The sequence below is a fragment of the Sebastes fasciatus genome, chromosome 4, assembly GCF_043250625.1.
Source record: "Sebastes fasciatus isolate fSebFas1 chromosome 4, fSebFas1.pri, whole genome shotgun sequence".
Classification (NCBI taxonomy): Eukaryota; Metazoa; Chordata; class Actinopteri; order Perciformes; family Sebastidae; genus Sebastes; species Sebastes fasciatus.
Genome location: NC_133798.1, coordinates 14559687 through 14826984, shown reverse-complemented (window position 1 = coordinate 14826984; position 267298 = coordinate 14559687). Strand labels below are relative to the sequence as shown.

Genomic DNA, 267298 nt, shown 5'->3' with positions numbered 1-267298 from the left:
AGTAAAAATCAGCCTCCAGTAGAGACTGAGACAAAGACAAGACAGAGTTAAAACCGATTACCGAGAAGAATTCAAGGCAGGATAACACAGGCCTCCTATTCACGTCAAGTTGATTTGATTTATATAGCACAAAATCACATATTTGTCTCAGAGGATTTATATTTTCAAATTAAATAAGGAAACACTTAACAAGAAACCTTCCACAGGAAAAACAGGGGGGGAAATCAAGGATTTTTCCAGAATGCATACAGAGAGGACAGAAGTACAAAACATATAATATTGAGTGAATATTACGGAGCAGTAAAATCTAAGCTAGAGACGAGACAACTTGCACATGTTGTTTGAGTGCTGGCTTTGTACTGTAAGTTGGAAGGAGAGAAAGAGAAAGAAAGACTGAGAGAAGGGTAAAGTGAGAAGAGAGAGCAGACAGTCTATGCTACTCTTAGTGACAGATAACATGCATTTGACCCATACAGGTTTGCGTCAGGAAGAAGTCACATTCGCCTTCGGGCTACATTTATTATTACATCAGCAAGCCAGTGGAGTCATAGAAGTTGCAACCTCTGTTGGGATGTTTTCTGCAATTCCTCCAGCATTGTACAATCTGCCATTCAAGACAAAGAGTGATGTATGGTGAGAGCATGGATCCGTGAATTTCATGTTTTAACATCGATTCTGTAATGTTTCTTCATAGTCATGATATGTTTATAATACAGTGCTTGAGATAGACAGTCTGACAGAATGCACACAAGTGATAAGAGTTTATCTTGCATCCTCTATATGTGCAGTGCAAACACTTGCGCCATCACACAATGAAAAGTGTGTACACACAGCTGGGCAAAGTCCTTCGACTAGACAAGTGGAGATGCACCAGCATACATATGATTTAAATAGCCAGGTGTGTGCTTGTGCCCACTCTGTGAAGCAGCTAGGGTACAAAAGACTGAGAAGGGGTGTAATCTGAGAGATGGGGACTATACTGACGAGCTGAAGCTGTAAAGTCAGGGTAAAGTACGGCTTTGTGCGACAGCTGCAGGTGTTACTATTGTCTTAACAATATCACAGTCACTTCAACATCTGTAGAGGGTTGCAAAACTGTCAAAAGCTTTCAAATGTCTGCATTTAAAGTAAGGCTGTCAAAGTTAACGCAAATTTGTTTTAACACCACTAATTTATTTAACGTTTTAACGCAACTTGGGATTTTTAGGTTGCAGCGGGCTCAGTTTGAAAGTTAAAGACAAGATACATCATATGAAAGCTAAAGAATCCATTGATACCAACGATGTCATACTAGTTTGTCGCGAAGGAGGATAAATAACGCTCCAAACTTGCGCTAACTTTTGGTGAGGAAAAGCTGTCATGGCCATTTTCAAAGGGGTCCCTTGACCTCTGACCTCAAGATATGTGAAGGAAAATGGGTTCTATGGGTACCCACGAGTCTCCCCTTTACAGACATGCCCACTTTATGATAATCACATGCAGTTTGGGGAAAGTCATAGTCAAGTCAGCACACTGACACACTGACAGCTGTTGTTGCCTGTTGGGCTGCAGTTTGCCATGTTATGATTTGAGCATAACATGGCAAACTGGGTTTCTGGACAATATTCGTCATTGTTTTGTGTTGTTAATTGATTTCTAATAATAAATATATACATACATTCGCATAAATCCATCATATTTGTCCACTTCCATGTTGATAAGAGAATCAAATACTTGACAAATCTCCCTTTAAGGTAATTCTTGTTCTTTGATTTTATTAGCGGCAACTCAAAGATCCACATTACGCTGAGGTCAAAGTGCATACTGAGCGCCCCTGTTCATTTAGCCACAATTCACATTTTAAAAAAAACACTACAATCACTCTACATTTCTAAAATTAGCTATACACTTGTTTCTAGATCCCTGACTCGTCCCAAATGCTACACAATCACATTTGATTTCTTCTGTGAGTACAGACTGTGCTGGTAAATGTCACACTGTGACAGACACAAAGCCTGGTCACCACAATCGTACCCTGAGGGCCCCCGGTGCTGTCACTTCCTCTCAAGTGTTTCGACTACACAATGGTTGATAGCAAACAGAAAGAAGACTGGATTTTAGTGGTTTTATGTCTGTAACCCAATGGGCTATTTCCGCAAAAAGCACATTTCTAAAAAAAAAAAAACCTCCATGGTCGCTCAGTGGAATACTGTTTAATGAGCAGATTATCACAGCTGATTTAGTCTGATGACAAGTTTGACCATAATAAAATAAACACCATATTTCTACAGTAAATAGATATGATGTGAAAAGGCTGTGGATTTTCTAATTTGTAGATGTACTTTCTAATGATAAGAGAAGAAAGGAAATTATGTATTTTGATGCCTTTTCCCAAATATGGCCACTTGTTCAGTGACAATGTGTTGGTTCAAAGCACAGAACAGTTCTTTCTTGCTATTTTCTGTTGTAAGAATAAAAAGTAAACATAACATTTCTGCCATCTACAATAATCATCATCGGCTTCACATTCAAACAGTGACACTCATTCCACATTGTTACTGAAGCACTCTAAGATGCTGTTGGGGTTATGTGTATAACTTCTATAGTAGACAAGATTTTTGCATTAACCTTACTTTTCCGTATTTTAAAATTTTGTAAAGAGATTTGAACTTTACTCATTGTAAAACTATTCATTCATTCATTCATTCATAATCAACAACCAGCCAGAGCTAGAACTCGGTCTGCTCACCTAAATGATACATCGTATTTATTTCTAAGTAGACTAAGTTTTCGATGTGCAAAATTCTGCAGACAAAAAACATCTTCTGGGTTTATCGAATATGTATCTAAGAGTAAAACAAGCACAGGCGCTGGTGGGAATAATACGTTGAAAAAACAAAAGTACACAAACACACACATCACCTGTTGACTTATTAATACATTTGTACAATATGAGAGCATCTTTCATTGTACAGACACACTAAGAGAGTCACAGTCTCCTGTGAAGCACAGGTATATGAAGCCCTCTTGTGGTCTAAACATAATCTGTCTGATGCTCAAGGCTTTGGACAAAAGCGTCTGCCAAATGTATAAATGTTAAGTGTAAATAACCTGGATAAGCACTCACAACACAATATGTCGTGATTCAAGTTGGTTGTATTTTGAATCCAATACAAAATGCTGCATGTCTTTGTCTTATTTCAAGAGTCATTGTAAATCTCACAAAGCCTCAAGATGCTGTAAAATGAAATTGTTATTGTTGTACTTAAGATTTTTGAATTCATACTTTTTAGATGCAGTTTTGAAATAAATAAGTGCATGGCAATGCATCTCAATAAAGATGTTATCTGAAATGTGGGAGTAACTATTTAGAATTCAGAGGATGGAGGTTGCAGTGGCGTGCACAGGCTCCTGTTGGTGTTTGGTGGTGTGTTCGTGCAAGTAGAAGTAGTCCCCAACTGTACACACAATGGCACTCGGTCTTAAGGGGCACATTAGCCAACTAGAGGGCCACTTGGGGAGACCACATTGGCACTTGAGCGGCACTTGGGTTGACCTCTGTTGAGACATTATGGCAGATACTACTATTAAGTAAGAATTTCAAATGTCTCCCCTGCTTTATGGGAGGGAGTGTGATGGCGCTTGGAAGTCAGAGGGTGAAGCTGAGAGCTTTGTCAGTGTTACACCTGAACAGGCTTGGCTGTAGGCTAGTTAGTTAGTTCTTTTATGGAGACAAAAAGATAAAACATTTGGGTCCAAAAAATATACAAAACAAAGAAAAAAATATATACACAATAAACACATTAGTAAAAATAAGGAAATATTAAAAGGTAATACGATCAACACCACAAAATCCCATCAGTCAATAACACAAGGCCAGCATGTAACATAACTAGAATTCTTTTGTCAACAAAGAGTGAGCTCAATTCAGTGCAGTCATGTCCATATTTAACATGGATATCCTGTGTGCAAGGGCACACAACACACGTTGCCCAGGTAGTGTACGGCTCCACCTTCCCATTTCAACTCGCAGTCTGTGAGAGGACAATCGGAACCGTGTAAAGATTATTCTCAAATGGTCTTCAATTTGCAATGCATTACTGTTGTAAAGTGGATGAACGTATATAACACACACTACATCATCTCCCCCTTTTCCCCTGATTCGCCAACTAACACCGTTTGCTCTTTTATTTGTCTGTACTTTTATTTCACATACTAACACCGACAGGCATGGCATAGACCTACATCTCTGATCTTCTTACAGACCAACCTCCTTTGTACTTTTGTAGTTCATGTATTTCTGCAGAGCGCTATCGCAGGTCCTTCCTTCCTGCAGCTGTCAGACTCCACAACCAGTACTGCTCCCAGTAGATCACTTACACACCAAAAAACTGACAATAACCTGATATTTCAGGTGGAATTTCATTCGTTCATTCATTCATTTCATTTCATTCTCACTGTGCAATATCATTTTTCACTTGTGCAATTTTGTTAATAGTCTGTTTATTGTCAATACTGTATACACTGCTCCTATTTTTATACTTCCTTCTATTTAAATGGTTCATATTTTGTTACACTTTGTTTAGCTCTTTTTTTTACTGTGTTAGCTGATGCATCTTGTTTTTTACACTATCCCCTTTGCTGCTGTACACTGCAAATTTCACCACTGCAGGATTAATAAAGGAATATCTTATCTTATCTTGCTGTGAAAGTTGTACATGACTCTCACTTTATTGAGATAGCTTCATTAACCTTATTTTTCTGTCTAGATGTTTTACATGATTTGTGTAGAAACTGATTGTTTATCCTTCATTTTGTCTGTTTATTTGAGAGAGAGCACAGATGATTGAGTAATACTTGTTGAGCTCTCACAGGCAGGAGATTTTTCGCAACGCAGCACTTGAACGCAGCACCATGCCCTCCATCTACTGATGGGAATTACGGCTCTTTTTAGTGAGCCAGATCATTTGGCTCAGCTCACCAAGAAGAGCCGGCTCTTTCGGCTCCCAAACGGCTCTTCATTTTAACACTTCTGCCTTTTTATAATTCAGCCAAATTCAGCACTGTTTTGACCTATGATTAGTATGTGTGCACATATATCACTTAAATTATTCAATATAATTATACTAAACCTTATAATTTCCAGAATATCATAATTTTACATGCTGCTTCGTTTCCGACTGTCACTCATCTTGTCTAGTATTCGCACACTGCACTCCGATCCTCTCTTTCACTCCTCCTCTCCCTCCTGCTCTGTACCTGTACACCGTCAGTGCACCGCGCACCCCCGCCCCTCCCTGCTTGATGGCATGATCCTTGTCTGTTCATCACCTGATTGGTCGCACGGATGTCATTAACACAACATTCACGGTACATGTCCACAGGGGCATTTTTTATCGCGAGGGGATGCGATGCTTCCCAACATTGGACACTAGGTGGGCTGCCACTAGACACAGGCTCTCCCCACCTGATTGGACGAATGCTTTCCCTCCGTGGGCTGCTGCCCCCAGCTTTCAAATCGGAAACAGTATGGAGGCTCGTTTGGAAACTTTCTTCTCTTATTTCACGAAAATAGTTCACCGAAATGTGTTTCTTGAAACATTTGAGGCGAGAAATAAGCCATGCAGTCGCTAAATCTGTCTTTATTTTCAATCGACAACGTTTATTTTAAAAGATTCTCGGGAGTTTCGGAGACGGCGAGTTGCGTCGAACGCCCGAGATTTACATAAAGTAGACGAGCCCTCAAATTTATGCAAATGAGGAGCGGGCGTCGTGACACTCCGTTTCTCGAAATCGCACCACCACGCTACCAGAATGCATTGCACAGCTGCTTACATAGACAATGAATGGGGAGCGTGGAAATGAAGGAGCCTGTGGACACGTACCATAGGTCACAGTCAGTGCATGGAGTTCCCATGGCGCGGAGAAGATCTTCCTATCATTCTGCCTCGAATTAATTATAGAAAAAAAAAACACCTCTTATCGTTCACTTAAAAGAACCGGCTCTTTGAACCTACTCGTTCGTGACCCACACATCACAACCTCCTTCACCAGCCGACCAATGAGAAGCGAGGATGCTGGAGCGCGTGTGTGTGTTGGTCGCGCGTGGGTTAAGGGTTGAAGCGAAGAAGACGCGTGAGCGAGGCGACTAGCTAGAAGAGTCCGCTCAGATAGAGGTAAGACTGCTAACAGCTAACCAGCTAGTAAACACACACATTAATACCAGCACACGTTAGGATACCAACCAATGACGTTACGAGTTATCTCACTAATGTGACAGGCTGCTGGTGGACTGTCTTCAACACTCTGCTGCTTTTAATAACCCGCGACAAGAGCTAGCTGCTGTTAGCTTGAGGCTAGTTGCTAGGCTAGTTGCTAGGCTAGCAGCTAGGCTAGCAGCTTTAACGTTAACGGGTTGTTTTATAACAGAAAGTCATTGTTGCTTCATCAACTCATTAGCACACATTATCCTACATGTTGTACACGAATAGAAGGGATAACAGGTTGATGTGTACATGTCGCGCTATGCTGGTAGCTTAAAGCATTGTTCACAAGCACGTTGGCTCCTAGCTTCCTGCTAGCTTAGCCCGGTTAGCTGCTGTCAGATGTTTTGGCACCGCCCATACTAGGTAGTTTATTAGTAAGTGCTTATTGGTAAGCCTGTGTAAGCGTGTGGATTCATTAGATATTGTTTTATCAGTAGTCCCCCGTGACTGTCAGACAGGCAGCAGTATGTGCTTGATTGTAAATGGAGATGATGCTAACTTGTGGTTGTCATATAGCCTCTCCCAGCTGCCAGTAGCATGTCAATGCGTCATCGGCCTGCGCTTGCTTGCTCAACACCACCCAGTGTTGTTCAGTGGAAGTCAGCTCAGCTGGTCTGTCTGTCTGTCTCTGTCTGACTAGCTTGTTTCAGTTTGTCACTTTGTGAAATCATGAGAGACTTTTAACCACTGATGGTGTTGTGGTTTCAATGAAATAATGAAAAAAGGTCTCAAATGCAACGTGTCAGTGACAGTTTGTTACTCAATCACTGTATGTGACTCATGATGAGAATATGTCTAATATAATTGATCTGTTTTTTATTAGAGGAAGGAGCTGCCACTTGGTAATGGACGCCAATAAAGGTAAAAACAAAACTTACCATACTAAATTAGATATTAAGTGCAGGAAAAGTTGGTTCATCTGGGGGTTTTTTTGTTGTTTTTTTTAACTTAGTTTTTATTGCAGTTTCAGCAACTTATACAATCATCACATTCTTTCCTACTGTATTTTCATATTACAGTTGTCTCTTTGTTTTTACACAACATTTCACAACTTAAAACAAGGGGGGAGAGAGAAAACACAAAAAACAAAACAAGACTTCATCTTAAACTATAGTTTCAATTGAATTCAGAGAAAAAGGGAGTACACATACTTAAACAATCCAAAGAATTAAAATGAAATAATGTTAAAGAAATAAATTTAAGTAAAAATAAATGTGGTAAAAACAAATGTATTTCTAGTTAACTTACCATTTATAAGATACTTCCTGGTGGGAATAATTCTGAGCAGTTCAAGACCTATTTTAAAACAAATTCTCAGGTCCATTCTTACTCAACCCCGTCAATCTCTAGATCTTCATACATTTTCGATAAGATTTAGGGGAACCAAAGTATGGAGTAGCTTTTCACATCTATCAATAAACTGTTCATCTTTCAAATATTTCAAAAGTCGCTTAAAGGGTCATTTAATAGCTGTTTTGTAATTGCTTTTCCCCATGTTGTCCATGTATTTGTTTTTATGCTTTTCTTTTTTTTCCACTCACAATGTTGTTTCGTTAAGATTGCCCAGAAATCTTTATAGATATTTAAATCAATATCCTCCTCACAAACACTAACCATACACTTCCACGCAACAAACACACACACACACACACACTTATCTTTTTTTATATATTTACTGTGTTGTTATTGTTGTTATATATATCTTGTCCTAATTGTTTGTTATCAATATTATGTAGTCATATTATTTCTTTATATTAATCTTGTCTCTAGGTGGAGGCTTCAGATAAGCCCAGTGTTTTTTTTGCCTGTTCCTGCACTGTATATTATTCTTAATTTTTTTGTTATGTTGTAGAGTCTTAAATTGTGCAAAATAAATAAACACAAAAATAAACATACTAAATTAGATATTCAGTGCAGGAAAAGTTGGTTCATCTGTTTTGACTCAGGGTTTAATATTAGCTGATATACATTTGTGTGTACACGCGTAAGAAAAAAGACTAGTACAAACAAGCAAAACTTGGAATTATCAATATAACCTCAAAAATGTAGTTTAATCAACAACTGTGACCGTAAAAAACAAAAACACAACTTAGCAAGTTCCACAAAATAATTGTTTGATTGCTAATGTTTTGAATTGTGTATTATTTTTATGTGGATGGTGAGCCACAATCAAATCAACATTATGGATGAATTCTTGTCATTTTAAAAAATGCGATTTGTGTAATGATGATAACTTGCAACAATGGTCTTTGTTGGTTTGGCAGGTAAAGGGGATCAAGGGTTGCAAAATCCAGGTGGGCAGATGGAAAGACCTCCCAACTTCCACATCATGGAAAGGTTAGTGCAGCTGGTTTCTATTATGTGAGATAGAAGGTAGAAATTTAAAGATTCTCATGGTGTAACATGCTTTTGTTCAAATCAGTTGCCAGACAAGTTAAGATGGCAATAGTGCAAAATGGTACCTGCTTATGCTTATGTAACTGTTTTAAAAACCTAAACCTTATCTGAAACTTATCTAAACTACAAATATTAGCATAATGTAGTCATGTTTGTATGGTCTTTGGACACTTTGATATTACTGCACATTTATCAGCTATTTGAAAATAGCAAAGTTTTGGTCACAATTGCCAGTTGCATATTGATGTAATTGGCACACAGCCAAAAGATGGCAGTTACAGTAACTTCCTCATGACATAAACATGGTGTTGTATTATTATCTTTCAATCTCATAAAACCATCTTGATATCCTTTGGTGGTTCCCAACCCCCTAGGTTGAGGACTCACCAGTTTAAAGGGTTAAAGACTGTACAAATTGGTTCAGGGTAACCATGGGGCTGGAGCCAATCCCCGGGTTGCCAGTCTATCACAGGGTTGACTTATAGAAACAGACAACCATTCACACTTACGGGCAATTTAGAGTCACACTAACATGGGGAGAACATCGGGTTTGAACCTGCGACCCTCTTGCTGTGAGGCGGCAGTGCTATCCACTGCACCACCTTTCTAAAACACATGTCATAATGTTTTTCTTTTACTATAAATTATTTCAATCCACATCAATTCTCATGTTTATCTTCTCTCATAGCATGCTTCCCAAAGTAGTGAAGAGGAGAGTGCATGCCTTGAAAAGGCTACAGGTGCAGTGTGCCAACATAGAGGCTAAATTCTACGAGGAGGTCCATGAGCTAGAGAGGAAGTATGCTGCCCTCTATCAGCCACTGTTTGACAAGGTACGCCAAATGATGTTTTCCTAAGAGTTCTTTCTTTAACTGTAGCACCAGACTTATAGCATTTTGTTTTGATAATTTTATGTTGATGCAAACAGAGCAAAAACTAGAAATAAAAAGACAACAAATAAGATTTCTCTATTTATTAAGTGACCAAATATTTAATAATCACTTGAATTGTTACCTGCACTGATGGGTGGTGAATTGTGTCTCTCTGGTCCAATCTGAGGTCAGTGAGGATGCATCCTTGGTGCTAAATTGAAAACTGCCACAACGAGTAGTCAACTGTTCTTTTGTCAGTCAAGGCTATTTCCAGAGCTAGTGACAAGAACTCAGCCATTCTTAGTCGCACTGAAGACTGACAGCTGTAACCCTGCTGCACCTGTCTGTGCTGTGTGTATGTTGAGTGTGTGTGCGTGTATATATATATGTCGGTGTGTTTCTCTCTCTCTCTCTCTCTCTCTCAAGTGGTGTTGATTTCAGTGTGCTAGCTGAAAATAATTCAGCCTTATCAAGTGAATGCTTGTTCATATACAGATATTTCACACGAATATTCCCAAATCCCTCTCTAAAATGCTTAACTTTGTTGTAATGTATTTGTGTCACAGAGACGAGATTTTGTCACAGGAACAGTGGAACCCACAGACGAAGAGAGTGAGTGGCACAGTGACAGAGAGGAAGAGGAGGAGCTAGCAGTAAGTACAGATTTGATTTGATTTGTATTAAGAGCCTGATCAGATGTCAAAATCCTCCTCCTTTAAGGTTTCCACAGCAAAGGAAAAAATATTTTTTTCTTACAACCAGACAGGCTGCTTGGATCTCATAAATGATACCAAGAGTCTGCTGAAATTGTCCAACAGGAAATAACAGGATTGTAGGAAATGTGGTTTTACTGAGAATCACTAGGACTAACAAACTGTGATGACTGTTTTATCTGTAATCTTGCATGTATCTGATTTTTTTTTTGTACATATGATTTGTGTATTGTAAAAGATCTTGATCTCAATGAGACTTCTCACAAAAGTCTTAAAAGGCAATGAATTAATTAATCTAAGCACAACACCATAATAGGATATTAAAATGTCTTAAATCAATCTTGCAAAAGTCTTAAAAATGCTAAGACATGGGAAGTGGGATTCTCTGAATCATTTGTTTTTCTGACTTTGCAATTTAAAATCTTAAAATAATTGGTAACGACTATTTTTTAAATAATTTACCTAATGTCTCTCGCATTACCGTCATGCAGATCAGGGTAGCAAACAACACACTTTTGTTTGCAGAGCCAGGGCTGTGTATGAACACTGGCTTTTTTTTAGTGCACACACAGAACGGACAGCTAGTAGACCATGTGGACATATTCACCGAATTTGACAAAAATTGTATCGGATTAGAATTGCAGCGTAGGCAAACCAGACTTTTGTATAATACAAGTTTCCATTTACTGTAAGTTGTCTTGGCAACACATCTTATAGGTCATACAATATTAGGCTATTTAATATGCCATTAATTTGGCATATTTCCCTATGGACATTTTAGCCATTGATAATTTCATCTGCGGGACCACTACATGTGATACCCGCAAAAAGCCGGCATATGTCGGCTAACGTAAACCCTGGAAGGAACCCTCTCGAAAGCTTAACAAACTAAATTGTGTAGATTTTCATGAACAGTGAATTTTAATGAGTGCTCCGCCCACTGCCTGTAGGAGGAGGTAAAGGAAAAAGCTGCTATTGAGGATGCAAAGAAAGAGGAAGCCACGCCAGAGGAAGACCCAAAAGGCATCCCTGAGTTCTGGCTCACCATATTCAAGAGTGTGGACATGCTCAGTGACATGCTACAGGTACATTTAAATGATTGATACACATTTCAACCCTTTTCTGAACAACGTCATGTGTCTCTGATCTGACTGTTTATCTACCTCCAGGAACACGATGAGCCCATCCTAAAGCACCTGGAAGATATTCAAGTCAAGTTTTCTGAGCCAGGACAGCCAATGGTCAGTATCATCATGTTATGATAAGAAATTATTATCATTCCAAATTAATAAACTATCCATCCATTATCTGTAACCGCTTATCCCATTCGGGGTCACGGGGGGCTGGAGCCAATCCTAGCTGACATTGGGCGAAGGCGGGGTACACCCTGGACAGGTCGCCAGACTATCACAGGGCTGACACATAGAAACAGACAACCATTCACGCTCACATTCACACCTATAGGCAATTTAGAGTCAACAATTAACCTAATGGAGTTAAAATGATCTATGTATTTTGGTCCTTCTCCCAGAGTTTCACGCTAGAGTTCCACTTTGAGCCCAATGGTTACTTCAACAATGCAGTCCTCACTAAAGTCTACAAGATGAAGTCAGAGCCTGATGCCTCAGAGCCTTTCTCATTCGAGGGGCCGGAGATCATTGACTGTGAAGGGTGAGAGAGAGCACACAAACATGCTTGTTAAACTGTGGCTTTGACACATACAATGTTAAGGTTTAAGAAAAAATAGAAATTGTGTGGTTTGTAAAACTTTTCTGTTCTCTCTTTCTATATTAATCTCTCTTGACTTTACATCCCACATATCGGCCTCCTCTTGGCACCTCTTCCAAATTTTTTGCGTCCTTGCTCTCAGCCGCCTCTCACTGTTTTGCACATCTACTCTCTCTAGCTGTCAGATAGACTGGCATAAGGGGAAGGATGTGACTGTGAAAACTATTAAGAAGAAGCAGAAGCATAAAGGCCGTGGCACCGTCCGCACTGTTACCAAACAGGTCCCCAACGACTCGTTCTTCAACTTCTTTAACCCCGTCAAAGGTGAGGACACAGAAATAGAGGTATAGAAAATGTAGTGGACTTTTCCGACGGTATTAAAGTAATATTCAAAGCAATTACTCCTACTTATTTTCAACAACTATCTCACGTAGCAGTGACTATTTGATTTCAATGCTTTGCTCTGTGTACACAATCTCTGAATAACAGAAAGCACACACAAATGTACCTGTTTGACAGTCAACGTGTCCGTTCATCTGCAGACGGTGTGGCAACATGTTGGCATGCATGTCATATGGTTTATCATTGGTCACTGCACTAAGCTGAATTCAACAGCAGGTGGCGGCAGACTCTTAAATTGTGTTAGATTGTGCAGTCGCTCTGTTGTGTGTTCTGTATGTGGAACAGGCAGCATGTCTGTCGCTCACTGATGTTGGACTGTGTGCATGAAGCTGTGCTCACTGGACTGTCGAACTTTTACATCAACTTTGGTTTTACCATTATTTTCCAGCTTGGAGAGTTTAGGAGCTATTGTGGTGCTAAACAGTCAGTTAATGACTGACATAAATGACTGACTCAAAATTTGAGGCACCGTTGTGAGGGTACTGAAAACAACAGTCCATCTAAAAACATTTTTACAAATGACTGATGTGCGATTTAAAATTCTGTAAGCGTTAAGTTTATATATAGCACAAGCTCAGGAGTAAACATCTCAAAGACCTTCAAAAGAATAAATGAAAGACGACAAATCACAGATACATTTCTTTTGAAGCATTCAACAACAGTTGAGCTTGTTACATTTTAGAATTGTTTTGCCTGATGTCAGTTTGTTTAAATAATCTAATCTTTAAGACATTAGGTAACCTTACTGGTGTGATTGGTGAGGGAGGCCAGTCTAGAAGTCTTTTGTTTCACTTTAATTACCTTTGTTCAGTTGGATGACAGTAAGTGATTAATACAGTGACAGATCCCGTAAATCACATTGAAATGAGTCATTCTCTCTCAAAGGATCAGTAAGATGGGCTGAATACACCTTTATTTAATTACTGTATCGTCTTTCCTGTGTAGTCAACTTACCTGTCAAACATGCCTGGACTTATTCTGACTTTGAGAAGTTGACCTGATCGCTCATTGGCTGAGCAAATGTTTGTCTTTCTGGTTCAGTCACAGCCTCGGTATATGACTGGTGGATATAAATAGCTCTTCTTAAAGTGTGTTCAGGTGTGCAGTTCTGGGGTTGGGATGTCCATTAGTGAAGAAGCCACCGCTCAGTGATTGTGTGAACACACACAAAGAGTGTATGGGACTTGACTGCAGTGCAGTTCATGGATGTATGAACCAAAGTTATAATAGTTTTGATTTTTGGATTTTAGAGTGCGAGTGTGTTCGCTAGTTTTAATTTAGTTTCAGTTTTTCAGACAAGTTTACTTTTAGTTGTTATATATTTAGTTTTAGTTTTAGTTTTACAGTAGTTTTAGTTTGTTTTTGTCAGGGCCAGGTATAATGTCTCAGAAGTATGTAGCTACATACTGTATACATGAATACATGGTTGGAGAACTGTGTAGGAACGGCCATAATGTTTAATGTTTGATCTTCGTGATACTTTAGTGTCAGATGTGAACCAAATGAAGCACAGCGCCATATCCTGGAAGGTCAAGTCTGTTCAATTTCTCTGGTTCAATGTCACGATAGTTAACAGAAATTCAGGCTGTCACCTTTTTTTGGTGGTGATATATTATAGCTAAAAAAACAAATTAATTTACGTTAATTTTTTATTTTATTTGTTTTCGTTTTTTAACTTGGAAATATAGTTTCAGTTTAGTTTTTCTTAAAGAATATAGTTATATTTAAAAAAGGGAAAAAGTCCAGAGTGCTTATTTTTGTTTTAGTTTCACTTTTAGTTAATTATACTAACCCTGAACAATAATGAACAATATTTATTAGATTTATTTTTATACACGTTGAAATTCTGATGCTCATACTGTAGAGTGCGTAAAGCTCATACTGTAGAGTGCGTAAAGCTCATACTGTAGAGCGCGTACAGCTCATACTGTAGAGCGCGTAAAGCTCATACTGTAGAGCGCGTACAGCTCATACTGTAGAGCGCGTAAAGCTCATACTGTAGAGCGCGTACAGCTCATACTGTAGAGCGCGTAAAGCTCATACTGTAGAGCGCGTAAAGCTCATACTGTAGAGCGCGTACAGCTCATACTGTAGAGTGTGTACAGCTCATTCTGTAGAGCGCGTACAGCTCATACTGTAGAGTGTGTACAGCTCATTCTGTAGAGCGCGTACAGCTCATACTGTAGAGCGCGTACAGCTCATACTGTAGAGCGCGTACGGCTCATACTGTAGAGCGCGTACGGCTCATACTGTAGAGTGCGTACGGCTCATACTGTAGAGCGCGTACGGCTCATACTGTAGAGTGTACGGCTCATACTGTAGAGCGCGTACGGCTCATACTGTAGAGCGCGTACGGCTCATACTGTAGAGCGCGTACGGCTCATACTGTAGAGCGCGTACGGCTCATACTGTAGAGCGCGTACGGCTCATACTGTAGAGCGCGTAAAGCTCATACTGTAGAGCGCGTAAAGCTCATACTGTAGAGCGCGTACGGCTCATACTGTAGAGCGCGTAAAGCTCATACTGTAGAGTGTGTACAGCTCATACTGTAGAGTGTGTACAGCTCATACTGTAGAGCGCGTAAAGCTCATACTGTAGAGTGTGTACAGCTCATACTGTAGAGTGTGTACAGCTCATACTGTAGAGTGTGTACAGCTCATACTGTAGAGTGTGTACAGCTCATACTGTAGAACGCGTACAGAACCTTGTAAGTGTAAGAAAGCCGTCTCCTCTAACACAGTATTGTTGAAAGAAGAGGAAGGATGGGATGATGTCACCTTTAGTCAGTTGGTGAAGCACAGCTGTTTGCTAACAGCCTGTCAATTTCTGTGGATGATTCGACCTCGTGTTGTGATGTCATTGATAATAAGCATGGTTGTAGCCTTAAATGGGCTTTCAGATGTTGGTTGAATCACAGCTTACCTCATTGAAAGCTGTCATAAAACCAATGTAACATCCGCCTGTGACTGTTGGCTCAACTGGTCATTTTAAAATGAATGTGCTGTTTAAAATCCATCCCCTTTTCATCACACATTTAATGGCCTTCTGTAGTCATTGTAAAGCAGAGTGTTGAGGTGCTTATTGCTTTAATTATATGTCCTTTCCTTTACAGCTTCACCAGATGGAGAAATGGTGAGTAAAATGTAGCTTATTCTTCATAAATTCACGACCCATTTTATTTCTTCTTCCATTACCATCAATCTATGGGATTTGTAGCTGTGTTTAAGCGTTTTTTATGTGTTCATGTTTTATAGGACGAAGACTCTGAGTTCACCCTAGCCACAGACTTTGAGATTGGTCATTTCTTCCGTGAGAGAATAGTTCCCAGAGCGGTGCTGTATTTCACCGGAGAGGCCCTGGAAGATGACGAGAGTGTGAGTGTTTTCCCACCAAACACACTGTTGCACTTGAACACAGAAAAAGCCACAAGATAGGATGTTTCCAAAAACTTTTCGTCACTGTTTAACACGTGTGTTTTCACTCTTTATGTTTATTTATGCAGTTTGAAGAGGAGGAGCTGGAGGAGGGAGATGAAGAGGTTAGTAATACCACTTTCACTCACAAATAATGCGAATTTGACACTGTTCACACAGGATTTGGGTCTGCAACTGCACCACCGTACACATCACTACTAAACCATATCATAATAATAGCAGTCCTGGTATATATTTCATTAAACCAGCAAGTTCCTTGAAGTCATATAATCATCTTGTCTTTGTATCTCAGGAGCAAGATGAGGAGGGTGATGATGACGATGATGAGGGAGACTTTGACCCCAAGGTCAGTATGAATTCATCTTTTTATTCTTTGTTTTTCACTGTGAGTGCTTGTATTGTGTCAGTGATAATGGTGCTAATCAGGAAGCTCAGTGAGCTGAGCATTTAACCAAACCTCCTGGAACAGCACAGTGCTATGCAGCAGTCCATTATGTATTTGAAAGCCAATTAAAGTGTATCAAGACAACTGCTGGCATTCATGTGGGCAAATGCTCAACACAGGCAGAGACATGCCTGTGTGTCATGTCACAGCTCAAGGAAGTGATAGAAACGCTATTGTAAACAGTATCTGATGTGGTTTGAACAAAGTTGACACCGTTTTCATCTAATGTTCTGCTTCTTTTCCAATGCTGCTTGCTAATTAACTACAAAATTATAATGCTTCAGCATGGGAGCAAGATTATATGGGAGGTCTGTATTAGGGATGCTAATCTAGAATTTTTTTTCTGATTGACCTCCGACCCTCGTTAACCGACAAGATTAGTGCCTTTCATGCAGGGGTGTTGTGGTTTAAGTGCCCAATGAGCCGCCCAGCTGCAACGATAACCCAATACATAAACAGGTTAAATCCATCATCTACCGCCAGCTGCAATGTATCAGTCCCCAGTTCACCCGTTCGGGAGAGTTACTGTAGCAGCCTTGACGTTGAGTTCATTGTTGTGGACACATGCAGCCATTTCCCTAGTAAAAGTCTCCCTGCATCAATTAGTTTAGCTGCGTGGTTGTCAGCTGTGTTTCTGCCTGGCATAACATCAGGGTCTACGCCAGTGTGTTGCAAGCCCGGTGCCCTGCCTTGTGTGTGACAATGAGTACGATGAACGTAGCAGTGTGTGTACAGTTTAGGCTATTTGTCGATGAATAAATGCTACAACTCAAGACTCAAGCCGATTTCCGTGTCTTGCTGGCTACCGGCTGATTAAAGTGAAAGAGGTCAGTTCTGAAGTTAGCAACAACTTCAGCTCAGACTCCGTTAAGGTGGACTGATCGTTAAGGTGGACCAGCTTTAGAGGGCTGCAGGGATGACACATTTTTGTAGACCAACCAGGAAGTTAGCATCACCCTGGTTCCCTCGACATAAAGCCAATGGGACTTTTCTATTGGGTTTTGGATTATTGCAGAAAATAAGCTCTGTAGCAAACACATGTTTATGATACTTACACATTTTATTCAGCAGGAAAATCTTCACAAATGAACACCACTTTTTGAAGTGTGAATGCAATCAGCAGAAGTAAAAAGCTAACGTTAGGCTATAAACGAACTACACCATAGTCGCATGAGCTTGAGTATAAACACAAGGCTGTAACTAAGGAGGGGTCAGAGTAATGACCTTTACTAGACTTAACTAGCCACTTGTTAGCAACTGTTTTTTTAAGACCCATAAAGGCTTCAAAATCCACGGGTGGGATATTTATTGATGTATTTTATGTCGTAGAACAAAACGATAAAATGTCTTAAGCTTGTGTTAACCAGAGATCTTATTTCAAGCATCTAACTAAAAACCCATTCAAAAAACCCACTGACTTCCAGACGAGGGAACGGGAAGTGCTAAAATGCTAACTCATTTAGTAGTAGCTGTAATCTTTAGGATATCTTCAAGTGATTTGTTCTCAGAAGCACCCGTGCATAATAGGACTGTAGAAACTACAATGTATTCTAGCAAAACTTGCATTTTTAAGTCTCTACCTCCCCATGATGATGAGAATGTGAGTATTCTTATTTGATAGTATCTCCAGTTTCCACCACCAGCTCAGACATGCAATACATCCTGCCTACGGCAGACTTTTCAAGAGGTGTTTTCTTTTCCTGCTCTTACTCTCTCAGACCACTGGCTACAAATTATGTAATGACAGCTGGAGAAAGGACCATTTATTTTGTGGTTTAGTTGGACCGAGATGACTGTGCTCCATTATGAGCTATTCCAGTCTGATAGTGAGTAAGTGCGTAACGTGGCCCGTAAGCGGTTTTATCAGGAGTGACCAACAATGCTGCTTTGTCTGTGAACGGGATTCTTTAGTACCTTGTTGAGTATTTCTCTCGTGGTACCTGCTGTCAGCTCATCAGTTATTCATTCAGTGTGCTCATTCACCAAATTCAGCAATGTTTCACTCTGCTCACTATGTCATTTCTGAATGTGACGGTTAAACTTGTGCATATTGTTGTCTCTCCCTTCCCTGGATTCCCCTCCATTACAGGCATAATCAATCATTCTCACCCCATGCAATTTCTAGGTAAGGGAGAAATAAGGCTGGCGTCCCACATACACTATGCACTGTCTAGTCCATTAGCTCTGGTCTGTTATTCTGGCTGCTTTCTCTCTCTTTCACTACATCCTTGATTCTTCCAGTAGTCCGAGGTGTTTAGGACCCTCAACTCACATCTTTGGGTAGACACAGCTTCTCTTCTCCCTGTCCTGTCTTTGCCCTTTCCATCCATTTGTTTTTCCTCCTGTAGTCCCATCGCAGGTTTCTAACATTGTACTCTTTGCTGTACCGAACCCGGTGCTTTCATTCTCTAGTGTTCTGCTTTCTTGTTAGCCTCTTCTAGTTGCTAGTTAATGCCCAGTGGCCTCATTAGCTCTCTGCCCTCTTGTTTTCTAATCTGGTTGCTGTCTGTCTGCTCCCCCACAGAAAGAACAACCCCAGCCTGCCGAATGCAAACAGCAGTAACCGTGGTGATCAGGGGAGATGGAGACCTGCTGTCCGTCAAATCAGTTCTTAGCCAATCAGCAAGTCCTCCTACTCTTGCAGGCCTCGCCCTTTTATGAACTCATCTGAACGCAATAGAACGCAAACCAAACTGCGTTTTTACTATGTGCATGACTTCTTTTTCTTTTGTCTTGCGCCCATCTCACCCTTTTTTTATTTGGCTTCATTCAAACTCAAAGCGGGAAGTGACTATAATTAAACTACCATGGCATCACGTATGGGAAGGTGGAGTAGGTTACTACTGCCGAGAACCTCAGAACATCATCATATGGATAAAAGATAGGAAAGGAATGGATCCCAACTTTAGTTTTCATGGAAATAAATCAGTTACTCAGGGTTTTTTAATGCCAACAAGAGAAGTGCTAGTTTACCAGGAAACTGTTGAACAAGTCTGACTTAATCTTTCACTGGGGTTGCTGAAGTGTTTTTTTCTTTTGTTATGGTGTTTTTTAAGAGACATACAATGTATCATTTTGAATTTAATTTACTTTTTTTTAAATGTTCATTGTCATGTCATTGGACTATTTATTCTCGTGTCATGCAGCTGTATGAAGTGGTGCATTTCGGGAACTCTTAAGGCCCAGCTTCAGTTATAGGCTCGTTCTCATTGGCTCAAATCTTATTTGGGCTTTGCAGGTCAACAAAACGTGAATACTGCCAAGTCATGTTTTTTGTTTTTTTATTATTGAAAAGCATTTCGAACATTGAAGAATTGTGTTCCGCGTTAGTACTGCTCACTTCTTCCCAGCTCTATTGGGCGTAACAAGCATTTAAACTGAGCACTGGAGTGGACACGTAACACTAATTAACATCATGTGACAGACATTTGGTTATAGCTCAAAACTGTCACGTATAGCTCTTCCCTGTTTAACCCATCAACCCTGAAATGCTCTTCTGAGCTTGTGTCAACAAGGATAATGAGAACAATTAAAGAACACAAGATATTTGAAAAATAGAAATTTCTCTCCACATAGCCCAGCCCAAGCATTACATCCAATCTGGTGAATATTTCCCTAAAATATAACACATCTAAGCAGACAACAGTGGCTGACCTGCAATCTTTTTTTGGTTGTAATCACTTCTGGTATGTAGCTAGTTCTTAACAAATGTCATTTAAAGTCAGCGACGGGACAGGGTGCAGGATGTTTGGATCAAATGTAATTTCTGTTGCCAAGAAGCCAAAATGAAAGACAAAACCACACCGTCCTCTTTTATTCAATTGTTTGCCAATTGTCATTAACACAGTGTAATCTAATTCAGCGTTTAAAGTTGTTTAAGAATATATAAATATTTCTGTTATTGTCTAATGATTCAGTAGAATGTCTGTGGAAAACAAATGGAAGAGGTTTGCCAATGTATTTTATATACTGCACTTGTTTGGCCGTTCGGTTGGACACCTTTGCCTGGTGACTGGTCAGCGATAGCAGTTGCAGCAAAAAATAATACCCACCCCCTTGTCTCTCTTTTTAAAAAGAACGATTGTAGATCTCGTTGGACAGATCTCTCAGAGCCACGGTTGACATCTTCAAATCTACCACATTGGACCGTGTGCTAGCAATGGCCTTAACTGGTTCTTATTCACAATTTGTTACTTGCGCAATATTTCTTTTCAATTTGTACAGAGTTAGTTAAAATATTCTATTAAAGTTGTGCGACATGGAAATGGGTTTTTGTGTCCTTTATTTATGTATGTATGTATGTATGTATGTATGTATGTATGTATGTGTGCATGCACCATTTGTTGTAGAGCGGTTGTTCCCACACTTCTTGTGACCCCTTGCAACCTCTCGTCAGGCAATGCAACAGACATTTTGACTTGTCAGTCGTAAACAGGTGTGACTAATAACTAACAATGTCTTGGCTCTGTTCAAGTGCCCCAGTAAGCTGTGACGGTGATCCATCATGTACAATACAAGGATCCTGACACTGAAGCAGCTAAATGGAATCCAGCCATCCTTAATTTTATTATTTACACCTGCGCTTTTCTGTAACGTGTCATCTGTGAAAAGACCTATTGAGCAAGACACTTAGGCTGCTCAGTAGTCCCCAGTAACAGACTGGTCTTACTGGCCAGCTCACAACAGCTCTCTTGCTGTAGAGAGATTGTGTGCTCAGATAAGTTTCCCTGGGTGAATGCACATGCTGTTGACAGCACAATGTGACCGGACACTGAATAGCCACGCACATTAACTTCACTATTAGACATCAGGTGATGATTTGCAAATGATTAGCAGGAACTTGGAGCAAAGCGGGCAGTCATAGCCTCAACATGATGGCCTTAGAACACAGGCGCTGACCCTTTCCTTCCTCTCAAACACTACGGTGACGTCGTAACAGCGTGGCGGTATCCAAGCTGGAGGAATTTGCTTACGCTCTGCCCAACATCAGGCAAGGCAACCAGAATGTCTGGAATTCTGTCTTGCCGATAGAGAAAGCATGCACGCTCCTCTGAGGGACCCTTGTAATGCATTGTGGGAGATAATGGCTGAGTGCTGGGTAGTTTCTGGAGGAGGATGGCGATACTGTGTCTTAGCAACCTAAGTTTTCTGCTAAGTGCTGAGAGACAGGTGCTTTCTTATCCCGTCACCTCGTCCAGCAACACTTGCAAACTGTGTGTGTGTTTATGCTTCGATCTTCATGGGAACAGAGGTGACAACATGTGACTGTGAGAAAACAGAAGTTCATGACAAGGGCTATAGGTCCCTGTCAACACCAAATCCCTAATGTTTTTTGTTTTTTTATAGTAATAAAATGTATGAGGGGTTTTGCTGTTTTGGAGGGGATGAGTAGGCAGCAGTGACTTCTGATCCTTCAGTTGTCAACAGCAGACAGACAACAAACTGAAATATCTCCTGTCTCTTTCTGTAATTTCGGGGATTTTGCTCTACAGACTTGTGAACAAGACACTATTCATGCTGAGGCTGCTGTGTGGGGGGTTTGAGGATTGCCTCACTGTAACAAGGAGTCCAATTGTGTCGGAAAACTAATTTCTGTGCTTTCTGCAGGAAAATGGAGCTGCACAGCAGACAAACTGCTGTTTGTACTGAAAATCGATATTTAAGGTGTTTGTCAACCAAATTTACTATGTATACCTTTAGTATGCCAACATAACATAGTAAAGAAAAAGTCAAAGAAATCATAGCATATTATGTAAGTAATAAGTAATAAAAAAAGTCAAAAATGTCTTAGTATAATATATCAGAAAATCTAAAAAAAAGTCATAGTATAATATGTCGAAAAAAGTCAGTTTATTATCTTGAAAAAAAGTCACAGTATAGTATATCAATAAGTCTTAGTATAGTATGACAGAAAAAGTTGTAAAAAAAGTCATAGTATGTCCAAAAAAGTCGTGGTATATTATGTCCAAAAAAGTCATAGCATACTATTTCGAAAAAAGGTTATAGTATAGTATGTCAGAAAAAGTAAAAAAAAAAGTCATGGAATATACTATTTCGAAAAAAAGTCATAGTATAGCATGTCAATAAGTCTTAGTATAGTATGTCAGAAAAAACTTTTAAAAGAGTCATAGTATACTAATTTGAAAAAAGTAAAAAAAAAAGTCATATTATAGTGAGACTAGTACAGTAATTAAGCAGTAATACACTTACATATGAAATGATAAATTGTAAATTAAAAAAATTAAAAAATAGTATCAGTGATGAAGCAATGCGTTATCAGAATAGTTTCTGTCTGTGCACCCTGCAGTTTTGGAAGGTGACGTCTTGAGATCCAGAAAGTCCGAGGGATCAGCAGGCTGGTCATAAGACAAATGTCAAGTTAGTCAACTCATTTGGTCCCGTTGAAAGACGGGAGAATGAAAATAAAAATAAAAAATAAACTACACTGAGGCTTTATCTTCTGTGCTCTCTCTGACATCCTCTGCACACCACTCCTCAGCTGTTTGATGTTTTGTCAAGTGTGTATGTGCACGGATGGATGGTCAGAGAGGATGTATCAACAACGCGTATAGAAGGAATCAGTTTAGTGGACTCAAAGGGAGATGATCTCTGAGCTTTGAGCAGCAGAACAAAGAAAAGTATTCAGACTGCCGGGATTATCTCAAAATGACGCCTTCTGCCATCGTCTCATCCTCGTCCAGCACAAGTCTAAGGGTGCAGTCTTCTTCTGACCTTCCTCCCAGCTGCAGCTGCACCCACTGTCCCACTCTTGGCCCCAAGGTGCTTTTGGCCCAGCCTGTACGTGAGCGCACACACGAGTGTGCTTGAACGAGCTTGTCTGTGTGGGGTCTTTTGTATCGTCCTCCTCCCGGTCGGAAGTGGTGTGAGCCAGATTGAGTTCCAGAGAAAGGAGGGAATAGAGAGGTGCTTTATGCTGCTGACGCCGGGGTTGGTGTTCACAACTGAATGAGTTGAACCAAAGAGACCATTACGTCTTAGATCTGATAATGTTACTGGTGGCATTGACACAAGAACTCACAGCGTTGCACACATTTTGATCATTCTTTGGTTATCAGATGATGCATGAAGCGCAAAACTGAAGTTATTGTCTCCTTACTTTCTTATTTTTTTTCTAGCAGCGTGGCTCTATGGCCTGTCGGTCCACCACTTTGGTCCAGATGGAAGTATCTCATTAACTACTGGACTGGATTGGATGAATCCCAATGACTTTGATGATCCTGACTTTTTTCCTATATGAGGTTAATTTTGAGTGAAATGTCTCGACAAAAATCAAATTGAAGTCTATGCAATTTTGTACAGACATCCATGTTCCCCTCAGGGTGAATTATAAACCCAATCCCAATGTCCACACTCACAGACTCACAGGCTTTGAGGCGCACTCCTGTAAAGTTTGTGAGGGTTTAGGGCTCTGTCAAATCGTCAAGTCCTTGAGGGCTTTTTGAACACTCTCCGTAAGTCCGCATTTCTGCATACTTTGCCTGAGGTATTTACCCACAATTCCTGGCGTTGTGACGTTAAACACGGTTACCAGGGGAAGCTCAAAAAACAAAAAGATAAACAAAGAGGTGTTTAGCCAGGCATGTTTAAATTTACACAGTAAGATACACAGATTTAAGATACATAAAAACACATGAAATCAGAGGAATTCAACCATTAGACTATATGAGATACCTGTTTTTTTCATCAACCATTTCTTTTAAGTTTGACAAAATCAAGTAAATTGAATTGTTTGACAGTTACATCATAACATAAAATAAAAACCCACAATTGGCGTCGTCAAGGTAACGAGATATGTCGCCGCAAAGTGCTGTTCCACTCATATTTATACCATTTCAAGCCCTTGCAGCGTCTCACACTCAACCATTTACCAGGTGACGTCAGTCAAGTCCCTGAGGGTTCAGCGTTTAAGGCCTTAGTGGGGGACATTGGGATTGGGCCATAATCACTTTGGTGATCCCTTAACTTTTCATCTAGTTCCATAATCAGGTCAAACTTTGACTTTCCCATCAAATGGGAAAAATGGAAACCTGGTGATTTACTCACTCAGAACTCCACTGGAGTTTTTGCGTTAATGGTGAGCAGATATTTACTAAAATTTGAAGTGAACGATTCCTTTTAAACCAAAAGCAGTACACAGTATACTAAGTGAAGGCCAATCTTGAGGGAAGTTATGCTGTGTAGTACTAAAGCAAAGGTCAGGAAATGAGCAATAAAGGGGAGAGTTCAGCTGTCGCCTTAACCTCTCCTGACAGCACCTGCCGTGCATAAACAAAACCTGCCACACACTGCAGATGGCTCATGGGAAACTGTTCAGGAAGGGCAGCGTCCTTGGGCTGAGCGGTGCACAATCTCCTCCAGGATTGAGACCAAACAAGGATGTGACTAACACTTCAGCGTGGGTTTCACAATATCTTTTCCGTCGTCTCAAGACAAAACTGTTTGAAATCCCTCCAGTCATCATCTTCTGCGCTGTTTAAATGTTGTAAGTGGGCGTCAGGTGATGGAAATATGTCAAATGGAGGGATTTTGACGGCTGTTGGCCGAAACACAATCCACCTATTCTTTTTATTTATTTATTTTTGTACTTGCTCATTTCGGGCAGGAGCATGTTCAGTCTTCATGACTGGCATGTCTTTTGGATGAGTGTATGGCAGTGTGGGGAAAATGTGTAAAGTCTTTGCAGAAGAGACGAGGGAGTTGAGTCAGACCGTTTTAGTCACTAAAACTAGATTTTGTGGAAACATGAGAAGGAGTTTTGGGAGAAACTAAAACATTAAAAAATAAGCCGAATGTACCAGAGTTATGAGAACGTTTTCCACAATCTGTTACATTAAAGCGATTTGTCAACCAGGCACACTTTGTTCTTTTATGTTTATCCTTGTGTGCTTAACACAAATGACTATAAACAATGGTCAATATAACTCTGCTAATCTTATTTGCTTTACTGCATTACCACCGGTTACCTTTCTGCCTGGTATGTGTGGGAAAGTAAGCTTCACACCCAATCACAGCATAGCGACAGGGCAGCACACCTTTGTCTGGATTTATGAATGGAACGGTGAATGAACTGGGAACTGGGTGTGGCGTGTTTAACCTGAATCGCACTCCTCGACTTCTGAGCATCGATGAAGCTGTGAGTCAGACCTGAACCACGTGAACAGGCATGAGGACATAGGAATGAAATCAGAGACAAGGCTGGTTTGAATATATGTAAACTTTGCATGCTCTGCTTTGTTTCAAGGTCAATGTTGCAAGCTTAGACAGAAATGGATTTTATTAGACTTTTATGCTTGGCTCCCCCCCAGAATATTGCATCACATATTTCTGGTTAAGACTTACAATTCCTGGGGAAATTCCAGCGAATCATTGAATGAATCTGATGACTTGATTTTGATCGATGACTTCCAGTCAAATTCAGACATGTTGAGGCATTGCTGCATAAATGAGCTAACATTGAGGAGAATTTCCAAACTAATTAATCATCTTTTGGCTTTAGATAGATTATCTGACAATGAGACATTGTTTCAGGGTGCTTTCACAATCCATAGTCAGTTTGGTTAGTCCGAATACAAGTGAAATTTATACTTTTGTTTCATTTTCTATTTTGTCTGGTTCACAGTGCCCAAACTAAAGCGGACCAAAAAAAATAAAAATTTAGCTGAGGGGGCGTCTAAGAAGGAGCAAATTTTTCTTTTTCGTCTCTGGAGCTGCGACTTTTATGCAGAGAATCACACCTTTTGATATATTGCTGTCAAAGGTTTTTCACTTTAACTCTGCACTGATCTACTATGCGCACGAATCCCTTCTCCACCAGTTTATCTTGAATGACTTTACAAACGTCATTGTTTTTGCAGACTTTATTTAGCATATTCTGTTCTCTTCGGCCCAGACGTCAAGCAAACATCAGACTCCAGATCAGTCCTCTCCCACTCATGTTAACCTCTCGTTTACCTGTGTCCATCTCAACAAATGCCCGCATGGACAGCTTGCGTTACGGTTCTCTTGGAAATAGTCTGAGACCACCTCTCGCAAGTGGTGTCAGACCGGTTGTTTTGGTCCGCACCAGAGTATGATTACTGGGTTCACAACCGCCCAAATGAACTGCACCAGAGGACGATTAAAACAAACTAAATGTTGGTTTGTGAAAGTTTTAGTGTTCTACTTTTAGTCCACTTTGTTTCTGCACAACATAAACCGTCGTTACAGCAAAGCAGAGTCATGGAGTTGGAAAGCACGGACCTAAAAGTGGTTAAACCATCAAGCCCAAAAGTCCAGTTCATGGCCCCGCTCCCACCACAGATTAGTTTTGGTTCAATGGAAAGACTCTAGGTTTATCATATAAGCCGCAGTGAAGCTATGCAGACAGCAAAGTGAATGCTACATTCCTGGCAGGGAGAAGGATTGCAGACCTGCATACCTGCCATTCTTTGCAGAGTCAAATTGGCAAGTATGAGGTGATGGACTCTCACCGGAGACTCTTCACGTGGCTCACGCCATGTGTGTGAAGGAAGTGTGGTTAGCCAAGACTGCATGGTTCACACACCTTTTGAGTTAAAGTATGTGTTAATGATAGTTGGACAAACAACAATTAGTGTTTAATATGCAGCGACATTTATGAGATAGTTGACTCTTGCTGAACAGCATTCTGGAAATACATACCAGAGTAATAAGGCCAGTGAAGGAATGTGATTAATTACATCTCCTGCAAGTACTGTACTTCAGTACAATTAGGCCTACATGTACTTAGCTATACTTTGTGCTTCTATATCACTACATTTTACGTAGGGGTGTAAAAAAATATCAATACACATGAGTATCACGATTTTTAATTAACCTTTTAAAAGTCCGATTGCCCGCCATTGTCCCGGTCACTATTCGATCTTCCAGAGGTTGTAGCAAGCTCAATTTTAAAGCTAGAGTGAAAACCTATAAATCCTTTGCTACCGACCATGTCATACTAGCTTGTCGTGAAGGAGGCTAAATAACGCTAACTTTTGATGAGGAAAAACTGGCATGGCCATTTTCAAAGTGGTCCCTTGACCTCTGACCTCAAGATATGTGAATGAAAATGGGTTCTATGGGTACCCGCGAGTCTTCCCTTTACAGACATGCCCACTTTATGATAATCACATGCAGTTTGGGGCAAAATCCATGCAGTTTTTTGTATTGCCAGATTCTTGTCAATACACAGCCCTAATTTTAAGGAGACATTGTTCTTTATACTACATTTACCTAACATCTGTAGTTACTTTTTATTTTGCAGGTTACTAAGGCGTTAACCCTCTCTCGACCAGCTATAATATTAAAATGCTACTCATGTCAATGCAACAATAATAATCCTTTGAAATATATAATACTCTGACAGTGGTCATTCTATCTAATGAGCACTTTTGATACTAACATTTTCACAATGACCACTTTTAATTGAGTATTTTTGCATTCTTGTATTTTTACTTTGATATAAGTTAAAGGATATGTAATAGTTCATAAAACATAAGCTGATGTAGATTTGAGCCTCTTGGCAATCTTTAATAACTGGCCAGTTCCTCATGACACAGTCATGTCCGTTTTCATTGTCTTCCAACGGTTCCTCCTGCAGCTTTGTGTTTGACTGTGCTCAGCCCTCATCAGCCATTTGTTCTTTTTCCCACGCTGCTGAATGCCAGCGTGGCCACAGACACACACACGCAGGGCTTATCAGAACAATGCCTCAAATAGCTCCGGAGTCTCATCACAAGGGCATGTCACCAAAGAGCAAAAGAGCAGAAGAGGATATGTGTGTGTGTGTGTGTGTGTGTGTGTGTGTGTGTGTTTGAGGCAGGCTGAAGTCATAAACGTGTCACAGTATGCAGCTGTTACCTGCGAGCTCTGCTGTACTTGTCAGCGGCTCATCACAGCCAGCTCATCCATACTGCTCCCCATTGTTAGGCTGACTATGTATAGTTCACTGTCTAGGGGGGGCTTCACAATAAACATAAACATAATGTGCAAGCACAAACAAAATCCAACATTAATTTATTTGCACTATCATTGCAGAAATGAGCAAAATTGCAAAAAGCCAGGTTAGGAAAATGTTTCCTTTTACAAAATATTCTGAGATATTATTTATCCTGTATAAAACTATAGGCAAAATCAATAATTACTAAACTCTTGAAAATATTCACCTGTTTTTTTACAAGCGGTAATTCTCGTGAATGTCTCCACAGACACCCAGTTCGTAATACTGCAAATGTAAATGGCTTTCATCAGTGGGCTAAATAGGCTCAATCCCCACCATCACGATTGTGTTTTGTCTAGAAGGTAACCCGCAAATTGCGAAAACATGCAAAAACTCCTGCGAGACTCGCTGCCCGACAACCTATCCTAAACCTTAACCATCTCGCGAGAGTTTTGCAATTTGCATGTTACCTTCTACTTTCACGAGTATTGTGTTACCTCATTCAGCAATAGATAGGAACTTAACAGACACGTATTTAAAGGTAAAGTGTGTAGGATTTGATGGCATCTTAGTGGTGTGGTAGCAGATTGCATCCAACTGAGGACCCCTCTGCTCACTCCTCCCTTTCCAAGAGTGCGGTAACGTGAGCCACTGAGTGCAAAGCCGTGGTAACAGCGTACGCCTCGTTCAGAGGCCATCCTTACCATAATAACACTACTTTAGGAACAACAGAGGTCATATGGCGGCTGGCGGTATCACGCTTTTGCACTCACTTTTCTGCAGTTTCACGAGCATGTCGGGGAACTACAGTGGCTTTCAGGTAACGTAAAAACGCGAAAGGCTCTTTCTAGAGCCAGTGCTTGGTTTGTCCGTTCTGGGCTACTGTAGAAACATGGTGGTACAACATGTTGGGCTCCCCCGAAATGTTACACACTGTTCCTTTAAATGAAAAACTTTGAGATTATTACTTTAATTTTTTACATTTATTATCCCCTAAAGTAACGACCATTTAGTAGCAAAGTGAGGTTAAGCAAACATTTGTGCACAGACTAGTAGTTGATTACAATGGGTTGTTAGTATAACTGCTGGGTGTGACGGTTAATAGTCCACACCTTGATTGACAGATTATTGCTGCTGTCCTGGCCAGGTCTCTCTTTCTCTTTATCAGATTTTAATTTTATTTAATTTATTAGACCAATTCAAAGGTTAAAGTGGTTACAATCAATAGTTTAAGATTAACAATGGATCACATTATTAATTATATGTGTGAAAGGGGTGTGATGAATCCACAGATGACACTGCAGTTCCTCTGAGCTCTACAGACAGTTTTAATGTCTTTAAACTCATTGTTTCAGTTTTCTGGTGGTTTTGGTTTTATTGCATGTTTAGATTTTTGATTTTCTTTAGATTTTTCGATTTTCTGGAAAATTCTATTTAAAATGACCAATAATGAATCATCAAATCCTCTAAAAAGTACTGTATGCAAATTTATATTGACTTGTTCTCAATGACTGTAACTAAGTAGATTAATTTAGTCTCTATCAGAGTTCTGCAGAGTCCTGTTTTATGTGATGTTATGTGAAATCTTGTATTAATAGAAATAGATTAATCTCTAACATTACTGACTTATTTTCAGCCCAAACAAGTTAATTTGAGCAGGGTTCAAGGAGTTGCCTTCTTTTGTATTTTAGGTGTTTTGTGTGCTGTGACTCACAGTAAACACTCAGCAGCTTCAAGTCCCAACACGACTACCAAACTCTAAAGGCCCTTTCTGGTCCTTCCACCTACTGTTTTGTCACACCGATGTGCCCATGGCTGCAAAACTCCATCACACTGAAGTCAACAAGGTGAAAAGAACAACAGACATGTAGCTGTTTTGTCACGCCACGTGCTCAGTAACTCACATATTATCTGTTCATTTTATAATCAAAACCTTCCTCAATTGTTGCAGTTTACACATTATCTTACTTCCTCTCTCTCTCTCTGTGTTTCTGGGGGTTTTGTTTTGTCTATGCGGAGACAGTGAGAACCGGAGGGTGCTGATATGAACCCAATGTTGTCACAACACACTTCCTGAGATTTATTACACAGTCTGACTCCCTCCAGAAAGAGTTGTACTTTTCTCATAAGCCGGAAAAACTGGGAAAACAGTGACACATTGGAGTTTAACTGCTGTTGGAGTTGTGTGCGTGTGTGTGAGGCTTATGAAAGGAGTATGATGTTGGCCAAAACACTTTGTTCAAAGAAAACTGAGTGTGTACTGACTGAATATGGATCATATTTACACTGATATATAACAAGTAAAGGCTACTTTCTGCTTCTTCAGACTTAGTTTAGTTATCTAATTTCCATATTTTCTTTTTTTCTCTATCTTTTCAGAAACACGTACAAACGTTAACACCACTGCTGCGTATAATTAATTATCCTCTAGCCGTCTTCACGGGGAAAATAATTGATGATCTGATGATATAGACACAACATAGTCATCCGCATGTGCACACACTCTGTCTCACACACACCTGGCCCTCCTTTAGTAAGCAAACTCCTCCAAAGTAAGGCGCCCCACCACACGCTGAGTCACTGCCCGGGCATGTCTGCGAGTCTCCACCGCAAACAAAAACCTATATATGCACACATGTACACATAACACAAACACACACACACACACACACACACACACACACTGCCAGGCAACAAAGAGAAAACAAAGGGGGTTGGTAAAGAGGCGGCGGTGCTCCTCTTCACTCAACAGAAGCTGGCGACATGCTGTTTGACTCAGTACACACATGTGGTTTCCTTTTCTTGGAGATCAGACGATTAAACTGGCCGCCACATCCCGCTCCAGTGTCAACACTCATGCAGGGGTTGATTAGCAGACGGCTCGGCGAGCTGTGTAAAGTGATTCACCATGGCTACGCCTGTGATGCAGTCAAATGTCTGTATGGTCATAGTAGTGTTGATGTGTGAAGTCTTATGGGAGGTTCTCTCTAACTCATGGGGGCAAGTTTGATTCCCATCTGGTCGCCCAGATATTAACGCATGACTACTGGAGAACTCTGGAGAAGTGGTGTGTGTGTATGTGTGTGTGTGTGTGTGTATAGTTATATAGTCCATGATGACATTTCATTTCCGGAGGGGGGATGTTTCCAAAACGTCTGAGAGAGGACAGTGATAGCGAGGCAGACAAGTGGGTGCTTGATGAACGTTTGCCACTGTGCACAGGAGCGATGCACCCTGGCTGTTGTATGTGAACTGGACACCAGGGTCAGGATTGTGTTTGTGTGGGTGATGATGATGAGTCGATGACATCTGCCTTCTTACCACCTCCTCCTGCTGATTCACACAGGCTAGGGGTGGGCGATAGCACATTTTTTAAATAGTTTTTTAAGTATTAATACTTTGAGGATCGATCCCCCAGACAGAGGCTCAGTGATACACATCTAAAGTCTGCTACTGTCATTCTGACATGAACATGAACCAGGAGTGAGCCAGTCAGGTGACTGACAGAGTGACACTTTGGTCAGTTGTTGGTGAAGGGGCTCGTGGCAGATGTGATCTATGCAGCGATATCAAAGGGCATAATGACACCTCCGGTTGTATCAAACCCACCTGACTGTAAAATCAGGAAATAATCACAGCTGACCCTTTTCCTTCCTTATTTACTTCTTTAAAGGTGCTAAACTCGATATCCAGGGCATTAATTTAGCATCAAACAACTATTGTCTATGTAAGGATATAGAGGAGTAATGTCTACCTGAGCAGAGAATGAAGTCGCGGAGGCTCTGTGTGTTATAATCCGAGCTTCTCCATTCTTTGTTGACATAGTTGGACCGTCTGCATGTGATTATAGTGCATGTGAGCGTGCCCCACTGGCTAGCTTACAGCCACTGCTCTGCACTGCTCTCATACGGCGCTTACAGACGATAACGCCGTCCCGACCGACGCCGGCGACACAGAAGCGTAGCACCCATCCGCGGCTCGCCGTCGCCATGTTGACAGCCGTTGAGAGGCAATAGAAATGCTCTCAATCCCGTATTTAGCACTTTTAAATACACAGTAGTGGAATCAACTAAACTTTTGTCATTAATGAAAATATATATGTTGTATTAATTCCAAGTTAATTCTTTTTTCATTTAATTTCTTCAGAACTTGAGTTCACCTGACTTGAAGTCTTTTTTTTACTTTAAATGATCAGTTGAATAAGAGTTCACTCAACTCATTTTAAATTAAGTTTTTAATAAAACACAAGCATATTAGCAGACTTCCTACCATACAATGTTTGAGAGTTCAAACTATCCAAAGACATGATGGATTGACATGTTCATCATAATAATAATAATTAAAACAAGGCGATTCACAATGAAGTTTGGTATCCAATTCAGTCCACGTACTCTGATCATTTAACACGATCGCTGGGAGCAGCCTCATATTGAGCTCCTGTGTACATTTAGCTCTAGAAAAAGTTTAGCCACAGGTTTAAGGTCTTTGTGTCTAAACAATAAGTTCAGTTAACTCACATTTTTTAAGGCAACAGGGAGATGTTAAACAGTCCATGACAACCCTGTTTGCTTTCTGTTTTGGGCTCTGTAACTCCTCTGTAAGGAGCTGCATAACTATGCTACCTTTGTGTAGCTGCTGGCACACAGTATGATGAATCCTCTGCTCACTGAATGGAAAATGAAAGTGCTCGTGGGCTGTTTGGATATATTTCAGCGGCTTGACATCCACAGACAGGAATAGCAGAGTTTATAAAACACCACTGAGGTGAAACAAGTTTAGTCTGAAGTATTGCCTCTTTAAAGAATCACTAGAGAGCTGGGTGGCACAGGCAGCACTTTACATGGCACAGTGGAGGACGTATAAAGGGAATGTATTTCCAGGCTGTCATGGAAAAAGCCTGCATCATAAACTTTAACAGGGAATTCAAAAGTCCCTCTGAAATGACTGTTGATATTAAAAGGTTTATGAGGGTCCAGAGTTGATTTGTTCTCAGCTCACCAATAAATTACTGTATTATTTGGAATTATTAGAGCAAATTACTGTATGCTTTGATTACAGTAAGCTGCTGTTTTCTTTTGATACAGTACAGATACTGTAAATTGTACAGTAACTTACTGGCGAAACTGCTGCCAGTATTTTACTGTACATTTTGAATTATTACAGCAAATGACTGTATGCTTTGATTACAGTAAGCTGCTGTATTCATGAATGAATGAAAGACTTTATTTCGAACATAAAATAAATAAAAACAGATACAAAATAATAACAAACAAAACAAGAGTAATAGTGTCCGAAAAGGAGTAGGTAGAAGTAAAACTTAAAAGGCTGGATCATAAACTTTAACAGGGAATTCAAAAGTCCCTCTGAAATGACTGTTGGTATTAAAGGTTTTATGGGGGGCCAGAGTGGGTTTTATGCATGTCCTCAGCTCACTCACAGGGCACATCTGGTAATTAACCGTATTAAACTGAATCAGTCGCTGCAGAGTGGGCAAATATTTGGACTAATCTCCTGCAGTAGGATGTGGATTAGTAATTAACATTTTGGCGGTGTAATGAGATGGAAAAAGGGGGGAAAAACAGCAATTATCTCCATATAATTTTCCCTTTATTACTGTAATTTTACAAGAAATATTTTACTTTTAACATATATTTATTGTTAGAATAGTCATACACCATAAAAACCACCGTAAAATTTGGCAAAACAAATCTTAAATACAGCTTCAATACAAAAACATACTGTAAATCTAAGACCATTTACATATAAATCACAAATGAAACATGTAATTTTTAAAAAATTTTCTGTCATTTTGAAATACAGACAAAAAATGTAAAATGTCTTGAAAAAAACTATAAAAAGAATGTTTTTTTTTTACAAATAAAACCTGCGTAAAACCCACTCTGGCCCCCATAAACCTTTAATATCAAAAGTCTTTTCGGACTTTTGAATTCCCTGTTAAAGTTTGTGATCCAGGCTTTTTTTCCCATGACAGCCTAGTTCATTCCCTTAAAAGTCCCATATTATAATAAAGTGAGATTTTCATGTTTTTTTATTATAAAGCAGGCTTAAATCCTATATAAATACTGTGAAAGTATCGAAACACTCAATCTAAAAATGTTTTTTTTTTACAGTGCATGTTCTCAGCTCCCTCAGTGCACATCTGGTAATTAACCATACTAAACTGAATCACTGGCTGCAGAGTGGGCAAATATTTGGACTAATCCCCTGCAGTAGGATGTGGATTAGTAATTAACATGTGAGTGGTGTAATGAGGTCCACGTTAGGACTTCCTCTGCTCTCATCTCTCCTCCCACCGCCCACACACACAGCCTTGAATTACTCCACTGGCAACTGTTGATGCATTCCCAAGTCATCTGACGTCAAGTGGGAAGGGCTCCGAGCAGAGGAGACTATAAAAGTCCTCTGCTGTACCTTGGTTCATTCACAACGACGCCACTCTGGATTATCACCACCACAGCCTCTGTAGGGAAGCTCCTACCTCGGGTTGGAAACAGCTGGTTGTTCACCTCACTCAGACACCACACTAACCTGACATATACAATGAAAATGTCCGCAGCGGAGATCAGCCAGATCCTCAAGGAAGGAGAGCTGGAGAAGAGGAGCGACAACCTGCTCCAGTTCTGGAAGAGGAAGACGTGCGTCCTGACCACGGACAGCCTCAACATCTACGCGGACACGCAGAAGAAGCGCACCAGAGGCAAGGAGCTCAAACTGCAGTCCATCAAGAAGGTGGACTGCGTGGAGCGGACCGGCAAGTTCGTCTACTTCACCATCGTGACTACGGACAATAAGGAGATCGATTTCCGCTGCTCCGGAGAGGAGAACTGCTGGAACGCGGTGATCACCATGGCGCTGATCGATTACCAGAACAGAAAGGCGATAGAGGACTTTAAGACAAGGCAGGACAACGAGAGCGCGTCGCCAGGACAACAGGAGAGGCGCATGGCGAGGGCTCCTTGAGGAGCCGCGGTGCATCACGTGGACTCCAGGCTGTTAACCACTCCTAATATGGTGAGAGAAAACACCATGAAATATCAAGTCAAATTTATTTTTATAGAGCTTTTAAAACAACATGAGCTATCTATTCACTGTTATTTATTTTATTTATCTATTTATGTATTTATTTCATTTTTGTTTTCCATTTCCTGGGAATGTAATTCTATGTGTACGTTACCAAACTTTCCCTGTGTACCACTAGCTCCATCACTACAAAGAGGAACAGGGGGTTTAGGAAATACGGGTCTAGGATAACACTGTTTCAAACATGTTCAAATTATTTTTTTTACAGTTGTACTTTTTATGCCAATAAATAATTTGAATATAAAACATGAGCTGACCAAAAGTGCTTTACAGACATAGGCAGAATAAAAACAGGTCAACAGAGCAGACAACAAAATCTCACACATCCACAAAACAGAGACCAAGATAAAATCCATGAGCAAAAGACTGTTATAATGAGCATTATAAAAGGCCAATTAGTAATCACAATTCAAGTACATACTACTTTTTTTTGGAAGGTCCTTTTTTTCCAGACAGCTTTGTTATCGATGCATGCTGATAATTTCATTTGATAGGAGAGATCCTGAAATTATGGTTCATGTTTTCATTCTACTTGTCTCATTTTTCCTAAACTCGAGGACAGCATAAGTAAAAATTGGCTCATCTTACCCCACTCTCCCCTATAGCTGACATGATGTATGAATAAGAATGAAGCTGAACGCAGTGGGAGAATCTTGAAACTAATGACATGTCTTTTTTTATCTCCTTCTAGTGTCAAAACGGACCATACAGAAATATTACGCGGACCAAAAGGAAGACGAGGTCATCCGGTCCAGAAGAGATGAAGGATTGCACGGGGACTGAGCTCTCGGAGAGAAGGGGGGGACATCTGATCCAACCCGACAGACGGAGAGATTTACAGAAGCTCCACACACACAGGACCGAACTCTTGAATTGTCAAAACTATTTCAAGTTTGCTCTCCTGGGAGGAATATGACTCCATGATGTTAATTTATTTGTTTCCAGGATTACTGGCAAACAGCTTGTTCTTGTTTAAATTATTTACTATTTTAATATTTGTGTTGAGTGTGTATTTATTTGAATAAATATTCCTGCATTTTTTGACATAACTTTGCCCTCCTGTTCTATACTTTTTGTTTTTTCATGTCTCAACTAGCTCTACTTGGTGTCAATGTGTTTGTTAAGTATCTCATTACAGCATCATAGAGTCAGTAACAGTATATTAGACACTCCGGGACACTTTTCAACAGCAGCATTTCTTAGTAAATGCCAGACATGCAAGAGTAAAAAGGGAGTGGTGGAGAGGAAAGTCCCTTTCCTCTCTGCTGTCAGGTGGAATGTGACTCTTTATTGTCACTGGGATGGTTTCAGGCTTGAGTCATAGCTGATAAGCATACAGTCAGCAGCACGGTACACTTAAAAGACTCGTGGCGCCTTTGAACACACCCTTACTGCTTCCGAGGTGTGGTGGGTCCATAGGTCGCCACTGTTGGGAGCGAAAATGCTCAAAAGTTACATTTAAAAATTGATAATTTAATGTGTTAGCCTATGTTGGTGTATTTCCGACTATGAGCTTCACAAAAGCTGACATCAGTTTTAGTTCAGGCGCCTCTGTTCTTTACAAGGCGGCGAAAACACACAGTATAGTCCACTTTACTGGCCTGTTATCATGACATGAAGGCTATTTCAAAGGGTATAACGTGACACCAGGTACACACCTATTTAATTACTGTTATAAACCCAGTGAGCACGGCTTTAGTCATATTCAGAAAACCTCTCAAGGCCTAGAGAAGGGAGATAATAAAATGCAGGTTATGAAGTTGATGTGAAACAATTAGTCATTCTTAATTAGCTGTATAGTTTTATTATCGGCTGTATATTGGCCAGATGTTGATAAGGCACATTTAATCAGTATGTGTTGGAATTTCTGACCTATAGTTGTAGAATATACTAACAATAAACTTTAAACCCTGGGGTTGATTGTGTTTATAACTATGTAGAAAAGCTATGAAGAAGACAGAATACTGAACATGTCATTCAGCTATGACAATCACAGTTATGTTTTACTCGAACTCCTTGGAAAATAGATAGATAGCTAGATAGATATCTATAGTATACACAATATAAAGAATATATTAGAATACACTATGAATATACCAGACTACTACAACTAGCTTAGAAAATATGAAATATAAACATATAACAATAACAACAATATACTTTATACAATACAATAGCAAAGTGTGCAATGACATACTATATATCAGAAAAGTGTGCAAGTTACAATTTTTCTTTCAAATAGAATTAAATGAGGTAGTAAAGCAATGTGCAAATATTCAACTTTATTTCTATAGCACCTTTCAAAACAAGAGTTAAAACTGGTGCACATATACAATACAATACCATGAAATACAAGAATTTCTGTGAATGGGAATAAGAGAGTCAGCTAATGTGGTACTGAGGTGGAGTTTGATCCACAGTGTCGGAGCTAAAACAGTGGAAACAATGTTTATTTTGAACACTGTGTGGATGTTAAAAAAAGTCTTGTCCTCTCTACCCCGAGCCTTCCCACAAATAAATACCTCCGGTCGTGGATCTTGTGGAGTGGAAGTGTGTTACGAGCACAAATGGCCATAGGTCAAAGGTCACAGAAAGCCGAATCTCTGGCCTGCGGTAATGAAGTGTATAGTGGAGTCACACTCGTCCTCGTCCCATCCCGTCCCCGGGTGCGGCTTTGAAGTAGGATCACACTACAATGAGCGCATCAAAGGGTTAGACTGATCTGAGGAGTATTACCGGAGCGGACGAGCCTCCTTTCTAAATATACCGCCTCACAAATTGGCACCACTTTAATCTCACACACACATACACACCTTTGACCCCTGAGCCAAGGGCCACACGGGTTTCTTTGTCACCAGCATGCTATTCTTTTCTAAACAGTTTGATTCAGAAAAGGGCTTCTTGTTTAAGCATTTGACGTGTTTTCAAAGGCTGATAAAAGAAGTCAGAATCCACTGTTCGTCTGGTTGTGTTCTTTACTTCCTGGCTCATCTGGACACATATACCAACCAGAAAGACTCACACACTGTGTCTTCCTCTCTGATCTCAGGCTGTATAAACATCCTCTGACGCAGCACTGGCACACACTCAGGCCATACTTGTAGCTTTGGCGTCATCGCTCCATAGGCCGTCATTATGTGGACAGGGCATGGCTGCGCAACAGTGAACCATTGTTACATCCTTTGGGAAAACATGCAATAAGTAGAGAGGACGTGAGACAAGTGTGTGCAGGGCTGTGACCTGTATACACAATTAATCTTCAGTTGTTAAACCGAGCAGGAAAAAAATGACAGATTCGGAGGCGTTTATCGTAAACACGAGGTGTAGCGCTGACGAGCTGAGGCAGTGCGTATGGAGTAACAGCTGAGCAGGGTGTTGTGAGGTGAAGGTTGGTGGCCAGAAGAAACTTGTCTCACTCCCACACAAGCAGCAATAACTCTACGATATGTCAGGACATTAATCTGTATTGATATGCAGATATAAATCTGTTATATTGTTCCCTTCATGGAGGAGTTTGCCTCAACATGAAAAAATGACTCAGTGCATCAGAGGACAGTGTTGTATGAGTGTTGCCAGGATAGGAAGGAACATTTGAGAGATGATGGAGATGTTTTTTAGTTTTGTGGAGCAAATAGTGTGTTTGGGAAAAGTCAGAGTAAACATAAAAAGTTGAAAAGACATATATTTTTATCTTGTTGTGTGAACTATAAGTGAGGACACTGTGGTCATGTCCTCAGTATGGTTGTTGTTTACATTCACCAGTTACACACAAATAAGACTTTGTGGGTTTGGCTTTGGCTTTGTGTGTTTGTTTTTAGACATAAAAATATGAAATAAAAATGTAATATAATGAATGGTAGTATTTCTGCTGCCAGATTTATATTTTGGTTATGTGGAGGAGGCTTCAAAACAGCATTTACTTTGGGAACAATATGTGTGACAAAAATGTTCTAAGCTCAAAGATGCTTTGCTATTCAGAGCTTTCAATCACATCTCATTGGCCTTCTTCACTTTCCTTCTCACAGTCTTGTTATCGCGTGACTGAAATTTACACACTTAGATCACAAGATGACACCTGCCTACTCCATACGATGAAGAACATTTTAAAGCTAGGGTTGGTAGTGTTCTTCAAAAACATTTGTTGAAATTCTCTTTACACCCCGACAGCAATCAATAAATCAAATGCTCTGACAAAAAAAAGGGTAACACTTCATTTTACAGGTCTGCAAATTTCATGGTAATTAGGTGATAATTAGCAAGTAACCTATTTGAAATTTCTCTAGAATTACTGCCAAATTACTCCAATATTTACCTCAAAATGTATCAAAATGTATTGCTAGTTTCTCTACAGTACCGACCCTAGCTTTATGATGAAGTTGTAAATTCTGAAAAGCTCAGAAGTGGACACTTGAGCATGGAAAATTTCATTAAACGTGATTCATTCCCTTTATAGTAAAAGAATAAGGTTTGGACTCTAAATATAGAAAAGTAGTGATTCAGACTGTAATTATGAATCTACTTTCACATAGAATCTGTGGTCTTACAGCTCATAAAGAGCATGTCTGGGCATTTCAAACAGCCTGTAGCACTTCAGGTTTGGTAGCACAGCTTGATGACACGTTAACTTCACTTCACAGCGTAACAAGTTCGCTCAGGTATGCGTATACGTACACCTCCTCACACTTAATGACAATATCACTCTGCTTCCCGTAAGCCTCTATCACGTAAGAACTTTGATTCACTTCAACCTGATGTGTCATTTCCTCGCTCGCTCTTCCCACCAGACTCCAATCTGACGCCAGCAGGACACAACACTAGTGCTTCGTGTAAATAAAAACCTCCTAAAACCCAAACAGCTGAGCCTATCAGGATATTAGGCAAGGTCTCGGGAAAAAGTCTGCTTACTAACAGACTCCAAGATCTGTGTCAAACAGGATCCATTAATTGTGTAACTTACTGTTAGTTTTCTCTGATGAGCTTAAAACATTGCAGCTGTCTAAAAAAAGCTGGCAGGGTGTACCTGGTCTTTAGCGTTTTTTCTAAACCATAGGAATGGGATTACCTCAGAGAAGTGCTATTCACTGGCTCGTTTTACCGGAAAGAACCTCTTCAGGTATTTCACCTTGTGACGCATTGTTCAGGTGAGTGCATACCTGAGCGCATACCTCGGCAAATACAGAGACAGACAGACAGCCTCAGGCCATGGACAATACGAAGTCATGGGGTTCTTCAGAGTCAAAAAATGAGTGCTTGACCAAAATCCAGCTCTCCATGGTTCTCTGCTGTTTCCCATTTATCATTCCTCCGTCCAAATAAAGGTCATCTGATTCCCAGATCTGGTTTTACGGATAAATTGGACGGATTTCCCCCCTCATCTTACCCACAAAGGCGTCATTCTCCTAATTGTCTATAGCAACGGCAACGTTGTTTGTTTTTAATGGGACATCCATTTCTGTGTGCTGAGTCACAAGCAAACAACTCCCCAGATCCGCATCTTCAGCTCTTGTATCTGCCCACTCTCTGGCTGCGATGGTCACAAATCTGTAACTCAAATAACCTCAGAAGACCGGGGCACAACACTGAACAAATATATAGTGTCACATACACTGAACAACTTTTAAAACCTCTTGTCAGGAATCATGGGACACCGAGTGGTGACATGTCGTTTTTGGTTTGTGAGACATTCCCATGATGCAACCTAATAGCTTCCTTCGTCCAGACCACTTCCGCTACAAATATAGAAATATAGAAAACAAGTCTACAGCAGTAAGCAAACTCAACATATGTCAGAGTAAGGCGATATTTCCCCAAATATCGACAGTCTGTCTCTTGGAAGGCCTGTTTTTCGATGAGAATCTTACGAATTTGGCACCTCTCATATCTAAGACATGCATGTGTATTGGATATGCACAACCTCACACACACATGTTGTATATATACACACAAAGTGTTGGCAGGGGCTGCACCGCTGAGCGGGGATCATGTTGCTTAAGACCCAGCTGTCCAGAGAGAAGTTTCAGACAGAGAGAGGAGACGCTGTCAGGAATGTCTACAAGGCAGCGAGGGGGCGGACGGCCGACAACCAGAGAGCTCCACGTGCACTCTATGGCCGGAGGAAGGAGGCAAAGATCAGTATCAGATAGAGTAGGCTTCAAACTTTAGACTCTGACTGGGACTTAAGTAAGGACAGGACAGGACAGCTTTGGGTTGGACTTGAAAGTGAAAACATACAGGTTATGACCTTGTCAATCGATGAAATGAAAATGTTCCAATGCAGCGTCATTTTAATGGGCAGCATTCAGAGACTTGAAAGACGTGCAGCTTAACTTGCAATTTCCTACTTGTGAATTGACTTGGACCCGCCCAAACGCTCTGAGTTATATAGTGAGAGAAGTAGTTTTAATGTAAATGTCATCATATTGTTGTTCTGCTGTTTCTTGTTTTGGGGTGGTTACGAACTTTTGTTTGTTTCTTAGTTTGAGATTGTTGTTTTATTGGATTTACTTCTTAGAAAGTGTAAGGTTTTGATACAACTGATATTTTATCTCTGTAGCATGCGCGGCACTTGTGGCCGCAACCCAGGGACTACAGATGAAAATGAGCTTTTAGCTATATCTAGTACAATATATTTATTGTGCATTGTCTCTGCTAAATAAACAAATAAATAAATAAATACATTTCTCACATACCCCTAGTAGCATCTAGTCACAGATGTACTATCATTTGTTATCGACTCAAGTTTTGATTTATCCATTAAAAAGCCATGCTCAATGTTCAATGCTGTGAGCAAAACAGATTAAATACCATTCACATCCATTATATTGGATGGATGTACGATGTACTATGGATTAGTGCTATGATTGGGCCAAATCAGACCCTATAAAAAAATAAAATAAATAAAAATAAATAAAAATAAATAGAAATAAATAAAAATAAATAAAAATAAATATATAAAAAAAATTATTAGAATCTAAAGTCAACTAAAGTATTTTTTGTGACATGATCTCCGACATGCGCCTTCTCCTACCAAATGTTCAAAACAACCCAAAAACGGTCATATCACAGACTGTAAGGTCTGCGTTTGAAAAACAAACAAATAAAAAACACATTGGGTCGGTGAAATCCGACCCGATTCAAGCTCGAGGGAATTTTGAGAAATTACAGCCCGACCCCGGCCAGAACCTGGTGGCTCGGGACGGGCCTAATCGGGTTAGGGCAGAAAATCAATGATCTACTATAAATGGAGGAGTCTCAGTATTTTCAAAACCTGGATAGATAAAACCAAAACTATCTGTGTGTCTGGAATCCACCGGATACCAATCCTTTATCTTGTCAGTAACAGAAAGATGTGGATCACAGTGGATGATGGGACTGGGAGCAGTGGAGCAGAGCAGCTGGGCTACAGGAGTCTGATCACAGTCTACTGTAATGGGGCTCCTGAGGGGGGGTTTAGTTACCAGCACCTGCCTGAGTGGGTGTGTGAAGAGATGACCAAGAACAGATTATAATAACATTATATTTCCCAGACTGGAATTCTAATGAAAGACATTATTCACAACATGAATAATCCTTTTTTTCTGTTTTGGTCATCTCTGCAGATGGCGTGTGTGTGTGTGTGTGTGTGTGTGTGTGTGTGTGTGTGTGTGTGTGTGTGTGTGCGTGTGTGTTTAAAAGTTTAATCTCAACCAGTACAACATCTGGAGAAAAGTTTAACCCATATCACTGGATGAGATTTTTGATTAATGACATTATTTCCAAATTTCCTCCAGATTCGATATGTTCATATGTTCATATGTTCACCTGTGATACCATCAGATGTACTTTGAAGCTTTTATATGTTTTACACATGCTGGAGTGATGTGCTTTACATTTCTGGCAGCAGCAAAAGCAGTGTGTTAGGTCTTAACAAAACAAATGACAAAAAAAAAGAGAGAAAAGACAGGAAAAGTGCTGGTTACACTGTGTTACAGTCATGTCATTTCTTCCAAGGTGCCACTTAATGGCTCCCCAGCAGCTGATCGATCGTCACTCACATGATTTACAGTAAGTTACATCAGATTGTTGGTGCAGCAAATAAGGCAGCAACACGACCAACTCCACCTGACATGAAAGGTGAAATGGATGGATGCAATAACCTGTAATGATGACCCCGGGTCCACAGCCGCTATCAGGGAGAGAGGAAATGAGTTCACCGCAGATATTACACAAGAGGAAAATGAGTGAAAGAGAAAGATAAATGAGCACATAAAGGGAGTTAGGGAAAATTCCAGAGCAGAGAAAATTACAAGTAACAGAAGAAGAGTTTGCTAAGAGGGAAAAAAAATGAATGCAGGAATTCCCCGGCGACACACCAAAGCCAACAACGCACTGGGCATGATCTAATCAACTGGTAATGCAACAGGGATACTGCACCCTGCACAAACAGTCTTTCACACATCTTTGCTTGCAGGAAATGCTTTGACATGAGCAAAGAAATGGAACACACATTATGAAGAAAGATAAACCCCATTGACATTTTGTCCGTCATTTGTTGATGACATATTTATAAACTAATGTTGAGTCATAAAGTTCATTCATATGTAAAGTTTCCTGTGTAGTATTTGGCTGTTTTGGCATTTTTGTGAACAAAACACTAAAGGTTAGAGGTGCACTAAATCACTATTTACTTTGGAAGAAACCACAAACAATTACTTTATTGTCAATCTACGTTTTCAATTTGCCTCAAGCCAGATTATTTTGTCAATATTACATGATTAAATGGTATTTTTAGTTCCATAATTTGTGCGTAAAGATGCTAACAAAAAAGAGCTGTCTATCATGTATCTCTGTTTAGAGAGTTTTGCTGGAAACATTTGGAAAAGGTTATATTTTACTGGATGTTAAGTGTACAACAGAGACATTAAGGCAGTCTGAGAATGTCTTTCTCAGAGTAATAGGACCACAAGGAGCAGGGCGAGGAAGCTGGAAAGTCCCTTTATTAGAGTACAGGTTCTCAGACAATGCATTCCTGATCCTATGTATTGTTTCACTGCTTGGCTCCAGCTCCCTGATCACTTCAGCAGTATGCTATTGACTCTACAACAAATGTCTCCATCAATCATAGCAGGACACCACAGGAGTGTATTGTTCAAAGACACAGCGGAGGGTGCTTAATCGCTGCTGATCGGGGTGTGGGCTTGTGTTTCCGAGTCTGCATACCTTCGCTGAGGTGATGTGATCTCTCTGCAGCCACCCAGGAGCTGGACGCCTGCGTGGGGTGAATGGATGGCTGCATGGATGAAGGGCAGGGAGCTCGGAACAAAGGAAACAGAGAAATACACAACAATGCAGAGTTTCATTTGTGTTTCTCTTATTCCTTTTCTTCTTATTAAAGGAAAACTTTGATTTGTTATGACTTGGGTTTTATTTCCATTGCTCTGGCCACCAGGTTCACCAGTTATGATAATATTGCACCCAGCAAAGTGAATACTGAGATCTCAAAACGCAGCAACATGGCTAAAAATATGTCCAACGCGACAACAATTATGAGTGGTCACAACATGCAGGTTGTACATTTTGAGTACAATGATAATAAAATGGAACTGATGGCCGGAGTTAAATAAAATCCCATCTGTAATAAACCTTAGTTTTTGTTTAATACAAGTAGAAAATACTATAGTGGTTACAGATACAGATACAGATACAGAGAGCTTTATTTATCCCCGAAGGGCAATTCAGTTTCTGCAGTCCACCGAAACATATACACACATTCATACTGCACAATCATCATTGACAGAGGGAACACAGTAGGTGGCATATGGGGAGGTGCAGAACAATAAAAGTACAAGATTAAAAATTAAAAATCTTCGCAATAAAAACAATGAATACAAGAATAAAAACGAGACGAGATAAAAGAATAACGGAATAAATAAATAATTAGAATAGAATAAAGTAGTACTTTAAAGTAGAATAAAGTAGCTATAGCACTAGTCGTAATGATAGAAGACGACTACTAGCAGTGCTATCAGTTAAATTGTGGTAGAAATGGTAGCAATAGTAATGGCAGCACAACAAGCTGAAAACAGAACATATTATCACGGTATAAACTTGATAACTTGTAAGCAAACAATTGCCTAATGCACATCCAGCAACAGCCCGGTTGCACAAAAAGGCATGTGAATGATGCGATAATGCGCAAGGCAAAAGCATGTAATAAGAACGCCGTTCTTGCTTGAGGCGTGTCATTTTCACGCCATGTGGTCTGTACTGACTGCAAATGCATCTGCGAGAATATGCTACGCTCAGAGCTAGTGACGTAGAATAAAAAGTGAGAAAGACCGTTTATGGTGGGCGGCAGGGCAGGTGGATGTGTCCAACAAACACAAGACTTTCAACCAGGAGGCTGGTGTTCGAGACCGATGTTTTGATTTGTAAGTTACGTTAGTGATGTTTGTCATGTGTTTTGTAGCGACGTTTCCATTTTATGTTTTCGGTACTTATATTAAGTTGTTTCTGTACATATTTTACTTAGTTTACGTACCTAATCCAAGGCCAACCATGAGTTTTTTCCTAAACTAAGTGGTTTTGTTGCCTAAACCTAAGCGAGTGGTTTTGTTGCCCCCTGCTGGTAAGCTACTGCACCTTCATACACACATGAAGTATTCACGCGAGGCAAAACATGACACTGACATGCTATCCTCTGGTGGACAGGCAGGTCTATTACACACTTTGGCATGATATCGGGTTGCCAGCGGATACGGAGAAACATCCACACTCATTTAGAGTCATATATGTCGCTTAGAAATGTAATTTTAAGCTCTGTTTTGGTCTCCACCAACTCTGGGAGAAATATCTGAGTCTTTAGCTGCTAATTGCTCCACTATGTTCACCAGCTAGTTGCTAACTTTGTGTGAATGTTTACTACTGAGCAGGTAGCATAAGGAAGATTTATCAGTATTGTTCGGCTAAAAGCAGCTGAGGTTAAAAAAGGACACCGATGAGAGCTTTGGGAGTGAACTAGAACAGTGAAGTTGAACTAAATTGTAAAATCCAGCTGGCAATCAGTACTGACATTGGACAGTCCAAATAAAGAGTAGAAATTTAGATTCCGCTTTGTGGTTGAGTTACATAGTTGAATAGGCCTTTCACACAGAAGACGCTGGGGTGTGTCTATAGCAGGAGAGGCACAGGTGGAACTGAATACCTTAATGATTGCTCAATCAAGCCAGCATGTTCAATACCAGAGCCTGTCAACTGGAACTCTTAAATGGAGCAGAGCCATCAGTTATGTCATTAATTATACCTGTGATTTATCATGCTATGACAAATCAAAATGTCTGCAGTGAAAGAGGTCTGTTACATATTTTAAAAATCAGAGATGTTGATGGTACTTCTGGTAAAAACTCACGAGATGCACTATTACTCCGGCCTCATCAAACCTGCTACTGCCAAAAGCTTAATTTATGTGACAGAGGTGTAAGTATAACCCGCCTTTAGGAGAAGAAGGAAGTGGGATGACTAAAGACTGAAATAAGAGGAAATCCTGTTTGTCATGGCTCAAGGGTCTTTCCCAAGGAGCAGAGGAGCTCACAATGGTCCTCTCTGTCCACACGCCGCCCTGAGACTGAGCACAGTGGCAACCTTTTGCCAAAAAGGCTACGGTTATGTTGGAGGTCAGCATTAATCAAATTAGACAGCGCACTTAAAATGCAGCGCAAGCACACTTCAGCAATGTAAACACTGGCATTTTACACAGACTACATATGGATGGACCTGCTATGGACATCTGGGACCTTATCCATAAAAAAGGTTCCTTAATCTTTAACACCCTCGATGTGTAATTTATTTGCCAAAATAAGCTGAATTTACATATTTAGTAGTAGTATTTATTGAGGCTTTTAATTTGCAAGAAAAGAAGAAGAAGAAGACAACTTTTTTTCTTCAATCACAACTTTAAAAGCGGCTTTAGTTTTGAATCAGGAGGAAAAAATGTGTCCAAGGACCATTCGCAAATCCGGTTTGAAAGCCGGGAGTTTCCCATTACATTTCATACTCACTCCAAAACGTAATCTATTTAAGTACAGTATATTGGAAACACTTTCCCATGAATGAAAAGACATATTATTATAATGTTTTGTGAACCAGTGTGTACTTTAAAATGTAATTCTGCTCCTTGTGCTCCAGACAGGAAGACCAAATGATGTCATCTCCTACGGATGTCGTCTTTAATGAACGCACTGCACACAGACACCCAGCAGTATGTTAAAAACATACACATCTCCTGGACCAATTGCTAAAACATGGGCGCAGATGTCTGGCTTTGTCCCCACGAGGTACGCGGATGTGTGTGTTCGCAGCAGTTCAAGGTGGGGGTGTGACCAGTGTGAGCTGTGGGAACAGGAGTTTGCGGTGTAGGTTTACACAACCCCAGAGGAAACTTGAAGAAATGACTCCAGCAGGAGAGATGGAGGCAGAGATTAGGATGTCAGGTCGGAACATTAAATTGTGAAAACTGAGATCTTGCCTGATAAAACTGGTTCCACATGCTGTTGAAACTGAGAAATATTTGATGAGCTAGTGCAGTGGCTGCGCATGTATGCATACTGATAGCAGTACAATATCTACACACACACACACACACACACACAGAGGAGTCTTTCACAGCGGTTCGGTCCACACAATCCCTGTTGCACTGAAACAGAATCCCTTTTCTTCAGTCAACGGTCGTCAAGTGTGTGTGCGCGCGGAGCCGTGTGTCGACTATCTGTGCCAGAGGACAAGGGGCAGGGGCTGGGGCGAGGATGGAGATGTTTGGGGGGTGTAGCGGACATGAAGGGTGGGTGGATTGTTGGGTAATGAGTCACTGGAGCCTCCTTCAAAGCCCGAACTCCCCCTCCAACACCCGAGCAGGGAGGTCCACTGGAATCTGGGCCTGTGGATGGAAGAGCTGAGTGGGCAGGCCTCATACAGTGTGCATACACATGGATGACAGTACACACATAAACACACTTCTTGTCTCTTTCTAACTAGGGTCAGGATCTTGCCACAGAGGATGTGGCCCCTGCAACAAAAGGCTTCTACGGTAGAAAATCCATATGTACAGTGTGTACTTGTGTCTGTAAGTGCAATTTATCATCTTTCCAGAGTGAATGTCTGTGTGTGTGTGTGCGTGTGTGTGTGTGTGTGTGTGTGTGTGTGAATTGCTTAACCGATTCATTTTTTTCTAAACTCCCGTGGAAATTCTGGTTTGTCAAGTAAGATATTTTATGGTTTCGTCTGTAACTTCCTTATTCTAATGTCACTCTCTCGTGTTTGTTTGAAACAACAACAACAAACCGCCGGCAACAACCTCCCCTGTGTCTCATCTCTGTGTTAATGCCGACGATGATCCCGGTAGCAGTATGACGTCTGTATAGGATTTCAAACACACACACACACACACGTGTACACGCCAGCTGTGACCTCTTGTCACAGCTTTCACTCTCCTGTTTATTAGATCATGAGCAACTGTTTGACTGATGGGTGGAGATGAAAAGAGACGAGGAAGAGGTGGCACGAAAGAATGATTGCAAATCAGAGGGTTATCAGAGCAATCACACTTCCGTGATCTAACTGACCGATGCTGAAAGGACAAAACAATGAGAGACAGACAGGAAGCAGGAAGCGGAGATCAGTCGACAGTAGATTTGAACGTATGCAAACAAGATATACAGAGGGATCAAACATAATCTTGGCACTGCTACACTCCATATGCAACTATATTTAGATACCATACATCCTCATGCGGCGGCAGAATTGCAAGTATGCATGCCATATAGGTCAAAGGTCACTCCTTGTGACACCGCAGTTGATAAATGTTTAAGGGATGTAATAAAAATGATCGATCCCTCTCTTCTCAGAGTAATATATACCCTCTTTTTGTGTTTGACCAGACAGGACATGATGGCCTATTTTTTTCCTATGAAGGATTGATGTTACAGTGAGGTGGTGATGGGGCGTGTAGCGGTAAATCCCCTCTGTGCGAGCGTGTGTTTGTCTCGTTAAACCGTGGGACGGGCCGAGTGCTCCGGGACAAGACTAGACAAGAGCTGCAGCTCTACATGGAAACCCTACAGGCGGGCAGCATCGCCGCCGTGGCAACAAATCAAAGCGTGACACTGCACAACCGGTAATAGCTGTATTTGAAGGTTATGTAATTGCTGCTGGGTCGTGATTTTATTACATTAGAACTTTAGAAACTGTTCATTATCACACCTCAGATTGTTCACCTCAACTCTGGAGGTTGCATCATGGGAGTTAAAAGAAGATCCTCTCTGAATCCTGCTCAGCCTTTGTTTTAACAGGTCATTTCTATACCTGTCTGCACAAGACGACCACCCCGTGTCCTTTTCCTCGCATTTACACCACATGCCGTGGGCAGTTGGCACAGCAACAGACAGGCAGGGAATTGCTGCAGCCTCCCCAACAAATCGGTACTCGCCTTTAAGGGTTTTCCTGCTCCAGTGAAATTTAATGATTCAGCCTTTGAATCATCAAACGGCAAGTTTAATGAGTCGATTTAGAGGAAACCAAAAAGTTTGAGTTAGGTTTCATTATCTCATCAGAGAGAGGAGATGGTCAGGCTCAGTGTATACTAATGAAATATACAAAGGCAGACAGATTATCACACACTGAAGTTTAGAGTGCTGTAGTCCCAAGACCCAAATTCACAACTCATACATTATTGGATTAAATGACATAAAACTGAATCATAAACCTGAGGGCTTTATCCTGACTCTGACATGTGTTAACCCTAACAGTTGAGACAAGAGAAGATTAGAATCAAATCAAAAACGACTGTAAGGACTTAAAAACATCCAAAACACTCATCAGATGACTTTGAACACTATTGTTTTCACTTGAGTAAAATGATCTTGTTTTCTTTTTATTTAGGAGCAGTGTGCTGCTGTGAAGCGCCCGGGGAGCAACTTGGGGTTGAGTGTCTCGCCCAAGGACACGCAGACAGAGGAAGCCAGGGTTTGAACCGCCAATCTGGTGATTAAAGGTCAACCCGCTCTACCTCCTGAGCCACAGCTGTGAAACCATCTGATCTCGTGCAGCACAGATAAAGAGATAGACACATGACACACATTGCCTCAGGGTGCACCAGACTACCAAACTCTCTGTACTCTCTGAGAGGCAAGTCCAGACAAATTCTCCGTCGCTGCCTCCCTCTTGCATATTCGGGACGGGTCTGTGCTGCAAAAGAGTGGCAACCCACAGAGCAAACATCCGACCTGACTCCTGCTGCCCTTCAGACAAAAACAAGCAGCACACGCCTCGGTGCAGTTGGCCTCTCACTCACTTACCTGGGGAGAAAAGACAGAGGAGGAGAGGGTTGGGAGGCCATGGATCATAGAGAGAGAATAAAAGGATTATTTTTGTCTAAATATGGCTCAGTGCTAAAGCTAAAAATGCAGCTACTCAAAATGATTTCTTAAAAGAATCTTATGCCCATTATAGGAAAACATTTAAGTTAGAATTAGACATCTTAATTACTGATATTGCATAATGTGATCAGTTTCAAATTGAAAGGTATAGTTCAATATTTTGGGAATTGCGTGTGCAGGTGATACGAGCGCACAGAACAGTAACCGAGAGTGGAAAAGCATCCTCGCAAGGGAGCATTTCTGCTCTTTGTGCACAAATGCGGCCCCGAGCTTCAGAGGTGCTGGTAGACAGATTATGTCACAGAGCCAGGCTCGCTGTTTCCCCGTCTTTGTGCTAAGCTAACCGTGTCTTAATCAAGAAAGTGAACAAACGTGTTTCTCAAAAGGTCAAACTGTTCCTTTTAAACTTTCAGCAATGACAAATGATTCTCCCCCAGGGCATTTGAGAAACATTTTGACTGACGTATAGAGAAAATAAATGTTTGAAAAATGAATTAAGTTGATGTCATATTCCTCCACTTCCATCTGACTCAGTGTTGTTTTAATGTTCCCCTCAGTGTGTTCATGGATGCTGGCAGTGTGTGGATTCTGTGTTTTGAGCAGTTTACGCTTTTCGCTTGTCCAGTGCCAGGAGAAGTAAACACACACCGACACACATGGAGACAAAGAGGGATGCAGGGCAGGGAAACTGTTACAAACTCCGGCACACAGACTGAAAGGAACCTCCTTTGATGGAGTGCTTACCGCTTGTAAAATAAACACACACGCACACTTTCCTCTGGCCTAATTTGGATCGTCACTCCTTCCGTCAGCCCTACACACAGTCGGACAACACAATGGTCCAGTGTGCACCCACTCAGAGATCCAGCTAACTGGAGAATAGAAACAAACCACGTGGGAGGAGATTACCCCTTGATCTTTACCCTGCTACCAATCTGCCCACTCTGCTTGCTGCTTCGATAGAAAATAAGACACGTGACTGTTTTGTTAAGATTTGGGTTGGTATGGGGATGGTAGAAGAGTGCATTTGCTAGTTTAGATCCATAGTTTGATCTGAGCTGCTTTGGTTTGGTCATAGATATTCAAGGTGACACAATGAGGAAATGTTTGGGTTCAATCCCCTGGCTTTATCAGATACTTGAGTCAGATCTTAAATTAAAGCCATTTCATTAATTTGCTTTCAAGGTTGCCTTAAGACAACATTTATAGTACAATGTGTCATTGCTGCAGGCTGCATTTATGTCTAGACTAAATTAATGTAATGTAAAAGTATTTCTCCATGTTCTTGAGGAAAGAACTTACATCCTCACAACTTTTGAGAAAGAAGACACTTTAGAAATTAAGTTTACTTCACAATTGTGCCAATGAATTACATATTTTAATAGTTTTTCAAGCTATTCTATTGTCCCGATTTTCTCTCCCAATCATTAATACAAAATCATATAAAAGAAGCTACAAAAATACAGACATCCAATTAAGTTTTATAATTTTTATTAAGAACGTCAAAAAAAGTCAAAGTATAGTATGATGGAAAATAAGTCATAGTATAGTATGTCAAAAAAATAAGTCATAGTACAGTATGACGAAAAAAAGTCATAGTATAGCATGTAAAAAAAAGACCAAAAGTCATATTATGGTATGTCGAAAAAATACAAAATAGTCAATGTACAGTATGTCAAAAAAATAAAAAAGTTGCATTACAGTATGTCTAAAAAAACGAAGGAAAGTCATAGTATAGTATGTCGAAATTTAAAAAAAAAAGTCATAGTATAGTATATCGAAAAAAATTCATGTTATAGTATGTTCAAAAAATCAAAAAACTCATAGTATAGTATGTCAAATATATGAAAAAAGTCATAGCATAGTATATACTTTTTTTTTTAAACGTCATAGTATACTATGTCGAAAAAATAAATAGGTCATAGTATAGTAAGTTGAAAAAAGGTCAAAGTATAGTATGTCGAAAAAATAAGTCATAGTCATAGTATGTTTAAAAAATAAGTCATAGTATAGTATGTCAAACATTTTTTTTAAAAAGTCATGGTATACTGTAGTATGTCGAAAAAAATCGAAGTCATAGTATGTTATGTCAAAACATTTTTTAAAAAGTCATAGTATAGTGTGTTGAAAAAATTAAAAAAAATGTCATTAAGTGTCTAAAAAATGTCATATTACAGTAAGTCGAAAAAAATAAAAAGTGTCTTAGTAAAGCATGTTGAAAATAAAATAATGGTAGAGTATGTTGAAAAAATAAAGTCAAAGTATAGTATGTCGAAAAAATTAAAAATATCATAGTAAAATAAGTCAAAAATAATGAAAAATTCATAGTATACTCTAGTATGTCGAAAAAAATAAATGTCATAGTATAGTATGTCGAAATAATTTTAAAAAGTCATAGTATAGTATGTCGAAAAAAAAGTCATAGTATAGTGTAACGAAAAAAATAAAAAAATATCATTAAGTGTCTAAAAAATGTCATAGTACAGCATGTCGAAAAAAAATCATGGTAGAGTATGTTGAAAGAATAAAGTCATAGTAAAGTATGTTGAAAAAAAGTCATAGTATAGTATGTAAAAAAAATAAAATAAAAGTCATAGTATAGTATGTAAAAAAATAAATAAAATCATAGTATAGTATGTAAAAAAATAAATAAAAAATGTCATAGTATAGTATGTCGAAGAAATAAGAAATCTCATAGTACAGTATGTCAAAAAAAAAAAAAATCTTAGTATAGTATGTCGAAAAAAAGTCATAGTATAGTATATCGAAAAAATAAAAGTTATATTATATTATGTCGAAAAAATTGAAAAGAAGTCATAGTATAGTATGTCTAAAAACTTTTAAAAGTCATAGAATAGCATGTCGAAAAGTCAGTGTAGTACGTAAAAAAATGTTTAAGTATAGTATGATGGAAAAAAAAGTCAGTTTAGCATGACGGAAAAATAAGCAAGTTATATTATATTATGTCGAAAAAAATGAAAAAACATCATAGTATAGTATGTCGAATTTTTTTTAAGTCATAAAATAGTATGTCGAAAAAAGTCATATTGTAGTACGTAAAAAAGTCACAGTATAGTATGTTGAAAAATAAAGTCACAGTATAGTATGTCGAAAAAAAAAAGTCATAGTACATTATGTGAAAAATAATGAGTCATAGTATACTGTAGCTTGTCGAAAACAAAATTTCATAGTATATTATGTCGAAAAAATAAAAAAAGTCATAGTATAGTATGTCGAAAAAAGTCATTGTAGTGTGTCGAAAAAAAAGAAATGTCAAAGTATGTCGAAAAAAAAGAAAATGTCATAGTATAGTATGTCGAAAAAAAGTCAGTATAGTATGTTGAAAAAAAAGTCAGTGTGTCTAAAAAATAAAACATTTTTTATCAAGTGTCTAAAAAATGTCATAGTACAGTATGTCGAAAAACAATTAAAAAGAAGTCATAGTATAAAGTATGACTTTTTTCGACATACTATACTGACTTTTTAAATGTTTTCGACATAATATACTATGACTTATTTTTTTGACATACTACAATATACTATGACTTTTTTCATTATTTTTGACATACTATACTATGACTTTTTTATTTTTTATACATTCTATACTATGATTTAAAAAAAAAAAATTCGACACACTATACCATGAATTCTTTTCGACATACTATTCTATGACTTTTTTTTTTTAAATACTTTTTTTTACTTCTTTACCGATCATAGATGTTGTATGTTAATAGCCTATACTTGAACATCAGTCATTCTACAGACCTCCTAAACATAATCTGGTTACCCCCACCGGGGATTAAATCTGTGTGTGTGGCAGAGATGTTGATCCATGTGGCGTCTGCCAAGAGATTTTCACCTGCTCAGGTTCAACTCTAAGGCCAGTGAGAGGGCTCTGTGGTTACTGTGTCAACCACTCATCACAATTCTCGTGTAGTTTGCACAAAAATGTTACCACCTACGTTGTTGTGTCTTGTGTCTGAGCTACTGTTGGTGTCTTTGTTGTATTTAGGGAAGGATTGTCACCTGTAGTTGCCTTCTAGTTTTTCTAGTCCAACTTTTTCTGTCATTTGTACCCAGTGGTGGGAGAAGTATTCAAACCATTTACTTGAGTAAAAGAAGCAATGCCAAAGTATAAAAATACAAGTAAAAGTCACACATTCAAAATGCTCCTGGAGTAAAAGCACAGAAGTATTAGCAGCAAAATGTAGTTAAAGTATCCAAAGCAAAACTACTCAAAATGCAGAGCGGCTACTGCCGGTGTTATCCTATTATGATTATTGGATCATAATTACTTTTGTATTAATATGTAAGCAATATTTAATTAATGTTGTCATTAGTCAAAGTGGAGCTAATTTGAACTACTTCATATACCTTTGGTCGTTTAATCTGTAACAAAGGATTCATTTTATAAACTGATTATATGTTTTGTGTTTTAAGTCTTAATTTGAAAAGTAACTATAGCTCAAATAAATGTTGTGAGGTGAAACATAGTGAAGTACAAAGTAGCAACAGAATGGAAATACTCAAGTAAAGTACAAATACTTGAGTAAATGCACTTAGTTACTTTCCACCACTGTTTGTACCCAACGCCTGGAAGATTTTTCAGCTTTACTGCTGCAGTCTAGTTAGTAAAGGGAAATCACTTCACTGGGTTAACAGTCCCAGTTTGGAGACCTCAGTTTACCCACATCAACATCTCCCTCTAGTGGAGACTGTTGATTACAGAGGAAAAGTGTAAAGTGAAGTATTTCTCATTGTCATAAACACCAGTGGATACTTTCTTTTCTATTATATGACATGAATTAGAACCAAGGGCAGTGACAGGGTTAAAATGTTTTACTGTAGTGCTACAGTACGCAACAGGTATGAATGAAAACATCGGGCAACATCATGTTCTCTGTAGTTTCGTTCCATATGACAAAAATATCTGGCATGTAGAATCCCCACAACATGGCAGTAGAGTAGAAAACAGGTAAAGAATGAAAAGAACAGACAAATTAAGGTGTAAATAAAAGCATTCAAAGAGTCGACTTCCTTCTTGTGCTCTCTGATTCTCTCCCATTGGGTAGATCAGTACTGGCAATGGAGACTGAAATTCAGGGGTTAAAAACCAGTAAAAACCGAGATCACAGATCTGGCTTTGTATAGCACAACCATTAATGGCTTACTCGCACACATGTGCTCCTTCACACATACACACACACACACACGCACACACACACACACAGACGTACAATATGACGAACCCATACAACCCTGGGAGAGCGATTGTCGCCCCTGGTCTCCGTCCTCCAAGCTCAATTAGATTAGGAAAGTCAAGGTTAATCACCCAATAAATACATTCTGAAATCTCTTTTTGAAACACGGACCTCAAGACAAATATATACAAATTGATTAAAAGAAAACAAAAAACTCATTACTAAGTGTTTACATCTTAAAAACAGTCACTTGAACGTGGTGTGGACAAAGATGCACACGCAAACCCCTTCTATTAGGCCAAAATATTCGAATTTTTTTCTTGTATTTCCCCTCTATCCCGTCCTCCACACGCTGCTCCTCTATGTAACTGATTGTACACACTAGTGTCGTGGTCTAGACCGAAAGCAGTGCTATGCTATTATCCCTTCTGTTACAGCACTACAGGCACACAAATACAAAGACACTCTGTTTGGCTCTCTGCCCTGCCTCATTCCCATTATCCATCCTTCCTACGTGTCACTACAAACACACACAGTGCTCCCTGTAAACAAGTACTCTTTGTCCTCTCGGATTATAAATACTGTTTTGGTAAAATCATCATCATTAAAAGACGAGACGGAGTGTATTTGAGCGTACATCGATACAAAACACACAGAATTGCACTGTTGGAAGATATTCCTTCTTCGTTTGTCGTGTTTTTTCTTCTTCTTTTTTTGGCTTCAGCGTTAAGGCCCAAATCTGGAGAGGAAGGGGAATAGGAGAAGTCCAAGCGGTGATCTGCCTGCGCCCATAGGGCCTATTGTACTGTAGGTACGGACGACACACATACAGGCACACGAACAGATAAACAGTATTGCAGGGCAATATAAAAAGATACTTGGGAATGGTGAAACATCCTCTTTGTCTTCTTTTTGCAAAAATCATTCGTCATCTTCATCATACATTTCATCTTCTTAGCCGTGCTTGTCTCTCATCCCTCCTTTCCTGTCCAAAGTGCGTGGGTGCCGGTGCTATTTCAGTCTGGCTACACTATGGGGTGCTGTTCCTCTCTGCAGATGACTGACAGGCGGTGGCTGTGGCTGTGTTTATTGCTTTAATGTCCGTGCTCCTCCCCTCTCAGAGGAAACAAAAAGGGACAAAGTTGCCCTCTTAACACTGATCTGAGGTCTCCGCCCTCATCTGCTGATTGGAGTCTGTGCTTTTTGGAGGGATCTGGTGCCAGATCAGTGCCAAAGGGAAACTCCTCCCTGAGGAACGGGCTCAGGTGAAGACGTAGTTGAGGAGGAGCTGAGAGAGGAGCAGGACGCAGAGGATGAGACAGTGACGGCCCGTTAGCGACACGGTGTCGTCTGACGCCCTCTGACGAGTCATCTGACGACTCAGAGCCGCCAGGTTCCTACAGGGAGCGAGAAGGGTCGGGGGAACAAGTGGTTAACAATGCTCAGCGGGAATTAAGTCTAACAATGTGAAACTATCACAATAAAACACACAAATCTGTCAAAAACAAGACTCATACAATGAAAAACTGAAATGATCCATTATTATTTTATATACGTATGGATGTTCTTTGTTACAGAAGCACTAACACCATTTTGTATTCATCCAATAGTGGATATCAATGTGTGAATTTCTGATTCTACTTTTGAATGCATATCATAAAATGTCAAGTCTTACACGATCCTTACCCTAAACTTATACACGACTGTTTACATACAACTGTTTCAATTTGAAATTCAAACATATTCAAGGTCTGACCTCTAAAAGGAACAGTGTGTAGCATTTACTGTAGAGGGAACTACTGGCAGAAATATAATAGTAATAAGTATGTTTTCATTAGTGTATAATCACCTGAAAATAAGAATCGTTGTGTTTTCGTTACCTTAGAATGAGCCACAAATGTGTGTGTATATGCACATAATAAGTGTTATTCTTACCTCTGGATGTCCTGCTGTGTTTTCTGTATGGATGTGACGGAGGCCTCTATCATGGCGATGTCCTTCACCTCTTTATTGCACCGTGCACACTGGTTGGAGAATCCTAGGCACATGACATGTGAGAACAAGAAGAATAAGACTTGTGTAGCGCAATTTCAGATTTTGTTAGTTTTCAATTAACTTTTTTTTATTTCGTTTTGAATGTGAATGTGTGTGTGTGTGTGTGTTTGTGCACCTCACCTTCATTGTCTGAGGACTCGTGTGTTGGTTCTGGTGTGGTGCTACTGCTCTCAGTGTTCTGGCTGCAGCTGGACGGCTGGCTGCTGGCCTTCCTTCGTTTCCCATTCATCTCAGCCTGAGAGGAGGCAGACAAGCGTTAAGTGTAAATTCAATCGTCACTAGGTTTGGGAACCAAAACTCTGCTCCAAATTAGAACCAAATCCAAAATGCCAAAAACCGGTACCCGGTGCTTTCTGGACTGGATGACGCTGTGCAAAGTGATACATTTTGTTTTTGTTTTGTCTAGGCACTATGGAAAGATTAATTAGGGTTGTGAACACACAGTCTGGGTAAGGCCATGCGCCATGGACCGCCGGTTTTCTTCTCCACTCTCTCACTCCACACAGCGGCTCCGCTACTCTTATAACACCCGTCATCATTCTCAACCCAGTTGTATGTTTTTCTCCAGCACGCAATGAATGTTATAAAGTGAACTGTGAATATTAATTATTGCGATTTTTAGGTTGTAGCGGGCTCAGTTTTAAAGCTAGTGTGAAGATACTGGTATCGCCCGGCATATGAAACCAAAAAACCTAAGGAATCCATTGGTACCAACCATGTCATACTAGCTTGTCGTGAGGGAGGTTAAATAAGGCTCAAAACTTATGCAAAATATTGGCGAGGAAAAACTGTCATGGCCATTTTCAAGATATGTGAATGAAAATGGGTTCTATGTGTACCCACGAGTCTCCCCTTTACAGACATGCCCACTTTATGATAATCACATGCAGTTTGGGGCAAGTCATAGTCAAGTCAGCACACTGACACACTGACAACTGTTGTTGTCTGTTGGGCTGCAGTTTGCCATGTTATGATTTGAGCATATTTTTTATACTAAATGCAGTACCTGTGAGGGTTTCTGGACAATATTTGCTGTTGTTAATTGATTTCCAATAATAAATGCATACATACATTCACATAGAGCAAGCATATTTGTCCACTCCCATGTTGATAAGAATATTAAATACTTGACAAATCTCCCTTTAAGATTCAGTTTGAACAGATAAAAAAAATGTGCAATCAATTTTTAACTATATATATATATATATATATATATATATCAATAAGAATATGACCTGTTTAGACAGTGATTTTGTAGTACCTAAAGATCATGTGCAGTCTGGCCTGACAGGAAGCAGTGCAGCTTTCCTTTTGATGAAATGTCAATGACACACTCATCAATAATAGATCAACATAGCTCTAGTTTGGAGGTGTGTGATTGGTCTGGCTAACCTTCTGTTGGCTTGCCCAGCTGTGGCTGTAGGAGAGTCCGTTGTGTTGCCTCTGGCTTTTCTCGTGCGTCTGAACCACTCCGTCCTTCTCAAACTGAACCAGACAGCGCTCAGGGTCCCACGCCCGTGTGCTGCCAAACAGGACAATATAATGAGCTGTCGGTGCAGTGTAATTTAAATGTGAACATGTCATCATTTCCACAATTTTCCTCTCCTTACTCTACAGCTCAATCCTTGTTATACTGACCTAAAATCTAAACTAAAAAAGGCAGAACAGTGTGTGCCATCTCCTGTGTTTTATTTGCTTGGTGTCAGTGTGTTCATACTCCATGTGCCTGTAGGTCCACTCGGAGGTGACTGGGTCCTGATGGAAAAGCCGTGAGAGCCAGGGTTTGTCTCCTCTGTCCCTGGCCTCTCCCCGCTGAGCTTCCTCCAGCACAAACTTCTCCTGGGTGGCCCGCATCTGGTCCCGATCCATGATGGCACTGGTCACATGCTGCCACAACCTGTCAAGAGCACGTTGAAATCACATGAGCATGGGGCATGCATATTGTACAAGTAAGTATCACCTAAATCAGCAGTAGTTTTCTAATTGTTAGCTTGTGATGTGGTCACAGATATTTCTCACAGCAGACATTTTAACCTTGTCAAGCACAGATGTGGCTAATAACATTACTAATGGCTGCATTCCATTTAGGTGACCCAGGTCCAGAGCCCTGGTATTGAGCATATTGGCTCACTGATGTAACATACTCACTGACCTAAACGGATACCATTATTAAAAGGTGCTAAATTCGATATCCAGAGCATTATTATAGCATAGATATAGAGGAGTAATGTCTACCTGAGCAGAGAATGAAGTCTCGCTCCCGTCGTGTGTGTTGTAATCCGAGGTTCTCCTTTGTTGACATAGCCAGGCCGGCTGGCCGTGCTTTTAGTACATGTTGGTGCCCTACTGGCTCTTCCCAACCAACGGCAGCGTCATGGAAGCATAACACCCACCCTCTGGTTCCCCCTCAAATCTCTGTCAGCACTTTCGCTGTTGTTTGCACTGTTAGCACCGTTAGATAGGCTCCCAATCCCGTATTTAATATCTTTAATGTTTGTTAATTAAGCCTGTGTTTTACTTGCAAGATGTATGCTGCGAGAAATGAGATGTTCATTTCCTCAAATTAACAACATTCAAATTATAGATAATGATTGATATACATACATAGGTGACGTATGAATTAAGCATGTGTGGTTTACCTTTCAGACTCAAACTCTCCCTGCTGGTCTATTTGAACCACTTGTCTCTTGAGGCGGCTGCTGCGAATGTCTGAGCTCGGGTTCCACAACGTCTCCTGCTGGCCCGATCGCTTCTCATTAATGAACACCTCATTGTCCTGAATACAGCAAAGGCAACAACATGTTCAGTCCAATCCTATCCCACTGGAAAATATGTATATTCATTTCCAGAGTGTAAAATGATGAAGCTCATGTTGAAACCTTTCGATACTTTCTTACTTTTACGGATCCTTCAGCCCTCTAAACGGACTCCTCTACTTCATCTGTCTCCGAACTGCTCCTAAATCCTCTAATTACCAATTCTGCCTCTAATTACAACAGAGATTGACTGAATACTGAGTGGCAGTGAGAAAGTGGCAGAGAGGGATGCTGAAAGATGAACTTAAGAGGGAGATAGAGATGGCAGGCAGGGGGATAGAAACTGGATAAAAGCTCTCACCCAGTGTCCATCAACGGTGGCCAGTAGCTCCTCTCCCACCAAGATCTTCCCGCTGATCTGATTCACAGAGCAGGCTCCTCCGAGGAAAGGCTGCAATCAAAGTGTAAAGATGTTTACCAAAACTGTTGTTATCTCAGAATGTATAGTATCAACTGCTGACAAGTCAAGCAACTATTATAATCATAAATACATTTACAAATATTACTGATGTTTGTATACCTTGAGTTTGAACTCCAGCTCTGTGAAACATTTTGTTTTCTCACACTCGATGGTGACCTTCCCACCCAGCTCTAGTGTCATGGTGCCGTACAGGATACCTACAGGAGGCACAGGTACAGTATTACAGCATCAGATCAACAGCACATCAATGAACAGAATGTAGATGAGGAGAACAACTAAACCCCGGTGGAAGTCCACAGATAAATCACATCATTCCCTGTGTTGACGTGAGGTGAGGAATATAATTTATGATCTAGGCACTTGCAGTGAGTGCAGTCCTTGACTGGACTGTGAGACAAGATAAAGACGGTAATTTACAACATACCCATGTACACTCTGAGAATAAGCGGAAACCCGACCCGACTTAAGATTCCACCCATCATCCATCTCTAATCTTGGCTGTCTGCCATGTGAGAGTTCACGTTCAGAGCAGAGCAGGGTGCTATTTAATTTCCAGTAGCTCAGACACATTGGCGCCGACAGATGGCTGCAAAAGTTACAGCCACGGAAGATGAGTTTAGGGTGTTAACCTCATGTGCTGGAGCTGTGTTTGGTAATTTAAGTGTGACCATGAGGAGCTTAGCAACAAACAGCCAAGGTCAGTTGAGTGCGGCAGGAACTACAAACTAAAATCATTCAGGAAAAAAAGGCAAACATGTTCTGTAATGATTCTTTGTTGTAACACCGTGTCTACACAGGAGGTGTAGCGTGAACAGCAGCAGCAGCTTCAGTGCTCCATCTGTGTCTACATAAGATGCATTCAGCCCAACACACAATTAGTGTAGTTACGCACATAAACAGGAAGAAAATAGACTTTAAGTGTAAAAGTATGCGTCGGCTGGTGTTAAGCATGAGCCGTTACGCCGTGTGTGTAGATAGATCGTAAGCTCTGTGCATACTGGACACAAGTACTCAGAGTAGCAGGAGTCAGATTTCACACACTTGGACGAGAGAAAGTTGAAAGACGATGGCGGAGGTTTTGGTGTCGAAGCGAAAAGCAAAAGAGCCTATTTGACAACATTTCGGATTTAAACTCAATGCTATAAGGGAACCATAACATTAATGAGGCAATCGCCGTGCAAAGGACGGAGCGGTCACAGCTGGTGTGCGCAGCGCAGCAGTGCCGAGTGGTAACCTGCGGCCCGGCAGCAAAAGCTCGACCGGAGAGGCCAGAAACGCAGCCATCCAACGTTAAAGATCAAAGTTACCGCTCTACATATATTGAGCGTCATCTTTACTTGTAAAATGTCCGGTACAATTGGTAACACCAGTGTTGTCACAAGTTTATTAACCTGTGGGAAAAGGTCCTCACTGTGACATCCCTAGAGCAGACTAATTGCTTGTGAATTCCACCTATTAAACTGAACTTAGCTTTTAACATCCTAAATTGTTAATGAGTAGTTGATGAGTAGTGCCAGAGGTCTCTTTAGATGCAAGGCACCTCATAGATCCACATGCACTCGTTCACTCACAATATCCCATCTGCCCCCGAGAAACTACATGACATTCAGTTTTCCAAGCCACCCAACTACATCCTATCTTTTCTATAATACATAGCGTCCTTATTGTCTGTGACCGTGCGTGTCCTTGGTTTAATTTACTTACTTAAATCTACAGTACAGTACTTAACATATTCCAACCATGTAATTAGCTGGCAAATGGATCCAATAGTATTCAAGGGGACAGTGAAGGTGACTGTTTCGTTCTGAATTAACAAAATTGGATTGTTATTAACATAACAGGATTAAGAGGTACAGCAACACCAAAAATCCTCCCTTAAGTGTCTAAAGGATGTATAGCATTAAATAGCATATTAAGGAGATTTGGGAACCAACTGCCAATGTTAACATAGCAACAAGGACATGGACAGAGTAATTAATGGTCATCAATGTTTATTTTAGGTCTATTACCTTTGCAGTGCGCGTACGGCATGGTGATGACATACTCCTCGTCCCTGCCCAGGAACAGCAGCCTGGCTTTACCTTCTAGGATAGCTGACAGAGAGTTACCTACAACAGCAGGAGAGAGAGGCACTTGATTAAAGAACACAAGAATCAATTCTCCTTGTAGATCCCCCTTAGCTTATACTGACATTGAAGTCATTTGTCGTGCCTCAAAGCAGAAATGTGCAATTTATCTTGAGATGCATGGACTACAGGATCAAACCTGTGCCCACATTGTTGTGTCCTTGACTGACTATAAATGTGTGTGTATTGGTGACATTGGACAAACAGATTACAGAACAGATTATTATGTTGTGTACCATAAAACTTGGATTTGGCCAGGATGCTACCACTGATAGAAAAACCATCCTTCCTATTGCAGACATAAAAGGCAGAGATGGGCGGATGGTGGGACACCTGGTAGAGGAAAGAGACAGAGAGACATTTGAGCAGCAGTGTGAGAAAAAGAGGTGTCAGGACACCCTCTAGCACATATAAATTTTACACTTGCTGCATTTCACAGGTGTGCGCTCTGTCAGTTTGCTGAATTGTGCGAATATATTTCACACAAGGGATGAATCGCGTCCTGTGCATTTACACATTCGAGCTGTAAATGTGGTTTCACCTGTTCAGCTATGTAGAAAGTGCAGCTGTCGGTTTGAGGATGAAGCCAGCAGCAGCGAAATGTTTCCCCCAGGATTGGGTTGTAAGGCTTCTTCAGACCCTGCAAACACATACATACACATTAGTATCAGTGACACTTAACCAATACCTGGTGGTGAGGACCAATTACATTGCAGATGATTACTGGATCAAACTGGTCTCATCGATGCCATTTAAAAAGCTAAGTCACGGATAATAAGCATCACCATGGAACACATTACCTCTTGTCTGGACTCAATAATTCAGCAGTAAAGGTGTAATGGTACGTGTATTCGTATTGAACCGTTCGGTACAGGATGTTCAGTTCAGTAAGCGTCATCCTTTCTGTACCCAAACAGCTCTTTATGTCTACTACACACACAGAAATTCTGGAGCGCGAGTTTTAACTGGAAAGTTTTGGCAGTGCACCAGTTGTTGTCAGATGTAGGATGCTAGTTGGTTTAGCCGGTTTAATCAAGCTCAATGGAAAATGATTTGTGTCAAACTGTATCTGTTTGAAGTGTATCAGTATCTGTTGATACACTTCAAACATTTACTTTACAAAGGCATGACCCGAATGTGTCAATTAGCAACAAAAACAAGACCGGACGACGAGTCCGCCTCCGCACACAGCGTTCAGGCAGCCTCAAGTCAAATTTTCAAATCACATTTGAATTATATAGCACATTTCATACGGCAGGCAAAGACTCAGTGTGCTTCAAATAAACAGGCAAACATCATAAATGACCTATAAGATAAGAAAGTATTACAGTAAAAGGGGAATAAGATAAGGTTATTATTATTAATAAAAACTGAGTAATAATAATAATACTGAGTCTAATATAAAAGTTGTACCTGTTAAACACACACTATACACAATTAAAAGCTTGCGAAAAACATATGTTTTCAAGTCTGCTTTTAAAAGACGAATCACAAGTGTTTGGCTCACAAGGTTTTACCGACAGGGGAGTTAACGAAGAGTGATTCTGTTGCCTTAAAGCCTTGGGACCTACTAAAATAATCTCTGCTTTGTCCTCGTTTAGCTGTAAATACATTTTGGCATTCTAATATTTAATAACAGCAATGTATTTAATTAGGTCATTCCCCGGGCTAAGATAGTTGGCAGAATTAATGACTGTACCAAAGCAATAACTACTGCTATAAGAGTGTTTATCACACTCAATCGTAGACAATACAGAATTAAAACATGGTCAAAGTTTTTTAAGCCCGCTATAACGTGCCTTCACGTGTGCATTTTAGTCAGTCAGTTGTGCCTGCCCTGTATAAACAAGCGCTTGTAGATGTCCTAATAATGATTGTGGTTATCAAGTTTCTACCCTTTCATCTCCAGTGAGCATCCTAGAGGTAGTAAGTGCAAAAAAGTGTTGAGCGAGCCCAGTTGAATCTACAGGCGTTATCTGCTGGCTCATGTTTGGTGTTTTCCTGCCACTGAGGAAATAAATTCCTAACGAGTGGAAACAAGTGGGAAGAGTCTCCTGACGTTTTAACTGCAGAAATCGACCCAGGACAGAGTCATTTGTCGAGCGGCCAAGTAATACCGTTTCACAGCATGTCATGTTAGAAGATGGTGAGCCCAAAAAGGGCAGTCTGAAAACTGCTAGCACTCAGAGAAAATTGCCCAGTGCTCCCAAAAACGACTGCAAGAGCCAGACAGGAGAGTGTGAATGTGTGACTGAAAAACAGAGTGGAGAAATGACCATTTACAGAGCTGTTATTCCGCTGAAAGCTACGGCAATCACCGGGTGAATCCATGGAATTTGAAGGACCACTAAGCTATAGTATAGACCACTAAGCTATAGTATAGTATAGTATAGTACTGAATAATAATAATTAATTCATACTACTTTATTATTAGGATTATTACGAGTATTAGAGAGGTAATTACACTATACAGTAGCTGCCTAACAATCGTCTTTAAAAAGTCTTTATCCAAAAACAGGTGTTTCATCTTATAATCGGGGTTGTCCTATATTTGGGCTACTATGATAACAACAAGCCATCTGGTATAACAGTGATAAAATCTTACCTTGGGCTTCTTGTAGAAGCCAGACAAGTACCATCTCAACACCTGCTTGATCCGACCGTATGCACTCTCCTCCAGTGTAGCTCTGTGCCGGGAAAGATGGTGAGGGAGACACAATTATGACAAGAAAAGCAGACGGATAATAATTCCAGTCTTCATCTGACTTTGAAGGTAAATGCTAAAATGTGCACGCTCTTATGGACACACACACACACACACACACACGAACAGACACAGTATAGTGACTTTAAGTGACTGACTGTGAGAGCAGATCAGCGTGGTAGTAGTAGTCAGACAGCTTGTCCAGGAAAGAGCGGGGCTCCAGGATGAAGGTGGGCAGCACCACCTTGGACAGGTCCATGCCCGGCCGCAGTTGCTTCAGCAGGGTCCAGATCAGACCCTTGTTCTCCTCTGATACAGTCTCCACCTGGGACGCCTCCCCAACCTTAAGTAACACAGACAGACACGAGTGCACATGAGTGAGTGGACCTTATAGTCACATTGATGGCTCTCCGGTCAGAGACCTGGGTTGCATTTTTAGACATTTTGCGATATTCTGAGTATTGCAATAAGATATATTGTGATGTATTGCGATTTATTACTTTTTTTCAACTGCAAATAATGCAATTTGTCAACATCTGTTTTATCTGTTAAGATACAGATTTCACACTGTTCATCTCAGAGTTTTCATTCACATATCTTGAGGTGAGAGGTCAAGGGACCTCTTTGAAAATGGCCATGCCAGTTTTTCCTCGCCAAAATTTAGCACAACTTTGGAGCGCTATTTAGCGTTCTTCCTAACAGGCTAACATGACATGGTTGGCACCATTGATACGGTATTGATTCCTTCTAGTTTCTTCACTCTAGCTTTAAGACTGAGCCTGCAACAACATCTGAAAGACAGAATAGCGTCCGTATGATTGTTAAGATGTTTATAGTTTATATAATAAAAGATCGACGTCTGTGTATTGATACAATATTGCCACGCAAAATATCACGTTACTATGCTGTATTGATTGTTCCCCCCACCACTACTGAAGATGCATTTGTTTTTACATTGTCTTGCTGCCTTTTTGAACATAAAAAGGTCAAAACTGCTGCGAGGGAACTGTAAGAAAACAAGACAAGGCGGAGCTCCCTACATAAATACTCTCAACTGTAAACTCAGCTCCTCACCTCAGCCATCTCCTCTGTGCTCTGCTCTACATAGGCTGTGGCCTGTGGCCCCGGGGACAGGTCGTCTGATTGGTCCATGTCGCTCTCCTCTGTCAGCCTTCCACCGTTCTCATTGGCCGTTGTGTCCCAGTCATCATGAGCCTCGCGCTCTGATTTGTCTGAAAAGCCGTCATGCTCCATGTGATGATTGCCCAGCAGCACACTGTCATTCAACCTGGCAGTAACAGAAGAGAAGTGAACATCAAGGTTAGGATTATATTAAACAACCCTGATATTTAACCGTTTTAGTGCTACTGCATGTCCAGCTTAGACAAACCTCTTCTGGAAATGATGTAATAAATTACAGATGAAGAATAATTACAAGATTTAATGAGGTAGTTCCCCCGTAAAAAAAAAAACGTGTGCTGATCTTTGACAGGTTATATCTTAATCAATTAGAACTGGTATCATAAGTGGCTCTCATAATGTCAGCAGGTCATTAACAGGGATGATTCAATTGAGTGTGGAAGCTTGGGGAGGTTTTAATGACCGTGACAAGACATTAAAGATGAGCAATGTCACATGACATTACAAATATCTTATTTAATTTTACTTCAGTGCTGCCAAAGCTTTGATGATTGCCGCTCCAGTAAGGCAATCTATAAACAGCTCAGACATGACGCAGACTTCCGAGAAAAAAACCTCTTTAAATGTGTATTGAATCTGTGGTCGAATTTTTATCCTCCTGCTCACGGCTATGATGAGTAAGCCCACTGCCCACTTTTAAAAGCTATCCACATATCCACTATAATGACCTGGCTGACCTGGAGGGCCTGGATGTATTTAGTAAATCTGACCTGTCTGGTTGCCAGGACTACCAGACCACACCACCTCATCCTTCTTATCCCCCTCCCATATACCTGGTCTGAATGCGACTGACAAGGTAATGTATGCATATGCATGTACTTAACACATACACACACACACACACACACATACTGTACATGTACGCACACACACACGCCGATTCATCATTTTCTCAATGTGGAATGTTCCAGTCTTGGACACATGATACCCAGACCTCAGATCTGTCAGCACTTTACCACAAAGAAAAAGGGAAACACAGTAAAGAAAGTCATGCATCAGCCTGTGAATAGCCAAAGAAAAGGAGAAGTGAGAATGAGGGAAGGAAAGAGGGAGGGGCGCGGTGAAATCGATAGCTAATAGGGAACATCATGGTTCCAATCCTACAGCCATTTTACAAGTCAGACAGCGGACGTCTGTGTACTCCGGTGGATGCACACATCTAAAACATTTAAAGGAAAATGAAAGCAGATCTTAATCATATGCATACTCAAATCTTTTTAAATCAGATATTTGACTAACAAATACAGTCAAACATGAGCACACTGGAGGATAATTGTAGTGTGTCATGAGCTTTCAAAACCACATTCTGTGATGGGATTATGGTCACAGAAAAGAGCTTATTTGCCCAAACAACAACGGAAAACAGTTCAACTGTCAACATGCCTGAGGGCTCGTCAGACGAGAACAGTCACATTCCTGCACACTCTGTGAATCACTAATCGACCAGTAACGTTATTTATTAACTCAAACACGCACTGGAACAGAGGCGTCTTTCCTTACCTCAAAGACATACAGCGTACAGACAAACTCTTCCTCAGGAATCAAAACACCACCGATGAAGTTACCAGTAAATCCAAACACAAGGGCAGACTCTCCTTATCTCCTCTCCCCTCCCGTGCGTGCGTAAATGTTTTTAATCTAGTGACTAAAAAAAGGTGCAGTTTTCTTTCCTCGACTCCGGCACACCTGCTTCCTGAATGTGTGTGAGTGTGCAGATTTCTGTCTGTGTGCCAATGTGTGTGCAGGTTTGCAACGGCTGTGACGCCGCCGTCTCTTTCTGGGTGGTGTATGGTTCTCTTTCTACTTCATCTTCCTGCTCCTCTGTCAGTCATGTGATTGTAAGGGCTGCTGTGATTGGCTGGGAGAGGAGCAGGAGAGGAGGGAGAGCTGGGATGGGTGGCTAGAGGGAGTGTACAGCCGTGGAGGAGGGGTGGGGAGGAAAGGGGGGGATGGGGAGGAAAGGGATGTCTAATGTAGAATGTAAACAGCACACCAACAGCAACGCAGCACTTTAGAGAGGAAACGGGAAAATGACTATGAGAGATACCAACATGTATAAAGAACAAAGGTTGCATTTAAAGATTTGGTGTGGCTGATTTTGTTACACAACAAGTGGAGCATGAAAACACAAAAACATCCACATTATTTCCCCTCCTTATCACATTCATTTGGTTCCAAGTTCAGAGTTCAGTACAGCCACAGTCTCCAATTGTCCACCAGCTAATGGGTGTTAACTGCCTTGCAAATTAGCAAATTAAATGCTGAGGAACAACTACCTGTTCTATTTCATTCTTACTGACCGCCAGAGGACGGTGCTTTAGCACTGGATATCTCCATCTCGCATATGCGCAGGTCGAGTAATTATACCAACAAAGTCACCTGTGACCGTGTGATGACGTATGGCGCATGCCCCAGTATAAAACCCCTACGTCATCACGCAATCTGTTCCTTCTATCTTCTCGCCAGCGAGTACACTGGAAGCAGGTCAATCTGGCTCGTCGCTTGTAGCTTCGTAACCTGAGGGTTGGTGCCTCGTTTTTACGTCCACCAGAGGCTGCGACAAGCTTATATTGAAAGAAAGAAAGGAAAAAAAAAAAAAAAAAACTTTATTGTTTTCGGCGAACGGACGGCGGTGTTTCACCGTTACGGTTTGTGCTGAACTAACGTTACTATCCAGGTGAGTAGCCGGCGGCTCGCCGGACCCACCTGGTCCTTTTCCTGTGTTGTTAGCTCTCTGCTCTCGGAGGAATGCGACATCAACAGTGAGTACATTGTTTGAATCAGTTAAAGCTACTGCATGATAGCTGAGCTACTGCATGATAGCTTTTGTTTACAGCCATGTTAAATTAAGCAGACAGTGCCTGAGTGCGCTGCTGCCATATGATAGCTTTGTTTAAAGCGTGGTTAAGTTATCGGCCAGTGCCTGAGTGTGCTGTTGCCGTATGATTGCTTTTATTTAAAGCCTTGTTAGGTTAAGCAGACAGTGCATGAGTGCGCTGCTTCCATATGATAACTTTTGTTTAAAGCCTTGTTAAGTTGATCGCTTGTTAAGTTCATCGGCCAGTGCCTGAGTGCGCTGCTGCCGTATGAGTGCTTTTGTTTAAAGCGTTTCAGAGGCACGCTCCGCCACGGTAGCAGCCTAGCTTGTGTGTAGAACAGCGGCACTGTGTTTTCGCTGTTGCCAGCTGGCATAGTAAGATAATTGTGTACTGTTGAGTTCGACAGTAGCTGTTAATAGTGACAGCATAGTATTAGCTGTGTACTAATATTGTGGATGACATGTTGGGCTCGCATGTCTGTAACACCTGTATGGCCCCCCTCCACACTGAGGATGGCCATGATCAGTGCCCTGCCTGTCTGGGGATTGAACACCTCAGGGCAGGTGTCTCTGACAACCCCTGTATGTGCTGTAGCTTTATGCCACTGTCTGTGAGAATGGCTAGAATTGCAGAGATAGGTGGTGATACTGGGCTGGCCCCTGCTAGTGGGCCTGCAGACCCAACAACATCTAAGAGACGCAGGGCGGTCTCACGTGGTCCACCAAAAAGACTCAAAAGAGTGGACACTTTAGCTCTCAAAGTCGGCAGTCTGTCATCAGAGTTTACCCAGATTAAAGAGCTCCTGTTCAATCTCCAGCCTGTTAATAGGAGGCCAGTTACCGGTGGTGACTCCGCCACAAGGGACTCGCCTTCTCAGGATGATGATGATGATGATGTACTATCAACTGCAGCCTCCTGCAGTTTGTTTACAGACATGGGGCAGGACGTGGAGAAAGCCACAGCCTCTCAAGCCTCTGATGCCTTTTCTCAAGGGTCTGATGGCGGATCATTACATGGGTCAGCAGCTGGCCATGCCACAATGAAGCCAGCAATTCGGATGGCTTTAGCACGCCTGGGGCTGGACGAAGCGCCGGTTACAGCAGCTCCGTCAAGCGCCTTTTTCAGGCAAACGCCACAGTCCACTGCCTTTTCAGTCCCTCCTTCTAAGCCCTATATTGAAGAGCTCCAGAGGTGCTGGGCAGACCCTAAGTTGTTTTCCCATCACACCAGTGATTGCAGAAACTTGGCTGCCATGCAGGAGGCAGGTAGCTATGGGTTAGACCGTATGGGCCCGGTCGAGCCTGCCATTGCCTCTTTAATAGTATCCCCAGATGAGGCTCTCAGAACTGATGCCCGCTGTCCCCGTCCTCAGTGTCGACTGACCGATGATCTCCTTGCAAGGAGTTATAACATAGCAGCACGAATGGGGCGTATGGGCAATTCATTTTCCCACCTCATCCTGGCTCTGTCTCAGAGCCTGCAGGAAACTGGTACGGACCCCGCTGCTCAGACCCTCAGTGATGCATCCCTTCAGGCATTTGCTTTCATGTCTAGGGAGCTTGGAAGGTTGATGTCAACCATGACGCTGGCACGCCGCCAGGTCTGGCTAGCGCAGTCCCCTCTGGCGGAGGGGTGTCGTCGCACCCTCCGTTCCCTTCCAGTGGTTCCGGGGCAGATGTTTGAGCCGGCTGCTCAGCAGGCACTAGAGCGTAGTGCACAAGCAGATCAAGCCAGGCAGCAGTTTGCTGGCCTGCGGCGGGGCCCAATTCCAAGGCAGAGGGATCTTTTTACACCTGGTCCCAGCCATTCTTATCCACCTGCTCGCCCAGGTGGACGAGCTAGAGCCTCTCGCTATTCTGGGCAATATGATAAGCCGCGACAGGCTCTTTCCCGGCCGGCTTTTCAGATGCCAAGAGGACCAGCCCCCAGGTGTCGCCCCCCTAAAGGCTTTAGGGGGCGGGGGGGTCGGACCTGAGGCTCGAGGGGCCGGTGTCGGACACTTCTCACAGCAGCACCTCAGCTACTGGGAGAGGGAGACCACAGACCCTTGGGTGGTGTCCACTCTGTCCAAGGGATACACGTTACAGTTCCGATGCCGGCCACCCACTTTCTGCGGGTTCAGAATGTCTGTGGTCACAGATCCCGCAAAATCCCTGGCCCTCAGCCAGGAACTAGTAACCCTCATAGAGAAAGACGCCATAGAGCCTGTAGAGTGGCATACACGGCTCAGTGGGTTTTATTCAGTGTATTTTCTAATTCCGAAGAAGGATGGCGGGTTCCGCCCAATCCTAGACTTGAGAGGGTTGAACAAGTTTTTAAAGGTCCGGCCATTCCGCATGTTGCGGATGACGGATGTTCTCCAGTCAATTGCACAAGGGGCCTGGTTTGTATCAATAGATTTCAAAGATGCCTATTTTCATGTGCCTATTGCCCCCCACCACAGGCAATTCCTAAGGTTTGCCTTTCGAGGACGGGCTTACCAATTCAAGGTGATGCCTTTCGGTCTCTCACTGGCCCCTCGCATATTTACGAGGTGCGTGACAGCTGCTCTTTCCCCCATGCAAGCCAGGGGTTTGACAATCTTGCCGTACCTGGACGATTGGCTACTCATTTCTCCAACTGTGGAGCACGCAGTCAGAGACACAGCTACGCTCTTAGGTCATGTAAGCCAGCTGGGCCTTACAGTGAACTACACCAAGAGCAATCTTACGCCCAGTCAGCGGGTAGATTACCTGGGCATGACACTCGACTCACAGTCAATGAGAGCATTCCTTTCCCCAAAGAGAGTGGAGGCTATTCTGCAACTTATCGGTTGCTTCCAGAGGGGCAGGGTTTTGAAGTACGGCCTCTTTCTCAGGCTGCTGGGCATGCTGACAGCAGCATCCATGGTCGTCCCTCTGGGTCTTCTTTCCTTACGGCCCCTTCAAATCTGGGTCAACGGACTCCACTTGGACCCCAAGTGGCACAGGGGCAGGAGCGTGAGAGTGTCCAACTCTTGCTGCCGAACATTGAAGCCGTGGAGGAGCAAGGTGTATCTGACCACGGGGGTTCCTCTGGGGGTAATCCCCTCCCGTCGAGAGGTTGTGGAGACAGATGCCTCACTTTTGGGATGGGGTGCAGTCTGGCAGCGCAGGACCATCAAGGGCCGATGGAGCGTGCAGCAGAGGTTAGAACACATAAATGTGCTCGAACTCAGAGCAATATATCTGGCACTACGACATTTTCTCCCAGTACTGAAGGACCGGCATGTACTCGTCCGGACAGACAGCACATCAGCGGTATATCATATCAACCATCAGGGAGGCACCAGGTCCAGGCAGAGTCTGCGAGTGTCACAGCAGCTCCTTACGTGGGCATTTCCCCACTTCCTGAGCCTCAGGGCCGTACATCTCCCAGGCGAGCAAAACATTGCGGCAGATGTTCTCTCCCGCCAGGGGCCGCCAGAGGGAGAGTGGAGACTCCACCCAGAGGTAGTGGGAGTGATTTGGAGCCGATATGGCAGAGCGGAAGTGGACGTCTTCGCCTCAGAAGCGTCAGCACATTGTCCCCTCTGGTACTCCCTAAGGGAGAGGACCAGCCCTATGGGGCAGGATGCCCTCGCTCACACTTGGCCAGCATGCCTTCTGTATGCCTTTCCACCGATTCCACTCATTCGTGTGACGCTGGACAGAGTCCAAGTAGGAGGCCACAAACTACTGCTGGTAGTCCCCAACTGGCCAGGCAGGCCGTGGTTTCCAGTGCTCCTGAAACTGGTCAATGGGGAGCCATGGCGTCTCCCAAGGAGACCAGACCTTCTCTCTCAGCTGGAAGGACGCATATGGCATCCGAATCCAGATCGCCTTCAGCTGTGTGTCTGGCCATTGGAAGCCAGGATCCCCTCCTGGCATCCTGTGACCAGTCAGTGATCCATACGGTGTTGAGTTCGAGGGCCCCCTCCACTAGGTCCCTCTACGCTAATCGATGGAAGCTTTTTTCCCAGTGGTGCAAGACAAAAGGTGAGGTACCAGAGAGTTGCTCAGTGGCCATTATTCTGCGTTTCCTGCAGTCATTGTTGGATGGTGGCAGATGTGCATCAACTTTGAAAGTATATGCAGCTGCCATTTCAGTGGGGCACTTGAGGGTGGACAACCAGACAGTGGGGTCACACTATCTGGTTAGTCAGTTCTTGAAGGGCGCACAGAGGCTTAGACCACCAAGAGTCACTGTAGTGCCATCATGGGACTTGAAATTAGTGTTAAGGGTTCTGTGTCAACCCCCGTTTGAACCGTTGGAACAGGCAGAACTGAGGTGGTTGTCTGCCAAGACAGCATTTCTGCTTGCCATCACATCAGCGAAGCGAGTGGGTGAACTTCACGCCCTATCAGTGAAATCATCTCTTACGTGCTTAAAAATTACACATCAACTTTAGCAACTGAACCAGACATGTTAACCAATTTAATATTATTCAACAAGGTGGGAAGAAAGCAACTTTATGTAATAACATCCAACCTGCATGTGCCATCATGTGATTTTTAGGGGTGTTCACAACAGCGTTTCCACAATATAAACAAGACCAGCCTATTCAAAACACTCTCGTACATTATAACTATCATTTGAAAGTTAATATGATCTTGAACATACAGTAACTTAGCCCTTTCAGATGGCTATGTGATCTGAATTTTCAAGGCCAACACAAGATTTTTCAGTACATTTTCCTTTTTCTCTCATTTTCCATGTGTTTTCAATGACTCGAAAATGGGTCAACTGTTTTCTCGGTTTACCATGAGGTGTGGGAACCCTGACAATAGCCATGATCGTTGTTTACGCTCACAGTGCAGGGAGTGGCTTTGGAGGGAGCCCTGAAGGGACGGACTGTCAGTGTTGCAGACTTGGCTACTTTCTCTCTAGATTTAGGGACCTTTGAAGCTAGAAAAGAAAAGAGTTGGTAACACTGGGCTGGGTTTTTCGGTTGAGTAATTTTTTAAATCTTGCTCGTTTCTCAACATTACCAACCGTAGCTTTAAATTGAAAACTCTGCTAATAAAGCTGTATTTTTTATGTACTCTTTTTTATAGACAATATAAATGTCAGCACAATATAAAACTGACAATTTATATAAGGCTTTAAATAAAACCCTCAGCAGTTTTTTTATAACATAAAAATATCGCTGTTTGGAAAGACAGACTCCTCAAGGACTCTTTGATCCCGCTAGTATAATTAATATCCAGTGCCCAATAAAGCAGATTCTTTAACTAGTTTCACAAGGCTACTTTATACAATAAATGAAGCAGAGGTGACTTCTAGAAGTTTACTGGCTCCAATATTCAAATGTAAAGAAGATGATTACATGAGAGGCACAAACTAGGGCAACATCACACTGCGCTCACACTGCTCTAGCACAAGAGAAAAGAGTCACACTGCTCATACGCCACATTTCATCAATGACAAATGACGCACCACAAAAAAAACACAGCTAATTTCTCACACACACAAACACATGCACACACATACAGTATATACACACTGGTAAGATCTACATGTGTGACTCAGCTTCACTAATGAAGCAAAATAAAACAGCAGACTAATTTTAGTAGAAGCATGCTAAATTTAGATTCCATTAGCAGGGTAATGGATTTACAATTAGTTAGTTACAATAGGCAGAGTGGCTACAGTACCTACCTCCTACAAGATGACAACATCACATGGTTTTCAACAGAGTCAACACGACTAAATGTAAATATTTAACAATGGCCCAAAGCTGGTTGCCTGGGGCAACTGAGCACATATTACAGTTAAGACATGAATATTATTAATAATTGCAGGATCACCTATTTTTCCTTCATGCTGTCCCTGTCTTTGTGTTGATGCATGCATGGAATAAAGTTATGTTGGAACAGTCTTTACTGCTCTTACTGTTCATATCCACAAGTATATATGATGGCCGCAATTATGTATTCCTGCTTGTTTACATAATCTAATAATGCTAGTAGTGTATGGTTTCATGTTACTGTCTCGGGAAAACCAGACACAGAGTAATGTCTACATAAATTTGTTTTTGTTTTTTAATAATACAACCTTTTACCTATTAATTCAAATTCAAAATTGCTCAAAGTATGAGCGTGATTCTTGAGTAATGTGTGACTGTTAATTAAAACTAGCACAACAGCAAACACGGAGTAGTTTCCTGAGACCAGCCGTAAAACGAGTTTATATTGACTGTGTCTGTAAAACACTTGTTAAAACTTCTCATTTAAAGCTTTATTTTAGAATTTTAATCAGCATTTTCAATGAAAACAGATTAAACTGTATACATTTAAACACGGACAAGATTTTGAAGTCCTGGTTTTTCCAGGATGCAGTTTTCTGATCTAATGTCAAAATGGTAGCATACAATGTATACAGTTCACAACATTACTGTACATTTGATGTGCTCCCTTCCAAATGCACACAAGTTCAATTTTTCTCTAAACTTTAGCAGGATGGTGCAGCCCATGTTTCTTCAGCTGTTATTCTGAGTTGATGACCAGGAGAGATATTTTAAACCTACCATCTGGGTATTTCTGACTGCATAAATAAGACAGCATAAATGTGTTTGGTAGAATTGCCAACAGTCTTGTGCATGAACTGGCAAGCGCAACAGCTTGGAGTGTGATTACAGGAAACATAAATCATCCAATAACAACAACTAATAAATGTAAGAAGGAGATAAATTATATGTGAGACGCTTTCAGAGTTTGCAGCTGTATTGAGTGTGTGGTACTTACTGTAGCAGCTCTGCATCAGTGAGTGCGGCAGCCTGCAGCAGGTGGAGTATATGGGAGGACTCTGAAGATGTGCTGATATCTCCCTCTTTCCCGCCTTTGGCTGTCAGCTTGTAGAGACTGGAGCAGCTGAGAGCCAGCTCCAAGGCATCCATCCAGCACCGCCCTGGAGAGACAGGAAGGAGCGCATTCAATTAATTCTGCTCGTAAAATAATTCATTAAAAACACTAGAATGTACACTTCCAAACCAAAACAAGACTCACCGTCAGACTCAGATGCTGCTCTGAAGATCAGGTAGTTGCTGGGTAGAGGCTGCGTGATGGAGCCAACGTTCTCTCCTTTGGGACCCTGAGCATATGGATGAAACGGTGAGTCACGCTTCATGTCATTTTAGTCATGTACCAACAGAAGCAAATGGCTCCCTCAAGGGCTATGAGCATAATGGAGCACTAAACAGGATAATTATCACTTCTAAATGAAAACTAGCAGGTCAATAAAAATGAAACGTAAAAAATAAAAGCACTGACAAAGCTGAGCATCAACATGCACTACAATATTCACAGAAATGTAATATAATTACAGATAAAATTGCTTTTTTGTTTTAACCTTGCAGTGCAATTAAATCCTAGATTTTTCATTCAGCGTTGCTAAACCAAATTCTAATTAAAAACTCCAGCCATGACAACAACAAAGCTCTTTCGAAAAAAATATTTCTTTAAAGCTTTACTGCTGGTTAGACCATTTCATGTATGGCTATCAATTTGGAACTAGTAACTGTACAGTTGTTTTAATGTGCATTTTTATACTACCACTAGGAGGCACTAAAGTCAGTGTTTATATAGGCAAAACTCTTGCATGCAAAAAAAACTAAATCAGACTTAAGTGATACTAAAATCTAAAAAGAGAAAAATATTGAATTATCCTAGTATTGATTGAATAGTTTTATTTAGATCTTAGTCTGTCTCATTGAAGTCTTCTTGATCATCTTTAATACTGGATTTATATAAATGCCAGTGAGCCTACAAACATGTCTGACCTTGACAGCCCAGATGGATTTGTCCAGTGGGTGGTAGAGCTTGAAGCAGAAGCCGTCCTTCTTGGACGGTCTCTCAATCAGCTTGCATGCGCTGAGCAGGATGGTGCCCACCCAGTGGTCCGATTTGGGGGTCTTGTAGATCAAAAGGACTCCGGGCTTCAGGGCACACCACAGCTTGGTCCAACTCTTTAGAGAGCCACGGATCTAAAGAAGGACGAGGGATGAGATAGGAGGAAAGTTTAGTATCAGAACATAATGTGAACACAAGAAATATGATGTTGTTGATGTGAAGTTATTACACAAAACAAGAAACTCCAGGATTTGACATGCAAGGAGAAAAAGAGGTTAACTTTGTGTTTTGGAAACTGAACAAAAACATGAATACAGTCTGAGCTGTAGAGTGTTCCATCGTTGTACATTGTATTTGTAACAGTGAATGCGCAAACTACAAGTAGGACAGTGGTTCTCAACCAGGTGTCCGGGGACCCCCAAGGGTCCTCAGAAAAATGGTGAATACCGGTAGTGTATTTTCACTATAGAAGTGAGCCCAATGTGTGTAAGAGTCATAAAAGTGACTACTCTGATCATAGGTCTAATTTTCTCCCAGTTATCTCCTCAACTGTAGTTGATAACTATAGAATACTAGTCTTATTCATATCTAACAACCACAATCTTTTCAGATGGAGGTCTATGAAGTGAAATCTTATCAAATGGGGGTCTGTGACATAATGTGCACCTATTTAGGGGTCTTTGACACGAAAAAGGTTGAGAACCACTGAACTAGGATGATAATTAGCAAAAGGCATACATGACAGACGATACAAAGTCTGAATAGTGTGTCTCTAGAGATATCATTATTCTGGGTGTCAATGTAGTAGCTCTGCATAATAGACAACATCCACACACCTTTAGCCAATTGGACATGATGACAACACTGGGATCCTTTAGTGCGCTAAACAGTTCTCTAGTTGCCCGCTTCTTCTCTTGCCTGTAGTTCTGCTTTTGGACCTGTGAAACAGAAAAAAACAACACATGAATGAGTCATCAGTCTTCCTGGTCAGAGGACTGATCCCAGAGTACCAACACTAGGTGGAAGCAGAGTCAAAACCAAATTCTAGCAATCATGCTGTTGTCTTTGGTAACATGACTCATTGTTGATCATTTGAAACATACAAAAGGGTAACACATTTAGAATGAAAAAAAAAAAGGTTTCCAAATAGCATGTGTACTTTTATTACACTGAATTTAGATTGACAGAGATACTACTGAAGAGCTAAACCACAAGCTCTTTATGATATTTCCAATTGCACAATAATGCTCAAGATTGTGCACAACTGTCTCATGCAAGGAAGTGACGTGTACCTTGAGAGACTCCTTCCGGGCCAGCTTCTCTGTTGGGGAGGGGCAGTCCTTCTCAGCACCATTAAACATCCTGGACTCAGACTGGAGGAGGAAGGAGAGGAGGGGGAAACTGATTTAAAAGACAAACACTACTTAACTATTACAACTTCTGTGGAGATTTTCAAATCTAGATAAATAAATCTATGATTAACAATCACAGCAGCATTTTAAACAAACTTTTGGGATCACTTTTTAGAATATATAAATGGCACAGCCCTATAGGACAAACAATTACACAGTTGTGATGTACTGCTACAGGAGTTAACTGACTTGACTGGCTTGTATTATGAACACCACATTGTTTAATTGTTCCCGTAGCCACGTAGCTCATCTGATCTGCCACAAGTTTGGGTGGCCCTTTCAGTCAGAAAGGCAACTTAGCAGGCAGTTCTGGTGTCGTGACCACAAACCCACTGACTTCCTTTGGTCAGACATCAAAAGGCACGGACGGTTGGATGGTATCCACTGATCAGGAAGTAGAGATTAGAATCTCAGCGGTAAATTATGCTGCAATTTCACCGTGATGTGTAATTACATAACCACTTGTTCTGTATGCACTAAAACCAAAGTGACTCACAATATTATTTGGTTAGCCCACACATGCGCTTAGCCTTATCTATTTGTGTTAAAAGAAGCCATTCTAGAAAGCGTAGTGCACTATTACAACCCAGTATATATGACATCATGCAAGGGTAAGGCTGCGCTCAGTCTCCTATTGTCCCATAAGGGCTTTCAGGATGAAAGAAAGGGCAAAAAGCCAGAGATGCAGCTGCGCCTGTGAATTATTCCACATATATAAATAGGTGATATTGCGAGGCGAGGCAAAGCGACAAGGGAGGAGGAGACAAGACAAGATGAGATAACCCGGTTGCCATTTGAAACATTTATTGACCACTCCTAATTAGTATTACTAAAGAATGGAAACAGATTGTTAGGACTAATACAACATGGGCAGCACCAGGACAATAAAGGTCTGGGTCAGATACATGGCTTGACACAGTTCCCACCATGGCCCTGACATATACAATCCCACAGCTTTTTTAGGGCTGTGTATTGCCAAGAATCTGCCGATCATGATACAGGGGTTACGGTTCAATATATTTTGATACTATAAGCAAGGCGATACATTTTTATATAATTTCAGGAAAAAATGTCACAGTATAAAGAACACCACTATATGCATAAAATAAAGGGTTTACTTATTTATGCAATCAGAACAGGGGGATCTGCATTTGCATTTATCACAGTCTCTTTAACATCCAACATCATAGCACTAGTTTGAGAGGGCGCATACACTGAGGGGGCGCATATCTTTGCAAATGAAAAAGTATTGACTCAGCTATTCTTTGCATGTAAACTATTGATTAAAAATAGTGTTTTTGAGAATCAATACAGTATCACAAAATTGCAATACGACACTGTATTGATATTTTTTACACCTCTAGCTTTTATATGACTTGCATTGGTTTGTTAGTGTTGATTTACCAAAAATAACACTGTTTGGTTTCCACTTCAAATGCACTGAATGTTTGATACAAGGTGGAAATCACAATCTTGCATATTTCATGCCAACAATTGTAGGTTTGTCTACTTCAAATTCTTGTAGATGCTTCAGGTTGCTAAGACTGCAAGAAATCAGAGGAAAATAAATAGTCATAGGATATAAAAGGAAAGGGGCTCACCTAATGAGTCAGTTAGAGTGAACTGCCCAATCAGGAACCGTGTTCTTACCTTGCTGCCTGGTGATTGGGCAGGACTAAGTTCATTACTCAGCATGGAGAGACCGTTCCTGTCTGTGTCACTGCCTGGTGGGAACCCACAACACACAGTCACATACAAATGAAATCTGTGAATAAACCTGCTGACAGACAATTAAAGCATGGCAGCCCCGGAAGCAAATAATAAGCAGCGGCTGAGGTTTGTTGATTTGTATGGAATAAGTACACAACAGCGCAGTACGCCTTCATTTCACAGACACTGGAATCCACTGGCACACGTCACTGAAATAGCATATTTAGTTGTATTCACATTTCATCGTCAGCTTTGACCTTTTGGCCTTTTTACCTGAGCTGAGATTGTAGAGGTCGTTGTCTCCCCCATAAGACAAGTTCCGGGTGAGGGTGCGGGGGTCAATTTTGGGTGGGGAGGTGGCGTTGGGGCACAGAGAAAACCTCCGTTGGAACAAATTCTCCTCCTTCATCCTGACCTCCTGCTCGTCCTCTGCAGGGGGAGAAGCGCAGATGGAAGAAAGGAGGGAAGGGAAGATTTGGAAAGGAAACAGAGGAATCCAATGGAAGACAGAAAATTCTGATTAGAACAAAACGTTATAAGATTTTTGCATGCATGCATTTGTTCATCTAATATTAGGATTTAAAAACAGGACAAGTGATTCATCCTGTCTTTGTAGCTCTTCTTTTTAATATGATCCTACTTGTTGTCTCTCCCTGCGTCACCAACTTTGAGCTCTTAAACGCCATCCTCACTCCTTCTCTCAGTATGTCTGGACCCCCGCCCTATCTCTCCTCTCCTACACTAACAAAGACCTACTGTACGAGGACATGTCAGCCTGTGCACATAATAGCACAGTGCGTGGCAGTAACAAGCAGTTCAGACTGCACATTGTCAGTGTATATGACAGATAGTGTCTCCAACAAAGTCCAGTCACTCTGTCCACAGAGACTCACTGTCCCAGACGACCCCCACTGCCATTGCCACTACTCCTCCATCCTCCCTGTCGGCCTGAATCAACAAGCTTCACTCCAGAAAAATTGCTTCGCCCCCAAAACTGTTGCTTCTTCAGTCATTCCCTTGATAGCCACAAGGATCCCATCTACTAATGAGATGCACATCTCAGCACACAAAAGGGGACAAATGCAGCGACTGCAGATGTGGGCAGGATCAAGCTGTGGCTCTGCAGCTTGATGTTGTTAATATACAGCAGTGAGTGGATTAGTCACATTTTTAGGCCACAATGCCCACATAAAAAAATTCACATACAAGAAACCATACAGGTATTAGGAGTTAGAGAAAAAAAAATCGATTCACCTATGTATCGCCATTTTTTTTTAACCATTTTGAAATAGATTTTTTTAAAGCCAGAATCGATGTATTTGCTTCATTGCGTCTATGAAGAGGTAGAAGGAAGTTACTGCTTTTATTGTTGTAGTCGGAATAATGAAACGGCATATCCATTTCAAGATCAAAACAAAGCCGTAGTGAGCAGAAACCATGGATGTGTTATTAGAACGAGAAAGAAAACGGGTCTGCCAAGATACAACCTGCACCTTCACATTTTAAATCCAAAGTAGTAAACACTACACATACAGTAAAGTATGGAAACACTTTGGGTTTCACACATTGCAGGAAAAGCAGAGATAGACATGATGACTAATGCTGCATGATAACTCAAGCCTGCCGTCACTGGCATCTCCGTGGTCAAATCAGCCGACGCTACAACTGTAGAGCACCCGTATACTGACATTTTTGTTAAATACATTTAAATGGCCCCGATGGAGTTGACCATGGATGTATAAAGAGAACGGAGCTGACGGGAGAGCTAGCGACGGGCATGGCGAAGTTAGTGGAAGTATACATGTGTGACTACGTCAGGTTTTCCAAATAAGGTGTTCACAACAGGAACTGTATATACAAAATACATATATGGAAATAAGATTGATTTGATTATATTCACCAGAAGTATAACACATTACATGTCCCTTATACATTAAAAAGAAAATACTACTAATTTGTGAGGGAAATGTCTTTACTCATTGATTTTTAGGGTTGCTGGAAAGTTTTTTTTTATAAATAATGCCTGACAATGACTGATATATTTGACTTCAGGACATCTCTGACTACATACATGCTGAAAACCAAAACAATTTACTGTATCAATTTAGAGATTTTCCAAAGTAAAAGTCCCTAGAAGTGTATGATTCAACTTTTTCCCATGGTCTAGTGTTAAAAAAATTAACAAAAATTGTAATAAATAGTAATATCGAATCGCAATACATATCAAATCAGCACCCAAGTATCGTTTTAGTATCGAATCGGGAGATGGGCGTATCATCCCAGCCCTAACAGGCATACAGTATGCATACTGTGTACAAGTCTGCATGTACAGAGACAGAACTGTGTCACAACTAAGTCTTCTGTTTTTCTTATTTGAAACCCAGAGACACACAATGACAATAACTTTGCCTGTTTTCTCCTGTACTGAGCTCTGTAACTATCGACGAGTGGCAAACTATTCTTAGCATGTTATTAACAACTGTTGAGGGTCACGGCTGTGTCAAGACAGATTTAAACGTTATGCTTGTTCAAACAGGTGGTGAGCTGATCATAGCGGTACGGTGGAGCTGACGGTAAAACTGAGGTTAATGGAGCGTACCTGTTACCACCTGGGTCCGTCTGGACGGCCAGACTGTTCTCTGCTCGGATCAATATAATCCCATTCGTTTTCTTTCAGTGCACAAACACATACAGTAGACGAGACCCTCTGACTCCCAGCCTACAGAGCAGTCTCGCCTACAAGCCCTCAATTACAACATCCAAGAACAGCGCGTTACATAAAATTCATTCATAGAACATTTTTCACAGACTGATTCATCTTTTAACTCTCCCACATCATTCAACTATGATTACACTGGTGCATGAGGAGAGTGCTGTTTGTCAAAGTGTACGTACTAGTAAATGATAGAAGTAAAACCTCTGGGTAGACGGTGGCTTAAACCGGAAATTGGAAACCACATGTATTGCTGGAGGAGTCTTGGCGGTTAACACACTATACCCTCCCTCTACAAGTACATATAAAAAATACACGAGCACACTCACATCCGTGTACTTGTCACACCACTCCCTGCTTCCCTCCGTTTTCTACCCTGCCTCTGTGACTCATTCTCTCAGCCTCCTGACTCCCTTCTCATTTCTCATCTTGCAATCTCTTCTGTGCATTTCTTCCTCTTGCCCTATGCTCCTTTGTCCTTTCAAAGAGGCAGCTATGAACGGAAAGACATGAGAGGGAAAAGGCACATTTATTCTTCCCGAAAAGGAGCCTTATTTGTCCTTGTGGAGCAGGTCTATAAATAGTATTCCACTGCTGCAGTGCATGCGTGCATGTGTAGTACAGTGCTGAACCCGGAGTGCGGTGCAGGCTGCATGGAAAATAGCATGAAGCTTTAGCATTACACAACAGCGAACACAATGGGCTGCCAAACTGTATCACGACAGACACATGGCAAATTAATACCACTCACAGTGCATGCCCTAGGGCGGGTCAAGATGTGGGCAGACATGGAGAGCGACAGGACAAACCAATCACAGCTGGTTCTCACAGCTGCAGGGCGGAGATTTGCTGGGAGAAAGGCTGTGTGTGTGTGTGAGCATATTACGCAGTCTAGACTGAGCATGGGTGTGGAGTCCACACACGGTTAATGTGTTTGTATTGTGTGTGGGTCAGTTGAGCATATACCGAGGCCATTCCAATAGTGTTTGTTGGATGACGTAAGCATAGAAAATGAGTGTGCGTGGATGTGCATACGTGGCCGCGAGAGTGTGCTTGCCTTGTTGCAGCAGACTGAAGGGGGGATTACACATGCACACGATGTAGCGCCAAAAGGAGAGAGGAAATGCTCCTCTCCAATCCCAACAGCAGTGGCGGAGCGGGGCGCATTGAGTGTGCATTACTCACGAATACACGTACGTGAGTGCACACATCACACCAGCAGTTGTGCTGAGAGTTACAGTCTTACTATATCAGAGGAGGTCTATTTCATAAATTCATACTATAACCAATATTAATTGCTTTATTTCTAAACTGATATGCATTAACATGTTTAAAGTTTAAGACACAAGAGCATATTTTGACACTGAGGTGTTTTCATGTCCAAATATAAATCAAAACAGGCTACTGTATCCTTTGAGGATACAGAGGTCAGTGTTGGCCTTTACAGAAGTTAGAGAAGATGCAGTGTGTGTAAAAGAGAAGGTGCCACTGTGAGGGGAAGCATAACTGGACATCAACAGCAAAAGGACATTCAGATAGATTAGTGGGGCCCTCATAAATACAGATAATAAGTTGGAGAAGAAACATTAATTAGTGGGACTTTACCTTGCGTGACCTGGCTTGGAAACACTGAAATAGAAGAGCCTCTGTTCTATTGAAAATTCTATTTATATTGTTCTATAAGAATATAAGGTTTTTCAGGTTTATATATTGACTCGGGCTGTTAAAGTTCGCAAATTCGTTTTAACACCCCTAATTTCTTTAACGTATTAACGCAACTTGTGATTTTTAGGTTATAGCAGGCTCAGAGGTCAAGCTAAATTTTGGCGAGGAAAAACTGGAATGGCCATTTTCAAAGGGGTTCCCTTGACCTCTGACCTCAAGATATGTGAATGAAAATGGGTTCTGTGGGTACCCATGAGTCTCCCCTTTACAGACATGCCCACTTTATGATAATCACATGCAGTTTTGGGGCAAGTCAGTCAAGTCAGCACACTGACACACTGACAGCTGTTGTTGCCTGTTGGGCTGCAGTTTGCCACGTTATGATTTGAGCATATCGTTTGTGCTAAATGCAGTACCTGTGAGGGTTTCTGGACAATATCTGTAATTTTTTTGTGTTGGAAATTAATTTCCAATAATAAATACATATGTACATTTGCATAAAGCAATCACATTAGCCCACTCCCATGTTGTTAAGAGTATCAAATACGTGACAAATCTTCCATCAGGGTACATTTTGAACAGATAAAAAATGTGCGATTTTAATCGATTGACAGCCCTAACATTGACAAAGGAGGACAAATGTGAGGAACCTGTCCAATGAGAACCCAAGGAGAAATTCAAGCACCATTTTCTTTGCCCTAAGCAGTCATTCTACCCTTTGACTGACCTTAATACTACAACATGCAGTCGTGCTAAACGTCGACTCTCCCAACTCACTGTACACAGCACCAAAAGTTATCCAAGCTAGGCTAACATCAACTCCATCTACCCCGGCATGCTACAAAGATGCTAAGCAAATAATTACCCAGTGATAAGAACAACTTGTGGAAAAGATAACAGCAAGGTAGCAGCAGCAGGTCATTCAAAAACACACATTCCTGTGTCACACATTAACCTTGAACTATGAGAAGGACAGATAAAACAACAACACAAGCTATCTGACCCACAGTTACCTTGTCGAGGTGAAAGCACTTGTCTTGCTGTCACATGGGGCATGCTCGTTTTCAGTAATCATTACACCAACTGGGAGGAAAAGGGAGGGAAAACAGAGGGAGGTGTCTGGAAGGGAACATGTTGACATGTTCTAACCTGTATCTTATGTTCATATGCTTGACTGATCTAACTAGCATAAATCTCTCTCAGGGACACACGAGGCTGGGCAGTAAATGTAGTGGCTGATAGTAACCTTGGCAAGTTTATTATATTATATTATATTGCTAGAGAGGCCATTTCTAGCAAACAGTTTCCCATTATCCCAATCCACTGAATTCAACCAAAAACAGTGTGTGAGAATCTGGCTGAGAGACGGTTTACTCAATTGATTGAGTACACATACACAGCACATTGGAGCAGCGGGGAATATGGTATCATGCCAGGTTTTGGTTGTAGCACCAAGGCCATTTCTATACTAAAACCAGTAACTTTAAGATGCAAACTTTGTACTTAAAACAGTGATTAGATCAGCAGTCTCAATGCAGCAATGCAGGAGCTATTGTGGGTTAACATTTAGTGTTTGTAGCTACAATCAAATCACGGTTTTACACTGGTATTGTCTGGAAACTGAAACTGAAAAAAAAAAGATACAATATAAGTAAGGGATAATGCCTGATGAGGCGTCCATTATCAGGAATTAATAGACGACAGAGAGGCCAGAACCATCTGACGCGCAGCCTCTGCAAAGTTCATTATTCCTGATTATGCTCTTGGACACCACGAAGAGCATTATCCCACTTATACAATGGTCACTTGCCGAAGAAGAAACAAATAAGACCATTAATTTATATTTTCATGCAATTTGCAACTAAAATCTTGAGTTTTTAACAAGCCATAACTCCGTTTTCTTGGCAACACCTGAGGGTTTGCTAATACTTGGAACAATTATTACCATCCCATAAGGTTCTTATGCAATATTCACTACTCCAGTAAACAGGAAGGACCTTAGCTACAACTTGGCAACAGGAGATATTTCTAGTCCACTCAGCTCATTGAACCCTTTGGCTCAGGTACGAGCCAAGCTAACATTATGCAAGCAATATTCAAAGTCAATAACATTGTGTACAGTTGAAAAACAGTAAATATAATTTGACAGTATGTTTAACAACAAGACTAGCTAGCTATCCAGCCATGTCCTTGTTACCAAATCAATATAAAACACGATGAGAGGCCATGTGTACTGTCGGCCGCAGCCTGAAGTAGCAAGTTGAATTGCGAAGAGGATGCGAGATGATCGCTTATGTGATACAAAGTATTATTGTCATAGGCTATCTTGAAACACAGAGATTTCCAACTGTAGTTTAACCCACTGAGACACAGGCAGAGAAACCAGGCTGGCTCTGTCCCACTCCTGTAAAGTACAACTTTGTTGTTTATCAGGTGAAAGACGCTGACCTAGTGAGTTTCTTTTCCAGGTTAAGTTCACACTGACCCTAACTCTACTTGTGGGTTACAGAATGTCCAGCAATCCTAAATTACTGGACAGTCTGCTGCTATTTAAAGCAGAAAATGTCATATGGAGTTCAAGTTCCCTCATTTAGCACTCATGTTGGCCCTTCACCCTGTCCCTGCTGGCATCCCCCCCAAGTCTCTCTGCAGCCACACACACACACACATACTCTACATACATACATACATACGTACATACATACATACATACGTACATACGTACATACGCAAAGAGTCAGAATGTATTTCAATATTGAACTTAGTTGCATGTAGTGTAAATACTAGTACATTTCAAGTGTAACCAGTCTGTCAAATGAGAAAAAATTAGACATTCATTTGATGACTCCCATTGTCTTCACAGACTGGAATTTTCAGTTGCTTTACCAGTATGTCGCAAATAATCTTATATCTCTTTAACCAGCATGGTATTCTTGCTAGTGGCATCACAGCAGGGTTCTTGACTTTAGAGGAGGAGGGGAGAAAAAAGGTGTGTACTTAACCTTTATTTCAGTCTTGAACCTCCTCATGCCGGCAGGCCACAATAATGCTGTCAATATAAAAATGGTCTATGACACCAAAATGGTTGATTATTCATCTTCAGCTAACAAACCACCATTTGCTATTGTACTGCCACAAGCTGTATGGGATGATATCATGTATATTGAGTCTTGGGGAGTAACAGAATATATGGAACGCATTATGTACTGTAATTAGCATACAATAAAATGTAACTGTACTCCGTTACCGTTACAGAAAGATGTAATCAAATTACCGATTTAATAAAAATGGCTATTATAAGGATTACAATTTTGAAATACATTTTAAAATAAAGAACAATATACTACCATGCAGACGCACACACATTACAACACTTCATAAGTCTCACAGAAAGCTGGCAGGAAGCACTGCAGCAGCAAGGCGGTCTGTGTGGACCAGCAAGGTAGCCATCACACACAGGTAAAGGTAAGTGGTGTGACCCATGTTAGTGAAAAAAGTGCTTTCACTGGGTGGAAATTTCGCCCTTATTTTGTATGTAAAGCAGAAAAGGGGAACAACATCACAGTACAGTGTAAGTTATCACAAAGCAAGATGGTTTGAGCCCTTTCCAGTACATCAAGATCATTCTTTTTGCCGAGAAGCATTCCAGCGTGAAAAGACGGTTCGTAGAAAATGAGCGCACCGCCTCAGATTTCTGGTCCAGCAAACATAAGACCAAACAAACCTGGAAATTTACATGCAAGTTCATTTAATTTAATTTATATGGGTACTGCTGCTGCTCCAAGTTAAAATATGGCAACACTAATGTGCCAAATGATTCGAGTCCTTGGATGATGACAGCATTTTCACAGCTGGAAGGCAGAACTTGCACTGTACTGTGATGTTGTTCCCCTTTTCTGCTTTACATACAAAATAATGGCGAAATAACCCTCCCAACCCTGTGCACACTGTATGAATAATTCAACAAGTGCTGCCCTGACTGATGCACTTTGCTACATTTTAATTTGCAACCATACTGTTGGCATCATGATTTTGAGTTAAGAAAAAAACCATCATCTGATAAACTGAAACTGACAGCCCAAGTTCACACACGTCACGAACACGTGTCAAGTCTCCGACATACTGCATATTTTGGGAACAAATATATAATATAAAAATTAGAAGACACACATCCTTAACACTTCTCCCAAAATGTCAACCTAGCTTTTGACAGTTGGTCACAAAGCTATAAAAGATTAAAAAAAAGAAAAGAAAATGGGAATAGAAGTATACTACAGGAATCTCAAATTTCAGTGACAGCCAAAAACAAATTTAGCCTCGACTAAAAAAAATGCCATTGTGTGTGCGTGTCTACATGTGCACACTGCAGTATGTGCTAAGCTTGTCAGTGAGAGCCTTGCAACACTGACAGCCAGCATCAATCCAGCTGTTGTTAATATGATGGCACAGATTAAGTCCAGACACTCCATCCATCCTTCCATCTGTCCTCCCTTCAGCACCCCCAACCCTGTTAACCCCCCGTCTCCAGTGACAACAGGACTAATGGATGGCCATATGACCTAGATATACACCAATAGGCTCTCGCCAAGTACAGTATGTGCATCAACTGTGCATACTGTAGCAGACAGACCACCTTGTTTTTCTTCTAATGGTACAAGTGGGAGAGTGGGGATGTGCACACACAAGCAAGATGTGCAGATTTGTTCTTCCATTCGCTCATGTGATGTGCATTTCAACCACTGCATCTGCAGGATTGCTCACAGACATTCTTTCTATCCTAACAACATCCACCTGTTCAGTTGGCTTTACCATTCCCGCAAAAGAAACATCAAAAACACCATGTAATCACTGAACCATCCTGTAAAACAAACTATTGCAAAGAAATACAATCAAAAAAGCAGCAGATGATAATTACATTCTTTCGAAACACAGTCATTATCATCAACAAAAATGAGAAGGAAAATTAAAATCATGGGTGCAAAAACAATACCCTTAATGTTCGAAATCAATGGCAAAACTCAGAAAATGTGATGGTATTCGTTTTTCTACAGTACCGCAGGTACCATAGGTATCTTCAGGGCTCGAGACTAACGGCAACCCGTCGTCCCGGGGATGATAGAAAATGTGTTTGGGACGCAGTAACCTCACGATCCAAGCGACCCACCCTATTTTTTCCCCGATAATGCTACATTGTGAACAACAAATCTGTGTTGAAATCGGTAGGACGAGAGCTTGTTAACATTAGCTGTTAGCAGCCGGTAAGCATCACAGTCCGCACGGAGCTAACAGCTAACATTAACGGGAGGTGCCATTGATTTACATTATGATGCATTCAGGCTCTATTCAGTAAAGGTAAATTACAACGTTATCATGATGTGCTCAAGTGCAACCTTGTAAAATGTAGTTTTTGGCAATATGAAATAAATAGTAGAGAGGGAATTATGACAGGTTCAACTTCCTAGCAAAAAAAAGTGTGTTTCCGTGTAACGTATAGGCAGATGCCTCTCTCATTCATCAGCCTTGTTATGTCTGTATAACGTTACACTACGTTGTCTGTCATCCCGTCATCTACCGTTTTTTTCTTTCTCACCGCAGACGGCCAGCAGCTGCCGCTGCAACTCGAAGTCTCACCACATATCCACACACGTATCCCTCTGCTCTCAGAAGGAAGAAGGTCACGCGTCATCAACGCATCATCAACGCGTCATCAGTTACACTGTGCATGTGTTATACCCTGTGGTCTTAATGCTCAGGCTGATCGGAATCCTTAAAGAAATTCCTGAATTCGGATCATGATCCGGATCACCACCAAAATCTAATGGATTGTTCATTGTGCTACACTACACCCCTCCAAAAACTTTTGGAGTAATCCTGCTAACAGACAGACAGACAGAAAGACAGACAGACAAATAAAAAAAATAACGCCGGGGAAAACATAACCTCCTTCAAGGCCCTTGGCCTTGGTGGAGGTAATGAGGCAATCGCTGTGAGGTCATCTTTTCTTGTAAAATGTCCGGTGTAATAGGTAACACCGGTGTTGTCACAAGTTTATTAACCGGTGGGAAAATTTCCTCACCGTCACATCCCCATTCTCTACTATGTGCACTATAAAACTAACAGACGCAACTACATTACTGGGAAGTTAACCCTGTTTTTCTCATATTATGCATGGCATTTTAGCAAAATGCACGACACGGCAAAAATAAATTCAGTATTCAGGTCAAGACATTGACAAAGCCGCCCAACTGCACGCATGTTTATTCACCTGAATCTAGTTAATAGCTTTTTTAAAACACTTGCCTTAGGTCAGTCCTAGTAAATACCTTGAGCAAGCATAGGCAATAGAAATATTCCAAGTGATGGTCACAGCTCCACCAAGTTGTTACAGCTGTTGTCCTGACTAAGACATGGGAGAAGTAGCCTTTGAAACTGACATTTTTTACATTCTAAAAATCTCTAACTACATAAAACAATTGAAAAATCAAAAACTGTAACTACTGTGTCTAAGTGAAGGAGGCAGAACTAGGTCAACTGTTGCATTTCAGAAAGGAGGCTAATTTTGTGATACTCAGTGGGAGGATGTGTGGTTTAGTTGTTCTATTCTTGTCTTGCGGGGAGTTGCAGGTATATTTTGAGGAACTCACATGAAGAAACTGCCTTCCAGCCAGACTACCCATTTGATCTTACTTAAAATAGGAAACTCCCTTTGTTGTGTGGGGCCTGCGGTGGCCTGTTACCATGGTAGACCTTCACTATACCTACAGCATACAACCACAACCACAATCTCCACCCTGTTCTACCCAGCATGCCCCTCCCTGATGCTGCAGTAATGTCAATAATTGTATATGTAGCTATTCTATGACCATCTATTAACTTTATTCACGGTCTTTCTCATCTTATGGAGCATTTCAGCCTGTATGTAACAGTCCAGGAAAGTTATAAGAGGTTATCCGAGTTCTTGCCCAGCTGCGACCTGACCTCCACTGTTCTCTGTGTTTCAGGTTAGACTGGCAGGAGACACAACCTCCCTTTGTACACACAGTGAGTCTCTGGGAACAGAGGCTTCTGTCAGGGAGAAGGGAAAGGGCAAGGTAAACATAGCCTGAAAACCAGACCTAGGATTCCCTACAAGGGGCTGGGAAATGAGCTCAGATTCTGAGTAGGGGAGCAAGGATTAACCAACATGTATCTGAAAACAGAGCCAGAGATACGGCTACATCAAAACACAAGCACAGATCCAAAACAAATTCAGTGTATCAAAAAGGATCTCTTCAAGAATCTCTCTGTCCATGCTCCTCTGCCTTTAGTGTCCGTGTGTGTGTCTGTGTGTGTACTTGCCCCAATCACATACCTACTAGGGCTGGGACGATAAACCTATCTCCCAATATCATGATACTTGGGTGATGATTCGATTTGTATTGCGATTTTTAAGTATTGTTATTCAATATTACAATTTATTGCAATTTTTGTAAACATTTTTAACACTACACCATGGGAAACAGTTGAATCATACACTTCTAGGGACTTTTAGTTTGGAAAATCTCTAAATTGATGCAGTAAAAATGTTTGATTTTCAGCATGTATGTAGTCAAATATCCCAGTCATTTATTCACTTTTTTCCAGCAACCCAAAAATCAAAGAATAAAGACATTTCCCTCACAAATTAGTGGTATTTTCTTTTAAATTTATAAGGGACATGTAATGTTTTATACTTCTGGTGAATAAAATCCAATCAATCTTATTTCCATTTATGTTTTTTTGTATTTTAGTTACATGTGTATACTTGTGCTAACTTTACCAAGTCTGTCGCTAGCTCTCCCGTTTCTCGCTGTGGTTTGTTTCGGTTTTAGACGGATACGGAACGGATATGACGTTGCGTTACTCAGACTACAACAATGAAAGCGGTAACTTCCTCCTACCTCTGCATAGACTCAAATTAAGCAAATAAATGGATTCTGGTATTCAAAAAACCTATTTCAAAATCCTTAAAAAAAAGAAATCACAATAAATGGGTGAATTTAATTGTTTTCCCACCCCTAATACCTACTTTGACCCCTCAACAACAACTACAAATGATCACACTGAACTAAATGTCCATCTTCACCATACACACCCTGAAATCTAAAAAAAAAAAAAGAACTTCAGTGTGTCAAATTTCCATCACTACCATACGATATACCAAAGGTACCATCAATCTCACTACTCATTTTAGAGTAGTTTTACTTACAATTTCATCCTTATCATTTTTGTATTGTACCATGTATCCCGACATATCTAGTCATCATGTTCCCCTTTCTTAATAAACCTGAAACCTCTACAATTCACCAATCTATGAATCCACACACTGGAACCATGTTTGACCTGGTAGACAGACCAAGCCAGCTGGCTGTCTATACGGTTGGCTGCAGGCCAGTGGTGGCTGTGTGTGAGAACCAGCCTTATAAGCAGGCTGAGCCAGGCTGAGCTGATGAATGCAGTAGTGCCAAGCATGGCCACTTTGTTTACATACAAATGCATCAACATGCAGACACAAACACACATCCACATGTAAGCATGCACAGAGAGACACTACCTGAAGATTTTAAGTATCAGAGGACCTCAGTGACGTACTTTGAGAGTCTTCAGCCATGACTTTGACTTGCACCGGCACATCCTCACTTGGAACATCAAGGACACTCATTGTACAGTACCACTTTAACACCATTTAAGATCCTCGCAGTCAGTGGAATGAACCTGTACACAGAAAGAGATGTGACTGTAATTACTGCCTGAAAATCAGCATTATCACACTGATTCCCACATATAGTACACATGCACCTGCATGTACAGAGACACAAACACACACTGACCTCCAATAACTCAATTACAGCTGTGAGCCAGAGGAGGCAAAACGGCTATGAAGAAAGAGGGTTAAAGAAATACTGTAGAATTTGTTGTCAACAAACATGCAAGGGCCAGTGGGCAACTCCGAGGTCTGAGAAGTGAAGCCAATGCAGAAGTGCCTTAAACGTGTATTAATTCTAACAGCCAGCAGGGGGCGACGCCTCTGGTTGCAAAAAGAAGTCTGATTGTATAGAAGTCTAGAAAATGAGCCTACTTCTCACTTGATTTTTTACCTCAGTAAACATTATAAACACGAGTTTATGGTCTCAATCACTAGTTTCAAGTCTTCTTCAATACAGCATGATGTTCATTTAGTAAATTATGGTCCCATTTAGAGTCAAATAGACCATAAAGCAGGGTATGCTTTAGGGCGTGACTAGCTCGTGATTGACAGGTCGTTACCACGGCGTTGTCCAGTCAGGGAGTTGACCGTGTTTTCGTCTTACAACTTTAACCCTTTCACAGTGTGTTTTCGTCTTACAACTTTAACCCTTTCACAGTGTGTTTTCGTCTTACAACTTTAACCCTTTCACAGTGTGTTTTCACGTCACGAAAGTTAATTATAACATTTTTGGTTGCATTAAAATGTATTATTTAGCGTTCGGTTGTACTTGTACTCCACCCTCTCGAGTCACTTCGACCAAGATGGCGACGGCCAAAATCCCAAACTCGAGGCTTCAGAACAGCAGTCCACAAACCAATGGGTGACGTCACGGTGACTATGTTCACTTCTTATATACAGTCTATGGGTAGGGCGTGGCTGCAGCTATCAATTAAGCAGACCTACTGATTATTGTGATGATTAATTATTTAATCATTTAAGAATTTTTAGAGTAAAAGTAAATATGAGAAAAATGAAGTAGACCAGGGGTCTCATTTATAACCATTGCATACGCACAAAACTTGAAAGAGGCGTACGCCACTTCCCACGCAAAAAGTTGTGATCTATAAAAATAAACTTGACGGGATAATGTGCGCACCTGTACAGAAACTTTGGCACATACGTACGCACATTATGGAGACAGGGGAAATTGGCGACGCAGATGGTGAGGTGGTGAACTGAAGCCAGATTGTAGAAATTAAATGTGAAAAGCATCATTATATGTATGTCACTTCATATAATACATTACTTATAGATCCACTTTATCATAAACATTCAAACCAGCAGTGTTATTTGTGCTTGTGAAGCTCAGACCACATTTTACGGACAAATTATGCATAAATTTAGAGACTTTCTTTTTATTGGCGCTGTATGTACACTTTTACTAATCAATACTACACACTGTCTGTAGGAGTAGCTCAACCATCTTTTATCACTAGTGAGATAGAATAGAAAAGAAGTGGATTGTGAAGACAATAGTGGAGATGGGACATTGCATATGAAGTAGCATGACTAACTACAGAAAGTGGGCTGGTAACATCAAAGCTGATGATCTGAATCTCCGGCCTGGCTGGGAAAATCTGATGAAAGCTCCAATATATTTTCTAACAAAGTGCCCTTCAGCAAAGCACTTAAAACAGCAACAAGAAGAGGCAGTGGTCAGTACCAATTTACTTTGTATTTACAAGGCCACTCTCCATTTTTATTGTGTATCTGTTTGATGGTCAAGCAGGATTGTTGCTGAGAAAGAAGAGGCGGCATGAGAAAACCTTCCATGGTTACATAAAGGTGAGAGAAGAATTTAAGTCTGGGTAAGATGCTTTTGCTCAGACGCCAAAAAAAGCAGTTTGTTTATGAAAATACCCATCCACGAGTGACAGTATCAACAAATTTCATCTAACTTCCCTCCAGCTCTAAATGCCACTCCCGTCTTTTTCCAGTCCCAAAGCTGAAAAAGTCAACGCACGAAAATGCAATGTTTCAGTCAATTTTACTTATCACGATGCACATTGAATTATATATAAGGGCTATGCAAATTAGATTATTTCTTGTGCTCTACTTCAAGTAGCTGCAGCGATTTAAAGGCCCGGTTGCATCATGACCTTTTTATAGAGCTGAAAACCTCTGTGGCAGAAAAGGAAATAATAAGAGATGGAGGTCGGGTAGAAAGATAAATTGATACAGAAAAAATGAGCCTGCGTCTGATTAAGCCAGCACAGGCTACGAACTGGACAAAGTGTGGTTCTCAGGGGAGTGAGTGTGAGGAGGGCAAGGGCTTTTCTGCCTGTCTGCTGGAGAGACAAGAGGTGTGAGGGGCTGGGAGGAAGATGTCTGCCAGCAGAGACCCGGAGGCTGCCTGTCCTGACTGGACAGAAGGAGGGCCATTAAGCAAAGGATAATAGATGACAAGATGTCGCATAAATGACTTTAATTAATGATGCTAAAAACAAAGAGCACCCCACTGGGACGCAGAGGGTAGGAGCACGTTACAGACTGTAATATACCAATTAATCTCACCAGCTGCCAAAGACGAATAAATTCTGGCTTATATATTTTCTGAAATACTATTTGATTTGGGCATTTTAACTCGCAACTTTTAAGCTTGTCATGAGCTCTGCAATAGTATCTCTTGCCAACACAAAGTTGCTGCTTCAACCTTCCCATCAATTCATGAGCTGGTTTTGTTGGCCAAAGTACTGACTGCATATTTTAATAACGGAATAAAAATACTATGGCTATAAATATAAAACTGCTTTGCCAGCTAAGCTGTGGTGCAAAACCTATGAGAGTATTAAAATTGAGCAAAAACGTTGGCTTATACTTCTGCTAAAGAACTTTCTGAATGAACTAACTGGAGAACAAAGCAGAGGATGTAGGGAAAAATAAGCAAAAGTTTTTGAAATGAGTCAGAGTCTAAGCTATCACACACCTACACAGGTACATTTAGCACGCACAAGGCTGTGAAAGGTGCTGGCTAGATACAGCTGATGTCTGCATTTTCAATGTATTGTCAGTTTATAGAAAATACCTTTGGGCAGCAAAAAAACACTTCAGCAGTCAAATTAGTGCAATGAATCATGTGTGTGTTCACACAACTTTAAACCTTCTGTCAGATCTTATGCAAGTCCCTGCAAATGTTTCCAGAAAAACCTCCCTCTGTCCTACACATTACAGCTACCAGCCATTCTTATAAAAATAAAATAAAAAATAAGACTTTTTAGATGGCACTATATTGTAAAAAATGTGTACGATTATGGTAAGATTATTATTTGTATTTTAGCACTACATACTATTAAACATTACCCTTTTCACAATGGCCATGTTTATTTTTCATATTCCACGTTTCATCTTCCAACAACAGAGCATAATGCTTTTTAGAATCAAACTTTCAGACATCAGAGCCTCTGGCAGTATGTCAATGCATACAGTACTCGGAAACATTTAAAATCAATATACACTTGTAAATGCATTAGCTGCAACCATTTTCAGAAAACTGAGATACATTGCGAGATCCATGAGCTGCTACTCTCCTCCCTACCCGCCTATGACCTCAGCACGGGGCTCCTCTAACTCTTCTTCCTAGCGAGGAACAGTGAGAGAGGGAACAAGCCAACTTCACACCACTTCTCACCAAACTCCAAGCCTCTCTTATCTGGGAAAAAAAAAAGAAACTCTGACCAAAGAAAAACAAAAGTTGGCTGACTGTCTGTATTGGACTGCTGGGTGCTCTCACACTCGAGATGAATGAATACTGCCACAGAGAGACTTGCTCATGATTTGTAAAACATTGAATGGGAAGTAATTGGGTCAATCTACTGAGAGTGAAAGTTCTGCCCTTTGTCCAAGCAGTCACTTGTTAGTCGTGTCACAAGCCAGCCCAGGAACTAAATTAATGTAATGAGGCTGGATTTTTTCTATAAGTCTGATGACTGAACAACCACTGTGGCTGTGAAATCACTTCATTCTTGTCCAGCATTTCATCTTCAGATTGCTCAGTGCATCAGGGGTCCCGGGTCTGTGGCGGTGTTGGCGACCCGTCTTAAAACACGGATCCCGGAACAATATTACAACATGTCTAGCTAAGATATGTGACTCTGCTATAAGCATGTAAATAATGGGAATGAACACTGAGCAAAAGGTGCAAACGATTAGAGAAGAAGGTTTATTATCTTATCTGCATAGTTTTGACTAATAAAATCTGAAACCGGTCTTTTTACATCAGTCCATGTTCTAGCCTTGAGGGGGTTCCATGCTTTACTTGTTTTTTCCTTAATCTATTTATGTATTACCATATATTATAATAATTCCTGAGGATATAACAGAATTTTTGCAAAAGTCAAGGACAAGCATATGGTATGTTTTTAAGATCCGTTATTTAGCTTCTTTTTCTTTTGTACAATTGGTGCCATGGAGGGTCTGCCTGTGTCTGTCTGATGCTGTGACCTCTGCGAACTTTATCACTGTTCCACACTATCCCTTCATTACTTTCCTGTACCTAAAGCAATGATAATTAAGGTTTTGGTCAACAGATCAACACTTCCCACAGCCTGTCCATCCTCCCACTTTCTTGTTTACAACCTGTCCTCTTTCTGTCCCTTCATCAATCCCACTCTGACAAGACACTTTTATAGAAGCTGGCAGCAGCTCCCAGGCTTTTCCTACTCATTGGAGTTGATAGAAAGGATGGATCTTGTCAAATGGTAATAGCTCTCCCAAAGAAGCCACTTTGCTTTACATTAAGGATCATCCATCCATTAGCTATACCCGCTCATCCTTTGAAGGACAAGCCTTAAAATCACAGGGCTGACATTAGGGCTTCACAACTAATCAAATATTAATTGCGATCACAATTTTGGCTTCCCACAATTAAATGAACATGATCGACTGCGATATTGACATTTAAAATACGTGTTCTGCTCAAAGAAAACTCTGCTGCATAAAATCGATGGCTTCCTAAACTAACAGCCAGCCAGCATGGGGCGATCGAGATGTTCTGGTTTCACTTTTGGTGTAATACTGCTGCGTGCACAGCAATAGCCTGTGAAAAACTTCCCCAAATGTTGCGTGCGCAGTCCAGAGTAGACGAGTAATATACTGTTTATTACTTGTTTTGCAGAGAACAGATGGGCAAAACAAAAATGCACTGAATTCTGGTGAAGAAGAACCTAATTTTAAGTCTTATTTTCATGTAAAGACATGAAAGATAGTTGTGATAGTAGAAAGATGATTATTTTGGGTAAAACGTTTTGGTACAATGTTACTCATATTTTGCTTCTAGTAGATGCACTATGAATAAGGACCAGTCTTATTTTGATGCACAGATTTGTATTTGTATGTTAGCAGGAATGTAACACAACATGGAGTGAAAGCAGCACTCTGTTTATTTAAATGTGAAAGTGCAATAGAAATATTTTGCCGATCAAATCAACAAATAACCGTGATAAATAATTGTGATCTCAATATTTATTCATGACTAACATTTGGGCCAAAATCGTGCAGCCCTAGCTGACACAGACATTCACGCTCACATTCGCAGTTGCCAACTAACCTAACCTGCATGTCTTTGGGAAACCTACACAGGCACAGAGAGAACATACTGTATAAACTCCACACAGAAACACCACAGCCAGCTAATCAATTGCCCCTTTAAGGGTCAGTACAACCAGATTACATAAAACATATGTTTTCCTACTGTCCCCTGGTGGTATTTATCTATCCATGCATACAGTTTCAGTTTTTTTTGCCAAGGTTTGAGTTCTCCACTATGTAGACTTCTACTGCTGCCCTAAGAAGGAGATCTACATTTTTACTTTGGCCGTCATTATGCTGTTTCAGAAAGAATAGGATGTCCAGATTGGTTTCCATGTGCACAGGAAGAGTCTTAGATCCAACACAAAGATGAATAAAGCCACGCTCCAACCACCAGGAACACAATAAACTAACATAAATCTCACTCTGGCTCCCTCAGTGTTGATCTCATTAAATTACACTTTGCCTTGTGATCAAAAGAGACTGCTGGGTACTCTATTTTCTGTGAATGGAGTTCTACAATACCCAATGCAGATGCTGTTTAGCATTACTAGCACTCCCTTTAATCTATTCTGCCTGACCACCAACCATGGACCTACTTGTCCATTAGATTCATTATTAGAAGGTCATGCCCTGAATGTATGACTAGTCTTTCATCAACCTGCTCCAGGCTAACATTAAGTAACAAAATACAGGCCTATGATAATTCAGGATATGGCCCATACAGTACATCTCATTGTCCTATCCTATTCCTTTCACTGCACCTTAAATCATCCATGTTATACTATGACACATCAAGCAATTTGTTGATTAAATGATAAGCCTTAGAGCCTTAGGAAATAATAGATATGGAAAGGAGAGCAGTTCTGCTATTAACAGCAACTTCCATATTTCTATCTATCTTGTTAGTCCTAAACAGCAAGTCCAAAACCAGGTGAATCAGTCTTTGAAATTAAATTAACAGTTAGTAAGTGCTATCAAGTCTCCTTTGTCATTATGATTTCAACATGTAAGACCTTAGATAAGTCCGCCAGATGTGTGAGACAAAGAGATGGACATAAAGGTGAGGTGACATTTTGGTGATGATACAGGGGTAACAATTCAATATATTGCGATATATTGAGATACTGTAAGCAAGGTGATATATTGCTTTTTTTTCAAATCTAATTTTAGGAAAACTGTCACAGTATAAAGACACACCATATGTATAAAATCAGAGTTAAAAAAAAAAGTCACTATCATCATCAATGTTCTGCGATCGGAACTTTCCACTTCTGTAAAACCAAATTGTGAATCAGAGTGACTGAAACGAACCGAGCGATTCACTGCTGATGTGATAAATTAGAAATGTACAGGAAAATTAAGATGTGTTGACCCGGAGTACATGACTTTTTATTAATTCCGTGCACATTATGTGCACAATACTAAGCCTTATTAACGGAACGCAGAACAGATAAGGGAACTATGTGACTAGTCAATCAGTAGACAGAAACAGAAACTGTAAAGTATTTATAACCACTATCTCAACGTCGTAGTAAACCAGATAGTCTGAATGTGTGTGGCTTTTAAGGCAGACAAAAAAAGTGCAACAATAGTAGCCTGGGTGTAGGCTGCTGGGTAGAGGTTGAGACATTTTGCCTGGTTAATGTGTAATTTGAAGTTAAATCTCATACGTCTCCGTGCTGCGAACACATGCCAAGACAAACAGCTTGGGCAAGACCGAATGCAAACGCTTCCTGACTGATATGAGCAGGAAAGTGGTGTTTTTTTCACGGCTACCACAGTACAGTCTGCTACCATCTTAGGGCTGGACGGAATAGCAAAGCAAACACAGTTTCAGGATACCAAAGCAGAGTTAACTGTCACTTCTATCAGTGTGATTCCACCACCCACCAAAAGGAACATTTTGTTACTATAAGAGGGCTAAATTCATTTGAGTAATAAGAACACCTGGTTTCCATCTTCACGCCCAATGGACAGATGTGCTGAACAGATGACTGTCTTCAGTCCTGTTTATACAACTAACCAACACGCATAAATACACTTGTATACATTTATCCTTCCAGGAGAGACCAAAATACACAGTGTGCTCAGGATGAGAGGCTGAAAAAAGAACGAGCAACTAGTCATTACACTTCCTCTGCCACTGTATGAAAGATCAACATGTACTCTAGGCAAACTGCCTGTTTTACGGCTCTGCGTATCTGAAGTATCATTCTGTAGCCAACTGTCCTTGTGCAACCCCAAACATTTACTCCAATCTAACCCAAATGAATCAGGCACACCCTGTAAGCTGCTGATCTTAGTTCTGTTAAACGGTTTCTCTTCTTTCAATGCTGCACTGTGCAATACTGACTCACAATTGCTCACACAAAAATGCAGAAGTCACCACAACGGCACAAATGTTAGCTTTACAGCACTAACTGACATTATGATCAAATAGCTGCAGAGAGCACTTAAAAATGTAATAAAAACTGGCATAAACAGAAAGTACATCTATTTCACACACCTTAAGAGACATGCCCTAATTCTCTCTTCTGCTCAAAACCCTCCTGGCAATGCCGGGTAAAAATGTACTTGCATTTGTGTCAAATTTTGAAAGTAGACTGACGCCGGAGAGAAAACAGGGTCACAAATTAAACCTGGGCTGTAACATGTGAATGGCGCATGCAAACCATGTGGTTAACTGAAGTTAAAACAGATAGCTAGCCAATTTAACAGAGTGTATGCATTATTAAGGCATTAAAAGAGTGGGCCTGCAGGTGAGAGCTCAGCTTACCTTTCACCTGAGCCGCAGGAGACACCGCATCCAGGAGCCTTTGTTGGAGCAGCCTGTCTCACCTGCAGAGATACAAAAGTGAGAGCAAGGTTTCACTTTAACTCACACAGTACAAACAGACAAAACTGCCTCTTTCCCGGTGTCTCTCCTTCCCATGCTCCTCCTGGTCACACCACTGTGTTAGAGAGGGTGGAGCCCCACCCCGCCCAGTCTCGTTCCTAAGGGAGCCGCTAACGTCTCTCAGGGCCAAAAGCACAGTCTGTTTGCCACCTGCACACACACAACTCTCAGTCGGTTACAGCTAGTCTGCAACTAACGCAGATTTGAAGCTAAAGGACTACTTGAGCAGTCTATTCTATAAGAAAAAGGTCACCGAAAGTAACAGTATAACTGATAGCACTCAATGCTTTTTCATGGAAAGAAACAGAATTCAATGCAATGTGTGTTTACTGAGTCAACAGAAACACTGCGACAGTTACAGTTAACCATACTCAAACACACACACTATCAGATTCACGGAGGACTACTACTCTTACGCTAAACAAATACGCACCCTACTAGGATGTGAATCCAGGAGGACTAAAGGAATCTCATAGTATAAAGTACAATTTGAATCCACTTCTTATTTTAATCAAAATTTTGACTCTCGTTCTAATTGGTTGCACTTGAAATATATTAGTTATTGTTTACAGCTAAAAAATGCTGTTTTCAACACCCCATTCTGGTCTTACTTTTGTTTTCCCATGAAATGCCTCTTAATCCAGCCCGTGCAAAGAACAATGCATTCTCGAACAGCTGGGACGTGTGATAAGCCACAAATCCAAAACCAAAAGCAAAACAACACACACATTAATTCACACAGCAGCAAGCTCACACACACACACACACAGACACACACACGCATACCCCTGATATACAACACAAACATAATGTGATTCCTAACAGATGCAGAGTCAAATTCACAAATGCAATATTGTAATCACTCATTCCCATTCCCAAGCAATTTTGTATTGCACCAATCTTGTTGCAGGGAAACACACAAGTCGTCATGTTGTCATATTGTAAGACTATTCAATATGTACTTCTATAATATAGGCATGAATAAACATTTGCACATTAGAGGCTTGTCTCTATGACATTTCAACTATATTTTCATCAGGCACGTTACCATTTCACAGGTAGGAGAACTTCACTGACTAAAAAAAGATACAGTATCAACAATTCCCTGACTTTACCAAGGTTATAAAAACCTGCAGAAAATTCAAACATAATTTCAGCAGTTCCAAAAAGACCTTGGCATATATCTCTGCCGATGACACCCCGGTTAATGATCCAACGGCAAACCCAACAAGTGTAAAATGGGCTGGGCCGCAGAGATGGAATCTGTGCCTTTAAATCCTATCGCTGAGCAAAAGGAGGAAGCCATAACACTTGAGTACGTCTAACCTAAATAAGAAGTGAACTGAGAGAGAATCCCTGAGCTGACAGTGCTTGAGGGGCAAAGACAAAAGGGGGCGGGGGGGGGGGGTGCAGAGGAGATGCAAGCCAAACACAGACAGCAAGCAGAGGAAAACAGCGAGACATGGAGAAGAGGGAAGGAAGGAAGGAAGGGGTAATCTAAGATCGGCTGAGAGGGCCATGCCATCCTCAAAATAACCAAAACAGCACTAGTTTCTATTGAAGTATTCATTTTGTCCTACACAAAAGAAGGATTTGTATGAGATGCACAACATATGGCACAAGAACGATTAAAATGTACAAAGTGTACAAAGTGAAAGAAGTCACTGTGACCCAGAATGTGGCATGGTTTGGATGGAAGGACTCCAAAACGACACCACTTTCTAATACAGTCCTAGCTGTCCTACATTTTCTCACTAAGACCAGACATTTAAGTCTGTTCTTGGGACCAATTCACAGTGCAATAAAACAAACTAAGTGCCCTGTAGAAGTGCAAGATTATGAGGTTACATTCATCACATGACCTGTATTCCTCTCTAACTCCACTATGTTGTGGACAGCACACCAATAAAGTGCTACAGGAATGAGTACTAAAACCCGGAAATGATGTTAGCAATATAGCACTTCTGGTTCCCTCGTCTGGAAGTCAATGGGTTTTTTTAATGTTTTTTTAGTCAGATGCTGAAATATAGTCTCTGGTTATCACAAGCTTAAGAGATTTTAACGTTTTGTTCTACAACATAAAATACATTAAAACCGCCTTCTTAAAAAAGGCGGTTGTTACTAAGCGGCTACATGAGACTACTAAACATCATCACGCCAACTCGTCCGCCGCAGTCTCGTTGAGTATACTCATGCGACCGTGTTGTAGTTAATCTATAGCCTAATGTTAGCTTTTTACTTCTGGCAATTGCATTTACACTTCAAAAATCATAGAAGTGGTGTTCATTTGTGAATATTGTCTTGCTGAACAAAACGTGTAAGTATCATAAACGTGTGTTTGCCACAGTGTTTATTTTCTGCAATAATCCAAAACCCAATGGAAAAATCCCATAGGCTTTTAGTCGAGGGAACCAGGGTGATGCTAACTTCCTGGTTGGCCTACAAAAACACGTCATCCCTGGAGCACTCTATTTCCTACAACGACAAAAAAACATTTAAAAGGCTTTAGTGTTGGATTTACCTTGGTATATCACTCTGAAATGGATTTGGGTAACACCCAGAGCCGGACATGCAGAAACTACTTCTCACTGTGACAGCTGATGTACAACACTATCACTTACTGTAGAGCCTTGTGGGTTTGCCAAAGTCTTTTACTCTCAAATTGTACTCGTAGCTTCAAGTAAATGGGCCATATGAAATACAGCGAAGGAACGATTAGCCACACTAGCCCTGCAATTGAAAACTGTATGGTTACGGATGGGTGAAACACTGCCACATGCATATTGTATAACCAGCGCTCTGCATGCCTCTTTCTAAGCATGCAACTAAGTAACGTATACATCAGAACACTGCGAGCTCGCCAACTTCACCAGCAGAGAGCCAAGACTGACTCATAAGAGGGGACCAGGCCAGATCCTGCCCACTGATTTATAGCTGTGTCTCTGGCTCGATGAAGGGAAACAATAGGAAGGGTGTGAATAATAACTTCAGGCAAGAAGGTGCTCCAACTGGGAATATAGTTGTGGCTAGAGACAAAACTGATAAGTGATAACAACTGGCTGATATTCTGACATGAGATTTTATTGATCTATTCAAAATATACCAAATACTCCAAACCTGAATGTGATACACAGTCCTTGCGCATTCACACCTGTCCATCTACAGTGTTTGAATAGAGATGTGCAGAATTTCAGACTGTGCCTTTAGATTATTCACCTCCTTGGGAAATCTTATTTAAAAAGTATTTTTCTTTTTCTTTTTGTCCTTCTTTCACCTGTCCAACTTGTTCTCAGTTCTTTTACCGATTAATAATAATTTTCCATAAGGGTAAATAGTGAACATTTAGATTGCGGGCATTTCACTGACAATCTCGAAAGACAGACTCTCAAACACAAAAGGTCTCATACGATGAAAGTCTGGACAAAACACTGAGTTTGGAAAACAGAAAGATTTGTTCCGTTTTCATTTTTTACAGCGAAAATGCATCAAAGGTCAGGCATCTGATCAAAAGCCACCGCACTTCCTTTTCCATCCAACGTCATCTCCATCCATGCATGCCCACTTAGCTTAATGTAATCTTAAGCAAGTTTGAAGCAGGTCCCACATGGCTCTGCAGTGAAGGCACATCAAAAGACAAATTTGAAGTCAGTGTCTGTTTAGAGGGTACATGTTTTCAATTAACTATTATTAGACAAAGTCATTCATCTGCTCCTAGATCTGAGACTCTAATCCAAGAAGGGGATAATGGAGGATGATATTAACAAGTAGGGATGCACCTATATTGAAATCGGACCGATAATGACTCAAATAGCTGGATCGGGTAGCGGTGACAATAGATTCAATTAAATTTTCTGTTTATATACTATATACATTATTGTGCATTAAGTTGCTGGTGTACAAATTATTATTTCAATAATAAATAACAATTAAGTAAATTTATATCTATGTATTATTTGTTACATTTTGTTTTACAAAGTTAGGAAAGCAATATTTAAGTCAAGCCTGATGTTGCCTTAATTATTAAAGAATGAGTCACTTCCACACAGTGAGGCATACAGCTTATCAATTAAACACTGGTATCGGATCGGTACTCGGTATCGGCCGATACCCAAAGCCCAGGTATCGCTATCGGGATTGAAAAATTTGGATCGCTCATGTGCATTCCTATTTGTGCCCTTATATACAGTATAAAGGGATTGTTTATCCAGTGACGCCAGGGCACACAGACAAACAGACTATAAACTTAATCATTCTCCCTGCATTAATGCGAAAAATTACAAGCCTAAAGCACAGGGACAGCAGATTAGACTTTACAGGAATGGTACTAGGTCTAAGGGCACTTAACATTAAGTGCACACAAATGCCTTACAGACTAATTATTGCTCATTACATACCCTCCTACCCTGGGGCCCGTTGTCTGTGCCATTAGGTTTAAACTCTGGTTTGGCACTAAAGACCGTGCTCTTAATAATGATGATGATACAGAATAGACTAAATTATGAAAGATAATGTTTATGTTGCAAATTGCACTGTAGGAAGAAAAAAATGTTACAATGCAATGTAAACAGACATTTAACTGGATGAATTATCCCTGTGAGATACACTCGCTTCTAGTAAATATAAAATCTGTAATGTGTCATACTGGTAAAACGGCTTGCTTTGGAAATATATGCATGTTTAGATAATGCACTGCTCTACACTACTTTCATAACAGCTTTTTAAACTATTGTCTGAGTCTTTTTGTTTTTTGCTCTAACAAAGCCCAACTTTTAAAAAAGATTTTGCTGTAAACATAAGCACTAATTGACATTAGTGTTCTATTTGATGTAGAGCCCAACATTCTGCATAATAATTACCAAAACCGTGAATGGCAATTCATCTTCATAGGTGAACTGTGGCTGTGGGCAGCCAAGTTTTTAAATTAGGCTGTGATCACCAGGTTGTTCATTAAATGCTTCGGACCAGAAGCAGAATCGCAAAAAGTTAGAAATTTAGTTCCCCTTTAATACAGGAGACATTTAGGTATGATGTGGTTCTACTGAAACTTACACAAATCCTTAGTACGAACCTTAGTACCAGATACATTTTAGTTTCAGTTCTCTCCATTCAATTGCTCTCTCATGCTCACCCACTCTTGCCTTTTCTCTCTCTCTCTCTCTCTCTCTCTCTCTACTGGGAGTTGGTTTAGGACATTTTAACGTCAATATCATTAAATTAAGTTTCCAGCCCTTGATGGAGACTCCTTTCCACCAAAGTCTGGTAGCGTCTGACCTGCGTTTAACCCAGGACAGGAGAAAAGCTGTGGATCGACCACCAATCCGCTTCACTCTGTATATCTGGATGGCATTATAAGGTTTCTTTTTCCCACTGCTTGACAATTTACATATGGTGAGCATTGTAATATATCAGGGCTTGAAATACCATGTGCATATGCACAGTAGTACACGTAAAATTTTAGATTTGCACGTAATTCTCAACTCTGTTCAGTGCTGCCAACCTTCATGCATTGACCGTGAGACTAATCAATAACTGGCGCAAAAAAAAGACAACGACAGCGCACAGACAGAAAAGACAGAGCAGTAAGGAGCAACATTAACACCATAAAACACTGCGATGATGTGAGTCATCATTTGCAAAAAACAGTCAAGCCAGCGCCGTTTGGATTTTGATGTGCGTCTATTCGTGCTGTTACGGTACCGGTTTTTGAAGTGGCAAAAAAGGATGAAGAAAGACTCGCATTTCAGCAATAATTCTGCACAAAATGTTCCGGACTATGACCATAAGTAATTTCACTGTACATTACTGTACTATGTACTATATTGTATTATACTGTATTATATTGTATATATAGTAATTAAATGTTTTCTTTCAGAGGTTTGCTGAAATTTTCAATATAATCCTGTTCAGGGTGACGACCCTGACTATGACCGTGTAAAATTGGACATTATTTTACTGTACAGGTTGAGAAAATCAAAGGGAAAGTTAGCTAAATTTACATTATAACTTTCATAATTTTTCTCATATTTGAACTGTCATAAAAGTGACAGAAAAAAAGTATTTCGAGCCTTGTATATACACACATAGGCTAGTGGAGCCACCATTGAAGGGTTGGCTACGGTAGCCATGTTTGTTGTGTGTGGAAATTATCAGCATGATTCAAAGTTGACACCGATCAATCACTAAAATAAGCTTAAATGTCAAAACCAGCAGCAAACTGTAAGCAGCGCTGCATCAACAAAAACATCGTAACCTGGCATTAAAGGAATTCTCTGACATTTTAGAAAAGTACACTTGTTTGCTCCCATACCGGGAGCTAGATGGGAGGATCGATATTAATTTCATCTCTGTGCGTTCTGTACAGAGATCAGAACAAGACGTGTTTATCTGAGCACAAAAGAGCGGAAGCGGGGGGGAAATGCTCGAAGCAGGGAGTCATAAACAGAGGAGGGAGGGAGCACGGAGAGATGAATGTTGCAGCAGTGGCTTAAGAAGTTTCTATGACCATTTTTGATTTGTATCCAGTCTGACACCTGTTAACTGTTGAAAACCATTGTAACTAACATAATTCAAACTGTCCATGGCTACAAGTCGAAGCTAAAAACCTTTGAATACAGAGGGTGCGTGTTGAATACCCAAAAGTGGAGTATCACTTTAAGAGTGAAGTCAGATGATGGTCCCATGTCATGGAAACCGGCCACAGTCTGAAACCTGAGGTCTTTCTTAAAGGTTAAGGCGATACTTGCTTTCTTGGAAAGACAGCTACGACTGAGAGTCACAAGTATCCTTTTAGTGTAATCTAACACAGTGTCACTTTCTCCCCTCACCTGACTACTCCATTAGGTAAACAGAGACTACATACACTACACAGCCTCATAAATACAATGCTGCCACTTGGGTATTCATTTTCTGACGCAACAAAGTTATGACATTACACTGATAGTTATTAACTGATTCATCTGTAGCCAATGAAATTCCATGACATGAAAACATCAGCAGGAAGATGCCAAAAATTAGAACCAATCTGGCAAAGTCTGCACAGAGCCCCATGGTGACCATCCAAAGAGGGCTTTAACAGGCTGACATTAAACCCATGACGTAATGAAGCCTCTCAGCATCAACTCTTTCGGAATAAAACACTCAATGTAATAAAAGTATGTCAAAAACCTAAAACAACCCCGCTGTAAACTCAACAGACACTGCAGTTTATCCCTTGAAACTGCAGATTATCAGCATTTGACACGGGTGTCCACAGCGCCAATCATTTTCAAGGACTGGACGAGCGAGGTCCCTGTGCAAGGCCTGCCACTCAGAAGAAAACAAACGTAGATCATGACAAGGACATAATTCCTTTACCTACTTGTACTGTAGGTAATTTGCTAAATTAAAAATCAAAACACAATATATACGTTATAAATGAGCATTAAACTTTGCATTTGTGTGGTTTTCTTTGTGAAGTTTTGCAACTTTAAACAATGGGGAGATCTTTTGTCTGATTCATGCCCGAGTTTTTGCAACCATACATACAATTTCCACAAAGTAAAAACACTGGGTCTAGAGTAAAGCTGGCAGCATTTACACAAGCAGCAGCTCCATACATTAAGCTAGAGATGAGTGAGAGGTGGATATCGATTGCAGAGGCGCTCGCTACCGTGCGAACACTCCGGCCGCCACTGCCTCTGTAAAAAGAAGAGCAGTGGATCTATGGTGTTAAACCTTCTCTATAAATACACTCGCCAGCTACTCAGCAGGCAAGTAGGAACAAACGTCAAGGGGTCAGGAGGTTAGTCACAAACACTAAAAATGTCTGTGTGTTTGTGTGGTGGATATGGTAAGCAAGCAATAAAGAATGAGGAACCGTGAGGTACAGATTTGATTTTTTTTTCTGTTTCAAGAATAGACATGCAAAAAAGCTGTGACAGGAAAGTCTGTGAAGCAAAAGAATTAAAAGATAAGCATGCATCAATGAGATTGAAAAAATGCCTGTTTTTTTTAATTGCAGTTAAATATCTAACAAATTATCTTAAGAATATTTCTTGCAATATTGCAATAAATAAATTAGCACACGTTGTTACAAGTGACCCCCTCTAACAAGTGTTCAAGAGTGTTCAAGTAGGAGACATTATGGCTCACACTGCAGAACAACACTGGGGATATAAAGTCAGGCTGAAAGTGTTTAAAAGGCTGCCCTTTGGGTTTGTAGTAAAGAAAGTAGCAATAAGCAAACTGAGGAAAAAACGATTATTAGTTATAAAAGATTATAATTATCCAAATAACATTTCCAGCGCTGTGCAATCTGCGTGACAATTTCATAATAGAAAAATCCTTATTCCAGTTACATAATAAAATGTCGCATCTGAGTCAGAAATATGGTTTCAGAGGTCTTTAAACAGTAGCTGTTTGTCTTTGTCCCACTTTTGTAATGAGAAAAGGGAAAGCTGCTTCCACAGATTAATGTGGTACTAACACAAAAGACTACTATCTCTACAGACATTACCGGGTGTTATAATGCTGGTGCCATCATAAAGAACAACTAATATTACAGCAGTTAAAATTGGGGACAAAATTAACAATGATGTAATGTGGCTTTTATAGTGTAATATCTACAAATAATGCCTCCATTTTGGCTGTACAGCAGCATGCAGTATATACTGTATGGGGCTGTACACATGCTGCGTCTTTTGCACAATCAAATCCATTAATGTCATTGTAGACGCGCGGCAGGCGCATTCAAACATGGGAGCGACGCAGGCGTGATGCGCAAGCGTTACCAAGCGCCTATTTTTTGAGCCACGACGGCTGCAACCCAATATAAAAATAGTTCAACCTTTGGAACGCTGCAGCACGCACCTCATGTCATGTGACGAGGAACAACCAATCACAGCCGGCAGATATCTTTTCTTTCTTCCGTAAATATCAGTCTACGGTACATATATGGAGGAGAAGTTAATCATTAGTGCAGGGCTACCCAGAGCTTTACAACTGTCCCAAAGACTATTTTTACTTGCTTCACCCTTTCTGACGAGGACGTCACAACATACGGCTTAAAGGTCAGCCAACTTCACTGAGAAATCGAGCAATAAAGCTACTCTGAGGGATTTACGGTGCTATAAATCCATTTATCTTTGTTTTGACTTTGTTTAGTTTAGTCGGTGAGGCTTACTGCTACATTACTGCAACTTCATCATCATCGTCGTCATCGCAGCGTGCAGGTTTTGGTTACTTAGTAACGGGAGGCGTGACAGTAGCGCAACCTCCGAAGCGCCTTGGATAAAAAGGATGAAAGCGCCGCGGCTGGCGTTTTCCACGCGTTTTAGACGCAGCATGTGAACGGGCCCTTAGTCACATTGTGTGCTCTTCTGTTTAATTTAATGATTCAGCTATATCATAACCTTGAAAATGTCAGCACTGTCGTATTGTGTTCACACAGATGAGGTTTCTCTGGGAAAAAAAGTGACATTCGGTGAGAAAGGGACCTGCTTTCAAACACAAAGGCCAACTTACAGCTGTAAAGTAACTTTGGACAAAAAAAAAAAAAATCTCTGCCAGACCATGGGAGGAGAAGGGAATCTTGGCACAATAGAGGCTGCTAAAAGTGCATTTGCTCTCTGGAGGCAGAGAGACAGATTCAATATGGAGCAGTATTAGCCTAGATTCCCCCACTAGGTGTCGGGGAAAGCATTTATATCTCCGGGGAACTGGAACTGCGCTGAGCCATTTATCAAACCCTGGAGTAGGAGGACACTTCCATTGTTAAGAGCAGTCACATTCAAACTAATAGTTAGTAGGGCTCACTATCTTTTGGAAAATTACTAGGAAGAATTTTCACACTTAACTTCTGACAATAAAATGTTTTTTGTAAAGTACTTTTTTAATAGTGTCAAGTGACATTATCTTTTTGACAATATTGCCTGCCTAGAGACTACTTGAGTACATTATTTCCGCCTTGGACTGATAGTTTGTATTTTACAATTCAGGCAAATGCTTCAGTTAATATTGGCGTTCAAAATTAATTATTATCAGTTGCTTCATCTCTTCTCGTCGCTGCCACTATTGATGCATGTCCATGCTAATGTATGTCAGTGGTGAGACACACCGAGCACAAGGTTGAATATTGAAGAGGCAGCAGAATTTACATGAAAACATGACAACAACTCAGCTTAAGGTCAACGGCCTCGTTAAAAATAATTGTCAGTAAAAACAAACTTCTGAAACATTACGTGAGACACATAAACTTCATTACAACTCTGACACAACATCTGAGCTTAACAGAAAGCTGTGATGCTCCAACCTGTTGAATGAACAGGAAGCCCAGTAAAATAAGAATGAAATTAAAGATTCAATTGGATGGGCGCTTTGGTGGTAGACTGCTTTAAGGAGTGTACCAAAGAGTATAAAAGCAAAGAGACAAAACTCCGATGTTTTTTTGACAACAGCCACTGCCGCCATTTTGGACTGAAAACACTTATTACATTTATACATTTGTATTGTTCAACACAGGCCATTTCGGCAGAGACATTGAATATGACAATAGAATAGAAATAATTTAGTTTTACTTTTGTACGGCACGTTGCAGACTGACGTTTTACTGGCGTCCGGTAGTCGCTTTCAGTCCAAAATGGCGGAGGCGTACCTTTGCTGCAGGGCGCTGATGTTGCAATGGCACATACAATTGACTTTCACTTCTTGGCAATATGCGTTCTTTGAGTGCACCATGAAATGTTAAACATTACGTTCCAGATTGATCCTGACCAGTAAGGTCCCCTTTGTCACATGTCAGCATCCCCTCTCTCTCTGTACTGTCATACTTTCAAATAAAGGCAAAAAAATAAAAGGTCAATAAACAATCCTGGCAGTTCTCAACTGAGAGACTGGAAATGAGGGCGGAGAGAAGAGAAATGACATGTGACAAAGGTGGACTCAAGCTGGACTCAAACCAGGGACAATGCAGTCAGCGTCTTAGGACGCTTTCACATGATCAACATTTAGTCCGTTTTAATCACACTCTGGTGGTTTGTTCGGGTAGTTGACGCAGTAATCATACTCTGGTGCGAACCAAAACACAGGCTGCCTGTTCGGACATATTGTTGAGATGGACACAGGTACAGTAAATGACAGATAACATGAGTGGGTGAGGACTTACTGATCAGTGCCGAGTCAAAGTTAAAACAACTTCGACAGCAACACATCAAAGTCCGCGATTCCCTGCATAGAAGTGACAGTTCTCGAGACGAAAAAGATAAATTTGCTCCTGCGTACATGCCCCTCAGGAATTTTTTCTTTGAAAATTTGGTCCGCTTTAATTTGTGCACTGTGAAACCGAATCAAAATAAATAGAGAACTAACCAAAAGTATCAATTTCACTCTCATTCGGACTAGCCAAATGGACTATGGATTGTGAAAGGCCACCAGGACACTCTTTGATGGCGTCTCCTATAGAGTCAAACTGACAGTATGTGGTTGGACATGGTACTCTGAGTATTCCTCACAGCACAGCATGGAAGTTGGGACATCTGTTGCTGTGTCTTCCTGCTAGAAAAAGTAGTGACAAAAAAAAACAGCACTAACCACCCACAGAAACAGCTCAAACAGCTCAAACGGCTCTTCACATTCTCACCACCCTGTTCTCTTTCCTTCATTCACTGCTGCTACTCTCTCCCCATTTGTCATTCACGGCAGAGCAAAGCCACAGTTCTAGTTGATAGGCTTAGGGACCAACACCATTAAATATCCCCACCTGATTAGTGCAAGGTAGACTGTCACATGGCATGACCAGACTTTGGGTGTTAAGAGATCAGCACCGAAAACCTCCCCATCATTATAAAAGCAAAGTTGGAAAAACTCAGGAAAAATGGAATAGACGTTGATTTGTTTGGTTATAGAGGATTAAGGCTCAATCTGATGAAGGGCATTAGTCGTGGAGTATTTAAAGCAACCCGGACTTGATCAAAACCAGATATGCAAAAAGGCTGTTATTGATCTCATGACCTATTTCCAATGGCCACACACTATTAATGACCTTGAAATGCCTGATATATTTCCGTCCCTGCTATTGACACTACTTGCAGTTGGACTTTTTGCGGTCATTCAATATCAGATCAATTTTTGTCCAGTGCCAGTCTGACAGAGAATCCTAATTCTGGATATCAGGCCTTCATTGTTCTGTATAACCCACTCTGAAAGATGGAGTCAACTGAAAGTACAGACGAGATCACAGAAACACTGAGACAACAAAGCGAGGACTTGACAGAGCTTTGACAAAAAGAGAAAGTGAGGAACAAGAGGCAGACTGTTAAACTGTCTTTTCTCGCTCAGCTGCAATTTCCCAAATATCAACCGACATTTCACAACCAGCACTCTGGTGATCATGTCCTCTTGTGCTTGGATAGTCTTCTCGTGGGCTTATTTTTTTTCAGTATTTTGAGTGACATGTTCCAGTAACCCTTTTAACTATTAACTAAAGTGCACTTCTGTGGCTATTCTCATCTCTAGCAAAGCCCAACTCCACTTAATACCACATGATTAAAGATGATGAGCTTTTCTATCTTTGTCTACACTGGGAATAGACAGAGATGGATGAGGCAAAATACAGCCCGAGTCCGACCCATACTGGATGTTTGAGGCTGACACCAATGTCAGTATTTGTCAGTTTAACAAAAATCTGATAATGATATATTAGTTGATAGTGTTTTCATAAACACATAAAATAAAAATGTATTATAAGGATGCTACAGTGTCTGACGTGAAAACACGTACGACCCTCTCTAGAACCAGCTGTAGTAAGAGTAGAGTGCTTAGAGTGTGTGGCTTCGTCCAAAATCGCATACTATGCACTACATACTCAACAGGTGGAGCATCGTTCAACATGCTTTTCTGTGAATAAACAGTAGTATGCATCTTTTCGGACACACTAAGCAGTAATACGTCGTCACTTCCTGAGAGCCTCCTTGCCGGTTGGAAACGTCTAACCATGGTAACCCGCACCAACTTCATGTGTCCAAAATGACGATTTGTGAGAATCAAAGTCTGAATTGATTTTAAATATATATTACGCATAGCAAAGTGAAATTAGAATTCTTTTTTTTTTTTTTTTTTTTTTTTTAAATTACTTAATTTAGCCTATGCTTAAAGGGACTGTTTGTAACTTTTTACACGTATAAATCACCCGAATCGGTGTCCCATGCGCGCTCGCGTGTGGCTACGCTGTTCAGATAAGACTCCAACACGAACTACACGGAAGCACCAAAACCGCAAAGTTAAATCTAGTGAAGCCCGTCTGTTAAACAGTGTTGGCCGCGGTCTTAGGAAGCAGGGGAGACCGTAGCTTTGGTCTCCAGGGCCAGAGTCTCTGCTGTACTCTGCTCCTCTGCCTGCTTGCCTTCACTCAGTTCGCTCCACCTCACGTGCATGCGTGCACACAACACACTGCAGAAGACTTCGTAGCTCTGAGAATATCTAGTAACTGTACAGTGGACGTTTGTGCAGAAATAACTGCTGCAGCTCCTCCAGACCAACAGAGGTTTTCCGTGTCTTGTGAAGTGACGGGACTCCGCAGCTAGAAACGTTATCGTCTCTGACCGGGTGCCGGTGTCTCCCTCCGACCACGGTCGTGAGGCTGAAGCAGGAAAAGCCAACTCTAGGATCAGCACTGATTCATGGAGAGACCTTCGTCTGGTCAGCTAACATTACTGCCAAGCAGCTGAAATATAAAATGATATTGTGGTTTTAGCTGATGTGTGTCACCTCACTGTTTTGAGCGATGCTCATTCATGTCTATGTAGAGCGAGCACAAGCGCGAGTCTGACGCTGACTTTCGTTGACTTAACGGCCACAGGTGTCGCTGTTAACAAGCATTTCTGATTCTTACAAACAGTCCCTTTAAATTACCATGAGCATATTTTGGCATTTCTGTACAGCAATTTCTCATTACATATCGGCTAATAGAGAGCTATATTGGTACTAGTATGTCTGCAATAAGACCAATTTATCCATCTAGTTCTAATAACAACACTTAAGTTTGAGTAAGTCATATTCTCAATATAAAGGCTGTGTTTACTTAATTTAGCCTATATCCTTAATTGAGAAAGGCCTCTGCAGAAAAAGGTTGTTGACAGTCATAATGTGCTGGTAGTGAACACTTATGCCAAAGGTTACAGCTTTGGCATTACACCAGAAACACTGGTGTTGAACCATGCTGAAGATTTCTTAGCCTGCACACTGCATATATACCAGCATCTGACATTTAAATATCTACCAACCTCATACAACAGCTCTCCTATGAATCATCTGCATTATGTTGCATACTGCATGCTACACGTCGCGCCATGCATGACAGCACGACGATGTGAGGTTACTGAGTATTGTGAGTAATGTTAGCATTAATGGTTATTCCTCTGCCTCTTATATACTGGGTAACAGCTATACATGTTGATTGGCCCAATTCATCAATGCAGTTCACCGTTACACTTGAAGCAGGTGATAACAGGAAGGTAAAACTCAATAAATATTAGGGAATCACACAGAGATGGGGTTACCCTGTTACCCTGTTACCCTGTTACCCTGTTACCCTGTTACCCTGTTACCCTGTTACCCTGTTACCCTGTTACTTTTTCCCCATATATACAACGGCATCTGACATTTAAATGTCTACCAGCCTCAGTCACAACGCTCTCCTATATGAATCACCTACAGACACACTGCATTATGTTACATACTGCACCATGCATGACATGACGACGATGCATGGTTACTGAGTATTGTGAGTAATGTTAGCATTAATCGCTATGGTTATATACAGGGTAACAGCTATACATGTTGATTGGCCCAAATGATCAATGCAGTTCCCCATTACACTTGAAGCAGGTGATAACAGGGAGGTAATCACACAGAGGTGGTGTTACTTGTTACCTTTTTTACCCATATATACCACCATATCTGACATTTAAATGTCTACCAGCCTCACAACAGCTCTCCTATATGAATCATCTACACACACACACTGCATTATGTTACATACTGCACCATGCATGACATTACGACGATGCATGGTTACTGAGTATTGTGAGTAACGTTAGCATTAATGGTTATTCCTCTGTTATATACAGCTATACATGTTGATTGGCCCAATTGATCAATGCAGTTCACCGTTACACTTGAAGCAGGTGATAACAGGAAGGTAAAATCCATAACTATTACACAGAGGTGGGATTACCTGCCCTTGTTTTGTTTGTCACATCCATCCTAAACATCGTCTGGCTTTATGGTTTATGGTTTCTGGTTGCCATGCAAACGAGTGACAGCCTGGCTGCAGCCGCATGGTGCCATGGTGATGAGACTTTATCTAGCTAGCTTGTACCATTAGCCGCTAACCGGCCAGACTGCAACACCACACAAACACAGATAACAGTTCACTACCACCTCTCACCAAATACCTCCAAATACCGCCACGTTATCACCCTCAAAACTACCATTCAGATACCAAAACAGAACAGCAAAACCCTCCTCTTTAAGGCAGTTAATGCTATCTGAGCTCCGCTAGCCTAGTTAGCAACAGAAAGCGACAAATACAAGTAACTATAAATAGCAAGTTATCTTTTCTCTCGACGTGTTGTAGTAAAGAAAGAGAGCAGCGACTTACTGTGTGTGTCGAGCAGCTCATACAGTTGTTGTTTCCGAGCCTGCTTCACAGTCCAGCGTCATTATAGCACCGTGTGAGAGAGAGAGAGAGATAGCCGGGTAGAGGAGGACTGTAGCGGGCTGTGGGAGGAGGACGGTGACGGCAGGAGTCTGCTGGAGCTGGAGGAGAAGTTTCAACATGGAGAGTGGTGAGAGGACTGGATCCTCCTGCTGCTGCTGCTGCGGTTCATCTGACTGCTGCTGCTGCTGCTGCTCACAGAGAGCCTCTGGCGACACCTGTGGAGCAGCAGAGTACAACACCTGCTGCTGCATGGTGGGACTGGACTCTAGATGTATTAACCATGGAAGATGAAGCAGTTGTGTGACCTACAAGAGCAAACATTATCATACATTTTCATTATCACATATGGAGTATTTTTTTTTTTTGCCTTATTATTGAGATTTATGCACAGCATTTTAGGGCAACTTTTCAAGATTTAACATTTTAACCCCCCCAAACTGGAACAGGAAAACTTCAAGGAAGTATTATTTCACAGTGTATTAAAGGTCCCATATCGTGCTCATTTTCAGGTTCATACTTGTATTTTGTGTTTCTACTAGAACTTGTTTACATGCTGCAATGTTAAAAAAAAAACTTTATTTTCCCCATTCTGTCAGCCTGAATATGCCTGTATTTACCTTCTGTCTGAAACGCTCCGTTTTAGCGCATTTAGCAAACATTATCATACATTTTCTTTTCTTTTTCATTTTGTTTTTACTTTGTTTGGTTTTACTCAGACATTTACATAAACATACTTAATTAGATACAAATATGAATAATATTTCAACTTTTTACAATGAAATTATAGAACACACAAATAAAACATGGGGTGCTTTTCATGTGAAATAAGATAAAATAAATCATAATAATAATAATAAAAATTAGATTTAGAAAAAAAGAAAAATTAAACAAAAGAAGGGTGTATTGGGGAAATATACTTTTATAATTTTTTAGATATTAACCATGGAGATGAAGCAGTTGTGTGACCTACAAGAGCAAACATTATCATACATTTTCACTGTCACATATGGAGTATTTGTTTTTAGCCTAATTATTGAGATTTTTGTACAGCCTTTTTTAGGGCAACTTTTCAAGATCTTAATTTAACATTTTAACCCTCCAAACTGGAACAAGAAAACTTCAATTCCTTAGACTCGGATAACTTTGTGGCTGATTAAAGTTTGGTGTATGAGTGTATATATATATATATATATATATATATATATATATATATGGATACAGTATATGTGTGTATATATTTGACCAGGAATATTTCAAACGAAACATTGGAAGGACCCCTGATTTATCTTTCTGTTCAACTCTTCGGCTTAACTCCATTTCTACCTACTGCAGCTTTAACCATGGGGATGAAGTAGTTATGTGACCTACAAGAGCAAACATTATCATACATTTTCCTTATCACATATGGAGTTTTTTTTTTAGCCTTATTATTGAGATTTTTTTTGAGTATTTACAACTTTCAAAATGTTAACCCTTCAAACTGAAACAAGAAAACTTAAAGAAAGTATTGGACAGTCTATTTCACAGTGGTGCATTAAGGTTTTTATCTTCATTAAATGTAGCACTACACATGTACATATCAGTTCTGTTTATTCCTTACCTTCATTTCTCCAGCTTTGTTGTCCTTGTACCTGGCTGTTAGCGTATTTCTATTTCTGTGTTAGTACATTTAGAGAGATGCATAAAAGCTAGAGTCAAATTCCTTGTATTTATGTATTTGGCAAATAAAACTGATTTTGATTCTGGGAAATATTATCAGCAAAATGTATGTAAAGTATCAAAAGTAAACATACTTATATTAGGTAGCACAATGGCCCCTTTCCCTGTTATATGTCATTTTATTGGATTATTATTACTGATGCATTAACATAGTAGTATTTTACTGTTTTTTTGTATTTTATGTACTGTTGATTAGTTTAATCCATAACAATGCATCATATTTTATAAACTGATCATATGTTTTGTATAAAAAATATTATTGTGCAATGCAAAGTCATTACTAACTTTACCTGTCAGATACATGTAGTGGAATAAGACAATTTATTTTCAGAAAAGTAGTGAAGTAGAAGTATTAAATGGGAGAAAATTGATATACCTCAAAATTATATTTAAGTCCAGAACTTAGTTGCACTTGGTAACTTCCCACCACTGCCTAAAAGAGCAAAGGTCATCATACATTTTTCATATGTACGCCCTTTTGGTCACCGAGTAATGGCCAAGCATTTACAACTTGTAGTGTCAAGTCTGAAAATCTTCATGCTGCTACAGTGTAAACGTCTTAACTTAAAGGTCAAGGCAGGACCTATGCACAGCTGTGTGGTTGTGTGTTCCTCCACAAATCCTCATTTGGGGCTGTTTTTTATGTTTTCAAAGACAGCTAAAACAAAAACAAAATTATCATCGCCTCAAACGGAAGCTGAAATGTCCCGGGGTAATCCATTATGGTGGATTTACTGGCACATAAGCATTTGAGCTCATCATTTAATTTGGATCACCCAGTTATCTTTTGTCCTATTTTAATTTTGTATTTGCAGGTTGGATTGCTATCATAACAGCTCCGTCTCCCTGTTATTGCAATGCACAGCATAGGAAACTAGAAAGAGGCATTCAAATGCCACGTCTATTTTTAGATGCAACTTATGGATCTGAGAGACATGAACCGAGGATGAAGAGTTAGAAATATGTGAGAAATATCAGGCTTATTGAAGCCGACACGCTGACAAAATCATATGTTACCATCATGCCAGCAGTGCCCTCTGTGTGAAAATGATTGCCCTTAAAAACACCTCCATATTGCACAAAATTCTCCCCGAGTGTAGGCCTGATGTGAGCTGTAAAATTACAACTTTTTGAAGTCTTCGTGTAAAAAGCTTTTTCCATGTAGTAAGTAACAGAAATGGCATTATTAATTCATCCTTTGAGGGTGCACTTAGCTACCTGCAACCTCAAAGTTGCTGTGAATAATGCAGAGGTGTGCCAGCTCAGACCTCCTCTGCAGCATGCAGCATATTCTATTGTTTTCTTCTTTTGATCTTTCCGTTTGAGAATTCAGAAACTATTTGCATTATGAAGGCATCAGCTGTGCAGTGTCTGCTGTCACACACAGATTGTGCAAGGTATGTTTTTAATATTACCTTGTGAAATGGTACACAACATAAACAATGGCATATTCTGAGTGACATCAGCTTGGAGATGTGTAATATTTTCAAAAATTATGATAACATTATTGTATTATTGTGAGAGTAAAAAGCTTTAAGCGACTGACCCCTTGGTGCCCCCATGTTTAAAAAAACAAATGACGCAAAAGTGCCCTCTTTAATGCCCCTACGGGAGATAAAATATAATAAAGTGCCCTCTAGGGTGCCCTTAAATGGAGAAAAAATGTGATGAAGTGCCCCCTAGAGTTCCCTTTCAGTGGAGAAAACATAATGAAATGCTCTCTAGGGTGTCATTCCAGTAAGAAAAAACATGATAAAGTGCCTTTAAATGGAGGACACATGATAAAGCATCCTCTAGAGTGCCTTTCCAGTAGAGAAAATGTGATGAAGTGCCTTCTAGGGTGCCCTCCCAGTGGAGAAAACGTAATGAAGTGCCCTTTAGGGTGGCCTTCCAGTAGAGAAAACAGAAAGAAGTGCCCTCTATAGGGTGGCCTTCCACTGGAGAAAACTTGATGAAGTGCCCTCTAGGGGGCCTTTAAATGGAGAAAACCTAATAAAGTGCCCTGTAGGATGGCCTTCCAGTGGAGAAAACTTGATGAAGTGCCCTCTAGGGTGCCTTTATATGGAGAAAACGTGATAAAGCATCCTCTAAGGTGGCATTCCAGTAAGAAAAAAACTGATAAAATGCTCTTTAGGGTGCCCTTCCAATGGATAAAACATGATAAGGTAGCCTTAGAACTGAGAGGACACAATGCAGTGCCATATAGGCTGTCCATACTTGCTAGAAATTTCACCACTGCTGTTGGGTTGTAGTAAAGGAGATGTTTGGGCAGCACTCACTCACACACTGATTCAAACCACACACTACATAGCCATACACAAATGTTGGGTAAAAATGTAATAACATCTTTAATCCCATTTTGTTTTACAGATTGGAGGGTACACAGATATCACATCCTTGCTCCTTTTACATGTATTTGCATTGTACCAGCAAGCATCTCATAAAGCATTTCAAAAACATCCTACAACTTTGTGACTATTTACTATTCTTGTTTTCATTAACTGCTTTCAATCATACAAGCACATTATGACACAATAAAAATAAAACATGGACTTAAAAATATCAACAAGCTAACCACACACACATCAATTATCTTTAAAAAAAAAAAAAGTACCTTCCTCATGGAAAATTCTGCCCTTTGGAAGCTGGAAATAAAGCTCCTCTGGTGATTTTTAACATCACAGGAAATGTCTATAGATAGAGCAGATATGCAGCAGGAAGTGACATAACATGGTTGTTTCTTTGAGGAATGTACAATGTAGAGAAGAAGGACATTAACAAAACGAAAACAACGGGCGTGACCTCTAAGTTCTTCAAAGTACACACTAGTGCAGTATGTATTTTCTAACATCATACCTCCCATGTGCCGTTTGTTTGAGTTCCTGAGCTTGTGTTTAATGCGATCCATCTCTTTAATCAAAAGAAAAAAAAAAAAAAAAGTAAAATCCAATCCAAGCCAATCCAATGTGGCGAATAGCAAAACAGTTTCACAAATTACTGGCCAAAACGTAATCAATGATGCAGATAAAAACAGCATCTGTTTAAAACAGTGGACAGTGTATAGAAAGGCAAATGCATCCAGTGCATTATTCACTACAGTGCATACATATACAAAAGTCTCTACAACAAACAAACAAATCTCCTTCATTTAAAGGCATTGCACAGTTCAAATTGGCTTAAGAGGTGCAAGATGTATTGGCTGGAAGATCTGACAAACTTCAACAAACTATGATATATTAAGAAACTTAAACATAACAAGGCAATATCATAACAGTCCCTGTTTGTCTTTTTCAGTTTAAGACAAATAATGGAGTGCCACCTACTGGCACTAAAGCATACAGGCTTTGAAAAGGCACATAGTATTCATTACAGCAATTCTTTGTACAAGGCAATTCCAAAGGTTCAATTAATTACAAGATTTCTTTGTCAAAGTGTCTGTAATAATACCTATACAGCATCCGACATATTACCTGAGCAAAAATGTAATCATCAGTAAGTCATATACAGTAGTAGACAAGCAAAAAACAATTGAGCAATACAAAAATCTGCAGTTATAATAGTAATAATTTTATATTTGACCAAAGTTAATATATAATCCAAATATTTTTGGTCAGTGATTATGTCCCCTATTATCTCTCCATATACAGCTCTATCAAATATTTAACATTTTCAATAAATAAATACCAAAAAATAGAGGTTTAAATCCAGAAAGCTACAAGATTCTTAACGAAAGCATGGCAGATTTAAAAAATAAATACAGCACAATCTGTTAAAAGTGTTCCCTTTGGAAATTTCTGCTCAGTTTCTCGCTGAGAGTGAAGACAGAAGACCTGAGTGGTTTCTCGGGACTATGCATTGCGGTACCCATTTTTGGGGAAACCTTTTTTTGGTTCGAAGTTCTCGTAAATGGAGAGTGCAGCGGCATTTTGGTAGATTAGATCAACATTGGTTCCAGTTCTTGATCTGATGATGTCCATGGAGCACTGGTTTAAGAACACGTACTGGTCCTGCAGGGACATCAAATAGAAACGCTCACTGAGCTGCAGCATACTTCATATACTCATCACATATTTCATATTTCAATTAGGTCATTATATGCTGCTTTATGCAAATGTTTGTATATATTTATCTTTGGAAAAAAATTAACAACACAAAACAATGACAAATATTGTCCAGAAACCCTCACAGGTACTGCATTTAGCATATAAATATGCTTAAATCATAACATGGCAAACTGCAGCCCAACAGGCAACAACAGCTGTCAGTGTGTCAGTGTGCTGACTTGACTATGACTTGCCAGAAACTGCATGTGATTATCATAAAGTGGACATGTCTGTAAAGGGGAGACTCGTGGGTACCCATAGAACCCATTTTCATTCACATATCTTGAGGTCAGAGGTCAAGGGACCCCTTTGAAAATGGCTATGCCAGGCTTTCCTCGCCAAAATTTAGCATAACTTTGGAGCGTTATTTAGCCTCCATTGTGACAAGCTAGTATGACATGGTTGATACCAATGGAGGTCTTCTAGTTTCATAAGATGCCAGTATTTTCACTTCTAGCTTTAAAACTGAGCCCGCTTCAACCTCAGAGAGATCAATTGCGTAACTTTGACAGCCCTAATTTCAGTTGTAACAAAAAGCGACTGTGTCCTACCTCTGTCTGCACCATGAGGGGCCGGTGCATGCGCTGATCGTGGACGATGCCGTACACATCCACAATATTTTCCCTTTCAATCTGGAAGATCAAACGGTCGATGGCAATGAAGGTACCTGTGCGTCCAACGCCAGCACTGAGCGTAGACAACGCAGACATGCAGACAAGGGAGGGAGAAGCAGAAGACAGAATATCAGATTCATGTTTTTGTCATTTCTGTTATATAGAATTGAAGTCAAAAGTATGTGTCGGACCTGCAGTGCACCACAGTAGGAGAGTGTCTGGAGTACTGATCCATGTGCTCTCTGACCAGGTGTCTGAAGCTGATAAGGAGCTCGGTGGTTTGGGGTACTCCGTGATCTGGCCAGGCTGTGAAGTGGAAGTGACGCACTGCACGGGTTTCTGCTGTTTTCACCTGAAGGACGAACATGCACACAAATTATTTCATTAAATTACTGACACAGGCTGTGACACATAGAGACACATTTTCACTGAAGTCACGTCACAGTGCCTTGGCTCAGAAGGCAACAGGAGCACACAACTTTTATTGGTTGGAAGGATTCATGTTTTAATGCAACGTGCCTTTTCATCAGACTGCACATTCATTAGATTATTGACAAGTGTTTAGTAGAGTGTTGTTTGTTCCAACATAGAGTTGATATGTATGCTGTAGGACAAGTATTCCAAACTAAAGGTGTTAAATAAGCACTGATGGGTGATGATGTCTACTGACAGTGTTGATTTTTACTCTCCTAAAAAGATTTTTTTTCTTTGGCATATGTAACATCTTGCCTCTTACATTTTTAATGACAAAGTCCCTGATGGTCCAGTCTTCAAGTGGTATTTCAGAGGTTGCTGTCACAGTGATGTTTTCATAGTACTTGGTGCCATAATCCCAGTATTGCTCGCATTTCACCTGAAAAAGAAAGACAATAGTTCAGACTGCGGTACTCAGAATTCATATTCAGAATATAGAAAGCTAGTGCAGGTACATTTTAAAGAGAAAACTTTCTTTTTTCATTTTATGAGCTTTTCAACCCAGCAAGGCGACACTTTCATATTTGTGTCAATCAGCTGTATTGCTTGTTTTAGTTTTTATTTAAAAAGACACATTTAAGCATAGTTATGTAAACATTAGTAAGTAAATTCTGGTTGAGCAATGCTCTGGTTAGGCATTGACTTGGCTGTTTCTTTGCTTCGACCCATATAAAAAGTTTAAGAATACACAGTGAGATGTGGAAATGTATCATACTTTTGATATAACTTTCTTTCTTATTAACCTGGTTTAACTTTTTACATCTATTTATGAAACATGTTGTATAAATGTTGTTCATTCCATGAATACCTGCTTATGGAGATTAACATCTTTGCATTATTAAAGATGACCTATTATAATTATTTTCAGGTGCATACTTGTATTTTGGGTTTCTTTTAGAACATGTTTACGTGCTTTAATGTTAAAAAAAACACTTTATTTTTCTCATACCGGCTGTGCTGCAGCACCTTTTTTCACCCCCCCCCCAAAAAATCCCCCGAAAAGCCCAGTCTGCCCTGATTGGTCAGCTGGCTCACTCTGTTGTGATTGGTCAACCAAACAAAACTCCTCAGACTCTGCTCAAGCTCTGCTCTAACTAGCTTTGTTTGAGGGCGTGTCAAACTAGGCAGGTTCTAAGCAGGTATCATTCAAATGTGTTACTTGGTGACATCACCATGTTACGGAAGAAAAGGCAGAACTTCAAGCAAGACGTTTCAGGAGCAGTGTTAGAGTAACTCCCTTTGACGTGGACTTTGGGCTTTGTAACTTTGCAGACGTTTTACGTGCACAAAAAACTATGTAACACATTAAAGGAAAGGGAAAAAGCACACAAGCATAATAGGTCCTCTTTAAGCAATTATAATATATTGCATTAACTATCCACAACATCATTACTTTAAAGAGGCAGACAGGCAGACGTTGATGATAGTGCACAATTGATTTAACATGGAGGATGCATTCATAAAATATGTTACAGATCACATTTAGGATGAGATATTCATTGTACAGGCACAATGGTATGCTGGCTAAAACTAGGGAAGACATAAGGTGTGTATGACCGTGTACGGTATATAAATATGCACGTTGTTGCTACTCACTCGTCCTTGTTCATTACAGCGTGTCAGCATGACCAGAGTCTGTACGTTCTTCTCCCAGATCATCCTCCAGAACTCGTTGACTGTGGTTGGCAAAGGACCCTGAGCTGCGATATACTCCTTTCTGGAGTTGTAACCCTGTCAAATAAAACAACAGCCCAGACACACAACACAAACATCCACCCTGTTCAGCTTTCGAGGAGGTTCTCAAGTGTTTCAAACATCACCGTGGATGAAGATGGAATAGTTTGAATAGCGTGGCATTGAGCAAAAGAATGAGCAGTTAATGTTGTTGAGCAGGATGTTTACTGATATTGAAGCAATGACTGAGGCAGAGAGCTGTTTTAAAGAGTGTCAGTACGCACCGGCATGTAGTTAGCATTGATGTAGTCGTCATATGGACTCCCATGGATAATAGAGAGTTTCACCCTAGAGGAGTCATCTAGGAGGCGAGAAAAGGGCTTAAATGAAATGAAAAAAAATGATATATAAAAAGGTATGTGTGACTGTAAGTGATCATTTTGATTTAATGTCCTATTAAAAATGGCATAATGAAAGTAGATACAGTATGACAGGCGATGACGTGGTTTCAAGAGTGAGGAGTGTTATTGTTGAGAGCAGCAGAGGTGGATTTGTTAAGGTGACTCACAGGGAAGCACGTTGTTGTAGCGGTTCTTGGGCTTGTTCTCCAACGTCAGAGCATTTGTTTTCGACTGAGCTGTACCAACAAGCTTCAGGTCCTTTTAAAAGAAAGGAAAAAAAGTGTATTTGATGATTGGATGACTCACTTTATGCTCAAAATCTGGTGCATGTGCATAACCACAAAAAAAGAGCAACTTACTATTTGAAATTTTTAGTTAACACATTCACCCAACACTCATATTGTCCAACTTATTAAATTAGATGATTAGATGATGAAATATATCTAGAATAAACTGCGTAATATATTGGACATCATTTTGATATTGGTCCCAGTGATGGTTAAAAATGTTACAGCAATCATTTGCGTGCTATGAATAGGCTGATTTATATACCAGGAGCCCTTCAATATTAAGCTCATGTTTCACCTCAAACTCTTCAGCAAAGCCACAGTTGGAGTCTGCTTTCTGCTTCTTGTAGTAAGCCTCGTAGTCCTCCACCCTCACAGCCACACTTCTGCTCAAATGGACACCAGAGGTCAGACATGAGTTGTGAGTTTTGTTCAGAAAACTACTGTCTCTTTATTTTGTGTAGGGCTGCACAATTAATTGAAATTTTATCAAAAATTGCAGTATGGCCTACTGAAATTTTCTGGCCTACAAATTATATTCTGCAGGCTTAAGATAATATCTTTGTTTGGTACAGATCCCCGCAAAAATCACACCATAATCATTTTAATATGTTTTCCAATGAAAATGAGAATAATGATGTAAAAATTATCATTCATATCATTAATATCGCAAATCATATTGCAATTGAAATATCAGTCAAAATAATCACAATTAGATATTTTTTCAAAATTGTGCAGCCCTAATTTTGTGTCATAATGTGTTGAACACTTGATAGATCTGATCATACTTTATGATTTAAAGGATTTATACTTACACTTTGGCTCTGGAAAAAGAAACAGGAAAAAGCAATGTTGACCAACTGTTATAGAAACAATTGTTGTCCATTTACTTTAAAGGTATAATAACATGGCAAAAATGAAAACCTTACCTCATGGAATGAATCTGGATGTCTGATGTTTCTTTGTTGGATATCCTAAAGTACATGAGTAGTGAGTTTACAGTTTAGTCCTAGACACACCGACTCAGTAGTCATCTTTGCATCAATGACGACGATAACAAACCTTTTCCAGTAGATAATAAAGCCGACGAGGATGATGAAGAGAACGCAAAAGATTCCCAACGTTACTCCGACAGCAATGCCAATGTTGACGGCTAAAATGTTGACAAAGAAAGAAAGAGGCCAGTGAGCATTTCCTCACATTATGGGAGCATTTCGTAGCAAAAACTGGTTCTGAGTGTGGTACCTGGGTTCTGCGGGAGCGCAACAGCATAATAGAAGTTTGTTATACTCAACAATGACTGTTGACCATCCACAAGGTTGTCTTTGTCTTTCAGTTTCACACTGGTGAACAACACAATAGCATATCTGCAGGATTGAACAAATCAGTTAAGAGATATACACATATCTTACACTTTGACTTCCTGTTCCTAATCTCTGAATATCTTCAAATTATATCATCTAGAAGCTATCTGCTTCTGCACACCTATTCATACACAATATTGTTTGTGCTCTTACTGGTATTTTCCATTGGCCTCCAAAACACCGTTAGTGTAGCCTTTCCAACTGGATCCATTTCCAACTTCTATGTTCAGGTGGCTCTCTCCACTGCGTTTGGAAGAGAAGGTGTTCTTTGCAACTGTTGCCAGGTATACTGGAGTTTCCTTTGCCTTCCACTGATCGTAAGTTTTCCCCACGTACTTTGTCAAATTAGAAGTGTCACCTGTAAGGACAGGTATTTACAGTCTTTTGACAGGAAAGTTCTTGTTATGAGTAAAATCTATTTATCATATGACACAAATGAAGAAAACAGTAAGACATACTTTAGAGTAGGCATGGATAAATTGATGTCAAGCAAATGGTCACTTCAGCAGTAATGGATTAGGATATAGCGAGACATAATTACAACACTCCCTGACACTAAGAAGAAAAAATGAAACCTACTAGGGAGGGCATTTGTCACCAGCACCCCAACATCTGTAATTGGTCCATTGGTGTTGTCCAGCAGGCTGGAGTCAATCTGAAGGTTGAACTTGTTGTATAGCTTTTCGACCACCTTCACCAGTGACTCATAGTTCCCTGGGATGGGGGGATCTTTGGGGGGAAAAATAGGAAAGACAAAAGATTTGATTTCGAGGTTTTACTCAAATACATATTGAACATATTCTTCGTATTTACATGGAAACAGTTATGTAATTCTAATGCCCTACTTGTGATGCCTGTCTGGCAGAGAAGAGGCACAGGGGTGCTGGGTGCTCCACAGCTCTGAGTCTCCAAAGTCAGATTGTATTCAGTGTTGTGTTGAAGGTTGGACACGGTGTGGCCACAACAGGTGCTTGTTGAGGTGATGATATCGTTGTCTACATTGATCTGGAAGCCAGAGTGTTTGCCACTGGGTTCGGTCCAGGACAGGATGACTTTTGCGTTTGTTGTGTTTGGACCTTCACATTTCAGGTTTGTCACCGGGCTTGCATCTGCAGCATCAAACAGAAATGATTGAATAATGACATCGTTCCACAATTTTCATACGTGCTCAGTTGAAAGACAAGCTTATCTGAAAATATGTGATCGCAACAAGTTTATGTGAAACTTATCAAGGCGTTATGATCATACTTGTGCAGTTGGAAACCCATCTTGGGGCACCTTTGGTTCCATCAGAGGTCTCTGTGGTGACACTAATGTTATAGCGTTCTCCAGAGACCAGGTTGTTGATATTAGTCTTATTTTCTTGTAGTAGTTCTCCACTCATAAGGGTCCCATCTGGGCTTTGCCAGGACACATTGTAACGATAACTTTCCTTGTATTCGTTAGGAACGTGCCACATGACTGTGATGCTATTCTCTTCTGTAGAAGCCGCAAGAAACCTCACACTGAACGGTCCTGGTGGTTTGAAAGAGATTTGAGAGACATACAGGTTACTAGGCAGTAAAGGTGAAACATGACAATGCTTGGGTGTGCACATTGCTTACAGAAATAAAACCCTTACTTGTAGTGACCATGTGGATCTGAACCCTCTCACTCTCAAAACCTATCGCACCCACTGTTGCTACAGAGAAGTTGAAGGGAGTCCCAGAACGCAGGGAATCAAAAGTATGACTGGTGTTGGTAGTATTGATGTATCCTCCTCCCTGGGTTGGCGAGATACCCAACTGGTAGTGGAACGACGTACCGGTCATCAGAGGTGCCTCCTTCCACACGATGGCAATGGAGCTGGTTGTCTTTTCCAGGATGTCAATCGGTCCAGGAGGGTTAGGGACTGGAGGGGTGGAATGGCAGAGCGTGAACTTCAACAAGCAGAATAACCAAAATATGAATGTTTACAGGGCCATACTGATAGTGTTGCATGTTTTCTTATACAGAAGATTTTCCAGTACTGCAGGCCATTTTCTTAAGCATACCATAACTTTTTAGTTGTCCTCACTTCCACTTCACTATTGGATAAATATCACCTTGCAGAAATGTATAATTAGCTTGAGACTAAGGAAGCCATCACAGTAAATGTTCCATTGCCTTTCATTTTTGGGAGAAGCTTAGTTATCACCTTGTGATAATGCAGTTGTGAGCAGACCCTGTTTTGAAAACTCCCCGTTTATGCAATAAAGGAAGCTCTGACATGTGAGATTTAAGAGTAGGCTGATGGTTGCTGAGAAGCAACCTTATTCATTTGTGAAATGACCACACAGTCACATTATCCTGTTTACTATATCCATGTTCGCCTGTTTTTCCATTTGATTTTTCTGTCTGTCAGCGACCATGTAGTACTGTCGTCAACCGGCGAAATATTACGATATATAGACGTATAGTCATAGGATTTCTTTTGCCAGTATCAGTAACAACTGACTTAACTGAAAAATCTGTCAACACATTTTGTTCTTGTATTATTGTCCTTCCCATATGATGCCAGAGAAGTGGCCATTATCGTGTCATTGTGCATCATGTCCTTGAAAGCACCGTCAAGGTTTGAGCATCAGCTGTGCTCACAACTGCAGTGCCACATGATGACACATTTACACCTGATTAGGAAAAAATGAAGGCAAACAATGGGCCTCATGCAGGATATACAAACACATTTTCTCTTATTTTTGTTCGTATCCAAGATTTGTTCTTATTTTGCTAGTACCCATTGATTTCTGTGATTAACCAATGTTTTCTTATTTTTGCTCTTCTCTTAGGTAACAGAACACTTTACGAGTGGTCAAAAGCACTCTTACCAACATAAGAAAAAGACATCTTGTTTCACAGCCCACAAATTGTCTGCATAATGCAGGTAAACATAAACTTTAAATTTGAGGAACACAGATTTAATAATCAAATTCAGGTTATTATATGTTTTAGAGTAATTATATTGATTGGATTATTAAATTTTGGTTTGTTAAATATGTTTAGTGCATCTGGAGATGACTTCTCATAATTTTTCTCTTAACAGGAAATTAAGAGAAAATATAAGAGAAAATTAAGAAAATGTTGCTACATGAGGCCCAATATCTCACTGTTGTGGATTCCAAACGTTGCACAAGCTTCAAAGTCAAGTAAATTTAATACAAACGATTGGATGCCTGGAGTATAGGCAAAACAAAATTAACAGTATGCTTTGGAAAACTTCAAGAATGATGTAAATTATATGCAATTTGTTGAATTACTGAATATGAAACCACTGTAAATCTAACAAATGTATCATACTTACAAGTTGCATTAGTAATGAATCCAGATGATGCATTGAAGGGTCCACTATGTGTGGTTACCACGACAGTGTAAAGTCTTCCAGCGGACAGGTTGTCAAACAGAACGGAGGTATCGGTGGAGTTCAGCACGACCTCCTCAATTAAAGCTGTGGACGGGCTGTTCAGATAAACCTTATAATGCTCCACTTTCCCAGGAGGTTTGGTCCACAGCACCAGGATCGAACTATTGGAGCCCTGGCTGGAGACACTGGGTTGCACTGCCTCGGGCTCTGTTAATGTGGAAGGATTAAAGCTGATCAACCACCTTGAAAATTTTAAATAAAGAAACAGAAATGACAGGTAAGCGTCTTACTGGTGTACTGTGCGGTGCAGCTTGCTTCCCCTTCGATGCCATCCGCCGCCCTGACAGAAACACAGAAGGTGTAGTTGGTCCCGGGGCTGAGCTGTGAGATCTCTGCCACTTCTAATGCGAAGGTTTCGTTTTTCGTTTTTTGGGAGCCAAAGCCTGTAGACTCGACCCGATATGTGTATTCAGTTTTGTACTCCAGTGGTTGCATCCAAACCAGCCGTACAGCGGTTGTGTTTAAGGTTTCAGCTTCCAACTGTCCAATACTGTATGGACCTACAAACAGAGCAGAAAGAGTTTCTTATGAATCAACATAAAGCACATAATCTTCTCTATCAGATATGCAGCACTCTCCTCAGTACAAAGGTTTACAGAGACAGATACAACTTAAAGGAAAGATGACAAACTAAACTTGTTATGTTTAATTATTATTTACTTTGGTTGTTTTGCTCATTTAGTTTGGGGTTCATTTTGCTACTTCCAAAGTGAAGAGACGGTATCTTGGGTAGGATATATACATACGCGTAAAGTAGGACACCGTCACAGCTGCTGCCTTAGTGCCATCTGCTGTCTGTGTGGTGACAGTGAAGCTGTAGTTGCTCCCAGAGAGAAGTCCAGTGATTTCTTTGTGTTTGTTCAACACTTCTTCAGATGGATAGAAGGAGCCGTTGGTGGCCTCCACCACATACCGGTAGCTAGATTTGCTCTCCGGCTGTTCCCACGCCAAAGTCACTGCATTTGTGGTGATTTTTGTCTGTCTCAGCATGGTTACAGGATATGGTCCTGAGAAAATGAGACAGGTGAGATAGAGTGGAGATGCAGAACAGGTACGTGTTTTCACGTGTCAAAATTGGGCAAAATAGTATAAATGTGGTTCGCCACACAGGCATGGGTTGTTCAACGTTTTTACAAATAAGTAAGCTTTGAAAGTCAATAATAATAAGTTATTATGTGCTCAATAAAATGCTACTTGGTACTTCTGGTCCATCTGGCTCATAAGGCAGTGATATAATATCACTATAGATGTCAGAATCTGTCAGATTGTATGTGTACAAATGTTATTGTCATAAATAAAACTAAGATTAAAGTAGTTCATAGTTGAAAAGTAAAATTAAAGGGCCAGTGTGTAACATTTCTGGGATCTATTAGAAATGGAATATAATATTCATAACTATGTTTTCATTAGTGTATAATCTACACGAAACTGAACATGAAACTAAGAATCGTTGTGTTTTCGTTAGCTCAGAATGAGCCCTTCATGTCTACATAGGGAGCAGGTCCTCTTCACAGAGTCCTCCATGTTGCTCCGCCATGTTTTAACTGCAGCCCAGAACGGACAAACAAACACTGGCTCTAGAGAGAGACTTTCACAAAGGCCACCGTAGTTCTCTGACACGCTTGTGAAACTGCAGTAACGTGAGCCGCAGAGTGCAAAACCGTGGTACCACCAGCCACCTGACTTCCGTTGCTCTTAAAGTAGTGTTATTATGGTAATGGGTGGCCTCTGAGTGAGGTCAACGGTGTTACCACGGTTTGCACTGGGTGGCTCACGTTACCGCAGTCTTGGAAAGGGAGGAGTGAGCGGAGGGGTACTCAGTTGGTTGCAATCTGCAACCACACCACTAGATGCTGCCAAATCCTACACACTGTCCCTTTAGTTTTAAGTATTGCGATAACTTTTTTGAACATTTATCAATTTTACTTAATGCTAATTGAGAAAATGTGTAAATATACAGTATTTTTTTATATAAATTTATATATATATATATTTTTGGCAAATACTACTGTTTGCAAAAATATACAACATATCTCTTTGGAACCTGTCACTGTCGCCATATCACTAAAATAATAATAATGATTACCAAAACCAGAAAAAAATCTAAGTATACCAGTAGACCAATAACAGCCAAACTCAAAAATCTAATTTGTAAATAGATGAATAAATAAACTAGAAACCCACACTAAGAAAAACTGTAGAAAAGTAATAGCCCTGGTGTGATTGTGTTTGTGTTAATCACACTCACTGGTATAGTTCTCTGTTGTCACTGCGGTGCTCTCATAGTTATACACGCCTACAGTAACAACAGAGATGTTGTAGGGGCTTCCAGACTGGAGTTTGTCCAGCCGGAACCGGTTGGTTCCAATCAGAAAGGATCCGTTGATGCTGGACACACTGAAGTTATACTGATTATGGTCCATGTTCTCTGGAAAGGACCAGGTGAAGTTGATGGACTCCACAGTCTGAAAGTCCACCATGATGGGGCCGGGAGGGTTGGGAACTGAACAGAAGAAGGAATAGTGTTTCATTATTGATCGCTTCAAACACTATAAATACAAATAAGTCACAATGTCGATGTAACTCACAAGTTGCGTTGTAAACACATCCGTCGCTACTCTCAAAAGGTCCACTTTTGGTCACCACCTTCACACAGTATCTCACTCCTGGTGTTAGCTGCTGAAACTGTTTGCTCTTGGTAGTGTTGCTCAGATCTGTGCCGTTTCCCACCAAGTGCCCGTCTCTGTACAGCAGGACAGTGTAGGAGTCCACCTGCCCATCTGCTGGTGTCCAGCTCACTGACATGGTGGTTGTGCTTCCTATTGCTATGACGTCAGAAACTACTCCAGGCTCTGTAAAAAAAAATATTTAAATGTTATGTAATAAACATTTAGAAAATCCTTAGTTTTAGCTCTGCATGAACACATTCAAATAACTGCACAATATATATATATATATATATATATATATATATATTTTATCTTCATCCCAATGTCAACTTGCGGGATAAACACATCGCGAAAGTCTGCGATATTATACTCAGGGATTTTTGAGTTAGTTGAAAAAGAGCATAAGTTAAAAACTGCACTTCAAAACAAGTTTTTTGGTGTATTCTGAACAAAATTACATTTGAGAGAATTACTTCTGGGAGTTATTTTGATTATTGCACATTCAGTTAATATTTGGAAACAAGATGCCAGAATGGGACATTGACTCAGTCCATACATGACTGTGTTATGGTATACCTTTGGACTGATTGCAATTTTGATTAAGCTAGTTCATCTTTTCAGCCAGCGACAATCTTTCATAACACATCTCAGGAGCTTTGTAGACATACTTGTGTAACTTGATGTGCTTTCCACCGCGGACTTGACGCCCCCTACAACTGTAAACACATGAAAAGTGTACAATTTTCCAGGGGTCATATTGAAGAAGGTGTAAGTCTCAGTCTCAGTTGAATCATTGTGAACCACCACGGCGTCCTGGAGCGCTATCACCAGGTAGGAGTAGGAAAGCTTATGATCACTTTGTCTGAGCCACGTCAGCCGGATGGCCGTTGTGTTCATATCCTCGACTGTGAGGTTGGTCACTGCTTTGGGCACTGCAGCAAATACAACAGAGGATTATGTAAGACCACAGACTACAATATAAAATGCGTATTTTATATTTTTGTGTTATCCTTAATTGTTTTGAGTATATAGGATGTTTCTGATAGTACAGAATTCATCCTATTATGCTTATTTTCAGGTGCATACTTGTATTTTGGGTTTCTACTAGAACATGTTTACATGGTTTAATGTTCAAAAAACGCTTTATTTTTCTCATAACAGCTGTACCGCAACACCTCATTTCATCACCCTCCTGAAAAGCCCAGTCTGCTCTGATTGGTCAGCTGGCCCACTGTATTGTGATTGGTCAGCTGAACCAAACTCTTCAGACTGTTCTCAAGCTCCGCTCTAACTCTTTTTGTTTGAAGGTGTGCCAAACTGGTATTAACAGGTATGATGTAAATGTGTTACTTGGTGACATCATCACATTATGTAAGAAAAGGCGGGACTTAAAGCGAGGCGTTTCAGGCAGTTCAGGAGCAGTGTTTCTGTGGGGGAGAGTAACTCCCTTTGGTGTGGACTTTGGGCTTTATAACTTTGCAGACCTTTTACATGTACAAAAAATCTATATAACACACTAAAGAAAAGGGAAAAAGTACAAAAGCATAATAGGTCCTCTTTAAATGTAAGGCCTTACTTGTGTAACTGAACGTCTGTTCCACCGTGGATTCACTTCCTGTTGCTGCTATCGTCGTGACATTGATATTGTATCTAGTTCCTGGCTCCAGGTCGGGTACATCAGTGCTGTTATTGCTGACTGTTATGTTAAACAGTGCTCCTGTAGTACTGTAGGTTTGAACCAGGTATGTGTAATACATCTGGGCTCCCTGCGGTTCTGACCATTTCACATTTACTGAGGTAGTGGATTTAGGGATGGCTACAAGGTTCAACACCGGGTTGGGCTCTAGAAAAACGACAAACAAGGGAAATGTTAATTAAAAAGTAATTAAATAAGAGATTTACATCACTATATTTATAATATATGTTATGTAATACACTGTAATATTCTTAGGTGCTGCCCAGATAAAACAATTGCTACGTCCTTTGGATTCTCTCTGTTGTACTTACGAGTGAAAGCAGAAATATGGACAGACGTGCTCCTTAAATTCTGGGGTCCAACTGTTTCTAAAGTTATATTGTAGGAAGTTCCAGAGAAAAGCGAGGACAGCTCTGTGCTGTTGACCGAGGCGCTTTTATTTTGTACTTCGCCACCTTCTGGTTGCATTTAGCATTTATATGTACGTTAGTAAATAAACAATTAATAAATGGATTATAATACACAAAAATGTATGGACCTACTTGTGAAGGTACTTGTGAAGGTTTCTTGTCCTTTGTTTGAAGAATTTACAGCAACAGCGGCCACTGTAATGTTGTACTGGTATCCAGGGATTAAACCGTTGATAGTAAAGGAGGTTTCAGTGGTGGTGTTACTAAAGGTGTTTTCCCCTGCAGTCCACTGAACTGTATATGAGGTAGCATTTCCCTCTGGTTTAGTCCAGTCCAGAGACACAGACGATGTTGTGATTTCAGTGATGGAGAGATTCCCGACCAAAGCAGGTTCTGTGAAGGCAACAAACACACAAGATGAGGGGTATACATACAATACAATATGTTGTTTACAGCTTTCCAGCATTCTCTACCACCAGTGTGAATGTGTAAACAACCTCTCCAGGGAATTTTATCACAATTGTGCATTTTTAATGTTAAATACAGTTAATGTGGCTTACTTGTGACTGAGGTGAATGTGCGACGGTTTCCTTCTGTCTGATTGTCTCTGGCGACGGCAATGACTGAGATTGTGTATCTAGTACCAGGGATCAGGTCTGATAGCACGGCAAAGGTATCATAGGTAAATATCTTTATCGGAGCTCCATCACTGGTCCACTCCACCCCGTACTTGAACACCTCACCCGGAGGTGAGGTCCAGTTCAGAGAGATGGAGGAGGTTTTTGTGGACACAGTAGGTTCCCCAATTTCACCAGGTTCTAAAGCAGAGGAGAGGAGAGGAGAGGAGAGGAGAGGAGAGGAGAGGAGAGGAGAGGAGAGGTGAGCAAAACAGCAAAACGTCAAAATCAGAAAACAATAGTTAATAAAATGGACATCCTCATGTAAGAAAAGCAAAGCATTAAAGCACAAATCAGGGTGGTTCGGACCCAGAACTGAGATCAAGCACATACACCTCTGTGGCATGAGATAAAATCACTACACTGAGTCTTCTCCACAAAGTGTCCTCAGCACATTTAAATGCTTACTTACTTGTGTATTGAGAAACAGTGGTACTCTGCCCGTCAGTACTGCCATCACCTGCCACTGCAGTAACATTTATTTCATACTGGACACCAGCAGTCAGGTTAGAGATGGTTATTTGTGCTTGAGTCACATTGTTACTGTGAGGAACATTCCCATCAGTCCACTGTACTCTATAGAAAGAGCTGTTTCCCTCTGGTTCAGTCCACTTCAGAGATATGGAGGATGTTGTGATTTCAGTGACAGAGAGGTTCGTGACTACTTCAGGCTCTGTGAGAACAGAGAGGTGAACACAATGGAGAAAAGATGAGAGTGAAACATGAGTTATCTATGACAGAGCACAGGAATAACTTCATCAGATAAACACTAAGTCATGTTTAAGTCTAAGTTACACAGTTTAACTGGAGGATAACTAGAACTGACTATAATGGACACATATAGAATTAAATGCAGATAGTGAACTGCTGCACATCTTACTTGTATACAGTGAAATTGTCTTTGCCTTTCCTACAGTTTTCTGATCTCTAGCCACTGTAATGACAGTAGCTCCCCATGGGGAGAAATCTCATTTCAGCTTGGGTCTCAATCCAGAGCTTGAGCTGCCTTGTCATCACCATGGTCCAGTACAAAAACCCTCACTTGTGAATATATCCCTGATACCTGAACTCCTTCATTCAGACAGCCTGTCATCCTTCATATGGACAAGTCAACTTTATCTGGATAATAATCAACTTGCCTGTGTCAACTTTAAACAACTTCAGTGCAAACTGGAAACCATAATGGACTGAAGCCACATCCTGTTTCTGATCATTAGAAAACCATCCTTAATGGTGTGTGAGTCTTGAGATAATTAGACTCAACATAAAGTGTTCAAACACAGCAAACCAAGACAAGATTAAGATTCTGCGATTGTGTTGATTTAAAAGAAATCCCCACACATCGGTAAAACTTATATCAAAAGTGTTTTTTTGTTTGTTTTCTAAGCCTTGTTCTTGTGATGTAATTGTTTCCCCCTCAGTATGTAGCGGAGGAACAACATCAGAGTAAGGATGAGGCACAAAATAGACTATAAGCACTGTCAATAGGAAAACAGTCAAATTGTACTGGACTCTAGCAGTCAGTTCAAAGACATTTTTGTTTGTTTCAGTGACTTTGACACTGTAGTTAGTATTTCCACCTGTCCACTGTACAGGTGATCACAGCATCAGTAGGCTTCATCCTCTGGAGACCATGAATGTCTGAACAAATGACATAAATCCTGTCTGTCGAGCCAAAACAAATGCTCCTAAAATCTGCTCAACACTAAAGAGATGTGCCATCAACTACATCACTACAATGTCCAGATCTACAACCAAGATCCAGATCAAACAGAACTGCTCTGAGGTAAAAGGTGAAATCATTGCAGAGAGCCTTCTCCACTAGGTGTCCTCAACAGACTTCCTGACTTTATGAACCAAATCTAAATGCTTACTTACTTGTGTATTGAGAAACAGTGGTACTCTGTCCGTCAGTACTGCCATCTCCTGCCACTGCAGTAACATTTATTTCATACTGGACACCAGCAGTCAGGTTAGAGATGGTTATTTGTGCTTGAGTCACATTGTTACTGTGAGGAACATTCCCATCAGTCCACTGTACTCTATAGAAAGAGCTGTTTCCCTCTGGTTCAGTCCACTTCAGAGATATGGAGGATGTTGTGATTTCAGTGACAGTGAGGTTCGTGACTACTTCAGGCTCTGTGAGAACAGAGAGGTGAACACAATGGAGAAAAGATGAGAGTGAAACATGAGTTATCTATGACAGAGCACAGGAATAACTTCATCAGATAAACACTAAGTCATGTTTAAGTCTAAGTTATACAGTTTAACTGGAGGATAACTAGAACTGACTATAATGGACACATATAGAATTAAATGCAGATAGTGAACTGCTGCACATCTTACTTGTATACAGTGAAATTGTCTTTGCCTTTCCTACAGTTTTCTGATCTCTAGCCACTGTAATGACAGTAGCTCACCATGTGGAGAAATCTCATTTCAGCTTGGGTCTCAATCCAGAGCTTGAGCTGCCTTGTCATCACCATGGTCCAGTACAAAAACCCTCACTTGTGAATATATCCCTGATACCTGAACTCCTTCATTCAGACAGCCTGTCATCCTTCATATGGACAAGTCAACTTTATCTGGATAATAATCAACTTGCCTGTGTCAACTTTAAACAACTTCAGTGCAAACTGGAAACCATAATGGACTGAAGCCACATCCTGTTTCTGATCATTAGAAAACCATCCTTAATGGTGTGTGAGTCTTGAGCTAATTAGACTCAACATAAAGTGTTCAGACACAGCAAACCAAGACAAGATTAAGATTCTGCGATTGTGTTGATTTAAAAGAAATCCCCACACATCGGTAAAACTTATATCAAAAGTGTTTTTTTGTTTGTTTTCTAAGCCTTGTTCTTGTGAAGTAACTGTTTCACCCTCAGTATGTAGCGGAGGAACATCAGAGTAAGGATGAGGCACAAAATAGACTATAAGCACTGTCAATAGGAAAACAGTCAAATTGTACTGGACTCTAGCAGTCAGTTCAAAGACATTTTTGTTTGTTTCAGTGACTTTGACACTGTAGTTAGTATTTCCACCAGTCCACTGTACAGGTGATCACCAGCATCAGTAGGCTTCATCCTCTGGAGACCATGAATGTCTGAACAAATGACATAAATCCTGTCTGTCGAGCCAAAACAAATGCTCCTAAAATCTGCTCAACACTAAAGAGATGTGCCATCAACTACATCACTACAATGTCCAGATCTACAACCAAGATCCAGATCAAACAGAACTGCTCTGAGGTAAAAGGTGAAATCATTGCAGAGAGCCTTCTCCACTAGGTGTCCTCAACAGACTTCCTGACTTTATGAACCAAATCTAAATGCTTACTTACTTGTGTATTGAGAAACAGTGGTACTCTGTCCGTCAGTACTGCCATCTCCTGCCACTGCAGTAACATTTATTTCATACTGGACACCAGCAGTCAGGTTAGAGATGGTTATTTGTGCTTGAGTCACATTGTTACTGTGAGGAACATTCCCATCAGTCCACTGTACTCTATAGAAAGAGCTGTTTCCCTCTGGTTCAGTCCACTTCAGAGATATGGAGGATGTTGTGATTTCAGTGACAGAGAGGTTCGTGACTACTTCAGGCTCTGTGAGAACAGAGAGGTGAACACAATGGAGAAAAGATGAGAGTGAAACATGAGTTATCTATGACAGAGCACAGGAATAACTTCATCAGATAAACACTAAGTCATGTTTAAGTCTAAGTTACACAGTTTAACTGGAGGATAACTAGAACTGACTATAATGGACACATATAGAATTAAATGCAGATAGTGAACTGCTGCACATCTTACTTGTATACAGTGAAATTGTCTTTGCCTTTCCTACAGTTTTCTGATCTCTAGCCACTGTAATGACAGTAGCTCCCCATGGGGAGAAATCTCATTTCAGCTTGGGTCTCAATCCAGAGCTTGAGCTGCCTTGTCATCACCATGGTCCAGTACAAAAACCCTCACTTGTGAATATATCCCTGATACCTGAACTCCTTCATTCAGACAGCCTGTCATCCTTCATATGGACAAGTCAACTTTATCTGGATAATAATCAACTTGCCTGTGTCAACTTTAAACAACTTCAGTGCAAACTGGAAACCATAATGGACTGAAGCCACATCCTGTTTGTGATCATTAGAAAACCATCCTTAATGGTGTGTGAGTCTTGAGCTAATTAGACTCAACATAAAGTGTTCAAACACAGCAAACCAAGACAAGATTAAGATTCTGCGATTGTGTTGATTTAAAAACAATCACCACACATCGGTAAAACTTATTAAATCAAAAGTGTTTTTTTGTTTGTTTTCCAAGCCTTGTTCTTGTGATGTAATTGTTTCCCCCTCAGTATGTAGCGGAGGAACAACATCAGAGTAAGGATGAGGCACAAAATAGACTATAAGCACTGTCAATAGGAAAACAGTCAAATTGTACTGGACTCTAGCAGTCAGTTCAAAGACATTTTTGTTTGTTTCAGTGACTTTGACACTGTAGTTAGTATTTCCACCAGTCCACTGTACAGGTGATCACCAGCATCAGTAGGCTTCATCCTCTGGAGACCATGAATGTCTGAACAAATGACATAAATCCTGTCTGTCGAGCCAAAACAAATGCTCCTAAAATCTGCTCAACACTAAAGAGATGTGCCATCAACTACGTCACTACAATGTCCAGATCTACAACCAAGATCCAGATCAAACAGAACTGCTCTGAGGTAAAAGGTGAAATCATTGCAGAGAGCCTTCTCCACTAGGTGTCCTCAACAGACTTCCTGACTTTATGAACCAAATCTAAATGCTTACTTACTTGTGTATTGAGAAACAGTGGTACTCTGTCCGTCAGTACTGCCATCACCTGCCACTGCAGTAACAGTTATTTCATACTGGACACCAGCAGTCAGGTTAGAGATGGTTATTTTTGCTTGAGTCACATTGTTGCTGTCAGATACATTCCCATCAGTCCACTGTACTCTATAGAAAGAGCTGCTTCCCTCTGGTTCAGTCCACTTCAGAGATATAGAGGATGTTGTGATTTCAGTGACAGAGAGGTTCCTGACTACTTCAGGCTCTGTGAGCACAGAGAGGTGAACACAATGGAGAAAAGATGACAGTGAAACATGAGTTATCTATGACAGAGCACAGGAATAACTTCATCAGAAAACCACTAAGTCATGTTTAAGTCTAAGTTATACAGTTTAACTGGAGGATAACTAGAACTGACTATAATGGACACATATAGAATTAAATGGAGATAGTGAACTGCTGCACATCTTACTTGTGTATAGTGAAATTGGTGAAATGTCTTTGCCTCTCTGATAGCTAATTAGACTCAACATAAAGTGTTCAAACACAGCAAACCAAGACAAGATTAAGATTCTGCGGCCATTGTTGCTCCTCTGTGAGGCTGTACTTTGAGCTAGATGTTAATGTTAGCATGCAAACATTCTCACACTGCATTGTACATGTTGTGCAGGTACGATGGTAATGGTTATCATACTAACATTGACTAATTATTAGAAAACATAAAGTACAGCTGCGGTTGATGGGAGTGTCATTAGTTTTTCAGGTGTTTTGTCATGAATCAAATTATTGGACGAATTGGAATTTTGACCTGATGATGGTGCTAGAGGAAAAATAAGAGGATCACCAAAGTTATTACGATTTATCCTGAAGGAGGCATGAACATGTCTACCAAATTTTATGGTAACCCATCCAAACGTTTTTCAGATATTTCACTCAAAACCACATGCCAACCTCATGGTGAAGTCAGGTAATCACCAGCGTCAGTAGGCTTCATCCTCTGGAGACCATGAATGTCTGAACAAAATATCATCACAGCCCACTAAGTAGTTGTGGAGATATTTCATGCCACTCACACAGCTAACAATGACATATCCAACCCTGTCTGTCGAGCCAAAACAAATGCTCCTAAAATCTGCTCAACACTAAAGAGATGTGCCATCAACTACGTCACTACAATGTACAGATCTACAACCAAGATCCAGATCAAACAGAACTGCTCTGAGGTAAAAGGTGAAATCATTGCAGAGAGCCTTCTCCACTAGGTGTCCTCAACAGACTTCCTGACTTTATGAACCACATTTAAATGCTTACTTACTTGTGTATTGAGTAACAGTGGTACTCTGTCCGTCAGTACTGCCATCACCTGCCACTGCAGTAACATTTATTTCATACTTGACACCAGCAGTCAGGTTACTAATGGTTATATGTGCTTGAGTCACATTGTTACTGCCAGGTACATTCCCATCAGTCCACTGTACTCTATAGAAAGAGCTGTTTCCCTCTGGTTTAGTCCACATCAGAGATATAGAGGATGTTGTGACTTCAGTGACAGAGAGGTTCCTGACTACTTCAGGCTCTGTGAGAGAAGAGGTGTTACATGGGGGAATAAAGATCACTTTTACAATTGAGCTCTCTTGTAATCACCATGACAGTCTTCTCCGACAGGTGTCTTCAGCAGACTCTCAATACCTGACTTTATCAACCATATCTAAATGCTTACTTACTTGTGTATTGAGTACCAGTGGTACTCTGTCCGTCGGTACTGCCATCACCTGCCACTGCAGTAACAGTTATTTCATACTGGACACCAGCAGTCAGGTTAGTAATGGTTATATGTGTTTGAGTCACATTGTTACTGCCAGGTACATTTCCACCAGTCCACTGTACTCTATAGAAAGAGCTGCTTCCCTGTGGTTCAGTCCACTTCAGAGATATAGAGGATGTTGTGATTTCAGTGACAGTGAGGTTCTTGACTACTTCAGGCTCTGTGAGCACAGAGAGGTGAACGCAATGGAGAAAAGATGACAGTGAAACATGAGTTATCTATGACAGAGCACAGGAATAACTTCATCAGATAAACACTAAGTCACTAAATGTGTTTTTTAGTTTCATAAGCCTTGTTCTTGTGATGTAATTGTTTCCCCCTCAGTAATAAAGCTGATCATCTTACTTGTATTGTGAAAAATCTGAGCCCCTTCACTTTCTGTTTTGTTATCTGCAGCCACTGCTATGACAGTAAAATTGTACTGGACTCCAGCAGTCAACTCAGTGATATTTTTGTTTGTTTCAGTGACTTTGACACTGTAGTTAGTTGTTCCATCAGTCCACTGTACTCTATAGAAAGAGCTGTTTCCCTCTGGTTTAGTCCACTTCAGAGATATAGAGGATGTTGTGATTTCAGTGACAGAGAGGTTCCTGACTACTTCAGGCTCTGTGAGGGAAGAGGTGTTACAAGGGGGAATAAAGATCACTTTTATGTGCAAATTCTTCTTTGAGTCAAAGTCACACTAGTAACAGTTCAACTAGAGCCATTATCAAGCTGCTTCAATGCAGCCGGACGTTCATCTAGCATCTTTGTGTTGTCACACTTCTTAAAGCTCCAGTGTGTAGGATTTAGGATGATTAATTAGCAGAAATGTAATATAATATTCATAGCTATATTGTCATTAAACTAAGAATTGTGTTTTTGTTAGCTTAGAATGAGCCCTTCATATCTACATAGGCAGCGGGTCCTCTTCACGGAGTCCAACATGTTTCTACAGTAGCTCAGAACGGACAAACCAAACATTGACTGTGGAGAGAGCCTTTTGCATTTTTACGTTCCCGTCACCCTAGTTCTCCAACACGATTGGAAAGGGAGGAACGAGCCGAGGGGTTCAGTTGGTTGCAATCTGCAACCTCACCGCTAGATGCCACTAAATCCTACACACTGGTCCTTTAAAGCAGACATCCAGTGTCATCTTTAACAAGTGAACAAAGCAGCTCATCTGACTTCTGATATAACAGAGTAACAGCACCTCATTCTGGCCTAAACTGGGCTAGAACTGGACCCAAAACGATCCCGACTTTTGCTTCACAGGTGAGCTCTCTTGTAATCACCATGACAGTCTTCTCCGACAGGTGTCTTCAGCAGACTCTCACTACCTGACTTTATCAACCACATCTAAATGCTTACTTACTTGTGTATTGAGTAACAGTGGTACTCTGTCCGTCAGTACTGCCATCACCTGCCACTGCAGTAACAGTTATTTCATACTGGACACCAGCAATCAGGTTGGTAATGGTTATATGTGTTTGAGTCACATTGTTACTGTCAGGTACATTTCCATCAGTCCACTGTACTCTATAGAAAGAGCTGTTTCCCTCTGGTTTAGTCCACTTCAGAGATATAGAGGATGTTGTGATTTCAGTGACAGAGAGGTTCCTGACTACTTCAGGCTCTGTGAGCACAGAGAGGTGAACGCAATGGAGAAAAGATGACAGTGAAACATGAGTTATCTATGACAGAGCACAGGAATAACTTCATCAGATAAACACTAGGTCACTAAATTTGTTTTTTAGTTTTCTAAGCCTTGTTCTTGTGATGTAATTGTTTCCCCCTCTATATTATAGCGGATCTTATAGCATCATCTTACTTGTATGGCGAAACATCTGAGCCCCTTTGCTTTCTGTTTTGTTATCTGCAGCCACTGCTATGACAGTAAAATTGTACTGGACTCCAGCAGTCAACTCAGTGATATTTTTGTTTGTTTCAGTGACTTTGACACTGTAGTTAGTTGTTCCATCAGTCCACTGTACTCTATAGAAAGAGCTGTTTCCCTCTGGTTTAGTCCACTTCAGAGATATAGAGGATGTTGTGATTTCAGTGACAGAGAGGTTCCTGACTACTTCAGGCTCTGTGAGGGAAGAGGTGTTACAAGGGGGAATAAAGATCACTTTTATGTGCAAATTCTTCTTTGAGTCAAAGTCACACTAGTAACAGTTCAACTAGAGCCATTATCAAGCTGCTTCCATGCAGCCGGACGTTCATCTAGCATCTTTGTGTTGCCACACTTCTTAAAGCTCCAGTGTGTAGGATTTAGGATGATTAATTAGCAGAAATGTAATATAATATTCATAGCTATATTTTCATTAGTGTATAATCACCTGAAACTAAGAATCGTGTTTTCGTTAGCTTAGAATGAGCCCTTCATATCTACATAGGGAGCGGGTCCTCTTCACGGAGTCCAACATGTTTCTACAGTAGCTCAGAACGGACAAACCAAACATTGGCTGTGGAGAGAGCCTTTTGCATTTTTACGTTACCGTCACCGTAGTTCTCCGACACGATTGGAAAGGGAGGAATGAACCGAGGGGTTCAGTTGGTTGCAATCTGCAACCTCACCGCTAGATGCCACTAAATCCTACACACTGGTCCTTTAAAGCCGACACCCAGCGTCATCTTTAACAAATGAACAAAGCAGCTCATCTGACTTCTGATATAACGGAGTAACAGCACCTCATTCTGGCCTAAACTGGACTAGAACTGGACCCAAACGATCCTGACATTTGCTTCACAGGTGAGCTCTCCTGTAATCACCATGACAGTCTTCTCCGACAGGTGTCTTCAGCAGACTCTCACTACCTGACTTTATCAACCACATCTAAATGCTTACTTACTTATGTATTGATAAACAGTGGTACTCTGTCCGTCAGTACTGCCATCACCTGCCACTGCAGTAACAGTTATTTCATACTGGACACCAGCAATCAGGTTGGTAATGGTTATATGTGTTTGAGTCACATTGTTACTGTAAGATACATTTCCATCAGTCCACTGTACTCTATAGAAAGAGCTGTTTCCCTCTGGTTCAGTCCACTTCAGAGATATAGAGGATGTTGTGATTTCAGTGACAGAGAGGTTCCTGACTACTTCAGGCTCTGTGAGCACAGAGAGGTGAACACAATGGAGAAAAGACGACAGTGAAACATGAGTTATCTATGACAGAGCACAGGAATAACTTCATCAGATAAACACTAAGTCACTAAATGTATTTTTTAGTTTCATAAGCCTTGTTCTTGTGATGTAATTGTTTCCCCCTCAGTATATAGTGGAGAAACAACATAAGAGTAAGGATGAGGCACAAAATAGACTATAAGCACTGTCAATAGTAAAAGTGTAATTCATCATCTTACTTGTATGGCGAAAAATCTGAGCCCCTTCACTTTCTGTTTTGTTATCTGCAGCCACTGCTATGACAGTAAAATTGTACTGGACTCCAGCAGTCAACTCAGTGATAGTTATGTTTGTTTCAGTGACTTTGACACTGTGGTTAGTTGTTCCATCAGTCCACTGTACTCTATAGAAAGAGCTGTTTCCCTCTGGTTTAGTCCACTTCAGAGATATAGAAGATGTTGTGACTTCAGTGACAGAGAGGTTCCTGACTACTTCAGGCTCTGTGAGGGAAGAGGTGTTACATGGGGGAATAAAGATCACTTTTATGTGCAAATTCTTCTTTGAGTCAAAGTCACACTAGTAACAGTTCAACTAGAGCCATTATCAAGCTGCTTCAATGCAGCCGGACGTTCATCTAGCATCTTTGTGTTGTCACACTTCTTAAAGCTCCAGTGTGTAGGATTTAGGATGATTAATTAGCAGAAATGTAATATAATATTCATAGCTATATTGTCATTAAACTAAGAATTGTGTTTTTGTTAGCTTAGAATGAGCCCTTCATATCTACATAGGCAGCGGGTCCTCTTCACGGAGTCCAACATGTTTCTACAGTAGCTCAGAACGGACAAACCAAACATTGACTGTGGAGAGAGCCTTTTGCATTTTTACGTTACCGTCACCCTAGTTCTCCAACACGATTGGAAAGGGAGGAACGAGCCGAGGGGTTCAGTTGGTTGCAATCTGCAACCTCACCGCTAGATGCCACTAAATCCTACACACTGGTCCTTTAAAGCAGACATCCAGTGTCATCTTTAACAAGTGAACAAAGCAGCTCATCTGACTTCTGATATAACAGAGTAACAGCACCTCATTCTGGCCTAAACTGGGCTAGAACTGGACCCAAAACGATCCCGACTTTTGCTTCACAGGTGAGCTCTCTTGTAATCACCATGACAGTCTTCTCCGACAGGTGTCTTCAGCAGACTCTCACTACCTGACTTTATCAACCACATCTAAATGCTTACTTACTTGTGTATTGAGTAACAGTGGTACTCTGTCCATCAGTACTGCCATCACCTGCCACTGCAGTAACAGTTATTTCATACTGGACACCAGCAATCAGGTTGGTAATGGTTATATGTGTTTGAGTCACATTGTTACTGTCAGGTACATTTCCATCAGTCCACTGTACTCTATAGAAAGAGCTGTTTCCCTCTGGTTTAGTCCACTTCAGAGATATAGAGGATGTTGTGATTTCAGTGACAGAGAGGTTCCTGACTACTTCAGGCTCTGTGAGCACAGAGAGGTGAACGCAATGGAGAAAAGATGAGAGTGAAACATGAGTTATCTATGACAGAGCACAGGAATAACTTCATCAGATAAACACTAGGTCACTAAATTTGTTTTTTAGTTTTCTAAGCCTTGTTCTTGTGATGTAATTGTTTCCCCCTCTATATTATAGCGGATCTTATAGCATCATCTTACTTGTATGGCGAAACATCTGAGCCCCTTTGCTTTCTGTTTTGTTATCTGCAGCCACTGCTATGACAGTAAAATTGTACTGGACTCCAGCAGTCAACTCAGTGATATTTTTGTTTGTTTCAGTGACTTTGACACTGTAGTTAGTTGTTCCATCAGTCCACTGTACTCTATAGAAAGAGCTGTTTCCCTCTGGTTTAGTCCACTTCAGAGATATAGAGGATGTTGTGATTTCAGTGACAGAGAGGTTCCTGACTACTTCAGGCTCTGTGAGGGAAGAGGTGTTACAAGGGGGAATAAAGATCACTTTTATGTGCAAATTCTTCTTTGAGTCAAAGTCACACTAGTAACAGTTCAACTAGAGCCATTATCAAGCTGCTTCCATGCAGCCGGACGTTCATCTAGCATCTTTGTGTTGCCACACTTCTTAAAGCTCCAGTGTGTAGGATTTAGGATGATTAATTAGCAGAAATGTAATATAATATTCATAGCTATATTTTCATTAGTGTATAATCACCTGAAACTAAGAATCGTGTTTTCGTTAGCTTAGAATGAGCCCTTCATATCTACATAGGGAGCGGGTCCTCTTCACGGAGTCCAACATGTTTCTACAGTAGCTCAGAACGGACAAACCAAACATTGGCTGTGGAGAGAGCCTTTTGCATTTTTACGTTACCGTCACCGTAGTTCTCCGACACGATTGGAAAGGGAGGAATGAACCGAGGGGTTCAGTTGGTTGCAATCTGCAACCTCACCGCTAGATGCCACTAAATCCTACACACTGGTCCTTTAAAGCCGACACCCAGCGTCATCTTTAACAAATGAACAAAGCAGCTCATCTGACTTCTGATATAACGGAGTAACAGCACCTCATTCTGGCCTAAACTGGACTAGAACTGGACCCAAACGATCCTGACATTTGCTTCACAGGTGAGCTCTCCTGTAATCACCATGACAGTCTTCTCCGACAGGTGTCTTCAGCAGACTCTCACTACCTGACTTTATCAACCACATCTAAATGCTTACTTACTTATGTATTGATAAACAGTGGTACTCTGTCCGTCAGTACTGCCATCACCTGCCACTGCAGTAACAGTTATTTCATACTGGACACCAGCAATCAGGTTGGTAATGGTTATATGTGTTTGAGTCACATTGTTACTGTCAGGTACATTTCCATCAGTCCACTGTACTCTATAGAAAGAGCTGTTTCCCTCTGGTTTAGTCCACTTCAGAGATATAGAGGATGTTGTGATTTCAGTGACAGAGAGGTTCCTGACTACTTCAGGCTCTGTGAGCACAGAGAGGTGAACGCAATGGAGAAAAGATGAGAGTGAAACATGAGTTATCTATGACAGAGCACAGGAATAACTTCATCAGATAAACACTAGGTCACTAAATTTGTTTTTTAGTTTTCTAAGCCTTGTTCTTGTGATGTAATTGTTTCCCCCTCTATATTATAGCGGATCTTATAGCATCATCTTACTTGTATGGCGAAACATCTGAGCCCCTTTGCTTTCTGTTTTGTTATCTGCAGCCACTGCTATGACAGTAAAATTGTACTGGACTCCAGCAGTCAACTCAGTGATATTTTTGTTTGTTTCAGTGACTTTGACACTGTGGTTAGTTGTTCCATCAGTCCACTGTACTCTATAGAAAGAGCTGTTTCCCTCTGGTTTAGTCCACTTCAGAGATATAGAAGATGTTGTGACTTCAGTGACAGAGAGGTTCTTGACTACTTCAGGCTCTGTGAGGGAAGAGGTGTTACAAGGGGGAATAAGGATCACTTTTATGTGCAAATTCTTCTTTGAGTCAAAGTCACACTAGTAACAGTTCAACTAGAGCCATTATCAAGCTGCTTCCATGCAGCCGGACGTTCATCTAGCATCTTTGTGTTGCCACACTTCTTAAAGCTCCAGTGTGTAGGATTTAGGATGATTAATTAGCAGAAATGTAATATAATATTCATAGCTATATTTTCATTAGTGTATAATCACCTGAAACTAAGAATCGTGTTTTCGTTAGCTTAGAATGAGCCCTTCATATCTACATAGGCAGCGGGTCCTCTTCACGGAGTCCAACATGTTTCTACAGTAGCTCAGAACGGACAAACCAAACATTGGCTGTGGAGAGAGCCTTTTGCATTTTTACGTTACCGTCACCGTAGTTCTCCGACACGATTGGAAAGGGAGGAACGAGCCGAGGGGTTCAGTTGGTTGCAATCTGCAACCTCACCGCTAGATGCCACTAAATCCTACACACTGGTCCTTTAAAGCCGACATCTAGCGTCATCTTTAACAAGTGAACAAAGCAGCTCATCTGACTTCTGATATAACGGAGTAACAGCACCTCATTCTGGCCTAAACTGGACTAGAACTGGACCCAAACGATCCTGACATTTGCTTCACAGGTGAGCTCTCCTGTAATCACCATGACAGTCTTCTCCGACAGGTGTCTTCAGCAGACTCTCACTACCTGACTTTATCAACCACATCTAAATGCTTACTTACTGGTGTATTGATAAACAGTGGTACTCTGTCCTTCAGTACTGCCATCACCTGCCACTGCAGTAACAGTTATTTCATACTGGACACCAGCAGTCAGGTTAGTAATGGTTATATGTGTTTGAGTCACATTGTTACTGTCAGGTACATTTCCATCAGTCCACTGTACTCTATAGAAAGAGCTGTTTCCCTCTGGTTTAGTCCACTTCAGAGATATAGAGGATGTTGTGATTTCAGTGACAGAGAGGTTCCTGACTACTTCAGGCTCTGTGAGCACAGAGAGGTGAACGCAATGGAGAAAAGATGACAGTGAAACATGAGTTATCTATGACAGAGCACAGGAATAACTTCATCAGATAAACACTAGGTCACTAAATTTGTTTTTTAGTTTTCTAAGCCTTGTTCTTGTGATGTAATTGTTTCCCCCTCTATATTATAGCGGATCTTATAGCATCATCTTACTTGTATGGCGAAACATCTGAGCCCCTTTGCTTTCTGTTTTGTTATCTGCAGCCACTGCTATGACAGTAAAATTGTACTGGACTCCAGCAGTCAACTCAGTGATAGTTATGTTTGTTTCAGTGACTTTGACACTGTAGTTAGTTGTTCCATCAGTCCACTGTACTCTATAGAAAGAGCTGTTTCCCTCTGGTTTAGTCCACTTCAGAGATATAGAGGATGTTGTGATTTCACTGACAGAGATGTTTTTGACTGCCTCAGGCTCTGTGAGTGAGAGAGGTGATATGGCAAAGAGTTTTAGGTAACATCATACTGCAGCTGTGTTTTTTAGGGATCATTTCAAAATTCCTCTTTGACTCAAGATCACAGTAGAAACAGTGCAAACAAAGCCTTGTTGTTCCAGCAAAGTTACGGCTGGACATTCATCTAGCGTCTTTGTATTCTTGGCAACACTTCCAGCTGGTGGAGCCACCACACTTCTTAGGGTCATCCTTGAGAGGTGACCCAATCCCCTCATCTGACTTCTGCCATATAAGAGTAACACCAACTTGACAAAAAGAGAAATCACTCTCATGCTATAATGAAACATGACACAGGTCACCATGTGGAGAAATCTCATTTCAGCTTGAGTCTCAATCCAGAGCTTGAGCTGCCTTGTCATCATGACTACTTCAGGCTCTGTGAGCACAGAGAGGTGAACCCAATGGAGAAAAGATGACTCACTCAAAACCACATGCCAACCTCATGGTGTCGCTAGAGGAGAAGTCAGGTGATCACCAGCGTCAGTAGGCTTCATCCTCTGGAGACCATGAATGTCTGAACAAAATGTCATCGCAGCCCACTAAGTAGTTGTGGAGATATTTCATGCAACTCACACAGCTAACAATGACATATCCAACCCTGTCTGTCGAGCCAAAACAAATGCTCCTAAAATCTGCTCAACACTAAAGAGATGTGCCATCAACTACGTCACTACAATGTCCAGATCTACAACCAAGATCCAGATCAAACAGAACTGCTCTGAGGTAAAAGGTGAAATCATTGCAGAAAGCCTTCTCCACCAGGTGTCCTCAACAGACTTCCTGACTTTATGAACCACATCTAAATGCTTACTTACTGGTGTATTGATAAACAGTGGTACTCTGTCCGTCAGTACTGCCATCACCTGTCACTGCAGTAACAGTTATTTCATACTGGACACCAGCAGTCAGGTTAGTAATGGTTATATGTGTTTGAGTCACATTGTTACTGTAAGATACATTTCCATCAGTCCACTGTACTCTATAGAAAGAGCTGTTTCCCTCTGGTTCAGTCCACTTCAGAGATATAGAGGATGTTGTGATTTCAGTGACAGAGAGGTTCCTGACTACTTCAGGCTCTGTGAGCACAGAGAGGTGAACGCAATGGAGAAAAGATTACAGTGAAACATGAGTTATCTATGACAGAGCACAGGAATAACTTCATCAGATAAACACTAGGTCACTAAATTTGTTTTTTAGTTTTCTAAGCCTTGTTCTTGTGATGTAATTGTTTCCCCCTCTATATTATAGCGGATCTTATAGCATCATCTTACTTGTATGGCGAAACATCTGAGCCCCTTTGCTTTCTGTTTTGTTATCTGCAGCCACTGCTATGACAGTAAAATTGTACTGGACTCCAGCAGTCAACTCAGTGATAGTTATGTTTGTTTCAGTGACTTTGACACTGTAGTTAGTTGTTCCATCAGTCCACTGTACTCTATAGAAAGAGCTGTTTCCCTCTGGTTTAGTCCACTTCAGAGATATAGAGGATGTTGTGATTTCACTGACAGAGATGTTTTTGACTGCCTCAGGCTCTGTGAGTGAGAGAGGTGATATGGCAAAGAGTTTTAGGTAACATCATACTGCAGCTGTGTTTTTTAGGGATCATTTCAAAATTCCTCTTTGACTCAAGATCACAGTAGAAACAGTGCAAACAAAGCCTTGTTGTTCCAGCAAAGTTACGGCTGGACATTCATCTAGCGTCTTTGTATTCTTGGCAACACTTCCAGCTGGTGGAGCCACCACACTTCTTAGGGTCATCCTTGAGAGGTGACCCAATCCCCTCATCTGACTTCTGCCATATAAGAGTAACACCAACTTGACAAAAAGAGAAATCACTCTCATGCTATAATGAAACATGACACAGGTCACCATGTGGAGAAATCTCATTTCAGCTTGAGTCTCAATCCAGAGCTTGAGCTGCCTTGTCATCATGACTACTTCAGGCTCTGTGAGCACAGAGAGGTGAACCCAATGGAGAAAAGATGACTCACTCAAAACCACATGCCAACCTCATGGTGTCGCTAGAGGAGAAGTCAGGTGATCACCAGCGTCAGTAGGCTTCATCCTCTGGAGACCATGAATGTCTGAACAAAATGTCATCGCAGCCCACTAAGTAGTTGTGGAGATATTTCATGCAACTCACACAGCTAACAATGACATATCCAACCCTGTCTGTCGAGCCAAAACAAATGCTCCTAAAATCTGCTCAACACTAAAGAGATGTGCCATCAACTACGTCACTACAATGTCCAGATCTACAACCAAGATCCAGATCAAACAGAACTGCTCTGAGGTAAAAGGTGAAATCATTGCAGAAAGCCTTCTCCACCAGGTGTCCTCAACAGACTTCCTGACTTTATGAACCACATCTAAATGCTTACTTACTGGTGTATTGATAAACAGTGGTACTCTGTCCGTCAGTACTGCCATCACCTGTCACTGCAGTAACAGTTATTTCATACTGGACACCAGCAGTCAGGTTAGTAATGGTTATATGTGTTTGAGTCACATTGTTACTGTAAGATACATTTCCATCAGTCCACTGTACTCTATAGAAAGAGCTGTTTCCCTCTGGTTCAGTCCACTTCAGAGATATAGAGGATGTTGTGATTTCAGTGACAGAGAGGTTCCTGACTACTTCAGGCTCTGTGAGCACAGAGAGGTGAACACAATGGAGAAAAGACGACAGTGAAACATGAGTTATCTATGACAGAGCACAGGAATAACTTCATCAGATAAACACTAAGTCACTAGATGTATTTTTTAGCTTCATAAGCCTTGTTCTTGTGATGTAATTGTTTCCCCCTCAGTATATAGTGGAGAAACAACATAAGAGTAAGGATGAGGCACAAAATAGACTATAAGCACTGTCAATAGTAAAAGTGTAATTCATCATCTTACTTGTATGGCGAAAAATCTGAGCCCCTTTGCTTTCTGTTTTGTTATCTGCAGCCACTGCTATGACAGTAAAATTGTACTGGACTCCAGCAGTCAACTCAGTGATAGTTATGTTTGTTTCAGTGACTTTGACACTGTGGTTAGTTGTTCCATCAGTCCACTGTACTCTATAGAAAGAGCTGTTTCCCTCTGGTTTAGTCCACTTCAGAGATATAGAAGATGTTGTGACTTCAGTGACAGAGAGGTTCCTGACTACTTCAGGCTCTGTGAGGGAAGAGGTATTACATGGGGGAATAAAGATCACTTTTATGTGCAAATTCTTCTTTGAGTCAAAGTCACACTAGTAACAGTTCAACTAGAGCCATTATCAAGCTGCTTCAATGCAGCCGGACGTTCATCTAGCATCTTTGTGTTGTCACACTTCTTAAAGCTCCAGTGTGTAGGATTTAGGATGATTAATTAGCAGAAATGTAATATAATATTCATAGCTATATTGTCATTAAACTAAGAATTGTGTTTTTGTTAGCTTAGAATGAGCCCTTCATATCTACATAGGCAGCGGGTCCTCTTCACGGAGTCCAACATGTTTCTACAGTAGCTCAGAACGGACAAACCAAACATTGACTGTGGAGAGAGCCTTTTGCATTTTTACGTTACCGTCACCCTAGTTCTCCAACACGATTGGAAAGGGAGGAACGAGCCGAGGGGTTCAGTTGGTTGCAATCTGCAACCTCACCGCTAGATGCCACTAAATCCTACACACTGGTCCTTTAAAGCAGACATCCAGTGTCATCTTTAACAAGTGAACAAAGCAGCTCATCTGACTTCTGATATAACAGAGTAACAGCACCTCATTCTGGCCTAAACTGGGCTAGAACTGGACCCAAAACGATCCCGACTTTTGCTTCACAGGTGAGCTCTCTTGTAATCACCATGACAGTCTTCTCCGACAGGTGTCTTCAGCAGACTCTCACTACCTGACTTTATCAACCACATCTAAATGCTTACTTACTTGTGTATTGAGTAACAGTGGTACTCTGTCCGTCAGTACTGCCATCACCTGCCACTGCAGTAACAGTTATTTCATACTGGACACCAGCAGTCAGGTTAGTAATGGTTATATGTGTTTGAGTCACATTGTTACTGTCAGGTACATTTCCATCAGTCCACTGTACTCTATAGAAAGAGCTGTTTCCCTCTGGTTTAGTCCACATCAGAGATATAGAGGATGTTGTGATTTCAGTGACAGAGAGGTTCCTGACTACTTCAGGCTCTGTGAGCACAGAGAGGTGAACGCAATGGAGAAAAGATGACAGTGAAACATGAGTTATCTATGACAGAGCACAGGAATAACTTCATCAGACAAACACTAAGTTCACTAAATGTGTTTTTTAGTTTCATAAGCCTTGTTCTTGTGATGTCAGTATCTAGCGGAGGAACAACATCAGAGTAAGGATGACTATAGACTATAAGCACTGTCAATAGGAAAAGTATAATTCATCATCTTACTTGTATAGTGAAAAGTCTGAGCCCCTTCACTTTCTGTTTTGTTATCTGCAGCCACTGCTATGACAGTAAAATTGTACTGGACTCCAGCAGTCAACTCAGTGATATTTGTGTCTGTTTCAGTGACTTTGACACTGTAGTGTGTATTTCCACCAGTCCACTGTACTCTATAGAAAGAGCTGTTTCCCTCTGGTTTAGTCCACATCAGAGATATAGAGGATGTTGTGATTTCACTGACAGAGAGGTTCCTGACTACTGCAGGCTCTGTGAGTAACAGAGAGGTGAACGCAAAGAAAAAAACAGCAGAACGTAATTTATATATGAAAAAGTACAGGAATACCACTACATAGGAAAACCACAGTGTCCTCATATATTCAACTATCCTGTGATATGGAGTTTTAACTACCATCTAACAATGTAAGCCAAAGTTAAATACTTACTTGTGTACTGAGAAACAGTGTCTTTCTTTCCTTCAGTAAGGCCATCATCTGCCACTGCAGTAACATTTATTTCATACTGGACACCAGCAATCAGGTTGGTAATGGTTATATGTGTTTGAGTCACATTGTTACTGCCAGGTACATTTCCACCAGTCCACTGTACTCTATAGGAAGAGCTGTTTCCCTCTGGTTCAGTCCACTTCAGAGATATGGAGGATGTTGTGATTGCAGTGACAGAGAGGTTCCCGACAACTCCAGGCTCTGTGAGTGAGAGAGAAGTCGGTGGGGAAAATAATTCATATTTCATGTTATCATCATTAGTGTAACAGTATTATCATCTTTGTATTTGATATCTGTGGTTTATCCATACTGAGAGAGCTTTGTTTGACAAACATGCTAAATCTGCAGCAATGCTGTAGGTGCTATACTGAATAAACGCCTTGGTTTAAACATGGTTAAGGTCTGGAATATAAGTGATTCAACAAAGTAAACACACTCACTTGTGGTGGCCTCTTTGCAGCAGTTCAAACATTTGAGGAAGATTGGGTAGACTGCTCCAGGAGTCAAACCAGTTATCGATCCGTTTCCAGAGATATTGTTGTCAGTGGAGATGTTGCAGTTTGGACTGGATCCAAACGTGACCGTCGTTGTTGTTGTTGTTAATGTTTTTAACGCTTCTGTTTCATTGCTTCCACATTCACTACCTAAGAGATAGAAGACAAATAATAAGAAGAGAAACAAGATCAACAATAAGAAATGAGCACAATTACATTTTAAAAAGCTATATTTCTGCAGAGATATTGACAGAAATGATGTAATTAACAAGCCTATATTAACTACAAAATACAGTATTGTGTGAGAACTTATGTTTCTTTAAATACATAGAGACAAATTAACAGAAATGTAGTACAACAAACACGTGTACTTACTGACACATTGTGCTTGGGAGATCTGTGGAGATATGGAAAGAGAAAAGCAAAGTGAATGGTCTTGCACCAGCAGAGGTCAGTATTGCGTCTAAAACAGCTTCAAAGCATCGACTAGAAACCCAACCACCTGTTCAGTGTCACAGGGCATCAGTAGCCTAAAATCAGCAACAACTGATAGTACTGTTAAATAGGTAATGTTTCCTCAGTTTCTTAAACACCAGCCTTTTGTAACCCTTCCAGTGAACCACCATAATTTGCATGTTTCCCAACATGATGGTCTAAATGCTGTTTCAAAGCTCTTTCCACGCTACTGGATAAATACTGTGCCCTTTATAGGGCTCGATGTCGAACCTCAATATATTCTGAGCACATAGCATTGATTATCAAAAAGTGTCAATCTAATATTTCTTGATTTAAATCACGTGTGAAGGGTCAAACATGCTTATATTTCCCAAACTAAAATATCATATTGGCACAGATATCAATATCTAGCACTAGCTCTTTAATAATTCATTTTGTTGGCCTCAGATTTAAGTATATCAAGTCTAAACATACAGAAGTCAGCCTGGAAAAATAACCACCATGTGTAAATATTAAATTAAAAAATATAAACTTCTAATAAATAATAATAATCTTAAGGGCCGCTGCTGCACTACTGTACACACACACACACACACACACACACACACACACACACTTCTACACGTAACAAACATATCTGTCTGAGAATAACTGATAGGAATTAATGTTGAATATGAATGACGAATAATGTTGTGGGATTATTCCTTATTTCATGGGCTATTTGGGGATCATTACATACTTATGTATGAAAAATAAATAAAAACAAAGCATTCGAATACTGATTTGGAGGTTGATTACCATGGCAACTGGAAAAGCTTCGAAGCATTCGGGTCAGCCCTAATAAACTTGTAGTTTAGTAGTAGTTCATATAGATCTGAAAAAAAGCTGTGCTGCTTTTCAATGGTGCAAACAAACACACATAAGCTCAGTATTATGGGATAAATTCCTGTTGTAAATGATGAAAAGATCATATTTGTGTGTTAGTTAGTACAAAGAAGAAAGTAGATCCTGGTAATACCCGACCATCGGTAATCATTCTATGGCTTCAGATAACGATCAATGTGTCTTGACAATGCTGTTCTTCCTCCTTCCTCCGAATATCTCACCTCTCATGTTCCAAAACAACTACAACTCTGTCTTTCTACCGTGGTTATCCTCTGAAACACGTACCTCTGATACCACATTACTTATTAGCCAAAACCTAATCAGTCCAGAGTCGCTCGCTGACATGTTGCCTTTCAGTCTATTTACCACACAGCTAAACATTAAACTTATGGCATCATTGCTCAAACCTGCATCATTCTCTCCACCACAAAGATAACCGACAGGGTCAATCATTAACTCCTGATAATGACAGAATAGACTTTACAGCAATCTAATCAGGTTGTACTTTAAAATGTTACATTAAAAACAATAACCTTGACTAATCTATTATTCACTTCAGCTCTAATTACAAATATCATGAAGGCAGGATTTATTACGAGGCTGTTGTGTTAGACTGGATTAGTTTTAGTTTGGTGTACCTGATAAACTAAACCGTACTTTTTATTATATTAAGAATTATACTTACATTGTAAATCTTGTACAACATGCATTTTGTACTTATAGTCATTCTAATACAGTAAAAGCAAATGTGAATGTAAAATCTTATATAGAATTAAACAGAATAGAATAGGTCTAAAATCATCAGACCAGGAAACCGAGAAAGAAAAGGTCTATTCTGCTTCAAACGTTGCCCCTTTCACCCACCCGTCCCTGGAGACCGCCGTCCTCTCCTTAACTTTTCTTTTTCTATTCACAACGGTGACCCTTCCCTTCCTCCCAGTCCTCTGGGACTCTATTCTTCTTTCTGAAGTACAGCGGTGCCACACACCGGGGCACGAGGAGTTCAAGGGATCAGTACGCTTCGAGGATCTGGTGAAGGCTGTTAACAGAGTATCTGAGAACGTCACTATAACAGAATAGTGTTGAGATACATCATCATCATCAGTGCAAGTATGTATATGAAATATAATTCATGCGTGTTTTATTTTTTAGTCAGTAAGTCAAACATACAACACACGACCAACCATTACTTCGAGCTATCCTGTACTGTAGTATGAAAAAACCCTGTCTAGGTGGGTTTTGTACATTAATAGGAGGAACAGCTTGTATGAGGAAGTATATATCTGCACTTTACTTCTGCTGTTTGTGAAGGGTGTTAGTGTGGCTGAGCTTCACACTAACGCCCTGTCAGAGAGAGTGGAAATTGGTGAGAATGGGTGAGAATTTCTCACTAATCAGGTTATTTAATGACACATTTACACTTTCCCACCGTAGTAGATGTTTTTTAAGATATAAAACAGCATTATTAATTGACTAAAGTTATTATCATGGTGCTGACAAAAAGTGGAGCCTACTGTCTCTAATTAGCTTTAAAACATTATAAGTCACTGTTTCAAGTTGGATCAGACAATGTTTTTCTGTTGGTATCCAGCTTACACGCAAAATCAGATATTTTTTACCTTTGAACCTCAGATTTTAAACCAACATGGATGGGCAAACTCCATCTGCTGATGAAGATCATGTGATATGATCAAAGTCTCCAGAACAGCTACCAATAGGGGATTGTGGTGAGATTGTTTTCTCAACCGCCGTTTCCTAGGTCAAAAATTAACTCTAAACCTCAACAACAGATACATTTAGTATTTGGTATGTGTATATATTTAGTAAGCTCTATTTAAAACTAGTTTGTGCGGTGAAAGACATTTTAATTTAGTGGTACATAAACTTAGTAAACACATTACAACTAGACCAAGTTTGAACTTAGGAGCAGCTGTTGCTGGCTCCAGATATAAAACTGTCTGACAAACTAAACCTCCTCAAGCTCCACAAGAATATGGTAAAGGTCACATACCAGTATGTGAAAGCCAAGTATGACACTCTCATGTTTTTATACAGATATTCATGTTAAGCTGACCTCTGGGGATGTGATTTCTCTGAGCTACGATTCCCAAACGCTTTATTTCCCTTGGCGCTCTTCCCAAGTATCACTTATTTTTTCCTCCTGACTAAATAAACAAAACAACGTCTCAAGCCATTATGCCTTGGCACTGACTCAGAGAGCAGAAATAACTCAAACTCAAAGTCCCATTTGGGAAATACGTAAGTTCAAATAATGTATGTCGTTATTCTTTATACATCTACTGGGACTAGGCTCCACCCATCTGTACATCCTCCTCCCTGCTTTAACCCTCAGCTCTAGTCTGTCTCTTATCACAGGACCTTGTAGGATCATATGGATTATTGGGCAATTCATTATGGTGTTACATGGTGTGTAAAATCACTAGTAGTATCAGCTCATTATTATTTATTACACGGCTTTGTTGAATACTTAATTCTTATTGGTCAATCACGGCATTCTACGGTCTGTTATTTCTTTACAAACCGTTGCTATGGGCGCAGTTCTGATGTTGGACTCTGGCGGACCGTTATTGTGTAAAATTATTGATTTTCGCTTTGCGTTAGGGTGCCGCAAAGCCCTTTCGGGGTTTATGTAAGGGATAATGTACAGTGAGCCGGTCATTGTTGTGAAATAAACCCAGACAGGGCCGGCGGACCACGGCGCCCTGAAGGGGTTTATTTCACAACAATGACCCGCTAGCTGTACATTATCCCACTTATTACACGGCTACTTACTTAAGAAATCAATAATTTGACACAAAAACGGTCCGCCAGAGTCTGACATTAGAACTGCACCCATATACAGATTGAATAACAGACCGTATAACGCTGTGATTGACCAATCAGAATCAAGTATTCAACAAAGCCGTGTAATAATTCACAGCAATGACCGGCTCGCTGTACATTATCCTTTACACGAAAGTCACTAAAAGAGAAGGAGAAAAATAATTGTTCTGCCTACACACAGCTCAAAGTCTGATGATATACAGGTCTTAGAAGATCTCCAGTGTTACTTCTTCTAACTCTCACTTGAGGAGCAATACTTAATGTTCATTGTGAAACACACATAGCTGGGATTCAGACAATGACCCTAATGCCCTGTGTACTGTATCTGTGCCCTTTGACTGGGCCTGTCTGCATGGGGAGGAGGAGGAAATGGCTGTACTGACCACTATATAAACATTACATCAACCCTAAAGGCAGCCGGCCTGCCACTCTTTGATTCCCTTTCATTCCTAGCAGTCTGCCTTCACTGCTGATAACGCCCCGGTTCCTTCCTCCATAATAACACTCAGACCCAGAAACAATCAAGAAATCACCTTAAAGGCTGTTTGCTCAGGGATCGGCCTATTTAACCTTAGCTCCTCATAATCTGATAACTTGGAACAAAAACGTAAAGAGGAGGGGGAAAAAATGCACAATACTTCATTTCTGCTCCTTGAATTACGCAAAGTTGCATAAGGTGGAGGAGTCGCTGGTGGTGCCCTTGTTGACTTGCTGAGTGGAGAAAGTGGAATCCTCTACGGCTGTAGTTTCTGCAAAATCATGTTATCTGACTCAAACCAAAATATGTGTGTATGTGTGTGTGTTTATGATTAGCAACACAAAACAAGGTTCACAAAGAAGTACAAGGAAATACATAATGTTGTCTTCTCCTTTCCTTCATTGAGTTTTCCTTTCCTTTTCCGGTCTTTTGTAGTAGCTTTTTTTCCAGCTGTGCCAGTGACTCTTCACTATAGTTTTTTTTTTTTTATTATTCTTTTCTCCTCTTGCAGTGTTTATGTGTCAACATCTCCTGCCCTCGACTTGATTTCATTGTTATAGATAACAGCATGAATTTATGTTTTTTTTCCTCATCAGGTAGCCTGGCTGTGTGGCACAAGCGTTGTTTTCTTCACCCATGATTGTCGAATAATCAGCCCGTTGGCACAAAAAGGCGTATGAATGACACGATAATGCGCAGGGCATTAAGCGTGCAATAAGACCGATTTTCTTGCTTTTGGCGTGTCATTTGTACGCCATGTAGTTTGTACTGACTGCAATGTAAAAGCGTCCGGTAAATCCGCCACCCTCAGAGGTAGTGATGTAGAATAAAAAGCGAGAAAGTCTGCTTATGATGGGCGGGTGGGGATGTGGTCCAACAAAAACACGACTTTTACCAGGAGGCCAGTGTTCGAGACCAGAGTTGTGTTGTGTAAGTTAGGTTAGTGATGTTTGTTTCATGCTTCTTAGTGACGTTTGTGACATGTTTTCCGCACTGATGTTACGTTGTTTCCATACATATTTTACTTAGTTTACCTACTTATTTTTAGCCCAACCATGACGTTTCCCTATACCTAACTAAGTGGTTTTTTTGCCTCAAGCTAACTGCGGACGTTGCTGTAGTTTTGTTGTGTGGTGTTGAATGAAAAGCAAAAAGCGGCATTCAAAAAGCCTACAATGCGTCCTCATGACACGCAGAATGTCCTTGTTCTGAAGGTTATTTTTTTTTTCTTTTATGCCTTTATTTGATAGTGACAGAGTAGTATTGAAAGGGGGAAAGAGAGAGGGGATGACATGCAGCAAAGGGCCGCAGGTTAGATTCGAACCCCAGGCCACTGCAGTAAGGACTCAGCCTTTGTACATGCTCTACCAGGTGAGCTACAGCAGTGAGTGTGCAAGGCCACTATACATTTTGACCTATATACTATTTCATCAATCATATTGCATATTTCTCTTTTTGTTTAACATAATTCGAGTCAGTCACATTCATAGTGAGATCACAGTGTGAGTACATAAAATATTTCATAAAAGTAAATTAATTTTGTCTGTGTGTTCAGCTTTCCGCCTCAAAATGCAAAAGTTCGTCTCCCAATGCAAACATCAAGTGTGATACGTGGTGAGATTTTTGGAAAGTCGCGATTCTCACTTTCTCCTGCCGGCCTCTAATAAATTGGCAGCTTGTTCTCTATTTAAAGTTCATTGTGAGCGACGTACTCATTGTTTCTGTTCTAACATAACTTCCTGTCACTTCCTGAGCCCACCCACAGACCCCTGATAACATATTTGAACAACATGAAGGGCTTTTAAGTAAAGCATTATGTTGTACTTCATGCCTCCAGCTCATTAAGGTCAAAAAAAGGAAGACGAGAGCCACACGACATTGGCTAATAAATCAAGGCTTGTCTCACTTAATCTGGTCTAGGTTCACTTTAAGCCTTCTTAGAGCATTGCTGTTGCCAAAACATCACTTGATAGACTGCACTGTTCCTTCCTCTGTAGTGTACCATAAATCTCCAGCCTGGCCACACAGATTTCAATTCGCAAATATTAAACATGTTCAATATTTACGTTCGGATATCCTGTTGTGTGTGGGTAACACACAGGACACATGACAGCCGATGATGCAGTCACATGGGAAAGAACCCCCTTTTAGTGCCCAAGGTGAAATACGGATTTAGAGACTTCTGCACCTCCTCTTGGCTCTGTTTTCAGGTTTTAATCTAGCCCATGACGGGAGACTTTGGCCAATTACAGGTCATTTCAGAGAGAGCGTTCCTATAGAGCGTTCCTATTGGCTGTGCTCCGGCTGGTGAGCGGTGCTTGGTATTTCCTCAACTAATCTCAACATGGCTGCCGGGTCACAAACTTTCTCATTTTACAGCTAAACAGTACACTACAAGATGTTTCTGAAAACATTTGAGGCGAGAAATAGGCATTACAGTAACAGAATATTAATTCATATTTGATCAGCGCAGCCTGTTTGACCGTTTGATCGAAGTTCACGAGTGATTGACAGCTACTCAGAGACGGCAGACTCCAGCTCGGCTCTGATTGGTTGTTTTCCTCCGGTCTGTGAAATCTTGCAGATGCCATTAGGAGCACCGGAGGACACTGGAGGACACCGGAGGACACAGAATGAAATGCTTAGGCCCGGCGGGGAGCCAACGGAGGCCCGGAATTTCTCCCATTTGTGCGGGACATAGGAATCTTCCAGGACACGTGGACCGGGACCCTGGACCCAGATTAATAATGAACTTGGAGTTTGTTTGTTTTTTAATGTTTATTATACTATATTATTAATCATTGACTACTGGAGATAAAAGATTCAATTAAAGTACAGTATTACCCACTTTATGGGAAAACCTGGAGACTCAAGATCTGACACATTATCCACAGTGTCAGTTGTAACTTTGAGTTTTATGTTAAATTCACATACTTGTAGAGGTCTTTTTATTAAATCCATACTCACCTATTTCCATTAATAATACGTCTTTCTGTTTTGGTGTGTTTAGTTTTCTGCCAGGACTGATAGACTGCAGCAACATAACTAGCAACAAAGTTAGTAAGAAAACAAATCAACTTTTAATTCCATTTTATTATTGGTTCCTGTAATGGACCACATCTACTGTTGATTTATTATTTTTTCTACATGCAGACGATCCCTTTATGTGTCTGTATATTATATATTTGCTATATATCATATAGCATTTGAGATTGATATAATTTCTGTGAGAATACAAGTGGCACAAAACTCCACAAGAGAAATTCAATATGAGCGTCCTCCTGTGGAATACTATAGGAACATGAATCATAAAAAAATGCGAAAGCCATGTCTAAAAATATCCACACTGCCTCCAAAAACTCCCGGCGCATGACGGCTTTAGCTATGAGTGTGTTTGTCTCCAGGTACAGTATCAGCCTCCCACACCAAAGTCCTGCTGCTGCTGCTGCTAATGCGGGCCACATCAGAGGCTATGGAAATGAGTGACGTAGTATTTACTGTTCCCAGCACTGTACAGAGTGCGGAGCTGCTGGCTTACGATACCCATCTGAGCACAATGCACTTGCCATCAGAGCTTCCTGCTAATGCTGCTGGCCATGCAGTAGGAGGAAGATTTACATGAATGCATACGTACCCACACCCACATATTCTGGACACTGAGGGCTGGGCCATCACACTGATCATAGAAGTGTGATCAGTGTGATGTTTGACATGTGTTAAAGTTAAAGTGCCTTGTGGGGTGTGATGTGTGTTTGTCCGCAGGGAAGGAGGAAGTATACTGCAGGTTTTGTATTACTAGTGACTGGCTTCATTGTGCTGTATTCATGGGTGTAATTACTGCCTTTAAATCATCAAGGAAACTACGGCTATACATGTCCTTTCGCTTTTTAAATGTAGACTCTGAAGAACAATGTTTGCTGGGACATGCTGCCCCATGTGACCCTGGACAGCATGTCCAATTTCATCCTGAGGGGAACATGAATATCTGTGTCAAATTTCATGGCAGGGCCGGTTTAAGACATAGGCCATATAGGCAGTCACCTTGGGCGCCACCTTCTGGGGGGCGCTGGACGCCCTCTAAAAAAAACAAAATGCCGGTGGGCGCCCTTCCTCATTTTCTGCATTGTAACAAATGAACAAATAAATAAAGAAAGAAAATAATACACTTTTCACCCCTGTAACCAAATTGTGTTCCATAGTGCTAGAGCCAGCCCTGTTTCATGGCAATCAAGTCCAATAGTTGTTAACGAATTTCACTAAAGAAGAAGAATGTCAACCTGCTGGTGGCACTAGATGAAAAGTCAGGCGGTCATTACTATACATCCGAAACACTGCTGCCTGTCATATGTTCATTTTGTGCTAATGGGGCATTAAATATCTTACTTGAAGAACTCTAGCGCTCCATCTGAAAAGGTAGTATGACAGAGTGAGTGAAACAAGAGAAAAATAATAATTTTTCATCCCCACTTGCAGCCTTGCCCGGCCGTGACTTGCTCAGAGGCCACTGGTAGTATGATAGCTATCTGCTGACAATAAGGCCTTTGAGCCTGTGTCTCATTTACATGGACTGGGGAACTGTGACTCTTTGTAATTCATCTTGTATGCGCTGAGCTTCCAGTCGCAACCCTTGTCGACGGCAACATGTTTGGGGATGTTAATTTGAAACTGGACTGTCTTGATACGGTCGGAGGGGGTTGTGAGTGGGCGGAGGGTGCAGCATTCCACAAAGGGAGGACTTGACTTGTGACTTATGCACTTTAGATCAATAATGGGAGGCGAGTTTTCTAATCTGGATACAGTGAGAAGAATACATTTTGGAGAGGGATGCTTGCGTTGACGTCACTAAGTCATCACACGTCATCCCCATTTTAGTGCAAGGCATTAGAATAGCATCTAGCGCAAAAGACAGTGTTCATCAGTGCTGTCAGGAGGCCACAGACCACAGAGAAAGAGAGAGAAGCAGATACAGCAGATGGAACAGAGAAAGGCTCCATAATCATGCAAAGTGTTGTACTTTTCCTGGGTCACTAATGTGCCAAGCTGTGACTTTGCACGCACTCTCTCTAGACTGCACCTAACAAACCACGCTTTATCTTTTGGCCTATTTTTAATTCCATTCCAAACCGATTTCCAGCGTACGATGGCCAGACAAATGTCATAACAATCCAAGAAGAAGACGCAATGGACGTGTTATTTGAAGCAGATGAGCTGTGTCTATATAGCCTGGAAGTGCCTGAGAGAAAGGACCGAATCATTAAAGGAATCACATTTGAAAGCTGAATTATTCATTACAATGTTAATGTATCAGATCTGTTTAATTTCGTGTTATATATTAATTTAATAAGAAACACTTATATATCAAACTTTAATGATCCCCATAGGGACATTAGGCTCAGCGGGGGAATAGACAAATGTAATAGAATATGGAATAATATTGAATATGTGATAAAAGTAAATCAATTAAACATAATATGAATAAATGTGCTGCTTCCGTACAATTATTATTCTGAATTTATGCAAATGTCAATATAGTATTTAGCCTAATTATACCTTTTCAGAGATCCAATTGGTTAATGGAGTTTGGTGACCTCATGTTATTCCACCATATCTCCACCTGATTACAACCTGAGCAGAAGCCTAATAATCCCAAATACTGTGTCGGTGTGAAGGGAACTTAACATATGAAGAAGACTTTTAAGATGTGAGGGATTGTATAGATGAAAGAATCAGTACAGCATCTTAAAGTCACGGTAGTGTTATATCTGGTTGGTCAGCTGGAGTGACAAAAGGCAGAATTAATTATATTTAAGTTGCTAAATATGAGATTGGGAGAATTTCTTTTGCATCTGCACGGCTCTCAACATGGCAACGGGTGAGCCAGCAGCTCACAGCTAACGGTGCTAACGGTAAAAACAACGACAACACTGCTGACAGAGCAAAAAGTGTTAACCTGGGGTAACCGGAGGGGGGTTGCTACGCTTCTGCAACGGCGCCGTCGGTCTGGAAGGCGTTATTAGCTGTAATAAAAGCATGAATGGCCGGCTGGCATTGTCAACAAAGCACAGAGAAGCTCGGATACAACACACACAGAGGGAGAGAGACTTCATTCTCTGCTCAGGTAGACATTACTCCTCTATATCTTTAAATAGACAATAGTTGTTTGCTGCTATACTAATGCTCTGGATATCGTACAAAGCACCTTCCTGTCCTGGATAAGATTGATCTATGATCAACTGGGCGTGGAACGAGTGATAGAAATAATACTGTACAACAAACAATGTTTTACAACATTATCATTCTTTTCACCAGATATATATTAGACTGAAATATAACTTTGAAAGCAGGTAAACTGTAATTGTTCTTGCCATGTTCAGCCAGCCTGTCATAGCATCTTTAGGTGTAGGAATGGGGATGGTGAACAGTGTCGGCCTATGAGATACAGAGACTACTGACAAGCATCATGGTGTAGACATAAATATACACATAAGGTCAAAAATCGAAAATTCTTTTTTAAAGGGGAATTGAAATTAAAACCAAGATACCAACTAAATAAAACAGAACAACTTACCAGAAATATTCACTTTAAACGGGTAGTAAACATACAGACTGTGACGTGTACTTAATTATTAACGTTACTAACGTATTCAGTATTGAAAAAATGTCCTTTCAAGGAAGCAAAATATTTCCCCTTTTTCTAACAAAGCTTTTGATTCTTTCAAAATTAAAAAAAAATTTTATCTGACTAAACTAAATTTAACATCGGATGCATTTCACACGACCGAGAATAATCTGTATGATGACCCAAAGCATTTACTGTTTTTGAAAGCAAAGACATGCTGGTGACATTGCTCTGGTATTCAGTATCATTTATTATTAAGTTATGATCTGCAACTCATCCTCTCAGACTAGTTTCCATGACCTAAGAGGGGCACAAAGGTGTAACGCCCCATCACAACAGTCACTTCCTAAGTTCTGCAAGGGACCGCTGACAGACCGCCGGACCCAGTACAGTGTGTTAAAATGAGACCAGCGAGGACAGGAGATGTCAACACACAAACGCTGCGAGAGGAGATTAAAAGAGCGACAAGAAGCGACTAGAAATGAGCGGAAAAAAACAACAAGGAGGAGAAAAAAAATTAAAGCAGCAGTAGGCGAGATTGGAGGTCACTATATCCTGACAGCAATGCATCAGACAGGTAATCTGAAAAAAATCATGTGCCTCTGTGTCCTCCGGTGCTCCTAATGGCATCTGAAAGATTTCACAGACCGGAGGAAAACAACCAATCAGAGCCGAGCTGGAGCCTGCCGTCTCTGAGCAGCTGTCAATCAAACTAGGCAGCGCTGATCAAATATGAATCAATGTTCTGTTACTGTAATGCCCATTTTCTCACCTCAAATGTTTTCAGAAACATCTTTTAGTGTACTGTTTAGCTGTAAAATGAGAAAGTTGAGACAGACATGTTGAGATCAGTTGCAAAAATACAAAGCACCATCCAACAGCCGGAGCCCAGCCAATAGGAATGCTCAATAGGAACGCTCTCTCTCTGAAATGACCTGTGATTGGTCAAAGTCTCCCGTCACGGGTTCGATTTTTTAAATCCTGAAAACAGTCATGAGGAGGTGCAGAAGTCTTGTTTTCTCTCAAAACACTTAAATTACAATATGCTGAAAGGTTATTGTGGAATTTTTGCCCAGAGATGCCAAAAACATTCTGCTTACTGAAGCTTTAAGGAAAAGAAAAGAATAAGAAAACAATCACAATATGTTTTTGTCCCTTTCACTAGGAACTTAAGGCCACACTTATATAATATGCTGGAGGGCTGTTTTTAAGTGTCTAAAAGCTGCAAAGGAGACGATCAGGCCTCCAATCTCCAATTTCATCAAAAGACAAGATGCTGAAAGAGCAGCAGGTTTTGTTTCAAAACGAGAAAGTCCTGACTGTGATGTCTCTTAAAGGTTTTCTATTTGATATCCAGAGCATTAATATAGCAGCAAACAACTATTTGCTATGTAAAGATATAGCGGAGCCAGCCGTCGCCATGTTGAGAGCAATAGAAATGCTCCCAATCTCGCATTTGTCACATTTAACTGAATTACTTCTGACCACAACTTTAGGCTCAATGATCTATTATTTAAAGTGAAACACTGGATTATTTTTCTTACAACATTTATTAACAATCCCTGAAAATGTGATGTCATAACTGTGCAACACAATGACAATTCTCTTTACTGAGGCACGCAGTTATGAACCATCATCAGTCTGTAAACCTGTCTCTCTCTTTACAGTATTAAAAACAACTGTGGTGGCAGCAGGTTCACATTTGCATGTGTACTGTCTGACCTGTGTTCGTCTCTGGTCACTGTGTGTACTATTCATAGATGTTGATTAAGTCAGCGAGCAGTTGCACCTTTACTTCCTCATTGAAACCAACCGAGTTATCACGCCAGCTCAGTGTTTCACCATGAGAGTGAATTACAGTGAAGAACCGATAAGACAAAAAGATCTTGACTCGGCAACTCTTACTTTCCTTTTTCTGGAGCTTTCAACTTCCCAGTTTGTAAAACTAATATATTTCCAAGGCCAAGAATAAACTTTCATGCTAAATAAATAATAACTATTTCAATCCTTCAAATGGGATCATATTGTACAACTATTACATGTGTATTTTGTAGTTTCATTTTACTCCGACAGAACAAACCAATACAGGATCACACTTAAAAGGTATGGGCCGATTAAAAACACACATTCACACATTCGACATCTTGGATTTTCAACCATTTTTACACTTACAGTTCAACAGAATTCAACTTTGAGCCCCAAATCTGCTGACAGGAAGTTGAATATTATCTGTTTATAAATGATTAAGCTTCTTTGCATGATGTGAAGACATTAAAACATTAACCAAGTACAAGTTTTCATACCAAAAAAAGGGAAAATAGTTTGTTTGTCAGCACCTTTGCTGTCTAATCTGGTGCCTCTGGTGAAGTTCTGGTTTAGGTGTGGCATATATTATAGTTATTGTTAAAGAAATAAGCCATCGTTGTCTGTTGGTAGGAGAAGTTACTTGAAGCGCGGTCTCTGGTGTGCAAGTCACATATTTAACATTTGACATAAATATCCACCCAAAGCTCCTCACTTACAGAGGTTATGCGTTAAAAACCTGTAACACCACTTCTGCTTTAGAGAGTCAATGAGTACAGCAAAGAGTATTTAGGTCTTTTTTTCTAGCGTGGAAGTCTCCATATTGGAAATCCACTAGACAATCTATCTAAACTATTTATCTGATTCCCCACATCGATATCGGTGCTAGAGCTGCAACAATTAATCAACTATTAAATAAAATATTATTTATTTAGTAATTCTTCAAGAAAAAAAGTAAAGATTCTCTGATTCTAGCTTCTTAAATGTGAATATTTCCTGGTTTCTTTACTCCTCTATGAGGAGTTAACTGAATATCTTTGAGTTGTGGACAAAACAAGACATTTGAGGTCGTCATCTTGGACTTTGGGAAACACTGATCAACATTTTTCACCGTTTTCTAACATTTTATAGACCAAACAACTAATCAATTATCGAGAAAATAATCAACAGATTAATCGATAAAATGAAAATAATCGTTAGTTTCAGCCCAAATCGGTGCCAATGCTGATTTTTATTTAGTGAATCACGTATTGGCTGCGATGTGACGATACACATTACAAACAGCTTCTTTGTCAATATAAAACTCTGTCCTGTGTGTGAGACCTACAGGGTTTAAATGTGTAAAAGTGATCACAGCATCCCTAAGAAGGACCTCCTGATGCAATGCACTTCAGCAAGATAATGTGCTTCATCGTTTGTGGTGTGAAAGCCCGGAATCAGCCAGCACCAGGCCTCATAAGGAACACCTCCGATTATTAAAAATTACTTTTATAACTTGTCATTAGTTATCAATACAACCCAATACTCATATATGCTCTCCACGTCTTCCAATAAACAGCCCAACCATTGTTAAACCTCTCCAACTTGAAGGTCGGCGTATTAATTACTTGCTGACATAAATTTGAATCCAATTAAAAACCCTCAAAGGAGCATTATTCTTCTTATAGTGAGCCATGACATTATCATCTGCCATCAAACCCTCTGTGGGTGAAATTGTTTTGCAACTGTTTATATTTTTTATGCAGAAACTTTTTCTCACAAGTTTGAGAAAAAGTTTATGTATAAAAAGCTCAAACTTTTCTCATACACTGTAAACAATTTGCTGTTAATTTACAGCAGGATTTCAACAGTATTAACCTGTTATTGCTAAAAACAGTGCTTTACTGTTAATAAAAAAGAAAACCTGTTAAATTACGCTCATAGGCCGTTTTTTAACTGAACTATAATGCATTCTTAAAAAACAGCACTTTACTGCTGATCAACTGTCTAAAGTATCATCAGTAACAGTTTCATGCAGTATTGTTTTAATTCTGGGACCTGATCTGCACATGTGAGGCTTGTACATTGTACGTGATTGTAAAATCAGTGAATTAGCTCTGTTCTCCACTCACATGTTGTTCTGGTTTACATTCTGTGCTTGTAGCCAGACAGACATTTTGGGAAAAGTGTCAACAAGTCTATTATATCCTAACAAGTGCCTTTAACTGTATTTAGTGTGACTATTCCTATGTCTGTAACCTGCTAAGTGTATTCATCTAGGCAACAAATAATGTTTATTAAAATGTTTGTAGAAATATATGTATATATCTAAACAGTATATATATGTATATATAAATAGATTTTATTTTATTTTAGTGTTTTACATTTTATTTCTTTTACTTGTGTATATTATTTTTACTTATATATGTATTTTTTGTATATAATATGTTTTTCCTGTATCTATACTGGCTTATTTTATATGAATATTAGGTTTATTAAGTTTCTTTGTACCGAGAATGTTATTATTGGGGACGTTTGTGAATGTCTGTTCTGTTGTTTTAAAATGAACAAAAAAACAATAATTATAATATTGAAAAAAGAATGTATGTAAAAAATACAACCTAAATAGTGCATTAAAACAAATCAGTAAGATAATGTAAAAGAAAGGTGAAAACAGCTATATAATGTATCTTTAAACAGCAAATTAACTGTAAAATACTGTGAAATTAATTTAAAAAAAAAAAACAGTTCAAACTGTAAATTTCAGCGAGAGTATAATAATGTTAATTTTACAGTAACATAAAGGCAACCCTACTGCCAGTTCTTTACTGTTATTTTACTGGGAAATTCTTCACAGTGTAAGTTTGAGTTTGTGTTGCACCAACTCCTGACTGGAGAGACCTCACAGTGCAGCAGCTATACCTGAGCGCAACAGGTGCATTTACGCACAAAACTGACCTTCATCATGCAAACAAAGCGCCCCGTTGTGATGAACCAAACACCTGGTTCAACTCTGCGTCAAAAGGTAAATGAATGAAAGCTTTTCTTACCTCGAGGAGAAGCGCGCTGGAGAGCAGGAGAGTCCACAGAGAGACAGACAGCAGTGGCTTCATGATGGAAACTCTTTTCTACCAGCTGAGTGTTTTCATGTCCAAACTTTCTTTCCCCGTTTGAAAACTCTCTCGTCAAACTATCGCTGCTGCTACACATGAGGAGAATTAAAAGTCAGAGGAGGAAACTTTCTCTTCTCTTCTCCTCGCTGTTAACAGGGAGGAGGAACCAGTGCGCGTCACTCCGGGAAGTTTCAGTGAAGTGTGCCACTCCTCTTTATCATCATCACTTCAGTTCAGCCTCCTCTCTGCTCCAGTATCACAGTGTTTCACACAGCTCCAACAGCCTCCCCAACGAGCTGTGGACTGTGAGGAAAAGGGCTGAAGCAGACATGAGAAAGAGTCACCCTGCATTCTTGCCATAACTTGGCCGAGCAGGGTGGAGGAATGCACACACAAAGACGAACTGCCAAGATAAATGCTTTTTGGAAAACTTCTCCAAAGTTACTGACCTAGTTTTACTAGTTCCAAACAAAGTGATGCCGCTTACTGCACATAAGCAGGGGCGTAAAGCAAAGAATCATGGGCTCTTAAAGGGACTGTTTGTAACTTCTTTTAACGTATAAATCACCCGATCCAACACAAACTACACAGAAGCACCAAAACCGCAAAGTTCTATCTAGTGAAGCCCGTCTTGCAAAACAGTGTTGGCCGCGGTCGGAGGACGCGGGGGAGACCGTAGCTTTGGTCTCCAGGGCCGGAGTCTCTGCTGTACTCTGCTCCTCCGCTCCTCTTCCTGCCTGCCTTCACTCAGCTCGCTCCTCTCTTACGTGCATGCGCGCACACTCCTCACTGTAGAAGAGTTAGTTTAGCTCTGAGAATATCTAGTGAATGTACAGTGGACGTTTGTGCAGAAATAAATGCTGCAGCTCCTCCACACCAACAGAGGTTTTCCGTATCTTGTGAAGTGACAGGGCTCCGCAGTGAGATACGTTATCGTCTCTGACCGGTGCCAGTGTCTCCCCTGTTCCCTCCAACCGCGATCGGGAGGCTGAAGCAGGAAAAGCCAACACTAGGATCAGCATTGATTCATGGAGAGACCTTTGTCTGGTCAGCTAACATTACTGCCAAGCAGGTGAAATATAGAGTGTTATTGTGGTTTTAGCTGACGTGTGTCGCCTCACTGTTTTGAGCGATGCTCGTTCATGTCTATGAAGCACAGCAAGCGCAAGCGCGAGCCCGACGCTGACTTTCGTTGACTTAACGGCCAAAAGTTGGAGGATATAAAGGACTTGGGGAGTGCAGTCACCAGGGCTAAAGGCCTATAGACACACCAAAACCACATCAAAGAACTAGCGGTGATGAAGGCCGACTGTTGCGTTGTTGCCTCAAGCTGCACCCCCATCACACCGCAAAGACTACAGCCGACGGCCAGTTAGCATGGACGTTCTGCGACTGCGTGGGATGAAATAACTCTCCACACCAGCAGGTCGCGGTAGTCTGTATCCGTCATTCAAAAAGGGAAACCGGAAGACCGAGGACTGTGGATATACAACAAGCCCCCAGGAAGAGCGCCGGGCATTGATGCCAATTTTCTTAGTGGCCAAACGACGGTACTACAACTTCCGTGTCCTTTACGTGATGCCATTGGGCCCAAAAATACTTTTTCCCAAAGACTTACATTGGGAAAGAGACGTCTGTAACTCTGGCGCCTGCTCTATGGGCCCAATCGATGCGGAAGATCGTCGGAAGATCCGGGTACTTTTCCAGTTGGAAGTCGAGTCATTTTGGCATCATGCCACAGAGCAACTTTCATAGGAATGAACGGGGCCCTGACCCCAAAGCTGTATCCAGTTCTCTTAATACATCCATGATATACAATCCATTGTCATGATACGTACATGAAACAAAGCAGCGTTTGCCGTCCATTTTCACACCACTCTAACTCGCCACTTAGCTCCATTCCAGATGGCCATGTCGTGGTGAGTATTGGAATGATCAGATGAGATGAAGATGAAAAATGAGAAGAGCCTTCTGTGTTTTTCCTCTTGACTTTACTCGTTTGCTTGCTTTCCTCACTTCCGTTTCTCTTCTCATGCACCGATTCGTTTAAGCTGAACAGCCAATCAGAGTGATTTCTCTCACCGACAGGCAACCACCGATACAAAAACTAGGCGGAGAAGCTCGCCAACAGCCCCAAATTGTCCGACGGCCGACCGTCGGCTTGGTGTGTCAAGGCCTTAATGTAAATCTAGCTGTTGACAGTCAGTAAAAAACAAAACACAGGCTGACCGCTTTTTAAACCACATGGTCTCATTTTTATTTTGTAATTTCTACTCTGTTAAACACAGAATATGTGAAGGTGTGTAGTAACGAGTACTGTAACTAGTTACTTTTACTTTACTAGTTACTGCTTGACTTCAGACCAGTATAGTGCTGGAGCTGGACTCGTAAAGAGTCTGTTAAAGGACTAAAAGGCCGGCTCAGTGTGGTAGAAGGGTGATTTAAATGTTTCTGCACCTCCTCTCTGTTCATGAACAATCAGGAATGGAGTAAATATGGGAGTGTGCATGATATGGGCTAGTCATGTAATGTTTATTTATAGAGCATTTTTATCAGCTTTGTCACAGAGCGTTGTACAGGAAATAGCAAGTAACAGACAGCTCTTGAGCATGGCTGGCTGTAAGAACAGCAGACATTCCACCTTGTGTCACTATTCTTAGGAAACCGTGGTGATATTACAATGATTAAAACCTGAAAATTATACTCTGATGGAGTGTAAGTAGCTGATTTAAATTAGTATTATGTTTTCTTCCTTTCCTTCATCTCCCATGTTTAATTCCTGTTTCTTATTCTATTTTATATTTATTTTTATTTAACCTTTATTTAGCCAGGATGGTCCCATTGATAACGGACTTAAAAACAAAACAGCAAAAAACATCATAATAGTTTCACATAAAAGAGACTTAAAACAAACAATAAATTACATTAACGAGTTAGCAGTGTGATTCAGTACCAGGACAAGTACAGTCAATGTTCAAATAGTCCTTAATCCTGTTTTTAACATCTTGCATGCTTATAAAATAATGTAATTTAAAAGTGTATAACCTTCACATTAGCCGTCACTTTGTCAGCTTTTGTAAGTCAGTTTTTTAAATGTTTGTTTTATTCAATTTACGAGTCTGTATTCAAACTTTAAATTTTCACTTTACCATCATGTAGCGAAAAAGGGAACTTTGGAGATAACGGCGCGTATACACGAAAAGATGTGTGAATTGTGTAAAGAAGAAGTTCAAACCGTGGTTACTTTCTTGCCTCGGCACATCTCGCTAACCACTATATGAAGTGGGTGTGAATGTCGGTTTCGGAAAGTTACAAAATGTGTCGGCCACAACCCTCCAATTCTGTCGTCGGAAAGGTGGTGGCTCTTTCACTTGTCCCTCCCTCGTTTCTCCTTCTGGATGGAGCTGGTCACCTTCCTTGTTGCTTCCTTGGTCACTTGTAGGTCGGAAGGTGGTACAGGTAGAGCAAGTCGGCTACTAATCACAGGGTTGGCCGTTCGACCCCCAGCTCTTCCTGGTCACCATGCGGAAGTGTCCTTGGACAAGACACTGAATCCCAAATTAGTGCTGTATTGTGTGCAAATTATGTCAAGTCAAGTCGAGTCAATTTTATGTGTATAGCCCAAAATCACAAATCACAAATTTGCCTCAGGGGGCTTTACAATCTGTATAGGATACGACACCCTCTGTCCTTTATAGTACGACCCTCTCATCGGATAAGGAACCCCCCCCCCCCCCAAAAAAAACCTTTTAACAGGGAAAAAAGAAAAAATGGATGAAACTTCAGGAAGAGCAACGGAGGAGGGATCCCCCTTCCAGGATGGACAGACGTGCAATAGATGTCTTGTGCACAGAGTAACAGCATAATGAAAATACAACATAGGCAATCCATATGACAAAAAAATAATACATATAATGTGAACATATGTGAGAAGGTGGATCCAGGAGGATGTCAAGCAGCTTTCCGGCGTCGCCAAACAGATAGAGCCAAAGCAACACGACCTCCTCTCCATGCCAAACAGATAGAGCCAGAGCAACATGACCTCCTCTCCACGCCAAACAGATAGAGCCAGAGCAACACAACCTCCTCTCCACGCCAAACAGATAAAGCCAGAGCAACACAACCTCCTCTCCACGCCAAACAGATAGAGCCATAGCAACACGATCTCCTCTCCATGCCAAACAGGTAGAGCCAGAGCAACACGACCTCCTCTCCACGCCAAACAGGTAGAGCCAGAGCAACACAACCTCCTCTCCACGGCAAATAGATAGAGCCAGAGCAACATGACCTCCTCTCCACGCCAAACAGGTAGAGCCAGAGCAACACAACCTCCTCTCCACGCCAAACAGATAAAGCCAGAGCAACACGACCTCCTCTCCACGCCAAACAGATAGAGCCATAGCAACACGACCTCCTCTCCACGCCAAACAGATAGAGCCAGAGCAACACGACCTCCTCTCCACGCCAAACAGGTAGAGCCAGAGCAACACGACCTCCTCTCCACGCCAAACAGATAGAGCCAGAGCAACACGACCTCCTCTCCACGCCAAACAGGTAGAGCCAGAGCAACACGACCTCCTCTCCACGGCAAATAGATAGAGCCAGAGCAACACGACCTCCTCTCCACGCCAAACAGGTAGAGCCAGAGCAACACGACCTCCTCTCCACACCAAACAGATAGAGCCAGAGCAACACGACCTCCTCTCCACGCCAAACAGGTAGAGCCAGAGCAACACGACCTCCTCTCCACGCCAAACAGATAGAGCCAGAGCAACAGAACCTCCTCTCCACGCCAAATAGATAGAGCCAGAGCAACACGACCTCCTCTCCACGCCAAACAGGTAGAGCCAAAGCAACACGACCTCCTCTCCACGCCAAATAGATAGAGCCAGAGCAACATGACCTCCTCTCCACGCCAAACAGGTAGAGCCAGAGCAACATGACCTCCTCTCCACGCCAAACAGATAGAGCCAGAGCAACACAACCTCCTCTCCACGCCAAACAGATAGAGCCAGAGCAACACGACCTCCTCTCCACGCCAAACAGATAGAGCCAGAGCAACATGACCTCCTCTCCACGCCAAACAGATAGAGCCAGAGCAACACGACCTCCTCTCCATGCCAAACAGATAAAGCCAGAGCAACACGACCTCCTCTCCACGCCAAACAGATAGAGCCATAGCAACACGACCTCCTCTCCACGCCAAACAGATAGAGCCAGAGCAACACAACCTCCTCTCCACGGCAAATAGATAGAGCCAGAGCAACATGACCTCCTCTCCACGCCAAACAGGTAGAGCCAGAGCAACACGACCTCCTCTTCACCACAGAACCTAGAGAGAGGACCAGATTTTTGTCTTTAGGTCACAGTTGCTTGGTAATGTAAACGACGTAACAACACGGTATTGCTGAACAATTAAAGCATGAAAAGTGCATCAAGCCATATTTTTTAGCTCTGTTTCAAAAGCTTTTGAACATACCAACAATACAAACGTACAGCAGATACTTGGATTAGCTGCAGTAATATTTTGAAAGAGTTTTTTATAGATGTTTTTTTCATAGTGAAACTTCACAGTGAATCCATTTCACAGCCGAGCACAGCCGAGCACAGCCTCCGCAACGCACAATCACCTTTCTAGTAAGAGGTGAGCGCTTGATACTCAGAAGACAGATTTTGGGCGAAATATTACTTTAAGTTTCACAGAAATTGGAAAACCATTGTAATTACCAGTACTTCAAAGTAGCAGTTTATCTAGCTGTTAATTGCTTCATGCAACATTAACACCTCCTAGTACTTGTGTTGCATCGCTAAAGATGTGCTGTGTTGAGTGGGTGATTTCCTGACCTTTTAAATAGCACACTGGATGCCGAAGCTGCCACAGCTTTGAGACAGACAGTTTCATAATGTAAGAGGCCTGCTGATGATGATGGCTAATGGAGATAGAGATGATACGAACTGGTCACTATGACCCACCATTTCCAAGGAAATGTTATGTAATCCTCTGGGGGAATGTTGCAGCATGTTTGTCTGTGCTTCTCCAGGCTTGTGCTTTTGTTGCCATATACAGTATATGTTATTTTCTGTGTTTATCTAATGTTTGTGTCCTGCCATCTTTCCACCATCCTCTGTCAAGAGATCAAGGGTCAAGTAGTTTCATGTGTGAGATGATGCTGATAGTGTGCGGGCAGAGGGACTTGGAAGGAATGTCATGTTATCTGTAAGAATTCATAAACATGCACACATCATTTAAACCTTAGACCTCAACACCCCTAGCCTGAGTGCTCTGAAGTGATACTGTGGTTACACCTACAGTGCTACACCAGGGTTGGTTTATATTACATTGCTGTAAGCAGCATCTGCTTTTATTCTGCCCTGATTACATCAAATAATGAAATAGTGCGGTACACCAGCCTGTGTCTGACCAACCCTGTCTCCCACAAAATTACGTTTCCATACAACTACAGTTTAAACAGTTTTAAAAATGTGATTAATGCTGTAAATGGGAAGAAAACAAAATGAAAACACAACAAAACTACTTGGTCAGGTTATGTTAAAAAACATCATGGTTTGGCTTAAAATGACGTAAAAACATGGGCAAGAAATGACTCCGTTTCACATGGGACACGAACACCGGTCTCCAGGGGGAAAGTCCGGTGTTTGTTGGAGCCATCCCCTCCTACCTGCCAGTAGTGGACTTTCTTGCTTGTTATACCTGTTATTATTCAATAACATTTTTATTAGTGCTACAGGAATGAGTCCTGAAACCCGGAAATGAGTTAGCATTCTAGCACTTCTGGTTCCCTCGTCTGGAAGTCAATGGGTTTTTTGAATGGGTTTTTAGTTAGATGCCTTAAGGTCTTTGGTTAACACAAGCTGAAGAGATTTCAACGTTTTGTTCTACGATATGAAATATAACAATAAATACCACACTTGTGGATTTTAAAGCCTTTATGTGTCTTGAAAAAGGCGGTTGTTCACAAGTGGCTACATGGGACTACTAAACACCATCACGCCGACTCGTCCGTATTTACAGCCTCGTTGTGTTTACTCGTGCTCATGTGACCGTGGTGTAGTTCGTTTACAGTCTAACGTTTGCTTTTTACTTCTGCCGATTGCATTTACTCTTCAAAAATCATAAAAGTGGTGCTCATTTGTGGAGATTATCTGAATTATCTAAATGGAAAAATCCCAATGGCTTTTTGTCGAAGGAACCAGGGCGATGTGAACTTCCTGGTTGGCCTACAAAAATACGTCATCCTTGGAGCACTCTATTTTCATTCACGGTCGCTCGATATACTACGTCACCTGCTCTACACATTGCTCCTTGTACTAAATCACTTGCTGCGGCCGTCTGTAGACTTACAAAGATATTTGTGATACGTAAAAGACAAACGTAATCCGTGACAAAATAAGTTTTCTTCCAAAACGTAATTCAGAATGCAATTTAGTTGTATGGGAACGTAATTTTTAGGAGACAGGGCTGGTCTGACATAACAACATGACAACATAACATGGTAAATATCAACACATTATGTCCCTGATGCTTTACAAGACTACACTGTACTGTAAATACTGGCATGTTGAGGAAGTGGGTGTGTTTGTTGTAAATGTAAATTCTTTCATAGTGCACTGGGCTATTTCTAGTCTGTTAGCTGTAAAATGTTCTTCACAACTTCCCTTTACACCACTGCTCTTTTTATTTTGTCTCAATATTTAGTCACATATGCAATATATTAAAACTGGATGACACGACAAATCAATTTTGAACTTTACCTCATTTCACTGGAGAGTGGCAGAATTGGTTTTGCAAGTTTTTTTGCAAGAACTTTGTGTAAACATTCATTACATCATCCATTATTCACATTTGCAGAAATAAACCAAAAGATCTTCTCTCCATATCACTACACCATCAAGCTCCGGACGTTCACACTCCCACAGTAGCCTACTTTCCAAAATGTCAATGGTGTAATCCAAATATTGGAGAGCATCATTTGTAACAATCGCCTTTGTAACTGTTGAATCACCAGTATTAAAATGGATGCAACCACTTTAAATAAACCTGAAAGCAACAACTCTATAGTATTTAGCAAAATACTTAGGCCTATACAAGTCTATAGTTTAGCAGTGATGTAGATGAAACTACATTGGCAGAGCTGGGTCTGGTGTGAATAGTGATAACAGCCTCCTGCAGGTCAAATACAGTTTGAAGGCTATCGTTGTGGTGGTGTTATCATACCACAATGATAACCTACTAGTGTGGTGTGGTATCACATTTACAAAGACTGTATATAAGAAGTGGACGTAGTCATTGTGAAGTCACATTGGTTTGTGGACTGCCGTTTTGAAACCTTGAGTTTGGCATTTTGGCCGTCGCCATCTTGGTTTTTGGCCATCACCATCTTGGGTAAAGAGTATAGAAGCAAAGAGACAAAACTCTGGTGTTTTTTGACAACAGCCGCTGCCGCCATTTTGGACTGAAAACACGTATTATATTTATAATATTTTATTGTTAAACACAGGCCATTTTCGGGAGAATATGACAATAGAATAGAAATTACTTTGTTTTACTTTTGTACGGCTCGTTTTACTGGAATCTGGTAGTTGCTTTCAGTACAAAATATAGCTTTGCTGCTGGGCCATGGATGTATTAAGAGAACTGGATACAGCGTTGGAGGCAGGGCTCCGTTCATTCCTATGAAAGTTGCTCAGTGGCGCATGATGCCAAAATGGCTCAACTTCCGACTGGAAAAGTACCCGGATCTTCCGGCGATCTTCCGCATCTATTGGGGCCCATGGAGCAGACGCAGTAGCGTTCGCTTGGTCACATGACTGGGTCACCGGCTCTTAACATCACGCCGTCGTCACAGCTTGGGCTGTCGTCACGGTCTGTGTCTCATTCACCTGAACAGAGGAAGGGAAATAAGTCTGGATTCAGCTATTAGTGCGTTTTTTCAACTTTTAGGACCTAATGATTTAAATAAGGGCTATTAGAACGTTCATACTGGGGAGTTGATTTACCTCAAAAAACATTATCCGCTGAGTTACAGATGTTTCTTTCCCAATGTAAGTCTATGGGAAAAAGTCCAATGGCATCACGTGACGGACACGGAAGTTGTAGTACCGCTTTGGCCACAACGAAAATTGGGATCAATGACCAGCGCTCTTCCTGAGGGCTTGTGCTGGGTGAGAAGAAGAACCGGAAGTGGCACAAGACGGTGGAGCTATACAACCAAATGCAAGACATTTTTAGGCTACTTTTCAGACCCCGGAGTTGCCCAATACATATTTATCATGTCCTACTTTTGTTTTGTGGAAGGCCTACTGCGCATAGCTTATGCTTTAGTGATCTAAGGTACCACAAAATGAAGTAAAAGACATTTCAATGAGACAGAATATGATGAATTTACACTTTGAGTACGTAATCAACAAAACAAGAGTCTACAGCCATGCTAGCAGCTTTATGAGTGGCTGTATGACCTAAATGCTAACATGGACACAATGACAATGAATGAACTAATCCCTTTCAGGGTTCAGAAAGGTAAAACAGCTATCAAGATATAAAGTTTGCATGATGCTTTATTTGGAATAGGTGTACACGTTTGTCATGTTTGTTTTTCCCTTGCCCACAATGTGAAGTGCAAACACACGGATAGGCCTACAAAAGAAATTGTGCAATTTACTCACATAATGCAAATAAAAAATGCAAATTAATGTTATTTTTGTTCTTTTCCTGTATTGCCACCATTCTACATTCATATCCAAATATAATGGGAATTGCAACCTTCCATGGTTGACTTAGCCTAACAAGAGAATGCAAATCAAAAACATTCCCATGAACAGACAAGGTCCTGCTTTTATGTAAATTGTGTTTTCAGGTGAAACATCACAGCCAGCGACATTGTATGGACGGTGTCTATAAATGCTGGTAACTGTAAGATTCCGTAATGTTATAATCAAAGAACAAACAGAAAAGAAAGAAAGAGTGAAAAGAAAAGAAGCCTGATTACATCAGATGTTGTCTTTATGATGATTGACTGTATATTTTGATTACACATTTTATCAGAGTAAGCTGGAGAGAGCTTCAAAGAGCAGCACAAGCAGACGCCGTGACCCGGTTCAAGTTCAAATATCAGTCGGAAAAGGTGATCCATCCAATGTTGAAGTGACCAGCTGGAAAGAAACCAAAGCATTTCTAGCTCCAGACCAAATAATGAAGACAATGGAGGAATTTCCTAATTAAGCCAAATGGTTATATACATTGGCTGTCAGCCACAAACTCAAACTGGAGGTGTTTATCAAAGATTGAGAAATGTTCCAGTTGAAGAATGTGTGTGAAAAGTAGAAGTGATTGCTGGTTGTTTGAGTTGTAAAAGGACATATGCACATAAAAATCAATATGAAGCCATATCTTTCACATACATCCCTTTTCAATGATCCAATAGGGCAATTTAAGACATCATTAAGTACATGAAAAAGTTAAATTTTCCTTTCTGAGTCATCTCATGTCTTAAGGGCCTTAAACAATCTCTTGACATCAGATAGCCTACACAAACAAGATTTTCTGTACTTTTAGTCCCAGCTTGGGATAACTGGGAGGATGTTTTTATATGGTCCCAACCCCACCTTTTCCTCCGCTATCTGTGTGATAAAATTATAGTTCTCTGATATGAAAAATGGCCTGAAATTCTCTGGAATAATAATAATAAAAAAGATTCAGTGTTTGAAGTTTGCTCACACAATCTGCTGCCAATTGAGATAATTTTTCTCTTTGAGTTCCAGGGGAAACACCCAAGGAAATACCCAATTAATCCTTTTTCACTATATATACTATATGTGAGACCGTTGCTAAGCTTTGGTAACAGCTTTGTATGGAAACCTTTCAAAGTGTGTTGAGTAATGTTGTAATATAACCCATAACTGGGCCTAATACAAGAGAGCTGGGAAGGGGGAATAGCATAAGGTGGGAATGATTAAATAGTTGTCACCACAGCTGACTGTGATGGGCTGAGATACCTGTCAGTCAAGCGAGCTATGTAGTAAGACATACAGTAAAGTACTTCCTTTATTGATTTTTTAAATATATATATATATATATATATATTCTATTATTCCTCCGTATTAGTGGAACAACTATCAAAATTACCGCAAAGACACATTAAAACAAGTGAATTAAACATTGAGACAATAACCTCTTGTTGAAAAAATATATATTTGTATCAAAAGAGCATTTATATAAGTGGCCATTTAAGGAACTGCAGCTTGACGCAACACTACGTCTACATATGCACACAAATACACGTGTAGATCACAGCTTTGTACACTATTATTTCCCCCTGAAGATTGTTTATCATCAATCCTTTCCCTTCTTCCTTTTTCTCTTCTCCACCTTGTAAACTCATCATGGTTTATGCATCTCTCATATTAGAAGTAGACCTATAGACAAATACTCCCCCCATCTATCTGTTGCATACTTCCCATAAGGCCTTACCTTTAAAGGTTTAAAGGTTTTGAATATTTCTAAATTCAACTCACTCTGTCTTTCGATTGCAATATGTTTAAATTAATCTATAGTCTGTTGTTGTTGTTGTTGTTGTTGTTGTTTTCCTTCTACTTTAGGTTGTTGGTGACTATGGCACAATTGCAAGCTAGTCCAAAAAAGGCAACCCCCCAATTTCATAAGTTTCACCTCTGACTGGCGTTAAGTAACCAAGGAGGGAGCTGCACTCTGGTTTAAAGGTCGTGACCCAGTCAGACAGCATCCATAATGTGAGTTTTATTGAGAGTTGTGAGGGAGCGTTCATCCAAACTTACTGATGCATGCAGAATTCTCGTCATGGTTAAAAAAACAGGGCTCTATTCTTTGCTCACTGTCTGCAGGCGAAGAACATGTGAAGTTCAGACCTATTTTACAACAGCACAGACATTGACACAGTTAATCATATCATCTCCAGCAGTGACTCCCAACTATCCCAGGGGGTATTTACGCAGTTACCAGGGGATACGTAGAAAAACTGTAGGGTAGCTAATTTGAAAAATAGAAATAAACGCTTAATTGGGAGTGCATGGAAATAAGTTAGCAAGCCAGCATAAGTTAGGTAAAAGTAATGCATAAAGAGTAGGCCAATAGTTAGCTAAAAGTTAAAAGTTGAAATGGCTAAACAGTTGAAACAGTTTTTCCTAAAAGTAACAGATTAATAGATATAATATCTAGCGCTAAATGTAGCGATTGAATGGTTGAAATAGTCAGCTAACAGTATTAAACAGTTGAAAAATTAAGTTAAAAGTCATGATTAAAGGTCTTATTGATAACATTTTTATGTAGACAAATATTAAAAAAAAACAAAAAAAACAAAAAACCTACAGAGCCTTTAGAAAGGTGCCGAATAAGAGTGTGGCTTTTCCTGAAAATAAATATTATGATTGTGAATTAATCATTTAAAAAATGTGGGCGGGTCCAAAATGAATGTTTCGTTTATCTCTGTGGAAGATTTCTGACGTTTGGTTCCCACTTCTAACAAGGCTTGTGAGCCAATAGTAAAACAATGTGGGTATCACGTGGTATCTCTGGGTCGTCAGTTAGTGTTAAAAAAAAACATCTGAGACTGACGGGAAATGCCTGGCACTTCACTTGTTGTGAAGAAAATGCAACGGAACGGAAGAGGGAGAATGTGACAACTAGTGGCTGAATGTCAATGCTATCAATAGCACCTTTAAGTGGTTGAAAGATCCAGCTTCTGCCGCTCTTGATTGATCAAACTGACCTAAACATTTAATTCAATTGTATGAAAAGATTATCCTATTGCTTTATAAAAAAACAATAGTGATAAATAACATCCAGTTTAAGATCTATTCAAATGAACACATTTGGAACATGATGGGTGGGTGGGACAATAAAGAGAGCCTGAGTTTATCCATCCGGGCTGTTGGGTTGTTAACCACTGATCTACAGTAGCGTCCATGTTTCTGCTGCTCTATCAGTGACCTCACTCCTCCTGATGCATCTGCGCCTCTGTACTTCCTCCTCCACCACTCTCCCTCCCTCTCTCTTTCTTCTCAATCTCACAAACTAAACATACTCACAGAACTACAGAGGCTTTGCACATTACAGAAGCATGGATAACACTGTACTGTGACAGTAAAGGGCGTACAAGGGATGTTTCCCTTTAAATTTGTGTTTCGATATGGGGAAAGTTTCTAATTATGGTAACAGAAAAAAAGGATTCACAGCAACTATCAGAGCAGGATATGCCCACTGTAACTGCTCTCCATCTCTCCATCTGCATAACAGTCTCTCATTTGTTTGTTTATGTGGAGCAAATGGTCATAATCGCTGCTATGACCCATGAACATGTGTGTTTACATCTTCGCTGTCAGAGCTTGTTGTTTGGATTTGAACATTTGAGTAAACAGGGACTCCTAATCTAGCGTTTGAAACTGTCCCATCTGAAGTCTCGTCCCCCAGTGGGACCGTACGATGTTGAAAATAGGCTACTTAACAACAGTGGGGTGGTGAGGTCGCTGTGACAGAGCCTTGCAGCGAGGGCGGAGATGCACTGGAAAGACATTATCTCTGCACACTCCATTAAAAACTCTATTAAAGACATCTGATTTCTCAGTATTTTCTGCCTCCCAGATTAGCCTCACATAGACTCTTCTTTCTCTGTCACAAACACATGCATTCATGACCAGGATTCATGAAATAAATTCTGCACATTTTCCTCCTTCTGTACTGGTCTGGAAAGAACACACAGACTCACACTCACTCATTCACAGATAAACACGTACTATTGTGTCATTTCCAATGCAGCATCACAAACAAAGGCAAACTGAGACCCTATTATTAATCTACTCGTGTCATCATCACACACACTGCAACCACCCTTTGCTCTAGTTTTACTGTTGGCCTACTGTATATAACACAGTAGTGTTGGGTCAGACAACTGATTTATGTTTTTCCCTTCATAACTGTGATAGTCTTGTATGTAATTACAAATTGCACAATGCAGTAGGTTAAGCTATGTCACTTTTTCCCACCACAATCAAGGTCACATCCATATTCCTCAGGCGACAGAGACGTGTCAAAGTATTTTACATAACGGCACAGGAACTGGGAGAAAAAAATATTATTTCATAAAACTATTTTTCCGAGTAAAGGCATGAGAATGATCTCATTCGCTTATAAAGGCAGCATTTTTGCACAAGGGACACAAAGTCCAGAGTGGATACCAAGAAATGAGTGAGGAGTAAAGCAGGAAATAACAGCGAAATAATGAATGAGTGCCAAAGTTACTGAATACCTCTGAATCAAAGACTACATACAGTAATAGATAATAATAAGTTACTGCAGAAGCAGATTACATATTACTTATAATTTTGTGTCCACTTGTCAGCTACTGTACTACTGCGATCATTAGTCATTCGGGAGGTACTTGTTTACTATTCATTACAGGGCTAATCAAGCAGTTTAGTATTACACTTCCACAAAGATGGAGGAATCACATGAGACAGATTTTAAAGGAGACATATCATGCTCATTTTCAGGTTCATATTTGTATTTGGGGTTTCTACTAGAACATGTTTACATGCTTTAATGCTCAAAAAAGCACATTATTTTTCTCATATGGTCTGTCTGAATATACCTGTTGTCACCCTCTGTCTAAAACGCTCCGATTTAGCGCCTGTCTCTTTAAAGGAACACTGTGTTTCAGGGGATATTTTAGCAGAAATGTTATATAATATTCATAACTATGTTTTCATTATTGTATAATCACCTGAAACTAAGAATCGTGTTTTCGTTACTTTAGAATGAGCCCTTCATATCTACATAGCGAGCGGGTCTCACGGAGTCCACCATGTTGCTCCACCATGTTTATACAGTAGCCCAGAACAGACAAATCAAACACTGGCTCTAGAGAGAGCCTTTCGCATTTTTATATTACCCGGAAGCCACCATAGTTTTCCAAAACGCTTGTGAAACTGCGGTAACGTGAGCCGCAGAGTGTAAAACCGTGTTACCGCCTGCCGCCGTCTAACTTTCATGCTCCTAAAGTAGTGTTATTATGGTAAGGATGGCCTCTGAGCGAGGCAAACAGCGATAGCGCGGTTTTGCAGTTGGCGGCTCACGTTATCGCAGTCTTGGAAAGAGAGGAGTGAGCAGAGGGGTACTCATTTGGTTGCAATCTGCAACCACACCACTGCCGCCAAATCCTACACACTGTACCTTTAAGCCTCCCTCCCGAAAAAGCACAGTGTGCTCTAAATAGTCAGCGTTTTCTGGTCTTCTGCATCTGTGCTGTTGCCGTCTTTGCACTGCAGAAACCCCCATTTTTAAACAGGTTTTCCAGTCTATGTAAATTTTTATTTTTCAGGCCCAAACTAAGATACACTTCAGCGGTCTCAGATGTTAGAAAACTCCCTCCAGTCCAACTGGACTACACAGCTGTTTCACAGGCTCAGTAGAACTTCCCATGATATGTAAATGGATCTTTATTTGTAATATCAGTAGAGATCCGCTTTAATTAGTAAACAGTTACTGTTTAGACCGGTATTTGTGTACCGTACAGTAGGCCTATAGTGTTACCATTGTATCAGTCACAATTAATAGCCTTTCCCTTTAATTTTGATGCCTGACTTGTGTTTTATTTGAACCTGTGACTGACTGAATACATCTCACTATATTTCATTTAGCATTCCAGTAAATACAGACAGATGTAACGCTCTATAGTATCACAGTGTGTCTAGAGGAAACAAGCTGACTGCAGCAGCCTGCGGTCATCAGATGAACACTTTACAGCTCCCTGATTCCCTCCAATGCAAATGTGCAGCAAGATTAGCCAGCCTGTCTGCGCTAGATTGTGTTTTATGGCTCCAGATAGGCTGGCTGCAAGCTGCCATCTTCACCTGGATGTAATACGATGAGTCACAGTCAAATCTGACATTGGCATCAGTTTAGTAACAGACAGGAAAGCTTTAAGCCCAATTAGCCTGTTAAAAACTCACAACACTAAATATCGCTTGGCTAAACACCCCAGAAGCATGTAGTAACGAGACAGACTCAGCTGGCTTCTAGTCATTCATAAAGATAGCAGCAATGAGCCATAAGTACCACTAGATGCCTCCATTTGTTACTAGTGGTATGCTGCTCCTCCAACAGCTCACAGACTTACACTGAGACTTTAATTTCATTATTATGATCTTACTTATTTTGACAAATTTGGTAATTTTGATGCTGTTGTAATTCGATGCTGTTGTAATTCGATGTGTACTGTATCTTATTTACCCAAATTTTCTAGTAAGTAACCATTTTAAAATCCTGTTTCCTCTCCCTGCAAATTCAAGCACCACATTACAGTAGAATGGCTTGAGAAAAATGCAGTGTCAATGTGTAGCGCAGCGAGAGAAAATGAGGAAATGATGTAACAGTTCAGTGTAGCTGCTAGAGAACCAGACAGCTCAAGGCCGCTGAATATCAGCCTCTTTTCCTGTATCATTAATTAGGTTAGATGATGCTTTCACACTCACTGTTTACACTGTGTGACACTGACCTTGTGTGTGTGTACCTGTGTGTGCTTGTGTGTGTGTGTGTGTGTGTGTGTGTGTGTGAGGTCATTTTAAAAAGGGATGAGGAGGAGAAGATAAGGAAGGACAGAGAAGTTCATTTAGTTGATTGGAGCGGGGGAAGGCGAGGGTGTGTGGGAGAGATATATGGACGGAGAGGAGAGGACTCTGAAGTGGGTCATAAATAGTGAAGAAAGAAGGGAGGGAGAAAGAGACGAGGTGATATAGTTTAACAATGGACTTTAATCGTAATGGACTACATACTGATAATTTAAAAAGAGGTAATTTTAAAAATTTAAAATAAGAATTTGAAGGAGCTCAGTCCAGTTTTGGTATTTATTCTCTTGCCGAGAGTTAAATGAGAAGATCAATACCTCTCTCATGTCTGTACGGTAAATATGAAATGCCAACTATGGAGGACAGAACCTGCTAAAATAAAAAAATAAATGAATAAATAAATGACTCGATATATAAATAAATATATCATTAAATGTAGCAACAATAATACTGTAGTATGCACCCTGACCCCATGATGGCACATGTTGAGTTAGCCCTCTCATTTGCATAATGAGGCAGAAATGCATAAAGAAATGTAAAAAGAAATGTGTAAAGTAAAGAATACCGAAATAAATAAGTTTCGAGAAATAAATAAGGGGTGAAATGCAAAGAGAAAAATGTGCATAAATAAATAAATGCATATATACGTAAGTAAATACATACATTTAAAAATAAATATTAAATAAATAAATAAATGTAAAAATATTTCAATAAAAAATAAATGCATAAATAAATAAATAAATACATTTAAAAATTAATGAAAATACATGAATAAATAAAAGGGAAAACTAAACATAAGAATAATTAAATAAGGGAATTAATACAAATATGAATAAATAAAGAAGCAAATTAAAACAGAAATATCAATTTATGTCACAATTTATCAATTAATTAGTAGCTACATTTATTCTCAATATTACTTTTCCTACATTTAATTACATATCTATTTATTTATTTATGATTTTGGCAGATTCCATCCTCCGTAGCCGTTAGCCGTTTAGCTTAACTTACCTCAGCATGAAGACTGGGAACAGCTAGCCACTACCTGTCCACAGGTAGGGTTATCTGCCTACCAGCACCTCTAAAACTCACTTTTTTGTTTACGATATTTTCCAAAATGTCGAACGATGCCTTTCGGGTTACTCTGATTCCAGTGTGAGGGTACTTTTCTATTGTATTATGTTTTACCCCTGAGTAAATATTGAATTTTTAGTACTTGAGTTGTATTTTAATAAAGAACTTCTGTCTTTCTCCAGGCTGCAGTGTAGCAGGATGTTTTTTTGCTGTCTACCTCTTGTTGTTAGCAGTAATGACACAGTCTGTTTTGCCAGGTATGTGTGTCAACCAGTCTAATTGGTCAGGTTTTGTTCACTCAGTCTGTATTTATGTCTGTCTCAGTTTGTGGTCACTCACGGTTAAGGACTCTGCAGCTCGCCTCAGCTCTACGGAGCTTTTTAGCATCTTTCAGCTCATTGTTTTGGTTTTCCAGCCCAAAACATTCGTGTTTGGTTCACTCTTATCGTCCTCATCTGCCTTGTCTGTGCCATCATGGGGTCAACATTGTGGAACTTTTCAGAGAGCCAGATATTTCCCTCAGGAGTTCTTGGAGAGTGACGAGAGACTAGAAATAAGACTCCAAATGAATGCTAAAGTTGCTCTGCTGGATGTGAAACAGAGGCAACTCACTCTGTGTGTGTTGTAATCCGAGCTTCTCTGTGCTTTGCTGACATAGCCGAGCCGGCCGTGCGCGTTTGTAGTGCATGTTAGTGCATGTGAGCGTGCCCCACTGGCTAGCTCACGGCCGCTGCTCTGCACTGCTCTCTTACAGCGATTACAGCTGATGACTCCGTCCCGACTGACAGCATCGTCGGTTTCGTCGTCCGGTACCCCCTCAGGTAAACACTGTTAACTCTGTCAGCACTTTTGTGGTTGTTTTCAATGTTAGCGCTGTTAGCACCGTTTAGCTGCGGGATGCCGCCTCAGCCCTCGCCAAGTTGAGAGGCTTGCAGAGGCAATGGAAATGCTCCCGATCTTGCATTCAGCACATTTGAATGCTTTGTTTGCATCATAGTATACTATGTATACTGTAGTAATGTACACTAGTACAGCAGTGTAGAGTGTAATAATGTGCATAGGCTACCATTTGTTGTCTTTTTCTTACATTCAGATTTATTATACACAGGCTACATTGTAAACCTTACACAACATACTTTGGCATTGCTATATGGTCATGCCAATAAAGCCAATTTGAATTTGAAAAAAAAAATGGACGTAGTGTTTGTGCTCCCCAGTATTTATAGTGGCTGTTTTCTGCTACTCAGTTCAGAGAGCTGACAGGGAAAGGCTACCATATGGCAAGACAGGAAGGAGGAGAGAGAGAGAGAGAGAGAGAGAGAGAGAGAGAGAGAGCACAGCACACTGAAGGGGGGAGAGACAAGAAATGACAGGAGGTTGTAAGGAAAGAGAGAGAGAGAGAGGGAGCAAGAGAGGAGGAGGGAGCTGGGGGGGAGCGTAGGAAGCAGGAGGGACTGCCGCGAGAGGATAAGTAAGAGCAACGAGAGCATAGGGATGACAAAAACGATGGATAGCGGAAAAAGACCTGGGTGATGATGAGTGGGGGCTCATCATCAAGAGAAATAGGGTGAGAGGGTGAGAGGTGGGTGGCAGAGCCAACTTGGAAGCAGAGGAGGTGACAGTGTGTGTGTGGGGGGATGATGTGTTATGATCCGACTCCAACCTCCCCTACACACACACACCCACCCACACACACGCACACACACGCACACGTGTTGTCACTAAGGAGGACATACTTACTCTAAAAGATAAGGCTGGAGATATTCTATTATTTTCTTATTGTCCAAACCCATTCATTCTGACTGAAGACATAAATCTTTAAAACGAGTAATAATTATGATTTTTCTTTTCTTTTTTTTTTTAAAAAAAGCTAAAGAATTTCCTAGAACAGCTGAACACTGTAGTTTTTAGCCAACATTTCTCAAACAGAAGCAAATAGTACATTTGTTGGGGACTATTTTCAGCTGCGGATTAATACAAATGCGATGCTCTAATGAGTGTTTACGGCAGCAGAGCGGTGTACGTATGTAGGATTGACTCAAAATAAACTACAGTGCCCATGTTCATGGTAATGAAGAAACATGTCACCCAGTGCAGCAACGATCGAGGTCTGTGGCACAGAGGAATAAGATATATCAGGCTTTGGAGACACAATACTCGCCAGTATAGGACACATTTGCTGTTGGATTCGGCATTTTTATAGCATTTGTTGACAATAATTAAAATATTTAATATCACAAGCCTCATCCTTTAACGCTAAAACGTAATGGTTTATCATGTGGGAGCGATCTTTTGGAGGTGAGTCCCCGTAATGTGACTGTGTGAACAGATTTATGTGCCCACAATGTGATTAATACACACACACATGCACACACACACATCCCTCTCTCTCGCTCTCTCGCTCTACAGCTCCCTCGCTCGCTCTCTCACTGTCCCTCATTCTGGCTCTGTTGCCAAGGCTACCGTACAGCCTCTTGCTGCATATACCTAGACGAAGCTGCCGCCTGTGGATCTCTCTCTCTCCTCCAGGATACAAACAAAAGAAAAACCATCAGACTTTTGTATATTTCTCTTTCACACACACACACATTGGTAGATTCTGCCTGTCCTACCCTCACACACTGTCAGTCTGTCTCCTTCTTGCATGCAAACACACTCCTTCTTCCCCCAGACAGAGGAGCAGTAAAGGGATTGCCGTGGTTCTTGGTGTTTTGGCTCCTGGTCCTTTGGCTCAGAGGGAGCAGAGCGGCAGATGGCGATGTGAAGACGGGCTCAGCCAGGTAAGAGGACTTATCCTAACCAGACTTAAGGCTCTGGGTGAGTGACTGTTCCAGCCCTCCTCTGTCTCTCCCCTCTCTTTTCCCCCTCCGTGGCTGTGCGACATGAGGTGAATACCAATTTCTCAGCAAAAGCCCCCACGGTTCATATGGCTGCTGCGCTTTCCTGGCTGTGAAAAGGTAGGGATGTGTGATGGAGAATCTGTATGTACGTGTTTATTCTCTGATTATTAAAGCTGATCATTTGCCAACAGGTTGGTTCTTCGGTGCTGCTCTGACTGTGTGTTTTTCCTCTCTCCATCTATTATCATTCAAAGCTTGATTTCCTCTGTGTTGTATCATGTCTCTGTGACAATGTGGGAGTTACCAGAGAGAGATGCAACAGTCCACCTCCCTGGGTGATTCATTACTAATCCATCCAGCTCTGCACTGTGTGGTCGCTCTAGCTCACCGTAGCCATGTACGTGATATGAATGGTGTTTTGTCTTTAGCATGAATGACTGCCAGAGAAAGCCGTTCCTGCACTGGTGTTTTGATGCAGTATGCAATCATGTAACGCAATCCTTTGTCACCGGGAATCCAAATTTATCTCCAGCAGGCTGCAAATCAATTCGCTATGCAGCACATTTCAATTATTCATACAGTATAGCTGAGGCTGAATTGGAAGTTTATACACTTGTTAATGAAACTTCTCTTTGAAACGCCCCTGGAAGCTGCTGCAAGGGATTGTAGGAGTGTATGTAAACAATAGAGCTGATTGATTATCTGTCTCTGTGATATACAGGAGGATGCTGCAAGGCTTGCTGGGTATTTGATTCTAAGGTCATTGTGGGCTTATGTGTGTATTGATATCAAGATGTTATCTGTGTGAGTGTGTATGACAGAGAAAGGTTGATGAGGCAGGTTTTCTTGGGCCCTCGCGACTTTATCTCACGTTACCATCCCGTCATCACTTTCAGTAAGAGCTTCCTCTTACCTCGTCTCCCTGCCACATTCAGCACTTCAACAACACGCTCGATATTTTGATTCACCTGGAAATGATGAGATTTGTGGGAGAAAAGCAAAACAAATCCTGACCATTTATAAAAAAAAAATAGAAAAGCAGACATTGTTTTCCCAGACGGACACACTGGGAGCATCAGGAATGTCCATAAAAACACAAGCCAGCTGTCACCAAAGGAAAAAAATAAAGAAATAAACCAGATTAATTCCCCTTGTTGCTGATTGCAGGGAAAGAGCTTTAACACAGCTGTCAGCAGACAGTCCTTCCCGGTCCTGTGGTTCTGCCGAGGCTTATTGTATGGCTCCGTTCAGACTCAGCTGGATGTTGGGTGCTTTGAATGGACGGAGATCAATGGCAACGCTACACACATACTCTATTTGAAGACTGAGGGGGTGGTGTTTGTAAGGACCCAAAGACAGTAGACCTTCGGCGAGGAAATAGGTTGAATCAGTTGTCAGGTTTGACTTATTTGCCGTGAATCCACTTACCTTGGTTGTACATTATATTCAGCTTGAATGGTGGTGTTGGAGTTTGTTTATCATTAGACTGTCCAAGGTGTTTTATTGAAGTCAAACTGCTTCCCTCTGCTACATTATTCAGTTTGTTGCTGCAGCTTGGTTTTGTCGGTCACGCTCTCATTTTGTGTAATTTTTAATAACAACTTTATTGTGTGTTATGAGCTCCCCAACAATCAACAGGAACATTGTGTATAAACTAAAAAAAACAACAGCTTATTAGCATTTATAGGTATTACAGTAATAACAACTACCACCATTGTTCAAGCCCACAGAACTTTATCTTAAATTCTAGCGAGGACCTCCAAAGATACCAAATATGTGTGCCAAATGAGGCTCAATTTGTGAGAAATGTGTACAAAATGATGCACAAGACATCTAGAATATTTCCATTTAATGGGCGGTGTGGCCATAAAAACAAATGAGTCTTGGTTTGTTAAAGGGTTAAATGCAGGGCCATACTCACCACTGAGGACACAGAGGTCATGTCCTCAGTATTATTTCCTGTACTGGGGAACATTACATTTTATATTCAGATTTTCAGTATTATTTATGCTACTATATATAAATTATACGACCTCTATAAATAAAAACGTATTTAGTATTTACCTACCAGAATTCCTGGCAGTAAGAAAAGACTTTGACATGGCATGTTGGGAAATTAAATACAACGGTTAACCATTGAAAAAAATGTTTCTTAAAGAATTTGTGTCTTTATTTTTGGTGTCTGGTCAAAAGGTGTGAGGGTGGGACTCTTGACCTCAGTATTTCTAAAATAAATCCAAGCCCCAGCCTTGGTTAAATGTACCAAACAACTCACCAAGCTCAGCAGCCAGAGCGAGCGACAGAAAAAACAAAGATATTTACCTCAAAGAATCAAAGCAAAGAGAGGCAGAATTTTTTTTAGTTATTATTGTCACTGCTCTCCCAGTGCAGATGTATGTTTGTGTTTTTCATTTTTCATGCAGTGCGCCTGCCAAAGTGTGTGTGTGTGTGTGTGTGTGTGTGTGTGTGTGTGTGTGTGTGTGTGTGTGTGCTACAGTATGTTGGTTGCCACAGTTACCAAAACGCCAACCTCACTGCGTCATTGCCTCAGACAACCTTCACACACAAAAAAAGAGCTGCTTTTCCTCCCATTCATCCCTCCATCCACTCATCTACCTGTCTATCTATTGTTTAAAAAACGGAAGCACGCTCAACTTTCTCAGCTTATACAACACAATCTATGTGTGTGTGTGTGTTGTATGTGTGTGTACATTGTATGTATGCACGTTGCCATGACTACGGGCCGGGCTAACTGGCGTCATCACTTCAAAACCACCTTTGCAGCGAGCAAAGAGAGATAGAAAAGGACTCAAAGCAGCTCCCCTCTGTTCAACACCTGCACTCTCTCTCTCTCTCTCTCTCTAACACACACACACACACACACACACACACACACACACACACACACACACAGAGAGAGACATAGCTCCTGCTACTGGTGTGGTCTCATATTCCGCTGAGCTCACCTCATTCGTTCAACAGGGTCCAGTGGCACAGAAGGAGAGGAGGGGAGATGAGAGAGAGGAGAGGAGAAGGCTTGACTTCATGCATACTGATTCGACTGGAGCAATCTGAATGTATTTCTGAGGGTGTCTGCTCAGTCTGGCTCGAATCATCCCCGCCTCGTAGGGAGAGAGGGAGAGAGAGAGAGAGAGAGAGAGAGAAAGAAAGAAAGAGAGGGGGAGAAATATTGACAGTTTCTGTGTCACCTTACATCACCATCCTCCACTCATGAAACCACAGCTGGGAGCTGACAAGGGTGCTACTCTGATCCATCATTAGAAGATTCCCAACTTTGTCTCAGCGTGACCAGTTCAGTTTGAGTCACAAGGTGTCTCTTACTGTATAACATTTAGATACACGGTGTGTTTAAATGAGCTGTTTCATCTCTCTTTCCTTTATTTTTATGTAATGTTTGTCTTCTGTCTTTCAGATTTGACTCTGCCACACAATGGCTGACAACGGCTGGTTGCCACAGGATACAGGATTTAACTTGATCATGTGATCTGACTCCCTCCCCAGTTCCCTGCCATCTATCATAGGTGAGTCATGTGACAGGCTTTTTTTTCACATTCCAGTAAGCCAACTGGAAGGTCATTTTAATCTGCATTGTTGGTTGGTAGTCATTGATAAAAAAAACAACAACTAAAAACTTGTTCCAAACTCACTGGTGACAAATTTAGCCATGAGCAACACATTCAAATAACAGTGATATGTGCACAAACACCACACCACCACTCTCACGGGCCCCCGCGTTCACACATCCGCACGCACCACGTGGCGGTAATCAGCCAAATGTGCAAAACACCTTTATTAATGGTTGAAGGACAAAAGAGCAGGGCGGAAAAGGGCTTTGAATACACTGCTGACTGATACAGAGAGGCTGTATGTGTGTTTGTGTGTGTGTGTGTGTGTGTGTTGTCAGTAGATGATAATGCTCAGGACGGATGAGAGGGATGAGAGCCACTCTGTTGCCAAGGCGACGGACAGGGCTGTAAACACGCTACCCCTGACTCATCTCTCCACAATAGAGCCTCTCTCTCTCTCTCTCTCTCTCTCTCACACACACACACACACACACACACACACACACATTCACACAATAGAGTCCAATCTGAGGGAGACAAGAGGATCCGGAGATGAGAGCCACTCCAGGCTGCTTAGCTATACATCTCAATAGGCCTGTGGAATAAATGCAACTCTTTCTGTCATATACACGCTCATTTAAAAAAAAAAAAAATCAGACAAACACAGCTAGGACGCAACTGAACTGGAAATCAATGCGTAGTTTTGTTGAATTGTCGCCTGTGCACGTGTGTTATATTAGTAACAATAAGTAACAAAGACCAAAAGCATTGAAGTGTGATTGCTTGCGAATTTTAATTTTTAATTTTTAATTATCTTGAGACAGAAAAACTTTATTTTTTTAAGTTTGATGTCTGCATGCAAAATGTTGTTCACGCAGAGTGTCTTATAATCTAACACCGTGTCAGAGGTCTCAAAAACAGAAAACAACACATCTAACACTGGACTTTTTGTGCTGATAAGGGCTTAAAGGTGCTAAATTCGAAATTCAGAGCATATCTTTGATTGAAGGATTGCCTCTACATGGCTTTCAACACGGCGACGGCAGCTAACGCCGCAGCGTTAACAGTGCAAACAACAACAACAGTGCTGACAGAGCTAACCTGGAGGGGAACCGGAGTGTGGGCGCTACACTTCTATGACGACAACTTGGGTCAGGACGGCGTTATCAGCGGTAACCGCTGTATGAGCGCAGTGCAGAGCGGCGGCCCTTAGCTAGCCACGTGGTGCACACACACGGGACTTGCATGCACTAACATGCATTACTCCTCTATATCATTAGCAAATAGTTATTTGTTGCTATATTATTGCCTTGAATTTCAAATTTAGCACCTTTAAAGTAACAACTAAAGCACACACATTGTATTTATTTCCTTTAAACTGTCTTTTGGACATTCTTGGAGAACACACTTGAAATCTTTCAGTATTTTGTTTGAATTTTTAGATGGTATACATGGCAACACATAATAAAGTCAGAATCCAGCTGTAACAGGCTAATGGTCACAGAGAGAAGACATGTCAAATATCCTTCATTTTAACAGGGGGATCATGACCCGCCGGCTGAGCAGCTCCACCCGTTCCCACACCGAGGACTCCATCTTCCTGAGGCCCGAAGAGGACCCCGTCTGGCTCGATGAGCCCACAAAGTCTGATAAAATAGGCGATGGAGCCCCTAAAAAAGACGGGCTCCCACAATGCAAAGATGGGCCCACCGGGGGCCAAAGCCCGCAGGGAGAGGAAGTGTTTATGCGCAAGGTGTACTCGCTGGTGATTGAGATCCACTGCTGGGCTGCACTGTTTGCCGTCTCCCAAGTCACGGTATGTCATATCACTTGTTTGATTTTTTTACTCAAATGTCTGCTTTAAATTAGATTGAGATGACCTTCCTGCACAAGCTTTGGTTTTCAGTGATGCAGATCAGTATGAAAAATCCACCGTAGTGTAATTGCAACATTAGCAATGCAAATGACACTTGAGCACAAGGTATTCTATCAACTTGACCCGTATTTTTTTCACAATGATTTTCTTATCATATGCGTCATTACATATTCATATTCTCTAAAGTTCTTTTACTTGACAGTGTGCTTTATTAGGGCATTATTTCTGGGCAAGAATTCGATTCTTCTTTTCTATTCTTATCTCTGTCTCAGTTGACAGATGCAACATTACCATATGTAAAAAAATAAAAATAAATAAGAGCCTTTTAAACGCTGCCATGATTATGACACCAGACATCATGTGGTCAATTTACATATTTGTTATGCCTGCGTAATAGACCGTCTTCTTTTCTTTTCATCTGAGAGCAGCCACAGCGCTGCGTGATTACCAGAGCATGAATGACAGGAGAGTTCACAGTGACAGTCTGCCTCCCCTCCCTCTCTCCTCCCAGGGGTACTGGGTGTTTTTTGTGGTGGAAGGAAACGGACCTCTCTCTTCCATCTACAAAGCCCTGCAGGTCATCGACTTCTACCTTGGCTTCATCTTACCCTGCCACCCGATTTTTGGAGTGGACGTAAGTGTCGTGTCCTGGATCTAACCAGCTGTTTGTTTTGGATGGAGACTGTAGTAGTATTGACTGTGTCTAACTGCCTCTTCCCCTATCTTTCTCTCTCTGTACTGCCCAGTCCATGGTGTTGATGAGGGAGGTTGTGAACACCAAAGAGCACAACTGGATTGTTCATGGAACGGCAGGCATTGGTATTGCCATCTGTGTTATCATGGTACCCAAATCTTGTTTTTATGCTAAATTTCAAACATTTGGTAATTTCTGCTTGAATGTGAGGTTATGGTGGATGTTCCATCCATCCATTTTCTTCCACTTATCTGGGGTCGGGTCGCAGGGGCAGTAGGCTTAGTAGGGAATGGCAGATGTCCCTCTCCCCAGCAACGTTTTCCAGCTCTTCCTGGGGGACCCAGAGGCGTTCCCAGGCCAGACCAGATATATAATCTCTCCAGCGTGTTTTGGGTCTGTCCCGGGGCCTCTTACTAGTTGTCCATCTCCCGCTCTATTTTACATTCTCTCGTGAACAAGACCCCGAGATACTTAAACTCCCTCGCTTGGGGCAGGGACTCACTCCCTTCCCGGAGGGCGCAATCCATCGTTTTCCGGCAGAGAACCATGGCCTCAGACTTGGAGGTGCTGACTCTCATCCTGACCGCTTCACACTTGGCTGTAAACCGCCCCAGTGCGTGCTGCAGGTCACGGTCTAATGAAGCCAACAGAACCACATCATCTGCAAAGAGAGACACAATTCTGAGGTCCCCAAACCAGACACTCTCCTCCCCCCCGCTGCGCCTTGAGATCCTGTCCATGAAAATCACAAACAGGATCGGTGACAAGGGACAACCCTGAATGAGGCCGACACCCACCGAGTGGTGGATGTTGAAGTATTGCAATTTACCATCAAGGAACACGACTCTGAAAGAAAGAAGATTGACTGGATCTTTAATTTCTTCATTTGCAGATTGACTAGTTCTTTGCTTGATTGATGTGTTTATTGGCAGATAAATCGGATACACATTTCCTCCCACTCACCTCTTGCCAGGTCGTCCACATGGTGTGCAAGTGGCGTTACGGCACTGGCTTGTGGTCGTCAGGTACAGTGCCGCGGGACATCGGCGATCGGCGTCAGTCTGTGAGCCGCCAGCCCTCCTTTACCCTGTCAGAGTGGACGGACGCTCAGGAGGATCTACTGGACATGGACCCAGTGCCCCAGACGCCGGTCTTTGAGATGGGCATTGACAACAGGATGGATGGAGACGCCATCACCCTCACTGTCACACCAGTGGGGCTTCAGGAGAGGTTAGAGTTGAGCTGCAGGAGGGTATTTATGGAAATATGAGAAGCATTTGTATGATTCAATATGTGTCACACAGGAGGGGCTCCAACGTCTCCCTGACCTTGGACATGTGTTCGCCGGGCTGCACCGAGCCCTACGGCTACGGAGCCCAGCTCTCCCCCAGAGACCAGACGGCCAAGGAGTACCTCCGACAGGGAACGCACAGCCTGACCCCTGCCATGCTACACGAACGGGCCATGGATGACCAGAGCCTGCAGGCGGAGTTTTATGTGAGCAGCAGCAACAGCAGCTCACCCACCTACACGCTTTAGATTAACAGGGATGAACAGAGACTCACCGGAAAAAAAGACATACACTGACACACACACACACATAGACACAGGCACAAATGCACACACCCACACACACACCCAGCGGAGCTCTGCACACACCCGTAAGCTTTTCCACTGTGTGTTAGTGGGCGAAGGAAGGATAGATACAGGCATATTTGCATACAAAAACCCACAGAGGATTCCAGCGTCTGCTAGGCAGAAAGATGTGCGTTCAAGACCACACATGAGTTGTCCGTAGAGTTTCAATCATGTACAATTAGACAACACTTTAGTGTGAAGGACTTAATGTTGGATATTATTTTCTTAGTGTTGCTTAGTAGAAGGCATGCTTAGGACTTCCCCTCCATTTCTGCAAGGACTGATTGTTATTGCACCCATTGTTCTGTGTACCATCGGCAGGAAACTCCCATGAACTTTGTGGACCCTAAGGAGTACAACTACCCGGGGCTGGTGAGAAAGAACCGCTACAAAACCATCTTACCCAGTGAGTACTGCTGCAACAAGAGATCGTGCGGTTGTAAATTTTGTAAAAACTGCTTTTTTGTGCTGCTTCTCTTTAATAATTTCACATACTCATCAACTATTTAGCTCAGAAGTGTTTGTAAAAGGTCTTTCTCTGTGCAGCAGAATATTGATACTCACACTGAGATTCAGCACACAAAAAGACACAAACCAACTTGTAATAAAACCGAGCCGTGAGATGAGATGCAGTGTGTATGCATTCATATTATTTCCCATCTTCTTCTGCTGTCATCTTTTTGAACTACAACCCATCTGTCTCTCTTTCTCACATTAATCTCACACTGTCCACCTCCAGACACACACAGCAGAGTGATCTTGAAGTCACAGGATGAAGATGATTTCCTCCTTACTTACATCAATGCTAATTATCTCAAAGTAAGTGGAAATATGTGCATTTGTAGCCCCAGCACAGCTCTGTGATGCAGCAACTGTAACTTTATTCATTCTCCATGGATATGACCTTGCATTGTCAATGTGTGTCCTGCTAACGGTTAGTAGAAACAGATAATTGTATGTGACAAGACTGGGCATGTTTCTGTGTGTGTGTGTGTGTGTGTGTGTGTGCAGGGTTATGGGGATGAGGACTGTGCGTACATTGCCACACAGGGTCCCACCGTGAACACAGTTGGGGACTTCTGGAGGATGGTGTGGCAGGAGAGATGCCCAATCATAGTGATGATCACCAACCTGGAGGAGAAAAACGAGGTCAGGCCGGGCGGTGATGATGATGATGATGATGATGAGGATGGATGCATTAATGGATAAATGGACAGATAAGTTGGTAACAGGACAGTTAAAAAAATCCACCGGTAATGTCCATTGTGTTTTGCAGAAATGTGCGGAGTACTGGCCTGAGGACACTGTGACCCATGAGGGCATCCAGATCACCGTCGTCACGGTAACCCAGGAGGATGACTACAGTCTGAGGGTGTTTACTTTGAAGGTACGACACAGAAATGCTGTTAATATGTCACACAAAAAGGGTGAATATAGTGCACAACAATGCTGAAAACAAGTTGAGGGGTCAGTTCAAACGAATTGTAAAAATACTATTTGTGCATTTATCTCCAGCGGGATCCAGGTCATTTGATTTCTGATACTCACAGCATTGAAACGTTGCATTGAAAAGAAAACTAAGAGTCTATAGCCACACTAGCAGCTCTGTGAGGCTGTATGTAACATATCAGCTAACATGCTAAGAGTGACTATGCTAACATGCAGATGTTTAGCAGATACAATGTTTACTATGTTCACCATCTAGTCTAACATGTTAGCAAACTACCATGCTAATTAGCACTAAACACAAAGTTTAGCTGAGGCTGATGGGAATGTCATTAGTTTTGCAGGTATTTGGTCATAGACCAAAGTATTGGACAATTGAAATTTTGCCCAGACAAAAGGCGCTAGATGAAAAGTTCAGGGATCACCAAAGTTATTGTGATTCATCCTGAGGGGAACATGGATGTGTGTACCATGCTTCATGGCAATCCACCCAATAGTTATTGAGACATTTCACTCAAAACCACAAATGTGAACTTTATGGTTCATTATTCTGTATAATTCACAGCACTAACAGTGAACCATTTTCATTGGAACTTCTTTCTACCAAACATCTAGTATAAAAAATACTGACTTTCAGTGGTCATATCCATTGTATTAGTGTGGGAGTAAAAATCTCATAGATGGATATCTCAAAATCTGGACAAATAAATCCAATAAATTACTCTTACCTGCAGTATATCTGTTGACAACTGGCTGACTGTGTGTCGAAATTCTTTTTTCAGATGATTGTTCAGAGTAATATTAGACCATGTAATAAAAACATGAAGCACTGTAGTGTCGACTTGTCTGCCATCACATCAGATTGTGTTTCTGGGTTCTCAGCATGCCAGGCAAACACTACCCAAGTTTTCTTTTTTGCCAAAGTAAATGTTTTCATCAGCAGGGGCAGAGCAAGGAGGGCTTCTGGGGCTCCAGCCCTGAATGTTTTCTCAAAAGCCCCGAATCGTTTAGGTTTTAAAATACCTTCAACTCTGTGTCATTTCCCCTAAGTCTCTCTGACTGGACCAGCAAATGAATGGAGCAAAAGTTCTTTTACTGGAGAAATATAGCCATCTATGTCCGCTACGTCTTGACCTAATTCTGAGTATCGAAGGCCACATTTACTTGGCATTGTTGAGGATCCTTGATTTGCAATTAGAGCAGCCCAGATTATTATGGCATGAATTCAAATGTAGCAGATTTGTCATCTTAACATTCATTTCACTAACAAAGTTTTAGTAGTAATAGTTTATTACGTATTGAGATGGAGGGGATCAATGATGATGAATGGGGAATGGGTTAGGAAGGAGGATGAGGGATGAAGGGATGAAGGAATGAAGGGATGGTGGTCGAGGGATGAAGGGATGAGGGGATAGGGATGAAGGGTTGCAGGTGGGGCATGAGGGGAAGAGGTGTTGTAGAAGTATGGGTGGAGGAGAGCGGTGATGGACCGGTGTTGGCTGGAGGCGGAGGGAACCGGGGTTGTCGAGACTCTGAGTCTCTTCGTGAGCTCTGATGTTTGCAGAGCCCCCAGTGGTTCCTATAATCAAACGAGAGAGAAAGAAGGGTGAGAGAAAAGAAAAAAGGAAAAACTGGGTTTGGGGGGAGGAATGTGAAAGCTGAGTCAAGGGGAAGTGAATGGATCAGGTGTGTTTAAATACTTTAGCTGCGGAAATGGGATATGTATGAGGCGTGGTCTTTGTTCCATTCTGTGAACTCAACTCCAGCATAGTTTAACAAAAATAGCTTTCAAGATTAGTAATGCTGTTTACGCCAAATTCCTACCCTACCTATGTTATGTAACTTAAAAATAGTAACATCAGACAATTGTTTTCACTTTTTAGGTGGCACGAGTGGAAATTAGTCATCCCAAACATTCGTTGTGTTATGGTTTCAGAATGATGAAGACAGTTGGAGGTCAAATAGATACAAAATAGGACGTAGGCTCTACAGGAGGATATTTTTTTTCATCGGCAACTATCAAGTTATTCCCAAATGATGTACAGATATTTTACGTATTCTATTATCAAATGGAAAAATAGTGCATATAGCTGCCGTAAATGGGAAAAAATCTCCCTGGGGGAGGATGCCCTCGGACCCCCCTAGGTTTGGGCTGAGCCCCAGATATTTACAAAGTCTGGATCCGCCCTTGTTCATCAAACTAATCAACGTGCATACGGACTTACCACAGATGTGTGTGTTGGGCGGTGGTTTCGGCAGTTGTTCTCAACCCTTTTTGTGTAAATTGTTACACATTAGGTCACTGACCCCAATATCGCTTCAGGGACCTTCATCGGAAAAGATTTTGGTAGTTTTTGTTTTTGTGACCGTAACGTCACTCTTATGACTCTAACTCACATTGAGCTCACTTCTATAGTGAATTAAATAGTAAATAAACTATTCCCCATTTTTCTGGGGACCCCCTGGAACTCCGTCAAGGACCCCTGGGGGTCCCCGGACCCCTGGTTGAGAACCAATAGTTTATGCAACGTTCCTGATGTAGCTGCACTTTTCGGTTCCATTCATGCGCTCATGATGGGTCCATTATATCGAATTTGGGGTCATGGTGGCATTGACAGCAAACCAAACATGATAATTCAGTAAATGCAGCCTGTATCTGATTGCTAAGCTCCAGGGGATCATTATATAACTGTGCTCTACAAGTTAAAAGCTTGTTGTTTATTCAAGTTAAAAGCTTGTTGTTTATGTTGTTTATCTGTTGGATTAATGGTTATCGTCAGACTGACATTCAGGGAATAGATTTGATTATGTTACAGTTCAGGCAATAGAGGAATAGACTATGTAAGCTCATATTTTATAACCCTCACTGTTTTTTGCTGTCTTGCTCTGCGTTCATTGTTGTCGTAGCAACTAACACCAAGGTAACAATTTGGGTATGCATGCAGAGCTACAGGCTGATCAGAAATCATTCTCAGTGAGTCTGTCTCAAGTACATGTGTGCGCATCATGGACACATCCGTACTTTATGCCTGAATGCCCGTTTGTGTGTGTCTGTGTATGTGCCAGTGTGGGGGAGAGGAGCGTAGCCTGCGGCAGTACTGGTACACCTCGTGGCCTGATCAGAAGACCCCAGATAAGGCTCCACCTCTTCTGGAACTGGTGCAGGAAGTGGAAAGGGCCCGAGAGGAAGCCCCGCCCTCCAGTGGCCCTACAATTGTCCATTGCAGGTACAAAAGTAGCTTGTTTGTGATATATGGACAAATAAAGACTTAAACATGTGTTCAGGAAGCTGCGTCAAAAGGTCTTTAATAAACCCATGTTGATAATATACATACATAGGGAATATTGCCCAGTTTCATATTAGATGAACCCTTTTTACTGCTGTTTTTTTAACGACTTGGCATCAGAGCATTTGCCTTCTTCCAATCCTCCGCTGTCTGATTTCCCCAGGGAAGATTTAGCATTAATCAAATTTATGGGATCAGTGTTAATCAATACATTGATCCATCCATTTACTCCTGCGTCCTTCTAACTTTTTGTCCGCAGTGCTGGAATTGGTCGAACCGGCTGCTTCATCGCCACCTCCATCCTGTGCAAGCAGCTGAGGACCGAGGGTGTGGTTGACATCCTGAGAACCACCTGCCAGCTCCGTCTGGACAGGTGAGATATTCTTAGCCCTTATCCATGCTCATTGTGTCTATCTTTAGTTCTTGGCATCAAATCTCTGTTTGTTATGGGAAAAGAAAAGGGTTAGCGTATGTTTCTGTTGATCTGGTGGTTTCAAATCACGAGTTACAGTAAGTTGCTGCAAGCTCAAGTTTTAATTGTGAAAAAAAATTTAACTTCTGTGAAAATTTTGAGTTTATAGGACTATCAACCAGTGTGTTACACCACTTAAAGGGCCAGTGTGCAGCATTCCAGGGGGATCTATTAGTCAAAATGGAATATGATATTAATAAGTATGTTTTCTTTCATGTATAACCACCTGAAAATAATTTGTTTTGTGTTTTCGTTACCTTAGAATGAGCCGTTTTTATCTACATACGAAGCGGGTCCTCTCTTCATAGAGTCCACTATGTTGCATCGCCATGTATCTACAGTAGCCCAGAACGGACAAACCAAACACTGGCTCTAATGAGAGAGCCTTTTGCGTTTTTGCGGCAGCCACCGTAGTTCTCCTACACGCTTGGCACACGGGAGAAGTTTCAGTTGGTTGCAATCTGCAACCTCACCGCTAGATGTAATCAAATCACTGGCCCTTAAAGTCAATCACAGCCTTCTTGCAATATTCAGCGTAATTTAAATGTTTTTGCAATATGCAGCTTGATTGAAGTGTTTTTCTAGCCAAGTAAAGTGGTCATGAGGGCACCCTAGAAGTAAGTTAACCGGAGTATTCATGAGACAAATGTGGCCACAAAATATTTCTAACTCCAAAACACTTTAATAGATCTCTTTTTCACAATAGATATTGTAACTTGTCATAGCAGGAGAAGCACAGATGTAACTAATAACTAATTCCTTATGGCTCTATTCCATTTAAGTGTCCCAGTAAGCCATGCTAGATATTCTACATGCACAATAGCTTTGCTCTGACCCAGACATACCTGAGTAGAATACAGTCATTATTGGTGTTATAAGTTACACCTGTGTTTGACAAATCAAAATTCATAGTCTATTGTGATACATGTGCTGTTTGAGAAGGACAATTGGGATGAGAATGTGTTGTATATCCTTTGCTGGAGCTGCTAAATGGTGACACACTTTTACTTCAATAAGGTAAAAATTAAAGCTGGAATGAAAATATGGAGGCTACTTCAACACATGAGACATCAGTGAAGTTTCGAATAAGCAGCTTCAGTAATTACATGTACTGTATAGAAACAAAGAAATCCCTCTGTTATACAAACATGTAAAACTTGCTGTACCTAAACAAAAGTAGCCAAAGTACTCATATAGTCTATATTATTTTGTTCTCTGTTTCGAATTTCAATATCAAGAAATTCATTTTGAAATTTGGGTGAACTGCTCCTTACAGTAAGACAGGACCAACTACACAGCTCTGGGCTGCAGCAACAAACTATGTTAAAGGTACAGTGTGTAGGATCTGGCAGCATCTAGCAGCGATGTTGCAGATTGCAACCAACTGAAACTTCTTCTGTGTGCCAAGCGTGTAGGAGAACTACAGCGGCTGATGCAAAAACGTGAATGGCCCTATCTCAAGCCAGTGTTTGGTATGTCCGTTCTAGGCTAATGTAGAAACATGGCGGACTTTTTTTAAAGAGGTCCCGCTCTATATGTAGATATAAACGGCTCATTCTGAGGTAACGAAAACACAATTCTTATTTTCAGGTGATTTTACACTAAAGAAAACATACTTATTAATATTATATTCCATTTCTGCCAATAGATCCCCCTCAATGCTATACATTGGTCCTTTAAGACAAAAGAGACTCACAAGCAATTACAAGACATTGTACACATGGCTTTTGATGAATGCCATACCAAAGATCTATGTATGCATCTAAATGCTAACATCAGCATGCTAACATGCTCACAATGAAACACGCTGATGTTAAGCAGGCATAGGTTTAGCATGTTAGCATGCTAACATTTGCTAATTGATACTAAACACAACATAGAACTGAGGCTGATGGGAATGTGATTAGTTTTGCAGGTATAAACCAAAATTCTGGAGGAATTAAAATGTTGTGATGATCGTGCCAGAGGAAACGTTAAGGGTCAGCAAACTTATTATAATTATTTTTGAGGAGAACCAGCCCGTTCTCATTCCCAGGGTGTTAAATACCAAGGCTCTGTCACGGCGGTCGGCGTTCAGTACCGCCGCACACGGCACCCTTTAGCGCCGGTATAAAACGCACCGGCGTTCCATTAACTATAATGTAAACCCATCCGCGGCAGTAAACGCTCTGAGAAAGAATGCCGCGAGTGTGGTGACATAGTTTAAAGAGCGAAAGAGACACACCGGGTGGGCAGGAGGGGAGATGTATGGGTCCAACAAACACAAGGCTTTCATCCGGCAGACCGCTGTTCGTGTCCCGTGTTCACAACATTCAGTGTCATTTTCACTGAAGGCTAGTAGTTTTAAGCCCAACCATGTTGTTTTTTCCTAAACCTAACTAGATGGGTTTTGTTGCCGAATCCCAAAGTGACGCCAAGGGTAACTGTAGGGGTTTTGATGCCGAAAATAAAGTGACGCCAAACGGTGGTATGTGAGGAGTTGGGGTGAGAACGTGTTGGGAGAACACAAATGTCTTTACCAAATGTCATGGCAATTTTGCTCAAAACCACAAATGTCAACCTCTTGGTGGTGCTCGAGGATCACTACAGTCATTAGGATACATTGTCTGGGAATCATGAATGCCTGTACACAATTGTGTGCCAATGATGATGAAGATGAGATATTTCACTGGATAAGTGAATTTTTCTGCAGAATTATGTGGCAATCCATCCAATGGTTATTGATATTGTTATCGTTATCTCAGTCTGGACCAAAGTGCTGGACTGACTGACCAGCTATATTGTGCGTGTGTTTCTGTGTATGTTTCTCAGGGGCGGGATGATCCAGACGGGCGAGCAGTACCAGTTTGTTCATCACGTCCTCAGCCTGTATGAGAAGCAGCTGCCTCACGCTGCCGAGGAGTAGAGTGAGCGCTAACAGCCACACCCAGACCGAGACACACCACTGTACACTGTACCGCCTCTGGTGGTATGCACCACTGTACCTAGCATCATCTCAATCTCACCCTTTAACAAGTTCAAACCATGGTAATCTCTTCACCCAAGAAAGGCTCGCTCAGACAGGACTGAATGGTTGACATGAAAGCTTTGCTTACTGTATGTCTTTGAGCAGAACAAACATAGGGAGGAGGGATTGGAGATTGGAGCCCCCAAAAATCCTGATCAGACACTTTAGTGTCATCAATCCACGCAGTCCTGGAGAGTCGTAACAGTCAGGCCCTGAAATAATCCAAGCCCGCCCTCCTGACATCATTTCATTTGCACTGCTGAGGATTTTGTATCATGTTACTGTCATTCAAGGCCTCATTTAGTACTTAGCCCCCTCACATACTGTATGTACAGCTATCAAACAGTTAAACTGAAGTATGATCAGTTCACCTGCAGCGGTGTCAGTTTGCCGTAAAGAGGAAATTCAAGTTCAGTCTCCCAAAGTTAGAGTCAATAATAAGAGCCCTCTGCAGTATACTGTAAGTGCCAGCATAATTAAAATCTACAGAAATGATCAAATGCCAGCCAAATATTAAACACTATATAGATGTAAAAGTTCACATGAAATATAAGTGAACATCTTTCCTCATTGACTCTCACTGACTCTTACTTTTATTATAAAAAAAAAAAATCATTATAGAAGGCCTGTTTCAACTTTTTGATGCATTCAGGAGCCGCCTCATCTTCAGGTTGCATGGTGCTAAGTGTTCATTAAAGGCATGTGCAATGTTATGGAACATAGGAATGTATAACAATTAGGTTATTAATTAACTAATTAGGATTTCTGTGCAATCTACAGTATTACAGTTTTACCATGCTGCCTGTGCAGTCCTCATGGCCCCATGATGTTTACAGTAAACAACTCCAGCATTAAAGGCCACATAGACATACACTCGGAGGCGTCACAGAGCCGGCGACACTGAGGGGACAGAGGCCAGGAATAGACTCAGACCGTCGGAAAAATCAATGCAAAGCTGTGGAGAATCTGACATAGACACACAGGGAAGTGTAATGCGCAGGAAAGCAAAAAAGGTTGCATTAAGAAAATGCACCATGAATTGATGACGGATCATCACATACTGCTAATCTTCTTGTAAATGTCCCATTGCTATCATGATCGCCCTCAGAGTTACATGCTCTGTGATGTCTCCGCTTTCAACAGTAGCTTGAACACATCCGTGAAGTGAGAAGCCCATGATTGTTGTATAGACAGGCCAGGCCTAAATCTGTATGAAGCACAATAGACCAACTAAGGTTGTCTCTGATGTTCAGCCGTAAAAGTTTTTTTCTTTCCGTATTGTGTTTTGATTGTGTTGAGTTTAATGGATTGCATGTGCTGTATGGGACTCCATAGGTCCACAATCAAAGCGACGTGATTGGTTGTCCTGCTTTTTGTTGTGTAAAAGGGTTTTAAGCCTATTATATTGCTTGCTCTCGGCCAATGCTTTTGATACAGTTTGCTTTTGTGAAACCAACCAGAGATATTTTTAGAACATTTTGATACAATCCTTTCGAGTAGATGCCTTGTGTATATTTCTGTTTACACCATGATGGAATGTAGCTCATACTGTGGATCAAACCATCGGTTTATATTGCAAGATTTGACAGAACAAAAATGTGACAACTACCTAAGTTACCTTACAGTACAGAAAAATAAATAGATTATGTTCAGTCTTCAGTATTATTACTTTATGCCTTTAGGCTTTGCTTTAATATGCTTTGCTTTCTGTGTATGTTTTTATCGTTTTTTTCTTGGAGAATTTTACCTCAGACTGAGTTTTTTTACGCAGTCCCCTCTCGATTCCATCTGGGCCACTCTCAGTTGACAACATGAGAAATAATTGCTATGTGTATAAGGCAGCTAAAACAGTGAAGACAGTTTTCTATGTAACAAAAAATCACACTCAGACAACTTCTATCTATCAGATCAACAGTCATGAACATTATCAGAGGATGGAGTTATCTGTGTGGACTCGGACCAATTTATAAACATCTAATCAACTAGCAAATTAAACTGCCAAAATTACCTTTTACAGGAAAATAGGACTTGATAAGAAAAGCTACAATCTGTTGTCAGACGTTTGACATAATCCTCTGATAATGTCCAGTGTACTCGACTGAACAACTTTTGTTTTGAGTGCTAGTTTTCAATGCTTAAGGTCCTCCTCTGATGATCAAAACGGGGATGACGAAATAGCCAAACAGTAAGTCATACAACCAACCAGCAATCAGTATTCCTCTCCCCTGCTACAGTATCGCTTTAAGTTGTGAGTTTTTGCATCCAAATAAAGGTAGATTTTCATGAATCTGTGTTGCTGTCTCTCTTCACAATCACACAAAAACCTCCTTTTAAACCAAAGCTAATTACTCTGGCTCAAAATTAAAAATATAAAGGCTGTAATGAAAATATAGCTTTGAGATTTAAAGGTATGATTATGCCGAAGCTATGTTGGCTTTGTGTTGAGCTGAAGATGTGACCTTTACTGCACCTGCAAAAATTCTCAGTGTGAAGTTAGATATTTCTACCACTAGATGTCAGTATATACAATGTAATTACACACACTGCCAATAGCTTTTTCACCCTGCATTCATGTGCTTGCTCACTAACACATTGAGTTGGCAGAGCAACAGAACAAAGGCTTTCAATCAAACAAAAGAAAACAGACCTTTTTCACGGCCGACATTTTGACATGTCATAGCAGGAAAAGCACAGGTGTATTTAACGACATTAATGATGGTTGCATTCCATTTAAAGGTGCATGCTGGTTCACTGGAATAGCTGTTAATAATTAATAATAATTAATATTATCAATTTCCCCTGTACTTTTCCTACTATGACAAGTCAAAATGTCTGCTGTGAAAAAGGTCCATTCATGATACTGAATTCAAACATCTAACACCCACTTATAACAGCAGTTTTATTTAGGTTAGTAGCTACGAATGTGATACTGTGGATACAACAATGTTAATTTCTGTAAACCATATAAAAGATCAGAATATGTTTAAATTATATGAAATATTCATGATCTACAAACCAATAATACACCCACACACAGGTGTTTTCACTCATGTTCCCGGATCAGAGCTTTTCTCAGGGCTGTGTGAGCTGTACAGATTGTGCTTGATTGACATCCCACTCACTCTCCTGTTAGTTCCTCTATCATTCTGTTTAGTAGATTTGTGACATAATGTAAATCCCAGGAAAGCTGCACCCAACTTCCTCCTAATTAGAGGTCTAATCAGCCAGGGTAATTGAAAGCACCTGTGTGGGTGTGCAGGGCCATTAAATCATCATAAAACATGTCTGATGTGGCAACATCTGTGAGGAAACCAGACTTTGGGTTAACACGAAGGAACATATGATGCCTTCAAATGGGGTTGTGTTTACTGTATTCATGAGAAGAGTCCATATGAACGCCCCCCCTCTTGCAGTATTCATAACCTAGTAGGTGGAAAGTTTCTGAAAGCTCTGACTTTTCGACTTGTGATGTGTTTGTGGATGTTGTCAGAAATGGCGGAGGCCACGGAAGTTAATTTTTCGGTGCATAATAAGTTAATATATTATAATTTTAGTCGTATATTGTAATTCTTCGTAATTATATAACATGTCTGAAGAAAATGTTGATATTCCCATCTTCTTAATCCTTTTCCTCTGTCGTTATGCCTTTGCATTTACTGCAATATGTTACCCACTTGCTAGCTTGCTAAATTGTTAGCCTCTGTGACTTCTAGACGCGGACAGTAACGTTAATATTGCTGTTGCTTAGATAAGATAAGATAAGATGAACCTTTATTAATCCCCGGGGGGAAATTCAGGTGTCAAAGCAGCAAAGTGCAGATACAGAGGTACAGGTGTACAAAAAGATTATAAAACAATGAATAGAAATACAGAATATACATAGTGAATGAACATAGTGAATTAACATAGTGAATGGACATAGCGTGTCTCACAACCTAACCACTTGAAAGCCAAGCAGATCGTGTACACAACTTCCCATGTTGTAAACAGGAGCTCACGAGTTTAATTTGAAGGCACCAACAATTCAGCCATTGTATATTATTATAGCAATCTTTGTGAAACAAATAAATAACTCAAAGCTACATTCCAGTAAGGGATCATTATGACCAAATATAATCATCAGCACAATATAACGCTAATCCATCATCTGCAACCGTTTATCGCGGAGGGGCTGGAGCTGGAGCAGCTGATTCCAGCTGACATTGGGCGAAGGCGGGGTACATCCTGGACAAGTCGCCAAACTATCGCAGGGCACATAGAGACAGACAACCATTCACACCTACGGGCAATTTAGAATCAACAATTAACCTAACCTGCTTATCTTTGGACTGTGGGAGGAAGCCGGAGTACCCGGAGACGCTGGGAGAACATGCAAACTCCACACAGAAGGGCCCCAAGCCGGATTTAAAACTGCAACCCTCTTGCTGTGAGGTGCCAGTGCTAACCACTGCACCACCGTGCAGCCCAATATGTAATGCTAATTTGCATGAAAAATAATCTGTCTTTGTTGATGTTGATGTCGTTTTTTTTGTTCTTTTTCTGCACCACTGGGACTGTACTGGCTCATTGTTATGATTGCAGCGTCTCCTTTAAAAAAAGCCGGACTGTCCCTTTGATCCGCCGATCACAACGTTGACGTCACCCAGTTATTGACAAAAATATCAGGTTATTGACAAAAAATATCAGGTTATTGACAAAAAATATCAGGTTATTGACAAAAAATATTTTTTATTGACAAAAAATATCAGATTATTGACTAAAAATATAATCATCAGCACAATATAACGCTAATTTGCTTAAAAAAGTAATCTGTCTTTGTTGATGTTGTTTTTTTTGTTCTTTTTTGCACCACTGGGACTGTACTGGCTCATTGTTATGATTGCAGCGTCTCCTTTAAAAAAAGCCGGACTGTCCCTTTAATCCGCGGATCACAACGTTGACGTCACCCAGTCCCTGAGCCCTCTGCGCTGATTGGCTGGAGGTGACGTCAACCTCATATTTTTTTTCTCCCTACTGAACCATGACCTCATCGCTTTAGTTCAAGAAAGTGCTAAAGTGCACCTTCTGTAACCCCCCTCCTCCTCCCCCTCCACACACACACACACGCACACACAGTAGTACTCGTTTAGCCGTTACCTATAGCCTAGCAACGCTCCTCTACCAGTCTAACGGCTGTAGGAGAGCGGTTTGTAGCCTGCTGTCACTTCGCTCTCATGTCTCGGTTGTCTCCGGTGCTGTCAGCCGCTGTCAGCCGCACCGTGCCCCGCCACACAGACAGGTAAACACCGCTGAAACACCATGAAGACCCCGCTGCCTCACACATACATGGAGGACAGCTGAATAACACACAGGAGCTGCGTGGAGGTGAGTGTTCATTAGTAGTAGAAGTGTTGTTAAGAAGAAGTGCGTTGCTGGTTGCTACGCACAGAGCTAGCTTTATACGTTAGCAACGGTTGCTATCTGTGCTCGTGCCCCCCACCACCAACCACCAACCACCCCCCCCCCCCCCCCCGCGCTGCTGCTGCTGCGGCGAGTCTGTCAGCGCGCACTCCCCCTTTATGTGCGCGCCCGTCTTATTATAGGGAATTAAACCCGTCCAGGCTGATGCTTTTATTTTGACAAACTCGTTTACCGTGCAATATTTGAAGGTAGGTAATATATTTTATATAAATATATATATATATATATTGTGTTTAATTTAATCATCTCATCTTCAATGGTTTCATTATTCGCATGCGGACATATCCACGCGTCATAACAACACTATAAGGCAGGTTTCCCCACTCAAACAACAAGAACCTTTTTCCATAAACGTGTATTTTTAACATACTTTATGTTATTTATGCAGCGTTTTATCAAGGCAATGGCCGATGTCCGCATTGTGTTCTATTCTTATTTCTAATCTAGGTCGGTTTATTATAGTGCGCTATACCACCGATCATCCTCCATCATCATTATTATCAAACAGGCCACATAGCCTGTATTTCTTTGTGTCTTTATTATCCCAATATTTGAGAATATGCAGTTTTTGGATGAATGGATTTTCCTAATTTTTTGTTTATGTTTTTTTGTTTATTTTTTTGTTTGTTTATTTGTTTTGCACAATTTAAGACTATACAACATAACAAAAAAAAGAAAGAATAATATACAGTGCAGGAAGAGGCAAAAAAAACAATGGGCTTATCTGAAGCCTCCACCTTTAGAGACAACATTAATATAAAGAAATAATATGACTACATAATAGTGATAACACTATGCACTATTTATAGGCCATACAGTGTATTTTCTGTCAGGTATTATTTGCATCAGTATCCATGTCGTGATTATTGTTATGGTAGAGTCCGGGGTAGTCCCAGCTTGTTATATGACCCTGCAGCCTACTGTGAGAGTATTGATTAGAGGGCACCAGAAGGCTTTATACCTGGTTATGTTGTTTACTGTATGATGATGCTTCTGCTCCACCAGGGCTCCTCCGACCAGGGATTGATTTATCCAAATTACATGATAACAGCACCACTCATGTATGCCATTTCTGTGTTACACACACTCCAGGCCTGTCACTCTACTAACCCTATTTGTGACCAACACATTTATTATTTACGCCCAGCTGCTCGAATATATTACTATCAACCACATATAGTAGGCATTCATAAATAAGTGTTTAGATCAAATTTAAGATGAGTTGCAGCTGCTATCAGGATCCTCAGTTCACTCAACTAGAGCTGGGACAATAAATCAATTAGTCTATTGACAGAAAATTGATTTGCAACTATTTTGACAATTGATTAACCGTGAACTGTTTTCCCCCCTAGAAACTAACAAAATATTCTAGTTCCAGCTTATCTCTTGTGAGGATTTGCTGGCTGTCTTTGTCTTGTGTGATAGTAAACTAAATATATTTGGGTTTTGGACTGCTAGTCAGACAAAACAGGCCGTTTTAACACAGCACCTTGAGTTTGAGGAAACATTTTTCACTATTTTCAGACCTTTTATAGACCAAGCGATTAATCTATTAGTCAAGAAAAATAGGGATGCACTGATACAGATACCGACGCAAATAGCTCGATCAGATATCGGTGACGATGGAGCCAATCTATTCAATTAAATTTTATGTTTAAATACATTATATACTGGAGTATTAATTACTGTTTAAATATTGACCAATTTGTTGCTGCATTTAAAAGGTTTACACCTGAATGTGATTCCTGTTCATTTTGAAGATTTCTTACCAGTTCTTATTTTAATAATAAATAACAATTCAGTAAATGTATATCTATGTATTTAGCAATATTAAAGCCTGATGTTGCCTTACACATAAAAGAATGATCCCAGTCACGTCCACACAGTGAGGCATACAGCTTATAAATTAAACACGGGTATTGGATCGGTACTCGATATCGGCCGATACCCAAAGCCCAGGTAACGCTATTGGTATCGGGACTGAAAAAGTCAGATCGGTGCATCCCTAAAGAAAACAACAGATTAAATGATAATGAAAATATTTTTTGTTGTTGCAGTTCTATACTCAAGGTTATTTTCCTTCATTTCAAAGAAATATCACCTTATCTGTATAGAAATCAGATAATGTAACGCAAAGCTGTCAGGAAATAGGTTAGAAATACTCATAGATATAAAACATATAAAACTGTTTTGTATTCTTATTGGACTAGTTCTAGTTACCTAATAACGAATCCTGCAGTTTTTTTAAGGCATGTCCGCATACCCAAACGTGATCTGTAATTGTTGTTATTAAATTCTCCACTACAAACTGGTGACCGTGTAATCCTCCAGCAGCCTTGTGTTGATGGTGTCTGGTGGCTTGAATACCTGCAGAGTACATTGTTGTGGTCACATATAGCCAAAAGAATCAGTGTGTAAACACACGCAGATGTAAGCTTTTAGTTCACGAGAAAGAGCCTGCGTCACAGAGTAAAGGGCAATGAGATGCTCTGATGATGTCATTGTTTGTGGTCTAAACAAACATTTCATGTCTCTCATTGAATGAATGGAAGAGCCAGCTTTTATATCAGTCTACTCGAGGCTGTGGCCACAGGTGACGTTATGCAGGGAGTTAATGAATAACCGGTCCGGGGTGGTATTACATCAGCGTTGGTTGCCCTCCAGTTGCTTTCTTTGTGTTTGCCTCTCTCACTGATGTCTGATATGGCAGTCTATCTATGATATGGCACTATTGAGCCATCATCATGCTTAGCTCAGGTTTTTTTTATGAATATGTCTGCATGGTTTATCCATTTTATGGAGATAAATTTACTTCCCCAACTTTGTTTTACTGCCCTATTACAAAGGAGCTTTTTTTTCATTATCAGTCTTTTGTTATCAGCTGTAAAGAGAGTGACAGTAAAGCCTGTTGATGATTTGTGCGCCTGTATTCTTAGAAAAAGTTTTTTTTACAGCAGGTTAGACATGAGAATGGCACGGTTATACTTGCGTCATACTTTTTCTGTGGTTAGATGTGTAAGCTCTGTATAAATCCATGTGCTTAGTGTTCATGGTTCTCGGGCTTTTGATGAACTGGAAGTTCCAGTACTTTTTGAAGCACTGTACGTACATTCACATATTCAACTTCCCCAACTAGATTTGAAATATCCTTCAAAATGAACCTGTTGATCCGGTTCTTTTGCCTTCAGCCTCGTCAAGGTGTAACCGCATTACTTCATCTTTAAGGTGCACATCCTCGTTCGCCTACATCTTTGGACATGTGCACATGTTTGCACGTGGACTACGTTTTTGGAATAACAGTCAGAACAAGGATGTTGTTTTTCAAGCAGCTCAGGACAGATATAGAAAAAAAAAATTATGCTAATAAATTTGCTGTCTCAGACTAGAGTAGAACGGGTCAGACCGAACCAGCAGAGAACAAATCTCTTGATAACTATCAATGTAGTCATACAGCTAAAGTTGTGAGAATCTCTTTTTATAAGTCTTCTCTTGTATCCTGATCCAGCATCAGCACCAGTAGCATCACCATCTCCATCTCCATCACCATCACCACCACCCTCCCCGTGCCCCCTGCTCACTCCAACCGGGCTGTTTCTATGGCAACAACAGAATCTGCTCCGGGCCTGTACACGCTGTCTCTGCTTTCTCTCCTCTCGGCTTGTTTTCCTCTGTTCAGCCAGAGCCTCACAGCGAGCTCCTGGCTGCTGCCTATTTTAGTGCGAGGAGCTTTGTTTGTTTTTGCTCCTGATAGGGGAAGAAAGATGGTTTTGCATAAGGGGTCGCGTTGTTGTTGTTATGCTGAGTAAGCGCACTGAGGTTCGTGCTCCCTCTCTGTATCATTTATAATCCCCCCCCTTTCCATATTCTGATGTTTTTTGTCTCTATCTTTCTCTCTGTGTCCTTTCCTTTGACTTTCTCCTATTCTCTTCATTCCCATCCTTGTCCACACAAACAGGGTCCACTGACAGCGAGGCTACCGTAGGACGATTGTCTCGCGGCGTAGAAAGATGCAGAGCGCCACTCTCTCCCTCTCACTACCACGCCACACATGTAAACCTGCACACTCCTCCCCTCCCCGTCCCCGTTCACTGCACAAGAGCAAGAAAGAGAGTGATAGAGGAGGAAGGAGGGATTCAGAGAGGAAAAAGTGAGAGAGAGGCTGGGCGGGTGGTGGTGGGAGAGCAGTCGCCATTAGACATATGCAGCGTCAGATGTTGTGCTCAGCAGCGGCAAGGGAAACAGAAAAAGAGAGAGAAAGATTCACACCCCTGCCTGGAAGCTGTGGTGTTAGCTGCTCGGCTAAAGGGCTCGGCGCCATATAAGGTATGATATAACAGGTGATGGGGCAGGTCGTAATGTAGCATGTAGTAGGGCAGCGCTGGCGTTGCAGCAAGGCTTAATATTCCTGCAGAATGGCTGCTGGGGTGCACATTGTGGGAAAAGTGGGGAATGTTTCAGTATGTGTGTGTCGCTGCAGGTCACAAAACTGTGCTTTGCTTAAAGCGTTAATGCAGAAACCTGCATCCAGTCATCACGATGAGACAGACAGACAGACAGATTAGATCAGATTAGCTGGATTAGACGTATTTGTCTGTGTTGCTTTCTTAAGATACACTACGCTGCATTGTGTTTGTGCAGAGTATTATACTTTCAGTCTTCATTGACTGACTTTACTATCCTATATTTTATTTAACCAAGATATGTTGTGCCTTGTTTGTGTCTGCAAACCCAGTGTAGCTACTTTCTGCGACAGCAGGCTGTGTGTTTACAGTGCAGGCAGTTGCTGCTGTCTATCTAGATGTTCTTCCATGTTCCTGTGCTGCTGCTCTTGCATCAGGCAGGTTGCCAAGCAGCAACAGCACGTGTACATGTATGTTCAGACTTGGCCAGCAGCCTATAGGAGATATAATAGGCCTCCGTGTGGGTGACGGGAAAATGATTTATTTTGTTGATCTGTAGTGGAATGATGCATGACATTTGCTGTTATGAACGACACTGCAACACATCTCATGTCATTTTGTACTCCACATCCACGTCTTAAGTTTGGTGCAGTCGTCTGCAAGTTAGTTTACGAGTGTTGCCGATTTCTCCTTCCCGTCTCAGCTTCTCCCTTTATGTGTCTCTTTCTTTTCATCTCTTTCCTCCTTGCTCCATCTTCACAATCATCCCCTCCCTTACCTTGAGCTGGCTGAGTTGCTAGGCTGGAGAGATCCTCACTGAATAACATCCTTTGCTACACACCCACCCCCCCTCCTCTCTCTCTCTCTCTCTCTCTCCCTCTCTCTCCACGGCGGCGGTGTCAGAACAGAGGTGAAAAGTTGCAGAGCTGCCTGGACGTCTTCCCAAGACACTACCGATCAGTAGACACAGTTTCTCTACATTTCCTCTCTCTCAGTCTCTGTTTTCTCGCCCACCTTCTCACCACTGTTCTGCTTCACATAGACAGTTCTCTTCTGCTTCTATTAGCATAACATGACTCCTTATTTTTATTGTTTACTGTTTTTTTTTCCATTTCCCCTCTTTAATTTAGGAATATGTTGCTGATATGACTAATTTCATGCCAAGGCTGTTGTGTTTTTCTACTTTATCTCCCTCCGCTATCTGTTTCTACACCGCTACTCTCCCTTTTCAGCCGAGGTTTAAACCTCCATTTAGGCTTTGGGGTAAATGAGAGGAGGCCCATTCATTTTTCATGACACCATGTGCCCCGTAGATGAATAAAACAACGCGACTGCATTCACATTCTGACCTTCTCACTTGTCGCATGACACCTGGTTAACCAAGGAACTGCTCCTCAATCTACACAGAGTTTCTGTTTATATGTTGAAAAGAATGACACTGTTTTTTTTGTAATGGTCATGTGTCGCCTCGCACACTATTTTCCTCACACGCAGCCAATGATCACTCAACCCCGATAAATGATTGCATGTGTGTGCGTATCATGTTAAATGTAGGTGAATGTGAGCAGGGGGGATATCAGAGTGATTAGTAGTGATAGGTAGGAGGAGGCAGTTCATCAAGTTTATGGACGGCTCTCTGGAACACACACACGCACACACATACACAGGATGTCACACGGGCCGTTTTGCCTGTGTCCAGACCTGCTCTCTGAAATCCCCTGGCTTAATTTATCTCACGCCCTCAGTTTCCTGTTTCATGAGCTACCAAGAGACCCTCGATCAACAACAACCCACCCTCACACACACTTATGCAGGCGCGCGCACACTCACACGCGTTTTATTGTTGTGCATGTCTATCTTAAGTCTTTGGCTTTGTGTTTGGGTGTGTGATATTCCTTCAGATCTCGGGACTGATAAATCCCAGCGGATCCAGTTGGCTTTTCAGCCTATAAATAACTTTTATATTTGTGTTTAGCATTGTAGCTATTTTTATATTCAAGGTGCTCAAAGTCTGCCAGTAAAAGATAATACAGTGCATAAAAATACAATGTGCACTTGTGTGTGGTTCGGAAATTAATACAACATAAATCCTGTCATCGTCGCTTAGGAGCGAATGATTTTATTTGTTGCACTGGCGTGAAGCTTCTCTCCTTGTCTCCTCTTTTTCAGGCACCATGGATCTCTCAGCGCCTGCTCCAGTGGCAGCCCTCGTCCACTGACCTCACCTCCTCCTCTTCCTCCCCATCTCTTCCTCCACCTTTCCCTCTCTCTCATCTACCCCCTCTTCCTCCACGCCCCATCCCGTACTCCTCCGTGTCCTCTGTGACCACTCCGCCCATCCTACATCATGGCAGGGGAGAAAGGGCCGACTAAGCGAAGCGCCATGGACATCAAGCGACTGGCGAGCCTCATCCAGAGAGGAACGGGCCGCTTGCTGGTGATTGACAGCAGGACGTTTTCTGAGTACAATGCGTCGCACGTGCAAGGTGCGGTCAACGTCTGCTGCTCCAAGCTGGTGAAGAGGCGACTGCAGCAGGACAAGGTGTCAGTCACTGAGCTGCTGCAACCGAACGGCAAGGTGAAGGTAAGCAGATCTGACAGGCTGATGCTTTTTGTGTGGTAGGATGTGATGCCAGTGATTAGAGAGCCTTTCCTTTAAAGTGTCTGTGTGGCAAGCTTTCACCTTGCTTAACAGAACAAGACACTCATTTTAATAATCTGGCACATAATCCATGTAAAATGGCAAATCGTCATTTTTACTTCTTGGTTTTTGCACAAATTAAACAACCAAAGTGTTAATTAGTGAGCTTTGGCGCTTCCCCATGTTTCCAGTCTTTCTGCTAAGTTAAGTGGCTGCTGGTTGTACAGTAGAGCTGTCAAAATTTGCCAAAAATTACGCTCAATATTTAATGTAAAAAAACACATAGGTTCGAACTATCTATTTTTGCACATTATGTTCATGACACCGTGTCCTAACTGGCTGCACTGCGCAGCATGACACGCAGAACTTTTATCAGACTCCTGGTTTCTATTTATTCCTGTCGCTCGTTTTGAAAGCACCGCAATGGACGAGGAATGGCTGGTGAAGTTGAAATGAGGAGGTATCTATAAGATACCTCCTCATTTCACTACAGAAATAAAAACAGAGGTAGATCGCCTGAAAGTTTCCTACTTGCGAATCGAATATTCATTTTCACATTTGAATATCATTTTTTTGTCAATTCGAATATATATTCGAATTTAGAATATTTGTTGACAGCCCTAGCTAGTTGTAGCCTTATATTGACTGCACGGACATGAGAATGATGATATTCTCCTGTAATTCTCCATCCAAATGCAAATACTGTATGTGCTATTCCAAAATGTACAGTTTTTGCAGTTCAAGTTTCAGCAGGAATCCATTGATATTATGACTCAAGACAAGATTTTGATATCTGTCATTTTTTAAATGTGGTGTTTTGTGTGTTAAGTAAATTCCCTTATCAACAGACCAACAACACCCAGTTAAAAATCTGATCATTCGACTTTAAATGCATGGGTTGTAGTAGATTTTGGGGATTTACAAGATTTTCCTGTGACATACTTACAACAAGTTGGGGTAGTAGGAACAGAGACTTTCCTTAAACCAGAGGTCTCACATTGAAGTTCCCATGTCAACAATTGTTCACCCTGCTGAAGTGTCTTTGAGCAATGCCTCCCTAACATCTCAGAATATTTCCAGCAGCCTCACCCATGTACCGTTGTGGTTCCAGATCGGCCTCCTCTGTGCTTCAGCCCAAGCCTGCACCACATCAGTGGGTGCTATATTTGGCGGGCGTACTGTAGGTTTGTTGCTTATCAGTGGCCCTGAAATCGGATCCTCCCGTTTTCCATGACTTCTCCTCTGAATATGACAGCCTCTTTTCCATGGCCTGTCCACCCGTGGCACGCTGACTCCTGTATTTTTAGTCGCTGTGTGAAACTGAAGGAACTCTGAGAGGGGAAACCTCAGCGGGAGGGGAGGGCGGGAGATGTTTGTGTGTTTTATATGTGTGGGATGTGCCCTCATGAAGTATGCGCGTGCAAACAGACATCACCCAACAGTTTTACACGATTGGACAAACACATCAACAAAGCTGCGGAGATGGTAGATGAGATTCCTCTTCCTCGCTGCACTCACTCTGTTATTTTTAGGTTTACATTTAACTTTTAAACACGCTACGCCCAACGCAATAAAACACTGATTCATAGAGGCCGATGACACATAACAGGTGATAGAATTTTTTTTTCTTGGGTGTGACACATTGGGCTCGAATGGCAACATAAACTGCTTTTGTTGTTTGACTTCCTGGTAGCCAGGAGTCTGAGCTGTAACGCATCTCAGTCTGTTAAACCTACAGTAGTTATGAATATGATTTATGACCTGCTACCATTTTATGGCCTTTATATACTGCATCAGTCCTGGAGTTGTAGTGAACAAACTGACTCTGTATTTCCATTTTGTGCACAGTTAAAGAACTTTAATCGCCAAAAAGCACGCCCCGTCCACCAAATGGCAAATAATTATACATTATTGCTTGAGATTATTGCTCTGCCGCTCCTTGTTGGATTACACTTCATGCTTGTAGGTGACTGACACTTTCCTCATGGTCAGATGGTAAAATGAAGGAGAACTGTGGATTATTGTTACTTTCTCACGTCAAATGACCTTCGGTTCAGCTAATAGCGTCCGTATAATTGGTACATTGGCTGCGAGTCCCCGTGCGCCTGCTGTTTCTCACCGACTCTCTGTTATACCAATTAGTTTCAATTCAGCTTTACTGCGAGGGCTTCTGGCAGTTGAATCCACATACCTTTCTTCTCACTCAAAGTGTGCCACTATTAACTGGACAAGGATCTTGTGTAGCACTTCTTGCATTGGTGCATTCTGCCAGCCTGAGTTACACGTACCTGGATACAAAAGATGCTGCTAAGCCTGAAAGCCACACGGGAAATCCTGCAAGAATGTGTGATCATCCCGACCAAAAAGATCCAGTTTTGCTCAGTTTTATTTTTGGGTGGTGATGATGCATGACCTACTGTTGTAGTCTACGGATTTAGATAGAAACAAGAACAAAAGAAAAGCTGGAGATGTTAAAAAAGCTGCAGCTGGAGAGCTGTGAAATGAGAGGTTTTGTTTTTTCTTGAGTGTGTCTCTATGCTATTGGTTCCATCTCTGTGTGGGGCCCTGTGGTTGGCAGCTCTCACACTGTGGCACCCCATAGAGCCGTGCTTCCTCCTGATTTCTCTCACTTTCAATCTCGTGACAGCTCTGTCTGTCCGTCTGTCCGTCTCCCACAACCACAGCCTGCAGCTTCCCATCACCGACCCACGCCTTCATCATTTATTCCTTCCTCCTCTCCCTATATCTCGTGTTGCCCCATGGCTGGTTTGTTATTATCCATTCCCCACCCCCAGTAAAGAGGATAAGGCTTGCGATTAATGCTAGGCTGGATAAAGCTGGAACTAGCCGTGTGAGAGAGGAGGGCCCGACGGACCCAGACTCTTTTGTTATTGGCTAAGCATGACATCATCCCTTTTGTGCGGCCACTGGCAGGCCGCGGGCTGGGCACGTGCAGACGGGCTGTGCGGTGTTAAAGCCGGCTCCCAGCTAACCCCTCACACACACACACACACACATACAAACACCATCCTCTCCTACCCCCCACATGGCTCTGAGCATCGCCAGGAGCCGCCTCAGCCAGCCAAGACAGCAAAGGACACCATTGTGGCTCTTTGTTGGGGAAGTGAATGCAGGAAGCGGGAGAGCAGCACTGAGGGTATTCATGGTTGGGCTGCTGCCTCCGCCTCCTCCCTGGCTGCCTCCCGCCTCACATCCCATTGAGCACTAATAGCCTGCATCCCCCAAGGCGCTGCACTCACCCTCTTTCATAGAGGCTCCCAACGCTTCAGTTAACTGAGCTGAATGAACATCTATGACCAGCGCAGTGGCAATCAAAATGGTGTCCTCTTTCTTCTCCCTTTCACATCCCATCCCTCCATAACCTCTTTATTAATGCTCACTATTAATGTAGGTCAGAGAGAGCTGGATACAGTAGGCTAGGTGGTGGTGGACCTCTGCTGGGTTAGGGATGGCACAGGCTTAGTCGGGGACGGGGCTTCCTCGTGCCTGTTCTGACAGGCTGGAGGGCAGGCGGCTGGTTTCTTGGCTTAAGCCCGGCTAATCCCTGCTGCTGTGACGGGGACAGGCGGCCAGGCAGGCCTGACAGATGGACCAGAGGTTTTCACCACCAGCAGCCAGCCTCGGGAAGCACCCTTTCTCCTGTATATGCAGCCACGGAGGCCAATGGGACCTTGAGTAGTAGAGAGAATACAGCAGCAGCCTACTCAAAGAGAGTCATATTTATAATCACAATTTAGCATGTTTCAAGTCTTTTGTAGTTTTTGTGAGAGAGACAAATAGAGCCATAAATGTGGCCGTGATTCAGCATTTTTAATGTAAAGTCAAAAATCAGCTTGATCCGACGGTCGATTGTGGTATCAGCCAGATGTGACTGATCCACATTTAAAACCTCTTTAATAGGGCTGTCAAAGTTAACATGATAATAACGCCGTAACGCAAATTTGTTTTAACGCCAATATTTCTTTAACGCATTAACGCAGCTTGTGATTTTTAGGTTGTTGCGGGCTCTGCTAGAGTGAAGATACCGGTATCATATGAAACTAGAAAACTAGAAAAAATATCTGGACAGAATAAAGATAAATAACGCTCCAAACTTACGCTACATTTTGGCGAGGACAAACTGACATGGCCATTTTCAAAGGGGTCCCTTGACCTCTGACCTCAAGATATGTGAATGAAAATGGGTTCTATGGGTACCCACGAGTCTCCCCTTTACAGACATGCCCACTTTATGATAATCACATGCAGTTTTGGGCAAGTCATAGTCAAGTCAGCACACTGACACACTGACAGCTAGTGTTGCCTGTTGGGCTTGAGTTTGCCATGTTATGATTTGAGCATATGATTTATGCTAAATGCAGTACCTGTGAGGATTTCTGGACAATATTTGTCATTGTTTTGTGTTGTTAATTGATTTCCAATAATAAATATATACATACATTTGCATAAAGCAGCATATTTGCCCACTCCCATGTTTATAAGAATAATTAATTATTAATTAAATAATTACGATTAATTTTCAATTTTAATTGCGATTAACTATGGACAATCATGCAATTAATCGCAATTAAATATTTGAATTGATTGACAGCCCTAGTTTTTAAACATTTTTAATTTTAATGTTTGTCAGTGTCCATGTAAAATTTTGTGTTTCCACTAATAAAAATCGTATTACAATGAGTTCCAAGCAGTGTGGTGTACAGATTTTAAATTTGGGATAAAGAGAGTATTTGTATCAGATTGTGAATCGGCCTGATATTAATTGGATCGGTGCATATTATTTTACTTGATAACTGATCTTTTGGGTTGGTAAATCGATGACACTGATTTAGCTTTGACTCAATTAGTCAACGACAATCAACAATCAGATTGACCGAAAATTAATCAACAACAATATTTGAAAAGCAAATAATCATTATTAATTTATCAAGAAAAACATAATATTTCGGGGCTCTTCAAATGTTATGATTTGCTGCTTTTTCTGTTTTGTCAAACTGTAAAGTGAATACTTTTAATTTCTATACTGCTTGTTGCTGCAATTTTAACTGAACACTAGCTGAGAGAAGTTGTGATACGTGGCATTTCAAACTATTTTCTGTTGTTTTACTGTATAAACCAAAAGATAAATAAACAACAGATTAATATGTAATAAAGATAATTTTTAGTTGCAGCCATAATCTTACGGCTTGCCGTTTGTATCATGCGTTCATTATATGCACTATTGTTTACAGTAAAGTCCCGCACCTGTAATTACACAATTATGTCTGCAAGTGTTGTGGTGCCAACATATTAGTCATGATGATGATAATAAACAGTAGCACAATTATTGTTGTTTGGTATAATGGCAACGCAGCAATAAAGAGAGCCAGGCGATGGTTCTGTGATCTCGTCTGTGATCTTAATTGGTAGGATCGGCTGAGTCCCCTGCTGCCGAGCACAGGGGGAGACCGCACGTGACCAACTAATGCATTTATGCAACGAAGAAGATCCCCCATCAATTCCACTTATGACGCACCATATGTTGTGTTTATCTTCTTCGCAAGGCTGTAATGATACTTGATGGGAAATACGTGGATCATTTTGAAGAATCAAGGGCGAGTATTCCTGAGGTTGTGTAAGAATAAACTTGCCTGTTATTTAAGTGCCAGACACAGGGAAAAGACCCTGGTAATGTCTTTGGAAAACACCGTACAGTTTTCATAATAGTATTGTTCTGTACCAAGACGTTTCCAGTAACTACAACATTTCAAAATGAGGGACAAAAACATGAGCGTTTCATGTGTCATCTGTCTTGACAGCAGCAGCAGAACTGAGAACTTAGTCGGTGACTCACCGCGTGGATTGTTTCCCAGAGTACCCAGAGGGCAAACTCTGGGATTTTTTTTGTATGTTTCATTCACATTTTTCCCTTTGCCAAGTTCAAACAAAGACGCTTTAGCTGTCGGTGGTTTTTCTACAGAGCCGGATATGTCATGTGTTTGCTTTGATGAGGTCATGGCATGAATCATTGTTTGCTTTAAAGATCCTACTGTTTGACATAGACACACACCGCGAAGAAGGAGTAACATTTATGTTAAAATAGACTTTTAGTTCATGGACGTAAACGAAAGATGGAGGGAGTGATTCACAGATGTTTTGAAATGTGGCTTTTATTGTATGCAAATTGAGGAGGATGACTTGGTATAACCGGATCTACAGCATGCATGTGCTCTTTGTAGACACCAGTTTAGTCAGAGACATGTGTAGACAGTGTAAGTAAATGTCTCCAGACATTACTTACATCTGAATGTGTAACCTACAGTATTTGGGGCCTGGTGTGTGTGTGTGTGTATGTGTGTGTGTTAAAGGTACTGTGACATTCAGTGGTGTGAGGGTGTGACCAGATCAGGCAACCACATCTCTTAAACGATCAGTGATGACCTCACATTGCACATGCACAGAGTCATCAGGGACTTTCAACAGCCCTGCCACATTTTCACATCCTTGTCTGAAACCCTACACTGTATATAAAGATGGAGACTCCCCAAAAGTGAAGCCAAAATATCTTGATCGCCCCCTGGTGGCTGGCTGCAGTATAGGTCATAAGGTCTCGCTCCATGTTAGAGGATGGGAAATGGGCCTAACTAAAATTTCCAAGTACACACCAAACAAATGAACATGTTGTTTTGATCATAAATGTAGTTATAGAGACATTATGGTTAATCATTGTGTCTTTCTAGCTAAACAGCTACCGTGGTGCTAACGTAGCAGCTAGGTGGCTCACGCTAGCAAGCTGCAGCCGTGCTCGGCTCATGATTAGCTCGGTCGGGTGTGTGGGCTCCCGTGTACAGGATATTTTGTCTTTACTTTTGTACAGTGGGAGGAAGTGGAGATGAGTTGTCCATTTATATATACAGTCTATGTTTAATACTGTAATTTTGAGGACTTTCTACTGAGAACATTATTCCATAGGCCTTAAACTTAATCTAAATCCTAAACATAATGCCAAGTCTAAACACAAACCTGTTACCTAAACCCAGAACTACTTTGTATTTGGTCCTCACAAGGATAGAAGTACAAGAAATCTGTGACACACATATCACACCTACACAAGCATACATGGAAGTGGCAGCTGCCAGTGCCAGTCAATGACATCATCTGGCCCCGGGGGAGTATCTTTACAGCGGCGAGTGGTATATGTCACACCGTGTGTGGCGGAGTCTCAAACTGACAGATCAACTGCTAGGAGAGGTCACTGCTTGTTGCAGCAGGTCCTCTATTAGGTTGTAATGTACTGAAGTGTCAGGTGTTGAATGTTTTGGGAGCGCCCAACAACCATTAAGCCAGTTTGTAACCACATTGACATAATAAGCATGTAAAAATGTGCCTACAAATCAATCAATAATAAGTGAATGAAAGAGTGATTTGTACAGTGTTGACTGCAGACTTTTGCACACAGTGCCATCTTGTGCCTTCAAAATACACACTGTATTTTTTTTATTTATCTTAGGCTCCAAACAGCTTTATTTTCACAGTCTGAGCTGAAAACACTGTTTAGTTGAAGCGAGTTCATACTGCAGTTTACTGGTTTTCCGTGGGACATCCCAGAAAGGACGCACTGAGAGGACCCGGACTGCGCTTCAGGAATGCGGGGCCATTTTTAGACTGTTTGTGCTGATGTTGTGTCACAGGCCAGTTCACACACAAACACACATACTGTCCTGCTCAGCACTGACCTTGTCACTGGTCAGTGGCACTGTGCTGAGGTCAGGGGAAACCATGTTTTACTTTCTTACGCAAACTCTTACCATATTCCGGGGCTGTGTTTCCACGATTCCATAGATATCTTTTGTTGCCACCCGTCATCTATGTTTCATGGTGTGTGTGTGTGTTCGTGCTTGCGTGCGTGTGTGTGTGTGTGTGTTTATAGAGGAGCTTTGACAGTAAGGCCAAGCCTTGACTCGCAGCCTTCTGTCAGACCTTGTTTTTCTCCCACTCCTTTTATATTTTATAACACAGGGTCAGTAAGAAACAAGCAGAGACTTCTGTCTCTTGCCCAACACCTTCATTCTTTCTCTTTTACACCCACATTTTCTTGTTTTTTCAGTACTTGTCCTACTGGCTTTCTTCAGCTCTGTCTCTTGCTTCCCTTGCAATCTCCTTCACTCTTTCTTGCTGTCTCCCTCTGCAAATGACAGGAGAAAAATAGCCTCTCCCCCTTTGACCAATCCTTGTTTCTGTCCTGCTGTGATGCCAGCCTTCAGGGGTGCTGCAGGATCGTAGCATTTGGTCTGCCAACGCCACCTTCTGTCCCTCTCTGCTGCACCCTCCTCCTCCTCCTCCTCCTCCTCCTCCTCCTCCTCCTCCTCCTCTTCCTCCTCCCTCTTATCCCTCCGATCGTCCTGCTTCAACTTTCTCTCTGATCACCTTCTTGGGCTTCCTTTCTCCCTTCTTTTCCTCATATCCTCCTGGTTTTCCCCCCTTCTCTGTCTCCATGGCCCCTCCTTTTCCCCTCTCTCTGCCAGTGGCATTCCTTGTTTACCTGCAGTGTGCATGCGTCAGAGCGCCTGGGCAGTAGAGCACAGTAGTAGTAGTGATGCTGTAGCACTGCAGAGGGATGAGAGATCTGTACTACTGCTGCAGTCTGACAGCCAGCCCCACGCTCCCTCGGGTCGTTGACCTCTAACACTGCAGCAAACTCTATGCATATCACATACTAGGCTGGATGTGTAGCTTTAGTGCATCATCTAAGCAGGATCTACAGTATATCATACTATTTTTAACTATCATTCATACACTTTTATTAAATATTGATGCTGCACACTTTCAAATGGAATGAGTGGAGGTGTAATTTCATCCTCTTAGCTGAAACATTGAATGAATCCTCCACGTTTGGTATGGATTTAGTGAAAAATACAGATGAAACCGTCTGTTAACTCCATCCTTTCCAGTTGAATTTGAATATTCCTCTTTTTTTTGTAACCAACAAATCATTATAAACCCCAAGGACCTCAAGAAAATGCAAGTTACAGTAGTAATTCCAGAGAGTGAGATATTAGGTCTGTCATGTAGTAAGTACAGAATAGTTTCACAGACAGCATAAACAGAAGACATAGAGTACATCACATATAGTGTAAGTTATGAAATCATTAAGCAGGTATCACCCACTGCTTGTTTTTGCCCTAGAGGCAAAACTTTTTGCACCGTGCAGCTGACAAACAAGCCAAGTATTTGTGCTGTGCATGTATGTATAGTTAAAGGCCTATAATCCTCAAGCGTCGAGATCAGGCTCCCAAATTAGATCTGATCCCATTAGGATTATTAGCCAAAATTATCCAGGGTCAGTAAAGATGGAGGGTGAAGGAGATTTAAAACATGGCATGAAGATGGACATGTAAGAAGGAAATATAACACATAAATGAGTGCTATGGGCAGGTAAAGACTAAAGTTAGGAAACCCTATGTTTTAAATGCATAGCATTGCATTGACATATTTCACTTACGAATGCTTTCAGCCACCTGGCTGTGCAGTATTTTGTATGTAAGCATATTCTGAGCTAGATACTATCGCAGGTCTACTGTGTTAAAGAGGACCTATTATGCTTTTGTGCTTTCCCCCTCTCCGTTATATCGTTGTTTGTGCACGTAAAAAGTCTGCAGTTACAAAGCCTAAAGTCCAGGCCAATGGGAGTTACTCTCCCCCACAGAAACACTGCTCCTGAACTGCCTGAAACACCTTGCTTGAAGTCCCGCCTTTTCTTCCGTAACGTGGTGATGTCACCATGTAACACATTTGCATAATACCTGCTTGCTAGTTTTTGCACACCCTCAAACAAACCTAGTTAGAGCGCCGCTGGAGCGGAGTCCGAAGAGTTTGGTTCGGTTGACCAATCACAACAGAGTGGGCCAGCTGACCAATCAGAGCAGACTGACCGGTATTTTTGAACATTAAAGCATGTAAACCAAGTCCCCAGGAAGAGTGCCGGTTGTTGATCCCAATTTTCGTAGTGGCCAAACGGCTGTACTGCAACTTCCGTGTCCGTCACGTGATGCCATTGGGCCCAAAAATACTTTTTCCCATAGACTTACATTGGGAAATAGAGGTCTGTAACTCAGTGGATAATTTTTTTTGAGGTGAATCAACTACCCAGTGGGGACACTCTAATAGCCCTTATTTAAAAAAAATGTTTTTAAAAGTTGTAAAACGCATTAATAGCCAAATCCAGAGTTATTTCCCTTCCTCTGTTCATGTGAATGAGACCCAGACCGAGGCTGGAGCGCCAAGCCGTGACGACGGCGTGACATTGGGACCCCGTGACCGAGTCATGTGACCGAGCGGACGCTGCTGCGCATGTTCCATGTTCCCAAGATCTGGGTACTTTTCTGGGCGGAAGTCGAGTCATTTTCTCTCCATGTGCCACTGAGCAACTTTCATAGGAATGAATGGGGCCCCGCCTCCAACACTGTATCCAGTTCTGTTAATACATCCATGATGTAAACCTGTTGTAGTTGAAACCCAAAATACAAGTCTTCACCTGAAAATAAGCATAATAGGTCCTCTTAGAAGTCTAAGAAAATATTTTTTGGGGGGTATTATATGACTTCATTATAGTCGAGGGTAGCGAAACGACAGGAAACGAGGGGATAGAGAGATGTGGAACGACATGTAATAAAGTTCCCCAGCCAGACTCAAACCCGGAGCATTTTATGGCCGCCAGGGCCCCTCTCTAAACCGTGAACAGATAAAACTTTGAAGACGTTAGTGGTAACCTCTCTAGGCATCACAGGTGTGTCATCATAATATCTTGAACACCAGAAAAGCAAGTTGTATGAAGTTACAATCGATGCTACAGATCAGGTTTTCTGCCTCAGCTTTTAATGCCTTTACTTCAGTATTGGTGCTGGATGCAGGCGAGCAGAGCTAAACCGGGTTTTACTGGACCAGAGTTACTTGTAACCGGTCTTCAGAGGCTGACCTTGTCCTGTCTAAATCACCTGCATGGCTGTCTGCCCAGGCGCTGTGCCACAGCTGCTCTGCAAGCAGAAACATAATCAGGCACACTCTATGCACACCGTGTAGCTGACTGTGTATACCATGAACTACATTATCATCCCCAGTGTGCCTCTCAGCATACAGAGAGCGAGGTAGGGAAAGGGTGGCCATGCGTAAAAATAGTGCAGTTTTGCCTGGAAGCTAGCGGCTATTCAGCTGCACATTTCAGAGGATGTATGTTAAGGTAAACAATGTGGGTCGTCCTGTCTCATCCTCCATCTTCTGATTCTCCTCCGCCCGCCTTCTCTTCTTCCCTCTCCTCCTCTTCACTTGCATCTTTCTCCATCTCGTCTCCATCTCCCCCTGCCCCACTACTCCACTACCCCCACCCTCTTCATCCCTCCCTTCCGCTCGCTCGCCCTCCTTCCTCCTCCCCTCTCTCCTCTCCTGTCCAGTGGCGGTTCAATGATGCAGTGATTCATAGCTGCAGTAGGCGCTGCCTGATGGTCATGTGACCAAAGCCTGCCTGACAACATGGGGAACAACACAGCCTGGCTGGTGTGTGTGCTTGTGCGCAGGCCCATGCTCACACGCTCTCATTCAAACACACACACACAGGCACACACAGGCACACTCTGGCGCATGCTCATACCCTCTCATCTTTCTGATACAAACAGCATCACACTGATGCATTGATGGACGCCCACACCCTTCGCAACGTTATGATTTTACTGATATTACCTCCCATTACGACAAAAAACCCTCTCTGCACAGTAAATATTACCGTCACAGTTGCACTGTGCAAACTAATGCATAATGTTCTAATGCATTATACATAACCCCATGGTTTATCTGCATAACTAACTCTAGCATCATCTGTAGTTCATCCTGCTTAGTGCTGCAGTCACTAGCATCCATAAAGACAGTGTTTATTGTCATAACTCCCAGTGGTGTGTTTGTGAGTTCATTTTGTTTTTCTTATTGCTACTTATTAGGGCAACAGAGTGGTCAAGTGTTTGAAGAAACTATCTCAGGGTCAGACAGTTGCATACATTTAGTATGACTGTAAAGCTGAGACTCTTGTGGATCCAATAAGCCCAGTTGTATTCATGTGTGATGGTGTTAGTCCCCATAGTAGCCATTTCATTGTAACTTGAACACACTGTATAAAATGACCTGTGGTGACCTCTAGGATAATCACAGCCTCATGAAACTTTACAGCCACAAACTAGAGACCTAGAGCATTCAGAGAAGGGATGGCTTTCCTAGGTAGATTGACAATAAGGGGGTTTCTGAGCAGTTTCCAGAACAGAAGTGCTCGCCGTCCAATCGCCGAAAAATGCAATTCTTGTAGAATTCAAAAGTTTTTCACGGCATGGCTTTTTCTATGGTGTTCCTCAAGGTTTTTGTGTCTTAATGTGATATTTTTGAGGGATTATTGATCATTTTGATAAATTCCCGAGTGGTAAAAAAAATGGTTAAATTTTGCACCAAATCTGTGTAACAAATGGTATCAACCCCAAAATTGCCTCAACAAATTATGAGACATAATAGAGCATGGGAATGGCTATCATATACTTCTATCATAATGTTCTAAACACTTATGCACTCTCACAATTTATTTTAATAATTCATTCATTCATTCATTCATGTTTATTTCTGATTTATGACTAGAACAACTTGACACAAATTAATCTTCAGGTTCCCAGCTTTCAGATGACGTACACCACTTCTATGTGTCATGTACTGTTGACGTGCTATCCCCCCTAAAGACCCCCTAAAAAAAAAAAACGCATCTATGTGGGTTTATTATCAGCTGGTCTGATAAAATATATATGTTTATTTTACAGACTGTCCTGTGTGATGCAATGAATTCTCAACAACACTCTCCAGTATCAGATTTTTCTAATTCCAGTCATATTAACTAACCCCCCTCTTCCTCGTTGGCGCTGGATGCTTGGCATACTTTCCATGGTATCACTGAAACATAACTCTCTTCTCTTCCTTGTTGTTTATCCTTTGTGCAGGTGGAGCTGGGCAGGAAGCAGGAAGTGGTGGTTTATGACCAGAGTTCCAAAGAGGCGGGGCACCTGTCCAAAGACGGCTTCGTGCACATCCTCATGGGGAAGCTGGAGGGCACCTTCCACAAAGTCTCCCTGCTCACCGGTACGTGAGAGTGTGTGGAGTATGAGTGTGATTATGGCGGTGTTTGTTTTTCCTTCATCTAGAATAGACATTTCTCTATGTATTACCCACTTCCTATTGTACAGCAGGCAGGTGTTCCTCACCTCACCCCCCAAACAGCCTGATTTGAGTGTCATTCCACATTTTGGTCAGCAGATGTCACTAATGAGCTCAACAAATGTTCCTCACATTATACTAGTTGTTCCTCATAACTTAACTGGCAGTAATCACCCCCTCACAGGTTCACAGGTATGTGTGGAGATAGGAAGGAGAGGAGGAAGTATGAAAGCTCAGATACAAAGCCTCTCTGATGACTCTTTGATGTTTAAGCTCCCCCGGAGTCGTTCTCTTACCCAGCATCACTGAAATAAAGCTGAAGCTTAACTTCAATCCTCTGGCCTTATTTACCACAGTTATTATCCTGTCATAGTGTCCACTAAGCACACTAAGACTTATAATTGAGCCCCAGCAGGACTGTTAATAGCCTCGTTGAGTTAATAACATCTCGATTGCGGTGGCTGCAGCTTTTTAAAGGGACGACATTACGCACACATCCACCAGCAGAGGCTTACGAGTCCGTCCCAAATGTGTCAGCGCAGAATGGGGGAGCGTAATCTGCCTCAGTCAGGATTGGAAATGAGACGGCAGAAGCATGCTGCTCGGGCAAAATCTCTGCTCTCTTCTCCGCATCCCCCCACATCCCCATTCTTCTCCTCCTCTCAGTTCTCTCGCTCCGCTGGGAGATTAACGCTTTTTCATGAGTCATTCATAGATGTCGAGGATTGCCTCAAAGCACCCGGGCTCCACAATTAGTCACAGAGATGTACTGAACACATGCTTAGGCTGGGCACACCCACATGTACTGTATGCACACACACACACACACACACACACACACACAAAACCATGTTCGATATCACACACACACACACACACACACACACACACACTCGCTGATTGTCTCCAAAGCCAGGATTTTCCTCCTCAGCTTTTTTGATCAGACATCATACCCTTCTTAATGAAAGACCCCTTGTCAGCGGTTCCCTCCTCCTCAGCTCACTCTCGCTACGTTTCATCAGGAGAAAAAAAATCACACTTCCTCCATTTCTGTCCCCGCTTCTTCTGCTGTTTCCACGACAACAGTGGCAGAGAATATTCCCCAGAAGGACTCAGCCAATGGCGTTGGCTGTTGTTTGGGTGGTTGTATTATTGGGGTCAGTGAAGCTAGCAGCCTGCGTCTGTGCATACTTGATGTTTATGTGTGTATGCGTATATGTGGGTGGGTAGATGGGGGGCATTGCATGTACACGTGCACACATGCATGCATTCGTGCCTGCATGCATTTGTGTATGACATCATGCGGATGATGAGCGCTGCAGGATTTGCTCCTGTGTCAAAGGAAGCTGCAGAGTTTCACGAGAGAGATGGCGTGAGAGACGAGAAGGGGACATGGTTGCCAGGCTTTTGAACAATGCTTCTTAAATCATTTTAATTGACAAGACATGATGCTAATTAGAAAATATATGTACGGGGGAGACTATTTAAATCATGGGTTTCAGTTCTTTGTTTTACAATCAACAAAAGCAAGGAGCCTGTGGTCTAAAAGGGTGGATGTCTTTCTATTTGGGGTACAAAGAATGCGTGAATTCAGCTTTAGAGGCTGCAGTGGTTCAAAGTGTGAGAACAAACTTTTCACACATCAGCCACCTCAAGCATTACAGGATAGTATTTTTTTGGGCTGGACCGCAGAGGGCCAGCTCTACAGACGCAAAAGTCTGTCACTGAGTGACTGACTGAGTGATGAAGTTACACGATTGGTCGGCCGAGTGTTGGAGTTTCCTTATTGGCCATTTCTCTTTCAAAATAAAAAGGCAGGAATAGTCATTTATTCAAATGAGCCCGTCCAGCGCCATGCGTCCGGCTCACGAAACTTGGACCAAGCTGTCAAACTAGGCGATCTAGTTCTAAAATGAAACAAGATTCAGCAGTGGCATAGCCTGTTTCTCTCTTAAAATGTTTTCAGAAGTAGATTTTGTTGGATTGTTTAGACGGAATAACAGAAAGTTTACGGACAAGTAAACAAGTAATTGAGTAAGTGAACAAGTAATTTGAAGACATCACCATGGGCTGTAGAAAATGGACAGGCATGTAACATTATTTTCTGATAAATTACAGGCTAAAACCTGATGGATGCATTAATTGATAATAACAGTAAGAAGCCCTTCTTTTCCCTCCCTTTCTTTATCTGTCTTTACTCTCGTTCCTGGCTCTGATTGGCTTTACTCCCCCTCTCACATTCTTAAAGATTCAAGGTAGTTTAAAATTGCAAACAGTAATCCTCCTCTCCCTCTTCCCTTCATTCCCTGCCCTCTCTCTTTTCCACCTCTCCCACTGCCCCTCTACTGAACCTCAGATTTATGATGCTAATAATTCCTGCGATGACTTCATATCTGACTTTCAGCCTCACGTATGCGGACCACACAGGCACGCGTACAGTACACACCGTAACATTGCTGCAAATCAAGTGGGAGGTAATGCGGGTGGGAGGGGATAGGAATGAGGGTCAGATGGAGAGATGAAAAGAAAAGAATCCATAAATGGGATGGACGGGGTAAATAAAAGAATAATCACGGAGCTTGCTATCTCGGGGGGAGAGGATTTTCTGCCTTAACTATTACTTATACAGAAGCTTGCCAAATGGAGATTAGAGCACAGTCTTGAAAAAACACACGTCTCTAAAGTGGGTTTATTTTCACATTTTGAAGCTAAATTTAAATGACCTCAATTGTCCATAAAATAGGGGGATTCATTACAGGAAAGATGCTGTTTGAATGGCGTGTTACACAACCTAAGTGCGTGCACTGGGAACGTATCGATCAAAAAACAATCAGTGACTCCTCTTAGGTTTCTCTCCATTCACTAAATAATCAATAACTCGGGCCCAGAAAGCACACCGCTTCCTACATGCGGATGATATGGAGCAAGCCGTGTCCCAACAGGGCCATTGTTTTTGTGAATGAGACAAGTAATCCGGGCAGCGAATGTGTTTAATTTGAAATATATATTCACGCAGGATATGGTGGGGGTGGCAGTTAGAAAATGTTTGTGCGTGCGTGTGTATTTTTGCGTACGTGCGAATGCACAGTATGTTTGCGTTATTACTTCATTGACTGTGTGAAAGTGTTTGTGAGAAACATGTCTCTCTGAGGACAGCAGCAGTATTTTTACCACAGCAGTGATCTCACCCAGTCGGAGCTCAGGCTGATGTGTCTTGCCTTTTTCAGACTTTGTGTGTGTACATGTTTGAACGTGTGTATTTGTGTGTGTGTGTTTTGTAGAGGAGGAGAACATCGCTTGGTCGGAGCCAGCTGCCTCCCCAGTGGGTCTAAAGTTTGCGTGTTTCCCACCAATCTGCAGCACACAGCCAAACCAAAGACAACACTGCCTGCTAGTGTGTGCAGCTAGGTGGTGTGTTAGCCGATGCCAACTGCGTAGCTGTGTCATGCGTCACATCGGCTCTGATGTAGGCCTGCCAGGATGAAATGTTTTGATGTTGCCATCTGAACCTCATGTTCCAGTTTTAGACAGAATAGAAAGAGAATTATAATCAAAAAGGGAAAAGGGAGCGAGAGAGGGAAAGAGTGGGATATGCACTCATGTTCTGCAGATGAAAAGAGAGTTGGATGTGAATGATTTCAAGAGGATGGGAGGTGGTGATAAAAATGACAATGCATTTTATTCATAGCGCACACATTTTGTGGAAATACTGTAAAAGCTGACAACTGGAAATGAGTGCAACGGGAAAATAGAACAAATGCAAAAAACGATTATAGAATCGGCTGACAGGGAACAGCAGAGGAAATGAAGGTGTAGGGGAAGGGATGCAGGTTGGCAGGTGTGTATTTCATCCGTCTGATATATGTGTGTGTGTTTGTGCGTGTGTGTGTGTGTGTGTGTGTGTGTGTGTGTGTGTGTGTGCGCCTGTGCGTGTGTGTGTGTGTGTGGAGTTTACAGATGTGCAACACCGCTCCTAATCTTCCCGAGCGCCATCTGCCAGTGTTTTTCGCGGGATTACTAAAGCGCCCCACGACCGGGTCAAAGAGAGAGAGCGAAAGGAGAGAAAAGGGCACAAGGAAATGAGTTAGAGGTGAAGGATGGCGGCACGTGCCGGACGTGTCAAGATTCTCTGCATTGGCGTCTGAGCACTGACTTAACTTACAGTCCCCAATTACTATTGATTATGAGTACTAAAATGATGAGTTATTCAACAGAACAATTTTTTTTGTGATCAGATGTAATTTGTTTTAAAGATATGCATTGGAAATTATTAACAAAAAATGAATAATTAAAAACAAAACATTAATTAATTAAAACAATTATTAACAAATAAATTAAATAAAAATAATACAAACATTGCTAATAATTTAGCAAAAAAAAAAAACAGAGCAATTTTGATAAGGGATTAATCGTTAAGGTACATTTTCTGGTTCTAAACTCCCGAAAGTGGGGACTTCTTGCTTTCCTCTCTCCATATTCTCTTACATACGTACATTTGTACTCATAATTGTGATCAAATATTATTGGTTTTAAGGGAATGCATTGGAAATTATTAACAAACTTGCATAATTCAAAACAAATCATGAATTGAAGAAAAAAAAACAGAACAATTTTGATAAGGGATTAATCGTTAAGGTCATTTTTCTGGTTCCAAACTCCCAAATGTGATGATTTCCTGCTTTCCTCTGTTCATTTTTCTCATACGTATAGACTAAATGATTAATCAACTAACCACCAAAAACATCTTCAGATTAGCTGATAATGAATATGATTATTAGTAGCAGAACTAGCTGCTCACCGGTCAACGTGATGTGTCCTCAAGATGTAATCCAGACTAGCAGGTATGTAGATCTGACAGCTAAACAGGCTTGGTGACATGTGAGCTGTGTCACATGCCATACTATGTACGAACTAACCAGGTTTTGAATGTGTGATGCTTTCACACTAAAAAGTGACAAGTCAGATTTAAGTATACTTTCATACTAAATTCGCTTTATTTCTGAGTACTGCACGCTGGGAAATTTTCCCCTAGATGCTCAGAACTTGGAAAAAAAAATATAACATTTATGGTGGTGAGAAAGGAAACATAAAATAAAGTATTAAATCTTTTGCTTCCTCTTTCTCAAGTTCGATTGGCAGTAGTCTCCAAAGTTTGATCGATATACTGTACTTGTATAACTGAAAAACAGCATACTGTGATAATTTATGTACGATGCGTACTGTAGTATTAGTACCTAGTATGTAACTGAGACGCAGTTTGGGTTTTTACAGATTTTTACGACTCCCACGCTGTCAGCCTGCCAGCTCGATGCAAAAGCACACAGGACGAGACTTGGCGATGACATACTGATGAGAGGTATTAGGAGATGAAAGGTGCCTCTCTCCCATTTTCTTTCGCTCGCTCTCTCTTTCTCCGGCACACACCGAACACACACACACACACACACATACAGGAGCTGCTGTGTACCCCGGGGCTTTGATGAGATCAGGTTAGGGTGTGACTGCACCGACGGAGGTACAAAGGTCAATTCAGTTATGTGTCATTCTCCTGTGCTGTTATACAACGGGGCGGCGGCCCCTGAGTGTGTGCGTGTGTGTGTCTGCGTGCGTGTGCATCAGAGAGAAGCTGAAGAAGTGAGGTAATCGTGGGAGGCCTAATCTCACAATGCAACCGTTCACAGAGACATTCCAATGAGCTACATAAGGAGGTCTGTTTGTGTCACTGTGTGTGTTTTTGTGTCCGTGTGTGTGTGCGCATGTGTGCATGAATATGTGCATATGAAGTAGTGCGTGCACGCGCATGAGGCAATGTTTGCGAGTGCACGTGTGAGAAAAAGAAAAAGACAAAACAGAAGGAGGAGAGCCATTGAGGAGATGAGGTAATACTCCTCATTTCATCCTGAATGTGTGTGTGTGTGTTCATGTGGGTCCAGTGGGTGTGTGTGTGGGTACAAGTGTTCAATTGGCTGCATTTATGTGCATTCATGTGTGTGCATGCGTTGTCAGTCAGAGCGTGTGTGGTCGGAGAGCTCATTCAGTTGAGACAGGCCGTCATGCCGACCCTGTGCGGTGTTCGTCAGCCTCCTCAGAGCTGAAAGTCTCGCTCTATGGTTTCTTCTTCTTCTTCTCCTTCTGCAGCCCAGCAGCAAGTCTCCACATCCTCTGAATCACACTCATACAGATGTGCATGCACACCTGCAGAGTTGAAGAGTGCAAGTGTGCGCAGGATTCTCCAGAGAGACACGGATCACACATTTTTATGTGATTAGAAACTGCCAAATGCTTCTTACAGAAAGTGCATTCTCTCTAGTTGCTGCCAACGGCGCCATCTCAAGTCCTTTTAGGGCTGGACGGGAACATAAGTTGCTGTAGTTACCTGTGTGTCTGAGATCAGGTTGACATGATCAGTGAGTGACAGTTGTTTACCACTCTGCGCCTCCGGGTGTGTTGTGATTGGCCACAGTGCAGGTCAGAGAGGTTGTGTGCCTGAGGTTCCTTCCTCCATCCTTCGTCTTTCCTCTCTCCACCTTCTCCGTCATCCCCCTCTTCTTAACCTCCTAACCTGCCCTCTCTGCACGTCCTCCCCCCCCTCCTCTCCATTACGCCGTGGGGAGCTCCAGCAGATCAATGATTTCATTGAGAAGGAGCCAGTGGTGCCATTAGGAGGTGAGCTCACCTTCCCCGGGGAGATCTGACACATTATTCTCAATGACCTCGCCTTCCTCTCCATCCCTCCTTCCTCAGCCCCTTTACCTTCCTCCCCCCCCTGTTTCTTCCTCTCTTTCCCCTCCTCCTCCTCCTCCTCCTCCTCCTCCTCCACCTCCCTCTCTCCTCTCTTCTGTTTCACGGTGCTGAGAACAGAGCTCTATTTTTAGGTCCAGACTCCTGCGGTCGTCACATCTGGCGCCAGTGGCCTCGGTGCTCTCACCCTGGCCTGTAGATACACAAACATACAAGGACACACACACACACACACACCGGCCCCACCCCAGCCAGCACCAGGGGAGCACAAAGGTCAAAGAAAAAGGCCTACAAAAATATCTATGACATCACCTCCTTGCTCTGAAAAGTGTTGCAGACTTTGAGAAGCCTTGGAGCTGCACCGCGGCTCAATGCTCTGTTTTCTTGCAAACAGTCACTCTGCAGGTATGTAATGAGCTCTTTTTTTAGGCTTGCACCTTGATGAGGGGTCGTGCGAAACACTTAACTCGCACGAACTCCTGCGAGCGAGCAAATGCGTGCACATATGGACACACATAATATGATAACAGGGCCCAGAGGAGGCCTGTACCGAGTTGAGTTTTATGTAACAATGTTCTGTTTCTGCCAGTGTTCTCACCCCCTCCCTCGTCTGTCTCATTGGCCTCACATGATGAGCTTGATGTCATTTTCCCCTTCTTTGCCTCAAAAACCGGAGAACAAAAACAGGCCAGCATGTGTGTGTGTGTGGTGTGTGTGTCTGCATGCACGGTGTGATGCGTGCGTGTTTATGCGTCTGTGTGTGTGTGTGTTTATGTGAGCCGTTGCCAAATGTTTCCACCATGACGTGATCTCACTGCTCTGCTTGCCTCCTGCTCCTCTTCCCCTTCTCCTCCATCACTCAGAGTCCCTCGCTGGCTCGGAGGGGCCACACACACATACACACACACACACACACACACACACAAGTGGAACACAGTCATACGTATATACTCCAGCATGCAAGGAAAGAAAAAGACATTTTCCCCCAGATGCATGCATAGGAGATGTGCATAAATCCCAAGCAGCGCAGATAAAGATTAGAGCTCGAGACGTCAGTGCAGACACACACACGCACAATATTTAAGCTCAGAGCAAAGTGACTAACATTTCTGTTCATCTCTTACTGTATTGTATGCACACAGAATGAACAACATGCACTATTAGGTCCTCAAACTAAGAAGATCAGTGTAAAATTTGAGCATAACTCAAATTATGCACAGAAAAGAAAGTCTTGGATATGTTTCAGTGTTCCCCGAAAATAACCCTTAATATCACAGCTACATTAAATAACTGTGTAAGACTAAAGACAGAAAGATTAAATACTTGTGTTTGTTTCAAGATACAAACAAAAAAGCTGTAAAGCATGACTGAAATAACAAAAATCAACAAAGTGTAGATCTTATACAGAGAATCGCAAGATGCAGTTTGCCTGTTTTATACTAAGTAAAGCTTGTGGAGGACTCCTGTGGGACAGTGCTTGTACCACAGTGCCCTAAATACTTCTTCCATACTTGTTTAAGCTGCTTTGTGTATACACTCCATTCACAGTGCATACCTTCTGGCTCCTGCTGCATTTGAAATCTATCTAGAAGCCTTTTGAACGTCCCAACCCGCCCCCGTCGCGCATTCATCCAGCACGGAATAAAAATAGTTTGTTTAAACTGTTACCTAGGCAGTGTCAACACATCGGGTCAACAGGAGCTGAAGTTGAACAGCATGCTAACCCAGGGCCGGTTTCTCCGCGCTACGCCTCCCTCGCCTCCCCCCCACCCCTCACCCCCCACCCAACATCAGCACCTCATAACTCGAACCTCACCGTGAATTTGGGCCAAGCGCTCGGTAGTTTGGTTGCTGCGCCATCAGTTTACCACTGCAGCGTTTAATCCTGATGACTCTGACACACATGTGGAGTGGAAATTTCCAAGGGCAGAAGAAGAAACTGGGAAAGGAGTAGCTATAAATGATGCTAGCTTATCCTACCCAGAGCTGGCCCTCGTCCACCAGATTCCATTCGTGCTCGGACTGCCCACCGCCGCTCCTGTCATAGCGTCATTCCCTGGAACAATGGTGGATTCCTGTTTATCACCGTGCTGTCTTGATGCTTTGAAGCTGATGCACTTTATCTCTGGCATACCGCAGCGCTGCTTCCTTATTTACCTCTTTTTTTTTTTGTTTCTCAGACGTTTTAATCAGATTTAGACTGCACCTCCGCCATGTGGATGAGGTTCTATTTCTTGGCAGCCACCTGAAGTGTGTTACAGTATGAGAAAATCTATTTTAATGTGCAGTTTGCTAATAATTTTTCCATAAAAAGACAGAGGGATTTTCTTTTCTAGGCTCATTGGCAATGAGTAGATTAATAGCCTGTAGCAGAGCAGAGAGTTTAAATCCTCAGCGGTTTAACACTTTTACTGGTATGTACACAGACGTGTAGCAGAGGTCTTATTACTGTAATTTCATGCTGACCACACGCAAACCTTGGGGCTGAACCTCTGGGGCTTGCCACTGCTTCCTGATAAAAGCGGGAGATTTTTCCATCGCCACAGCAACAGGCTAATTTTGGAGTTCCAGGCGAGCCAGCGGCCCCGGATTGAGGAATGCAGCAGTTTGTGATCATTCCCGGTCCTCCTGATATCTTCCCCCCTCTGCGCTCACATAAACACAAACACACAGTGACTCACACACAAACACATACACATACATGCATACATGAAGGCAGCCTACAGAGAGGCCACTTCCCACTTCTGTTGTGTAACTATTTCCTGTTTCTGATAATGTGAGATCAGGGCTCCCCGGGGTGAAAGAGGGAGACGCCTATGGAACTCAGCATGTATGTATACAAATGTGTGTCGGGAGTGTTTGTGTGTATTTGTACTTTAACAGTGTCTTAGGAAAAAAAAACAGTCCAGAAGTCCCACCATCCCGCTTTAAAAATAATTTTAAAAGCACCATAAAGGCGTTGGCAGGGCGCTCACAGAAACAGCTTGCCCAGTTCCTCTCACGGCATCGCGTCATTTCTTCTCTATTGTTCTTCTGTAGCTGGCGGAGTGATGTCACTGCAGCATTGTGGATGTGACACAATCACGCACACACACAGTCTCCAGGGTCTGTAATGGCAGGAAAGCCAACCCTGACCGCGGGTGTTGCGATAGCCGCTGTCACTATGTCCTGTACGCCCAAATGCAGTCTCCAGGGTGTGACGCCTTACTTCTGCTGCCTGTCTGTGTGTGAGAGGGCATTGCTGAATGACCAGAAGTTCAGTCATGTGTTCACTTTCTATAAATTAATGCGCAGAGTTTGTCTTTTTTATGTATACTATATTTTTTTTTTTAAATCTGTTCCGTAAACTTTGATTTGGTATTTCAGTGAATTTTAAAGATTATTTTCATTGTCGATTAATCTGTCGATTATGTTCTCGATTAATCGCTTAGTTGTTTGGTCTATAAAATGTCAGAAAATGGTGAAAAATGTTGATCAGTGTCCTCAGAATGTCTTGTTTTATCCACAAATCAAAGATATTCAGTTCATTGTCATAGAGAAGTTAAGCAACCAGAAAATATTCACATTTAATAAGCTGGAATTTTGCCTTTTTTTTCTCAAAAAAAACGACTCAAACCGATTAATCGATTATCAGAATAGTTGCCGATTAATTTAGTAGTTCACAACAAATCGATTAATCGTTACAGCTCTAATTAATTCAAATTTGATATCACTAGAATATCAGCAGAAATATTTAAGTTACATTTCTGTTTGGAAAAGACTTATTTGAAAATAATACTACTCGAGCACTGATATGCATTTGAGGTCAGTGGAAAAACTGGCAGTCACATTTTTTTTTAAACATTTCACGCCTTTCGTTGTGCCATGAGTCATGCAGCGTGTGTTGATGAGATAATAGAAGTTGTTGTATAAAAGAATATTGGGGGGAAACGGATCATACCAGTCAGCGACAGACACAGACAGACCACAGAGAAACAATCAGTCTGAGACTGTTAATATTATGAGACAGGTAGACAAGACACTTGTAGTATGTGTGTGTGCGTGCGTGTGTTACCAACGGAGGACCAGATGGCTTGGCTTCCAGCGCTGGTGTCAGGACTATGTGTCTGTCAGCCTGCCTGCTGCGCTGATCGGAGCTAACTAACACTGAACTGATCTGAGACCTGCCTGTCAGTCTGCATGTAGTGGCGGTACAAACTCATTAAAAACAAACTGATCCGCTGTCAGCTCCTCTCTGTTGGAGCGGCGCAGTTATTACACTGCTGCCGTGTGTGTGTGTGTGTGTGTGTGTGAGTGCAAGACATGCGAGAGACAGTGAGAGCTGAGGTGTGTTTTCAGGGTGTTATTGCCTTTAAGTGCTGCGAGGAAACCCTGTGCATCCCAGCTCAGGCCATTAGCATTTAGAATGAAACAACCATCCGTTATGCTCAAGTGAACCTGTGTAGACAAACTCACCTCTGGGGAAATTAGACGAAAGCAGAGTGTGCGCAAACACACACACACACACACACACACATTCTTCATCTTTTCATTCCTGCAGACTAATGTGCATGGCTCTTACTCACTCTTTATTCTCTCTCTCTCACACACACACACACACACGCACACATGCATCTATACACACCTCACAAAACAGCTGTTAGCCATCTCACTCTCGGCTAAAATTAACATTCACTTTTTATACACTCACACTTTTACACAAAGTGAATGCACAGGCTTTGTGTGCATGCAAACATATACTGTAAGCACATGCCTGCGGTGGCCAGCAGCATTTCATATTGAGTCTTAACAGCCCCCTTTTTATCCACGCACACACACCACTGAGCATCTCCTACTGGGATTTTTAAGTAGTTCATCTGGTTTATGAGGGCCCGTCTGGTCCTGAAAGCCCCCCTTGGTGTGTTTGATAGCTTACCCTCTTCTCTTTCTTTGTGTGTGTGTGTGTGTGCATATATATCTGTGTGTGTAAACTAATTTCTTGCCAGTGAGGTAGATTTACTGCTGCAGTAGCCCCGGGGTGCAGAGCTCCTCCAGGGGGTTAAGTTGTTTGGAGGGCAGGGGGTCTTCTGCATGACTGATGCGTGCCGACCTCCCTCCAGGCTGCACAGATAGAGATGAAACTACGGCATGCATGAGCACACACACACATGGCCAAGTGGTACATCAGTGCTGCCTTAATAATCGCATACACCCCCCACCTCCTCCCGTCTGCTCTTTACATCTAAGTAGCACTTCCCTTCCATCTTCCTCTCGTCTTCACATCCTCACTTTCTTTTTGACGTCATCATCTGCCCTGAAAACGGGAAGAAGAGAGTTCTAATGAATGTCGATGGGAAGCCACACTCATACTGCACATATACACTAGTGCTGGATATTGTGTGAAATTTTTGGTGCAATGCAAAACCAAAACAATACTTTTTTTGGATCCTTAGTTTAGGGAATATAAATGTTTCTTTTTTTGCTCAATGCACCTGTAATAAAGACATTTGCCTAAATAAAATATAGTCTTAAAGGTCCCGACATATTGTAAAAAATTAGATTTTCATGTCTTTTTTATTATATAGCAGGTTATATATAAATACTGTAAAAGTAATGAAACGCTCAATCTATGGACAAATACACACAGCCCGTATTCAGAAACTGTGCCTTTAAAACACAAGCTGTTAAGATTTCTGTAATTTTGTGATGTCATAAATATACAATGGTGGCCAGAATTCCATATGAACACGCCATTTAGTACGCTAAAACAGTATGTGAGATATTTAAGTATGTCCAAAACCTTAGTATGAAACCAATATTACACAAATTGTATACTATCTCCAGTGAAATATTAAAGTATGCAACGCTGGACACTACAGCGGCATAAATATCCCAAAATGCAACACGGTAGTGACGACAACGTTCATAACAGACGTTGACGGAGAGCTCTGTAACGTCAATAACGCTTCAATTTAACAGTCATTTTAGTCACATGAAGTTGGTCACGGGAAGTGACAAGGTAAATACTGCTCAATGCGTCCGAAAAGATACATGCTACTGTTTATTCACAGAAAAGTTGAATGAAAGTACACATATTGAGTATGTAGTGCTTCGTATGTGATTGTGGGTTAAGCCTAAGTGAATAACATCAGCTGACAGGAAGTAAACATGAACCCAAGCTGTTGCCTAGCAATGCAATTCTGTTGAAATGTGCTCAAACGGAGTGTTTCAGACGGAGGGTAGATACACGCATATCCAGGCATTCTGAAAATTAAAGCATGTAAACATGTTCTATTAGAAACCTTTAAATTAGAAACATTTTCTGATTTAGATCAATATCTAATCAAAGAATAAATTTACTAGCGTTGGAATCAGTCCAGGCTTTCGACTGCACTTTTTGACACACACACACATACAAACACACACACACACACACAAACACACACACACACACACTGCATCACTAATGTCCCTTTGCAATATGACTACATCATTTCAGCTCCCATTTCCCTCTGGATTCAAACACCCCCCGATTACTTTCAGCACCCCCAGCTACCTAATCTCCCCCTCCTCTCCTCCCTCACCCTCATTTGCTCCATCCATCCCTCCATCCATCTATCTATCTTCCCCTCTCCCTCCCCTGGTGACTACCTCACCCCCCAGGCATGGCAGCTGTGTTCTCCTGTAGGCATTACATCACTGCAAGAGCAGCCTTGTTACTGATCCCCTGACAACCAGCACTATCAACACACACACACACACACACACACACACACACACACCAATACACACATGCACATACAGACACACACACACACACACGCACACACGCACACACACGCATGTGCACATATGCATGTGTTTACATATGTTGGAGCAAATAAATGTCCACCCGGTCCTGTCTGACCCCCTCAGCAATGTCCTCTCTTGTCTTCCTCTCACCTTGCATCCTCTTCACACATGGCCGCAACACATGGCTGCACACACACACACACAGCTGAACTCACACACACATTAACTCATCACCCTAACCTGCCCTATCCGGAGAATGACGACTCTCTTTCCCCTGATATCCTGACAGATGATCTGTGGTGTCGGATGACGCTCCTGTCGCTGCCTGTCTGACCAGGGAGTGAGCGCTGGTTCGGGCGTTGATGAAATGTATTAAATGAAAAGTATTTTATTTATATTATGACATTAGCACAAACTTACATGGTAGGTTTTTGCATAGAATATAAATCTAGATCGACAATATATCAACTTATTTACAGTATTGCAATATATCGCAATATATTGAATCGTAACCCCTGTATCATATGTATCGTATCTCCAGATTCTTGCAAATACACAGCCCTAATTACAATATTAAGTTACTACTGTACAAAATGCATATATAATATTGAGTAAATATTAAGTATAGTAAAGAATTGCAGGCAAAGTGTAAAAGAGTGAAGACAAGGGATCAGAGAGAAGATAGCAGGCAACATCCAGGTCACAGCTGTCAGTTTACAGTACCATTACTTCAATATTACTGCAGTAAATGATATATTTTCATTCACAACACTTCAACTTCACAGACACAAAATTAGATTAGAATGAGAAAAAAGTAATCTCATCTGGTCCAGATAAAGTCTTTCACATGTTAATCTAACAGCCTCATTGCCTGTACATTAGTTCTCCATTCCTGTTTGCACCATTCACAACGCCTGACTTCCAGCGCAGCAGACCGGCTGTGCCATGTTGTTCTGGTCTCTAAGGCCCCTTTTGGCCTTTACACACCTTCTCTCTTTCTGTCTTGCACCGCTATTTCATGCTCATCTCCACTTCTCTCCCTGTCTGTTTTGGCTGGTCTCTGTGTAAACTGTTGCGTTGTCCCAGTAACAAGCCCTCTACCATAAAAGCACGCTCTAAATCTCAGAGATGTCAGCGGAGGAGGAGGGGGTGGGGGGACGCCCGGAGTGACCGTCCTACCTATTTCTGTCGCAGCAGGGCACACATGTGCAGTCAATAAAAAAGGCCTGGCTGTCATTTATAGCGTCTTGGCTGTAATCCTCTAATTAACACGCCTACTATTCTGAGCCTTGTTACCCTGCTGAGGACTAGAGGAGGAGGAGGAGGAGGAGCGGGGTGTGAAAAGAGTGAGGCCATGGTGTTTGCTTTAGGAACCCTAAAGAGTTTGACCATTAAAACACCGGCAGCTACTTTGTTTTGTTGCTGTTGGCTTCTCCAGTGCTGCTGCTGCTGCTGCTGCTGCTGCTGCTGCTGCTGCTGCTGCTGCTGCTTGCTGCTGCTGCTGTGTTTGCATGTGTTAGGAAGTCAAGTGTTTTTAAAGCTGGTTTTATGGCTTCAAGCCACACGGACAGAACAACCAAACCGAGGTGTGCGTTCAAACCGGGATGATGATCGGCGCGTTTGAAGTGTAATAACCCTGGCTGACCACTGTGGAGTGCCACACCTGCTCCAACCAGCTTCAGATGACACACAAAGTGTGTGTGCACATGTGCGTAATCCCCCGTGTTTGTTCTTGGTTCGACATCCTCCCAAAACCAATGTCTGCATTTTTCACAAAGCTCATCATCACCAAGTGACCTATTTCCTCTCCCCGCTCCCTCTCGCTCAGTGACCCACAGTTGAGCGGAGGGGTGACGTAAGGCTGTTCTCACCCGTGTGTGATCATTCAGGGGTCTGCAGCGATGAGATGAGGTCAGCCAGTGAGCGTGCAGCTGGCCCCCTAACTAGACATCTTGTATAAGCTTATTTGCCTTTTTTTTCTGGAGCGTGGCTCGCTGTGGCGATGACTTAATGCACTTGAAGCCCATCTGACCTGGTTTGAATGTAACCACTGTACCGTGATGTCTCAACCTGAGACTGAACAGACAGTCAGACAGGACGTTTGACTGGCTCACTCATGGCAGTTGCTGTTTTAAAGAATCCGTGCTATTTATTATCAGCAAGAAGTTGAACAAACTAAAAAATGGCAGCTAAAACAAACCGCCGTGTTAAATTGATCATGTTATACAAACCTATGTTAACTTATTTGGGCTTGGAAGTAGCTGTATTTGCATAGCAATGTGTTAACATTCAGTCTCCTCCAGCGGTTATGTTGAATCCTTTGTTTCCATAGCTGGACTTGTGGCCTACATGTTTGTCATTCCATAGTAAAGTACCAAAAGTCTGTGGCCTGTCAAACGGGATGATGGCTGCCGACCACGAGCTTGTTTGGTCTTCTCATCACCTCCAGTCTTCCCTTCCTCTTTAGTCTGCTTTAGTTTCTTTTTCTCTATTCCTACTCCTCCTTTTTGTTACAGCTTCACTTTCTTTCTGTCTCCTCTCATCCTCAAACACGAGAACACAATGTCCAAAGACAGGCGCGTTAGACATGAACCAGCGCAGGAAACGTGGTGAAGTCGCACACATTCCCTCACCTTCAGAGACAAATCAGCTTTCAACACACTGACAGTCTTAATCCCCCTCTGCAGTGAGTGTAATGTGCTCTGAAGCTACAGTACATTTAAGGCAATCAAGCTTCTTAAAGGTGCAGAACCTTGTTTGGCTTTAATATGAAAATGATATGGGGCATTTTGAAAAGCATAAATCTGCATTTCATGTATTTATTATTGCATTGAAACTGTCAAGTTCACAAACACTTAGAAAACATTATCTTTCACCTTAAGAAGCATGTTGTCATGCACATCAACACAAGCATTTTCCTTTCTTCCCTGTTCTCAACAACACAGATAATACGCATGTGTTGTAGCCGTGTGTAACGTGTCCACTAAACAGCCTTATGGCCGCGTCTTTTAGCCTCCATCCTGCTCCACAGCTAGGCCCCTGAGGTGGCCGCATATTTGTTGGGTGAGTAAGGAATGTGGTTACATGCCTTAGACATTAGCTATGACGGAGCGCTGGCTCCACAAGAGAGGGAGGGTGCAAGGGAGGAGGAGGAGGAGGAGGAGGAGGAGGAGGAGGAGGAGGAGGAGGGAGGGTAGAGTCTGAGCTCACAGCAAGTGAGCTCATTCACCCCCAGAGCTCGAGGAGAGAGTGCAGCTCCGTCATCCTCTTTGCTGAGAGAGAGAGAGAGAGAGAAGAGGAGGGAGGGAGAGGGAGGAGTGTAAGCCAGCGACAGAGCGAATGGGAGACTGGGAGAGCAAAGCAGCACAACAATAGTGGGCTGCTCTTCTGGCTGTGGACTCACAGAGACAGAGAGAGCGCTCAGAGAGACACACAGGCGCTCTGTAGACCAGCTGCAGGCTCATTACAGCTGGCATATATACGTACAGGCATTACAGACTTTTGTTTTTCCTCTTGCTCTCTGTGTGGCGACCATTCTTCACAAAACCACAGAATTACTGAATTTTGATGCAGGAGCATTTTAAGAATTTTTGTGGTCATTTGGAGGGATTTTTTGGCCATAGATGGTGAACTTGAGGAGCGCGTCCACAGACATCTTGGACTAGTTTTTTGTTCTACTGGGTTCTGTTCTCAGAGGGTCACAGCCTGGACACTGGAACAGCTGACCAGAGTGGACTTGAGGAGTTTGGTCTACTTGGGATTGTTACACTCACAGACTTTGGGCTCACCCCCAATCAGCCCTCTAGAAAAGGAGAACACTCCTGTTTGTTTGTTCTGACATTTTTTACGTGGCTCGCTCCATCCCTGAAGGAGGGGGCACCAGAACATTTCCATTTAGTGTGTGTGCGTGCGTGTGTGTGTGTGTGTTGGACACAGAGTGTGTTCTGGGGGATGCCTCTGGATGTGGTGATCACCCCAGCGGAGGACTGTTTTTGGCCGGACCTGCAGGACACAGACATGAGGCTGAAGATCAGGGTCCGCCGAATGAAGGAAGGGAGAGAACTACGAGGTGTGTATCCACCTGGACTCTGGAGAGTAGGAGAAGTGATGTGTGTGTGTGTGTGTGTGTGTGTGTGTGTCTTTCTGTGTGTGTGTGTGTGTGTGTGTGTGTGTGAGAACATCCCTCCTGGCGAGTAACATGTTGAAGATGTAGGCCTTTGTGTACTGAGAAGCTGTCATACATACAAAGAGTGTGATTTAATGTGATATAAACACAGACGTGGCTGGGTGCTGGGCTGTAAAATGCACCACTGTTGCATACAGTTGAAGGGGAAAGCCCCTGATAACAGTGTGTGTGCACTGCAGATGAGTACAAAGGGGCCCTCAGGTATTGAGGTGTTCCAGTCCAGGCGCACTGCAAAAGAAAGATAGACGTGAATTGAATTTTAAGGACGTGTACAGGATCAATAGTGAGATTTACTGCTACAACAGGCTTAAAAGAATACATGCCGCTAATTGTTTTCCCACCTTTTTTGTTTGCGCAGTTAATGTGTTTAGAGAGACAGAATGGGAAGAAGGAGGATTAAGGGGATGACATTATGAAGACGAGAAGCGATGAAGAGGAAAGAGAGGAGAGAAAAAGGGCTCAGGGGGAGGAAGAATGAGAGCCGTGACCCACGGTATGACATAGTGCTCATGCTCTCTCAGCCTGCGGTCATTGAGATGTAAAACTATCACAAAGGCTCTTTCTCTTTCTCTTTCTTCTCCTCTGCTCTTGGCCTTTCTCTCGCTCCTGCTCTCCCTCTCTCTCTGCAGAATGGTGTCTTGTGGAGATTATGTTATCAATATGTGTGCAGTGTGCACTGCAGGTGTTTAACATAACACCTTTTCACACAGAGCGATGAGGCAATGCAGAGCTGCTGTGAAAGGAAAAATCCTTTTCATATAGCAACACACTTACATGCATTTTGCACAAACTACCTATTCAGTCATTAGGATGCTGGTGTTCTAGTTGGATCCTTTGGGTCATAAATATACGGCTGTAAAGTTTCTATGCAAATGTGGACGCTATATGCATATCAGAAAGCCGGTTCAAAGCAGTCGGCACAGCAGCCCTCCACACCTGCCACACTTCACACTGATAGGTGTGTGTTTCTTTGTGTGCACATGTGCATCCCATCTCAGCGAGGTTTTGCAGCTGGAAGAGTCAAACTCTCGGAGAACGCTAGCAACAAAAAAAAAACAAAAAAAAATCACACATTTGCAATCAGCAGGTGAAAATAGAATTGCGTCTGTCACGGGGTTATTTCGAGTCGCTTCGACACGTCTCTGTGGAAATAGACTTGTGAATGCAGGCTAAATTACAGGAGGCTTTACAGTCCTGTATTGCAATAACACGGCGCTGCTGAAACAGCAGTTGATCAAAGTGACACACTCCCGCTATCTGTCTACCGAGATAGAAGAACAATAAACAGTTTAACCATCAGCCAGGATGACACGCTAATCACTCAGTCATTCCCGGCCATCATCAACCTGAGCGTGAAAAGCGATGACATCATCCCCACTACCTCATCTATGGTCTGTCAATCTACACACGTCTGACAGACTCTATCCTCCCCCCCCCCCCTAAAACACACATACACTCCCATCGCTTCTACAGGCTGCAGCACGGCCTTTGTGGAGCTGAGTGGGACATGTGTGCAATGATGTCATGTTGGTGGGAGGGTGAGGAGGGGTGGTGGTGGTGGTGATGGGGGGGGGGAGGGAGGGGGTCACATTGAGATGCTAATGTCCCCTCATAGTGGAGGGGACAGCTGGAGGGGCACAGAGGATGGCGTCATGTCTCCCCCGATATGAACCACAGAGGAGAGCAATGGATGGGTGCGGGGGGACTCATTCAGGCAGATCAATGCCCCCAGGCTGCCGAGGGTTGTGTGTGTGTGTGTGTGTACTGTTTTGTGTGCGTCCCCCCCTCTCCATTAACAGACGAGTTAAAGAGGGCAACTGGAAGCTACACACACACACACAGAAGCGAGAGGGAGGGAGCGAGCTTGTATTGACGAGGCAGTCAATTGTACCAACAGCAGCAGTGATGTAACAGCAGAGCTCCCATTAACCATAACAGCCAGGCAGGTGTTGTGTGTCTCTGGTCGTCCGCTCAATATCTCCGGGATTCCACTTCCATTCATCTTCCAGCTCTCTGCATCGATTCACAGCAGCAGCAGCAGCAGCAGCACAAAAAAAAGCCAGAATTTGATCCAAATATCTTCCACCAAACATTTTTCACATCTGCGGGATAATAACCTGCACTCTTAAATGTGAGTATTTAGTTGTAGGAAATGACTGATGAAGAGGAGGGGGGAACCAGCGAACAAAGGAGGCCTGAGTGCTTCAGCTATGACAGGCCAAGAGAGGAAAATAAGCAGTTGCATAAGTGATGAAGTGGGCAGAGGAAAACGGAAAAAGGAAGTCACCGCTGGCTAGCATTGCCCATGGCGACACAGTGCCCTCTTTCCCGGTTGTGTTATTTTCTTTCTACTCAAATGTTTTTTTCTCTTTTTTTTTTCTTGTAGCGTGTGTTCAAAATTGGGTTAGTCACATCCTGTCCAAGTACATTTCCCAGAAGTACATGATACAAAACGTGATCAGGAAAGCCCGAAAATTAAAGTTTGAATTAGCATTTCTGTGTGGCACAAGGTCACGACTTCAGCATGTGACTGGAAATTATATTTCTGTTCAGCAGAGTTGATTTTCAGATGTAACTGTAGGGCAGTAGGATACACCCTCCGGCAAGCATAAAGCCACCTCTTGATACATATTGGAGTTTCCCTGACTTTTGAAGCTTTATCTCTTGAGTTCAATGAAGCAGCTTGTTAGCCTCCTCTGATTATCACGCCGCGCTGAAGGTGAACTCATCCCTCCCAGTTGACTTTCTGATGTCATCTTCACAGACAGCTGGGCTGGTGTGTGTCACAGGGTATTTTCAGTGACCTCAGTATGAGTGTACAGTGTGTGTTATGTGTGCGCTCGGATTGGAATGGACGGATGTGTCATCGTTGTCGTTTGGAGAATGTGAGGCTATGTCTCTTTGGGTTATTTGGTGCTCGCTCTTGTGTGTGTTTGTCTGCCCTTTGGACGCTCTGTGCGTGTTTTATTCCATCTTGACAGCACTCAGTGGGGACACGATGAGCCAACTGTCATCAACATCACTGCCCTTCCTCGGCCTGTCATGGCAACCTTAAGTAGAGCGGGGTCAGGTGACGAGGTGACAATGTCACGCTATCTCCTGTGTGACTAACATCCATTTGCGGCGGCCGCGTTGAACTTTGACTACAAGGAAGGTGTTTGTAATTGTGTTGACGTAATGTCACTGTAATGTAATGGCCCTTAGAAAAGCAGGCAGGCACACTCAGTCCTGCTCTCTTATCTCTGACTTCAGCCTCCCTTCGTGCCAGTAACCCCTTACTCACCCTCCCAGTCCACATGCTGGCTCGCCACTCTTCCTGCCATTTTTCATGCTTATTTAACACGAGATGAGGTCACCTACAGCAAACGCCGGTGTAATCATTAATCCAGACGCACACACACGGTCAAAGGGCGCAAGTAATTTCATTCATGCGTTCACTTCCCTTCACACACACAAACACACTTTCTCTGTCTCCACTGTGGAACGTCCTGTCTTCTGTCCTTCTAACAACTCTCTAACAATGTCCTCGCTCAGAAAGGGAAATGGCTGCAGTGTGACGTGAGGCTTTTCCTGTTGATTTAAGTGTCTCCAGGAACATGCCGCTTCCTCACACTGACACAGTATATATGCCTGTGTGTAGTGGGGGGGCTATATGTAGCACCATTTATTTTCTTTGCATGTGTGTGTGTGTGTGTGTGCACACCAGCAGCTTGGGAACAGAGGAACCAGGAAGAAACCCTTCAAAGAACTACCCCTTCCTCCCTCTGTTTTATCAATTACTGACACTAGTGTAGCACCGCCCATAGTAGGATCACTAGAAAGGGCCTCTTGTGGAAATTGTACAGCGCCAGCGCAGTCTAAAGTCAAACTGTGAACTACAAATGTCTGTTTAGTCTACTCTAAAGAGGCCAAAAAGGTTGGATCATATACGCACATGCTATTCTTTGCATTAAGCTTTTCCTTCCTGTATCTCAGTTATCTGACCACTCGTTCTACATCCATGCATCTACCCTTCCCTCCACTCCACCCCCCCATGTGGAGCGCTGATGTCATTGCTCTGCCGGTTGCCATTAATAGCTGGAAACAGACAACCCTTCTTCACTTTGCTCTTAAAGGGACAGTGCACCCAGAATAGCTCTGGGTCATGAGGATGAAGCCTCAGAAGCTGCGGTGTTGCGAAATAGCGCAAAAATACCAAAGCTGCTATCCTCTGAGCGTTTGCAAAACCTTCATTTTGCAGCAGTGTGTGTGTGTATGTGTGTGTACGTGTGTTTGTGTGTGTCGGCCAGACGTTGCTACATGAGTAGCGCAGCTGGGTGTGTGTTACAACGGAAGGCGATGTCCTGCCTGTGCCGTGCTGTGTGTGCTACTTTAGAACAGTGATGTCATGTCTCAATCACTCTCACTCTGTGGCCGTGCATGTGTGTGCGTGTACATGTGTGTGCGTGTGTTTGTGTGCATTTGGTCCCAGATTGGGTCAGGCAGGGCTGAACTAAGATTAGGTCCTAATCTCCTTTCTGGGGCTCAGGGTTTCCTTGAAGCACTCCCCTACCACTCTACACACTCCTCAGCGAGGTCATTACCCACTCCTCTGCACACACACACACACACTTCACCCCCACCTCCTCTCGTTGGCCCCCACCCTGTAGTTATACAACCGCCGTACTGCAGAGTAATGATGAGTGTGGGTATTTGTGTGTGTGTGTGTGTGTGTGTGGACGGAGACTTACAGACAGCGAGAGTGAATATTGAGCATATGTTGACTATTTGATCATGTTTTCAGATTGTATCTTCTTGTTAACGTGTGTGCATATGTATGACCGTGCGCGCGTGTGTGTGTGTGTGTGTGTGTGTGTGCTGCGCGGTTGTCAGGGGGATGTTACTGGGCCTCTGTCCTGGCCCTGCACCTGTGGCCTCTCTCATTCCCCCAGCCTGACGCAATGCACTGCTACAGGACATGAGCTCATGCAGGAAACAGAGCCACACACACACACACACACACACACACATATGCCAAAAGTGGAGCCGCCTGCCTCTTAAAGGGCCAGACGCACACATTCCTGGCCGCCCAACAGTTAACCTAACTCGCACACAGAAGCACAGAGAGCCTCTTTTTATGCTCCCGTTGCACTAAGCAAGACCCAGACATTGTAGCCCAGATTCTCCTCTGAAAGCCCACAGAGCGTCTGCTAATGGTGCTCTCGATGAGTTCATGGGAGTCTTTGTAGAGTGTGTTGTGTGTGTGATTGCTGTGTGCAAAATCATTAGTAACCCGTTCTCTTCTTTCTCTGCAGGAGGTTTCGCTGCTTTCTCCTCCTGTTTCCCCGGCCTGTGCGAAGGGAAACCTGCCACTGCTCTGCCTATGAGCTTGTCCCAGCCCTGCTTGCCTGTGGCTAATGTAGGGCCCACCCGCATCCTGCCACACCTCTACCTGGGCTCACAGAAGGACGTCCTCAACAAGGTAGAATTAAGTTTGCGTCTTTTCACTCATTTTATCACCGTCATTGAAAGACTTGTTATTGTTACCTGGCAACAAAACATAACCTTGAACTCATTTTTTATCTCTATCTCTGCAGGATCTGATGGCTCAGAACGGTATCACCTATGTGCTGAATGCCAGCAACACCTGCCCCAAGCCAGACTTCATCAGCGAGAGCCACTTCATGCGCATCCCTGTCAACGACAACTATTGCGAGAAACTGCTCCCCTGGTTGGAGAAAACTAATGAATTCATAGGTAAGAGGGGCGGAAATGTAGTAAAACAATAACGTGTTTGTATTGAAGATTAGCAATACAAAGCACACTTGAGAGAAGTGTCTCTAATGCCGTGATATTCAATATGACATATCCGCATGTTGTCACAGTTAATAAACGCTCATGTGCAGCTTAGGTAACAATAGTGGCAGGTATAATAACACATCCGTTAAGGTGACCCCCCTGTGCTCTTCCAGGAAATGTCAGTTTGCTTTCAATGGACACTGACTGTCTCCAGACACTTTGTGCTAACCATGTGTATTCATATCTGTTCATTTCCCCCCCAACAACAGACAAAGCTAAGGTGTCAAACTGCAGAGTCATTGTGCACTGCCTGGCTGGGATCTCGCGTTCAGCAACCATCGCCATTGCATACATCATGAAGACAATGGGCTTGTCATCAGATGATGCCTACAGGTACGCTTGCTTCTCCCACCCACCACCAGCTGAGCTAAGGTGTCAGCCCCAGTAAAAAGGCAACTTGCTGTTGAAAGTAACGCTAGACGTCATTTTCTCATTCTCCCTCCCCAGTCGTGAGAAATTAAATTGTTAGATGCCTGCTACGAAACAGTGTGTGTACAAAAAGTAAGTTCTGACCCTGTAATGCCTATTTCTCAACTCAAATGTTTTCAGAAACATCTTGTAGTGTACTGTTTAGCAGTAAAATGAGAAAGTTTGTGATCTGGCAGCCATGTTGAGATCAGTTGAGGAAATACCAAGCACCGCCCACCAGCTGGAGCAAACTTTCTGGTGAGAAGTAGGCATTACAGTTACAGAATATTAATTCATATTTGATCAGCGCTGCCTAGTTTGACCATTTCATCGGAGTTTGCGAGTGATTGACAGCTGCCTCCGTTGAATGAACAGCCAATAGGAACGCTCTCTCTCTCTGAAATGACCTGGGATTGGCCGAAGTCTGCACTAGATTTTTTAAAGCCTGAAAACAGAGCCATGAGTCAAGTTATCTCTCAGAGCACTTGAATTACAATTTGCTGAAAGGTTATTATGGAATTTTTGCCCCAAAACATTTTGCCTACTGCCGCTTTAAAACTGTTTTCCTGTGACTAATATGTTCCAACTCTTTTCCTCCTTACAGGTTTGTAAAGGACCGAAGACCGTCCATATCCCCCAACTTCAACTTCCTGGGTCAGCTTCTGGAGTTTGAGAAGGAACTGCATATCCTGCAAGCTTTGACTTCAACCTCTGATGACAAGATCTCAGAAAACAGCACTAAGCAAAGTGAGATGAACGGCCACCACAGCAACTATGACTCGTCTGTAGCAGATCCACACATCCCGCCAGAACCCAAGCTGCCGTCACCCACCTCCCTCCAGCAAGGCTTCAACGGCCTGCACCTTTCCGCGGAGAGGATCATGGACACTAACCGGCTTAAACGCTCCTTCTCCCTGGACATTAAGTCGGTCTACTCCCCTAACAGTCCCAGCACCTGCCCCAGCCTGGTGCCCACACACTCTGAAGACGTCCCCAAGCTGTTCAAGCTTGACAGCCCGGGAACGGGCACCTCCAACGGTGTCTGCTCCCAGTCTCCCGTCCTAGACAGCCCCAGCTCCGGGGACTCACCGTTCCCCTCACCAGGCAGCGGGGGCAGCATCGGAGGTTTGGGGCTCAGAGGAAGTGAAGGGGTCCACAGGTCTGGTTCTTCCTCATCCAGGCCCAGGAGGAAACCCAAGCATTGCTCCGGCAGCTCCCCAGTCCACTCCCAACCGCACCAACCTCCACAGTCCCTCAGTTTGTCGCTGGACCACAAGAGCCCCAGCCCGGACGAGAACCTAAAGGGCTCCCTGCTCCTGTCGCTACCCTCCCAGCCCACCGTGGGCTCTGAGGCCATGTGGACCAAACACAGAGACACCGTCCAGGCCACCACTCCCGTCACTCCAGTCACCCCCACCACAGACGCCCCCTGGCACTTTGGGGCAGTGGAGGGCGGCGAGGGAGAGATGGAGCTGGGAGGAGGACGGGACGGAGGAGGAGAGGAGTCGTCGGTGAGGTTCGGAAGCAGCTCGGCGTACCTGGCGTTTGGCTGCAGCGAAGGCGTGCGGTTACGAGACAAATCCCAGAGGGAGAAGTCCTCGGCGCCGCAGACACAGAGAGACCACCGGGACTCCACATCGTCGTCGTCCTCCACAGTGACCCTGTCCAACAGCGCGAACAACAGCGGGCCCGCGTCAGAGAAGCAGTTCAAGCGGCGCAGCTGTCAGATGGAGTTTGAGGAGGGCATCTCCGAGACGCGATCCCGAGAAGAGCTGGGGAAGATCGGGAAGCAGTCGAGCTTCTCTGGGAGCATGGAGATCATCGAGGTATCCTGACAGATAATGGACATGATCAGGGATGTCCCTTGGGGGCAAAAATGGACCTGGTTAGAGGGAGTGCAAGAGGACATATGACGGGGAGAAGAATAAGCGTTTTTTTTCGTGCTCCCCTCAAAGACAGTGTTAAAGACTCCAACTGAGAGAAGGACAAATAGATACACAAGCTGAGAGTTAATGTGAAAAAGGTTAGCAAGCGAACTAGCATTCGCACCGGAGAGACAGAGTCTGTGACGTGGTGCTTAGCCATCCTGAACTCTCATACAAATCTGAATAAAAGTCTGGGGGAGGGTGGGGTACAGGGGGGGACTGTAGGTACTGAAACTCTTCATTTTTCTGAGCTCTGTCACAGATTAAAAAGAAACGACCCAGGACAAGTGTCATGTTGCATCCTCACTATATAGAATATCCCTATTTTGACAGAGTTGGGACACAAAACTCTCGCCTGCGGTCAGATGTAGTGTGCTTCAGTGGGTGTATAGCTTGTGATTTTGAACCAAGCCCCATGTTTCCTCCCAAAGCTTCGCCCCAGTGTCAGAAAGCCTCACAACCTCGCACGGCTACGTCCGCCCCCCCCCTCTCTTCCCAGTGTCTCTGCCTGCTACAGACTCTGCATAACAACATCAGACAACAACAACAACAGACTCCTTAACAGCACCGTCTCCTCACCATCACCACAGCACAAGGCAGAGGAAACCCAAGGACTTGATCTAACGGCGGTACTGTATCCGAACAATGAAGGATCCTCAGCAGTTTGTTGCTGAAAAAACTTTTGAAGACTCGTAGCAACGGGCAGTGTCCCCCCAACCCTTAAAGCACAGCGTGTCTTTCCTGACTCCCTTGTTTCCAGTGTTAACAGCGTGATGGGGACTGAGATTTCGGGATGGTGGCGAGGGTTCGCTATAACGGCCCTTCAGCTCCTTTATAAACCCCCCCCCCCCCACAACCCCTCCCATTGCTCCCAGTCACCATCTATGGTCACCACTGAGCATGCACCAGAAAGGCTGACTACAGACAGACAAATACTATATATACAATATGAATATATATAGCAATTTTAATGGACTTCTAATGGACTTTTTTTGTTCAGTTATAGTTTTAATTTATTGTATTGGTTCATTCTGGTAATGAGAAATAATATAATGTTTTGTGGATTTATTTCTTTTTTTCTTTTGTTGAATTATTATTATTATTATTTGCTGTATGGTATTTATGAACACACACTCAAAAAACAAATACACACATTCAACAAATTCAAGCAAGCAATATGTGCTGTTCCTTCTTTGGGGAGAGTGATGTATGACTTTGAAATGCACTTTTTTCTGCTTTCTGATAACCCAGTTCAGTTAACCCCCTCACACACGTGGCAACGAGATTTGGAGGATGATACAGACATCCCACTGGAACTGGATCTCTGTAGTGTATATTCATGGATTTATCACAATCGAGGGCTCAAGCGTTAACTACATTTTTTGTTTGACAGTGTGCAGCAGAGGAGGACATACCTTGCTCATACATGGTAAAAACATTTTCCGCCAGTGTCACGAGTTCTCGCATAACAACAACGATATGCATCAAACGCACGCTCTTTCACAAGTTTGAGATCTATAGACTCGCACTAAGTGTCCTCTCCGAGCCAGCACCAACCAGTTTGACATCATCATCACCAAAGTTGAAACCAACACACACACACACACGTCCTATACTGTACGCACTTACACATATTCTCACACATGTAAAGCATAGGTGGCCCTACACACCCTTTTGTTCATTCTCAGGGGATCTTTCAGTGAGCCAAGCCCGGCACAGGGTACACAGCTGCTGGTACATCAGCACAATGCATGTCCGTAAAGCTCCCTCGCTTTCTCCTTCTCTCTCTCTCTCTCTCTCTCTTTCTCTCTTTCTGTCTTTTTTTTGCTCTTATTTCTTATTTTCCAAAGCTTTGATTCAAAACAGCGCAACAAAACAGAAAGGAAAAAAAAGCGGATCTTCATATTCTTGAGGTGAAAGAAATGAAAACGTTGCTCTCCTGGTGCGAGATGGTTATTTATTTATAATGTAAAATGTGTTTATTTTTCCTTTGACCCTTGATTAGCTTTTCTCTCTGGTGATCTCTGACCTTTGACCTTGGGCTGCTGCAGCTACAGTAAGTTCAGATAGAGGCTTAAGCAACCTCTCCTCTCCTCACCCTCCTCCCTATATTTTTAAGAAATGTTGTTAGAATTATTTATGACATGTAACAAAGATGATGCAGGCTGTCCCATTTGCTAAAATTGTTGTTATCGAAATATTATTATTATTATTATTATTATTATTATTACTATGTTGTGTAAATAGCAACTCATCTAAGAACACTGATGACTTTAGATGAGTTTTTAAAAGAAAATCCTGATACCTTAGGCTGCTTGACGCAAAAATACCTCAGGTTCTATTGAAAGGCTTTTCCTTCCCCTGTACATGTTTTGTGAAAATGAGACAAAAATACAGACATGACAAAATACAAACTCCTCTCTGCTTCTTCTTCTTCTTCTTCTTGTGTGCTTGCATGGGGGCTGAACGGGGTCGGGAAGGGAATCCCACCGAACAGACGAACAACACATTACGACATCCTATACGAGTCCTGGAGACTTGCTATTGATTTTGTGTTTAACCAACTCCACTCCAACCACAAAACACAGCTTCATTGATTTTTTTTTTTTTTTCCAGACTGTGCCGCATGCTTCTAAATGCCGATGGGATCGTGAATTATTTAATAGATGTGTTCAAAATAACTTTATACAAAGGCATGCTTGCCATATTATGAAGTTCACATCAAATTATTCCTTATAATAAGATTGGAAGACAATTCAACACAAATGTTAACAGTAAAAGTAGCGATACTGCTACGTAAAAATATTCGTACTCGCAAGTAAATCTCTGAAAATCATACTTTGTAGTAAAAGTATAAAAGTATGATCAACTAAATGTACTTAAATATGAGGCTACAACCGGCCAGGACAAGGTTATCTTAGTTTAGCTTAGCTTCAAAACTGGAAACAGCTAGCTTAGCTCTGTCGTTTTCCATCCAAAAGTCTGTAAATCTGCCCACCAGCACATCTAAAGCTAATTGATTAACACATTATATGTTGTATATTGGACTGGACAGAGCCAGGCTAGCTGTTTCCACCTGTTTCCAGTCTTTAAGCTAAGCTAAGCTAACCTGCTGCTGGCTGGCTTTATATTTACTATATCAAATCTAGAGATTTAGACAAGAAGATTGATATCACTCTTCTTGTGTAAATCTCTGCAAGAAAGCAAATACTTCACATATTTCCCCTAAAGTACAATATTACCCTCTGAAAGGTAGTGAAGTTCATGTACAAAGTAGCAAAAAATTACTCAAGTTAATAAATTTGCAGTGGTGGAAGAAGTACTCAGATCTTTTACTTAAATAAAAGTATAAAAGTATTAGCATCAAAATATACTTAAAGTACAAAAGTAAAAGTACTCATTATGCATATATATATATATATATACATATATATATATTATTGTATTATAATCATTGATGCATTAATTAATGTGTTCATCATTTTAATGTTGCAGCTGGCAAATGTGGAGCTCATTTAGTCATTTCTTACTTTATATTTATTTTTATTATTGGGAATTTCAATAAATAGGCTATCTTCATCCATAATAACACCTCATCATGTATTTGTTGATTATATTTCATATTTGTCATCTGAATCAGCAAAGTAACTACTAAAAGTATCAAATAAAGGTAGTGGAGTAAAAAGTACAATGTCTACCTCTGCGATGTAGTGCAGTAGAAGTAGCAGAAAATAGAAATACTCAAATAAAATACAAGTATTTCAAAATTGTACTGAAGTACAGTACTTGAGTAAATGTACTTAGTTACTTTACATCACTGTAAATGTGTGTGTATGATTCCTTGGTTGCTTTATTGAACCTGAAAGTGTTCTACATCCAGAAGTGAATGTTAGCTGTTAATAAGGACTCAGAAGCTGAATTGTAAAAAAATAGAAATACAAAGGTTCCTGTGTTAGCTCACTACTAACAGGAGAAATATGCAGGTACAGTGCAGGTTGGCGACTGGTCTGTGCCTCCATCGGTGATTCAGTCCCACAGAGACCCAGAGGCACATCTTGACATATGTAAGAATATATAGATACGTGTGTGTCTGAGAATAGAGAAGCGACAACGTCACCCTGTTGTTCCCTGTCTTCTCTCAGATTGACTCAATGTCTGTCTGGTATTATTCTTCTGCTTCCTCTTCTCACATCAACCACACACCTCTTCCTTATCCTGACTGTCTGCGGGCACAGCACAGGAGTGGGAGGGCGGCTGGTGAGGGTGCAGTGTTTGTCAATGATGTGATGTGTTTGAACAGTGCTTACCTCCAGGGGATGAGAGAATGAGGTGGGGTGGTGGTGTGTGTGAGAAAGACAAAGACAAAGAGAGCTATTTGTCCCGAGAGGACACAGAGTACACTGATGTTACAAAAAAACAGCGTCCAAATCCAGTGTGTGTGGGGGGGGGGGGACCAATTCATCGAGTCCCCTCAATGGGGGCTTGACTACAGAGGCAGTTTTGGTTTCATGATGTCATGGTGGGATTTCACCTCGTGCAATCAAAACAACATCTCTCCGCGAACAAAAGCATCCCTCCCAAAGCCCCACCGTTTGGTTCGATGTAGCCAGAACAACCAGCGTGTTGTTCTGGGACGGGACGAATGAGGTGAGGAGAAGCAGCAGAGAAGATGGAGCAAACACACACACACACACACACACACGGATGCAAAACCAGATGGCCCTTGGCCTTTTTCAGTGGGCACAATGCTGTCTTAATGAGTGTTTCACTGAATCCAATAGGAGACAGGCAGAGGTAATGGCATTATCAGCATCTCCAGCTGAGTCCCTCTGCTCTTCCGTCAGTGTGTGTGTGTGTGTGTGTGTGTGTGTGTGTGTGTGTGTGTGTGTGTGTGTGTGTGTGTGTGTGTGTGCGTGCGTGTGCGTGTGCGTGTGTGTGTGTCTTTATTTTATTGCCATCATGGGAATTCCCCATCACAAGACCAGTGCGGTAATGGAATACATAGTAAATCCCACTTTCTCACTTTTCATGTTGCTGTCTGTATTTATCACCTGGATTATAACGGATAATCCT

The 267298-nt window shown here is 41.5% G+C and overlaps 6 protein-coding genes across 18 annotated transcripts; 4 read left to right on the top strand and 2 right to left on the bottom strand.

The window, feature by feature from the left end:
- The first annotated feature begins 6037 nt into the window (after positions 1-6037).
- Positions 6038-20501, top strand: nap1l4a (nucleosome assembly protein 1-like 4a). 4 transcript variants are annotated; one of them, XM_074632214.1, is made up of 15 exons: positions 6038-6155; positions 7069-7106; positions 8510-8582; positions 9331-9475; positions 10081-10167; positions 11178-11312; positions 11397-11468; positions 11759-11898; positions 12134-12279; positions 15470-15489; positions 15612-15731; positions 15860-15895; positions 16084-16137; positions 18326-18361; positions 18761-20501. In XM_074632214.1, exons 2-14 carry the CDS (start codon positions 7091-7093, stop codon positions 18329-18331), a joined length of 1050 nt encoding a protein of 349 aa, XP_074488315.1. In that variant the 5' UTR covers positions 6038-6155; positions 7069-7090; the 3' UTR covers positions 18332-18361; positions 18761-20501. The 4 variants fall into 4 exon arrangements, with proteins under 4 accessions (XP_074488315.1, XP_074488313.1, XP_074488314.1 ...); XM_074632213.1 differs by having other exon boundaries at positions 6048-6155; positions 7069-7108; positions 8503-8582; XM_074632212.1 differs by lacking the exon at positions 18326-18361.
- A 14126-nt stretch (positions 20502-34627) lies between these two features.
- On the top strand, positions 34628-36345 carry phlda2 (pleckstrin homology-like domain, family A, member 2). The gene is made up of 2 exons (XM_074632206.1): positions 34628-35227; positions 35988-36345. The coding sequence occupies exon 1, from the start codon at positions 34757-34759 to the stop codon at positions 35174-35176; it is 420 nt and encodes a 139-aa protein (XP_074488307.1). The 5' UTR covers positions 34628-34756; the 3' UTR covers positions 35177-35227; positions 35988-36345.
- Positions 36346-55527: 19182 nt separating this feature from the next.
- On the bottom strand, positions 55528-118453 carry osbpl5 (oxysterol binding protein-like 5). Of its 5 annotated transcripts, none has more exons than XM_074632228.1 (24): positions 118219-118453; positions 102465-102526; positions 93965-94125; positions 81288-81443; positions 80955-81028; positions 79185-79265; positions 78729-78830; positions 77823-78026; positions 77050-77134; positions 76789-76951; positions 67101-67314; positions 66185-66369; positions 65928-66009; positions 63864-63962; positions 63559-63655; positions 63206-63304; positions 61296-61393; positions 61077-61166; positions 60599-60735; positions 59677-59856; positions 59352-59481; positions 58080-58194; positions 57840-57942; positions 55528-57301 (listed from the first exon to the last, which is right to left on the bottom strand). In XM_074632228.1, exons 4-24 carry the CDS (start codon positions 81421-81423, stop codon positions 57166-57168), a joined length of 2610 nt encoding a protein of 869 aa, XP_074488329.1. In that variant the 5' UTR covers positions 81424-81443; positions 93965-94125; positions 102465-102526; positions 118219-118453; the 3' UTR covers positions 55528-57165. The 5 variants fall into 5 exon arrangements, with proteins under 5 accessions (XP_074488329.1, XP_074488326.1, XP_074488328.1 ...); XM_074632225.1 differs by having other exon boundaries at positions 94003-94125; XM_074632227.1 differs by lacking the exon at positions 93965-94125 and having other exon boundaries at positions 118219-118416.
- Positions 118454-122321: 3868 nt separating this feature from the next.
- LOC141766883 (phosphatidylinositol phosphatase PTPRQ) lies at positions 122322-174375 on the bottom strand. Its single transcript, XM_074634057.1, has 52 exons — positions 174025-174375; positions 158286-158307; positions 157857-158060; positions 157357-157617; positions 156920-157180; positions 156423-156683; positions 155414-155674; positions 154898-155158; positions 153784-154044; positions 153328-153588; positions 152214-152474; positions 151758-152018; positions 150734-150994; positions 150278-150538; positions 149254-149514; positions 148798-149058; positions 148549-148553; positions 147789-148125; positions 147273-147533; positions 146249-146509; positions 145793-146053; positions 144784-145044; positions 143929-144189; positions 142618-142878; positions 141148-141408; positions 139684-139944; positions 138218-138478; positions 137689-137946; positions 137257-137521; positions 136599-136879; positions 135691-135954; positions 134942-135205; positions 134602-134856; positions 133100-133360; positions 132584-132853; positions 132234-132500; positions 130536-130805; positions 130163-130429; positions 129760-130023; positions 129494-129643; positions 129068-129272; positions 128796-128917; positions 128613-128703; positions 128480-128524; positions 127849-127936; positions 127431-127521; positions 127147-127223; positions 126785-126919; positions 125451-125567; positions 124906-125066; positions 124652-124787; positions 122322-124004 (listed from the first exon to the last, which is right to left on the bottom strand). The coding sequence occupies exons 1-52, from the start codon at positions 174085-174087 to the stop codon at positions 123846-123848; spliced, it is 11136 nt and encodes a 3711-aa protein (XP_074490158.1). The 5' UTR covers positions 174088-174375; the 3' UTR covers positions 122322-123845.
- A 19814-nt stretch (positions 174376-194189) lies between these two features.
- Positions 194190-212909, top strand: ptpn5 (protein tyrosine phosphatase non-receptor type 5). Of its 2 annotated transcripts, none has more exons than XM_074632204.1 (14): positions 194190-194555; positions 198049-198157; positions 199742-200018; positions 200590-200712; positions 200825-200920; positions 201746-202002; positions 202077-202269; positions 202732-202816; positions 203150-203229; positions 203422-203559; positions 203687-203797; positions 206923-207083; positions 207403-207516; positions 210427-212909. In XM_074632204.1, exons 3-14 carry the CDS (start codon positions 199749-199751, stop codon positions 210518-210520), a joined length of 1722 nt encoding a protein of 573 aa, XP_074488305.1. In that variant the 5' UTR covers positions 194190-194555; positions 198049-198157; positions 199742-199748; the 3' UTR covers positions 210521-212909. The 2 variants fall into 2 exon arrangements, with proteins under 2 accessions (XP_074488305.1, XP_074488306.1); XM_074632205.1 differs by lacking the exon at positions 194190-194555 and adding an exon at positions 194562-194732.
- A 2791-nt stretch (positions 212910-215700) lies between these two features.
- dusp8a (dual specificity phosphatase 8a) lies at positions 215701-264639 on the top strand. 5 transcript variants are annotated; one of them, XM_074632198.1, is made up of 7 exons: positions 215701-215986; positions 222652-223066; positions 236143-236281; positions 259349-259515; positions 259631-259790; positions 260102-260225; positions 260905-264639. In XM_074632198.1, exons 2-7 carry the CDS (start codon positions 222830-222832, stop codon positions 262133-262135), a joined length of 2058 nt encoding a protein of 685 aa, XP_074488299.1. In that variant the 5' UTR covers positions 215701-215986; positions 222652-222829; the 3' UTR covers positions 262136-264639. The 5 variants fall into 5 exon arrangements, with proteins under 5 accessions (XP_074488299.1, XP_074488300.1, XP_074488301.1 ...); XM_074632199.1 differs by lacking the exon at positions 215701-215986 and adding an exon at positions 216123-216270; XM_074632200.1 differs by lacking the exon at positions 215701-215986 and adding an exon at positions 220245-220405.
- The last annotated feature ends 2659 nt before the right edge of the window (positions 264640-267298 follow it).

Bases quoted from the DNA above. Each gene is read 5' to 3' on its own strand.
- dusp8a (XM_074632198.1), top strand. From the start codon at position 222,830: ATGGCAGGGGAGAAAGGGCCGACTAAGCGAAGCGCCATGGACATCAAG. The intron at 259,516-259,630 runs GTAGAATTAAGT...CTATCTCTGCAG, and splicing joins AGAAGGACGTCCTCAACAAG to GATCTGATGGCTCAGAACGG. The intron at 259,791-260,101 runs GTAAGAGGGGCG...CCCCAACAACAG, and splicing joins GAAAACTAATGAATTCATAG to ACAAAGCTAAGGTGTCAAAC.
- ptpn5 (XM_074632204.1), top strand. From the start codon at position 199,749: ATGACCCGCCGGCTGAGCAGCTCCACCCGTTCCCACACCGAGGACTCC. The intron at 200,713-200,824 runs GTAAGTGTCGTG...TGTACTGCCCAG, and splicing joins ACCCGATTTTTGGAGTGGAC to TCCATGGTGTTGATGAGGGA. The intron at 203,560-203,686 runs GTCAGGCCGGGC...TGTGTTTTGCAG, and splicing joins ACCTGGAGGAGAAAAACGAG to AAATGTGCGGAGTACTGGCC.
- phlda2 (XM_074632206.1), top strand. From the start codon at position 34,757: ATGAAAATGTCCGCAGCGGAGATCAGCCAGATCCTCAAGGAAGGAGAG.
- nap1l4a (XM_074632211.1), top strand. The intron at 15,732-15,859 runs GTGAGTGTTTTC...TTATTTATGCAG, and splicing joins CCCTGGAAGATGACGAGAGT to TTTGAAGAGGAGGAGCTGGA. The intron at 15,896-16,083 runs GTTAGTAATACC...TTTGTATCTCAG, and splicing joins TGGAGGAGGGAGATGAAGAG to GAGCAAGATGAGGAGGGTGA.
- LOC141766883 (XM_074634057.1), bottom strand. From the start codon at position 174,087: ATGAAGCCACTGCTGTCTGTCTCTCTGTGGACTCTCCTGCTCTCCAGC. The intron at 137,522-137,688 runs GTAAGCCACATT...TTGCCTTCACAG, and splicing joins CACATTCACCTCAGTCACAA to AACCTGCTTTGGTCGGGAAT. The intron at 132,854-133,099 runs GTATGTATATAT...CTCTGTTTGTAG, and splicing joins GACGGTGTCCTACTTTACGC to GTCCATACAGTATTGGACAG.
- osbpl5 (XM_074632225.1), bottom strand. From the start codon at position 94,096: ATGGTGTTAAAGTGGTACTGTACAATGAGTGTCCTTGATGTTCCAAGT. The intron at 78,027-78,728 runs GTGTGTGGATGT...GTCCTTCTTTAG, and splicing joins TCATGTCCAATTGGCTAAAG to ATCCGTGGCTCTCTAAAGAG. The intron at 61,394-63,205 runs GTAATAGACCTA...TGCCTCCTGTAG, and splicing joins GCCGTACGCGCACTGCAAAG to GTATCCTGTACGGCACCATG.